The sequence below is a fragment of the Vigna umbellata genome, chromosome 1 (assembly GCF_029865625.1).
Source record: "Vigna umbellata cultivar VRB3 chromosome 1, Vumbellata_1.0, whole genome shotgun sequence".
In the NCBI taxonomy this organism is placed as follows: Eukaryota; Viridiplantae; Streptophyta; class Magnoliopsida; order Fabales; family Fabaceae; genus Vigna; species Vigna umbellata.
The window spans coordinates 107,089,553-107,360,674 of NC_142165.1; the positions used below are offsets into that span (position 1 = coordinate 107,089,553).

Below are 271,122 nucleotides of genomic sequence, written 5' to 3' on the forward strand. Positions count from 1 at the left end.
ATATAATTTTCCTTCTCAATAATCTTTGTTTTCCTTTTATTAACTGAATTTAAAAATGATTACTAAATAAATATTAATCTTAACACCATTAATTTAATTGACAATTAAGGTATTTTTTGGTGTATATAACATTTTTGTATCTGACACACATGTGTCAAACATGCTTATTTTTAGATGTCAAACATATTTTGTGTAACATCCCATTTTAGTAGCTTAAAAATAATAAAATAGGATACTTAAAAAAAAATAAACTATAATATAAAGGATATTAATATAGTCTTACAAAATATGGGACTATGAAAATATGACATTTATACAACTGTACTAAACCAACAAAGTTATGTACAAAGACTAACTACTACTAATGCTTCTAAAAACCTCTCATTACTCTAACTAATGGCTCCTCATTCTCTGTAGGTGCCTTTAAATATATATCTTCATTTGTTCACACTGATAAAGTGATCATCATAAAAAAAAATAGATAAATAAATATAAGAAACACAAAACACATAAAAAAGTAAGTGCAAACGAATTATCGTAAAACAATTAAATCATATCAAATATAAGCTAAGCATGAATTAAATATAATAAATCATATATATGCACAAAATTAATGGACACTAAACTTAATTACCCAAATACATAACATTAACATTGAAATTCAGTAGAGGTGTATACTTGTAGTGCTATTCATAAACGTGGACAAACTTAAAAAAAAAATTTTAGAGATAAAATATTTTTAAGTAACGGAACTCTTTTATGATTTTCAATTTATATAAAAACATTTTATCATTAAAATAAAATAGTCTCATTATTTTAAAACATTATCTCTTATAAAAATACACTTTTATAGATTCTCACATTTTTAATAAAATAATAATTAAAATAAACATTAACTAACTTAATATTGAAATATATGTATTTTTGTCAAAACAATTAAATAGATTGTAAACTATTGTTCCATTAATCTTAGATATTGTACTCCCGACCATAAATTTATATATAAAAGAGAGAGAGAAAGAGAAAACGTCCCAGTATTAAAAAGTATGTATGGAAAAGAAAAGAAATTGAGAACTTATAAGAATGAAATTGAATTAGAACAAAAATGAAAAAGAAAAAAAAGTTCATATAGGTGGTCCAAAAGAGGCTACAGGACCTAATAGAAACAAAAAAGGTATTGCCAGCATTTGCTTATTTACTCCCCAATTTGTCTGGTGTTGTTTTTTAAGAAAAAAAAAATCGTGATGGTTACTGCTGTGTTTGATTTTTAATCAAGTTTTATAGTATCATAGAAGTCAACCTCAGTACTAACGAAATAAAGTTAATGTTGTTCCACAAGAAACTTTACTTTTGTTCACTTCTTATGTACCAACTTTACTTTCTGCAATGTGCATCGCATAATGTCCTCACTATTTTATGTCATGTATTTCACTCTTTTCTCATCTTCTTTACACTACAGGCTTCACTCTTTCACAAAAAGACTAGAATATTAAGTTTATTTCTTTCACCATATGCATTTACTGTCTTGCTTATTTGAATGAGTGGGAAAATAGTTTCCACAAAAATATTTTTTAAAACTCTTCTCACTATTACCAATTACTCATTTCTAGTTTTTTAAGATCAAAAAATGTTTTATTCCACACCACAATGTTCCAAAGGTAAATAACCCTAATGTTTTATTTGAATTAAAGGAAGGCTAAAAGGAAAAGAGGATGAAAAAGTAAGATTGTTTACATTGATGAAAAGAATATAATAATTTTTGTTTAAATTAACATGTTAAACAAATTTCTAAAATTAATTTGATGCAAAAAAAATCTTTTTAAAATAAGAATTAGAATTAAAACGAAATTTAAACTAAAATATTTTTTTTAATTTTTAATAAATAAAAATTTATTATTTAAAATAATAACATATCAAACTAAATTATTCAATAAAACATGAATATTTAAATTAATTAATTTTATTGAATTTAATATCGATAATTTTATTCACTATTATTTTTATTTATTTATTATTATTGCAATATAAAACAAAAAAAAACAAAAAAAAAACGCCCACGATTATGAATTTATCCATAATCAATTATTAAGGATGTCTTTTATTTATATATATATATATATATATATATATATATATATATATATATATATATATATATATATATATATATATTCTTTCTTTCTCTTAATCTTAGAAGCCACATGACTTTCCACTTTTTCTAGTTTTAGTTTTGCATGGATTTTTCTATCTCCTCCTCTCCATATCTTTTGGAATTTGAAATCAGTTGAAATAAAACACTACCACTCACTCAGATACTTTTCTTTTTCCATCTTCGAAAATAGTAATATGACGTACTAAAATAATTATGTCATGTTTGTTTGTTTGTTTGGACATTGGAAGAGTGTAACCCAAGATAATGACTAGGTACTTAAATAGCCTGTATGTTATTCTAATTATCTATTTTTTTTATTTCCAACTTTATGCCAATAAACAAAAATAACATAAAAAGAAAAAGTGATCCATGAAACTCCAACACAGTAAAAAAGTGAATATTAACCAAGGTCATTAAAACCGAATAAACTTGTAAGTTTTATGTAATGTATTATTACATGTTTGACCATGTTTCAGTTACAATCGAAATAGTCAACAAGAACATAAGTTGTTTTGGGTTGAATCATGGGTATCAAGACAAGGGAAAAGATTCTTCCAGTAGTCTACCTAACTTTTTTAATTTTATTTGTGTGATTCTGTCACTGTAAATATTGGAATAAAATTCATTAAAACTAAAAAAGAAATTAAAAGCAGAGTAAGATGCAAATTTAAATGATTACTAAAGAACAAATAAATAAATATACGAAAACAGCACACTGAACACGTAAACAAGTTCTTAATCATGTCTCACCATTCATAATCTTGTTTGTCATTAAAGTGAACACCTTTATAAGTTAATCAAATGGAAATTTTAAAGAGACGGACATGTTTACCCTATGACTAGGCAATGAGATGTTATTTCCAGAAGAAATTACCTTGAAGAATTTATTGTTTTCATAAATACAAAGTATGAGAGAATCAACGCAAGACAAAAAACCTATATACATATATCCATGGTTTGATTTCAATATTAAGAAAGAAACAACTTTGAGTGAAGAAGCTCAAGAGTGGTCAAAAAACAATAGTGGTTTGGTTTTTTGAAATGTTGTTATGAATGTTGGTCGAACAGTTATTTTAGATGGATTGATCAGATTACTAACGAACATTGGGGTTTCGAATTCTACGAGTATTCTGGGAGTGTGAATTATTAATAATGTTTTAAGAATGGAAGAGAAGTGAAAGAGAAGAATTTGGCAGAATGATGATGATTAAGAAATAGGAATTAATGAAAGGTTAGAGGGAAAGGCATGGCGCGTTTTTGATGATTTTTGTGAGTTTTGGCGGGTGAAGAGAAAAGAAGAGGAGGGAAGGGGCATTCTGGACATTTTCTATGGGATCGGTTAGGGTTTTGGCATCCCATTTATAAAGCTCTGGTGTTTTAAGATTAGATCTGCTGCGGCTGGTGCGCGTGTGTCTGCGTTGCGAGCGTCGTCGTTTCGATTCGATTCCCTCTCTCCCTCTCTTTTTCCCTCTCTCTTTCTCTCTCTCTCTCTCCCTCACTCTCTCTCTCTCAGCACACTCACTCTCTCACACTCACTCTGCTTCCTCTGCTTCCTCTGCATGCTTCTTCCCTCGCTCTGATTCCGCCGAAACGAGTGGTGGTCTCGGAAATCAATCGAATCTCAGATCTCGGTGATCAGAATGGTGGATCCAGCTGGAAAAGTGAGTGTTAACTATTGTATAGTGGTTTCAGTGTTTCTGATTAGGGTTTGTTTGATTAATGGAGGTTGTTGTGCAGGGATCGGAGGGTGAGGACTCAAACCCTAACGCGCCTTCCTCGGGGAACAGTCCAAGCAGCAACAATGAGCAGAAGAAAACCTGCGCCGATTGCGGCACCACCAAGACTCCACTCTGGAGGGGAGGTCCGGCAGGGCCTAAGGTCAGTACTCTCTCCATTTCCCAGATCGCGCCACCTGGACTAACATCAACCCTTGATCTCACTCTCTTATCGTTTATTTTTTCAGTCTCTGTGCAACGCCTGCGGGATCAGAAGCAGGAAGAAGAAGAGAGCGATTCTGGGGATAAGCAAGGGGAACAACGAGGATGGGAGAAAGGGGAAGAAGAGTGGCGGCGCCGGGGCCGCCGCTATCGGTGGCGGCGCGTTGGGGAGGGAGGTATTGTTGCATCGATCACATTGGAAGAAGCTCGGGGAGGAAGAAAAAGCTGCGGTGCTTTTGATGTCGCTGTCTTATGGATCCGTTTATGCCTGAACCAAATTTAATCATTTTATTGATGTAGAAGATGCAGAAGAAGAATTATTAAGGAGAAATCTAGATTTTGTTTTAGGATGTCCCCTAACCTTTTCCGAATTGTATATGTTTTAGTTTTCTTCTCTATTGAGTGATTGAGTGTGTGGGTTGGTTGTCAACAGTTGTAAGAAATGAAATCATTCAAGTCCAATTTTGGTAATATAGTTAGTCCTCTATTTCTCAAACTTCTTCTGCTATGTTTCAACATTTGTTTTCTTTCACCTTACTATATACCATATATCAGAGAACTTGTCGGTGCCGACGAAGGAAAATTCGACCAACGATTTAACTCTCCGATTTACTAAATTCGAATGTTTTAAACAAACAATTGTCGATCAAATGCTGATGTTGTGATCTATGAATTGGTGAAGTGAAATTCTAGCGTTTACAGAGGCGCCCAAATTTGAAAGCGGGTCATTCAAATTGTAATTGAACGAATAATATTAGGTAAGTTGTTAAATTCGGTTTGTTGTTTATGGAAAAAAGTTGCAGGGGTTTCAATTTGGGGGAAAAAGGAAAGAATTTGAAAGAGGAGGGAAGGTGAAATTCATAGTTCCCGCTAGTTTGAGTATAGAAAAGAAGATAAGGATTTCAGACAGTAATGTAATATGATGTTACAGAGTTGAAGCGCCAAATAATATCTTTTTTGGACAGAGAAGTACCTTTTAATCAATTTACCAATTGTGTTTTATTATTATTATTATTATAAATCTGATAATTACCTCATTATAGTGTAACCGCCTTTCAATGAGTATTCTCAGTTATAAAACTCAATCCAAATTACTACATTTCTAAATAAAATTTGAATTTACAAAATTAAATTTGCATCCCTGTTCAATTTTTCTTATCAGCTGCATCCTCGTTTAAGTGAAGTTAACATTAATATCTATCTAGCTTCATCACATTTTTTGAGTACAAAAAGTTTTCTCTTTTTTTATTAATTGTACTCGGTATAAAAACATAAAGAGAACCTTTTTATTTTATTTTTTTTTTAAGTATATGATCACGTTTTAAGTTTTAGAATAAATTAATTACATCGGTGGATGCATGCATGTTATAAAAGAAAAAAAAAGGTAATACAATACTTTTTAAAAAATTGAAGTTTTAGTGTAATTAAAAAAAAAATTGACTGTGTCGGATTGACTATTTGTTATAATGTGAACTAAATGCGTCTTTTTCAATGTTGAATATAAGGAGACAGAAGTTAAATAAAGGTGGGAAAAGAACTTCAAATATTGAGTGAGGTTTCAGTTTCATTTATTAATATAAATGACAATGTATCTCAAATCTCAATCTTTGTTTGCTTTGCCATCAGTTTCTTTGACTTAATTTTGCGGCTCTTACATTTTATTTTTGGTCTTTTCTCTATGTTTGATTTTCCTTTTACTTTTTCACCTCCTAAAAACCATTGCCAAAATGATTTTCTCATTAATTACGTGTAAACCAAGATGGAGATAAATCACCCCGGAGCAATTAAGATAATCAATCTAAAAATAAAACTAATCAAGATATTAGAAAATCTTAACAATCAAATATTATTACCAATAAACTTGAAATCTCTTGATAAACATGACCACCAATGCATTATAAACTAAGTACTATTTTTTTTTATGTTGTTAGTATTGAAATTCAAGCATTTTTGCTAATTCAATTTGCTTTCCTACTTTTGACTACAATGGTGAGTTTTGAATGACAAAAAGTTGGACCATAGTTAATTGTATAGGCAATTGAAGTTAAATACGAAAAAATGGGTTTCATATGACAATTTATACTTAATTGGAGACAACCTAATTGACAATCAGAATACTGCTTAAAGTGTTGTCCTTTTATTAATTGGATGAAAAGGACAAAATATATAATATAACATTACTTTTCTAGGTGTGCTTTTGACAAAAAAATCATTGCCGTGTTTTGTAACATTATATTTGTTACCATGATTGAATCCAGATAAAATAGAACGAAAGTGATAATAATGTAAATAAATAAATATGTAAAAGAAATCAACAAATCTTCTCTATTACATTACTCATTTTATCACATAATTCGTTTTCTTCTCTTGGTATATCTTGCAGAGCTTATTGTATAAAACATAAGTACAAATACAGCTACTTGTGCAAGTTGCAGGTATTTGACCATTGCAAAGACATGAATGAGAAACATCGTACCTAATTAACGTGGTGCTGTCTTACCAGTCCATCATTGTTGGAAGTTTTCTGAATGTGAGTTCATGTATACGTAACATGGCATCTTCCTTTAATTCCAACATAATGATTTCATTGAATTGAACACAATAATTGTCAAGATGCAGCTAGTAATATGTCTTGGTTTCTGAAATATTCTGAATGATATTGGCAGTGGAGTATAGAAGTAGGTGATTGGAGGAAGATCCAACTTATACTCATTCTTGGAGTCAAACACAAAGTTTAATTGTATAATTAGATCAATTTGTTTAGCACAAAGTTATGTGCTACTGATTTTCCCTTATATCTACTTCAATGATGAATTCAAACACATTAATATAGAAATTGACAAACATCACCACCTTTACCAATTATTTGATCTTGGTGTTTCAACTTTACATTCAGTGAATTAGGTTATTAGTTGTTATTTTTAATTGCATGATTTTGGGTTAGAGTTAGTTGTATTGATTTGGTTGCTCCCTTGATTTTTATTAAATATTTAAATTTTAAGTATTTTATAAATTTTTGAATGTTTTCAATTCAGTCTTATTAAACTTTTTATCATATAAAATATTTGAATTTTTACGTTTTTCAATTTAGATTTTACAATATTTATTTTCGTCAATATAAAATGATGAGTGATTTTTATCAGTCTCAATAAACATGTTAGATAACAAAACTACTCTTTTATAACTTTTATGTCATTATCTACAATTTTTATATCATCATTTACAATAACTAAAAATTAGTCTGTCAACACAATTAATGTGATTTTTTATTATTTAACAAGTTTTCAATAAAAATAATAAATACCACTTGTCATTCTATATTAATAAATATTATTTTATATTAACTAATTATAATTTTATATTTTTTAGTAGATGATTCAAGTAAACAAAATAATAAAATAAAATATCATTCACATGAAAATGAGACAAATAAATCATGTGGATGATGCACCATGTTAATTAACCAAATCACTTAAAAGTTTAATAAAAAACTAATAAAAAAAAGTAAAATTATACAATAGCGGAAATAGAAGAATAGATTACTAGAAGAATAGATAAGTAAAATTATCACTAGAAGAATAGATTTTAAGACAAAAATATATTTTGCAAGCATATATTACTTATACGATCAAGATATATTTTCTGCTCTTCATTGATTTTATTTCATTTGAGGTGAAGTACTATAAATGGCTATTTACTTTATTTTGGGCTAACTTTCTATTATTTAACGAGTTTATTTTTAAATTTTGTAAATGTCCATATTACCCTTTATTAATATTTTTTTGTTTAATTATTTTATTTTTAAATTTTGTAAAAAAAAATAATTTATTTTTATAACTATTTTGTAACTGTTGTTTTAATATAGACAATTCTTTACCAAGTTTATCTTTTATTAATATATGTTATATTTTAAACTTTATAAATATTTTTAAAACTCAATTAATTACTTCTAATACGAAAATTATATCATAATTTTTTATATTTTTACAATGATAAAATAAGTAAATACACTTACGCAAACACATATGGTGCCGCTAATTATTATAAAATGATTTTCTATAATCCCTAATATTAAAGTATAAAACGTTTAGTCACCATCTTTTGTTAACAGTAAAGTAGCTCTCTCTTTTTCTTAAGGATAATGAAAAACTCCATTCAGTCACCATCATATGACACGTAAATGATGTTAAAATATTGTCAAAGTATCATTATCCTTTCCTTAATAATGAAAAACTCTATGTTATATGCCAAATCAAATGATAAATATTGATTAAAGAATCTAAATACATAATTACTTATAAATAAATACTTTTAATTTTATTATTCATAAATGTTATAGGCGTGTTTTAAACCCATATAATTTTTACATTGGAAATGGAAATATTAGAATGACAATAGAACAAAAGTAAAATGGTAATAGTATTTATTAGTGTTTTAAATTTAAATGGTGTTTATATTATATTTGACTATGGTTAAATAAAAAACATGAACTTAAGTCAACAATGTCATATATGCTTGTTGTATTTCAAAATATATTAATAGACATTATCATTATATAATGATAAAAATTGAAAGACATAAATGACATAATTAATTAACTAGAGTGAAAAAAAATTACAGTTATTTTAAATTCTGCTAATTTATTATATTTTAAAATGACAATTACATTTAAAATATAACATAATTAATTTGATATATTTTTCTCCTACTAATTTGTTTAAGATGAAAGCAGTATAAAGTGAGTAAAAAAAAACTTTCACTGACTTTTTAAGTTATTTTTTTCTCTTCATTTTGTAAAAAGATCTTTAAAAATTTTCAGAATTTGTTTTATAATTACTTCAGCTAGTGTAGCAAAAAATGTCTTGAATTATTTGCATTTTAACACTACATCCTATGTATTTCTTTATTCTCCGAGGAAAAACATGAAGAGTTAAAACTAATTACAATAAGTTAAAGTTATTAGGTCTGTTGAAAATTTTAGTTCTTAACCTTATAATTAATAATTTAATATTGGTTTAATAGGTTCGGAGGTCCCTATATTTGTGGGTTCGTTTCAATTGGGTCCTCCAATTTTAAAAGTGATCAATTTGGTCCCTAATTTAACAAAATTGAGTCAATAATACCCTTTCCGTTAAATGCAATGGACGACATTAACATTTTAAACATGTGGTATGTTGAAGCATCCTTCAAATAAAACTGTGCAACCTGCAAATAAAAGGATGCCTCAACATGCTACATGTTTAAAAAGTTAACGCCGTCCATTACATTTAACGGAAAGGGTATTATTGACTCAATTTTGTTAAATTAGGGACCAAATTGATCACTTTCAAAATTGGAGGACCCAATTGAAACGAACCCACAAATATAAGGACCTCCGAACCTATTAAACCTTTAATATTTATAAGTAACTTTTTTATCTAAGATTAATTTTATAAAATATTTGATAAGTATTATTTGTTTTAAACCTTTATTTTCCACTCTTAAAGGATGAGAATTAGACATATCATAACAGAAATTTCAATTAAATTGAAGTCTAAAAAAATGAAATTTTGTCTTTAAAATCATTTTTTTCATTTCAATTGATAGTCAAGAAAATAATATTAATATTTTAATCTCAAATTAATTAAAATAATATTACCAAAGTCAATAGATCTATACTTGAAGTTCTTCAATAAAATCACAATCAATTATTAGAATCACATATCCACTCATTCGGTAAAGTATGTTTTTTTTTTTTAAATTCCACTGTTTTCTATTAGGAACAATATTATTTTATAAATTAATATACATATAAGAAAATGTACATTTTAGGTGTTATGTTAATGGAAAGAGTTGCAATAATCATACTTTTTAGACGTTAATCGGAGGCTGACATTATCGTTATTAGACTGAAATATAGGTATACCTATTCAAAGAAATTATTTGTGTTACTTTTGAAATATAGGTACCAACAACGGTTGAAAATAATCATTTCTGTTACATTTGAAATATACCTATTCAAAGAAATTATTAAAAAAGGTATACGTACCTTTAATGGTGGGTGTAGTAGATCCGTATAAATACCAAAGTTATGTACACAACAAAGATTGTAGTAGCAGCAGAGGCAAAACATGATCGAGAAAGAAAAGGAAGAAATAAAAAAATAAAAAAATAAAAAGGCCGAGGGCCCATTCACACCACCATTGTGCCTTACAGCTAGTTCCTGCCAACACATTTTTGTCCTTAACTTTGTTTTTTTCATAAAACAAAATCAAAATATATCCTTACTATATTTTCTGATCATAACATTTTCCTAAAAATTAATACACAAAACATGCACCCTGTCTCTCTTCATCACACCCAAAGTGCACACTCCAATAATGTAAACAACAATCAAACTCAAAAACTCAACTAATCAGAAATTTCTTTTGGGGCGTTCATATTTTTTCTTTCTTTCTGCTGAAGATGACAGAAGAGTGTTTAATAAATTTATTAATTTTATTTAGTTTAAATCTGTTTTGTTTTTAATGAAAAAAAAACATTTTTTTTATGCACGGTGTGTCTCCGCGGCGAAGAACAGGGCGTTCACAACCTAAAGAATATTAAAGGCCGACCAAATTTTGGTCAAGGAATCCAAAAGCGTCAACTTGAAACGGTGACGTTGAAAAGAAAAATATTGTTTGATCATCAAAATTTTTTAAATTCATTTTACACCGTTTTTATTTATCTTTTATTGAATTTTTTCTTGAATAAATATAAAATTTTATATTTTTATGATTATTTTATCAATATTAAATGAATGTAAAAGTGTCTCATGTTAAAAAAAATAAAATGAAAGATAGTACGTGCATAAATATATGTAATTTGTTTAGGGATTATAATGGTATTTGTGCATTTGGTTTTCTAAATTGGCGAATTATTAGGTAGGAAGCATTTATTCAAACTTATGGAGTTTGAAAGCACGACAAGGTGAAGGACAGGTTTTGATGTTTTGTGAAGGAGAACGTTAAGCTAGGGTTTAATTTATGAGACATCATTAAGACGCTCCCGAATGTAGTTGGGTTGGAATGACGTTGGTGGCGACAAACAATTCAATCAACCCCATACTTTCAAATCATAAAAGTCTCTTCCACCTCCATCGCTGTCATCTTCATCACCTACACAACACACTTAACTCATGTCTATAAACTCATCAACAAATTTTAAACTAAAACTTTAATGTATCACAGTTCGATCCGTCTCATTTTCAGGCTGTCAATTACATAATTTATCAATTACCCGAAACAGTAACCATTAGCATCACTTGTAGAGAACGTGAATAAGTGTAATTTATTTCAATTTTATACTGACCAAAGAAGACTTTACTAGTAATAATACATAAAAGTTGCAGATAAATCTACATTGGTACTAGAAATCCAAAGAGAAAAAGCGTGTATTATATAATAAGAGGATGCGCGTGCGTGTTCACATGTGTGGGTTCTGTAGGTGTGTGCAGGGCAGAACGGGAAATTCACCAGCGCTTCCATCTCTCGCTCTCGTATCCCTCAGAATCTCTAGATCTGCAAATCTGCGCCGTTATTTTCCACTATATCCCTTCTTTTCTTGTTTCTTGCATTTACGATCAAAGCAAGAACATCGCAAAGGAGGAGAGAGTAAATGCACAGAGAAGAAAAGAGGCCCTCGATGGGGCAGGACCGCCGGAGCCCGCCGCCGGTGGGCTGTAGTAGTAGAACGGAAAATACGGCACAATCGGGTTCGGCGGCGGTGGTCTGGGGTAGTTTCCGTTGCTGGGAGGAGGGTAATAGTAGATTCCTCCGCCACTTCCACCTCCACCTCCACCTCCACCGCCGGTGGATGCTGGTGGAGGTGGTGAGGAGTAGATGTACTGAGAGGGTGGAGGTGGGGAGTAATAGTAGGAACCTCCGCCACCGCCTCCGGAGGAAGGAGGAGAGGGCGGTGGAGGGCAGTTTGTGGTGGAAGGAGGTGGCGGTGAGGGAGGCGGCGGCGGGGGAACTTGGCTGCAGGGGTTTTGACAAGACGAACACATGGTGCATTGGATCTGCGCATGTGAGGTGGCTTTAAGGGAGTGTTTATGATGGGCATGTTCTCCCATTGTCACACTAGCCAGAAGCAACAACGTTAAACACAACAACCTCATCCGGTACTACCTAGGAAAGGAAGATGAAGAATGGAGTGGAGAGTGGGAAGAGAAAGTTGGGTGAAGCAGTGGTAAAAGAGTGGTGTGTGGAGTAAAGACTAGGAAATAAGAACTCCTACTCTCTTACTCTCTTATCTTTTAAGCTACCATCCTACACTTTTTATTAACGCCACCAACTTTATACTATAATATGCATTTTTTCGTTGTGTGCGAATGAATGGTTGGTTTAACGGACACCAGATTAAAAATAAAAGTTTAATGAGTTATATTGTAAAAGATGAGGTCGACACGTTTTGGTTTCACACGTTGGGCAGACTTGTTTGAATTGAACACTATCACTGTTGGAACTGTGTTATGTTATTATGATTACCAAAATAGGTAATTAGGTTAGTTTCGTAACTTTGAAATAAAAATAACTAGTTTTAGGACACTGCAGAAGCTAAGAAGACAGCATATGTGTCTGTTTTATTTTGATAGTAAAAGGTAGAGTTTATTGAGAGAATTGGGTGATGATTCATTTTGTTTTGCAGTGGAAAGTGATGATCAGGCAACTCAAGAAGGAGACGCAACTTCCACGTGGGGCTGCTACCGTTAGGAACTCATCACACTATACTCTTTTTGTGTACTCTGTTTCCAAACCAAATTCATAAACATAAATAATTAGAAAATTTGTATATATAAATTTTCTTGATGAAAATAGAAGTATCAACAAATTTTAAATATTTTTAATAATTGTTTTATTGGTAATTTATACTATCTAGGTATAGTTACGTCACTAGTTAATGAATCAATTTTACAGTAAAAAATTGAGTGTTCTAAATAGGTCAAAGTGAAACAATAATTTTGTTTTGAAAAAAAAAATGATTAACTATTATATTTTCTTATAATTAATTTTGGTATCTATTTTTTTCCTTGGTGGAGAAACTGATGAGATGGCTAAATTTCTAACAGAACGGCATTAAATAATATATAGGAGCAAGTACTATAGCAGAAAAGCTATTCAACAAAGCAACTAACACCATTAATAACAAGCTTTCCCCCATTTCTCTTCTATCATATTCTCACTTTCTCTCTTTTTTGGGTAGATATTGACATCAGTTGTTGGTGACATGAAAGTCTTGTGGGAAACTAAAAACAGAAAAAATATTATGTTTTTGTGTTGTTTCTCAACCAATTATAATACAATGGTTAAGTTTGTACCAATAGCATTCAATATTTAAGAAAAGATTAATCAGGACGCAGCGAACTAATAAAAATAACACAAATAAGTGAATAAATATATATGATCGATAAGTTATACAAATATCACCAAAACTCACACTTAAAATTATTAAGTATATATCACATCAGAGTAAAATATTATCTTATTTACAAAACAATATTTTGATACACAAAATTTTTTTATATTATTTTTTTACTTTTTACTTTTTTTACTTTTTTACTTTTTACACAAAATATAGAAAATTTTACTTTTTTATAATTACTTTATTTTTATAATATATATATGTTTAATAATTGTAAATGTATGTCATCTTATCCATATTTTTACAAAATGGTATTTGTCCATTCTTCTTATTTCAAATGTTTGTGTTTGGATTTCATGATTATTTATTGAAAAGAAGAAAAAAACTCATAACTTTTATGATTCTTTCGAATAGCATTAAATGCAAAAGTTTTGTAGATGAATGAAGTATGTGTTTTTTTACTGGTAATAGCAAGAGATTTAATGTTTGAAATAGTTTTGAGTGTATATCTTCAAAACATTGTAGTTTCTGGAATATAGCGACATCATCGTTCAAATTCATCCACACATATGGTTCTTTAGACAATATATGTTCGTTTGTTTCTTTAAAAAGAGAAAAATAAAATACTATCCTCTCTCTTTTACAAAATTTGCATGTACTTTTTCTTTCTTTCTTTTACATTGTAAATGGAAGTTTTTCATTGTCATATCAGCAACATTGAATTAGGAAATAACTTATAAGCTCTATATAACAGCATGTGTTGTATATTATCATCAAGAAGGTCGGAAATACTATGAAATGTGGCATCAATGATTACTTCCTTTATTCATATTGTTCCTGCTTGTGTAACACTGTAATATAATTAAAAGAAATAGAATAATTAATGACACCTAGAAAAAATATAGATTTTATAATTAATATGACGTGATAGAAATAAAGAGTGAAAAATGATAAGTTTTTATTAGAAATTTAAAAATAATAAGTACCCATGTATAGGCGCTCGTAATAATTATTTTAAGCTAGATTTGATTGTTTGATAGAGTGAAAGCAAAGGAAAACCACTAAGACTGTCTTTTACAATGTTTAATGAAAATATTCTAAGAATTCTTTTATCTCTTTCAATTCATTATTTCCATTTTTACTTCCCAATTTGAATTTTAATATTTAAAAAAATATTAGTAATTAAAAATAACTTTTTCGGACAACAGAAATGATTTATCATAAATTTACATGTAATCTATACACTAGAGAATATTTATTTATTATAAATTGTAATTATAACATAATTTAGATGTTAAAAATTATTAATTATTATAATTTTTATCTAAAATGCAGGTTTTTTATACTAAACTGTTATTATTTGGTTGGCATGAATAAATTACCACATGTAATGTTTTTTGTAGCTGATAATGACAGTTGTGGATGTGGTTAATTCAAATTCTCGTTTGAAATTTATGTAAGGTTTTTCTGTTTTATATGAGCATAGATCTTAACATGCAAAGAAACTGTAATACAACACAGCACAATGGGTCAATGGCCCAGATTAGGGAGATCATGCTCCCGGACTCAACTCTTTATAACAAGATTTCTTTTTGCACCCTCGTATTCTCTTTACCCACATCATAAATATGAAAAATTCTTTCTTTTGACGTAAAAGTTGATTTCCAGAATTGTATGACATTTTTTAATTTTTGGATTGTGAAATTAAAATAAATTTTAATTTTTTTGATTGTGAAATTCATAAATAATTTTTTTATGAAAGACCGTTTTTGGTTGTACAATCTGTTTCATATAAAAAAATTCAGATTACACGATATGGATGTATTTTCGGTAAGAAACTTTCAGCACGCAACCTACAAACTTTTTAATTTTTAATTTTTTAAATTGTATAAGTTAAAAGTCATTGATTTTCAAATTGTGCAGTCTGGAGAAAGAAAAGGCCGTTCAAAATTTGGGCCAAAATTGGGCTCACCCAGGTCCCAGCAATAAAAATTATGGGCTTCCGAAGGTATCACTTCTCTTGGAGATTATTTTGAAGCAAAACTTGGCGTGTTAGTGTTACAGTAGTAAATTGACATTTAAAATGAAAAAACCGAATATTTTTATCAGAAATAAATAAATAAAAAGTGGTGATAGTAATATATATCATATAATCTTTATTTAAGCAATCCATTTAATTTGAAATAGTTATATTATCTTTGACTTCTATTAGAGCTTACAAATATGTATATTTTCACCCATAATTAATAGGAACATTAATTGGGAACTTTGTCCAATTTAAAACTTGTTTGAAGAGAAAAAAAAAGTAGTAGAGATATTTAAAATAGAGTTAATAATAGGAAAAAATAGAATGGTTGGGATGAGACAGTGAGAGAGACGTGAGCGCAAGTGAAGGCGTTTGGGCCAATGACGTTATAAAGTATATCCCAAAGACAACATAAATCCGCTGGAGTCAACACTTAAAAAACCTCTCTTTTCGTTGGGATCTACCAATTCAAATTAAAGCACGTAATAGAGCTGTTAAATGGAACGTTTGAGCCTCAACATTTTACAAATTTCTTTTTTTTTCTACTAAAGTGAAGCAGACACTTTTTCTTCTGTGTAAAAAAAAGAGAGAGAATCCGTTTGTATGATAAAACAATATGATTTAGGTTAAGATATTATTTTAGTATTTATTTTCATTTTATTTTGTGAATTCAGTTTTAATATTTTTTTAATAAGATTTTTAATTTTTATTAATTTTTTTAATTTAATTATTATTTTTAATATAGTTTAAATAATTGATGGTAAGGAAATAATGTGTTATATATCAATTAGTGATTTTATTAATTAAAAACTGCAACATCCCATATTATTTAGAAGCATATAACATAGTAAGTCCACATTTAAATAAAAGAGAACAATTAGAGTAGAATGTAAACAAAATAGTTAAGCTTACATTCATCCCAGAATAAGACATAATTTAAAACTTAAACACAAGTAGAGTATTTCAAAAGGATAGTAGTCAACGTGAAAATCCTTAACAGCTAAATAGTAATTCAAAATACAAGAAATACTAAAAGAGCCATAAGGAGACTAAGCCACAACATTGTCTTCCTCCATCTCTAGATCATTACAATATAAGGCCCAATTGCCATATATTTTTAGGCCCTTACAAAAACAATATTCATGGATAACATGTAAATGCTAGTGTCACTATCATATGTTGATATTATACATCAAATATTTAATTTGATTCTTAAATTTGTTATTTTTATTAGTCTTAATTTCTTTTAGAATAAAATAATTTTACCTATTTTTAAATTTAGACTAAATTTAATTTTTATATAAATGTTATTAAATATTTTTAATTTAGGGATAGAGTTGGTTTGAAATTAAAATAAAAATTTTAGAAATGGAAATAAATATCATTGGTTTAAAAAATAAAAAATATAAACTATTTAATATGATTGTTAAGTTAAACATCAATTAGTTTAAAATAAAATTCAATATAATATTTATATAAAAATTCAGTTTAATTTGAATGCTCTACTTTAATAAAAGTTTCTTTTTAATATAAGTATTTTCTTCGCAATTTTTAAACTCTGTAGCTATATTCGTAAAAAAATTATTCTGCATAAGCATTTTTTAAGTTTAATTTTTTTAAAATAAAAATAATATAAAAAAAATTACGAACTAAAATGTAACGTACATTATTAATTATAATATTAAGATTGAATTGACAAAATTGAATAAAAATAAAAACTAAATTAATATTTTAACAAATTTTAAAAGGCTATGAAAATGGAAAGACACGCAACGCAATCGATGCAAGTTTTCAAGCGGAACATGCTTTGTCCTTTGAATAAATTAACCAAACACGGCACAAACAAAGACATAGAAAACAAAATTAAAATCCAAACACGTTCAAATGCCATTCACTGATTACAGCTGCTTTAAGCGCGTTTCTTCCAGCAATCACTTTCTCTCTCTCAAAAAAGCTACTTAATGTCGATGCGTCGCGTTTCTCTCTCTTAGTTCAAATTTCGAATTCCAAAAACCACAATGCTCCTCCCAATCCACTGTTGCTACCTCAGCACCATCGTCGCGCTGACAATCTTCCTGTCCATCAGGTCGTTTTCCGACGCTCAATCCTGCAATGGCATCCTCGTTTCTTATGCCTATACCGGCGGCTCGCGGCTGCCGCCGAATGTCTCCAACGCGGCGGAGCAGCCCTACCGGTTCGAGTCGACGTTGACAGTACTCAACAACGGCCTCGATGAACTCAAGTCGTGGAAGGTCTTCGTGGGGTTTGACCATGACGAGTTGTTGGTCTCTGCGTCCAATGCGGTTCTCGCCGACGGCACAACCCTCCCGGCCGCCGTCGGAAACGGCACTGTTTTTGCTGGCTACCCCATGACCGATCTTAAGACCGCCGTCGCCACCGCCGGAGACTTGACCCAGATGCAGGTTCAGATCAACCTCGTCGGCACCGTGTTCGGGGTGGCGCCGCCCAGTGTTCCGATGCCGAAATCCATCAATCTCGCCAATGATGGATTCGTATGTCGTGCATCCACCACCCAAGGTAGCGTTATTCTCATTGATCTATGACTGTAGCTTAAGTGCTTGTGAAAATGTGGTTTAGAAAAAAGGTTGAATTTTTAATTGCGGTGAAGTTAGGTTTTTGGGTTAGTTTTGTTTGATCTGTGAAAGGATTGATCGGGTTTAGTGAAATGCTGTGATTAATGAATGGGATGGGGTTACTTTTTGGTTTTTCAGGGAAGAATGCTAGTAGTGTGTGCTGCACTAGAGATCCCAAGTTCAAAACTAACATCACCACGGATGAAGAGTTTCTGCCACGTCAGAATGGTGATCTTAGTATTATGTATGACGTGATAAGAACTTACGATTCTAATTACTGGGCTGAGGTTACTATTGCAAATCATAACCCACTTGGGAGGCTTGACAACTGGAGGTTGAGCTGGGACTGGATGAATGATGAGTTTATATATTCAATGAAAGGGGCTTATCCTTCTGTTGTTGATGCTTCTGAATGTTTGTTCGGTAAGCAAGGTACATTCTATAAGGATCTTGACTTTGCCACTGTTTTGAATTGTGAGAGAAGGCCAACCATAATTGATCTCCCCCCTACCAAGTTCAATGATTCTGACCTTGGGAAGATTCCCTTTTGCTGCCGGAATGGTACTATTTTGCCGCCCTCCATGGATCCTAGTATGTCAGCCTCAAGATTCCAAATGCAGGTTTTCAAGATGCCACCGGCGCTTAATCGATCACAACTTTCACCTCCGCAGAACTGGAGGATAAGCGGTACACTCAACCCTGACTATAAATGCGGCCCTCCTGTAAGAGTGAGTCCCACCGAAAACCCCGATCCTTCTGGCTTACCGTCGAACAAAACTGTGATGGCCAGTTGGCAGGTTGTGTGCAACATTACGACAGCCAAGGGAACATCAAGTAAATGCTGTGTTTCATTTTCGGCCTATTACAATGATTCAGTTATTCCATGCAAAACATGTGCTTGTGGATGTCCCCAGAATAGAGAGAGAACATGTAGTACTACTGCCTCAGCTATGTTGCTTCCACCAGAGGCACTTCTTGTTCCTTATGAAAACCGAACCGCCAAGGCAATTGCTTGGGCAAGCCTGAAACATTTTCCAGTGCCAAACCCGATGCCCTGTAGTGATAACTGTGGTGTGAGCATCAACTGGCATTTGCTCACGGACTACAATAAAGGATGGAGTGCAAGGGTGACACTTTTTAACTGGGGTGAGACCAATTTTGCAGACTGGTTTGCTGCAGTACAAATGGACAAAGCAGCTGCAGGTTTTGAGAAAATGTACTCTTTCAATGCAACCCTTGTAGATGGTGTAAACAACACAATTATTATGCAAGGTTTGCCAGGATTGAACTACCTTGTAGCAGAAGCTGACGGAGCTGACCCTCTGAGAGATCCTAGGGTGCCTGGTAAACAACAATCGGTGATCTCTTTCACAAAGAAACTTACTCCTGGAATCAATACGGTTCGTGGAGATGGTTTTCCCACTAAAGTTCTTTTCAATGGAGAGGAATGCTCTCTTCCTTCCGTGCTTCCAACTAGTGGTGGTTCTTGGGATGGTTTTTCATTGGGAACTTCAGTGCTACTGTCACTGTTGTCGTTCCTCTTGATGAGATGATAGTGGCTATGTTTGATTTAGACTTTGGCTTGCTCTGTCCCGAGACATGATTTGATTCATATATTGACCTTACCACAGAAACTCAGTGGACTTAGTCGTGCTATTGTAACATTCACGCGTGTCTGGTTTGGATGCTGTCACTCATTGTTCAATTCATATGTGATTCTTTCGAGCATGTTATAGTACAGAGGATTGTAGATTTGTGTTAGATGATAGAAATATATTCCTTTTTCTATTAAAAGTTTTTTTTCTCTCCTTTGATTGTTCCTTTTGTTTGCGTTCAATCTCAGTAATTTTTCCTCGTCGTGGTATGTTTTATTCTGATTTAAAAATCGACGCAGACCAACATAAGTAGTTAAAGTGTTTAAATTAATCTAAATTATAAGAGGCCGAAATAATTGATTCTGAGATTAAACCAAACATGCCTTAAATTGGAAGCAAATTTGAATGGTATATGACTTCAAAACTTAGAACTCATGCTAACTATCTAAACACTCACTATCATAACGAAACATAATCTTAAGATGAATTTATTAAGACGTAATTTTAATTTTCAAATTTTATGAGAGTAACTAGATTGCTTAAAAAGTAACAATTCCAACTTTTTTTAATTCTCAAATTTATGTTTATATTTTTATTTTTTAACCTTAGTTCAATTTCAAATCTGAGACTATTTTTTTTCTATTGGTGTCTATTAAGATTATTTTTACTAATATCGATTGAAGTTAGTTTTGTGTTAAAATTGTTAGGATTATTTTAGTGCTGTAAATATCTTGTTTCTCGTTTGATATTAATTAAAGTTTTCATATCAATATTGAGAACGCTATTATTGATAGATGTGAATTAGATTTTTCCATGGACCTCTATCTTGGTTATTACCTTTTATCAATGTGTCCAACATTTTTTTTTCTAATTTAGACTAAAACAAAAAATTCAAGCAACATTAATTAGATCTCTTGTTTTTTTAATCCAAGTTCTCATAACAAAGGTTAATATTGATGGATTTGTACTAGAGTTTTTCTATAGGCATCTATCGATATTATTATTTTTTGTCGATGTCTTTAATGGATTTTTATTATTGACACTAACATTATTCTGTCAATATTAGCCTTTTCTTTTTCTAATTTAGACCAGAAATACTTTCAACTGACATTAATTAGATTTTTTTATAATGTCAAATGAAAAGGTTTCTTAGTTGACATTTATTGAAAGATGGTACAAAAACAAACTAGGTAAAATTAACTTTGGTGGATGTCGACCTAAATATTTGAATGATATCAATCGAGAAAAAAACTGTCAATATCAGTTAAAAAAATATTGACAAATGTTGACTGAAAAGTAATTATCAACTAAAATCGGATAAAAAAAATATCATCAGTATTAATGTTTTTGATTTATTATTATGATTTTCTTTTCATTTGGTGATAATAAAATTCAATAAATTTAAATTATATTTTAATAAAATATTTGAAAATAAAAAAATTCAAAAAAATATTAATTCATATTTAATGAAATTGAATGTCTCGAAAAATAAAAATTGTAAACGTAACGTAGGACTCTTGCTAACTAATCCCTATCCCCTCACACAGATAAAAAGTAAAAACAAACAAAAAATGTGCAAAATAACATAAATAACTTTAATTTAAAATAGATGCGAAATAAATAAAGATATTTTGTATTAGCCTCTTAAGTCTACAAAAAATTGTAACTCTTATTTTCTTTCTAATTTGAAAAGAAACACAATTTTTTTGAAGTAGGACCGCATAAATGTTTCTTTCTTTCTTTATCACTTGGATATTTTCTTCTGAGAATTGTTCCAGAATTAATTTTAAATTATTTATTATTCAAAAATAACCCTTAATACTGTAAACTTAATTTAAATAATTGAAAATTATAATCTTGATCGATATGTTGTAATTATAGTTTAAAGTGGCTTAAGTGATAAGAAAGCCTAAGCAATAGAGACACAGCAGTTTAAAAGCTCTTTACAGAGTTCTTTGCAGCATCAGCGGCTCAAGCATGTGAAAGAAAAAATGGAAACCACAACTTGGTAGGAATAGATGAGAGAAAACCTAAGCAGTTTATCATGCTTTAGCTAAAACTCATCTACATTTGGTTTATTTGTTATGGATATGAATGTTTAATCGTCAAAAAAGGTTTTGCATTGGTGGTCTATTATTACTGCATAATTTTTTTATACCAAATTTGCATGCACAATTATAATAAAAAAACAATTACAGAAAATTAACTTTCCCTATCTATATATGAATTCTGATAATTAAATTGTTTTCGGGAAGCTGCAATGGCGTTGAGAGATTCTTTTATAAGCGTGAAATATGCTTAGCAATGCATATTGCATAGCTATAGACCAATAGCCATATAATATGAGAGAAGTACCTAACCAGGTTCATGTACAAAGAATGCATGACATAATGAACATTAAAAGCACAGAAGTATCGCAGTACAGAAGCAGCCAGAAAAGAATGGCCAGACCAAACGTCTAGAGCAGCCAAATGCAATATTTACATGCTTACGGAAGTCGTTACTTACTTTGAATGACATAAATTACAAAAGAAACAGAAGAAAAAAAAATTCATAATTTGTTATTTCAAGTTAGAAAAGATCCTACGACAACTTTGCAGATGTATCAAAACCTTGCTTCTGCAATTCTGTCCTACGCCAACATACCTTCAAGAACACCCTAAAATTAGAGAAGCTTGCTAGCAACTTTGCTATCAATAGCAGTCAAAATTGCACGTGCCTTGTGCATATATATATGCAGTTGACGTTTGTAGCCGATTCATCTTAACCATCCAGACTAAGGCATTACAATACACTACTACTCCCAGAAGTCTGAATATTTGACACCAACCAAATCCTGTTTGTCGAACAATTTAGACTCAGTTCGAAAATTACTAACTGCAAGATGATAACGTGCTTGTGTAACATAAACTATTTACACTGACAACTGCAATCAGAAAGAACTGGCCAGGGTTTATTCTAGACAGGGATGTTGTCCAGAGAATAAGCATCAAATTCAAACTCACTCTCAGCTGGTCCCATGCCTTCTTGCTGCCAACATTAGAAACACATGAGAAAACCGATTTGCTCATAACGGAAAGTTACATGCAAGTACGTGTAAATATTCCAGGTCCAAAGAAAGGGATGAAGGGCAAACCTGCTTTAGAAGCGCACTCATCAGATCCTCCTGCCCATAATGGTCAGGGAAGAGATTAGTCTGGGAACTTGCATCGGGAATTCTTTCAGACTTAACCCTTACTGAATTGTCAACAAGAAGCGGATGGAGGTGTTGAACAGCATTTTGGAGGTTATCTTGCTCCGAGCCTTGTCCCACGGAGAACATAGATTTTCCAATTAAAGTAGCATCTCTGCTCTGGCCGGTCTGCTGGGTAGAAGAAAACCCTTGATGCACTAAAACTGATGGGGATACATCAATGTTACCTTGTAAAGGATTTGCATGATGGGGGGCACTGTATGTCAGGCCTGGGTTTGTTATCTCCCAATCATGGGACTTGTGATGGTGCAGTTCATTAAAAATATCATAACTTGGGAATCCACCAGATGTTTTAATTCCAGATGTAACTTCCTCCTGAAATGAGCCTTTTGTTGTGATACTGGACATACCTGGAGTGCTTCCAAGAGGTAAACTATTGTTGACGGACATTTCAGAGCTTTGATTCATTGGAAAACTCAACAACGAAGAGTTTGGTGGAACAGGATTATACGCAGGTCCTCTGTTATTACCAGCAATGCCATTTCTTCCCAGAAAGCCATTAGAAATTCCATTTGATACATTAGGCTGCCCCAAAGATGATGGAAGCCTAGGAACACGAGGACCAGGATTTTCACTTAGCATCTGACCTCTAGGTTGGGATTGTGGCATCTGCATCAATAAGGGGTTGCCTTGTGGGGCAGATGCATTGACTCGCATATTCAAGCTGGCAATGGATTGGGTAGACTGGTGCAAATTGGCAAGCTGCTTAGGCTCCATGTTGGTAGGGATTCCAAGCAATAAGTTCATTGGTTTACTGCTGCTTAAATGTTGCTGTTGGCCTTCTCCAAATCTTACCCTTGGGTTTTCAAAACTAAAAAGGTTTCTTTGATCCATGATAGGCATTGGTACACCAGCTTTGGCAGTTGACCTACCAAGTCCTGCTGCTTGAAGAGTAGCCAGACTTTGAGCAGGAAGCTGGCCAGCAACTGCAAGAGTTTGAAGATCAATCCCGCTAATTGAAGAAATTGTTCCAAACGTTGCCTCTTGAGAGCCGAGAAAGGAGTTGTTCATATTATTCTGGTGTTGAGAAACTCCACTTAATCTTCGAAGATACAACCGGTATTTCTGCAACAAAAACAGGATGAAAAAAGGGATCTTCAATCAAGTAAGAATAAAATTTAACCCAAGTCCTTCCCAAAGTACAGACAGTATAACAGTATGATACCTGCAGGTGGCTGGCAACATTTTCTCTAGTGAGCCCAGGAACATTCATCAATTCCAGAATTTTTTTAGGAACAGCCTCTGAATACAAATATCAGATGAGTCATGCCAAATTAAATAACATCATAATTCTTACAAAAGGACGAGTGAACATACAATAAAAAGATAAGATGACCAAATTAACGCAGGATAAAGTAGGAGAGCAAAACTCGCCATAGATGGTTTCATGATATTAGCAAACTAATAGAGGCTCCAATAAGAAAAGTGGAAAATAGTCAAGTAAAACACGTAGAAGAGGAACTCCGAAAAATATAAGAAAGACTATTAAAAATGGTTTTAGAGAAATGATTTGATTATTTTTAGACCTCATTGGCTAGAAACCCAACCTGTGGGATAAGACTTGACTATAGATGCAATTATAAAGCCAAAATGGAGTCATAATGTATCTATTAATATTGCTGACCCGATAATTTGAAAAGCATGCAAAACCTACTTGCAATGATCCAGGAATTGGGAGTATCTAAAAACTGAAGACCAAAGTGGTAAAAGTGTTGTTTTGGACAATATAAAAACAAAAATCCTAACAACCATGCATCAAAAGTTCCGTTACATAGGTCTTCAGTGGAAATGCAACAAATATAGAAAACCAAAAACAACTTCGAAAACCCAGGCAAAAGATACATACTGTCAATTCCCAGCTGATCCACAGCAGCCACAAACTGTTGATGAAGCTCCACAGACCAAACAACTCGAGGTTTCTTTAACGTGGATGTGTCATCTCTATCCTCTGCCTCCTCCTCCTCGTCCCTTCTCTTTTTTGAGTTTCTCCAACTGCCTTCGTTAGCCGAGGAAGAGTAATCTGCTTCATCAGATGCCTTAGGTTGGCGATCTCCTTCTTCGGCACTGCCGGATTGCTCTGCGTCTTTCCACTCATTCTTCTTCTTCCGAACCACATGCTGCCATATGTTCTTCAAAGCCTCAATGCGAACAGGCTTAATCAGATAATCACAAGCACCGTGAGTCACACCCTTCATAACAACACTTTTACCATCATCCGCAGACATCACTGCAACCATCACAGAAAAGCAAGTAAATTTAAACACCAATGCACTCCACCAGAAACAGATCTAATCAGGTCAAACGAGACACTCACTGATAACAGGAAGGTCCATCTCCAACCCAATGTGCTCCAGAAGTTTAAATCCATCCATGTCAGGCATATGCACATCGCTTATAACAATGTCAAACCCATTTTTGTTCTCTCTAAGAAGTGAAAGCGCAGTCTCTGCTCGGTTGCATTTGGTAACTGAAACCACAACCAAAACAAAACTCCTAAAATTTCGCATACATATCAACAAAACAAAAATTCCACGACAGAAACAAAATTACAAATCTGACATCCAACGGTTAGCAAAAGTCTGATTCAAAGGAAGAATCAACAAATCAAGAAACAGAAGCTAATCACCAAGTAGTTAATTAAGTTGGGGTTTCAATTTTTGTTCTGTTTCTCTTTCGTTATTTTTTGAGGAGGTCAATTAATAACCGTTCGAATAGGAAATAGAGAAGAGAAACAGAAAACAGTAACAACCCGATGGAGTAGTAATAGAGTGGTAGTACCTTCGTAGAGGCACGTGCGAAGCATCTTCTCGAGAATCATGAGGCACGTGGGATCATCGTCGACCACCAGAACCCTGAGACCCGCCGGAAACTGGTCGGAGACAACGTCTCCGGATTTCATAACCCCTGTTGTAGTAACCGTTGACATGGATCCCTTTCCGTTGCCCAGATTCATGCTTCGGAGATCCAAACCGAACCTAACAGAACAGTAGCACCACCACAACAATAATAATAATAATAACAGCAACAACAACATACGAGAGACAACAGTGGCGTTCACATAGTTCGAATCGAGTTTGAGGCGAAAGTGAAGCGAAACTAATTGAGGAGCAGGTGCTGCTGAGTTCACAATTGGACCAAAACGCAGAGCAGGAATCGGAGTAGAAAGAAAGAGAAGACGAATTTTGGGTGAGAAATATATTTTTATTTCATAATAAATAAATAATAAAAAAAAACACAATAACTATCGTTCTGCGCCTCAAGCTTATGTCCTCCCCTTGTCACTGTTACACGCTGAATTTCTCGGGTATTTAATTATTCTTTAATTATTCTCGGGTATTGATGACATTTGTTATTTTTTTATTCAGTATTAAGCAAGACATCAATGTTATTTATTATGCCACTTAATAAATTTCCAGTAATAATGGTATGACGGTAATAGTTGTAGTTTTAATTTTGCTATTTCCAGAGAGATAATTTGTGATGTTACATATTTATAATAATTATAATTTTATAATTATAATATAGTGAAAGTTGGGTGTGAGTGGCTCCTGAAAGAGTGGATCCAGCTCATTCATGGTAGGAACTAACCCCTCCTCTTAAATCTACTCTTCCAAAACCTTTTTTTATTTTAACTGTGCCCGTGTTTACGACCATGCATGCTTATCTAATAATCATGCTCAATTATATTTTTATTTTCTTATTAATTTCTAAATTAATGCTCATTAGTGTTCAGTAAACTCGTTTATTATTATTATTTTTTTATTCATTAAAGTCATGAAAAACTAAATTAAGAATTACTTAATCAATTTAAATTTGGTTTAAAATATTTATAACCTCCCAACTATTTTTGTAATGTTTTTTTACTGAAATAGTACAGTACTGGTTTTTTTATTTTCCATTAAGGTCTTACCCACTTAATGAAAAAGTGTGAGCATTTTATCGTATTTAATGTTAAATGACCAAATTTAAGTATCGATTGTACAAAGCAAAAAATATTTATTCAAGTTGGTATAAAAATCCATAAGATGCCTGTAAAAAATGAAAAATATATATACAGTTTTTAAAATTATAACCTCGAATAATTATTATAGAAATCAATTAACGGTAATAAATAATTATACGTTAATTATTTATTTTTCTACTTACACCAATAGAAACTTTGATTATTTTTTTTGTTATATATATATAACAGTACAATAATTACGGCACACGGAAACCATTAACTAAAATGCTGTTAAAAATAATAATAATAGTATTTGGATAAAAAGCTTAACAATTTTTAAATGAACCTCGTTTTAAATTATTTTATTCTTCAAATAATACATGTTATTTTCTAATAATAAAAGTGTATAAGACAATAAAAGGAATTATGGTGTTTAAATTGACAATAAGAGAATTTTCAATGAGTAAGAATGATGAAATGTTTTTATGGACATTAGGATGGTATTCAATTAATGGTCATAAAGTATGTTAATTGTTGGAAATGAGTAAAAAATTTGATTTAAGGAAAGTATGTGCATTGTGATTGGGTGGGAATATGTAATATTAGAAAATGAGAATTAATTTTGTGATGGTATGAAATTGCGCATGAAGAGGGAATTAATATTTATAGCATTTAGTAAAGGAAGCATTATCCATGGAGATGGTGGGTCTGTTGTCATTTAAGCTTTATGCAAACAAATAAATAAAATAGTACAAAGTTTGATGTTGGTAGTTTGGGTCAATGTCCACATACATATAAACCAATGCCAAACTTATGCAAGCCAGTTCATTGATTTGACTCCAAACCATTTCTCAACTTTCCTTACTTCTAAACCCAAAATCACATTTCAAGTCTCTATATATAACAAGCGCTGCTTGTTTTGGTACACTTTGGTGGCCTTCAAATAAATTTTTAAAAAATAAATTTTAAATTTAATTCAATTTCACAAAACGAAGTAAGATGAAATTTACAGTTACTTATATATTATACATTAGTTTTATCTCTAGATAACGTAGACTTTCAATAATTTTTAATTTTTTTTGTTTTAATTAATTATTTTAAAGAAAGTAAAAATATATAACTAAGGATGACAAAAAAATCCACGGACACGAGTATCTACGGATAAAATCTGTGACAGATAATTATTATTTACGATTATTTACTATTCACGGATAACGGGTAACGGATATTTTAATACCTACTTCTAAACGGTTAATATACTACTTGACCCATGGATATTCGTTGCCCGCAAAAGATAATAAAAAAATTAATTTATATATTTTTTAATTAAAAATAAAATTATATTATCTTTTATTAGGTTAAATTTAATTAAAATTAAATTTTAATTTATATTATATTATATATTTTTTTTAATTTTATTTTAAAAATATATAAAATATATTTTTTCAATTTTTGTGAGTATCTGCAAAGTAGACGCAAATTTTAAAATATCTATAAGTATTTTTTAAACGATCGAGTAACAAATACAATTTTATGTGCCAGGTTACATGTAAACTCTATCCCTATCTACTCGTTGTCATTCCTGTGTAACGTAAGAAAGGGAGTGCAAAGTGGGTATTCCGTTGAAGAACTTTATGGTTTGGAAGCTCTACTTTTGAAGCCACTTGAACTCAATCCTTTCATTATTCATTCACTCAACAACTTCAATCTCTATCTCTTTTTCCTCTCTCTCTCTCTTTCTCTTTCGTTTGCGTTTTATCAGTGTGCACTCTGACTCACTCTTGCCCTTTTTTTATCCAAAGATAATATTATATTGTTATTCCTCCACCATTTCCCCCCTCTCGCCACGTGTTTCGCCAAGCCCCTTTCATCCTATAACCTCTTTCCTTTTCCATCTCTACCTACTACAAATTCATCTCCTCTACCACAATTTTCACAGGGAATGTTTCTAAAATAAATAAAAAAGACATTTTTTATTTTATTTTTATATTGCAAGAAAAGTAGTGCAAAAAGCAGCAGCATCTGAAAAACGTATATTCGGTTGGGGAACCTTTTCTTGCTTACGATGAATAAACAAGGCCGCAGAGAAGAAACGCTTTTCACTGTGAAAAAGTGGAATTATTTAGAATAATAGCAGTTTACAAAACAAAACTGTAGACCATAAGTTCGAACTGTGACATTGATTCCCCAGTTTAACTCTTCCCTTTCACTTTGTCTTCTCCCAACAGATTTAAATCTTTAAAGTTCATCATTCAATACTATTAATAATGCCTCTTTCCATCATTTTGCTTATTTTTTTATTTCTTGTTTCTTGCATTTAAGCTTTTTATGGGCTAGAGAATACCCAAAACAGCCGATATATGCTTTTAAGGAAAATCGAATATTTGTGTGCGTCACTCTTTCATGCGCGGAATTAAAATATTTATTATATATAATTCATAATATGTTGGTGTGGGTGTGGAGATGGTGAGTTAAGTTAAGCCACATGGCGATTCCTGGAAGTTGGAGAAAAGTGTGAGTAACTTTTCTCAACTTTTCCCTGTCTTTCTTCGCATACCATTCTAATAATTCTCTCTATCTCTCTCTCTGTTTTTTTGTTTTTGTTTTTGCTTCTCTTCTCTCTGCATTTCAATCATCACTCCCATTCTCATCCTATAATTTATTTATTTTTTCTTAAAATCTCCATTCTTTCAATGCCACCATCCATCATCTCTTCCTTTAATCATTCATATCTATTACAGCTTCTAATGCAATTTTCTTATCATTTATTATACTTTCTCAAAATAATTCAAATATGAAATAATCGATTCTTTTGATCATCGTAATCTTTGTTTTCGTGTATATATCTAATTATGGCCGTTGCAAGAGAATTATTATTTTTTATTTCGTTTAACTCATAATTACTGCAAATGGTATTCTTTTTAAATTACTTTTGTTGCTTGCAAAATCGATGTAAATTAGTCAAAGTCAAACAATATTGTGTTGCAATTGCAAACTATACCTAGTATGAAGAACATGGCATCGATTATTATCGTTACATAATCATCTGTTTAACTTAACCTTCTCATGTTATTTACTCATGTAAGAAGAATACTCAGTACACGTTTTAAATGTGGAAAATGTTCTTAAATAATGATCGAGCAAAACATTATGCAATTCCTTTAACACTCGTTTTCATTTTATCCTAATTTAAACAAAGTTAGCAGGGATGTGGTTAAAATTAGAAAAATAAACACGTGTAGGTTTTTAATTAGATCACATGATCGTTGATTAACCCTTTAATAAAATTATGAAATAAATTTATAATTCTCTGGTTCTAATATGGGGTCATGCATGGTGGTACTTATCATGTATGCATGACCCACAATTTGTCCGCCAGATGCCTAAATATTAAGGAAGCGTCAGTCAAAGTAAATTAATGGTACTTTTTAAATCACGGATAAAATAAAAACTCATTAACCTATGATAAATCATGAATTTTATTTAAATTTAACTTATAATAAATAAAAAAGCGTCGTACCTGCGGCTTTTTGTTCTTAAAAATTTGACTAACTTCCTGATTTTAGTTAATACTCTCATAAAATCCACCAAATCTGCACTACAAAAAGATAATCTTCTACGTAGGAAAGCTCGATTTTCCAATTATCAGTATTTGGTATCATAATACTAAATAAATAAACAAATTAAAAAAAAGTTGATAATAAATAAAATAAAACGACGGTGTAAAAAATCACGCTCGACGGGGCGCAAGAGCTGGTGATGTAAGAGTAAGAAGACAAAAGTCCATCGCACGAGAAGAAATCTGAACCTTCCATTTAAAATTGAATTGATCGAACGGTGCCAGAGAAAATCCCATGGTGGGAGACATGTACTACTCTACCACCCTAACCTCCATCAAGAAACAAATCATTAATGAAAGATAAAGTTTTGACTATAGAAGCATAGATACTATTTTTTTAATTGTGTAATTTAGTTATTAACTATTCAGATGCATTCTTAATGATATTTAACAAATAAAAGTTAGAATTATCTAAAAAAATAGTGACTTCTAAAAATAAGTGATGAATAATGTTGGTGTTTTTTTCTTCAACTCTCATAATAGTTTGCGGAGTGTCCTAAATTATTTTTTTCCAAGTCTCGTGACTGAAAAACATGCTTTAGAAAAATAGACAGTCACTCCTGCATTGTATTAAAATTTTAAAATATGTATAAGTAAATCAGGATTAATGATACGATGCGAGACTTTTTCAAATAAATTTAAGGATAATTATGAACTTATATTTTCAACTATCCTAACGTATTAAAGTTGATCAATTATCAATAATGATTATTGACCAATAATAATATTTGAAAAGTCAAATGATATACTAAAAACTCATATACTCAATTATTATTACTAATACAACACAAATAATATATAATTTAATATAATTATAAATATAAAAAAATTATATATATAAAGGATTATTCTTCATTTACTTCAAATTTTTCCTTTAAAAATAATATATTACACAAATAAATAAGAACAAAAATAATAAGTATGCCTTTTTTTTCAGATAAAAGAAATTGTGAGAGAATGAAAGATAAACACAAAAAATAACTTAAGAGGTAAGAAGAGAAAAGATACAAAAATATTTTAGTAATATTTTTATTCTTCGTCATATTTAACGTTATACTTTAATAAGTTATCACATGATTTTTTATTACAATAGAAAATGAAAGAAAATATGAAAACCAGATCAAATTTATAATAACAAATTACACTTCACAAAAATAAATAAATTATACTTATTATAATAAAATATATAAATAAATATATAAAAGTGAATGATTAAACTATTTATACTATATTTTATTAATAGAAGTCAAATTATGTAACTTATCTGAATAATTTCTTCCCTCACAGGATCCTAAACTTTTACATTTACATCATTTAATAACTTTAAATAAAAAAGAAAGTCAAACCCCACTAAAACACACTCAAAAACCCCAAGCAGTGGGATCCATATCTCGAGAAGTGAGTGAATGTCTCAGTTAGTGAAGAACAGGTGGCTGCAAGGGAGTGGCCGTTCGTTTTGGGCGACGACAGTATTTAAGGCAAAATTTCAAATATCGTGCTACTTCTCTGCATGTCTTTCTTTTTCTCCACCCTGCTGAAAACCATTTTCTTCTTCTTCTCTCTAAAATCTCCTCCTTCTCTCTAAGAAAACCTCATTATTTCTTATTTCGATCACCTCTCAGGCACCGTCTGAACACTCCCGACGTCGAGGGCGTTCGTTTGAACCGATCAGTTTAGGATTCTGGACTGGTAAGTTCATATCTCTCAGCCAAGTGGTTTTTCTGTACATGCAAACTCAATTTTCGGTTACCTGAGTTCCTTAACCCAATCCTGAACGCCTTCCTGGTCTTTCATTTGGTTAGTTTCATAAATCTTGATCGTAGTATTCTAAGAGATTGGTGGTGAGCTATTTTGTTCAAATTGTGAACGTTCGGTCACGTTTAGAGGTAAGGAAAACTTATATAATTTGATTTAAATTCTTGTTTGAACGTTGGCATGTTTGCATGATACGTTGTTTGATTATTTGATGAATATGAGATATGTGCGTACTGCTTGTTTGGACGTGTGGATGGATGAATGATGCATGTGGTGAATTGAGTTGAGATAGAGATTGATCGTCAACTGTAGTATTATGAGTAAAGATGGTAATTTGGTCGAGCGTCCGTCTATATTAGGTTCTCTTATACAAGAAATAATGGTAATAACGAGCGTGTTATAATATTAGAATGTAAATATGAGTGATCAGCCTAAGTGTAGTTCTCCTTTAGACTTCCTGAACAGTTTAGTTAACATGTCATATACTACTCAAGGTCGTAGACGTTATCGTTCTTTTCATTCAGAATAAGTGGTGGCTCAATTGTGTGTGTGTATATATATATATTCATTCGTTTTCTGTGAGTTTATTAGCGATCGGTCTTGGACCAATCTTTCAGTTTCAGTAGCGCTCGTTCCTGATAAGCACTTGGTCTTGGATCAGTGCTCGTCCAATAGTGTTTGGTTTCTACATGGCTTGGTCTTAAACCAAGTGTTGGGTCTTGTTTTCTGTAATATAGTATTATTGTGCTTAGAATCAGAGTCTTTATTCAAACTAGCTAGCGTTCGTTAATTCATAGTTTCTCATCAGTATTAGTATTTAGTGTAAATCAATGTTGGTCTTTAAAAGGTGTTCGGCCTAGAGTCTTAGTACTCGGCCTAGGCTTCGTGCCGTCCGGTTGAACTCTTAGGAGTCTATTTATTATAGTAGATGAGTAACGCTCAGTCTCGTTAATTTTTGAAGCGTCATTTCAGTCGTACTTGGGTTATGATAAGAGTGTATGGTCTTATTTCCTTTGAATGTATGGATGATTAAGTATGAGGAAAATTGAGATGTGATGTGTATGAAATAGTTGATTATGAACGAGTATTCCAGGGAGGAATATCTCAGAAAGTGGTTATTGAGTGGTAAAGTATGAATGTGAGCAAAGCTTAGCGGGCGTTCATCCTGATATTCCATGATTACTCGTTCTCATGTAGAGAGGAGTAAGTCACGTGTGGGAATGGCAGGAGGTCCTAGTCCATAAGGTTAACTTGGACGGAACGGATCAACCTCGGGTGGCAGCGGTTGAGGGTATCCCAGTTACTACATTATCCGGGTGCACGAACGTCGTAGCTACACAGGATTCATACAGTCCGGACAGTCAGAGTCATGTGGTCGTTATTTGCATGCATGAATGTACGAATTATGATTTGGTCGTTGTTGGTGCTGTTATGAATGTTGTATGTTGTGATTGAATAAATTAAATTACATAAGCTTACCCTGTTTATCATTTTTGTCTCTGTTGTGCGTCTGGTCATTGTCCTGTTGCAATGCTCATCCGTGTGGATGTGAGCAGAAGGAGAAGAGATGCTTGAAGAAGTATTGGAAGATGCAATGAGAGTGAAGGCTGAACCTTGAGAGCGTTCGGTGACCATTCGGTATAATTTTTTTTGTACATCGTTCGGTCTAGTAGTAGCTAGAGTAGTGGTTTTAAATTTCCTGTTATTGTGTAAGGCTGTTTGGCCATAATCGTATCTTGTTCAGCGTAGAACTGATTTGTAGTATTGTTAACATGTGACTATTCTCTATATGATTTTACACTGTATTTTTGAGATGTTACAGTAATGGAATTGCTTAATTGCTGGATATTACTTATGTATAGATATGTATAAAGAAAATTCATATAAGTTCAACATTTTTGTATTTACTTAATTTACTCGCGAATCTTTATTTTAATTTTAAACAACATAGTTGTAAAATGAAGTAAAAGAGTAAACTGTCAATTAGATTTTTAGTTAGATGATTTAGCAAGATGATAAAATTATGTTGAAATTACAAACTAATTTTATTGGTTGAATTAATAATTAGAAATATAAAATTCATATTCAATCAACTCTACATGTAAAATCTATTCAGTATCATGAATATCAACAGTGTCCATACAGTGAATTTAAAAAATCCTTAACACGACAAAAAGACATAAGTTATTAATGTATTTTTTTTTTCTGAAAAGCATTTGTACGTTATCAATTTTTGATTTGACACACTCCTAAAAATTTCTATTATTTAATTGTGTATTTATTGTTAACTTGTTTTCTTTATTTCTATTTATATTATAAATTATTTTTAATTCCATTTATGTAAATTTATAGTAGCTAAAATTGACTTCGTGACTCCACTTATATTAATAACTAAAATAAAATAGTGAGCAGTGGGTTCAATTAAACCAAAGAGCAAAATGAGTTTTAGATTTTTATTTTAGTTTACTTATAAAGAAATAATTATTTATATGTTTAAAATAATAATAATGAAGAAAATATTTATCCAGCAATTTAACTTAAATGAAAAAATAAAAAAATAGAGGATAAAGGGAGGTGGCGTGTTGGGAAGGTGTGGGGCCATGGAAAAGAGGGCAAGATGTTGCAGAGTGAGTGGACCAACGCGGAAGAGTGGGACCCACAGCAACTCATCTGTCATCATCGCTGAAAACAGAAAGCGGCCCCACTCCCATGTACGTGCGCGTCTCCTACACGTCCTTTTCATCATTTTTTACCTTCTTCTACCTTCTCTAATTAATGTTTCAGGACACATCATACACACCATATTTTTTAATTAAAAATACATTTTTGAAACAAATTTTTAAAAACACTACATTAATTTCTTTAGATACTATTTAGTTTTTTAATATATTAATTTAAAGTTCGACTGAATAAATTAATAAAATTATAAATTTCCTAATTTTAAAGTTTTTTAAAAATTCAAAAATATTGACATTTTATACTTAAAATGTTAATATTTTTCTCTATAAAATAACTGCTTCTTTATTTTTCTTAATAAAGTGTTATTTTTCCCCCATTAAATGGAAGCATGTGGAATAAGATATTTGAAGTTTCTTTTCTCATTTGAACAAAGGTTAAATACTTTTTTATTTTATCCCACTATGTTTAATAGTTTTAATTTTTTTAATGTTAGATGTAATTTTTATCACTCTATTTCCATTAGTTTAATAGAAGAAATGATATTGAATGTTTTAAGATAATATTATCTATTTCATACATTCTTTTATATTTGAGTGATTAATCGAAATAATAAATTATTTGCATCAAAATTTACATCGGTTATATTTCTATACATATATAATATAATTAAATAAATAAATTATTTAAAAATATTAAAATAGTTATCTAAAAACATATTTGTCCAAATTACTTTTTATTAACAATATTATTATATTATCAAATGCCTTTTAGTTGAAAGAATAGATAAAATTGCACAAGTTAATTTTGTTGGCTTTCTCCTAATTATCATTTTTTCATGTTCGTTTTGCTATCTTTATATTGAATTCTTGCAACTTTGATTATTTGCTAATTTTGACTTAATTTTTGAGATGTCATGAAATTTTGATTACTTCATTTTTATATTTTTAAGAGTTTAGCTGTAGTGGTACTAATTCACTTTAAAATATTCAAAATATATTTATGTAATTAAAATATTATTTTTAACATATTTTTATAATTTATGTTGAACGCATGTTATGACAAATCTTAATTAAAATTATATTTTAAGTAAAAGATCAATTAAAAATAAAGATTAGTTAGTTTTTAATATATATGTATATGTGACTATATGCAAACGAGAAATAATATGATTAATACAAAATTTTTGAAATTATTAAAATAGAATCAAATATCTATATTATGAGTTTGAGTCAGATAAATTATTACTAGTTTGAGCTAAAAAGTTGTTATTTGAATAAGATATTATTGGTAGACATTTTGTTTTGATATTTATGAATTAACAATTTTTAATAATAAATGAGTGTATGATGTTCATAAATTATTATTATTATTAATTATTATTAATATTATTATTTATCTTTCTTGATTTCAATAACAATGGTAATGTGAGAAAGGAACAAATAATGTTGACTGTATAGAATCGTTACCGTTAGTATCTTAATCAAAGCTAACATGTCTTGTTTATATGCTAATAACTACTTATATTAGTAATGAAATTGTTACACTATTGATTGTAAGATCCAAGCATGCAGACCGTATAAATAAAAGCTCAGTAATAATATAAAGTTTAAGACCTCAATGAGATTTTTCCAAGTTGTAAAAACTACTGTTATAAATATTATTATAATATATTGATTAACATAATTATCATGGGATTAGGATAAGACAGTCCACCTAATAAAGAAGATAATACACCACAAAACACATTATTAATAATTAGACTGACGAGATTAATTTTTAGTAAAATAATTTTTTCACAATCATATTTGAAAAAAGGAAGTGGCTAGTAACTTGTTAACAATAAAATGTGGTATTTAAAAAGGAGGTGACTTGATTTAATAAAAATGTTATAAATTTGAGTAAAAAGTTTATTGTTACAATAGATATAAAAATGTTGTTGTTCCTGCTAAATTGGGACTTTCTGATTTGAGGTTGAAGATAATAATGTGGTAGGATTTTATTGACTAAGTCATGTAATTGATTTTAACATGAATCAATTTAATGATAAAGGACACATTTAATTTTTCAAAATTAGATACATAATTAAAATAACAAAAAAATTAGAAGATCAATATGCGATCTCCAAAAAAGAACAAAAACTTGTAAAATGGTTAAACCTATTAAAACTATTTCAAAACACTTATTGTATGTATATTTCAGGTATCCTACGGTTGAAAATGAATACGCCGTAGAACGTAACTACGACAAAGCGCGGTGAGGTTGGTGACGTGTGTTACAGCTTACAAAAGAGGAAAACAGCATTTCATTGCGCATTCGTACGTTGCTACACAAAAATTGAGAGACTTTGATTTTATGAGTGTACAGTGTTATGCCAAAACGTTTACGTCTACGACAAGTTCCTTTCGTAACTTCACAACGTGCGGGTTGGCATCCAGATAGAGACTATAATATTACTTTTTTCTCTTTCTTTCAAACTCACTGTACTGTTCTTTCAACTAATTAATAATCACCTTTAAATACAATTCTAATTGTACTTATTAATAGTAAAATTTTAAGTTCTATTTTATTGGAAAAATAAATCATATAAAAAATAGTTTTAAAATTATAAATCAAATCACGTGGTACTCATATATAGTATTATCCCTCTCTCGAGAAAAAAAAACTAATTTTTAAAATATAACAAGAGAATATTACTCACTTTATTATTTATACATCAATTAAAGACGTGGCATATATGTAAGAGACATGAGATTTATTAACTTCTGTTTGTGGGTAAGGTTGTTTGGTGGAATATGACGAGGAATTTGACTCTTTACATTTTCGATTATAATATGACAATGAATTAAACAAAGTTAGTCATTAGTTTCCACGATTAATATGTCACATCGTCACAAACAGAGGGTTATCTGTTCACTACAACACCAATATCATTTGGTCTGTGTCTCGAATATGAGCTGCATTCAACTATAAGTCGCTGCTAAAGATAATAAACACATGGATTAATAATGATAACTATTCCGAAGGATAAAATATAAATTCAGGGGGTTGTTTTCTAATTTAATCAAATTAGTAAACTAAAAACACGTTGGATGTGATTTTTCAGAATTTTGAATCTTCTGTATATTATTTATTTAAATATGATAGAATTATTATCTGATTAGTTAAAATTATAAAGTAGTATATTGATATTAATATTAAGTTTTTATATCTTTTTATTTATAACAAGTATAAAAGTTAAGTGTAATAACATATGAAAAAAAATTTCTATACATGTTCTATTTATAATTAATATAGAAAAATAGTTTCTTGTTTTTTTAATTTATAAACATACAAATAGAGAGACTTTTTTAGGGTTTATTCTTCTCCATTCTTCACCCATGCGCGAGCCACCTGTGTATGTTACCGTGTTCATTTTTTCGAGACAAAAGGATGTTGCAGTTGTAGTACCATAACGGAAATTGCCGTTCATCGTCTCTCACGAACATAAACTAAAAAGACATTATGTAAAAAAATAATTTGAACGAAAAAAAATAGAAACAAATTATTTGTAATTAAAAGAAAATTATAAATAATTTAAGTTTCTTAAACCATTATATAATTATACTTTATGTCATAATCTTTGTCTCTTGAATTCCAATATTGATAAAGTATAATGAGTTTCGAGGAGATTGATTCTTCCAATTGTTTGTTTTTAAATTTATTTTTTCCTTTAGTAATAATATACATGTGTATTGTAATATATAGTATAGAAAAGTGTGATATACGAAATTGAAAACTCTAAAATAAAAACATAAAGAAAAGTATTGCAAAATATAAAAAAAGAAATATGATGAAAATAATAAGAATTGCGCATTGTAGGAGTGAGAAATGGTGATTAAAACTCTTATTTTAATGGCCGTGTTGATATAATAGAAGATCATACATTAAGTATGGGAATATATATATATATATATATATATATATATATATATATATATATATATATAAAAGAAAAAAAAAAAGAGAGAGAAAGAAAATGAGTATATAAGAGGTGGGGGAACAAAGGCTTTGGCATATATTCATATAGGTGATGAATTTAGAATTACAAGTAGAGCACATGTCTCTGATAATAATGCATGAGAGAGCATTATTCTTGAAGTTGTTTAGGTTCTTTTTCATGTGACATTATCTGCAAGTACATATATAATTAACTTCCTCTGCATGCATGTTTTTCCCACTTGTTGGAATGCATACTCAACAACCTACCTAGCCTATACTACTGCATTGCATTCAGGAAATGTTTCATTCACAAGACAATTTTTTCGTGATAGCCTCATCATTTCTGTGGTCTCAACACTTGTACAACTTTTACCTTCTTGTAGGCCACAAACACCTTATATCAATACATATTCCTTTCATATGAATTCCAGAACAAAAATATTCTTGCTGCATAAATCACACTCAAAGTTTCTTCTACTTAAAAAAAAAGCATGACTCTTTCAAGTCTGATCACTGGGTACCAAGTTGTTCTAACTCAGACGTCACCTTCAAGTTTCTTTCCAATATGCATTATTTGAATATAAGCTTTGTATTATTAACTCAGCTAAAATATGCATAGAATCCACCGACAAACATATATGTTGATGGAAAGACAGGGTGACTTTTGTAGGTTTGCCAGTAAACATCATCTTGAAGCTATATAAAGTAAATTCTTATTCATCATCAGCCATTGTTGGAACAAGTTGAACCAAAAATCAGAATGAGGGGTATATATGAAGCCATGAAGTGGAAAAGTTATCACTGTGTGCAACACCACAGAGCTGTGCAAGGTTGAGTCAGCGCAGCATCTTGGTTGCGCCTTTCTTTCAAACATGTTGAATGCACAAGCAAATCCACCCGACATATCATATATTGAAGTTGCATATATTCTACCCAATAAGCTTTAAATTTGAGGAACATATAAATATTGAATTTTTCATGTGCCCTTTTGAAAAAAAACAAGAAAAGAATGTTAAAAATGAAGAAAAGATAATGTTGGTAAAGAAAATAGAGAGAAAGTATGATAAGAGAGTGTATGGGAAGAGTCTTTTTCTCCATGTCATTCCAGTCGGAGCAATGATAGGTTTATTTGTGAGTGTTTGGTGATCATGTGATGGAACAATATGATTGCTAAAAGTCAAAAACCAAGTTACAATTAAAGCCAAAATAATTGGACGATGTGTGAAGGTTACGTACTATGATTACACATTTATTTTTGTTACATATGTACCAATGAATGAAGTACTCTTTTTTACTTCTTCATCATTCTTACCACAAAACTTTACACATTTTATCTCATTCACTTGGGTCCCTTAATAAAGACCATTCCATCTCCTTTTCTTTACCATCACTCTGCCCTTCATTACTCATATATTATACAGATAGTGACCCATCGCCAAAATTCAAATAAACATATCCAAAAAATAATACCATTTTTGGTAGTAGTTGTGTTCATTCAATAATCATACAAAACTATCCTTTTAATAGTAAATAAATTAAATTCAATTTCTATTAAGTAGAGTAGTTTGTACTTTTGTATTATTCGTATTATAATTAGTTTAATTTTAATTAAGAAAAGCAATTTATATACTAATTCATTTGAAAACTATTAAAATATATATTTTTAAAGTGACTAATATATACTTTATCTAAATAAATGCGTCATTTTATCCAGAAAAAAAAAAGAGCTTTAGAGTTCTTTTGGACAAGTTTTTTTTAACGACTTCAACACGAGAAACATAAAGTTTATTTTCTATACGTTAAAAAAATTAAAATTAGTATAGAACATTGATTTTAACTTATGGAAAATTAATTTTATTTTTATGTAAAAATCGTTAAAGAAAAAAATTTGTTCAAAATATCTAAATAAGATATTAGTCTTCTTACCCGTGGAAAAAAAATAAAGCAGGGGAAAATAGTAAAGTTGACCAAATTTTATTTGTTATATTGAGGATTTTACGTTGTTAAGTCATAAATAAATTATGTACAAATCTTACATCTTAAAACTATTTTAGTGGTAGCGTAATTGGGCCAAAGCCCAAAACACAAAAAAATATAATTAAAAGAAAAGTGTCCGAAAAATGGATAAAAGCAATATTTTAAAAATATTCAAAAGTAAATCATTGTATGCTCTCGTTGAGAGTCGAACTCAAGACCTCCCGCTTACTAAACGGGTGCTCTAACCAACTGAGCTACGAGAGCTTGCTAATAATTGATATGCATATAATTCTTTATAATAAATTTAACTCATTTCTAAAAGTGGTTTATGGGGTGATAATACTATATCGGAAAGTTAAATAAATTCCGTAAAATAAAAAAAGTACCATTGATTAATTAAAATCATTTAAGACAATTATTTTAAAAATCAATAAATATAACATTTATGATCATTTGTGATTGGATTACAAAAATCAATAAATCATAATTGTTCTCTTAGCTTCACTTTATGAACTATAAAAATTCCCCATAAGAGCCACAACAACAAAATATCTGAAGTAAATATATTCATAGATAACCCTTGAACTCTTCGAGCATAAAAATAGTTATTCTCGAACATATTCTATATAGATAATGTGCACAAGGATAGTGTTTTTTTTTTTAATATTTTCTGCTTTTCTTGTCATTTGCACAACTTAAGGGAAGATTATATGGACTGTATAAATCTTTCATTCTTCATTATATATCTTAAAATTTTGTGTTTGAACATACTTTAGTTCTATAATCTATAAAATCAATTTTTAATGTAATATTTTTCTTCTTTTTAGCTTGAATTTAGATATATTTCTATAGTCTCACATTTTGAGTTAGTAAAATGGGCAAGTCAATAACATGTTTTAAAGCGTAATGTAGAACAGAATTATACGCCAACAGTTTACCATAATAATGTACAAATTTATACTAATAATCTGGTTGGCATCTTTCATAAGATTCTTATGTTCACTATTGGTTCTTACAACTTTTTGAAACCTTGATGTTTGCAAAATACCCAACTCCTACTTATATACCTTTGAGGTCACTGCTGGATGGAGGAAGTTTCATTAATTCGCATATTAAAAGTTATTTGAATTTTCAAACTGTTATTCAAAATACATTTACTATAGTCTGCATAATAAATAGGAATATCATAACCTCTATTTGAGTCATGATAAGTTGGTGTAAAAAGGAAAAAAAAATTACGTGATAAACTATAATATATGAATAGGATATACAACGAATTGAAAACAAAAAAACAAGACAAGTTGTGTACGAAACTAACTAAAGAAAATGTGCATGCAAGACACATGAATTATAAAACTTTCTGCATTGAAGTTAAAGTTTAATCCAACTATTATAGAAAACAAAAAAAGAATTGAACGCCAAAATTTGGAGTTGTGAATGTCAAACTTGAGGTGAAGAAAAACCCTGAGATTATTACCAATGAATATCAAAACAAGAAAATCAACTGTGCTAGTTCAATAAGAAAAAATTTTAAATGATACATTTTCAATTATTCAAAAAAATGATTAGAATTTACACCTTAAATATTTTGAAAGATCTTCAATCTATGCTCCTTTTGAACTCAAGAATGTAACATAATTGCTTATGACTAAAAGGTAGTTTAGATAAATTTAGTCCCACTTTTACTTGCAAGTGACCCAGGATTTGGTCACAGTCATAACATACGAAATCATTAGCAAAGATCATCATGCATGTACATGCATGGAATATAAATAATGTTACCAATATTTTTTCCTGTCATGATTTTTACTTCAATGGCATGATTCGTCACAATCAAACTAGATTCCACACACCATAAAGAGGTTTATTATGGGACAAATATGTTGGCATCATTAATAATAGACATGTATCAGGTGGTATATTAATTGGATCTTTCAGCCATAATCAGGATAACAGACATAAAAAAAAAAGCTTAAATTTTGTTAATAGTGTTCTTTTTTGCATCCGTATGAAATCAGAAGCAGACCCTTCAATCTGAAAGGTGTATATAGTTTTCAATACCTATTCTCCCCTTACTGAAGCAGTGACCCTGGTGTTCTATTTAGGAAAACACAAGTGATTCAGGCGTTTGTGAGCATATGCAAAAATAACTGTTAATTTAATGGACAACACAAATATACTGGCAGGGATTACATAAACTGGTATTAGGAAGTTGGGCTGCTTCTGTTGAGAGAATCTCCGGTCATCTCAAATATGTATAATGAGTCATGAAGTAATTGTAATCAGGATGATTGACTCGCAATAGCCTAAGCCAGTTTTCAGCAGCCCGCGACAGAGAGTTCGCTTTCTGACATTCAGAAACTCCGTCAGGATCCCAGACAGAAATTTTAAACTTGTGTGAGGCAAGCCCGAAGATTGGTAATGATAGCTTCGATATGTCCCTACCTCTTGAATAATGATTATGTAGCCCATCAGTATTTGAACCTGATTCAGAGATTACACGTGTTATAGTTGATGCCTATTTACAAAAATTTAGCATACACAGAAACTATACAGACAACAAGACATACTTTGCAGAGCTGTTGACAGGGAATGGTATGTCAGGAAGCAAGCACTCAGGCTCTGTAATGTTGGACCAGTAGGTATTCTGTATATTGGGTACCTTTAAAAATACACAGCAACAAATAATTTTAAATTAGTAATTACAACAGGCACTGTCCAACCACAATAATTAGAAGACCAAGAGGATGAGAAAAACATACCACGCAAATGAAACCCAACTTGCAGGGGAAAGATCACAGCTCCAGTACGTTTTCAACTCTGGAAATTGTCGTTCAAGATCAGAAATCTGAGTCAAGCAATATGAATACTTGTTAGGATTAAAAAGAAAATATGATCTATTTGGTTAAATTTTTTTCCCATAAGCACTTACAGAAGAAAATAAGAAAAAAATGAAACAAAGTCATTCACAAGCTAAGTTAGCTCACGAAAAGTTAGTTTCATCTTTCCTTTTATTTTATTTAGATAAAAGTGCTACGGAAAAAATTATCCAAACAAACACACAATCTAATATGTAAGTCCAACAAATGATAACATCTTGCCTTGGTTGCTAATGGCTCACGATTATAAGGTGACTCATGCTCAAAGAATTCAAATATAAGCTGACCAGGAGGGTTGCAGCTCTCAGTCTCATCACTTGATGAACCCATGAAAGGTTTACCTTGTGAGACCCTTTCCAAAGCATGATTGCTTGCATCCAAAACATTAAGATGATTCCTACTGCTATGAACACTCTTAGCTCCTCTTTCATGACAATAGCCACTGCTGCTGTCACTACTTGTCTCTCTAGCTGATTCAGAGTCACTTTCTTGACTGGGTTTCCTGGAAAAAGATGAAAATTAGAATGACATTGTTACATATCATACTGTGTCATGTCTTTAAATTCAGCTAAAATGGTAAACTGGTCCTGGAAAGGGTAGATCATGACACGTGCAAAAAGGGAAATGATTTGGTTCCTTGATCTGAACTCCTAGCATTTAAATGATTGTGTTTATGAGCATAAAACTGTAAGATAAATTTGTATCATATTGAATATTGTCTACAACTTGCTAAATGTAATATATTAAAATAGGCAACTAGTAGTAGACACCCAGAAGGCTACTATGAGTAGCCGGACAAAATAGCATCAAAGTTATAACACGTAAAAATACTACTAACAGTACATTTTATAGAGCTGCAGAAGGTGATGAACAATACAGTAATATGCTCAATTCTTATGTCTCTTAGAGAGATAGATCACACATTCCTGATTGGAAAATATATTACCAGCTTACTCAACCATTATAAAATTGTAGACAAGTTGATGTATCCACCAGACATTGGCAACTTGGCCTAGACGATTCAATCATGCACTATACATGCATGGCATGTGAGTTCTTAAGCTACTTACTTAGCCTTTCCTCCCACCTCATGTTATCCTTCAACACCCAGTAATGGGAGAATATTCTCTCTACCTTGCCAAAGGCATCTCCATAGCACAATAATCAGAAGCCAAGCCAAAAGTATTGATATATACTTTTATATGCAAAGCCTAGATACTCCTAAACAATGGCAAAGCTTAGGTGTCTTACCCATATCATGTCCAATATGAATACACACACTCCTAGATATGAATCCAAGAAGTATCTTTTATTTTCAAGAAAGAAAAACTACCAATTAATATTCTTGAGATATGAATCCAATGCTTAGAATAGGACCAAACCTGACTTTATACAGTAAACAGTAGGTAAAATATGTTGCAAACTTCTTTTGAGTAGGACTAATGACTTTTGTTACATCCTAACTTGAGTTTGGGGAAAATAAGTAATCTTGTAACATGTACAATTGAAAGTTAGGCAACTGCGGCTTTGTAACTTTTTCCACTATCATAAGCATTATTTTCAGAATGCATGATCACCATCTTCCAATATAGTTATGTATTAATTGGAAATGCTCAAACTCTCTTCACATATATTTTGCATTTATGTGAAGTATTTTTTAGCTCAAGTTCATTTATCTAGGTTATATCTTTGAATTTTGAAGAATATCCTGCATTCTCATATCTGTTTGTATAATATACTTGTCACATATTTGTATAACATCCTTGTCATATAATGTATCCAGATTTCATATATTTTTATTCACTATAGCCACCCCACACAAGCAAATACAGCACTAAGATATTTAAGAACAAATCAAACACTAACATAAGAAAAATCAAGCAGGGCTAACATGGGCATTAATTTGTGAACTAATTGATCAATTTGTAGACAAAAGTGAAACTTTGCTTCAGTCTCATTAAATTCTGACTTAAGTTGTTAGAAACTTTAAAGAATATTTATCCATGCATCAAAGGACTCCAAGTGATAACGTCAAGGTCTTAGTGGATAATTGGAACTCCATTTACTCATCATGCATAATAGAAATGCATTACAAAATCTTCCTTGACATCTAAAATGAACAGTTTCAATTCACCAAGTCATACCAAAAGTAAATTGCACAAGACAACAACTAAAAAAAGTACTGATTAAGAACATTTAAAAGTTAAGAATAAAAGTTAATTGATCACCAATCATGGAAAGGTACATCTATAAACAAAAAGGAATCCAGTACAAAATTTAAGATCCAATTTAGAGCCAAAATGTTTACCACGGACATACCTCAGTCTAGTGGAGGGTTTTGAAGGATCGATATACAGCTGAATGGCAGATAAGGAGACATTATAATACTGTGTCACGGATTCACTCCCATTCAACACTATAGGAACACCAGCCCCATATGCACTCCATTCCTTAAAAGACTCCCACAAGTCTCCAAGCACAAAATATGGATGCAATTCAGCTTCCCTAGTTTTCCATTTCCTGGAGTTGGTCTGTTAATTCCCACACAAACAAAATCCACCCAAATAAGCAGTGCATCATTGAAAACAAACTAAACAACATTTCACACTGTACTAGTTTGTTTTGCAACAATCAATCTAGGGTCACATCAGCGCAAGCCATAAATTACAAAAACTAAACTACAAAACCACCATGGCATTCATGATATGTCTACATTGACTAACCAAACATCCTACCTATTCATTCATTCACTCACTAAATAAATAAATAAAAAGGTCAAATGTTGCTACTTAACTGCAAATTAAATAAATTTAACACCTCCACCTTCATAACGAGTAACTAGAAAGGAGAAATATACTCTGATTTTACCTTGGGAAAATATTGGGCGGGAACAAAGGGCGTGATATGCTCCAACAATCGATCCAAATTGGACATATCCGATGTGGCACGAGAAGAAATCGAACAATCGGAAGAGGAACCGGGCCTGTTCTCCGAGGAAGTTCTGGACAACGAAGACCTTTGCTGCTCCTGCTTCTCTCTGTGTTTTCGCAAGGGCGGCGGACTGTAGAAACGGTTCTCACCGAGATGGCGATTACGGTTTCGGTTTCCACCGGCGATGGCGGCGCCACCAGTGGCCGACATTGACGCAGTGGTAGGCGGAACGATGGTGATTGGGAGAAGAAACGACAAGTTTGGGTTTAGGTTAAGTTTGAAAGTGAGGAAGAGAAGAGAGTGCCAATGTGAACTGCAAACAAAGGGTTTTATTATTTAGTGTCTCCAAGTGATTGCGCACTTCACCCTCAGCCTTTCTAAGATCATTTAACTCTCAAGTCTTCCCAACAACAATCTTCTTTTTCACTATTATTTTCTTGTTTATTATTAATAAATTTACCAATTTTCATTTTGTTTTTTCTGTACCAACTAATGAACATGCATGTTTTTTTTTTCTGATCCCATGCGTACACTTTTTAATATAAAAAATAAAATTTTGAAAAATATATATAATTTATAAAAGCAAAAAAAATATATGATTATTTTTATGCTTAAGATTATACAATTATTTATAGTAAAATAAATTACACATTTATATATTTTATTAAATAATTAAATAATTAAATTATTTTTTGAATAAAAAATAAAATGTTCTGATTACAAATGACAATAAATAATTATGAAAACATTATCTTCTTTATATATTAAGAATAATCATAAGTATATGTATCACTAAAATATTTTTCTCAAAATAGTATCATTATGCCTATTAATGCTACATTTACCTTTAACTTTAACTAAATCATTAATTATTTTAATACAAAGAATCATATTAATTTCATGTAATATGAGATGGAAATAGTATTTATTTGTATTTTTCATCTATTTGGTAATATGGTGTGTCACATATTTGTTTTTTTTATGATAATTAAATATTAATATATTGAGTACTATCAAAATTGAATATTGAAAAGAAATACAATTAGAGAGTAATATACTCTGTAATTATTTTATTTTATTTTATTTTCAAAACTTAAAAAGAAAATTATATCAGTTTAAAATTTAAGATAATACTATTAGGTATTTTTCTAATTATTTATTTATTTTAATTAATTTGCACATTCATAAAAAAAATAACTAATTGATTTATAATATTTATAAAATGTATGATTTGGAAATTCTTCATGTATAAACTACAAATTATTTACACCTTTTTACTAACATGACATATGTAATCCTATTTTTATTAACATTTATTGCTCAATTGAAGGCATAGACATTTTGTTAAAAGGAAACTGAAAAAAGGTTATTAAATTATCTGAAATTTATAATTTGATAATTTATCGCTTGTGACTACTGTGTAAATTGATAGTTACCGGTTCCACACTTATCATAACGTGTGTAAGTGATAATATCTTTTGAAGGTAAGATGCTTTATTCCATCTGATATTCGAAGCCCTGATTCTTCTAGAAGAAAAAAAGAAAAAGTAATTATTCATATTTAATTTAATGAATTAGGACATAAAATACTTTGTATTCATAATTTTATTTAGATATTAAATTTGATATAATTGTTTTGGAAGTTTGTTTTTATTCATATTCGGAAAGATAAATTGGATGGGTTAGATATAGATACCGAATTCATTATTTCCAATCACTCCAGATTTTGTATCTATATGATTGCAAATTGATTGGTCACTTCGTTAGGTTTTGGCGTTTGGGATTGAGCATATCAGTCCTTTATTGGTTCAGAAAAAACAAAATTCATTAAAAAATTGTTTTAATGCAAATAAAGATTTTTAGGTCTTGCATGTAAAAATAAGGTTGCATTGAGAAATTAAAAAGTTACTTTTATTTAGATTAATTCAAATTAATAAACTACCCACGAGTATTAGAAAATGGAGTTTAAAGTGCATGGATTTTTATATTCTTTTAGAGTTCTTTAATGATTTTCTCTCTCTTTCCCAGCTACAAATTAAAAGATATTTTACCCAATTTAACATAACTTTAATGATAATAAATTTGTTAGAGAAAAAAAAAATTAATGGTAGATTTGTTTATTAAATATGACTCCATCCAAATCATTTATAACTTTTTTTAATTCTCTTAACTCAATATATTTTTAAAGAATAAACTTTTTGAAAGAAAAGTTATTAACTCAATTTTTAAAAAGAAACAAACTTTAAAAAAAAAATTAAAACATAAGAAAAATTAACAAATTACTAAGTTTGATAAATAATTACAACTATAATACACTTTTATTCAAATTGAATGTTAAGTAAACTTTTTTACAAACATAATATACGTTGATGTTATTTTTAACACAAAAGTTTTGTTTATTTATGTTTGACTCAAAATAAACATACAAAATATCGATGATATATTTATAATTAATTATTTAATATTTACTTTTACTTTCATAATAACATAAGCAAATAAACTTAAAATTTGATATTTATATATATTGCATAAGCAAATAAACTTAAAATTTGATACGAGTATAAATATTGAGTCTTTTAAAATCTTATAAAGAGTGCGTATGAGAGATTTTATTACAAAATTCATATTTAGTAGCGATAATAAAGATTTTTCTAGTTAATTACAACAGTAATGTAAATCACACGCGTTTCTACTTAACTGTAGTATTGAAGTGAAACAAATAGGTGTTTATTGATTTTGTTACAAAAGATCTGATTTTTGTATTTTTATTATACATTTTCTCTCACAAATTTTAGTTTATATTAGATGTTTTATGTTTATGTAATTTTAGGTTTATAGGATAAATAAAAAGAACGAGATGGTGAAGGAAAGGAAATTTTATACATATTTGAAAAAAATAAATTTACATCATATCAATGTTGTAATAGATGTAAATTTACATCTTTTTACAATTAAGTTTAACTTACAACAAATATGAAAAATTTAAAATAACATATGTTACAATGTTGTATAATTTTAACCAAGATATTAATTTTAACCAAGATATTAATGTTATATGAAGTTCTTATGGGTTAGGCTATCAAAAAGCAAATGCATTTTGGTGATATAAGTAGTCAAATAAATCGCTTTAAGCTATCCTTCAACTGTATAGTCTCATGCCTATACAGTCTCCAGATCCATTTCATTCCGGTGTATGTTCGATTCATCTATGTGTCCCTCCCACTAGAAGCCTGTCAGGAGCCGCACTTTGTTTATGTCCCTTGCACTTTGTGTCTCTTGTACCGGCGACCACTCCCCGCCCTTGTCAGTGCCCGGGTCTCACAGAAGTTGATAATTGAATTTATTATAGGTTATTTTATTATATTGAAGTCTAGTGTTCATAGTTTTCCAATTTTTGGAAAGTTAAATTGATTTATACTAAAATAGTTTTGATTTTGAATAAGAAATTATCAAGATATTTTTGAAATAGAGAAAGTTGAATTTTAATTTAAATTGGACATATGTGTTGTTAGTATATGCTTTTATTCTCCCATTGCGACCCCACATCCAAGTTGTCACACCACCATTACCTTCAAAAGCATATTTTTATCACACTACCTCTAAGTCGTTGCATCGCCTTCGCTTATTTACAAGGAATTATCGTCTCAATTGTTACCTCAGTTTGTTGCACTACTCTTTGCAAGAGGAAACTCTCGTGTCACCATTGCATAATTATAATACTTATGTTTTATTTATTTGTTTATTTATTTTATATTATATAAATTAGATAAATACCAAGTGTTATTTTAATTATAAATTTCATTTTTAGTAGTTATACTTATAAGTGTTAAAAGAATTTAACTAGTATATTAAAGACCATAGATTATTTTTTTATATTCAAATTAATATTAAATAAGGTTACAATCTGGCACTAAATGTTGGGAATACAAGTGTGAGTCTAAGTTTCACATTGGATAATATTATTAGTTAGCATTTTTTTATTATATCGTAGATGGGATAAAAAAATGTTTTAAGAGAGAAAAATATTATAGATTTATCTACTAAAGACTCTAATATTATAGACGGACAAGTGATACAAAAATTATCAATATTAAAAATTTATTTGTTCGCCTTTTGTGTTTATTTTTGGATTACGTTAGGATTATATGATACTTTTTTTAATTTTGAATTGTCTTTGAAGTTTAACATAATTTTAGAGCGAAATTTATTTAGATTTGAATTAAAAAAATTATATATTTTTTTATTTTAAAAAAACATATAGTTAAGCGAGCCAGTGAGCCGACCCATTCAACCCACCAACTCGTGGTGGGTCAAACCCGGTTTGAATTGCTCGCTAATAAGTGAATCAAGTTGGATTGACTCATTAAATAACTAACTCGTGGTGAGCCGGACCGAGTTGAGCCGAGACCTGTTTTGACAGCTCTATAATATTACATCGCTTTAGATTATAAGTAGCATAACATGTGATTGTTTTTAAATTTATTATTTTTATTGTGTTTTCTAATTTGTAATTGAAAATAGTTTGAACCAATCATATTATCTAAATTTTTTGTCACAAAAATAAATTTACAATAACTAATAATAAATAATAAACATCAAAATTGATCAATAATTTTATTTAAACACCAATATTTAAATGTAAATATCAATTTAAAACAAAATAAGTCATGTCTACTAATCAAAACTAAACTAATATACTAGTCATAACCAAAGGTTAAATATCACATATAATTATAAGACAAAGTCATAAGAAATACTAAGTTAAACTCATAAGGAATTCTTTAATTGTCTCTCGGCTTTCAATAATAATTTGTCATCAATAAATGATACACAATATATAATACGTAGTAAACAAATAAATGTTTATTTTTTTTATCAATATCCACACAAAAAAATCGTAAATATCAACTATCTTTTATCAATAGAAATAAATTTATTTGTCAATCAATTTAAAATTACCAACATTTTTTTATTGAAAAAATTTAGAATGTAAATTATAGATGGAAATTCATGTCAATAATAAATTGGTTAATAAAATTTGAGATTTAAATTCATTAATATATTACAATTTATATTATTAACAAATAATTTCATTAATAATATATTTCACAATTCATTCCGTCAAAAAATTATAACTTTAATTTTCCACGAAATTTTTCATTGATAAATTAAACGATTTAATGATAAAATTTATCAACAAAAATATTAATCGGTAATAAAAAATTTAAATTGTTAATTAATTTTATTGATCAATTTTTGTTGGTAAATAAAATTTTAAAATTTGTTAGTAAAAAAATTGTTTTTAAATTTTATTTTACTGAATTATTTTTTTCCTAAGTGGTGGGGGAGAAAAAGGAAGTACAGTTCCGTTTAGACGGATTCTGTTGTCTGATGTGAAACCTACTTTCAACTGTGTTGCTCATAGTTTAGTTGAAATTGTATTTCATTTACTAAGGAACCAAATGCATTGACCTATTAGATGGAGCACATTCCTTTAAATTCATGCTGACGTTATGCTTTAAATTGCATGCAAATTTGCTATGAGAGACAACAGAACAGAAACAAAATATCAGCAGATGCTTTCCTTTATTATAATTATGGATGAAATGAGATACAAAATATCAGTTCTGACAAGTCTGAGCCCAAAGGAAATAAGGAAACACTCTTACATTATAAGCCAAATTAACTTAAGCACACTCCATATAGGAAAACTCTCTGTATATAAATATAAGAAAGTCGTCTGAAACAATTTAGTTGAATTCAGGCATTGGCCAAAAGGTAAGCCTCAATGACCTTGAAAAGAGCATCACTTTTGGCTTTGCCAGCTTTGAGCTCATCTTCGTTGGGTGGTGCATCTCCTTTGCCGTGGTAAGATATGGTCAGCTTTATAAGTGATCCTCCGTTGGGACCGTCACTGATGTTAGTGTCGATTGTGATCTTCTCTGCAGTGTCTGGCAAAGCAGCACCTCCAACAATGCTGTAGCTGTATCCCAAGTTTGCCTCGTCTATTGTTTCTATTTTGTGCAACACAAATTTTGTCTCCCCATCTGTTCATGTGTGATGATAGTGTTACAATGCAGATAGAGAAAACATGCAGAAAAAAGTGAAGATGTATATCTTACCCTCAAGGAAAGAGATTTTCTTTATGGTTCCGGGGCCACCGTTGCCCTCAACGATTTCAACACTTTTGAAGGAATCAACTGCCTTTGGTACGATGTTGTCGGCGTCTTTCACAAGAGCTTGGTAAAGGGTAGCAGGAGCCACAGGAGAAGTGGTTTGTTCCTCGAAGGTGAAAACAGCCATTATTAATGGATGGTATAAAAGAGATTGAAGAATATGAGAATAGAAGGAGAAGAAGATGTTTGGTTTGTGGGTATTTGGCAGAGACTGGCCTCTATTTATAAGGATAAGCTTTGGTGTTACTGTGTTTGTTAATGTGAATGTAAAGCTGACACACTGAAACAGGGTAGTTGGAGCCTTCGTCTGTTTACCAAGAACATTAACATTCTTTTTATCTGAATAAACAATCTTTTTAAAACATGAGCATGCATCATTCTTTCTTATTTTTCCACTATCACTCTTTTTATTTGATGTTGAATACTATTATTTTATGTGTTTGTCAGGTATTGCTATCTTCCAGCTTTGGAATTCAAAGAATGTAAATTGCATAGACACCTCAATTTCAACAATGGCGATTGTTTGCTCTGTTTGCAGGAATGGATAATTTCATATTTTATATTTTACATTAAAGTAGTATATTTTTAAAACTGGCCGCCATGAAAAATTTAGACAATTCTTTATAGACGGCCTTCCAGAAAGTTCTTGAAGTAATTGGAGTTTGGGGTTTTCCTAACCAGTTCCAGAAAGTAATATTATTTATTTTCGTCAAAATTTTCACTTATAAATAAGATAATCTATTCATCTATGCTAACAATTTAAAATTTTTATAATCTTGTTTATTAAATAAAGTATTATTTTTTAACTATTAATATTAAAAAGTAAAAAATTCAAAAATTAATAAATTATTATATTGAAAATAAAAAAAAGTCTCAAATATAATAATTTAATATTAATTGTATTTTATATTAAACTATCATTAAATAGATATTATTTCGGTTATAAGGCGAAGGTTATAAATTTTTCAAATCTTATGCATTTAAGTAATTGTTCGTATTATCCTTTATCATTCACTTCGTTTGGTTGAATTAAGAAATTATGTTAGCAAAAATTCTATAAACTCAATTATAAATGCATAAAATTTTCATCATTTAATTTGTCATTTCAAACTTGTATTTATAAACTTTGAAGTAAACTTTGTAAAGGCTGTTTATGAATATTTTTCTTCAAAAAAGTAATGATTTAGCTGTAAATTTTATGTCATAAAAGCATGATACGATGATGCTTGTATTTGTTGTTGATGGTTCTCTCAATGAAAATGTAAATTATGGAACAATATATATAAGTTAATTTTAAACAACTTTGTACTGAAAAGTCGATGTTTTTACTAATTTTTCTAAATATAATTGATTATTTTAATTTTGTAATCAATTTATTATCTCAAATAATAATTGATTATCATAAAAGAAAAATATTTTTAAAAACTTTACAAAATAATTGATTGTTTTAAATAATAGTCAAATTTTAGCTAGTGTTAACCGTAACCCAACCTGTCCTAAATTAACTTTTAGTCTAACTAAATCTATCTCTACTTTTTGGACCAGATGTATTCGTTTTAACTTTCTATCCATATTCTTATGTGCTGCTGTATTTTTTATCAACGAAATAGTTTTAAGTTACTTTTTAAAGGTTCAGTTTTAAATAATTCTGTATTTTTAATATAATATAATATTTATTTAACATGTCAGTTAATTTTGTCCATCCTTATTTATGTATCTCTTCTTGGATGTATTGCCATGACATTGTCTCTGAGTAAAGCCCGTGCAAAGAAGGTTTTGGGCCATCGTTCGTTCTTTTTTACCAACATTATTCTTTTCTCTGTAATGTAAATATAGCAGATGGTTTCAAAAAAGTAATATGTTTTTTGAGTTTTCTATCATTATCTTTTTTTGTAGTCAAGTATTGCGTTGGGAAGCATTCTTATTCAAAGAATATAAATTGTACAAAGGTCAATTTCAACTATGGCGACTGTTTGCTGTATTGATCGGAATGAATAATTTTATATTAAATTATTAGTATTCAGTTCTTATTTTAGTATTATATATATATATATATATATATATATATATATATATATATATATATATATATATATATAGTTTTTCAGTTGATACATTTTAGCAATATGTATCGGGTTTTAGTAGACAAAAATATCCTTATATACCATGGATCCTAAGTTTTAAGATTAAAGGTATTTTAATAATTTTCATTCTCAAAACTAAAAAAAAAAAAGAAACCCCCCAAATCCCTTACTGACCTCTCTCATTCCTCGCAACCCTTTCTCTTTCATCTTTCTCGTTCCAATATTTTCTCTGTCATCCCTACTGTAACCCCAATTGAAAAAATCAGAAACACTTGCCTCCGTTAAACAATCTTACATAAAAATGATTTTATAATGAGTTTTCATCTTAAACAATTTCTTACAAAAAATGATTTTATAATGAGTTTTTATTTTATAATTTTTGTCTTATCTAATTTTATCTAATTTTCACAAGCATAATGACATCAAAGGAATTGGTAATTTGCATGGAAAAAAAATCAGAAACACTCGTTGTTAAACAATTTCTTACAAAAAAAATGACTTTATAATGAGTTTTCATTTTATAATTTTTGTCGAATATAATTTTATCTAATTTTCACAAGCATAATGACATCCGAAAGAATTGGTAATTGACCTGGAGGGTTTTTTTAGAGATGATGATTCAGCATATGCAAATGATGAAATTAGATATATTAATGAAAAACAGGCGTACGCGCGTTAGCAAACCCATATATATATATATATATATATATATATATATATATATATATAAAATAATAAGTTTAGGACATCAAAATCACCTTCCTTAGGGGTAATATAAATTATAAAAAGAATAAATTTTTGTATTTATAAAGAAAAGGAGAAATTGAAAGGTAAAATAGGAATGTAAATGCATGTAAAATTTATTGGGTATCATGGTCTTTATATGTGACAAGAATATTAAGAATGAATGTAAAATGTTAAGAATTTTTATATGTATAAAGGAAAAGAGAAATTGAAAGCTAAAGTAGTAAATGTAATAAAATGAAGTAAAAATTTATTGGGTATCAAAATATTATGATTCTTATACATGACAAATGTTTAAAATTGAATTTTAACTCTAATTCAATTTATAATTTTATAAGATTAATTTGTAAAATAAAATTTATATTTAATTATAAATTATAATATCATATTAAGAAATGAATTTTTAAGTATAACTTAATATTAAAAACCAGTTTCTAGAAAAATATTTACATATTATATTTTATAAATTAGTTTTATTTATAAGACTTAAAATACGTGCTTATGTCATTGTATATATTCTTGTTTATTTAGCACAAAAGAAAAGAATTCCACACATTTGTTTAGACCATACTCGCCATATTGAAACACAATATTTTCATACATATCTTGGTCGTTTTCGTATTTCAATCAAACTGCATCTATCTCTGCATAATATTCATTGTCTAACCGTCCAAAGAATTTTATGTTTTTACAGATGTTGTTGTTGTTGATTTATGAGCCCATGAGTTAGCTTTCCCCTTTAATGACTATAAGTATCATTGAATCAAAAGAGAAACGTCTTTAGTCAAGAAATGCAATTAATCAATTGTTGAGAAGTCGAGATGTCACTTTATTCTAACCCATAGAAAAAAAGGAAAAATCTACATCAAGAGAAGTATAGTCAAATAATTGAGGGTGGAAAGTTTACTAACCTAATTTAACTTGAATTTATTACATCTTTGACTTACAAGATTGACCCGAATTATTCTATGTTGTTTTTGTCTATATTTATATAAAGTTTAAAAAGATAAAAAGATTATATTTGTTAAAATTAAAGTTTGAAGATATAAGTTTGTTAAGATCGACAAGAATATGTCTTGTCAATAAACAATCTTCTTCTTACAAGATAGCATATGTATCATCCATTTTTGTTTTTCAACCATTAATTTCTTTTCATTTAATGTTAAATATTATTATTTGATGTGTATGTAGCTTTCAAATTCAAAGATAATATTGGTATGTACATGTCAATTTCAACGATCAACTGTGACGACTGTTTGCAGTATTTGGGGAGTGGATAATTTTATAGTTTATATTAAAGTAGTATGTATATAAAATTCCCAGTTGAAAAAATTAAAGAATTCTTTATAGACGCCCTTCCAGGTTTTGTTGAAGTAATTGGATTTTGGGTTCTCATAACCAGATTCCAGAAAGTGATATTATTTCTTTTAGTACAGATTTTGGTTAGCTTGAGCGTATTTTTATATTGTCTTGTCAAGGTTAAAATTCCTGCGTGGAGAATTTAAGGATGGATTAAGTTCGAAAAAAATGTTATTTTTTAATATGGGTTAATTTTAAATTTAATCCATTTAAAATTCGGTTTATTTAAGTTGAATATGTGATGAGTTAGGTTGATTTACTAATCTACTTAATTTAATTTAATTATTTATTAATTTATATTTTAATATTATTAGTTAACATTTTCTTTTATTGGATTTTAGATGAGATAAAGAAAAATATATTTTTAAAAAAAGAAAATATTATGGATTTATTCAATTCAAGACTCTAATATTATAAATAAATAAGTGACATTATTGTATTGTTGGGTTTAGTGCTTGTTCTTAGGTTACGTTTAGATTGTTTGATATTTTTTATTTTGAATTATGTTCGGAGTTTAACATCATTTTAAAAATTTATTTAGATTTGACTTGAAAAAATTAATTTTTTTATATTTGAAAAAAGCTGTAATTAAATAAACCAATAAGCCAACTCATTTAACTCACCAACTCGTGTTGGGCCGAGTTGAGTTTGAATATTTTTGGCTCACTAATAAATGAGTCGAGTTGAATTGATTCACTAAGTGACTAACCTGTGATGGGTCGGGTCAGATCAGACCGGATTACCCGTTTTGACAACACTAATTCTATGTAATTATTCTTAAGCTTGACCAAATTCTATTTATCTATGATATTTTTCTTAAATTAAATTAATCTATTTAAATTTTTGACCTATTTTCTAAGTTTTTTAACAGTGTATATTATATAAATATTTATGAAATCAAACAATAAATTTACCTGTGCTAACGAATTTAAAAAATTAATAATCTTCTTTATTAAATAAAACAACCATTTGATAATTCTTGTTTCAGTATAGATATCTCATTCTGATTTGATTCCAATGAGAGAAGGACATATTTTAGATATAGGATATCTCATCTGGGTTAAATATGATTTTAGTCCTTAATTTATCAAGTGAATTTGTTTTTAGTCCCTCTTTCAAAGTAAGGTACATTTTAGTCCTCCTCCTTTAGGAAACCATAATTTTTCGTCCTCCAAATCCAACAGCGTTAAAAAAAAGCTGAGCTGGCTAACGGTGTAATGCCACGTCATTTTTTTTTTGAGTCAATCTCCCTTCCTCACTGGTGTCGTCTCGACTCCGTCTCCAAGCAGTTCCTCCTCTCCAACCTGGCCCTCCACGGCAAGACCCGTCTGGACTCCTTCGCGGTCTCCACCGCCCCCTGCGGCCATTGTCGGCAGTTCTTCCACGAACTTCGCGACGCCTCCGATATCTAATTCATGATCACCTCCCACGCCAACCCTCACTTCACCTCTCTCTCCCTTCCTCTCCCACCACTTCGGCCCCCACGATCTTCTCTGCACTTCCTTCACCTTAGAGCGACCCTCAGATCGGCGCGTTCTCGTTTTCCTTGATGACTTCGCCGTTAAATCCTCACACTCTCTTCTTCAACTCCCTTAAATCTCGAGGCTTCGATCTCTATTTCCACCTTGCCGATGACCCCCAATTTCAGATTTTGTTGATTCGAGTCATGATTTTGTTGATCCAAAACGTAACTAAGAAGAAATTTTCTGAGTTTATGGGTTTGATTTGGGGTTTTTTGGGCTGCTGCGTTTTCTGGGTTTTGTCTTGCAGGTGAGGAGGAGCTTCGCCGTTTGGATGTTCGACGGTGTTGCTTGGGGCATAGGGAAAAGTCTCACGGTGTAGGTTTCCTAGAGGATTAGGGGTTTTGCGATTCTGATGGTTATGTTGTGGAGGCTCGTGACGACGGTGAATGGTTGCTCATGGTGGTGGTCCGATGCGAGCTTGCAGAGGATGACGAAGGGAGAGTGGTGGCAGAGAGATTGAACTCGTAATGGCACTGCTCGTATTGGGTGGTGGCGCGATGAGGTTGCTCGTGTCTGAGTGTTGATGGTGGAGGTGCGTGATGGAGGATGGCGTAGGGTTTCTGCAGCAGCAGTTTCACGGTGACATGATGGCTGGCCGGCGCGACGTTGTGTTGGCAGTGTGGCATTGACGGCGGGAAAGATTGACGTGGCAGAAAAGCTGGGAAGATTTGCTCAGGTCAAAACAGAAAAATGGCGTGACACTTCACCGTTAGCCAACTAAGCTTTTTTTTTAACGCCGTTAGATTTGAAGGACAAAAAATTATGGTTTCCTAAAGGAAGAGGACTAAAATGTACGTTACTTTAAAATAAGAACTAAAAACAAATTCGCTTGATAGATTAAGAACTAAAAACATATTTAACCCTTAGAAAATTCAATTATTTTAGTACTTCTATAATTTTATTTTTATAACTGATGAATTTAGTTAGTTTTTAAATACAATGGTTTAAACACTTTTACTCTCTACCAAATTTCCTAATATTGGATAAGAGTAAAAATTGGACTAAAGGTTTTGTTCATCTCCATTTTACGTTTACCTTTCTATAAAAAAAAATAATCAAACAAGAAATATCTAGATCTCATTTAAAATATTATATGTTAATATTATGAAACAATTATAACCATAAAGACAAACAGTATTGTCTATATTTTCTCTGTAGTGGGGATTCAAGAAAAGATTAGCTTGAAATTATATAGACTTGCATTTTTATACATCAGTGTCACTAAAGCTTATGTGTTTTTTTCAATTGGAAAAAAGAAGCTTATATATGATTTTAGTCTTTATTTTAAGTTATAAAATGGGATTTAAATACAAAAATAATGTATAAGAGGAATAAAAATCCTATAATTATGATACTATAATGAAGCAAGTTAATTGATAAATTATGCATTGACAAAACAAGTAACACAATCGCTGACCGGAGAATTTTAAGAATTGGGAGGCCGCCATTCTAGAATATGTTAGATAGGAAACTGGACTTTACGCTTTCGTATATTTATACTAAATATTTTATTTGAATAATTCGTTTATATTAACATGTTCAGTTTTTAATACAATAAAAATCATATTCGTAATAATTAGAACTTTAATTTTATAATTTTTATTAATAATGAATAAAAGTGAATTAAGTATATGTTAGATTTTTACTAGTTGTTATTTGTTAGAAATTAAAATTGATACATCATTAGTAATAAAAAACACTAAAAAAGAATTAAATATTATAATTTTTTTATTATATAAAAAATGAAATATAACAAACAGTCTTATTATTGTATTTTTTAAAAAAGAATGTAAGTAAAAGAAGAACAGAGGATGCCCCCAAAACCTTGCGTCAGCTTCACTCTTTGATATTCATAGAAAGAAACACATTGAGACCAAAGTTTGTGCTTATAAATAGACGTCAGTCTCTGCCAAATACCCACAAACCAAACATCTTCTTCTCCTTCTATTCTCGTATTCTTCGATCTCTTTTATACCATCCATTAATAATGGCTGTTTTCACATTCGATGACCAAACCACTTCACCTGTAGCTCCTGCTACCCTTTACCAAGCTCTTGTGAAAGACGCCGACAACATCGTACCAAAGGCGGTTGATTCCTTCAAGAGTGTTGAAATCGTTGAGGGCAACGGTGGCCCCGGAACCATCAAGAAAATCTCTTTCATTGAGGGTAAGATATACATCTTCACTTTTTTTCTGCATGTTTTCTCTATCTGCATTGTAACACTATCATCACACATGAACAGATGGGGAGACAAAGTTTGTGTTGCACAAAATAGAAACAATAGACGAGGCAAACTTGGGATACAGCTACAGCATTGTTGGAGGTGCTGCTTTGCCAGACACTGCAGAGAAGATCACAATCGACACTAAACTCAGTGATGGCCCCAACGAAGGCTCAGTGGTAAAGCTGAGTATAAAATATCACAGCAAAGGAGATGCACCACCTAATGAAAATGAGCTCAAAGCTGGCAAAGCCAAGAGTGATGCTCTTTTCAAGGTCATCGAGGCTTACCTTTTGGCCAATGCTTGATCGGAACTTGAGTCATTATCCACATCTTTCCTTATATTATATTATATGCAAGACTACCTTAAGTTCATTTTCAATGTAATGGTGTTTCCTTTCTTTTCGCCATTGATGGCAAAGTAACGTGAGGGGTTGATATCTTTGTAACTCACTTCATCAATAAACTATCATGAAATATTGCATCACCTCCGAGTTTCTTTTATTGTTTATGATATGAAGAATTTAATCCAGGTTTTTAACATTGGTCGCCCCGAATCAATGTTAGTAAATTGAATTTAACTTTTATATATATATATATATTCATCAATATTTCTATACACAAATCAATAAATATTAAAAATTAGAGGTTCACCAAACAATAACCATGTTACAAAAATGACATATTAAATCGGTTTAGAAATCGATATTGTCTAAATGTAATAAGTGGAACACATATAATATTGGTTGTCTAAGTTGAGGCTTCTTAACACTGAAGGATTGCCGAAAAACTAGAAGAAAGAGACGAAACCAATGATGTTTTTTCTAAACGACAGTAACAAAGCTTTTCAACGACAGCAAGGACTCCGTTATTCTTAAATGCAACTGTGGTGAGTGAGAGCTAGGGTGAGAACGGAGGATCAAAACACAAGATTTACTGAAAATTCATATAAAGAGAGGAAAATGGAACAGTGGAGATTCTGGAAAAGAAAATGAAAACAGAAAGGAGGGAGGTGCAAAAATGGAGAAGAGAAGACAACGACACTAGAGAAGATGAAAAGCTCTTAAATGAAAGGAAAAAAGAAGCAAATGCATTAAAAAGTATACAGTTCTATTAAATAATAACAATGTGAATCTTGTGCATTCATCCACGATATAAAGATGTTTCTAAATCACTGTTTCAAAATATCACAAACAAAAATATGTCTATGCTTCGTGAAAATTCTTTCGACCTATACAATGGAATATATCCTCTATTTAATCTTTCATATTAACTTCTATCTTCTTTCTCAATATCAAATATTGTTAGAATATGAACCAGTTCATCATATTGTCTATGTTGTGTAATCTTCAAGAATTCGTCATAAATAGGATATTCTTGTATGATGTGTAATGTTTGTAATCACTCATTCATACTTCATAAATTAATGCATGGGGTTAGTATAATGTTTCATTGCTCTGTCTATTAGATTGTTGCAACTTTAATCCATTTCTCAAATACTTTTGTAAGTAGCAAGTGATATGTCAAAACGGGTAATCCGGCTTGACCCGGCCCAAGTTGGTCACTTAGTGAGTCAATCCAACCCAGTTCACTTATTAGCAAGCTGAAAAAATTTGAGGCCGGCTCGACCCACTACGGGTTGATTCACTGACTCCTTTAATTATAAGTTTTTTTTAAAATAAAATAATTTTAATTTTTTTAATTCAAATCTAAATAAATTTAAGTCTAAAATGATGTTAAACTTCAAAGACAAATCAAAATAAAAAATATATATTATACAATCCAAGCTTAATCCAAAAACAAGCACACAAACAAATAATGTTTTTAATATTGACAATTTTTGTATCACTTGTCCATCTATAATATTAGATTCTTGAATAGATAAATATATAATATTTTTCTCTCTTTAAAACATTTTTTTTATCTTATCTACAATATAATAAAAAAAAATACTAACTAATAATATTGAAACACAAAATAATAAATAATTAAATTAAATTATGTGAGTGGGTGAGTCAACACAGATTCAACCCGGGTGAGACGGATTGAAAACTAACCCGCATAAAAAGATTACATTAAGTTGGTTCGCGAGTTACAATTCATTTTGACAACACTAATAAATGTACATCTCTTTTGTTTTGAAACCTTTTCCCATTGTAATAGACATCGTTTTGTATAAGTGAAAGGTATTAGATTAAATCCACCATAATCAAAAGTGTGCAAAAAAATCAAATAAATTTTGCATACACGGAAACTTCACCCAAAAAAAAAATGAATATGACTTGATCTACAATTATTAATAAAGTAAACAAGAATAATCTTTTCTCACTCTTTAACTAGACGATTCAACATTTAATAAAAGCAATTAATACTATATTAGTTATTTCATTGAATCACATTTATGAAATTATAGTTCACTCACATGAAATTATTATAAAGCAACAGCAATCTTAAATAAAGCATAATAAATAACTTATCGATAAATTAAATTCTATGAATTTTCGTGGTAGTCTCCTTTATTTTGTTTGTGAATGAAAACCAAATATAACAATAAAGTTAACATGTTAAATACATTGCACACTATAGTATGTCCAATTGAGTCTTATTATCAATATCAAATCTTAAATCCCAACAAACATGTTAAATCACAAGAAAATGAAGGATTTGCTGGACATATATACCTAATATATATATATATATATATATATATATATATATATATATATATATATATATATAGTATTGAATATATATATTTTATTACACTCTTACTAAAAAATGTACTCTTACAATTAAAACAAAAGATAAATAATTTTTTTGTTTTTAAATTTAAATGTGAAATTAGAATTTGTTTTTATTTTAGATTTTAATATGTTTTATTTTTAAACTTTAAAAATAAATAGATATTATATTTTTAATCTAATAGTATTAATTTTTTTTATATATTAAGTGAACACTTTAAGTTAATATTTAAGTTGTAACTTTTAAATCTAAATTATTCAAATGTCATCTTAAAATATTGTTCAATATATAAAAAAAATCAAATTTTATATCTAAGTGAAAGAATTAAAAATATATTTAATTCTAAAAAATTAAATTAAATTCTACATAAATTCATTACCGTAAAAAAAAGAGCCAATGTTTAAGTGATAACATATTTTATTTATAATTTATTGAAAAAGAAATCAACCCCTGACGTGACTTTGCCGTCGACGGCGAAAGAAAGGAAACACCATTACATTGAAAATGAACTTAAGGTAGTCTTGCATATAATATAATATAAGGAAAGATGTGGCTAATGACTCAAGTTCCGATCAAGCATTGGCCAAAAGGTAAGCCTCGATGACCTTGAAAAGAGCATCACTCTTGGCTTTGCCAGCCTTGAGCTCATCTTCATTGGGTGGTGCATCTCCTTTACCGTGGTAAGATATGGTCAGCTTTATAAGTGATCCTCCGTCGGGACCGTCGGTGATTTTAGTGTCGATTGTGATCTTCTCTGCAGTGTCTGGCAAAGCAACACCTCCAACAATGCTGTAGCTGTATCCCAAGTTTGCCTCGTCTATTGTTTCTATTTTGTGCAACACAAACTTTGTCTCTCCATCTGTTCATGTGTGAAGATAGTGTTACAATGCAGATAGAGAAAAGATGCAGAAAAAAAGTGAAGATGTATATCTTACCCTCAAGGAAAGAGATTTTCTTGATGGTTCCGGGGCCACCGTTGCCCTCAACGATTTCAACACTCTTGAAGGAATCAACCGCCTTTGGTACGATGTTGTCGGCGTCTTTTACAAGAGCTTGGTAAAGGGTAGCAGAAGCCACAGGAGAAGTGGTTTGTTCCTCGTAGGTGAAAACAGCCATTATTAATGGATGGTATAAAAGAGATTGAAGAATATGAGAATAGAAGGAGAAGAAGATGTTTGGTTTGTGAGTATTTGGCAGAGACTGGCCTCTATTTATAAGCACAGTCTTTGGTCTCAATGTGTTTCTTTCTATGAATATCAAAGTGTGAAGCTGACACAAGGCTTTGGGCATCCTCTGTTCTTCGTTTACCACTTACATTTTTTTTTTAACAATATAATTATAAGGCTGTTTGATATATTTCATTTTTATATAATAAAAAAATCATAATATTTAATTTTTAGTAATAAAAAATTATATTATTTTGTAATTTTAACTTATATTTATTACATAAAAAAATTAATATTCATATATAATTTTTTGAAAAAAATTACCTTCTAATTTGTATTTTAAATTTTAAATTTTAGTGTTTTTTATTACTAATTATGTATTAATTTTAATTACTAACAAACAACAATTCATAGAAATCTAACATATACTTAATTCAGTTATATTATTACAAAAAAATTAAATAAAATTTATAAAATTAAAGTTTTTATTATTACAAATATGATTTTTTGTTGTATTAAAAACTAAATATGTTAATATAAACCAATTATTCATATAAAATATTTAGTATAAAATATATGAAATCATAAAGTCCAATTTCCTATCTAACAACTTCTAGAATGGCGGCCTCCACATTCTTAAATTTCTCCGGGCTGCCATTGTGTTATTTGCTTTCTCAATGCATAGCTTCTCAATTAACTTCGTTCGTTATAGTATCATAATGATTTTTATTCTTTTTTTTGCATAATTTAAGTATTTAAATCTCATTTAATAAATTAAAATAAAGACTAAAATCACATAATCTTTTTTCCTGATTAAAATAAAAACATAAGCTTTAGTGACACTAATATATAAAAATGCAAGTCTATATAACATGCTAATCTTTTCTTAAATCCTGATCAATATCCCACTAAAAAGAAAATATAGACAAAAATGTTTGTCTTTATGGTTATAATTGTTTCATAATATTAAAATATAATATTTTAAATGAGATCTAGATATTTCTTGTTTGATTATTTTTCTATAGAAAGGTAAACGTAAAATGAAGATGAACAAAATCTTTAATCCAATTTCTACTCAGTATTAGGACATTTGGAAGAGAGTAAAGGTGTTTAAACCATTGTATTTAAAAACTAACTATATTTATCAATTATAAAATAAAATTATAAAAGTATGAAAATAACTGAATTTCTAAAATTTTTCCTCTTCTCCCATTGGAATAAAATCAGAAAAAAGATATCCTATACTAAAACTTTCAAAGAATTATCAAATGGTTGTTGTATATGGAAAAAGAATTTTCTAAAACATAATTTCTTTTATTATTTTGAATTTTCTAATTTCCTACTAACAAAATAAATCTTCCTTCCTCTCAACTAAATTCCTATATGTCCATTTCCTTCCTTTTTATTATATGTACATGCATAACAATATATATTATCAATGTATATGTTAAAAATATTTATTTATAATAAATCTTATTTTGTAGCATTCTATTTTTAACCATATTATCACTAATAAAATAAGACAATATAAAATTAATAAAATAAAATAGATTTATCTCAATTTATAGATATAATATTAATATAGTTGTCTAATAGAACTAATCATAATAATAAATATATTTAAAATAATTACTAGACAACTAGTGCTCTCTACTTTCTCATTTCTATACAATTGGGACTTACACTCACACTTGGTGACACCACTCTCTACTCAAAACCTTAAGACAATGAGTTAATGGGTCTTTCATCTTTATATAGTGCTCTACTTTCTCATTTATATCCAATGTGGAACTTAGACTCACACTTGGATTCTCACCACAACCTACTCCTCATCTGCTCACACATATAAGATGATCATTGTAAAAAAACAAACAAGAAATACAAAAAAATAACAACAAGGTAACCTAATGTGCAAAAGAGAAATCGTAAGACAATTAAATCATATCAAATATAAGCTAAACATGAATTAAATACAATAAATCATATAGATACATATAAACAATTGTTAATATAGTTAATTATCGGGATACATGCCTTTGATACTGGGTTTCATTGTAGGCGTGCACTTGTTTATGCTCTAAAGAGTCATAAACATAGGGACTATCACTCTACCACTCAGTAAAATTAGTCTCTTCACACCTAGAACCAAAACAATCTAGTGGTTAGAACCTCTTCTCATTCTCTCCCCGTACCATTCCTCTCTATATGAGTTTAATAATCGGTAAAATATTTGCTTACCTCTTTACTAATTCCACAATGTCAATATACGCTAAGATCATCACCACAAAAAATTTCTCCTTAAAATTCTATTAACACCATCGTTATATTTGTCCAACACCATAATCATCATAAATGATACTAAACAATACTATAAACATAGATACAAATAATTTTGGAAATAATTTTTGTTTGGTTAATTTTAAAAAAATGGTTAAAATTTTACAAAAACTAATTACACAAAAAAATGGTTAAATTTAAAAAACAAAAGGTAAAATTGGAAAAAAAATATAAACACCAAAAAGTTGAATTTGTTTATATAAAAGTATAGAAACAAAGTAAATAATAGTTATATGATAATTAAATATAAAAATATTTATCAACAACAAATACAAGCATCATCAATTCCCATCATATCATGCTTTTATGACATAAAATTTAGGGTTAAATTGTTATTTTTTTGAAGAAAAATATTCATATCTATTTGCTGGTCGTTTAATATAGAAATACAAGTAATATTAAATTATTATATTGAAATTTGACGAAAATAAATAATATTACTTTCTGGAACTGGTTAGGAAAACCCCAAACTCCAATTACTTCAAGAACGTCTGGAAGGCCGTCTATAAAGAATTGTCTAAATTTTTCATGGCGGCCAGTTTTAAAAATATACTACTTTAATATAAAATATAAAATATGAAATTATCCATTCCCGCAAACAGAGCAAACAATCGCCATTGTTGAAATTGAGGTGTCTATGCAATTTACATTCTTTGAATTCCAAAGCTGGAAGATAGCAATACCTGACAAACACATAAAATAATAGTATTCAACATCAAATAAAAAGAGTGATAGTGGAAAAATAAGAAAGAATGATGCATGCTCATGTTTTAAAAAGATTGTTTATTCAGATAAAAAGAATGTTAATGTTCTCGGTAAACAGATGAAGGCTCCAACTACCCTGTTTCAGTGTGTCAGCTTTATATTCGCATTAACAAACACAGTAACACCAAAGCTTATCCTTATAAATAGAGGCCACTCCTCTGCCAAATACCCACAAACCAAACATCTTCTTCTCCTTCTATTCTCATATTCTTCAATCTCTTTTATACCATTAATAATGGCTATTTTCACATTCGAGGACCAAACCACTTCTCCCGTAGCTCCTGCTACCCTTTACCAAGCTCTTGTGAAAGACGCCGACAACATCGTACCAAAGGCGGTTGATTCCTTCAAGAGTGTTGAAATCGTTGAGGGCAACGGTGGCCCCGGAACCATCAAGAAAATCTCTTTCCTTGAGGGTAAGATATACATCTTCACTTTTTTTCTGCATCTTTTCTCTATCTGCATTGTAACACTATCATCACACATGAACAGATGGGGAGACAAAGTTTGTGTTGCACAAAATAGAAACAATAGACGAGGCAAACTTGGGATACAGCTACAGCATTGTCGGAGGTGCTGCTTTGCCAGACACTGCAGAGAAGATCACAATCGACACTAACATCAGTGACGGTCCCAACGGAGGATCACTTATAAAGCTGACCATATCTTACCACGGCAAAGGAGATGCACCACCCAACGAAGATGAGCTCAAAGCTGGCAAGGCCAAGAGTGATGCTCTTTTCAAGGTCATCGAGGCTTATCTTTTGGCCAATGCTTGAATTATTACCAAAAGTCTTTGATTACACATGTACCCGAGTTTCCTTGTGTGTTTATCTTAGAACCTGGCTTCCAACGTCACCCAGTGTTTCCTTCCTTATTTTTATTTTGTCCCCAATATCTTTATATTTCAGTTCATCAATAAATTATAATAAATCAAAGAAAATTTTAAACCTTTTTTTTTTTACTGGGAGTTTAATATGATTATATTGTAGGTAAGATTTAAGTTTTTCTATGGCAACGAGAAGTTGACGATGGAGTTTTAAAAAACTTATAAACAACTCTATCCCATTTTTCATTTGGTTTGACTTTAATTTGACTTTTAAGTAAAATATTGTTTAAATAATCCTTAATGAGACATCTATTATAATTGGACTCTCAATAAGACTTAATTTTTGAGTTGTAAAATTTCTGCCTTACTATAAAATAAAATGAATAGAGTTGGGCTAACTCATTTTCAATCTACCGGTATGAACTGAATCAGCTAATTTTGACAATCCTGATTTGACAACTTATATATATTGCTTTATCTTTCTACATATTAGAGGAGTCAAATGATAATATTTCAACATAATGATTTAACCTTTTTTTTGTGTGGAGAACAAACATCACTGCTATCGATTTTCCTGTGTGGTAGAGAGAGGTTGTGTGTTGTTTTTACACCTGAAGGAGGTTGTTCTTGGTCTGTGTCCGTAGCATAACATCTAACCATGTTTTCTAATGTTGTTTTACCACTTACATTTTCCAAGTTTTTGGTGCTTTGTGATATCCATCTGCAAATCCATATATACATATTCGAAGCAAGGACAGAGCGCATCATCAAATTTTTTAAGTATGATATAGTTTAATGTACTCAAGAAGACAATCGAGGATATATATGATCACAAAAGATCACTGTCAAGATTACAGACAAAGCACAACATTTCAGGAATTTGGTCTTAGTACACAGCCGTTGAACAAATCATTGTCTCTGCTTAATAGAATCCAGAGAGCTTTAGTAATATGATTGCGTCCCGTTGAGCAAGTTCAGCTCTAAGGATAACTTACTTGGTGGAGAATGGAGACACCGAGCGAGATTAAATCTTTTAATGTGTGAAAACTTAAGTTAAAGTGATTTTTAATTTATATATATTTGAATAATTATTTGAGATTGGATGATGTATAAATTGGTTGGATGTTGATAGTGTAGTGATTCTCAGGAATTAAGTGTTATATTAAGTTGAGTTCATGATATATTAAAGAGTGATTTAATAAGATTATGTTAATTCTATTACTATCCTATTTATATAAAGAAATATATATAGTGATGAGAGATGAGAGATTCTATAATTTAGAGTTTCAATATGAAAAAAATATCGAATTTTATAGATATGAAGAATTTACTCTATCATACTGATAGATGATATACTATATAAATAGTAAAATCTAACTAGAATCACTTCATCAGATAACATATATATGGATAATAGTAAAATTTACGATTCGACACATTTTGGATAGTTACACCATCAATAATTTAATTTCAAAACAAACTTTTAAATATATTTTTAGTTGTTTAAGTTTCAGTAAAAACTAAAATTAGTTCATTTTCGAAATTTAGGTCAAATTTCATCTTTCAGTTTTAAAAATGTAAAGATTTAATTTTTTTAATCAAAATTTGTTAATTTTATTTTAAGTTTTTTCATGATAATAGTTGAATTGTTTACCTCGTTTGATACGTTTTTATTTTAATATTAATTAAAAAAATATTTGAAACGTTAAATAAATTTAACAAAATTTGATTAAAATAATTAAATTTACGTAATTTTAAAATTGAGATTGAATTGGAGTAAAGTTTTGAATGAAACTAATTTCAATTTTTATTGAAAATTAAATAACAAAAAATATATTTAATCCTAAATTTAATTTTCTTAAAAATAACAAAATATCATAATCAGCCTATTTATAGATTTAAGTTAACTTTTCTGTTGAAAATGTCTTAAAATTTTATAAGTTTAATATTTATACATAAATATAAAAACTCTATACTTTCAAATAAATAAAAAATATTAAAAAAAAATCATACAATCACACGACTTCGTTATAATTTAATGGTATAGTTAGAGAAAATAAGAGATCAATAAATAATTAAGAATTCAAATATAATTATAAGTCTCATCAATTATAAATAATAAAATTCAATAACATATAAAAAAGAAGATTCATAATTTTTTTTTTCAAATTTTATGTTAGAGGTACTTCAATCTCCTTTTTAAGTTTGGCCCTAGTATTATTTTTTAGTGAATGTCCTCCGTAATTCCTTTGGAAAAACCCATATTCGTATTTGTATTCTCACTCAAATATTTATTAGATACTTTTTATAAAAAAATAAAATCAAAATAAATAAAACAATATGTTGCCTACTATTAAATTTGAAAAGCACACACAATTTACTTTCTTCTATGCTAAATAAAACAGAAAAAAATTTAATTACATAAATTTTAAAATAAAGTATCACATAAACTAAAGATCTTTTAGTTATTTACGGTCTGCTATTCCATACTTGATTTAAGAAATTATGTATTATAAAAAAACTTAAAATTTAAATATTTTAATTACTTTATTTAAATGAAATATTTATAAATAAATAAAAATTATATGTATTTCAATTTTTTAAAATTGTTAAAATACTTGTTAAAATTAACATTTTCGCGCGTTACTGTGAATTTCTTCTGCCACAGTTCATTATTAAAAAAAAGTTAACCGGTCTTTAATAAAATCTTTTAATCAATTTTTTTTTATAAATTATAAATTATTTTTTAAATAATCTCATCTTAAAAATTGTTAATAATTTAAAAAATAGTATGAAAAAAAAATGAACTTAAAAAAATAATAAATTTGGTTACTCGTAAATGTATAAAAAACACCATTTATTCTATGTTTTCAAGAAGTCAAAAGTTCAAGCCTCAGACAGTGGCGCTCTACTACTCAGTATTTCACATGACGTATTACTTGGGTGTTGTGAGAGGATATTCCGTCTAGAAAATAATTCTTCGAGATTACATATACATTGAATAAGAGTAAAACGATTAATAAGTAGACAAAATTAATATGGTGATGTTTGGTGATTTAAATATTAATAATACATTAATTGTAACTTATCTATTTTTACCTTAACTATATATTTATTAATTACAATTGAATTGTGAACAATTATATTTTATTTTAAAATTTGTCAATATTAAAATTAATTATTTTACTGATTAATCACTTTTGTTCGGTCTTGAGGATGATTGGCACGAATTCAATATTAACTTTAATTTTAAATTGGTTTTGATATTTAAATTAAGTAATCACATTTACTTTTAAATTGATCTTGAAAGTCATATGTTTTAATTATATTTTTGTGTATATTAATTTTTTTATATAGATTAGAGTAACTTAATTATTTTTTAATATATTTTATATTGTTGATAAAAAGAATTATATTTTTAAGTTTTATTATGAAATTACTCAGTCGTTGGATTTTATGAATTTTTGTATGTTAGATATTGTTTTATGATTAAAATATAATATTTACATACTCAATATTACATATTTTTCAAATATCAATTAGCATCTCACGTACTTACTTAAGGACCTAATTAGTTATTTATTCTATTATTGTTCGTAAATTTAATCTATATGTATAGTTTAGAGATATTGTTTCAAGGTTCAAACCCACTTGTATATCAGCTAATAACTTGTTTATTTTTAAAATAATTAAATATAAAAACCAACAAATAAAAAAAATTCTAAAGATTCCTTCGTATATAAGTAACAATTCATCCCTGCAAATACAGAAAATAGTTGCCATTGTTGAACGTGACGTGTTTAGCGTTATCTTCTTTGAATTTTTGTTTCTTTAAGGAAGCTTCTTTGAATTTGAATGCTTCAAAATCGCAATATTTGACAGACATATAAAATTAATATTTAACATTAAAGAGCAAAACGATTGAAATGTTATTGTATAAAATACTCAAGTGAAAAAAAAAACTTCAAAAATTAAAATTAATGAAATAGATGAAAATTGAATATAGACTTACACACATGGGTTAAAACAAACATCACACGTAAATTGCTTCAAAAATTATGTCTGGTTATTATCTCTTCAAAATAGAGACAGGGAAGTTGTGTGTGATTGAAACACTGAAATGAAAAGAAAATTTGCACAGAAAATAAATAAAAAAAAACTGGAAATAAAAACAGAAAAGTAGTCAAAGAAGAATTGAATATCTCTTAAAAAAGATTGTTTATTTTATTTACAGAGGGTAGTGTAAGAGTGAGTCAGCAACTTCATTCACACTATGGTATGGCAAATACATTCATACCACACCTTTGATTCCTTATAAATACATGACACTCCTCCTCTGCTAAACACCCACACACAACACAAAAACATCTTCTCTTTCGATTCTCAAACACCTTTAAGCTTCCATCATGGCTGTTTTCACATTCGACGACCAAGCCACTTCTCCCGTGGCTCCTGCCACCCTCTACAACGCTCTTGCTAAAGACGCCGACACCATCATCCCAAAGGCTGTTGGTTCCTTCCAGAGTGTTGAAATTGTCGAGGGCAACGGTGGTCCCGGAACCATCAAGAAGATCTCTTTCGTTGAAGGTACCATTTTCTTTATATTTTCTGTATATGCATAGCTGTGAAATGTGAACTGTGAATGAATTAATGAATGAATTAATGAATGAATGAACAGATGGAGAGACAAAGTTTGTGTTGCACAAAATAGAAACAATAGACGAGGCAAACTTGGGATACAGCTACAGCATAGTTGGAGGTGTTGCTTTGCCAGACACCGCAGAGAAGATCACAATCGACACTAAAATCAGCGACGGCCCCAACGGAGGATCACTTATAAAGCTGACCATATCTTACCACGGCAAAGGAGATGCACCACCCAACGAAGATGAGCTCAAAGCTGGCAAAGCCAAGAGTGATGCTCTTTTCAAGGCCGTTGAGGCTTACCTTTTGGCCAATCCCTGATTTACAAACTCATCCAATATCAATATCAGTCATAAGAAGCTTGCTTATATGATCATATCGAGAGTTTTCTTGGCTTGCATAAAGTTTCAGAGTGTTCTTAAGTTAAGTTGGCTTCCATTTTAAGGAGTGTTTTCTTTCTTGCTTCCCTTTGCTGCATAATTGTGAGAGCTCGTGGCTATCTTTGTATCTTTCTTCGTCAATAAATGATAATAAAGGAAATCATTACTTTAACTTCTGTCGGTGCTGTGTTTACTGTAAGAGTTTATATAGAATTTAACCCAAGTGCTTTCTTTTGGGTAGACAAAAACAACTGCATTATTGCTACCTTGGGAATAAACCTTGTTTTTTATGAATGATTTGGATGGTGTTCCATCAGCGTAATGAGAGAAGTCAAATGATGAACAGCATCAAGACGTTTCATTTCCTAGTTAATAATAAGGAAGCTAGTTTAACTCAACTATCTGCACCATTTTGGATGTAGACAGCAATCACTATGTTTAATTTTTTTTTTTAAGAAATTAAAGGTATATTTAAATAAAATAATCAATTATTAACTATTTTACATATTCAGATTATTATTATATTTAGTATTTTACTTATAATTTATGTGAATGTATTATTATTTGTAATTAATGAAAAAGGTAAATTTAAGTATCTACTGCTAGATGGATATTTTATAATTGATATTTTTAGCCGAATTGTCTTAAAAATTATTTAAATAAAATTAACTTATTATTTTTTTATAAATGTATTCAAGATACTGACAAATATTAAAGTTGTAATAAAAAATAGTGATAGAATTTTAGATACCTAACACGCATTATGACTTGTATATATTGAACTGTCAACTTGAATACGACCCATATTATCATATACACGTCATCTTGTGAAGAGTTTTACAATGACACCCAACTATTAAAATAAGTCTAACTAGTTTGATTTTATCAAACTTTTTCATACAAACTTTCCAATGAGAAAAAAAAAACACTTTTTCACAAATTAAAATTGGCCATGTACAAATCAAAATAATTTTAAAAAATATATACATAAAATTAATTTTAAAAATTAATTTTATTTTTATAGACAAATTCATTTCAATATTTTTTTCTCTAAAAACGTTCATGAAAAACCTGGTCCAGATTTATATTTATATATACTATTCTATTATTTAATAAAATAGTAAATAAAAAAAGTTATGAATATTAGATAGATGGTAATTTTTAAAGGGAGTTTAATTATTTTTTAAAGAAACAAATAAGAGAATCGTTAATGGAATTGTAAGGCAAATTTATTTAAGTAGTGAGAGATATTTATCTATTTAATAAAAGCATATTTATTTAAGATAGATTTTCTCGTTCAAACGTAAATATTTGATTGTAATTACATATCTAATCTGTAGAGCGCTTTATAAAGTTTATATTTATATATAGTATTATAAAAAAAAAATTGACGTACTGACTTTTTCATAGGCTAGAATATTAGATGAGGACAAAAAGAAAATTATTGGAAAGAGCCATTATAAAATTAAAAAAAAAAAAAAACACTATGACAAGAGACCGACTTTATGTTACTAATCATGATAGAGAAGTGAAATAATGAAAATTAATATGATATTCTATTTAAAAAAGAAGATAATTAAAGTAAATTGGACTTAAAAATAATTTGTAATTTAAAATGAATTAATTATCGTTAAAACATAGTTATTGAAACATAGAGAGAGTGCAATGCAATTGATGCGCCTTAAAATATTGAAGACGGTCTCCCAACAACGACCTTCACCAACACTTGCATCTTAACTATTCTGCGCTTAATTTCTTAACTTATCTCTTCGTTGAAAAATCTGTCACTGGAACCTCTTTTTCAAATCTTTTATTCAATTTCGCCGGCGGCTTTTGAACATCTAGGTTTTTTGCTTTAAAACTTTAATTATTGTACCATATTACACTGATACATCTCTAACTATTTCAAAACATTACTAATGTATCATTAGGAAGATGATTATACTACGATATCACAAAACTAACCTCTAATTAGTGTGATTATATGTACCCACATTAAAAAAATAAAAAAATAAAAAAATAAACATGCGTCTTGAAAATATTCATCTTTTGAATACACTCTTCTTCTTTTTTATTTACCATAAGTCATTAGTCAAAAAGTGTGAACTATTAATACAACTTATTTTCCATAGTTAAGTGTGACTAATAGTCTCAACTCACGAGATTTGACGGTGCATATAGACACCATCTACCATTCTCTATTTATATTTATGAGTCAAATCATAACTAAATAAAATATAGTTTAAATTTCTAATGAACAGTTTAAACTTTTTATTAACAATTATAAATACATTAAATGAAAACGATATAGTTGTCCTAGCCCATAATAATATGGATAAAAAAAATATAATAATATAATCCTTCCCTTATATGATATAAAAATGTTTTAGTCATAATGAGATATCAACTTCACCCAAAACTAAACTTTAATTACAATTCACATAGCACATCTAAAAGTGAAGTCCCATACCTGTATTATTTTCTCATCCGTCCTTATAAATTATATTCCTAATCATCCTAAATAATAACAAATTTTCAACAAATATTTTAAGGGTGTAAAATTTTTATATAAATACATAAAAAAGATGTAAAGATATCAAATATATAAAATATATTAAAATTTAAAAAAGAATTAAAATTATATATTAATTTATATAAATATAAGAAAGAAAAAAAAAAGGAGCCAATCCCTATATCAGTATTAAGAACCGCCTCTGATTCTAAACTCTGACATTTATTTATGCCTCCAAATAATAACAAAAGTATACTTAACGTAGGTATAACAAAACAGGGGTGATACTTTTTTAATTACTTGTGATTGAAAATATCAAATTTTAATTCTAAATAATGATCAAATATAGTAGAAAGATAGTACAGAGAGAGAAAATACTTTTGATGCATGTGTTTATTACAGTGCTGTTAAAATATGTGGTAATTATCGAGTCAATCCGGTCCGAGTTTGAGTCGAGTTTTGAAAAAATATAATTTTTATGTGGATTAGTTTTCAATTTGGTTCACTTAGAAACTGACTCAGGTTAAACTCGTGGTGAGCTGGGTTGGTTCCCCAACCAATTTAATTTAATTTAATTATTTATTATTTTGTGTTTCAATATTATTAGTTAACATTTTTGTATTATATTATAGATGAGGATAAAAAACAAATTTTATAGATTTATCTATTCAAGACTCTGATATTATAAATGAACAAGTGATACAAAAATTATCAATAGTACGCTTGTATGATATTTTTTTTATTTTGAATTGTCTTGTCTTTGGAGTTTAACATCATTTTAAATTTAAATTTATTTAGATTTGAATTAAAAAATTTATAAATTTTTTATTTAAAAAAAACTTATAATTAAGTGAGCTAGTGAGCCAACCTGTTTAACCGATCAACCTGTTTAACCGATCAACCTGTGGTAGGTCGAGCCAAATTCGAATTTTTTCAGCTCGCTAATAAGTGAGCCGAGTTGGGTTAGCTCATTAAGGCCTTGTTCATTTGAAGGAATTTGGAGGAGAGTAATTGAAGGAATTTGAGAGGATTTGAAGATAAATTTTTTTGTTGTTTATTTGAGTGAATTTGGAGGTAAATTAGAGTGTATTTGGAAGTAAATTTTTTTAATCTCTCACGTCAATAAAATCCTACATTAAATCTCACAAATTTTACCTCCAAATACACTCTAATTTACCTCCAAATTCACTCAAAGAAACAACAAAAAAATTTATCTTCAAATCCTCTCAAATCCCTTCAATTACTCTCTCCCAAATCCCTTCAAGTGAACAAGGCCTAAGTGATCATCGAGTCGAGTCGGACTGAATTACCCGTTTTGACAGCTCTAGTTTATTTTATATATATATATATATATATATATATATATATATATATATATATATATATATATATATATATATATATATATATATATATATATCCTTACATGTGTATTATCATAAAATGAATTTCTATATTGACAAAATACCAAAGTATTTTGTAAAAGAAATAAAATTGTAACGGTTGTGAAATTCTCTTTGAGTTTTCATATGTGAAATAAGTTAATTAGTTTGATTTTTGGATATAGAGATTTCACACCAATTAACTATTAATCTTTCTAATTTATTAATATTATGAACATGATAAATTTATTTGGGTAAAATAGTAAATGTTTTCTTGAACCCTTTTTCTTAAATATATAAAAAAAAGTTTTAAAAATGTACTTTTGCATTGGCCAACCCATAAAATTTTTGTGAGCATTTCCATATATATTTTTTCTGTAACTCATGTGAGTTATAGCCAAATTCTATGGATTGGATTAATCAAAGTCAAACTCTGTGAGTTGGACTAAACTGAGATACACATGAATCTTTACGCTACAAAAAATATATTTTTTATTAAAAGTTTATTTTTCATAAGACATACTAATTAGACTTTAAGATTTTCATGAAAATTAATATTTTAACATTGCAATCACAAGCGTTTGATCAATTAACCTACATACAAAAAAAATAAATTAGAGCGATATAAAAATTACAAAAATAACGAATTTAACTCAAAGTCCGACTAAACTGTATTTACATAAAATTTGTCAAACCAATTCAATTGAGTTTGATACCTAGTATATACTCAAAGTTTGTATTCCATTCAAAAATCAATTATCAAATCGAAATAAATAATTATTTTATTGTGTTTAAATATAACATTATATGTGTTGAGTTAATTGACTAATATAAATAAATATATAGGTTTTTTATATTTTATTGAATTTTATTTAATAATATATTTATATTAACTAAAGCATGATGGTAACATTGTATTTTAATATTAATTGTTAGATTGTGTAATATATTTACAAATATGACATAAAATAAAACTACAGATGATAACAAATATAAAAGATATACAATATGTTCTTTTCGTGGACAATTTCTTATTATAAAATATTTAGTATTTTATTATAAAATATTTAATATTTTTTATAAAAAAATATTTTTCATGATTTTACAGTAATAAAAATTAAAAAATTCTGTTCAAGCCAAATTATAAAACAGTTGTACAGTTTTAAGCTGTAAAAGTGTGGAGAGCATGCGCATACCATAAAAAAAAAATAAAAAATAACCAAAATAAATAAATTCAGTGTACTGGTTTTAGTTAGACCAATTAGGCCCGTGAATGGAAAAGTTAGTATATGTATTGACTATGAGAAACACAACTACAACAAATAACTAATTAACTGAAAACATAAATTTTGAAAACTTAATGTAAGTCCTAAGTTTTTAAGTACGAGGTGGAGTAGCGTCAATCTGTAATTGATTATATTAAACTTTTAACCCAAAAAAAATAAAATTCTTCCATTAAATTCGTAATTAATATTTAACTAAAGGAAAAAATTACTCGATTATATTTAATTAAAGGAAAAAACTACTCGATGATATTTAATTAAAAAAAAACTACTTGAGTCATGTCAGTTTGGACAAGCTTAGTATAATTGAGTTGGTTAGAATCAATGTTCAGTTAAGTTGATCAAGATCTAAATCGAGTCGAGTTAATTAAAATTCAAGTCAAGCCGAGTTGGATTAACTTCATGTCAAGTAAAGTCCAATTAAGTGGAGTTGGACCTAGGTGAGACCATAACGAATAAGGTAAAATTTGATTAAATCATGATTGGTCCATATTAGATAGAGACATTTGATAAGAGGATCATGTCAAACTAAGTTAGATCAATTTCACGTGAAGTCCAATAAAGTTTATCCATACCAAGTTGACCTAAACTACAAAGACAAAAATATGATTTTTATAAAAAAGTAATTAAATTCTTAAATTTTAGATGATGAAATTTTAATTTTAAATTTTAAGTAATCCAAATACTTTAATAAAAATCTGAAATTTTAATTTCTTTCGACATTACTTATCTAAACAACATACTTTATCGTAAACATTTCAAAGTTCTTTTACAGATATTTAAGGCATTTCAAAATCTCTAAAATGTCTTGTCCATTAAAATAGATTAAGACTCACACTAATTAACATAAATAATTTGTCTGTCAAAAGCTATAACGATGCAAGGTAGAAATGAATATTATCATATCGGTATGAAGTTCTAAAGGTAAGATGGGGAAGGAGAAGAGGACACTATCAAAATGTCTAAAGTTTATTTGATTTTTGTGAGTATCAAAGTTAAAACAACATATCACAATCCTGAGCTGTGTTTAGAATAAAGGAAATTTTCTTTGGAAATATTATAAGGATTGTGGGGTGGTTAAGAAAGCATGAAAATTTAATATCCTTGTATATATCGATGTAAATTTGTATAATATTTTTACATAGAGTAGTCAAAATGGGTCACAACCCGCAGACTAACCTGATCTATCACAGGTTCGAACCGGATTGAGTTTGAAAATATTGTATTTTTTTTATATGAGTCAAATTTAAACCCGGCTCATTTAAACCCAGCTCATGCGGATTGAATTCGTGGTGGGTTGAGTTGGCCCACCAACCTACCTACCTAATTTTATTTTATTAAAATTTAATTTTAATTTTATAAAAAAATATTTATTATTTTTTTTTTGCTTGAAAAAATTATTTAAATTCCTTATTTTCAAAATTAATTAAACACCCATGTTGGCAGTGAAATTTGGGAGTAAAATTTGTTTAAATTTGAATTATAGAAAGTTTGAAAATTTTTTTATTTAAAAAGAATTTGTAATTAAGTGGACGAATGAGCCAACCTATCTACCCACCGACTTGTGGTGGGTCAAGTCGGGTTTGAATTTTTCTGACTCGCTAATAAATGAGTCAAATTTTTTCACTAATTGACTAACTTGTGGTGGGCCGGATTGGATCGAGTGACCTGTTTTGACTACTTTATTATAAAAAAAAGTTTTGTATACCTATTATTATATACTATATTTCAAATATGCTAACAAAAGAATATTAAATTTGTCATGTGGAAGATTTACTCCTTCCAATTTGTAATAATGATCCGTGTTAGTGTGTGACCCGATGAATTCTTGTCTCCTAGATTTGACTTTTGGATTTAACTTTTTATAAATATTTTAATAAATTCTATATAAATAAAATATTTTGTAAATTCAATTTAATTCATACATAAATTAAAATCGTTTGAAAAAAAAATCTCTAAATTAACTTATCCATAAAATAATTATATTTATAAAAAAAAATATTTGAAGTATTCTAGAAACTCTCAGTTGACAAAACTGTTGTGGGAGGAAGTTGACAGTAACCCGAAGCGCCTATAAATTAAGGCCATACCATAATCCATAAACTCACACACACACACACACTCAGTTGATCTATCTCATCGTTTCTTTCTACTTTGATCAGAAAATTATGGGTGTTTTCACTTCCGAAAGCGAACTCGTTTCTCCAGTCTCCGCTGCAAAATTGTTCAAAGCCATTGTCATAGATGCCGCCAACGTCTTCCCAAAAGCATTACCAAACTTCATTAAGAGCGCAGAAACCATAGAAGGAGATGGAGGACCAGGAACCATTAAGAAGCTCACTCTTGCTGAAGGTAAACATCAATTACTTATATGTAATATAATATAATTCATTTCATGTTTATGTATGTGAAATGTGGAGACAGGTTTAGGGTTTGTGAAGCAGCAGGTAGATGCAATAGACACAGAAAACTATGTGTACAACTACAGTGTGATCGAAGGAAGTGCATTGTCAGATACATTGGAGAAGATATCTTATGAGTACAAATTAGTGGGAACCGATGATGGAGGATCGATTGTGAAGTGCATGAGCAAATACTATACGAAAGGTGATGAGAAACTCGCTGAAGAATTTGTCAAGGCTGGTAAGGAGAGATCTGCTGCATTCACTAAGGCTATTCAGGATTTCATTCTGGCTAATCCTCATTACAATTAATTAACCCATCTCCGTGTTATCGATATGATACAATTCTCTCTCTGTTTCTTCATCCTGTTGTGTTGCTTTAAGTTTCAATAATTAACGTTTGATCTTGCTTTGAGATTGTTCCCAAAGTGGTCATGATCATTATATCGGTACTATTTGTTTTACCCTTTTGTTAGGAGCGTCTCTGGCTTCAACTATAATATGAATGCATTATTATTACTTTATGGCTTACTTGAAATGGAATCAGAGGTTGAATCTACCATAACAGAAATGTTTATGTTTAATGTTCAATAGTTATTCAAACGTAAGAACATATATGTGGAGAAAATATATATATATATATATAACTTACGACAAAATAGCAAGAGTTGAAGCCTGAAATCACGAGATGCAAACCCTACGAGGATTTTTATATTGTGATCTGATAATTATTTTTTAAGATTTTTTAATTTAATTTATTTGCCAAGTTATTAAATATTTAGGCTAATATCTTTTAAACCATACACTCATAAGCACTGTTTAATCAGACATCAGTTTGGACAATTTAAGAAATTGATGGACCAATCCTAGAATACTTTTAGAAAAATAATATATTTATGAGAAAAAAATACAAATATACGCAGCTTATCGATTTATCAATGTTGTTCAAAATAAATTTATTATTTTTCACTTGTAATTTAACAGTAAGGAACGAGGATGGTTGAGTATTTTCTTTTATATTGATAATCACGTTCTCTCTTTCTTATTCGTTAGAAGAAGAAAAATATTCTTGGTAAACCATTAAGAGTTGACACCATCAATAGTGGATACTCAATTACAAGAGTCCAAAATTTGATTAAAAGGACAATTGTGTACACGAAAATATATCAACTTTGATTATCCAATTATAAAACAACGGAACAAATAAAAATCTTAATTCAACTAGAATTGAATCACTAAATAGTAAACTAGTATTTTTTTATGGGTTTAAAAAATTAATTTTGAATACTATACCTTAGTGTGATCTACTTTTAGAAAGAAAAAAAAAACATTTAAGCTTAAAATTATGTACCAACAATTGTTTGTACAATAGGTAGATTTTTTCAAATAAAAATAGTAAAATTTATTCATAAAGTTATAACATTACATCAATAATTTTATCCGATTACTAGAAAGACAATTAAGTTTTCAATTCAATGGCTTGCAATTTTAACATATATCGTTCACAAAAATACCATAATACGGTTGTAATAATTATGAATTAAAAAATATTTCAAAACATATAGACTTGACGGCGTCAACTCTTTAATGGCGGACCAAGAAAAAAAAATTCACTAGGAAAATAAGATTATTACGACTTAGGAGAATTAATAGTCATGCTCGTTTCAACTGTTAAAAATAGATTTGTATTGACGGATTGCAAAAAATCTTCTATGTCTACATCATTACTAATGTATATTCACTTAATTGTATTTCTTGTATATATACGTATAAGATCCAATTATGTATAATTACTTAAATGTCTAACTATATAGTTTATTAAAAAATGTTTTGAATTCAAACTAAATTCATTATTAATATAGTCAAATACTGAGTTAATATGTTAATGGTTGATATTGCGTGTTTGTTATATATTTTAATGATATATATTTATATAAATTCAATTTGTTAACATATTTAATTTATATTTGTAAATTGATAATATATTTTTTAATTTTTTTAAGACGTATCCATAAATATATAAATATTAATTATTTTTATATTCAATATAATTTAGAAAGAGTAAAGTTTTTTTTTCAACACGACGGGTAAATGTTTCCATTCTCTTATTATGCTTTAACATATATACAATCACAAATTTTATTGAGAGTCAATATCTTTAAATTTAATTTTAAAATAAATAAAGTTAATGCATAATTGTTTGCTATTATAATTTTTTTTATTACGTTAATATATAATATTAAATCATTCAATTTTTATATTTCTATTTTAATTTTCATAATTTTTTGTTTAGGTTTTTACCCGTGTGTTATTTTTAGATAAAATAAGACAATAATATATGAATACGTTAGTTTGTTAAAAAATAAATAAAGAAAGCAACTATATATTTTAGAACAAAAGAAGTATGATTATCAATTTTTTCTAAAATTAAAAAAAAACAATTACTCCTAACACATAGGTTACTATTTTCACTCTAACTCTGCATTGTTATACATATCAATTTGTATAAGATAAAATCATTGTATTTTTAGTCACCGTAATTTACATTTCTCTTTTCAGTTTTTTCTTTTTCCTTTCATGGTGGCAATCTCTAATCATCTTATTTCTTTTGAAATTTATCTTTTCTTTTTATAGCTTTAATTTCTAAGTATTTTATTTTACCCAGTATTTTCAATTTTGGTTATTACTTACTCTCTCTTTGCAATTAATTTTTTATATACTTTTCATTTAATTTTATTTTTTTCTGCTAAAATTCATCATCAATTTCTTATTGTAAATTTCTTATTTTTTGTTTATGATTTTCAATTCATGTTAATTTTGTTTCAATTTTTGTTCTCGGTACTATATATATTTAAGATCTCAATATGTAGAATTGTCAATTTGACCCATGACCTATAAGTTAGTCATAATTCATTATGAAAAAAACCCCTCGTTAGAAAACCCTTAAGTGGGGGTCAAAAAAACTCCAACTCCCAAAGTCTCTTTTCAAGTGGGTTAGAGTCACGGTTAAGGTGGGTTTAGTCCCACCACAAAATTTTAATTAACTTTTATAAACAATATCATTCATATATATATACATATAAAATTATATATTTTATTAGATTGTTTAATATATTGTAATTTTATTATATTTAAATCAATATTTTATATCTATTTATTATTATGTTATTAAATAAAATATATAATAACACCTTATACTTTTTGAGTTTTCATATATTAAATAAAATATATATTTTTATATCATACTTTATATATATATATATATATATATATATATATATATATATATATATATATATATAAATTTTCATGTATGAAATAATACTTCATATATATTTCTCATATATCACCATACGATCAGTTAAATATTTAATGATTTTATTAATTGTTATTTTTTGTAAAAAAAAAACTGAGTTATCACTTCTAATATATTCTTTAATCAAACGTAGTCTTTGTAAAAAAATTGTTCATGTTAAATAAATAAAATGACTTTTCCTTGCTTTAATTAAGTTTTAACTTCTTTAAAATCAAACAAACATTTTAAAAATATAAATGACTTGCTTAATTATTAAGTAATGAATTTCTTTTATATTGTGATAAATAATTAATTTTTTATATTTTATGTATTTTTTTTATAACATTTTAATAGTTTTTTAATTTCTTTTAATTCTAAAAGAATACAATCAACATGATTAGAATTTTAAGCCTGAGGATAGAAGTTTCGTGTTAAAACATAATATAAAAACATCAATAAAATTATATTTTAAAATTTTCAGTTATAGATAATATTTTATATTATTTTTTATTCACTTTTTTTTCTTCTATATATGATGATAAAACATATATTTTGAAAGTGAACCAATCAACATAAAAAATAATTGAAATATATATATATATATATATATATATATATATATATATATATATGATTAAAAAAATTAAAAGAGTAGAAAAGTGATAAACTAATAAACTACATGTGAACACTTGAATTAATAACAACTAGAAATAAATTAGTGAATGTTAAGAAATGATACATCACAAACCACTTAATATTATAAATAATTTATTATTAATTTTGATAAAAATTCATTAGAAAGTAAGAAATTACTTACTCAAATATGTTTATACGAGAAATATTATATATATATATATGAAAAATATACATGAAGTTTTTTGTACAACAAAATTAAACAACTGTCTTATATACTTAAAAAATATATTTAGTCAAAAAAGAAAATTAAATATGTTTAGTTAGTCGAGGATTTCAACGTCCTATATTCTTGTGTAATTTTCTTATATAAGCAAGGAATTAAGTTTATGGAAATTTCGTATAAAGTTTATTTAGTCTAATTAAAATATTTGTATATATTTATTTAACAAATTAAATGCATTTAGATTTGCAATAAATTAAGAGTTAATTACATTTTTTTCTTCTATTCAAAATGAACATTTTTTTCTAGAAAAAAGACCCATGGATTGACCCTGACCTATAGGACTTTTGTAGATATTTTGGTTCTGTGAGCTTTTTCTATGAGAAGTTTTTTTTTTGGTTCTGTGAGTTTTTCTTACCCCAACCTATGTGAGTCATGATCAAATTGTAAAGGACTCAAAATTGATGGGTCTATTAATATGTATACTTAAGAACATCTTTCTCATTCTATGTCATATATTGATGTCATCTCAGATAACACCACATTATGTCAACAAGAACATTTCAACTAAAACTAAAGAGGATTAGTCATAATTAGCATAATTAAGACATGACATTGGTATAAAATTAAACAAACTAAGAAAGATAATTATCTATGTAGTCTAGTCCAACCAAATAAAACACCATATATATATATATATATATATATATATGTTTCGGTAGGGATTTTGTGAGACCCAAACACTAACCTTTGACTTGTGTACTCCGCTTGTACCTGTAAAAGACACTCCGATGCTCAAGTTAGGAGCGATTTTTGAACTGTTTGTTACAGTTAAATATTTAAGTCTTGATTAGACATAAATAGGACGTACTGGAGTGTGAGTTGAATGTGTGTTTACCTCAAACCTAAACCTATTTATACAGTTTAGAAAAATCTGACCAATTAATTTATTTTTTAATGGTCATTAATGCAAACCTTAACTGTCTAATGGTAGCCGTTACCACATTTATTTGTGTAAGCTTTTTGGGACTCAGCATTTTTTATCATTTGACAAGTACATTGTCTTTTACAAACACACATCATTTGACCAACCTTAAGACCGACATATATCTCACATTAGAGGCTGAATAGTGAATAAAAATAATTTTTTGTGAAGTAAACCTGATTTGGATAATGTAAGAACACAATCATATATCTAAGCATACGAATATTAAACAAATTTCATCTAAGATAATAAAAGTCTTAAATAATAATAAAAGTATCAATAAATTTTATATTTTTCTAGTTATAAAAAATTAATATGTTGTATTAACCCAAATTTAAAAATTGAGTATTTTGATATAATGTAGTTGATGGATGTAATTTTAATTAATATATAGAACGTTTTCTGTTTCAATAAAAAAATTGTTAGTTTAAATAAAAAATAATTTATGACATTTATTTATTCATAAACTTTGGATTGGTAACAATAAGAAAAAATCAACCCATTATCATATAAAAAACTGTCTTTGAATGTCACCAGTTTTTTTAGAATGATAAATACTTGTTGTTCTCTGCAGATAAGGCAAATAATGGCAGTGTATTCTGACTTTTCCGAGTCTTTTGTACGAATCCAATTTGTTCAAGTCTATAATGTTGGCAAATGACCTGATATATGTGTGTGTACTTGCATGGAAGTTCTTATGAAAGCCTTTAAATAAGAAAATTATCATTCAACTTTTAGAAACCCATCCATCAACTTTTTTATTGAATAAGATCCATTGACCAATGTTAAATACCAAATGCATGTTAAGGTTTAAATTACATTTTTAGTTAAATTCATTATTTAAATTTATTATCTTAATATGATTAAGATTTTATTTAATTATTGAAATAACGACTATAGTGTTAATATGTGTTATGAAAGTATGGAAGTAAAATCCAAAGTGATGAATATGTATAGGACTCTCCTTTCAATAATTAAAGAAATCTTTAATCTAAACTTGGTCAAAGTAAAATAATTTTTTTTTAAAAATAGGTCAAATTCAAACAACAAGCACTCATGCTTTCAGTCTTAATTGTTATGCTTTAAAATGGTCCATAACTGTTTTGAATGCTGCTTCAATTGTCATATTAACCGTCCTTCAAACAACCATACTCACACCCATTTAAATATTATTTAAATCAACTTTATATTCCCTTTATATAAGTTAAAGATTTTTTTTAACAAAATACTTTTACATGTAATTAAAATTAAATTATAATTTAAGATAGGCTTTATTTTATATGACATGCTTAATTAAATTTTTTTAATTATTTTATATTACATGCTTATTTAACTTTTTTTAACTAAAGTTTAAAATAAAAAAGAACATAATATTTAAAACTCTCACTAATGTAAACAATAAATCACAAAGTATATATATCCAAAAGAAAATAATGCTACGTCAACAAAATAAGTGAAAAATGGTATAATACTTTACATTGGTAAACTTAATTATAGTTATAGTTTGGGTTAAAAGACATTTGAACATCTACAGTTCTCAGCATACTCGGATAGGTAAGAAACCAACATCATCGACATTCATATGAACGCAATATGTTGGCAAATGGCCTGATCCTTCGACTAGCCACCGATGTGGGACCATAAGTTTGAATATTATATGATACAGAAAAAAAAACATGCGGCAGCCACTATCATTTTAAGTCATCAAATAAGAAAATTCTCATTCTTAACTACCAATGTAATATCCATTTTATTATTTTTAAGTCTAAGTTCCAAACATATCCAATTCAATCAAAGGCCTCGTTTCCACGAAACTCATTTCATATAGGTGTTGTTGGACCTATAAAATACAAGTCCTTCTCTCTGGATCTAACATCTACCATCTATCATTCAGAAATTTGATTCCCTGAGATTTCTGCAATCTACAAAATTCAACATGGGAATCACAACCTACACACAGGAATATTCCTCCACTGTTGCCCCATCACGCATGTTCAAGGCCTTGATCGTAGACTCCAAGAATTTGCTTCCAAAGCTCTTACCTCAGTTTGTAAAAGATGTGAATGTAATCCAAGGTGATGGAGAAGCTGGAAGCATTGAACAAGTAAACTTCAATGAAGGTTGGCAACCAAATTAACATAGACACTCTAAACTGAAAGAGGACTACTTCTCTATGTTTTTTAATTAACCTTTTATGCATTTGTTTTATGCAGCTAGCCCCTTCAAATATCTGAAACACAGGATTGATGTGCTTGATAAGGAAAACTTGGTTTGCAAATACACTATGATTGAAGGGGATCCTTTAGGTGACAGACTTGAGTCTATAGGTTATGAGGTAAAGTTTGAGGCCACTAGTGATGGAGGTTGCCTCTGCAAAATGACTAGCAATTACAATACCATTGGGGAGTTTGATGTTAAAGAGGAAGAACTAAAGGAAGGAAGGGAGAGCACCATTGCAATTTACAAAGTTGTGGAGTCATACCTGCTGGAGAATCCACAAGTATATGCATAATTATTTATTTGTTAGTTTATTTATTGTTTCATGTTTCATAAGATATACAAATTTATTCATATTTTTAGTAACAGTGTGCAACTATATAGGGATGTTTAGAATGGTTGCAAAGACTTGAATTCCTTAATAAGCTCCTGCTGTATTAATAGCCAAAAGGGGCAGTGGATTGGCAAAAATACTTGTACTTTGGTAGTAACAGAGGTGAAGAGCGTTTTGTTTTTCACCTTTACATGAATTCCGATGTACTTAATACTTAAACAAATAAGAAATAATTCATTTCTGTTGAGAAAACATATGTTTGGATGGTTGTAAACGGGAATCCAAATACTCACGAAGAGTGTGAATCAAAATCATATGATGCTGTAATGGTATTAACATCAAGAATTTCGATTTATATATGATAAGTTCGCACTGACCACGTAAGTCACCTTTTTGGCATTCACGTAATCAAACAAAAATATGACTATTCAAGGCATGCTGGTTAAGGTTTGAGACCGTGTTGGTATTCAGATATGTCCCAAAACTCACACATCTATCTTCCGCGTCACGCAATTAAAGATAACAGTGAGATTGGGCATCACAGTTTACAAATGTCCACTGAAGAACCTCTGAATTCTTTCCCGAATCATCACCCCTCTTCCGTGGATCAATCAAACAAAATGATTCCTTGCATTTCCCGCTTCCCTTGCCTTTAGCATATTCCTTGCCCGTGCAAGGCATGTATAAACAGATTCCATGCACAGGTTCTCCATCCGTTATCCACTTCCTTAAATCATAAACGCATCCCATTCTTTCTCTAATTTTACAGCTCCATGGCTCGGGAGGAGTCACAGGTAATACCCAAGAATGTAATATTTGGTTTTATATTTTTTTCATTTTCGGTAAATTTAAACAAATGGCAAGTACTATCTCCAAGAGTGGCTAATCCGTCAAATGCAGGCACCTCGCGTCACACAGATACAGGTCAGGGTGGACTGCAAGGGTTGCGTGCAGAAGATCAAGAAGGCACTAAATGGCATTCATGGTAGGTATTTATATATTTGTACGCGATTTCCCTTTCATATGACGCACTTACACCATCAATTTATTTGGTGATCTTCTCCCTTTGCAGGTATACGTGATCTTCATGTTGACTTAAATCGACAAAAGCTCACAATTGTTGGGTGGGCAGATCCAGAACAAGTTGTGAAAGCAATTAAGAAGGCAAAGAAGAATGCCACAATTTGCTCTAGTTTTGAACTAACACCTTCGTCTAAACCAACAGAACCAAAACCAAAAGGAAATGCACCAGCCCCTAATGCAGCGCAACCACTGCCACAAGCTCCACCACCTCAAGCAAGCCACCCATCAGAATTACCACCACAAGCTCCACCACCTCAAGCAAGCCACCCATTAGAATTACCACCACCTGAAGCAACACCATCATCATCCATACCTACACCAACACAGCACAACGCAGCCTGGAAGTGGCAGAATAACACAAGAACAGATCTAGAACAGGTTCATGTGACACACCATCATTCGTCTAACTACGCAAACAGATTCAGTTCTGGCCACAACCATACCGAGCACCGGCACCGATACGATAATGGCCCTGTATTTCTGCAAGAGCCATCTCCGTCAATGTATGTGACACATAGCTATAATACACACATGCCTTCGTCATACGTCACGGAATACGAATACGTTAGATCACCATCAATGCACACACATTACAATTGCATAGAACACTACAGTGGAGATTACCAAAACGGCAATGTAAACATCGCTTCAATGTTCAGCGATGATAATCCGAATGCCTGTTGCATTGTGTAGTTATAAATTAGAATGTTAAGAGATGATTACGAAAACTAAAGAGAGTCTCTTGTGCTTTCATATGTCTTGATAAGTGTGTTGTGGAAGAGAATTCACAAAATATAATATGAAGACAGAAAAACAAGAATACTTAGTTTGGACGTGATCCGAGAATGGAGAATATTCCTAACTTCTGGGTGCTAGAAAATTGTATTCTGGATTCGTTTCGTGAGAGCAAAAGATATATGTTCAGGTAGATAACTGTATATTCAAAGATGTTCTAGATTCGGTTTATACAAACTCCTAATCATTACAAGCTGAGTATGTCTTCAAACATGTAAATATGTGCCCGAGCTATGTTCGTGTACTTTTACTTATCGGTGAAAAAACTGAAATTACATAAATTAGGGGCAGCGTCATTTTCACTAATTCTGTGGGTAACACCAAAATTTCTTTCTGAGGAGTTATCTATCTATATATAGCAACAAAATTGTGAAGAGGCTGGATGAAATACAGTTTCCATTCCTCTATATCTCTGTCGGCCGCAATTCCTCTATCTTTGTTAGCCGCAGAAGGGACAACCTGTTAAAAAGTTAATAGTAAAACTCCAATTACTAGTTTTCCAAAAAAAAAAAGTCCAATTAATATGCAGATATGGACTTATGATAGCTACAACTATAAATATCACGAGACAATATCATAATTTCTAAGATAAAAACAAAAAATAAGATAAAGACGCGACATACAAATATTTTGACAGTTTGACATTCAATACAGGGATTGGTTCTCCAACGTTCAAAAAAACAACTTTAGACAGTGGCCACCTATAGCAAAATAGTCATTTTTATGAAGCTAAGAAGCAAAGTATAATTTAAGATATAATGGCGTGGAAAAGGTTAATTGGCAAACAAGTGGCAAAAGAAAATCATGCATCATTGTCAACCATAATTTAAAGGAATCTTGAATTATGATCCCAAGATCCCAAGCATATACATAAGAATGGATGTCTCAGGATCTCCAGACTCAAGTTAAAAACTTTAAATGTTTATTCAACCACAATTTATGTTTGGTTTGGCTTCACTTTTGCCAAAAATTATTCAGATTTTCTACATTAAAGACAAAGCAACACGGTTGCTTCCAGTTTTTCGTGATGCCTCCAAGATTTAGGGTTCCTCACTTCCAATCCAAACAAACTGTTTATCAATTTTGGTATTACCAAAATGCATAAGTTATAAAAGCTTTTTATGTAATTAATTACCTCTCAAAAAAATGAAAAATCAGACTAGCTTTCATCATCAGTACTTATTTCAGAAGTATCATCTCCCTCGTGATAATATTCATCCTTAGTTTCATCTTCATCTTCATCTTCACTTTCTTCTGTTTGGAGTTCATGCACCGAATGGCTTATCGTCTGGGAGGCTTTGTCAATCTGAAAGCAAATTTTATTAAGGACCCTGAAAACCAATAACATTCAACAGACGAGCAAACTAATTTTAGAAAGTGGGACTATACCTGTGATGTCACCAGTTGGAGACGACCTGATAATTGTAACAAAGGCTGAAGAGCTGCCCCTCTAAAATTGCTAATCTGAAAAGAGGCAGAAAACAATTCAAATTCTCCAACATTTATCAAAGTAAAGCCATGTGCCTTGTCGCTCAAACAGAATCAGAAATCCCCAGAAAATCAGAACGACCAGAAGAAACAAAGTAGAGTAGCCTTAGTTTTATTAAGAAAATATTTTTACGTGTAGTAAATGTAAGTTTAACCAAGCCAAGTTAAATTAACTTATCCTTTGCCCATTCAATTATCTTTCAAGTCTTTCTACTGTAAAATAACATCAACTAAGACAAACATATGACTAAGTCAACATAGGTAGAACACATCATACTTCTTAATGAAGCATTTGTCATACAAGAAGGAATAACAGAAGAAGCTACAGGGCTAACTTTGAAGAAGCATATTTGAATTTTATATAGAAAATAGAGCATGATGAACTTAAAGTTCAGATTGCTGATAATAAGCAAATAAATGAGAAATTTCAATCTATCATACCTTGTCTAAGGTATCAAGCGTACGTGTATCAGATTCCTCAGCAATGACATTTTGAGCATGATTCACTAATATGCTGTATATCCATGGAAGAATGTACTTTCCACTAGATGACCTGTTGAATAAAGTTTATCAATGTCGAGAGAATTGAGTGTATATGCTTTGCCATTTAGGGTAAATAAAATACATTGCGAAATAGTGAAAGATCACAATTGCTATTTTCCACTGTCTGTACAAATACTTCGAAACAGGAAAAAAATGTGAAAACAAACAGTATTTTTGTACTTAGTAACAAAACAATATGATTTCTGAAACCAAACAGCAATTAGCTAACTGGCATCTTCCTTAACACAACTACAAGCTAACATAAATATATAATCCATAGAATTATGTTTCCTACAACTATCAATCATGCTTTTGTGAATGCTACCCCTTAGAACATCACATGAACCAAAGAAGGATTTCAGGAAAGAGGCATTCAGTCTTGTATCATTAGAGAATTGAGCTTTTGCTCCTTGTAAAAGAAAAAATCCACTGTGGGGGAAATCCTCTGAAGAGAGATATCTCCTATTTTCCATACTTTCCCATTCCTATTCTATCTTCACAAAACAATTGCTTTCCATTTCTATGTGGGGGAAGAAAGTAGACATCCAATGCTACCATAACTTAACACCACTCCAGGAATAACATTCATTCTTTTAATATAGTGATAAAACAATGAACAAACAAGAGAAAATTGAGAGCATTCCAGTGTAGGCAAGAAATATTTCAGATGAAAGCCCAAGAATAGAAACCAAACCTTGATTCCCATGCAGCCAGTAACGCTTCCAGTAGCATGAATGCTTTGCTTGGCTCCATAGACAAAACAGTTGCTCTTATCTAATGAATGGATCTTAAAAGTTTAGGCACATAAACAATTACGCACAACCTTTAAAAAATATGGACAATTAATATAACACAATGTCAATTAATATAAACCAAAAGCAATTCTAAATGATAGTCACATTGACTCAAACTAACCTTTTTCACTGGAACAGTAGCATCGACATCAATACCCTTCAACAACTTAGAGCAAAGTTCAATGTTTGATGCATATTCACTTTCACCGGAAAGCATCCCTAGTGATTTTAGCAGGTCCTCCATGCAAAGTTCATCAGCCTCACTATGGGCCATATCATCTGCATAGATTGGTAAAATAACAGATTAAGCAAAGCAGAAAAGAAGTGTCAGTGCATCCTCTATTCTAGATCATACTTAGTGGCAGCAATGAACATAAGACAGGCAAATTATATTAAAAGTGCCTATAAACCAATGCTATTTACAATGGAAGAATGCTCTACCATATTGATTGGAAGTTGAAAGATGTTACAACTCATAAGCAATCATAATCCTCAATACTCTTATTGAAGGTTCGAAACTGTGTTTGAACTATCGTTCAACATAAGGAGTTTTATGCAGACAAGTTAGCCTTTCATGGTTTTACTATAACAGGACTTTTTGGTGGGATTTAATTCCCAGTTTCAACAGTGAGGACTTTAACCAGAACAGGGTTGATCTTCCGAACTATAAATTTACTTGATCTTTGTTTTCATGGGCTTGGTTTATGCCACTCCCCCAAATTTTTCTTGTTCTCTTTCTTTCATCATTTATTTAGTAAATTTTTCCAGATAATTGTTAGTGGCAGACACGACCTAATTGGGATGTCTCTCTATTGTGATTTTGTGAGCCATTTTTGTTTTAAAAAATAAACAATATTGCCCACATAAGGAGATATGTACAGTTTTCACACCAAATGACTGACAAGGTTGAAGATGAGGTATTTACAAAATTAGATAGCTCTTACGCATGCAATAGCATTGCATTGCATTCATTAGACTGTTCGTTACAAAAGGTCTCTTAAAATTATGAACGAATAAAAATAAATGAAACCACTGTTTTGTAACAAACAATAATGAATGTCACTCAGATATGTAAACACAAACAAATACCTAGAAATTAATCAACCACGTGAGAAACTTTCCATTACTTCAACCTATGACTTTCATACCTCTGTGTAGAGTCCATGCAGGGTGGACTTGTTATTAGGCAAATGAAATTTCCAGTTTGGTACCAATTTGTCAACATACATATTAAGCTACAAATTCCATCTTGAGGAAAATAGTGAAAGTGTTTAATTTATTGCACACAGCAAGATAGTATGGTGATAAACCGAAAGAGATAAGTCCAGCCTCAGCTACAATTGAAGCATTAATCAATCATGCATTTGTTCAAGAAAAGATTATATCAGTACCTTCCATTTCAACAGACTCATCATTTCTCCACAAATCATCAATTATATCCTTGTCCAAAGGTTTTTGAAATGCTTTCTCTTTCTCGTTCTCTTGGGAATTAAAAATCTTAGGAATTGGAAGCAAGGCATCCTCAGCATTAGCTCGGTCTAGTGCAGTAACTGTCAATATAGGAGCAGCAGTTAGTAACCTACAATAGGATCGGGAATAGAGCTAACAAGAGAAAAGATCAGCTTATTTTGGGAGAAAAGTTCAAAATTAGATATAGGATCAGATAGAAAAATCGTGTACATCAAAGAAACACTGAAAAAGATTGCAATATACACAAGTTTTAGGTTTGCCCCCCTAACACCGCAAACTTTCAAATAGTTTTGTATGGATAAAAATAGTCAAAATAAGAGAATGCTCGTCAGAAAGAGTTAATTAAACACACAATGTCCTACCTGTTTGTGCATTTGTTCCCTTCTTAGATTTGACGAGAGCTTGACTTGTTGGTAGAAGAACACCATCGCGAGAGACATTCAACTTTACGTCTGTACCAGAATGCACAAGAACTTTTCTGAATGATGGCTTTACAAGCAACCCATAAACAAGAAAAACTTGCCCAGAGGCTGGCTTCTGGATGCCTTGTAATTTTGCCGCATATATTGCTGGCAGAGTTCCTCTGTAATTTCTGGAGGGCATGTCTTCTAAAGATAATGATATTTTTGTGGCTTTTGCATTACGCAGTTCTTCAATACTATTACCAAACCATAAATAACAAATGCCAACTTCTGAAATGGCCAAAACACATATGCCAGGCATGTCATCCCCCACAATATCAATGCACCTGCTATCAAGAAAGACAGCCGGATGCTCCATCGCAAGAACACAACTAGCTGACTGCTTTTTAGGACCATCTATCCTCCAAACAGCAACATATCTTTCACCAACTGCGGACGAGAGGATATACTTGCCATCTTCAGTGAAAACCATGCATCGAACAGAACCCTGTTAACAAACAATAAAATAATAACACATACAACTTTAAAAGACGGGCTTGCTTATTCTTAGGGCATATTACTAGAGCGTTGATAGAGTATATGCATGTATATAGGGAAATACATATGAGACTCACAGGATGACCAGAGAACTTTTGAATCTTTTTGTGATTAGAGCAGTTAAAAATCTTCAATTGTGCAGCTGCAGTAGCTAATGTCTTCCCATCTGATTTAAGTAAAGAAGCAATTACCAAAATCAGTAATAAAAATAGTAGTATCAATACCCCTACAGATTGAATATCCATCAAAACCATGATTAACTGAAGTCCTTCTGGCTCACTCAAGCTCATGAATTATTGATAATGATATAGCTCATGCTAATTTTAAAAGTAATTAAACAGTAGATGGTCAACCTAACTAAATTTGGATCATCGACCTTACAATTATATTTGAGCTTTCTATTAGCAACTTTATGGTCAAATAAAACGCACTGGACTGTAGAAGTTTAAAGAATCCCACGGAAAACTCAATTAAATTATACCACTCACCACGTACAGTGTCTAATTCTGATTAACTCAGCTAGACAGCAAAAAATTAGCTTCAGTTGGTCCTACCAAAAAAACCAAGATTTCTACAAAAAGCGATGAAGAATAAATACCTGGAGAAACACACATGCAGGACACCGCCTTGGTAGAAGCCTTAAATTTCTCCAACAGGTTTCCTGTCATAAAATCTATCGCACATACCATCCCATCTGCACCAGCTGTATAAATGCTTGACACGTTTGCTGAAGATGCAATGGCTCTCACACCTCTGCAGTTGAGTTGAACAAAATAAGAAAGAGAAATTAGGAACTAAAACCCATAAAATCCTGGAATTCACATTTCTGGGAGACATCATTTCCAACTATCACGGAGTTACAAATTTTAAAATATAAAGAGCATTAGGTCAACCCATCCATTCAAATACGGTAATAATTATAAATTGAACATAACATAGATGCAGCTCTTTCTGGTGTCGTTCTCCAGTCAAAAATTAGAATGCTACCTTCATAATTTGCTCGGTTAATGTCAATCTTAAAAGTCAATTTCCAAGGAGTAACTTCAATTTGAATCGGATATTTAAAACAACTAAGCTATGATATCTAAATTCATTAAAGCTGAGAAAAAAAATGTTATAACTTACCCGGGATGACAGTCAGTAATTCTCCAACTTAAATGACCAGCATCAACATCAAGTGCTAGAACATCACCACTACCAGTTCCAAGTACTAACAACGAGGATGCATGCTTCCGTTTCCTCTGCAATAATTAAAATGTGGGGTATGCATACATACATATCATTATAAAATAAATATTACATATATAAAATTATAAAAGAAATTATACATACATGCATGCTTTCATACACATACATACACAAATATATACATACACGCACGTATAATTGCAAAAAGAAAGTAAGGAACCTTTCTTTCGAAGGAGAACCACTTGATGCAGGTATAATCTAGTGCAAGATGGCCGTTAATGGATTTGTTCTGTGGCGTAGTTGTTGAATGAGTTGATGCAATATCTGCGAACTCGGTCTGGACCTGGCCACTCAGCGTGTCCCATATCTATGCATAGAAATTGTTGAGATGTGTGAACAAGTTAACTAACAGTTGAAGAAGTAAAAGGATTAGAAGAAAGACAGAGAGAGAAAACCTTGACGCGACCGTCTCCGGCAGTTATAGCGAAGAAGTCCAGAGAAGGATTGAAAGCTGTCAAAATTCCTCTGACGTCCGTTGAAGCCATTACCCAAACAGTCGAAGCTCGCAAGTCTCAAGGAGAACGAAAGAGGGTTCCCGTTCGCAGTAAGAGAGAGAGGGAAACAAAAGAAGCTAGCTGTGGGTCGGGTCGGTTCTATTTTAAACTGTTTTTCATCTACATTTTTTAACAAAAAAAAGGGTCCATCAACACTGGGCTCAATTTTATACCGTTCATTCAATATGGACTTTATAAAGTTCAATCCAACTCAAATTAGGGAATTTCTTCCCATGCACCCCTACACTTTTTAAATTCCAATTATACCTCTATTGAAATTTTAGTTCCTATTTCAAATTACATAATTCTGAATTCAAAAATATTAGTTTTACATATTTTGAATTGTAAAATCTCTTATACAATTTACTTTCCAAATTATACAATCTGTAATACAAATTTTATAAAGGTAATTTGTAAATCAAATTTTATTCCAAATATATATAATCCTTATTTTAAATTTACATTCTGATATACCATCTAATGTAAATTTAGAAGACAATCTTCTGATATATATAATTCAACTAATTAACTTTAATATATTAAAAAATATAATAAAATTGAATTCCAATCAGAATTTGAGTTATGCATTTGTTATGATGATGATATTTAATAAAATTATTGTGTGGATCATTGAAATAAAATTCTAATACGATTGGATAACAATACAATCATTAGATATACAAATATATATTATATATAAATTTTGTGTATAACGAAAACTGAATAAGAAAAATATGGTGTTTTACTTAGGCTAAAGGATATCAAAGTAATAGTTTTTTCTTGCAAATATCTTAATTTTTGTTTTAATTCATGTAACTTATTTTTGTTTCTAATCTTGGTAAATATGTTATTCTTATTTCTAGTTTCTGATTCCATCATGACGAATAACATCTCTTTTAACAAAGATTACCATAAACTATTTTTTTTTTCCATTATAAATACAAAACCTGCTACATAAACCAAAAAATGAAAAAAATAAACATAATAGGAGGAAAAACGAAAACCATATTCAACCTTTTTCTTCAATCGATAATAATAAGTGACCTGAAATTTATTATTGCTAAAATTATTATTAATTACCTTATTTTCCGATAATCATATACTGTACTAATAAAATTTACATGGATAAATAATATAGTTTTAGGTAAGTTAAAATAGTCGAATGATTTTCATATTTTAGAAAATCCTAGATTTCTATATTTTAATTGGTTTCAATTCTATTTTTGAAAATATATTTTTAAAACTATGATATAATTTGGTTATTTCTATTAATATTATATTATATTAATTAAGGTGTCAAGTGTGTGCCTTTTCTTAATTATTTTTTAAATTAAAATGTTTAATAAAGTGTCACGTGGAAAAGAAAATGTGATGCAAAAGATTTTAATTTAATCTATATATTTCTTATTTTGATTCAATTTAATTATATTTTTTTAAAATGAAGTATTTATCAAGATATGAAATTTAAGTTTTATATAAATGTTATAATGATATTTTATTAAATTTAATTTAATATTTTTATTAAGCATTTTTTTAAAAATAATTTATTTAAATTTTATTTCATATTGAAATTTATTTGAATTTTGTTTTTAAATTTTAAATATATTTGTGTTGATACAATATTGCACCATCTATTTTTAATTTGAATTAATATAAATATAAACAAACTTAAAATAAAGAATATAAATGTTCTTTTATTATCTGTCATGTAAATGAATTTTGAAATTGTATAAGTTTATAAAATTTATATTTCAAATGTCTGTATAGATTTATAAATTTAAATACAATTATTTGAAATATAAATTAAAAGAAATATTAAAGTATGATATAATAAAAATATCAATATAAATACATTTAAAGTTTTTAAACAAAAATTAAATAAAGTTTAAGATAAAATATAAATTTAAATTAATCTAATTTTGTTAAATATATATATATATATATATATATATATATATATATATAACCTAAATTTTAATTGAGTACATTTATATAAAAATTAAATTTGATTTAGAAAACTTAATCCATTAAAGAAAATTAAGATTAATGTAATCAAAACAATAAATACAAAGATTAAATTTAAATTTTTCACTTAACGTTAACACATCATACTTCTTTTGTCACTCACGTGAAATGACACTGTTTGATAAATAAAAATTTTAAAAAATAAAAAATTTAATAAAAAAAACAAACACAATCTGACACATCACATGTTAATATTAATTAACGTGTAGGTACCGTATTAATAGAAAATATCAAATTATATCATATTTTCAAAAAATTAACCCAATGGAGACTTTTAACTACAAACTCAGAATGGGAACTACTTAAAATTTTAAAAAAATGAGGGTCAACAAAATATTTTAATAGTTTAGATACAAATATTTTGAATTACTTAAAAAAAATTATACGTCCATAGAAATTTCCTTATTTGAGACTGACGGAAATCCATCAGATGTTCTAGAGTGAAACCACATTATCTCAGAGGACATGCACCAGTAAAGATATCATCAAATTGAGTCCTCTTGTGGGTACTACCAAAATTTCATTACACATGAATGAAGAAATGAAGCTGTACAATAAATATTGTGCTGCTTGCAGCATGGAAGAATGGAAATCTTAGGATGGAAAAATGAATGATCCCAATATCTGTCTTATTTGAAAGAATGTGGCTTTCTCTGACATATCAATGGCTAATCACTTTTTCAAGGCCTTCAGGCAGGGAATGGAAGAATATGAAACTTTTTGTCGACAGAGGATTATTGTCACATCACATGTCCGAAATTTTTCCCTTGACACTCAAAAGGGAGAGACAATCCGAAAGGGTCTCGAGATCAGGACAGGGTTTGGGAAGAACAGAATCTGAAAATCCAAAGATATTTGAACATTCCCAAGGAATGGAAGAAACAGCATTTATAGACAAATTTATGTTGGAAAGGCATATGTTTGTGAAGGGAGATTCTTGTAGACCGGCAAAGCTTCCAGCAACAGTGATGTTTGTGCCAATCATATCTTGGAAAATAATGTGGTCCAAAAGTGGAAGAGCATCTGGATCAAATTTGTCATCAGGATGAGATCCACAATAACCTGTGGCGGCCATTGCAGTGTATATATTCTCCATTTCTACCTCTGATATGACTATTTCCTTGATATAACCACCTCTACCCCTCATAGTTCTGAATTCAATGCCACTCCTTGAATTGTAAAGATAAACATTCTCCACAAGAATATTTGAAATGCCACCAGACATGTCACTGCCAAATGCAATAGTAGAGCCAGAAGAAGCTTGCAAATGCACCCTTCTGATGTGTACATTCTCAGTTGGCCTGCCATAGGCAATGCCATATTCGTCCCACCCACTTTTCAGGGCAATTGCATCATAGCCCGTTTCAATGACACAATCCTCTATACAAACATGATCAGAAGAATCTGAAAACATGAAAGTGCATGAGAATTAGTTAAGTGACTATCGGTAACGTTTATAATAAGATATTGAAATTTGAGAGACAATAAGAAAGTTGACTAAATGTAAAATCCATAACATGTGACACACCTGGTACTATGCCAATGGTGTAAGGGGATTCTGGAGGAGCAGAAATTGAAACATTGTAAATATGTACATTGCTGTTGGCAATACAAGACCAAATCAATATCAGTTGTGCTTTGAAAATAGGTATTACTTACAGTGATGTTTAGAAGAAGCATATAACATACCTGCAATAAACTGGGTGGATGCTATATGCAGGGGCATTCAAGAATGTAAGATTTGAAACTACCACATGATCAGATGCCACTAATTCAATAATATGGGGACGGCTGTAGTTCAGGGAATGAGAGCTAAACAATTCCCACCATGCCAAACCCATGCCATCAATTATTCCACTATTACCTAGTAAAACCCACAAAGATATAATTTAGGGAAAAGATGGAAAATTTAAGAAAACATGTTGCTAAGAGGAAAAAGAAAAGATGTTGGGAGTGGAAAAACCTGTTATCACCACATCATCTAACATGTATCCATTTATTAAACTCTGATATCTTCCCCCGGGAACTTCAACTCCTCGACCGTAAGAAGGTAATGGATCAACAACTTCCCAGTGAAATGGATCCTGCCAAATCATCAATAGCATTGGAAAAGAAAAACAAAAATAAGGAAAACCACTTATCACAAAGAGGAAACCCAGACAGAAATATGTCACATGTGCTATCCTCAGTAAAAAGGACAATGATCAAAAGTCGGTAAAAGAAAAAGAAAAAGGTGAAATACCTGAGATCCAAGAATGACAGCACCTTTTTCCAAGAACAGTGTCAGATGACTCGTAAGATTGAAACTTTTAGTCAACCATGTTCCTGGTGGCACATATAACTGAGCACCACCCTTGTCAGCAAATGACTTGAGATAGAAGATGGCATTCTGGAATGCAATAGTGTTCAACGTTTTACCATCCCCAACCGCTCCAAACTCCAGGATGGACACAGTGTGCGGTCTTGGCTTTGGTGCTGGATTATGCTCACACAGCCCATTGACTCTGACTTCATTGCTCAGCGACAGCAGCAAGAGTAATGCTACCTGAACAAGGAATTGGGGAAGGAAGATTAAAACATCAATTCTCAAGATGTCCGACAAATACGATAATAATTCACAGATTCTTAGGATTATGTCCGAGATTGATTCAAGACAAATACAGATACAGAATCTACTTATATGAATAAATAATTCACTTCCCTTTACCATTAAGCATTTCCTATAGGAATGCGCAACTACCTTAGTTAAAAGAAAGTCTGAAAATGGAGAAATTGATAGCAAAGAGAATAATCAAAGAAAAAGACTGTTCTCCTCAGTCAAAATGAATGTAAAGGTACGCCTGAATGAATTGAAAACAATTGAGAGAGACTTAGAACAGAACAATAAGTGTTTTAAATTGCATTATTTGAGGGTTGAAATATAAAATGCTCAAGTTTTACAGATCATATAGATAATGATTGAAGTCTGGCATCCACTGCAACTACCATTTCCTCTGAAAGGAGCAAGACCAAACCCAAATGAAATCAAACACGTCGCCCAATGGGGTAGACATATACACTCACTGATTCAAGCATCTAATACGCAGAAAGGTTAAAAATTGAAAAGAGATTTGCTGCACAATTATAAACCCAAGAGCAATATAAGACAACAGAACAAAATCAAGCAGAGAAACATACGTACTAGCATGTTCTTGGGTCAAAACTTGTGACAGAGGCACAAGGGACACAATCACCAAGAAAGAACCAAATAAAAAAGAATTGCAGGGGCAGAGAAAGAATATTGAAGGAGAGGAGCAAGAAGCAAGGAGAAGAGGAGGACAGAGACAGCTTTATGCAAGATACTGAATATTATAAGCATTAATCATGTACATGACAGGAAAGGAGAGAGTTAATGGTCTTTTCTTACATGACATGTATGCACACTTTTATATATATGTTTTTCATATAAACTTAGATCATATCATCCTACATTGGTAATTCATATTAAAATTAATTAATATTTATTTAGTGTAGATATTAAGAGAAATCAGAAGGGAAAAGAGACAAGTAATTGATATAAATAATGATGAAATGTTAAAAGGTAAAAAAATATACTAATGGAGTGTTTTTACTTATTAAATGCTCAAAATTATGACTCTAATAATTATGAAACTACATAAAAGGTATTTTTTTATTTATATAGAATTATTATTTATTTTGTACCATAAATAAAATATATATTATTAAAGGTAACTTTATTGGAAATATAATAAAATGCTAAATCTGAAAATATTTTACTAAAAATTCAAATCTCGATTCATTGTTTTACAATGGCTGAATTGCTTATTTGAAAAATATTCAAAATAAACTTCTTTATTAAAAATATTTTATATAATATTTTATATATATATATATATATATATATATATATATATATATATATTTGATATACACACACTTGTGTGTAATATTAGATTTTTCAATTAATTTTATCTTAATTTAAAGTTTATCAATAAATTATTTTTTAATCGTAAATTGTCATTTATAGTAAAATAAATAATTTTATATCATTTCCTTAAAGAAATCATATAATTTTTAAATGGTTGAAAAAGAATGTATAAATTTGTTTTAAAAAGTTTATGAATAATAAAATTTAATTTGATTTATATTTAAAAAAAAAGATTACTATGAAATATTTTTATATTAAAATATAAATAAAATCAAATGTTATTTTGTTTTAAAAATAGATATTTATATACAATAAATTTAATACGAGGCTTAGATTCTTTCAATATAGAAAAATGAAATTAAAAAGAAACTTCTATTAAAACGACGAACAAAGTTTACCGGAAGATTAGTCAATAATCAACATTCCGCACCAATAATGTTATTAAAAAAATCATTAACTCAATTTATTAAAAATATTATAAAGTTATTTTAATTTTATGACTAAATAGTTTATGCAAAATATATTTGCATTTATAAATTCAGAATTATAGGTGTAGTAAAAATAAAAGGTTTAAATTAAATATACTAATAACATGTATAGTTAATTATGTTTGATAAATTAGTTCACTATGCAATAACTATTTTGAAATTTATGTAGCTTTGAATAAGCAAGTATAATTTCAGCATGTTTATTTTAAAATCGAAAATATATGTGTGTGAAAATTAAGGAGTATTGTTTACGTGGCTCATTTAATGTAAATTAGTCTTCGACCAACTATGCTCTTAGGTTTCTTAGGCTGTGGGAGATGGCACACGTGGCAGAAAGTGTACAGTGCAGAGATAGAACACGTAAGAAGTAGTAGGAGGGAGTTTGTGAAACGGTGGGTGAGGGAACAAGGAATGGAATAATAATGAGGAAATGCATGTGGAATTGACAGAACACAAAGGAGACTGGACCCCACTCCAATCATCAATCATGCTCAACATGCTAGCCTGGCGTGCCGTCAATTTATATATCACTCTTCTTATCATATAATAACTTTCTTTTTATACATACCTATTCATTTTTTCTCATTAATTCAAACTTTGCAACTCTTATACATTCAAATTAAATTCATACGTAGATATAATTTTTCATTTAATATATTTAAAATAAAAAATTCTTACTAACTTTTAACTATAAAAGTCATTTTTCTCCTCTAATACCCATTTTTCCTAACCAAAAATTGAAATAATTTATACTTGTTAATCTCATTTACTAAATTTCCAAAAAGAAAATAATTGTATATCTTTTTACACTAATCATAATCCGTGTTTCTCCTATATCTATATCTTAGTTTATCAAGCAATTTTGTTTTAATCAGATAAATAATTTATTTATTAATTAATGTTTAATAATGTAACAGTATGTCATCCGTGTAATCACGCAATTTTTACATTAAATATTAAATTAACAGATAAACTAATATTACACAATTAAAACAGTGGAAGGATCAAAATTTTTCAAAAATTAGATGGTGTAAATTCATAAAATTGATATATATATATATACATATATATATATATATATATATATATATATATATATATATATAACTAAAGTTTTACTTTATTTTTTTTAATATTTCATTTAGATGTAATAAAGCATCAAAGGAAATTTTATAATAACAATCTGTTTATGTGCAAAAGAATATCATAACCATATATTATGTTTGTTTTTTTTACTCGTACAGATGTGAAAGAATTCAGAACAAATACGCTACCTTTTATTTAAGTAAAAGAATATAAATAAAACATATTTGTATCCCAAGACTTTTATTTTTTAGTAAAATATATCCTTACTACTTACTATTTATACTGACATGACAACGTATTACATTTAATTAAATATTTATATTGTTTCCCAGTTAATATTTTATTATGATTTTATTTTAAAAATAATACTTATTACCCATCACTATATTTAAAATATTATTTGTTTTAAAGCTTAAAATTATATCACGATTTTATTGTTAAAAAATATTTTGTAGAACTAAAAAAGAAAAAAAAATATTATATATAAATTATTTTTAATCTCAAATTTTAAGTAATATATCGTGTTATTCTTACAACTATTTTAAAAATTTCAATATATTACTGTACTTATACTTATATTCATTTTTAACCAATATTAAAATTTCTTTTCATCCATACATTCCTAAAAAGAATGAATTTAATTATCACCCTATTAAATATTGAAGCGACTTATCAGATGTATATTGTCAAATATCTCTTAAATCAGATCATAATATAGTTCTCTTTATAGAATAAGTGGCATTGAGAGCCCCCACCCCAATAATAACATATGACAAGTGTAAATTAAAAATATCATTAAAAGTTAGCATTTTCAACAAGCGTTAATTTGTTTATTATTCATAATTTAATTGTTTTTTATTTCAGATATTTTACAAATTGTTTATTATATGTTTTTACTTCTGTATATTTAACCGCCTAGAAGTTTTCAAAAATCATTACAGTGAAAAAATAAACCCACTTCTGTTATTCAAAACTGACAAGCAAATGCAAGACACGTTGCTTTTAAGGTTTAATAAGTAATTTTATTTTTATATTTAAAATTTTGAATTTTGAATTTTATTTTTATTTTATATTTAATTTTTATTTAATTGAATTTTTGTAAAAAAATTAATATAATTTATTTTTTATGTTAAATTGATTTTAATATGTTTAAAATTATCAGTGTAAAAATTTATATTTATTACATGTTAAAATTTAAATTATTTTATATTTAAAACTGTGCTTATTTTAAAATATGACATTAAATATAAGTGATTCAAAATTTTCGACATAATATACTGAGATTTTAACATGAACACTTTCCACATAATTAATATAAATTTAACACAATAAACCATATTAATTTTTTTTACAAATATCAAAACTATATTTATCTTTTAAATGAAAACTCAATTACTTTAATATATATATAAAGACCAAATCAATTCAAAATCTAAATATAAAAAATAAATTATTTTTAATTATATTTTGCAAATAAACGTGTACATATACATATATTACATTAGTACAAATTTTCATATGTTATGGTTAGAAATTACGAAAACTTGAACAAGTGAAAAGATTGTTTAGTTTCAAAACAATTTATTTCATAAAATAAAATAAAAAAGGCAACCAAGGTTAAATTTAGAAAATCAAAATCTATAACTTCAAATAAAGAAATAATAAATTTTTGTTATCGCTGGGATCTCAAATTTTCATGAATAGGGTTGATATAAAAAACATGATTGAAAATCCCTTATAAATGTCCTTGAAATTTTATTTTCTTTGATATTTTCCTACAAATAAGTTACTTGGAATGTCATTATACATCAGTATTTTCATATAAATTTACTTAAATCTTAGTTTTATATTTTTTTTAAGTGACGCGATTTTTGATAAAAAAAAATACATATACCTATATCTATATTTTTATATAATGAGAATTTTTCTTTTTAGTGTTCATATTTATTTTTTAAATGATTTTTTTAAATTAACATAATTATTTCATGAATTTCATTTTTAAGTGATTTTTTTTAATTTAACGGTTTTTCCAATTTGATTATTTTTTAAATTTAACTATTTTTTAATTATAAAACTACCTGTAAAAAGCTAAAAACTGTTTACAACAAAATTATAAAAATTATTTTAATTTTATAATTACAATAATAACAACAACAATAATTATTATCTATTATTTTTTATTATTATAAAAAATACCAACCCATATTGATAATGTGTTTTCACTAGTCTTCTATATTCATATATAAAAAAGTTATTCTTTTTTCCCTTCACATTTATTTTTAATTTTACCTTTTAAATATTTCTTTTAGTTAAGATAGTTATTTTAATTATATATATACATACATATATATATATATATATATATATATATATATATATATATTAAAGTAATTTTTTGTGTGTTTACATTTGTTTTTTAATTTTACCCTTTAAATATTTTTAAATCAAGATAATTATTTTATCAATATTACCTTTTATTAAATGACTGGTAATTTAAATTCAAGAGTTTTTTTTTTATTTGATAGTTTTTTTTATACTTCACAATTTTTTTAATTGAAAAATTACCTACAAAATAAATAAAAATTACCCACAACAAAATTATAAGAATTATTTATACTTAAATTTATAATTATAATAACAATAGTAATAATTTTATTATTGTTTATCATATCTATACTTATATATATATAACTATATATATATATATATATATGTGTGTATATATATATATATATATATATATATATATTTATATATATAAAGAACATTTATCTTTTTGTTGTCCACATCTAATTTATAATTATTAATTAAGAATAGAAGAATTTAGTTGGATCACTGAAAAGGCACTATCTGCAAGGCACAGTTCTAGAAAATGCATCACCTGCAAATGAAGAGAAACCAAAATAGATGAAAGATACAAAAGTAAAATAATAAATAATACTTTCAAATCTCAAGTCAAAAGTCAAATGAATGGATTCTGCTAATCCATTTTGCAAATTTGCTATTCAATAGCAGTGAACATAACAAATCTAAAGTATCCACTTGTTTATACATGGTCTCTTTTGTGAGAGGGAAAAAGATTTTAATAGAATGTTGATGCCTTAAATCCTTTAGAAGGAGCATCACAAAAAGGTAAGAATTAGTATATCGAAAATGCAAGTTGTCAATGATTGTTCATGTGGGTTAGTGGCTTACCTAGCTTAAGAGACTATCTAACCCACACCTCCAATTTTCTAATTATTACCAACCCCCCAAATTCAAATCTTCTTTAAATCATGTTTCCTCTTTGTTAAATTGTAACTCCACCCCCAAAAAATACATAATAGAAAATGAGAGTGAGGATAAAAATATATATATTTTTTATTTTTAACAATAAATAAATAACAGAGTAAAAAAGTTAACATCAGTACATTTTAATATTATAGCAGTTTTTATGTGTTATATAAGTTTGAATATAAATATTAACTGCCAACAAAAATAGTTCTGTGTTCATCTAGGCACAAGATACATTAGTTTTTCTTGGTCTCTGGTAATTATACCGTTATAAGTTTACTATATTTTATTAAGATATTACATTTCTGAAGTTAAATGGCATACTGTTAATTATTTTTTATTAATATCTTATAAATAATGTTTTTAAAACAATATCCATTCTTGCAAACAATATTAGATTAGAAAAACAGGACATTATATTTAATTAGAATGTTTGTAACAACTTCAATAATATAGTTTTTCTTAAAAATACAAGTCTGATTTATATTATAAAATTTATATGTATAGCCATGTCTTACATCTATTATCTCATTTTGCAGTTAGATTATCAAATACCAAATACTAATAATTCAATAACTAGATTGTTAGTTGTTAGAAAGTAACTCATCAAATCAACTAGTTTAACGTATAAACTGTGGTATCGTAAAACATAAGTATAATATAATCTCATACATGAGTTTTTTTTTTAATCGCAAAGGTGAAAACCGATATCAAATGTCGTGTCTATTGCTATCAGTAATGATAAACTGAAAAAGAATTTACATGGTTTGAAGGACAAATAACATTAGAATTTGGCAAACATTTATATCTCAGCTATTAGCTAAAAACGGCACCTTCCATTCCGAGCATTGTTTTGCAATCGAATGCTTTTTCCCGGTTTAGACAGTTGCTGTGTGTCCACTGTTCAACTAGCTGGCTGAGTTTTTGAAATTGGAAATCTTTGGGAGCTAGCTGTTTTATATTGATTTTCCTTTGGGGAGAAGAGAAGAAACTAGAATAAAGCTACAAAAGTCAAAAATGCATACCTATATGACAGAGATATTGCACAACTTTTTCTTTTCTAAATTATTTGGATCATACAGGGAGATATATATATACACACCTACTTTTAAGTATATATATTATTGAAGGAGGAGCATTATTTGATTACCGTGACTGGAAATGAATCTAATCTACCTGGTTGCACTAGTGCAGAAACGGCTTTTCACGTCACCCAATAGACGTCCGTCCCACGAATCCCCAACGTATATATGTGACCGGTGGCATAATAGTAAATAAGTGGACCTCTAGACGTCCGTCCGTGGTCGAGACGGACGTTTTAAACATTATAGACGTCCGTCACACGCGGACGGACGTTTTAAAGGCTGCCGTTGTCAATCCTTGAACGTCCGTCCTGGGTCGAGCTGGACGTTTATAGTATTATAGACGTCCGTCACATTCGGACGGACGTTTTATAGGCGTACGTTTTCAATCTCTGAACGTCCGTCCTGAGGTGAGCGGACGTCCGTGCGCGTGGCGAGCATGTTCATTAACAAAGAACGTCCGTCCAGTGAGTGCGCGAACGTCCGTCCTCAGAACGGACGTTCAGACGACTGACAGAGTCAATCTCTGAACGTCCGTCCTGGGTGAGCGGACGTCCGTGCGCTTGGCGAGTATGTTCATTAACAAAGAACGTCCGTCCTGTGAGTGCGCGAACGTCCGTCCTCAGAACGGACGTTCAGAGGACTGACAGACATGCTTTTTGAACGTCCGTCCCTGGCCGAGACGGACGTTTATAGTGTTATGAACGTCCGTCCTAGGTGACGGACGTTTAAAAGCTCAACAGTGAAAATCATGTGCACTTGTGAACGTCCGTTCCTGGCCGAGACGGACGTTCATAAGGTTAATAGGCTGTTCTGTGTGTAGCTTTTTGAACGTCCGTCCCAGGTTGAGACGGACGTTTATAATGATATGAATTTAATATGCTGACAACTGAACGTTTATAAGCTGAACGTTTCAAATACCATGGCAGCCATTATAGACGTCCGTCCCCGCATCACGGACGTTTAAAGTACTGACAGGTTGTTGGGTATTTAATTGTCTTCAGTCCTTACACGTCCAGTCTGGAGGGCACGGACGTCTATAATATTATAGACGTCCGTGCCCTCCCAGGACGGACGTTTATGTACTGACAGGGGTGGTTGGGTATTTAATTCTCTGCAGGTTTAGGTTTAGGGTTTACACGTCCAGTCTGGGGGCACGGACGTCTATAATATTATAGACGTCCGTGCCCTCGTAGGACGGACGTTTATGGGCTGCCATTGGGAGTTGAAACGTTCAGTTGTTCAGTACAATAGACGTCCGTGACCCAGGACAGACGTTTAAAGCACCCGCGAATATGATTTTTAAATCGTCAAAGACGTCATATTAGTGACGAAACGGACGTCTATACTATTATAAACGTCCGTCCCCCAGAGTGTCGGACGTCTAAGATTATAAAACCTTTGCTCCCGCGAAACGTGACCAGTTACCTTGCTCCGCAAACGCGCAACCACTGTTCATCGTCTTCCTCCGCAGAACGCTGCTGCGCCATTGATTTGCAGGTGCGTTTTCTCACTTTTGGACCGTTTAAAATTACATTTAATCGGATTACATTGCTATGTGATGAAATGTCTTTGATTTGAACCGATTAAAAATTGTTTTGGGTCCGTTTTTTTGCAGACTCTTGCGTGTTCTTGGACGACTTCCTTGACCTCTTTTTGGACTGCGAGTTAGGCCGTTTAGTCCTCCACTTCCCTCCTTCTCATTTGGAATCAACTTTTCAGGTTAGCTTGTTGGTTGAAAATTTTGTGTATGCATGTATGTGGATTTTGTGTATGGACGTTTTTGACTTATGTTATTGTGTTAAACGATTAATGCGAAATGTGTATTAGTGTATAGACGTTTTTGACTGTTAAATTTTGTGTATGCATGTATGTGTTATTGTGTAAAATGTGTATTAGTTATTGCCATACATTGAGTGACACTTAGTTCCCGTTTGAAATTTAAGACAAACGATTAATCTTTTAATCGTTTGTGTTAAATTTTGAATTGTCCGATTGGACAGTTTGAAAAAATTAATTTTCATAATTTGCAATACCATGTCAATTGGAGTTTAAGGATAAGATTGATGAAATTTCGGTTCAGTACTTGTGTTGTTCTCCGGATGCATATTTGATTGTGGTCATCGTTGACTACTCTCATTTCGTGTATTTTGGAGACCAATGCGAAATGCTGCCGAAATTGTATCAATTTTATGACGTACACTTCAATGCATGTGGCTGAGCAAATTATGAAAATTAATTTTTTTGAATGGGTAGGGCCTAACCTTGTGAGAGTTAAAACACTTGAACTAATGATTTTACGAACATAGTATGGATCGAAGATGGATGAACGAACGTCGCATGAGTGAAGAATATGACAAGGGTGTTTCGCAGTTCTTGCAATACGTTCAACAAAATGCTAAGTCTGTCAACGGGACATATTTTTGTCCTTGTGTGCGTTGTCTTAATCAAATACGCCAAGACTTAGGCAATGTGCGTGACCATCTATTCATGTACGGCATAATGAGGACTTATACCGTTTGGACTTGGCATGGAGAAGTACTTGAGCAGCCTACCACGTCACGAGGAACAAATTATGTGGAAGAATGGATGAGTGACCATTTAGAGGACATGATACGTGATGTCGGTGAAGATAATTTTGGAAGGGCTAATTTGTATGATACTCTTATTAATGATTCAGAGCAACCGTTGTTCCCAGGATGCTCAAACTTTACACGCTTGTCTTCAACTTTAAAGTTGTTTAGTTTAAAAGCAAGGAATGGATGGACCGATAAAAGTTTCACCGAGTTGTTGGAGTTGTTGAAGGAGATGCTTCCAGAAAATAATACTCTACCTATTCGTAATTACGAGGCCAAAAAATTTTTATGTCCAATGGGTCTTGAATATCAAAAGATACATGCTTGTCCTAATGATTGTGTTTTGTACACAAAGGAGTTTGCTTCGTTAAACTATTGTCCAACATGTGGTTTATCCCGTTTTAAAAAGAAATCTGACAGAGTCACTGGTAATGAAGGTAATGATGGTGCACCTGCTAAGGTGATGTGGTATTTGCCTATAATACCTAGGTTCAAACGTATGTTCTCTGTTAAAGAAGATGCAAAGAACCTTAAATGGCACTCTGACGAAAGAAAGTGCGATAATCTTCTTCGACACCCTGCTGATTCTCCACAATGGAAAAATATTGATGACAAATTCCCTGAATTTGGTGCAGATCCAAGAAACTTAAGGCTTGCACTTGCAACTGATGGTATGAATCCTTATGGAAACTTAAGTAGCAAACACAGTTCGTGGCCAGTTATGTTGATGATTTACAATCTTTCTCCTTCGTTGTACATGAAGAGAAAATATGTGATGTTGACCATGATGATATCGGGTCCTAGACAACCTGGAAATGACATTGATGTTTACTTAGCACCTTTAATTGATGATTTGAAACTGTTGTGGGAAGAAGGCATCGACGTGTTTGATTCACATGTTCAGGAACATTTCCGTTTGCGTGCAATGTTGTTTTGCACTATAAATGATTTCCCAGCATATGGAAACTTGAGCGGTTATAGTGTTAAAGGTCATTTTGCATGTCCCATATGTGAAGAAAACACTAGTTACCTTCAGTTGAAGCATGGTCAGAAGACAGTATATACAAGACATCGAAAATTTCTTCCTCGTAATCATCCTTATCGTAGATTGAAAAAAGCATTTAATGGAAGTGCTGAGGATGAGGTTGTGTGCAGACCCCGGAATGGTCAAGAGGTGTACAACGAAGTCAAAAACATTGACATTGTATTTGGAAAACATCATAAAAGTACCTCTGCAAAGAACATTTGGAAGAAACGATCGATATTTTTTAAGCTTCCATATTGGTGTGAACTTGATGTTAGACATTGTATTGATGTGATGCACGTTGAAAAAAATGTTTGTGACAGTGTCATCGGAACTTTATTAAACGTCAAAGGGAAGAGCAAAGACGGAATAAAGGCAAGACAAGATTTGGCTGACATGGGAATCCGATCTGAGTTACATCCACAGATAATAGGAAGACGCACCTATCTGCCCCCAGCCTGTCACACACTTTCCAAAAAAGAAAAACAAAGTTTTTGTAACTGTTTAAGAAGTGTGAAGGTTCCGCAAGGTTATTCTTCAAATATTAGTAACCTTGTGTCTATGCAAGACTTAAAGCTAGTTGGTTTAAAGTCTCACGATTGTCATGTATTGATGCAACAATTGTTACCGGTTCTTATTCGAGGCATATTACCTCCTTCTGTTAGGGGTATTCTGACACGTCTGAGTTTTTTCTTTAATGCCATTTGCAAGAAAGTTGTTGACCCTCGAGGTTTAGATGAATTGGAAAATGAGGGAATAAGACTACTATGTCAATTGGAGATGTATTTTCCACCTTCCTTTTTTGACATCATGGTACATTTGATTGTTCATCTAGTCAGAGAAATTCGAATATGTGGGCCGGTCTTCTTAAGGTGGATGTACCCAGTTGAAAGATACATGAAGATCTTAAAGGGATATGTCAAGAATCAGTATAGACCAGAAGCTTCAATCATAGAGCGATACGTTGCAGAAGAAGCCATTGAATTTTGTTCAAGTTATATGCCATCTTGTGAACCCGTCGGTCTTCCCAAGAGCAAAAACGAAGGAAAATGTGAAGGTAAGGGTGTTCGAGGTGTGACAATTCAAAGTGTTAGCAGAAAAGAAATTGACCAAGCTCATTTGTACGTCTTAAACAACACTGTTGATGTGATTCCTTACATTTCTGACCACGTTAATGAAATAAAGGCAGCAAACCCAAAAATGAGTGAAAAATGGCATCTTAATGAACATGTGAAAACCTTCTTGGGATGGTTTAAGAAAAAGGTGTATGCGACTCCACATGTTTCTGAAACTTTATTGAGGTTATCTCGTGGACCGAACACAGAGGTCATTACATATGGTGGGTACTATATAAACAATATTTCTTTTCAGACAAAGGTAGAAGATGACAAAAGCAGAGTTCAAAATAGTGGCGTCACACTACAAGCTGAGTCTGTGCACTTTGCTAGTTCTAAAGACAAAAATCCAATCACAGCTTCCATCAGTTATTTTGGAATAATACAAGAAATATGGGAAGTTGATTACGTTACTTTTAGAGTACCAGTTTTCAAGTGTAAATGGGTTGATATAAATTCTGGTGTCGTGATGGATGACCTTGGTTTCACATTGGTAGACTTGAACAAGATGAATTACACTGATGAACCATTTATCATGGCTAGTCAAGCAAGACAAATATTCTACGTAAGTGATCCATCGAATAACAAATGGTCAGTGGTTTTAGAAGGTAGAAACATGCATGGACATGATGATGACGATTCTCTTGATATACTTGAGACAACATCTGTTGCATGTAGACCCACTGAAGACCCAGTTGATGACGTTGCCGATGTAATGCAAGCAATTCGTAGTGATCACAACGAAGGCATTTGGGAAAAAACAATTAATTAATAGGTTAATATTTTCACTTTTATTGACTTTATATGTATGTTCATCATAATTGAATTATTACTAACGTTGTCTAATTTTTCAGGTATGTCGGCCTCAGACTCAGGATCGGGAAAGAGCAGACGTGGACGAGGCGTCACCCGAGTGGCAGATGTGACATCCGGACGCGTGGATGGTCAGAGGAGGCATGTTGACATTGACCCCAGATCAGGTCATCCATCAGGGCCAAATGCTGATAGGTTTAGGAGTTATCTGGGCAAGTTAGCAAAAAGTCATGTCTCTATCCTTCATGCATGTTGGGATGACGTCCCAGAGGTCGACAAGAACCTCTTATGGCAAGATGTTCAGGTATGTTTAGACTTCATGCAATTTGTGATATACTTATCTGTTAACTTTTCTCTTGGTAACAAGTTTTTTGTTTTAAACAGCAACATTTTGATATTCCAAACACATTGCAAATCAGAAGGAAAGTGTTATCGCATATAGCGATAAGATTTAGGGATTTCAAGACAAGGCTGACACGACTATATGTCTTTGGAGATAGACAACATGAAAATCCATCTCAGCATTATACCTTCACAGAGGAGGATTGGATGCAGTTTCGTGCATCTAGAGAGTCTGAAGAATGGAAGGTATGTTTCTTAAGATCATCTTTCATTGAGTTTTTATGATTTTAGACTTACTTATATACATGGTTTCACAGGATAAAAGGTTAGCCGCCCAAGAAAGACAAAGGCTAAACGACACACCCCACTTGTTATCACGAGGTGGATATGCAAAACTGGAGAAGAAACTGAGAAAGTCTAGAGCCGATGCCTTGGGACTTGAGTCGCCTGACCTAGCACCTGCACCTGCTAGGTACGAGCTGTGGAAGGCTGCTAGGACTAAATCTGATGGGAACATGACATCTTCCTCAGCTGCCTTGATCTCACAGAGAATTGTAAGTTCAAATTATAAGCAGTTATTTGATTGTGTATCTATCACAGCATGTCTTCTAAGTAACTTGGTTTTTTTATGTGCAGGATGAGTTGGTTGAGCAGCAGACTCAGGGCACATTTGCTGGCCAAGGTAGGGACGACATTCTGACAACGGCCATAGGAAGGCCCGAGCACCCAGGACGTGTACGTGGAGTTCCAGGGGCGATTGGTCTTCGTGACTATTTTGGCCCTACACAAAAAACCCCCCAATCAATGAGTCAGGAGACACTGAGGCAGATGGATCTTCAATGGGAGGAAAGACTCAACCAAAGCATGAGATCAATGGAGCAACGATTCATGGAGCAGCTACAAGAACAAAAAGAAATACAAAGAGCGCTTGAAGAAAAGCTGCATTCCATGACGGAAGGCCACATGGGGGCCGATGAAACTCCCACAGCACCTCGTGTCAGCACTAGAGGATCATGCTCTGCTGTAGAACCCAATGAGTATAACGGTCAATATGACCTGTTGGTTGATGGGGATCCCCCACGCATTGTGGCTGTCGGACGAGTGCTTGAGGGAGGGGAGACCATTCATGGTGTTGCCATATTACCCGAGCACGTGCGTGTGACCATTGACGAGGTTCGGGATCCCCAGGCTCAGGTGCCTGTACCCACTCCAGAAATTAACTTTGTGGGGGAGGCCATAGGAACATTTATTGCCTGGCCTAGAGCATTGATCATGTCCCACATCGCGACTCCACAGGTATAATGTCTTTTTCCTTAGTATTTCTATGTTAATTATCTTCATATTATAAAGCTTTGTCGTAAATTCTTATCTTCAGTTCACACGTGCTCAGAAGCAGCCAATTCATGATACAGTCATACATGAAGATGATGACATGGCTGAAGCAGAGGATGATCCTATATCAAAGTTAGTGACAAAATTACCCAGATTGAAGAAAGCATCATTAGAACTATACTGGGATTTGAGGGTATTTGGTCTTCCCCCACAGGTGCCAGTTTATATCACATTTTCTGATGCATTGGAGGTGATTGAGGGAGACAGGATGTTGAATATTTCCATCATTCAGCTGTGGTGCATGTAAGTTAGTCAATTTGGTCTTTGATATTACTTTTATTTACATTCTTATATAGTTTCTAACGACTTAACTTTGTTGTTTTAGGTACATGGACACAATCGTTGTAGACCAAGGTCGGTCTTCCATGTACGGATTTGTTGAACCTCAGACCATTCAACCGTCTGGTAACACACTTCAAAACAGACAACATTATTTGCAAACATGGATGGATGAGTCCAAAAGAGACGTATACCTTGTGCCATACATTGACGGGTACGTGTTTTTATATGTGGTCAGTTTATTATTATAGTTTCCTTAATTAGTTGAATAACTATTTGTCCTTCGTGATAGGTCTCACTGGCAGCTGATGGTCATCATTCCCAAAACCTGTAAAATTATATGGTTTTGTTCGTTGCACAGGAGGATGAAAACTGAGTTGAGAACCATGCTTCAAGGGTAAGTGTTTCTCCAAAAAATGACTTCAATTTGATGTTAACCTTCAACTTTTATGATAAAATAGTCATATTAATTATACTTTGTGTTTTCAATCTGTACAGAGTTATTGGTAAATCTCGTGGTCAATTGGTTCAAATTTTGTATCCAAAGGTTGTAAGTCATTTATAGTTTCTAATTCATTTATGTTATTGAATGATCTAAATTTTTAACTATTTAGTTTGTTATTTTAGTGTAACCAGCAAGTAGATTCATGGGAATGTGGCTTCTATGTGATGTGTTGGATTAAGACCATCATTCGAGCTGTCATTACAGATGACTGGAATGAGGTAATGATGTATACCTTCAATACATTACAAATCAAAATCATCTTCAACTATATATGAAACAATAATGAATCTTTCTTGAATTTTGCAGCACTTCAAGACTACATCGCCTATTACAGAGGACACAATTAACCAGATAAGGCAGGAGTGGACCGCTTATCTTCTACAAAGATGGAGTTAGGAATAGTTATATTTCTTCTTGATTGAACATTGTTTGGTTTTAGTTTTATTTTTATGTTAATAGTTTGGTAGTGGATTGAACATTAAGTAGAAATTTGTTTATATAAAACGCATATTTATGTTATTGGAGAATTGTTCTGGGACATTTTTCTGTTTTTCAGGTGTGGTTCTATTGAAAAAACAAACAAATTTTTAAAAAAAAAACGCCCACTAGACGTCCGTTAGTGTACAGTCGGACGTCTATAGACGTCCGTCTGTGCACATACGGACGTCCCACCCCAGCCCTACACCAAAAGAACTCAGCAAGGTAGACGTCCGTCCTCAGACAGCAGCGGACGTTTATATGGACGTCCGTCCTCAGACAGCGGACGTTTATTATAAACGTCCGTGGTTAGGCAGCGGACGTTTATTATAAATGTCCGTCCTGAGGCAGCGGACGTTTATAATAAACGTCCGTCCTCAGGAACGGACGTTCATATAAACGTCCGTCCTGATGCAGCAGACGTTTATATAAACGTCCGTCCTCAGGCAGAGCGGACGTTCATATAGACGTCCGTCCTCAGGCAGCGGACGTTCATATAGACGTCCGTCCTGGCACGACGGACGTCTGAGGGACGTCTACCGCATAGACGTCCGGCGTACGCCGGACGTCAAAAGGCCAAAATATCGGACGTAAAAAGCCGTTTCTGCACTAGTGTTGAAAGGGCAAAGAATCTGAACCACAATTTGGTGTGAAAAAGGAAGATTTTAATTATGATATATATGTAGATGCGTGCGTAGAAGAGTTAGATGTTGTTGAAAAGAGGAGGTGATTTTTGAAGAAGTGTGAAGACAAGGTGGGGAATAGAAAAAGCTGAAGGTGAGAAGGTCTCATCATGGATTATGGGGCCAATGCAAGAAGTGTATCCGAATCCTGTAGATGGAAGCACCAAGGTCCCTCCCATCAAGTCATTTTCTGCCACTGTTACCTGCATGTGCCCAACCAAAAGACAAACAGAACACACCCAATTATTTCTCCCTAAACAATTCACTCTTTCCTAAGAGTTAAACCTTATTCACCCAAACTCAAACAACCCAACAACGCTCCATCATATATATATATATATATATATAGTACGTACTCGTATATATGTTTTTCGGTATCTTTGCTGTTCATCACCAAATAATTATGGAATCCAAGAGCCGTAGGTAGTTTCAGACGAAAACCAAGACTGATGTAAAAAGGACAGAATATTGAAGTTATTCACGTCAAAGTTCAAGATTTTCTTAAAAAAAGTATTCGATTTGTCATCTTATTCTACCGGAACCAAACTCATCTTAAGAAAAATCATTGAAGCCATATACAAAAAGATTTATTTTGGAGAAAAATAATTTCGCTAAAAACAAACACTTTGTCTGCATATATGGAATACTTTTACAAATTATATATACTCACAGCACTCGAAATAACACACGCAGAGACGCACAAAATCTTCCCATCTTATGCATGTTCAACGATTTGACTTAAACTGTTGATGAATGCACAGTGATTACATATTTCACCAAATAAAAGAAAAAAAAAGGGTTAGGTCATGTGAGGAATTCCTTTGTAGTAGTCAATGTATTTACGTGTATCAAACTCGGCTTTACAACGTGCAGTGGGGGACAGAAATTTATCTTCAGGTACCTCACCAGTAACTTCATTATCATTATTCTCATTAAGGCTTATTTTGGCCTCCTTATGATAAAAACAAAGCATTGTTATCAATTTAAAGAATAGTGTTATAACTTGGTGATAATAGGACCACATAGAAAAGAAAGAAACGAAAAATTCACGAAATTCAACCTATGACAAAGTTAATGCCAGTCCAAAGTTTATTAAGAGGCAAATATTCTGCCTCGGATCTCGCCAAAATCTACCATTAGTAGACTTTGAGAGACCAACAAAAATGTTCTGCTTCTCACTACCATGAACTTGTAGCGGCGCAGATGCATGCACCGAGTGATATTATTAGTTGGATTGTATTTAATAACGATTATAAAAGTGCGCACACAATATACCTACACTGCATTGCATCCTTATCAGATACCACGGCGTGACAACTGACAAGCATTTCCAAATCATTCACTGAGCAAATATAACCAAAAATCATAGTAGCAAAGCATGCATGCTTAATTATAATTAAAAGAAGGATTAAAAAACATTTATTGTTTTGAAGTATGGCAGTACTTCAAAATAATATATCTAATAAATAATAAATATAATAATATAGTACACGAAACCAACAATAATACTTGATGAAATAGATTCTGATTCATAATTTTGATGTCGTATTAAAAAATACAGTTTAAGCTTAATTCAATTTTTGAGAACCAGTATATAAAGAATAATTCCACCTAGTTATATATTTTAAACTTTTCTTACCACTCGTGGAAACTGTTCTTACCACTAATAGATGTGTGACTTTCATCAAACATTTTTTTCAAACCTCGAAACCTTGTATACATATGTGGTAATATTTGAGAAATGATTGCTCATCAATTATTGACAGGTAACTTTGCTGATCTAATGATCCAGTTGTCTGATTTTTTTTTTCAAAGTACTCGATTACTTTACGTGAATAACAGAGTACTCTGAATTCAAGGCAGAAAGTTGTGTCTCCCATTTTGCTGTAATTTTTATTTTTGTAGGCTGGAAAAATGTGACAAATCCTTCGAAGGGGTAAGGGACCTCGAAGTTTATCAAAGAGATATATATTTGTTTTAATGTTTGTAGCAGAAAAAATAATCTGTGACCAGAGATTGAATATATTGGGCTAATATTGTATCATGATCATTGACAATTTTTATTAAGTTCATTCTCTTTATTGAGTAGTGTAATAATGCTGTTTTTCATTATAGAAATAGATTATGTGATTTGAATATATTTAAAATAAAAGTTTCTAAAAATTTGTGTAGATGGGTACGATACTTTTTTTTAATAAATAAAATTAAATAATTATATTTTATCTTTGAAAATAAATGTAATATAATTTTTAAATTTTAACTATAAATAATGGAAATGATATTAAAATTAACTTAAAATTGGTATTTATAATCAAAAAAAGTTAATTGGGAAGATAAAATTAAAATTAAAAGGAAATTGTGGAAGAAAATTTAATTACATTTTTTTAAATACCATGGTGGTGTTATGTTTCACATCCATCGAACAAAATATACCCATTTGACAACTTATAGTTGACAACTTAAATTATCTACAAAACTAAAATTCATTTAATAACTTAAATAATAATATTTTAATTATATTATTTTATTTTACTTTATTTTAAATTAGGTAGTAAAATGACTGTAATTTTTGTAAGGCTGTGAAAGTATCTATAATGCATTCATTCCCTGTCTTTCACCCATGATTCTTACTTAAATCATCGCCTGTAAGTAAATGAATTCACAACCACCAAAACAAATAGCTCACGCAATCACAAATTGATCGTTAACACATAAAAGTGCGACACCCTGAAAGCTAAATGAAATATGCCAAAGTTTCATGGTGTATTATTAGCTGGTGGGTCAATCTATCCTAATCATTTTTTGCAAGTTGCGGACAAGACATATTAAAATTTTGTCACCTCTAACAACATTGGATGCAACAAAGTTTTCCTCCAAATAAATTAATGTAATTAAATTCTTCAAACTATAAGTTAGAAACGATAACGACTATAGAAAATAACCTATTAGTTAATTTGTTTGTTTATGTGAATTATGTTTAAACTTTTCCAAAAAAATAGTAATGTTGATCTCAGATTATAAATTTAGTTTAAAATCAGTTTAATTTAAAATCACGAATAGCAAGAAAAAACATCAATAATATAATATAATGTACATCTAACCGTAACTTTTTTTTTCAAACATGGATTTTTATTATAATTTGTCAAGCATAATGAAAATTAAATAAGATGTCCAAAAAAATTGAAAATAAGACTTTAAGTTAATTTTGAGTCTAGGTTTTACTTTAGGAATGTTATGCAATGATATTTCATTTTATTGAAGCTATCATGTTTAACTTTTTTTTTTATACTTAGATCATTTATATGAGATTTGTTAATAACCCATATGCAAATAGCTTGTTGATAGAGTATTGAAATCGAGCTAGCTCTGGCCAAGTTAAAGAGAAATTTATCAAGTCCGAACTAGCCGTTGGTCGACCTCTATTTCAATTTGAGTTGGTAGAGCTATATTTTAGTTTGGCATGTTTTCTTGTTTTTTTTTTTGTTCGAAACCTGTGTATTGGTTCATTTATTCTTTATAAACACACAAAAACATATACCTGTTGGGCTTCTGCCGTCGCACTCTGATCCTTTTTGAAGATTTTATTGGTTTCTTACCTTGAAGAAATGAATATAAAAAATAAGACAAATTCTGGAAACAACCATCAAATGATATACAACGCTGATCTTGATCAACCTCTCATACCCACCGATCCTATCTATTGCCTGGAAAAGATGTAATCTCATGACTCTTAAGATTCTTATGTAATAAAAGCTTATATACTCACGTGATGTAAGGGGATAAACATACCCTCTTACGTTTTCTTTTTCTTTTTACTATTTATTACTATTTTATTATATTATTACCACTTTACCACTTATATATGCATTTCAATCTTGTTTGCATCTATTTAACTGAATTTACGTGACAAATATTTAAATTGCATATTGTTAGAACTATGTTTCATATATTCTTTACAAGTGCAACATTTCTCTTTAGAAATCTAAAGTTTGTCCATGAAGATGTATAAGTATTTTAGATTGAGTTGTGTTGAATGGGAAATGGCTGTATATTTTATCTTTCGTGAGTTGATCTTGTATTAATCAGAAATGTTTTACAAATATATTACGGTCAATTTACAAATCATAAATTTGTTCTGTAATTTTGCTAATTTTTTATAACTATTATTTTTTTTAATCAATTAATGTATTATATAACTTGTTGAATCGTGATTATTATTAGTTAAATCTACATAGCAGTCTTAGACAGTACATATTACGATAAAAGTTTGGTTATTGTATTTTTTTATTAGATTATAAATGAAACTTTATGCTTTTGAAACAAATATTATTTAAATTTTTAAGAATTATTATTGATTCTTATTTCTATTTTTTTTGTTTAATTAAAATATATAATTTTTCTTAATTTTACATATCTCAATAATGGCCGAACCTTCTTCGTTTATAAATTCAATCCTATTTTTAATTTGTCCTCTAAATTGTCTTAAATTCTCATGCATATATAAAAATATTAATACAAGATACTGAATTTTAATCCATAAAGAGGTATTTCACAATATGCACACCATGCTATGCCTAGTAGAAAACAATCAGAGATTTTTAGAGTCAAATAATACAAATATTTAGCATAATTTATTTTAAATACAGAGATTGATGTGTAATTTTGCAAAATAAACTACAACAGTTATAAAGGATAAAAAGGACATTTCACAATAACGCTATTGAAAACATATATTTAGATATCTGAAAAATTTGTATAAACCCTAGTAATCGTAAACCCGCGGGTTCCCTCCGAGCGATAGGTGCTACTAACTCAACGCGGTAAGCGTAACCTTGGAGCTTGAGCAATGGCGGCGAAGAAGCAGGACGACGGGAACACGAAAAAGAGAAAGCGACTCGACACCAAAACTCGGGAATCTCCATCTAATTCCAAGACTTCCAATCTCACTGCCTCAAAGAAGCACAAGCCACACTCTATTGCCAAAGACACGAAGCAGCAGAAGCCTATTCTTACTGGCCGAGAACGTCGTCTTCAGGCCAAGGTTTTTCTTCTTTATTATAATCATTTGAAATAGCGTGTTGCACATTTATGATTTCGATCTGTGTCTGTAATGAGGTTAATTATACCGATACTGTTTGATTTTTTTTTTCAATTTTTGGATTGTTCTATTCTAGTTGATCAGCGAAAAATTTGTAGATTACTTGTTTTGATTGATTAGCTGAGGCTGTGATTGTTTCATCTCAGGAACTTGCGGATGCCAGAAAAAAGAAGAGAAAGCGACATTATACTCTTGAGCAAGTGAGAGCATTCCTATTCCTATTTGTAAATATTATTTGTCTCTTGAACTGAGTGCTGTAACTATATTTCTAAATTTCGGTTGCTCATTGCGTGATATTATTGTATGATTCTTATTAATGGAAAGAAGCATTATACACTTATTATAATTTTTTGGTATATGTTTTATTCATTAGGTTGTATAAATTTTTTATTTTATTTTAAGAGTTTGTGTAGTTGACCAAATTGTCACCGCCAAACGCCTCTCGTATTCGCCTACTATCCTATACCATCACACTTCAATTAGAATATAAGATTAAATTTACGTGATTAAAATTTATACCGCAATTGCGGACTGTTGTAGCACATTGACAACATTGCGATGCAACAGTTGTTATTGTCCGCAATTTAGAACCCTGGTTATTTGATTTTGGTTAATTCTATACAGGAGCTTGCACGTCTATGGGAGAAAATGAGACGTCATGAAATTGCTAAAGAGGACAGAGCTAAGTATGTTTCTTTAAGAAAAAAATTTAGGGACTGATATTTCTTTGTCAATGGCATGCTGAAAATTTTTGTTGTCCCTATTATGTCTTACTTTAGACTTTTATATGATTGAAGGCTAGTGACAGAAGCTGTGCAAAAGATGAAGGGGAAGATTCCAGAGATTGCTGGCTCTCACATTTCATCTCGTGTTCTTCAAGTATATTAGTTTTTTTTTTTCATTGTTCAGTTTCACATAATTCTAGAAGATCTTGCAGTTTACGTGTTTTTCTTGTTTTTTGGCTTTAATCAATCAGACTTGTGTCAAACATTGTTCACAATCTGAAAGGGATGCAGTATTTGAAGAGCTTTCTCCACATTTTCTAAATCTAGCATACAATGCCTATGCTGTTCACTTGGTGAAGAAGATGCTTGACAACGGTATGTTATATGTGAAATATACGTGGTTATTTGTCAGTGTCATTTTTTCTTCTAATTAGCTCTCCTTTTTCAGCCTCCAAGAAACAACTAGCAGGCTTTATCTCAACACTCCATGGTCATGTTGCTCCTCTTCTTCGTCATATGGTTGGGTCAGTTGGTATGTGACTTTGGTTTGTGTAGTATTTTTCTTGTGGGTGTTCATGGTTTGGATCTGAATTGTTTAGGATAACAGATTTACTAACCATGGTTTTAAATAGCAGTGTGGAGTGGCCATTGCCTGTTACAGGGGTTGCTACTGGAGTAGTTTAGTTCAGCAGCTGTAGTGGGCCGAATCAACCATAATGGGCACTAGAATGGTGCCATGCCTTGATTCCAAAAAATACCTTAGTAATGAGATATTAGGATTTTTTGGAGGGTTATTTTGGGATTTTAGTTTGCAAAATTGAAATATATAGACGTAATGCAATGATAGTGAAGATGGTAAAGAAGACTTGGATTTAGAAGATGACGACTGATAATTGCAATCCATGAAACTTTTATTTGACTTTTGTTGGTGTTTACTTGTATGCTTTGTTAAAACAACTTTGAATTTTTATAGTTAATTATAAATGTTACTGATTTTGAATATTTTTTCATCACTTTGATAGTTTCTTTGTATATGGTATATATTATATAAACTGTATATATATTTTTTTGAATAGCAGCAGTTCTCCCATGTGTTATCTCGGGATGGTGTTTTTTAAGCCAACTATTATGTGCAGCCATCCTAGCTTTAAAACATTGTGACTAACAAGGAACTTGGGAGGAAATTCCAATAATAGTTTCTCCTCACTAATTTTCTGCTGATTTTTCATGACCCGATATGAAATAATTTTTATCCAAAGTCAACTTTCCTGCAATAAGTTGTGTATATACATGTGATGCAGTTGTTGAGCATGCTTATGAGTTAGCAAATGCTGCACAGAAGCAAGAACTGCTTTTGGAATTATACTCCACAGAACTTCAGTTGTTTAAGGATCTAGTGTCACTGAAAGAGAGCAGGTAATGACTCGGCTATTGGTAGTCTACAATTCAACATCAATGTAAGTTAATTTAAAAAATAATAACTGGAATCTAAAATATGTAACTGTTATCAATTCTCATGGAAGGAGGGAAAATGCAGGACATATCCAACCTTTGCAAAAGTTACATTGAAAAGATAGATGAACCTTCTGTTTCAACTTTTATTTATTTCTTTGAGACCTGCTTATATTTGAATGCCTTTTGGGTTTCTTTTGAAGGATCATGGTTATAGAAGCCAGGAAGTAAAATTTATTCAATTTATAATTAATTAATTTCTGACGATTTGCTGGATATCCCACTGCTTTATGTGAGTACACTAAATGATTTGAAACAAGTTTAATTTTAAATTCATTACTTGGGAAATAGAGTACATTTTCTTGGATCTCAACTTTCATTTAGATACTTGTAGATGAGTAAATTCCCATGAAATTTGTATTGACAGTTTTATTCAATGAAGCTGTATAAAGCAGTGTTAAGGACAATTTTTCCTTGCAATGATTGGTTCTTTTCCTGACAGAATTGATGTTGATTTCTTAATTTTAGCAACTTTAATGGGATGTGTAAGAATTCAATATGGTAATTTATTTATTTTTCTCTTGCTGGGGTTTTTAAATAGTTTTTATTGTATGTCAGATTATTAGATGTGATGTCCAAGTTGAAACTACAGAAAGGTTCAGTTTTGCGACATATGACGTCAGTGATTCAGCCAATTTTAGAAAAAGGGATAGTTGACCATTCTATCTTACACAGAGTCTTGCTGGAATACTTTAGCATTGCTGACAAGGTGCTTCTCTCCCATTTCACCTATATTTCTTCACGCCTTTTGTTTCTGCAACAAATTTCACCTTGGGCAATAACATCTAAATCAACTTTTTTAAAAGTCTTCTGTCACAGATATAATCCAACAGTTATCAAGTCCACTCATTGTTAGAATGATTGGCACGAGGGATGGAGCCAAAATTGGAACTCTGTGTGTAAAATATGGAAATGCTAAGGTGTGCCCAGCAACTTCTTTCTTATCAATATAAATGTTTAGAGTATTTTTTATGATGAATGCAGCATATGATTGCTCTTTACACTCTATTCATAGGAAAGAAAGAAGATTATCAAAGGATTGAAAGGGCACGTGGACAAAACAGCTTATCATCAATATGGGTGCATGGTGAGTAATTTGACTGAGGTTGTCTTTTGTTGGCCCAGCCTATTCATGGTTTAGTTGTGCCTTTATCTAAGTTCAAATTATTAATGTTGGCGTCTATCCCTGGGCACAGATTAAAAGGGAAAAAAAATATTTGACCTGGTGACACAGTTCACACTTTAGTAATTAAATTTTTTTGAAATAGCTGTGAACCATATATGGACATAAATCGTTTGATAGGGATTTGTTTTTTCAAAATATCTAGGGTTCAGAAAGACATGCACTTTTCCGTGCTTATTTAACACATTTTTTGGGTTCTGAAATTTAAAACTGGAATTCTCTCAAACAATGGAGGCTATTTAAAAGAGAGCACCAACACCAGCCAATACTAAAACCACAAATTCTGAATAATTGCATACCTTTCCTCTTTCCCCTTGTTTAGAAATATTCGATAACTGCCTCTCTTATTCTTCTTCTGCCAAACATCTACTACTAACATCTGTACAACTGATTTCTTATATGTTGTATCTTGTTTGTTGGAAATGAATTTTCTCGAGTGGAAAAAAGCATGAGATGGTCATGTTAAGATCCACTCTTTAATTTGTACAATCTCACTTTTATTATAGAAATATATTATTATTGAAGAGCTCACATAGACTAAAACTAAAGTCAAATTATAACATATAAGTGGTATCAGAGGCATCTGAAATTTATCCTACTCAAGTTAGTCAGACCTTGTGTCACTCGAGTTTCTCCCAAGTCTCCCTTTTGAGATGTCCCGTCTTCAAGATAAGAGGATGTGTTGAAGAGTCTATATTGAATAGAGATAAGGTTTATGTGTTGAAGAGTCTATATTGAATAGATATAAGGTTTATGTGTTGAAGAGTCTATATCGAGTAGAGATAAGGTCAAATTATAGTATATTAATAGATGCAATCTTCATCTTGCAAACCAATTTTGTAAGATTGAGTTGGACTTAAATTTTATTTTCTTAAGAATTAATATTAGTAAAATTTATTGAAGGAGTAGGATCTCATGCAGTGGTAATGGCAATGCAGAGAATCCATTCTCTTCTTTGTTATATCAATCCCACTTTGCTTGTGTAAATTCGTTCTTTTGATTCTTGGTTTTCTAAAGTATGGTAATGACATGGGCCTATCACTTATTTATATGCCTCTCATGTACTTCAATAGTTGGGAAGTTTATAGACTCAATAGTTGCTTCTCATATGTGGTTGTTATCTTTGACTCTTACTTTAGAACTTGTTTTTGAATGACATATTTCCAACTTTAATGATAAAAATCAATGAGTTGCTCTCAGCTGATGTGTTATAGAGGATTACATTACAAGGGAACGGTATGCCCTATAACACTCAACCCCTTATGCTAAGTAAATATACCTAGAAAACAGTTTTATTTAAGCTGTATAGTATAGTAACAATCATAATTTTAATACCAACTTAAATTAGTGAAAAATGTTTGTGCACCTAACTTTTCACTAATTTTTCACTATAAGTTACCTGTTTACATTCCATTCAGATTTTTCTTATGAATAAATTTGTATAATCAATTTTTCAGGTGCTGGTTTGCATCTTCTCAGTTGTTGATGACACAAAACTGATAACAAAGGTTTGTTTGGTTTTGTTATGTTTCTGTTTTTCTCATTAATAGTCAATATCTGTAAGCAGTATATCTATCATTCATGCTGCAGGTTATCATTCGTGAGCTTCAGTCAGTACTAAAGGAGCTTGTTCTGGATAAGGTTTGTCCTACTGTACTTTACCTTTGATATTTACAAGCATTATGAAGGAGAAGTGAATATAATTTTCATCAATTAATAGAACACTTTTTAGAGATCCTTCTCATGATATCTATATGTTTATTGTGTTTTCTGGTTGTAATTCTCTAAGTTCTGTTGTTTACTTTTGAATTTTACAGAATGGAAGGCGACCCTTACTCCAATTATTACGTCCTAATAGTTCACGCTATTTCAGTCCTGATGATCTTGCTACTCTAAGTTTATCTATACCTTCTCTATCTCTGAAGGTTATTTCTTAAATCTATCTTTTCTGGTTTTTTATTACTAAGAAACCACTATATTAGTCACATTCTTCATTCTGTATGCTATCAGGATCAGTCAGAAGCTGGATCTCTTACTGAAACTACGAAGGTTTCACTTGGTGAGAATGAATCCGAGGAAGACATGGCAGTGGATGAAGTTAATAAAGATAAGATTTCTGTGGATGATTCTGACCTAGCTGAGAGTGGGAAAAAAGACCCACTTGTTAGAAGGCAGGAGCTATTGATCAAGAGTGGACTTGCAGATGTAGGTTGATTTGGCTTTTATTCCAGTTTGATTTTTTACATGTTTCACCTGTGTTTTCTACTGTTGTTTGTCTCTCCTTAATTTTTGTTCCTGATTTATTTCGGATAAAATAAAGTTTTTGTACATATTTCTGTTTTATATGGAGCACGGGATTTAGAGAATGAAAAGGTCTTTTATTCAAGAGAAGGTACATGGGTTCTGCATATCTTCCATGCAATAAACTCTAGATAGATTTAATGCAGAGAGGACAATTAGGTCTTTCACTCAAGAAAATGAATACAAAGGTTCTGCATGTAATGTACAATGTCCTCTTGATTTAGTGCAGAGTGCACAATTGCTTGGTTAATATTGAGTGGAACTCTCTACACATTTTATAATGTCATACGTGAATATATTACTTCTTAAGCTCGTTATGATTTGTTTCGAACAATTTCTTTTTGTATTGTGTTTGCATAAATCATTTTGCCTCTGATCCTTATGTTTCAATGTTATAAATGTATGCCATTTTAAAAGGTGAAGACTATTATTAGTCAATCATACCCGTCACCTAATTTAGTTATTATTATACATTTATGATGAAATTAAAAATTGGGATAATTGAAGAATAATACAAATAAATCAATGAGTTAGATAAGGGTCGTTGCACAACTAATCTTAAAAAAAACTTTAGAAGGAACTTAGTACTGATTTTACTATATGTGAATTTGAACTCGTGAATTATGAAGTTGTGCCTAAAATGTTGTTCTCTTGTTACTTGCTTTGCAGAGTCTTCTTGATGTATGTATTGAGAGCGTGGGAGAACTGCTACGGTCAAATTTTGGCAAGGAGATTTTGTATGAGGTAATAAAGAGGATGTTGATATTATAATCTCATCAGTTCTGTAAGTTTATTACCAAGTATTGCTTTCTTATTTAAATTCAATTGCACATGCAGGTTGCAACAGGGGGTTCTGATGGCATAATGCGCCCAACTTTGGATGATAAGATAAATTCTCTCCACAACGCAGTAGCTTCTCTTGCAGCAATGCCTAAACCAGCAGATTCACAAGAGGAGCATGTCCTTGAAAATTTCCATTCTAGTCGGACCATTAGAAAACTGATTTTGGATTGCCCCAACTTTGCTTCCACCTTATGGGAAAAGGCTTTTAAAGGGAAAAGTGAGTTATGGGCGCATGGCCATAGGTAATTTTCATTTACTTTAGTTCAGATTATTCACCAATGAAGTTTGGGTGCAAAGGATTGGTTTCTTACGGCTTTTTGTCATGTCAATATGATTGCAGCTGCAAGATTGTTTCAGCATTTTTAGAATCCCCAGATACGAAAGTGCAAAAACTTGTTGGAAAAGAGCTCCAGCCTCTAATTGACCGCGGAATTCTCAAGAACCCGAAGCTTAAAGAACAAGCAAACCAATGATTGTCTTGTATGGAGAAGGGGGGACTATATCTCAAGGGGACAGGTGTGGTACAAGATATCAGTAGCCAAGTTATGATGTGGAGGCAGTAACGATCTACTTTTTTATGAATTTGTAGAAAACGAGTTAAAAGGCAAAAACTAAAATTTTGGCCGAGAAAGCTGTTGCCGTTATTTTGACAACCAGAATTACTAGATGTATAATGATCTACTTTTGCATATTTAATGCAGCAATTTTGCAACCCCAGGCAATTTTATTGGACGGTGTGTATTGTAGTACATGTATTACTGTTCAATTTCATTTTTCAAGCTGTTATCTAACTTTTATTTAATCAATGCATATTTTACGCTTGGGAGGTTCATAATAAGACGGATATATATCAGGCCAATTTCAAACGAAATGCAATTAATCCTTGGAAGAAGACGGAGTCTGACAATCACATTACGTTAAAAAAAAATCTTTCTAACTAGCATTTTGATGGGACAAAAGCGAATTTGCTTGCAAACAAACTCCTAGATTGGACCTCAAAAACAGGGGAGGCATGCAGCGCTCCTCCCTTTTCACTGTGAAGCATACTATTTCTCTGCAAGTACCAAAAAGTTGAAGAATTCTTGTAAATATTGCTCCTCAGGTGAGGGTAGCCTTGGTACAAATAATCCGACGGATTGAAAACAGGGGTTTCTTTCTCAAATCTATGAAGCGACTTGCTTCTATGTAGAAAGCCAACCGGATTCTGGCCTGGAGATTCTTTCCTTGACATTGAATTTGTTCGCAAACAGTTCTCTATCACATTAGCCTCGTCCATGAATCTTTCTCTCATTTCCCTAATATTTCTCCAAAGTTTAAAAGATCTTGATCTTGTGATGATATTCCATGCCCTAAAACCTCGTCCCCCTGAATTGACAGGGACATTACTGGATGTATACGGAATTCTTTTGCACTCGATGCAGAAATGCTTATATCTCTCCAAGTCAAAGGCTTTTCTCTTTGCTGCATTAGATAAACATGCATACGCCTACAAGAAAAAGGATGGCAGGGGGTTGAGATTGTATATACTCAGACTTGTGAAGGAATTTATGGTATATGTCTACGTGGGGTGTTGATAACACCTTCAAAGTTTAGAATCAACAGAAGATAAATGTTCATTGTTTCTGTTATGTTACCTGAAGGCTTAGTACCTAACCAATTAAAAGAAAACTAAACATCACAGAAATACCTCAGAAACGAGCTTGAAAGCAATTTCAGCCTTGGGGTGCTTATTCTTATCCGGGTGAACGTGTAAGGCTGCAGAAGGGAAAAAAAAAAGAAGCTTCTCATTATTCAGAAAATAGAGAGAATGCCAGATTTCACGTAGCCATAGAACCAGTTAAACCTACCCAGTTTATGGTACCTCTTACGGATGGCACTCACCCCTGCATTTTCTTCCACCTATGAGAACCCAATATGGAGAAACTTTACATCATAAAAGAGAACCTATATACGGTTTGTTTGAACAAGAAAGGTAAAGAACTTACTCCAAGAATGCAATACCAGTCAACGAAAGTTGTGTTGGCTGATTCTGAGAGAAGTTTATGATGAACACATACAACAGAACGCGTGGAAATGGAGCAAATCTCTAATACCAACTTGGACTTGGGGTCTGAGTCTTGTCCCATTCTCCCCATTTTGAGAGTGATATGATAGCGCGAATATTGGAAGTGGAGGACAAAACGCGAATAGGGGTTATTAGAAATAGTGAAGGTGGTTTCCTTTTGTTGGTTTTGGGAGGGCGGTAATAATAAACAGAGATGCAGAGGTTAAGGAAAAATAGCAACCTTTGCGGAGGAGATATTTGACATTGGATCAGTTGGTGGGAACAGACAGGCTTAGAGATATGGAGAGGTTAACGTTATTCTCTCCAAATGGCACTGATCGAGAAGTATTAGGGAAGGACATTTGGCCCTTACTTTTTTTTTTTTTCTCGTTCAAATTTAAATCCAAATCCAACTAAAAGCCTTATATTTATATGATGATATATTATGTTTCCTTTGATGTTAGTTAGAATAACCAAGTTGCTGTTGCCATTCTCCACCGCCTCCTACCATTTGTTGCAACATTCAACAACTAGTAAGTAGTAACATGTTAGGCTGAAAATAGAACTTCACACCACTGTGACAATTGCAGAAGTTCAGAGGTTGTTTTCCAAAGATTGTTTTGTAAAAAATATTAAATATGAGATGTTGAATCAATTGTGTAATTTGATTAAGCCATCTACCACTTCAAGCATTGTTTTATTTGTTGAGGTTTGTGTCACAAAACGTTCATGAAAAGCAAGCTAGCATCCTTGGTACATGAAACCCGTTATACACTTACTGGTAGAAAATACGTGAAGGGTTCGTAGAGGTTTGAAGGTTATGGTGTGGTGGTAGGTAGATTGCAATATTATTTTGGTACAGTGTCTTTAAATTGAAGGAGAAATTACCCGTGAAGATGAGATGGGAGCGTTCAAGTAGGGGTGACCCACTCATATAATGCCCGGTTGAAGCTAGGAATCAAAAGGTGTTCTGAGTAGGTTAAAAAAAACAATGAAATCATACTACTGGTCCCTACCTCTGTCCTTTTGTTCAAAACAACGTATCATATCATCTTTTCATCTTCTCCTCACAATTCATTATGGGTGCCGTTTACCATACATTCCTACCCTTTTCTCCTCGGAAATTAACTGCTAAAGTTGCTTCTTCACCACTACTACCAGTGCTTCGGTTGAACCTATTTATAAATTGCAACATTTCAAAATTAGTTTTAGGTGAAAAATGTAACAACCTGCAGTAGCTTTAGGGGGAAAGTTAGTTTTTTCTGCTCAAGTTGTTTTAGCACTCAATCCTTTAATAACCTCATGCCTTCTCCAAACATCCATGTTTTCCTAGGAGTGTTTTTTTTTATTCAAGAAATCTTTGATTTGTACAGATAAATATGTTTTAGTTCGTAAGATAAAATTGAAATTTAAAAAAAATAATATATATTTTTATAATTCAATCACATTAGTTTGTTTAGATTTTTGTTAAAGTGTATTTTTTAATTGATATTGAAATGACAATATATCAAATAATGGAAACAATTTATATTAACGTGTTTAATGTTGGACTGCTAAAAAAAATTAATGTAATTAAATTAAAAGATTTATATTTATTTATTTTTAAGATTTAGAAATAAAAATATATCAAAATTTAAAGATGACTTTTAATTTATAGGTTTAGAAATTAAAAATATATTTGAGGCTTTTTTTAGATTTGAAGTAGTATATTAAATATTAGGAGTGTAAAGTTGGAATCGAATAATTCATGGTACTATTGCTTTAAACATTGGTAACCGAACCCTTGTTTTGAGTTTAACAACTGCAACTTCCAAGATAGGCTTTGTTTTGCATAGGACAAATTGGAGCAGGGTAAAGTGGTACAATTTTTATTGGATAGAATTAATTAATTAATTTGTAGCTCTCATGGCCCAATATACAGGTCAACAATGTACTGGAAATTCAAAATCCAACACAAGAAAATTGAGGAATTGTGGGCCAGGCTGGAGATTGAAGTCTATGCAACTCTATTTAGTTATTTGCTTAATTATTATTTATAGGACATTGATCATGAGGAGCCCTACCAAATTTTCTACTGGCCCACTTTGCGAGGTCATTCAAAAACTGATCAAGAGAAAATAATAGAATACTAGGAAGTGAGAAAAAAGGAAAGTGAAAAAAAAAGTAAAAATTGTAGTTAAAGAAAAATAATAGAATTTTATTTTATCTGTGATTTGTCTGAAAGCAAAGAAAAAAGACAGAAGTGACACTGTTACAGCATGAGCAATTGGTAATTCCCCAATTAATGGAATGACAAGAATAGCATATTGCTTTGAAGAGCTTTGGAAAAGAGAAAAGGGTAAGTAAAATAAAATAATAGAGAAAGAAAAAGTTTATTTTTGCATCAACATGACTCGTACAAGATCTGAATTCAAAATGATGCTGCTATGCTATTCCTAGCATAAATTTTCTTTTAGACAATATATTTGTACAACATTTTCTTAATAATATTTTAATATTATTTATATGTAATACGATTAATTTAAAATTATTTTACAATCAATAATAATAATTATAAATATTAACATTAATCAATTACATAATAACACATAAATAATATTAAAATATTATAAAAAAAATATTGTAAAAGTATTATTATCTTTTTTTTTTTTTATATATCACTTTTAAGATTTTCGTTTGTTTTTTTTGGGTCACAGTTTCAAAAATACCAACGCCAGTCACCCTGCTCATATATTAATACTTACATTATCCGAAAGGATAAATAAAAAATAGTAAATTTGCAATGACTACAAAAATATTATAGTAACTTTAAGGACATACAACAACAAATGTTTAAATATTTATATATTTGAATCTCCACCTCTAAATGTACCTTTCTTTTATTGACATGTTGCTATACAAGGAAGGCAAATCAAACAGAAGATACAAAATTTGATAGTCAGAATGTTAATCGAAAGATTACGATGGCATGATCATAATTACCTTCGGTTCCATTTGCTGTTTAAAAACCATATCTCAAGTTATTTTAATCAATAACCCCCGCTTTAACAAATTATTATTATTATAAATTAATTTAGACATATGTTTTAGTTGAGTTTAAAAATATTCAAATTACGTGTATTAAAATAATGTAATTAATTTTGAAATAAAATAAAGTTTATCATCTGCCCATCCAAACATAGTCAATGCATTGAAGAAGGAAGTGATTGGACCTAGACGTGAGCTCAGTGTCCACTGGGTCGTTTCTTTCTGAATTCCATAATTTCTGTATTCTCATATATTTTTAGTTTAAATTATATAATTTAAAATGTAAATTTTGTATTTCAAAATTTATTTTAATTTAATATATATAATTTGAAATATAAATTATATTTCAAATTATATATTTTAAAATAAAGAAAATATATTTTAATCATATATTTTAAAATATATATTGATTTTATATTTTAGAATGTATATCCAAATATGAAAAATTATATTTTAAATTTTACATTTTAAAATATAATTTTTTTTTGAGAATATATTGAAATTATAAAAGTAAAGGAGAAAATTATCTGTACGCTGACGTATACAAGGCCCAACAAACTATTGATTTTTAGTACTTTCGGCCTACACTAATCTAAGTCTCAAGTTTTTATCAAAGTTTAATTTTTATGAATATAAATATTAAATATTGATATAGAATAATTTTCTTGTTAGCTAAATATCTACATGCTACTGTATAGAAATATAAAATGGTAAATATAAATATCTTATTTTAAAATTATAATTTTTTTACCAGTTTTAATTTTATTGAATGTAATTTTGTTTTTACAATGTTAACTTAGATATAATATATCGGGTTTTGAATAATTTAATTATATTTTATATTAAAAGTTATTATATTCTTGTTCTTTAATAATTTATAGAATTGGATTTCCAGAACAAATAAAATTCTCATCATAATGAATTTAAGCATGAATGGTTAAGTTTGATATTTTGTCAAAATAGTTTTTAACTACATTTTATTCATGTCTTATACTTAGAGCTGTCAAATGAGCCCCTTTAATAAGATTTGGCCCTAGCCCATGTGGGTTGGGGCCAAAAAAGCCCACAGGGCCAAAAAAATTCTTTATTAAAAAAGCCCACAGGGCTAAAAACCCCTAAAGCCCTATAGGCCAGGGCCAGCCCATGGGCTTTCCTTTTTACAAAATTTAACGTCTAGAAACATAATATCATCATACAAGTAATCACAAATCATATGTATTTTTTATCCAGCTCTCATTTTATCTTTGTTAGTAATAACTTATAACCATAATTGATTCATGTATAATTATATTTTTTTACCAATAAAATTAATTTTCTACTTCATAACTGTTTCTATATTAATTAGTTTAATAATAATGCTTTTATACAATTATTTCTTAATTTTCAAATTTTGTTTTGATAATTTTTCATCTTAATTTTGGTTTGTAAATTTGACGGTTCAGAGATATCCACATAAAATAGGTTTAAAAGTTAAAAAATTTAATTTAATATGTAAAATTTTGATGGACTAACGAATTTATTTATAGATGGTAATCTATTTTGTCACTAGTTTAAATCAATATCATTCGACTAAGATTTGTGATCAAAATTACATTATTTTTAATTGGTGTGAACATGTTAAAATTTTGACTTAATAACTTTTTAACTTTTTTAATTTTCCAAATTTAATAAAATTAATATTTATTATTTACAAAGTTATATAATTCTTTTAAAAAAAAATTATGAAACGTATTATTTAGTCATTTACATCAATTTATATATTTTTATGTCTTTTTCATATATTTTATATTATATTCATTTGTCTTTTTTATTAGTTTCTTATTAAGAGACATTGATGTAATTTATTTATTATTATAATTTTTATTTATTTTATATGTTAATAATTAAATACAATAATAATTTTAATTTTAGTATTATAAATTATAACATTATATTTATTTAAAAATATTGTATCTATTATTTAATTATTTTTTATTACAATCGGCTCAATTATGATAAATAATTCAATAAAAACGATCTTTGTTGGATAAAGATAAGTATGATTTTAAAATATTAATTTAATCTAAAAGGTTAGAAAAAAAAAATATGATTTTATAACCACTAGGATTACATCTAGATCTTGTATACTAACATATATGATATTTATAAGAATTTTGCCTAACAAGGATTTTCACTAAAAAGTTAGTTTTTTTATTACGTGAAATTAATTTTAAACTTTACAAAGTTTGTGGTTTAATTTTTTAATGTATATATATCTATACAAAACATTCAACAAAAGAATTTTATATGACAAACTATAAAAAATAAAAATTTTACACCGATATTAAAAATTTATCCAATCAGTAGATTTGAATTTAAAATCTATCCATAATTAATATTTCAAATATTTATATAGATATTAGAATTCGATTATTGAAAAATCGAATTTTCAACTGTGTTACTTTTATAATTTATTTTTTGAATTTTTTTTCATTTTCTTTTAAATAAAAATAATAATAAAAATTTTCTTTTTTAACTTTCCAAAATAATAAAATTATATATTTAAAATATACTTATAATTAAAAAATTATTTTAAATAAGTTTTTATAAAATCAATATTTATACATTTATATTTAATTAAAAAGATATTAAATATCATGTAAATTTTGAAAATTATTGAACTTGTAAAGTAAATAAAAGAAATAACTAAAAAAACATTAAAAGTGAATTAATTTAGTTTGGGGGCTAGCCCCATCCTAACCCTACCCCAGCCCACTTTATGTGGGGCTTTAGGGGTTGGGGCTTTTAAAAAGCCCCCTATTAAGGGGGCTAGAAAATTGGGGCTTGATTTTAGAAGGGGTTAGGGTCAACCCATGGGCCAGGGGCTCAAATGACACCTCTACTTATACTGACCTAGCCTTAAGAACACTGTAAAATTATATTTATAGACAAAAACATAAAGAATGTAATTAACCTTAATTAAGGACAGGTGTTGTTTTAGAAGATCTTGTGCAATTTGAACTGGTTATGTTTTATTTAGTTGATATTATTTATTTAATTAATATTATTAGAAAGAAAAAACAAAATGAATCCTTCGTGTGGTAGAGTTATTTTGAAACTGCAGAAGATGACCAATGCTCTTGTATGTTATCTTTGCATCAAAGAAAGAGATAATGCAACTGAGTTTCTTGTTTCCAGAAAAGAACATTCTCAGTTCCTCTCACACGTTTCTGTTTCACACACTCAAATCATATTCCAAACTCCAATTTATGTCTCAATTTTCCTTTTGTTTTCCCAAACCTCTCTATGCACATTCTTCTTCTCTGTCCATTCCATGACCGCCGGTGCAATGGCGACGGCCGCCGGAGCGGCAGTGACGTTGTACCTCTTGTTGAGGAGGAGGAAGAAAGCCGAAGAGGAGTGGTCGAGAGCGCGGACCCTGAGGGTGAGGCCAGCTCAGGCGCCGGCGAATCTGTTCGAATCGATCGTGACGTTGTCGGAGACGCTGAGGTTCACTTACTCCGAGACTATTGGGAAATGGCCAATAGCAGATTTGGCCTTCGGCATCAATTCCTTCATGCGCAAAAAGGTCGACTCAATGTCCCTATTTTCTTGTCTTCGATTTGAATTTTTAGGTTTGAAATTGGACACGAAAGTTGCAGGGTGATTTGGCAGTTGCGGATGTGTATGGTGGAAGTGGTTGTGTGGAGTTGAAAGGCCCTGATGTTGTAGCCGACTTAGAGGAACTATTGAGGCTGTTGACTCTCTGCATGCTTTTCTCCAAAAAACCGTTTCCCGAATTTTTAGATTCTGCTGGATTTTCACAGGACCATGTCCTTCTCCACAGCCCCAAAGCTGAGGTAGGCACCCTCTTTTGTAATTTTCTCTATTTTTTTCCCCTTTGTATGTTCATTTTTGGTGGGGTTAACTTGGAAAATTCCACGGGAGTAAAGAGGGTATGTGATTGATTTTATAGTTGGGTCTAATTTTATAAGGGTTGTTAGTGGCAATTACTAGACCCACTCCCCATGCATGGTTTTTATTTTTATTTCCCAGAAATACCCTTTTTGGAATTTGTTTTCCGGGATTTATTTTGATCAGCTGGGAAATGTCTTAGAAATTAGTGTTCGGAATGTACCCAACAGAGCCCATGCTTAAAACATCCTCATGCACTTCCAAGGAAATGGTCTACATGAGTTAGCACTAATCTATGCCCCCATTTCCGCCGTGTTCTTACAAGGACCAAGTGATTTTCTTACAAGATCAAGTAGTTCCTTCTTTTGGGCTGAGTTATAGTCTTCTTTTAGTTGTAAAGTTCCACGTTAAAGAGTTCTAGACAGGTGATGTTGTTACCTGTAAAAGACATTTCAAACTCAAGTTAGATTAGGCAATAAATGCATAACCGAGTAATAAATGTGTAATCAATACCCATGTATACCTTGAAATTTTCGTTTATAGATATACTGGTGGCCCTATATGATCTTAATCTCGAGTTAAGACTTTCATAATACTGTTACCTCTTAATATGATTAATTTAGCTTGATATTTGGATGTACTCGGCTTGTGGAAAAGAGATGTCACCTATTGGTCTAGGTCATGGTTGTGTATTGTAGACTGATCTCCCAGGTTCAAGGGGTTTTAGAACAACACAAGAGTCTTTGAGAAAAAAGTTTTCATTCTTTGGCTGAGACCACTCGATTTGTGCTATGCAAGAGGCAATGTTCATCAAGAATCTGTAGTAAGGGAAAAAAAAATCATTTCTTTAATTGAGATTCACTCCACGCGAACCATTTCTTTAAGCTCAAAGGGACCATGTCGATCCATGTTGATAGAGAGTCTCTAGTATGGAACGAAAAATTTAATTTCTTTAGTCGAGATTCATTGGACCTGTGTCATACACCTTGTGTCTTGATTAGATTAAAATGAATAATCAGGTGCGTTTGCTATTCATTGCTACTTTTTCATTTCTGTTTCATTTTATTATCTTTAAGTGACAGGCACAAATAAATGTTTTTTAGTGGTTAATTTGGCCTCAGGACTAAGTAAGCAAGTTGTTTTTGTGGAAGTAAAATTAGAATCCAAATCATGTGAAATTGCTTTGCCCAGTTCTGAATAAGGGTGGTGAGGTGACTACGAAATTTCTCAATTCATAAAACTCTAAGCCATAAAATATGAAATATGCCCTTGAAAACCAGTTAGGTCAATGGATTTTTTATTCACATCTCTTACAAATCTTTTATTTGAACAGTAAAAGTTAGGCAACATACAGAACACACTACATGCTCGAGAAGCAAAGAGAGGCACAGATATACATATGATTCTGCTCAAAATTTCAACTTCTTTGTAAGAAAGTTACGAAGCAGCGGATGACTGCATTCATTTCCCACTTTACCACAACCTCACCTAGGAGTGTTAAGAAAAAGTGGAAAACTTGAATCAAACTTGACTTTTGAACTTTTATATGTGTAGTGTTGCACCGCGGTATAGTTTGAACTTAACTGTTGAACTTTTAGAGTGGAACCAATCCATATCGCCCTTTGAATGCTCCTTACATTTATCACAGAAGGAACTCTTCTTTCCTAATGAAAAAACACATTTAACATACCACTATTACATTCCCCACCCACAATTCAATTCAAGTGTGCAAGCTAGTACTTGTCTCACTTTTTGGTCACTCTGTCCAATCATTATGGGGACAGATGAACCAATAAACCAGGATCCATGTTTTCTTTGAAAATATTTAAGCCTTTTTGTTGAATTTAGTTTTCTCTTGCTATTTTGTTTTAACACTCATGCAAATGAGAGATCATTTTACCATACAATTTTTGAAAAACAAAATCCAGATAAGAAGATGAAACATATTTCTTAAAACAAGAAGTTAAGCCCTGTAATAGTGAGCCCAAAAGAAATGCTTAAGAGATCAAACAATTTTGTAGTATAATATAATATATTTTGACTTCTTTAAAATTAATTTTAAGTAGGAGTATAGAAGGTAGCCAAGGGTGAGATTTCCATGCCTTGGTTTGTGTCCCGTCTAGCCCGTGTTGGAAATGTGTCACAGATATGTCAGTGCAAGTGTCATACATGCACATGTTGTGGATTTGTGTTGGTGCTTCCTAGAAAAGCCTCAAAATACATGTCTGGCCCTTCGTTCACAATTCTTCATTACCCTAGATCATCTTTAAAGAACATCCTAGCTCAATGGAAGTAACAATCCCAAATTGATGTTAATGGTTGGTCATGTCCATTCTGAAATGACAAATCCTGTAAATCTTACATAGTTATGGTTGACAAATCCATTCTGAGGTGCTGACACATGTAATTGATTGTTGATATTTTTTGAGGTGGAGGCTGTATTAGCTGTTGAGTTTATTGCACAGGTTAATTTATGCTCCTTAAACATGTCAGTTGTTTTTTGTGTGTATTTTACTTCTGAAATTGATAATGTATTTTCTTAGTTTCTTTCTTTCTATGTTACAAAACATGTTCTACTCTTCACGCTAAATGTGCATTGCACATTTCTTCTTTTCTTTCTTCAGATTTATCTTAATTTTGTGTTTCAATTGCTGAGGTGTTATGCACAGTATCATCATTCAATTTATTGCTCAACTGTAACTGAAAACTGATTTAATATCATGAAACCTGCAGCTTCTGAAGCCCGCATTTACTATTATACATGATATGCAGTCAAGATGTTTTCTTCTGTTGATCCGGGGAACTCATAGCATAAAAGACACACTCACAGCTGCAACTGGGGCTATGGTTCCTTTTCACCATTCCATTGTAAGTGATGGACAATTTAGCAACTTGGTTTTAGGACATGCACACTGTGGTATGGTTGCTGCTGCTCGTTGGATTGCAAAACTCTGCACTCCTGCATTACTTAAGGCACTTAATGACTGTCCAGACTCAAAAGTCAAGGTACTGTTATATATTATTTTTTGAAATGCTACAGCCCTGAATTGTGATTGTCCAGTTCTTTCTTTCATTTGTTTGTGCCTTGTCTTTTTCATCCTTTCACTAGAATGTCATTCCTTTTTAATGTTTTCTTTTAAATAAAAATAATGTATTTTCTTATGAAGTGTCTTTTTTTTAATGTTTTCATTCAAGTCAATGTTATATGTATTTTTTTTTAATCACGTTACTCTTAGCATATTCTTGCCTTTTCGGAAAACCACAGGTTATTGGACACTCACTTGGTGGTGGTACTGCATCACTGTTGACATATATTCTTAGAGAACAAAACGAGTTATCTTCAAGCACCTGTGTCACATTTGCTCCAGGCATGTGATCATACTAATTTTACCTATGAAGTTATTGAATTGACAAGTAATACTAGTTGTCTCTAGGTTATGATGAATTATCCTTTTATTTCATAATAGTGAAAAATGTCAGTGTTGGAAAGAAGCTGGAACTGTTGTATAATCAGTTTGGGGCTATGATATGTGATTTTAAATCCATATGCCCAGCATATTATTTTGATGAATGAGAATGAGATTAACATAGCTATTTAGTGTGGCATGAAATTATATTAATGGCATGTAATTATATTATGATTTAAGTTAGAATGCTTACTTTTGTTACGTGACCTATCATTATTGTCCTTTTCAGCCGCCTGTATGACATGGGAGTTAGCTGAATCAGGGAAGCACTTCATCACTACCATTATAAATAATTCCGACATGGTGCCCACATTATCATCTTTCTCTGTTGATGACCTTCGTTCTGAGGTGCATTTGCTGGTTTTCCCAACCTCTCCAATCTGAGTAAATATTAATTTTAATGAGTATGTTAATCTTATCTTTTAGATAATGATTTGTTATTTACTCGAGTCAGTTTGGTTAGGTTGCTGCATCATCTTGGTTGAATGATTTATGGAATCAGGTTGAGCATACGAAGGTTCTGAATGTCATCTATCGCTCTGCAAGTACCCTTGGATCTCATTTACAATCTATATCCAGTGCAAAAGACAAGGTAACTGGTGTAGGTGCTATTCTACTGCCAGTAGCCAGTAGTACCCAGGTAACTTCAAGTTTCCTTGTCTCTATTTGACATTCTTGTGATCAGTTATCCAACCATACATTATCAAGAACAGTCAACCGATCAGTTGCACTTGCAGTGATCCTAATACTCAAACTGTTGCTATTACTGTATGAGACTTTTTCCATATGCATGTTGTATCTTACAGAAAGATCCTGATGTTGCTGTTACCTGCAGGTTGTGATAAAGCATGCACAAAGTGTTGCAAAATCTGTTGTCAAAATTATGATTGCTGCACACGGTCCGAATATTGGTCCCCTGTCGAAATCTAAATTAAATAACTTGGTCAAAATTTCTCTCGAACCAGAAAATATAAGTAAATCTCTTTTGACCAAAAGTGTGTCTGTACTTAATAAAGACGAACCAAACTCCTCTAGTGGAAAATCTGAACTTGATGTGGCAGTAGAAGAGGAACTAGTCATTGATACCAATGAACACATTACAGAAGGTGAATTGTGGCATGAACTGGAGAAGGAACTTGAAAAACAGAATATATTGAACATCCTGACTCAGGTAGAAGAAGCAGATACAGAAAATGAGATAATTGAGGAAGATCAGCTTGTTAATGCTAACAATTCAATCTCAACATCTGGCCTTGTAGATAGTTGTTGTTTTTATCCCCCAGGTAAAATTATGCATATTGTCTCTGCACCTTCTGATGAATCTAGTTCAAACTCCAAAGAGGAACATATCAAATTATATGAAACACCAAGACAGCTATATAGCAAGTTCAGACTTTCAAAAAAAATGATAAATGATCATTACATGCCAACATACAGAACAATGATCCAACTATTAATCCAGCAATTAAAGAAAGATGGTGTCAAATAGTACCACATGGAAAAACTACTAGGGAGAAGTGAATAAAATCCCTTTCATGGATGAAAGTTTACTGTGTATAAAAAACTCCTAACATTCAAGAATAATTAAATCATTCATTTACTTAGAGCATATCAGAGAGGCTAATTTTAAATGATTTAAAGCTTCCAAAAATGAACTAAATTTAGATGATTTAGAGCTCCCCTCACAAGGGAAGCTTCCAAAAATTGACGGGCAATTCCCAACCAAAGTAGGGCAGGACTCACCCGCCGTATAGTCGGTGTTCGAAATTTAGGTGTTGGCACGACCAGTCGTCTCTATACGATCATTGACCAGTCGCCTTTCACCCCCTGACAGGACAGGTTAAGTTTCAAAGGTTTTCTTCCACCAGTTTATAGGCCGTCCCACTCTCAATTTTATAAAATCTCCGATATGGGACTTGCAAGTCATCAAGTAATATTCCCCGGGACTATTTAATTTAATGCAATTGTAATTATTTTATTTAATCTTTAATTAGGTGGTCCTATTTGGTTTATTACGTCTACGCTGTGTGGTAAAACTCCAGACAATTCTTTTACCAGACGCTCAGTTTAAATAAGTAATTTCTTTTTTAGTGTTAATGTTTCAATTTTTCTTTATCACGTGAATTCTCATTATAAAATAAATACATCATTTGGTAAATCTGAAAAAGAATTATAAAGAAAATATTCAAAAATAAAATAGATGAAATCCGGAAAAAAAGAGGCTATCCCTGTTTTTTATATAATAAGTATAATAATTTTTACAAAGAATAATTTTGAAAAAAATTGTTTTTTATTTCTTTTTAATTAAACTACCTTTATTTTCTTATTAATTTTCTACTTATTTATTTTCTCTTCATCTCTATCAAACAATCCTTAAATATACTTTTTCTCCTCCTTCATCTTTATATATTTTTTATCATAACCTGTTTTAGAAGTAAAGTCTACTGTTTATTATATACAAAGTTTGGTATTACAAGAGATATAACAGGAGGTATTGTAAAACTAATGCAGTGAAACAGTAGCTTAAATTCACAGTAGACAAATATTATTCTAATAAACATCTGCTCCCATATGAATTTATTAATATATCTTCATCCTAGATTTTGGAACAGCAGTGAAATTGGTTTGATCTAAAAAAACATCAACCACCATAACGGGTTTTCAAAGACTCAGGTGGCTCTTCTTCCATTATTTTTGAACCCGCCTTTTCAAAGTACTGACGTATGGTTGTTTTACGATCACCAAGGAAGGTATGATCCAGAAAGTTATTGTACACTTCTTCACCAAGGCTTTTCGCACCAAGGGCACTGCAACAATTCATTACCACGCCTTCATTTTATCAACAAATAACATCAAATAATCACATACATACATGAATCAAATATATCCAAGCATCCATGAATCAATCTATCCTGACCATAGGGAGTAGAACCATGATTAAGAAGAGAAAAGAGCCATTATGGCGGAGAAATTTTCATTAAAAGAAAGAAATAAAAAATGTACGAGATAAAAAAACACAGAATTAAGTGGTACGAATTGAAATATATAGCCCAGAAAAAAAAAATGGACGTAAAAGATAAGAAATGGATTGCATTTCTTCACTCATAGTTCAAACACAATTGCAAATCTCTAAATTATCTGAAGTGATAATTTGTAATTCTTGATTGATAGTTAAACACAATTGTAGAGAACATTTTAAATTAATGTTATAATGGAATAAATATTTGAAATATTTTACAATAAAATATGAGTACGAAATTTTAATGGAAATGCTTTCATGAGTTTAAAAATTACATAATTTCACATTTCAGAATAATTATTAAAAAAAATCTATTAACATTGACTTAATTTTTGTATCAATGACGCAATAGAAGAAAAAAATTAACGTATGATTTTCGATTAAAAATTAACATTAACTAACTTCAACAACAACAAAATTGTCAATACTAATTTTAAATAATTAAATAAGTATTTTATGTATAATCATAATTAAAATATTTTATCTCGAGCAAAAGTTAAAATTTAATAAATTTAAAATACATTAGTAAAACAAAACATTCCAAACCAAATGAACTTAAATGAATTAAAAATTTCATTGTTTGAATGAATGAACGTTACCAGTGACGAAGATAAACACGGCATGGCAAAACATCATCCCGCCAGATCTTATGGATCTTATACTTTCCATACCGTTCAAAATATTTTTCCCTGCCCTCTGTTACAAAAAATGTCACAAACATATAACTCACTTCATGAAATCATCTATTTTTAATCTATTAAATATATCATATCACTTTCTTTATAAGCTTTCATTTTAATTATCTTAATTTCTTATCATCTATTTCTTAATCCAAATAATTACATATTCGTAATTTTTTTTCTTTAAATTTACTCTTACAAATCCATCTTTAAAAACAAAGAGACCCTTAATCTACTTTCATATCATGCTAACTCAATGCAATGTTGCCTTTTGATTCCTCCAACTAACGTTAAAACCTTAACCCCCACTCTTCCATAATTCCAAATTTCCACTCTTACGTAAACATATACACAATTTACATACCCCTATAATTTTCTTCATCGTTCAGTTTTAAATTGATAAATATGAATATCTAATTTTCTTTTTCGTTCAACTTTAACAAGAACAAAAATTATTTTTTAACTTTGAAGTAATTAAAAAAGATTAAATAATTTGTGTTCCTTAAGTTTTGAAAAATCAAATAAATTTAATAAAATTTAATTAAACTAACTAAATCTATGTATTTATAAAATTAAATAACTAAATTGAATCAAAATTCTAGAAAAGAACTAATTACAATTGTCATGAAAAAGTTAAAGGAGGATAGTCATATTTAACTCTAAAAAAATACCTCAACAAAAGTAATTTTAAAGAAAATTTAGTAAATGATTATGAACGTGTTATTTTTTAAATAATCAAGCATGTAAGAAAATTGAATTTAGTCTTCAAACTATATTTTTAGATTCATGAGAAATGTTACAAAAGTTTAAAATGACAGAAAATAGTAGAAAAGAAGTATATATGTTGCACAAATTACCAGGTAAAACTTAAAAAAAAATGAATTTTGTAATCAAATACTTCTGACTGAGTATAAACTTGGATTTTGTAACATTACCAGTGCATTTAAATTTAAAGAACTCCTCATCACTGTAAGAAGCACAGAGAACCTGCGTTGATGACACACAAAACGACCAACAGAGTTAAACACTATATACGCGTTACAAATAAACCTATGAAAAAAAGTTAGTAAAATTAAAATTAAGATAATTGCTAAAATGTAACGTCTGAATAACAACATACAGCAGGATTGGTAAAGGGCTTTCCATCCAGTGATTCAGGAACAACCTGTAGGAAACAAAATAAATTAAAAATTATATTTGGAACTCTTGAAGCAGGTATTGAATATTCCATTATCACCGGAACAAAGCAATGAACAATTACTCACAGCTAAAAACCGATATGCGCGTTCCCTTTCGATGAATGCTGGAATCTAAATCCGTTACAAGAAAATAAAGAACAATTGTTCAGATATAATTGCCTTTTCCTTTTGTCTTAGCATGCTAAATCTTCCTCAAATAATTGAAAGTTTTGCAAAGATAGTACCTCTGTTTTCTTTATCTCAAAAACAACTAAAATAATGGTTTCACCTTCACATGGCTCAACAGATAGCCCGGCAATTTCCTGCATGCAACGCAACCAAACAAACGCACATCCAACAACCAATTACTGCCAACTATCACGTACCTCTGTTTTGCAAAGACAGTACCTCTGTTTTCTATGTTTTTTCCTTTCAAATTTCTATTTCTGATTAGTCAAATTAAATAACTAAAAAAAGCACATGTTTCTTTAACTTTAATCCATCTAGTTTTAAAATAGTCATCTACTTTCATTACATTTTCAATAAAATAATGTTCAAATTTTTTCTTTAATTTCATTTTTTATTATTTTTAATAAATAACATACGTTCTTTCTCATTTACAAGCTTTTCTTATATTTCTAATAAATAGTCTTCTACAATGATAATTTATGAAATTTTAATTTTCGTAATTTGCAATAGTGTTATTAATGGAATTAATGTTCATTTAAAAGTTAAAAGACATGTGAACGTTATTTTTATGAATAATATTAAAAAAATGTGTATGTTTATTTTAAAATTAGAGGTTAGTATAGGTGTCGTTTAACTTTATATTAAGGGAGATAGTGTATTTTCTTTTCTAGAAATAATTTATGAGATAATTATTATTATAAAAATCAATACATATATTACATATTATAATACGTTACTAGATTAAACATAAACATATTTATAATTTCTGAATGTGAGAATTAAAATTTGTCATGAAACTTGAGAATATAATATAATTTGCAAGATAAACAAAAAAAAGCATGGAGTAAGTAACCGATTTTAGTTATTGGCGATGAAAAGGACAAAAAAATTAAGAAAATGGGGGAAAAAAAGAAAAGGACCTCAGTTTTGATATTGGCAACACCATGAGTGAAAAAGATGGCTCCAACGGAATTAAAGAGACGGCGGAATCCGGTTAAGCGGGCGATTCGGAAGTTAACGAGGTTGGGAAAAGTGCTTCTGGCACTTCTCTCTGCGTCAATATGAGAGAGTAAATTAATAAAGAAGATTTTATTGGAGAAATAAATATTATACATGAAAGAATGCATGTGTTAATTACCGGAGAGAAGGGAACCATAACCGCAAATGGAGATGTAATCGTCTGCGGAGAGTAAGGCATCGAAATCGGAGAGGTGAGTGAGATCATGACAGGGCAAGGTTTTAGCCATGGCCATCGGAACGGAAGAGGGAGAATTGAAGAATGGAAGAAGTTTATATTGCAGTAACACTGGTTGGGTTGGGGTTTGGGGGAAATAAATAAGAGATCTGGCAAAGCCCTTATATTCCACACAAGTGTGTCCATTTCCTTGCTGCACCCATACCTCTTTCACTGTGTGTTTGTACCCTACACTTTATCATTTTTTATTATTCTTTCCTAAATTATTTATTTATAAAAAATAAACAAATTTTAATTGTCAACTTTTATTATTATGCAATTAACATAATATAATTAACTCAAAAGATAATTTACAATTTGAAGTTTTCTTTTAGAAAACATTCTTCATTTTTTTATATAATTAAACATAAACTTTTAGTTGATAGAATTGTTAATGTATGTTTTTATTTATATAACATAACTAATGTAATTAATATATGTAAATGATACCTAGGATAACCAATAAGACATATGAATAATATTTTCACTATTAAACTTGAAATATCTCAAAGGTGTGGACTCTTCGTATAATACAAATCTAAAAGAAAGTTAAAATGTGTTATAAATAGAGATAGTATGGTATCATTAAATGCTCTTATAAAATCACAAATACATAAATGAAACAAATATATTAATCAAGACAAATGCACTTGAACTATTAGGCTTTCTTAAACCACCAAACTATTTGGAACAATCAAGCAACAAAATTAGCAAGGTTGATTGAGTCCATTTTCACAAATCTCCACCTTGATTCAACACACATCTCTTGAGTAATAATCATTATTTGTCACTAAGTTCATTGGAAGCTCAATCATCAATAAGTTTGGTCAAAATCCAAACAAAAGGAAAAATGAAATCACTTTTATGATATTACTAGTATTAAGTTTTTTTTTTCAATATCCATTTTATGTTATATTTCATTAATTATTTAAGAGAATTTTGGTTAAATTTCATTTCAAAATAAATTAGGTGAAGTTGCCTAATAGTTTATAATATTCCCTGCATAAGCCTAGCTGACAAACATATGCCTAGGTGACAAGGTGATTTAACGCAACTAATATGAGTTAAAAGGATGGAATATTATCACACCCTAAAAAATATATAATCAAGATGGTGGATGTCTTTTTTCACCTTTTTAAAATTCCAATTTTCATTTGTCTATTTTGAAGTGGAAACAACAGTGTTATGGGACTCTGACATTGGTTCCGCGTTCCACTTAAAACCATCGATGTGGGACTTTGTCAAACTTTGTTGTAAGTATAACTTTAGCTCTATATATTACATATATGCATGTAGTAGTATCTTACAAAGCCTCCAAGTGTGTGACTTGAAATTGAAATGGTAAGATTCTGGGACACAGCCTGTTCTTGAAGAAGTTCCTCCCTGCTTATGTTTTTCGGCATTATCACGGAGTATGATGATGGATATAGATAAATTATTATTATTACGATTACCTCTGTCGTAAGACAACCGCGAATGTCATTATAGTTGACAAGTTTATATACAAGTTTACATGGATTTCTGTGTTATAAACTGCAATGAACTGTCTAAGCATTCTTCTTAATCAACAGTTTTAATGGCTGGGAGTTTTTGAGAAGGGAAGGAGTGAAAGAAGAGGCAAATAGCTGACATGTCATCCATAGCAATGCCACTTCTCTTCCGCTTCCATTCACGTATGGCGCATTTAACAAGCTTTTGAGCTGCTTTTTCTTTATGTGGTGATGCAGAAACAATCTCCACTGCTTCCTGATTGGATATAACATCCCATACCTGAGAGGCAACAAAAAGAAGTCATCAATTTCTAAAAACTTAAAAAATGATACTGATACCTTACGGAACCAAATATGCTCATTTACTCAATGTTTTTCTCTGAAAGCAATGATTGCATCAAACACACACACAAAAAGACGAATACCCCATCTGTTGCCAATATGACAAATTGATCCCTGGTTGTAATTTTTGTTTGTGTGACATCAGGCACAGAGATTAGTCCAAAGTCCTTCATGCAGTGATCTCCTAAAGCTCTTGATATTGCTAGTCCTGGAGGTTTACCATTTGGCATCCACACCCTGTACACTCCTGGTTCATCTTCCAAACTAAATACCTGCCCTCTGCATTGTGTTATGCGTTCAGCTTCCTCTGAATTCAACAAATACCACACTCAGTGTTTGATCCATGTTAGATGAATTAAAATACTAACTAGTCTGATTTTGATAAATGTTCATATGTTTAATTCCGGACCTAAATAAAAAATTATATTGAATTTTAATATGAATAATCAAAATGGATTTTACAAACAATAAATTGTAGTGAGTGGGTAAGAGAGATGAATCAGACGTGGTAAATTTGGCTTGAAGTCAGTGGTAAGCTGATGTGGAGTTAATGTGCCATCCTCTGAAGTGGTTGCCAAGACAGCCCTAGAATCACCTATGTTTGCTGTAATAAGATATTCACCCTGAAACATCACTGACAAACATTTTCAGCACGCTTCTGATTATTACACAGGTGCCAAACCTAGCCACTAAAAGCAATTATTTCCATCAACCCGACATGGTATGTCTTAATTATTAATTAAAGACTAGGATGGAAAACCAAGAGATTTCAGACAAGTAAATAAAATATATAAAAACTTGAAAATAGAGAATACATATAACCTGTTTGATAATTGTCAATGCTGTTGTGCCACTAAGAAATGAATCGAACCCGGTTTGCTGCTTCAGATCCTGATCAACCGCAGCATAAGTCTTGATGTAGGACTGCTTCCACACGTTCAATCCATGGATATGTCTGTCTGCTTCCATCTTAAAATCCAGGTCAAGTGATGTTGCAGCCAGATTTTCTTGCCAATTGCACAGCAAAATTGTTGGCACTAGTTTCTTGACGCTTTTTGCTACAAAGTGTCCCCAAGGGCCATGCCCATCAAAAACTCCACAGAACATAATGTCTTGTTGGCATCCAAATTCCTAGCATCATCAACAGCCAACAAAGTACAACATTTGATAATTTGTACAATAAGCTAACTTGTAATGGCTTGAAAAAAGTGGTTGCCTTACCTCCCAAACAAGAAGACGATCCTGATTCACTCCTTTCCGTCCCCTATTAGTGAACACAGAAGCAAAATTGTTGGCCTTTGTCGACCTAACAACTCCAGATGAACTCAGTAACAGTTCACTTTTCCTCGCTTCCTTTGCCAATTCTTCTGCAGCTGTCCTTCCATCTTCCCTTTTACAATTCTTCTCCTTCTTGATTGACACGGTTCTTGCCAATCCATTCACAAAAGATGGAAAAAGAACCATGATAACTGCATTCCAATCATTGTTGCAGGTTATACACACTCACAGTTCCTCACAACTAACAAAAGACGTGTACGTGCACTGATATACCAGTTCTAGTTCTTTCATGATAACACATGAAATAGAAAAGGAAGAAAAAAACAAGTTATGAACATACCTGTGATTTGTAATCACCACCAGAAAATCCTAAAGCCTGTTAGAGCCTGAGGAACTGAGAGACGATTCCTTCCAAGCAATGCTTCCATACCATGATAGCAAGTTACAAAGTTACAACCGCAATCTCTGTATTTGGATCCACGTGACATATTTGTAATGTGTGGTGGCTTTACCTTTCGTACCCTTTATTTGGCCACCATAAGATACTGAGCAAGGGGTATTTTGGACAGTGAAAGGTGATTAAAACATATTGTACCAATTAGATTAATAATTTGAAGACATTATAAACAATAAATGACAAAAGAATTGACCGAAAAAAGAACAATAAAAGAGCAATTATTGTCATACGAGGTCGGTGTTTAAAAACTATGTAATAGCAAATTGACATTAAATAACTTAATTCTGTGGTTGCAATTCGTCTATAGCTAGTGGTTGGCTTTGAACAAATCGATCTTCAACTTTTCTTTGTGCTCTATTAGGTAAATATCTTCAATCTTTGATTAAACAAAAAATTCAAACAGGTTGAACACTTTAAAATATAGAATTTAGAGATATTTTAATAAGCACATTCCACTGAGTGTACCAAACACAAGGCTATGGCTTGCCCAGTTGTCTTTGGAGGGCTCCACAATGCTAAGGTCAATAATGTAAACGTGTCTTTCTACAAAGTGGTTGTAATCATACTCAAATTTGTTATATTTTTACTATTCATTTTTTTCTTCTACTTTCGATCACATTTATCTATATTACCTATTTTTTGTTCTTTTTTGTGAATTGTGTTGTAGGCTTTTTGAGCACGACTCCACGAGGATCTAGAATAGAAAAAGTTGAGATTTGTGACATTATAGGATGTTATGGTGAGGGCCTACCAAGGATTTAGTAAGCTACGAAGCAAGCATTGATGACCAAGGTTGGTTTGATTGGAGGACTCATGCACTATCTTAAACCACGTATGACAATTTAGACAATAATATGCCGCCCACCATAGTGGGAGGAGTAGATACTGGATTGGTGGGGTTGGAATAGAATAAAGCATGATATAATTGAATTTTAATTTTCATTTATGATAAATAGGAAATTTATACAACCATTCACATATGCACAAACACGCTTTATAAGACTATGTTGACTAGATCCTCTCTTGCCACTCAGCTGCATAATGGAACTATGCAAGTAATAATAAAATTGTGCTGTTCTCTAATTTAATTTTTTTTATGTTTCTATGCTCTTATTTTCAGGTGATTCCGGAAGGACATGGTCAAAGACACAATGGTCTCTGATTAAGCAGCATATATCCCGAGACCTTTTACAACTCCATTGTGAAAAAATATATTAATATATTTTGTCAGGTTAACCTCAAACTGTCTAATCGATTATATTTGATCGTCTACTTTAATGTCTACTTTAATATCGATCACATTTAGTCTATTATTATTGGTCGATTACATTTGATCGATTGTTTTTTGATAAGGTAAAATGGTCAAATTAATGTAATGGTAATCATCAATTAATTTATTAACGTTGATTAAGGTAAGATTGGATTGTATCTAGATTGACAAAAAGATAAAATTAACAACTACTATAAATAAATCTATAGGATATAACTTTCAAACACATGCATTACTACATTAATACTATATTGATCGGTCATTTACTGATTTTAGTATTAGAGTACCTTCTACAGATATCATCTGTGTAGTTTGAACATACAATAAACTCTCACAAAACAAAACTTAGACTTTGGACAACATGTCGAAAACCGAACAACTGACCTTGACTTCATACCCGAAACATTTTTGCGTCCATCGTGTAGTCAAGCAAGCATCTTTGTTACTTCCACTGTAACCACAAGAAACCAAATGAGTAGTATGGTGGAAAAGACCAACCACACATTCATTTAGCTCCAATGGGTCTTGGCCTCTTTTAGCATCAACCTATTGACTTTTTAGTCTTGACAGCTTGGTCGTTTTGTCCTCAACATAACCTCATTCAGCTTCAATGTTTTATCCTTTTTTAGCTTTAATGTATTGATTCTTTGGTGATCGTTTAGTCTCAATCACCTGCTTGTTCGACCTTAGCATATCTCATTCAAATTTATTATCTCAGTGTCTTTTTGCTTCAACAGTTTGGTCGTTTGGTCTTATTTGCATCTTGGCCTTTTTTTTATCTCAAATTATCAACTTTTTAGTCTTGACAGCTCGATCATTCAGTTTCAAGAGCTTCTTTACCAGAAAAGTTGAAAATTGTAATAGTTGAAATTAATGATGAGTATAAAATTATAAAATAACATATGACAAATAAATATAATATAATGACAATGCAAAATAATAATCATGATAGTTAGTTAATGAAAATTTTAGAAAGTCAATTAAAAAATATAATAATTTTTAATAATCAATATATTATAAAAATTTATTATAAACTCAGTTAAGCATACTTAAATTTATGATGAAATTAAAATTTAATTAAGAAAAAAAATTGAAATAGTAGAATTCGTCATTTTTGTAATAACTCACACACCCTCTTTCTTAGCATGGGCCAAGTTCACTCACACACATTGGCCCAAGATTGCGGATCACAGAAAATAACCCAAAAGCCCAACCTCAACACTGGAAATGGCCACACCACCACGCATGTGTTCCCGAGGAAGGACACGTGGCAAATATGAATCTAGTGGTCAAATCAAACTGACACGCTAACTTTTCGTGCAGCCTTCATAATATCCAATGCACGACACAAGAAAACCGTTTCGATTTCTATTAGGTTTCTTCCAATCTCAAGGAAAGGAGCAAAATTTATTCTCAGATCCGTGTTCTTCTCCTCATACCCACTCGTTTCAATTCACCATGATTAATATCATGATGGTCGCCGATTCCGTAGTCGTAACCGCAGCCAAAGGACTTGGTGTCCTCCGCGCCTGTCAATCCACCTGTAACCTTCCCCTCACCGATTCGGCTGCCGATCAGATCTCTGCCATGATCCAGCCTTACGACGCCGTCGCACCGCCGCCCGTAAAGCCCGCTGCTTACAAGCTACGACGCCGAACACTTCTCCGGAGAAAACAACGAACCAAACGGATATCACCCGATGGCCTCTCCGGGGACGCCGGGAACGACGGGTTCCTCTTCGGTGACAGTGGAGACGGTTATTTTGGTGGCGGTGGCGGCGGATTCGGTGGTGGCGGCGGCGGCAGTGGTCGGAATTTCAATAGATTTGGGGGTGGTCACAATTGGGATGAACCCTCATCTGATCCTGCTTTTGATTTTGTGTATCAGGTGCTGTCGTGGATTATGCTTTCGAAATGTTTGCATTTCGCGGTTAAGAAGATCATTCGAATTGTTGCGGCGGGATCGATTGTGGATTCCGGTAGGGAAAAGGTTCCCGCCAGATTGGTGCCAATTTGCTGATTTGGTATCTTCAGACGAACCCTGTAGATATCGTAGAACAAATCGTCATTGGTGATTACGCATTGCATATATGTTTAATTGTGCATTTGCTGTAAATACATTGTATATAATAATTTGTCATTTAATATTTAATTGACTAATTTCAAAGTAATTATTTTTCTGTATTTACATTTAATCGTGTAATGTTTAGTTGAAGTAATAAGTTTCCAGGTTGCGTTATCATCATTTTGGGTAGAACTGCATCCAAGGAATGCATTGTCCCTGTTTCATGTTTTGGATATTAGTCATGTAGAGAGACAAACATTTTCGGGTGCCCTTGCTCATAGTTATAACCTCAATGGTCTAAATCGAGACCTAAATCCAGGTCACATTAGTCTATTTATAATGTGTCTATTCGGGTTGGTGCCAACAATTTACCATTTAGTGCTATTGGTTTTGATTGTATTTTATGGTTGTTCTGTTTTGTTAATGATTCGTAGTGAATGGAATATGGTACTTTTATGTGATTGGCGGTGGTTCTTGTTTGGTTCAGTGTTTACCCATAATTTCGAATTCATGTTTTATAATGTGGCTTGTGTAATAGTAAGAGGTGTAACTAGATTCTCTTGCCTCAATTTTTACCCAGAATTTTGAATTCATGTTTTATGATGTGACTTGTGTATTAGAAAGAGGTGTAATTAGATTCTTTATAATCCCGTTGCATTCGAAAATGGTGAAGTTGGGTTGAAGAAGCTGTGGAAATTAAATGCAGGACTATTTTGGATCACTTCCGTAAGTACTCTATTTATAGAAGAAAATGAAAAGTTTACTTACATAATTTGAAAAATTAATTTGTACATCAAATCTTCTATTTTATATCAACAAATATAAGTTGAGAAGTTTGTTTATTGAAATTGACCATGTATTATTGGACACAAAGTTGTGATTAGTAGGAGTCATGATTATATCAAGAGTTAAATATGTTTTTAGTCCCTAAACTATTGATCGTATTTTGTTTTCGTCCTTCTTTCAAAATAAGGTATAATTTGATCTTCATTCTTTTCAAAATTTTGGTTTTAGTCCTCGAAAACTAACACCGTTAAAAATGTGATAGTTTTCGAGGTTAGTTTTCGAAAACTAAAACCAAAGTTTTGAGGACTAAAACTAGAATTTCGAAAAGAATGAGGATCAAATTGTACCTTATTTTGAAAAAGGGACGAAAATTAGAAACGGCCAATAGTTTAGGGACTAAAAATATATTTAACCCTTATATCAATTGTAAAAAAAAAAATCTGAAGTCAAAATCAAGAATTAGAATTTACTAGTAATGAAATATTTTTATGTCAAAAAGCTATTTATGTTAAAATAAATTAAAAAATAATTTAGTTAAGTGTGAATTATCATGTATTATAATATTAGAAGTACTTTCTTGAATAGAATGATAAGAAACAAAACAATAACATCCTGAACAAAATTAAGGATGTTAACCTATTGTTTGTATTTACCTAATTCATGAATTCGTGGTGTTGAGATGAGATCCTGAACAAAATTGAGTTTAATTTAATGTATCCAGTAGAAAGTTAATTTGGCAGGAGTTTAATTACATAATAATCCATATGTATTACAAATATTGTCCATCTAATAATTTTCTTAGGAAGAATATTTTTACAATTAATTATATAAATATTATTCTACGAATATAATAAATAAATGTGTCACACAGACATCCCTTAGAATAAAAAAATGTTGGAGAGAGTCTTGGTTGTCAATAAAGTGGTGAATGAGGCTAAAAAGTTGAGTGTGAAAAAGTCTATAATTGGGTAAGATGAGATTGTTCGTATTACATGGCAAAGATGCTTTTTTGAAGGGGTTTCAAATTGGCTTTGGGACTCAAGGTCAATATTTTCAAAACTAGGATAGAAGAGAGTAAATTTATAATGGAAGAGGTATTAAAATGTAATAAAGTGAAGATAGCTTTTACGTATACAAAGATAAGTAAAGAAATGGTTAGATGGAAGGGGAAATATCTATCTTTCACTGGAACAAAAATTGTTAAGGTGCTGGGGAAAATTTAATAAGATTTCTACGTCAAGGACAAGAGATACATTAGGTTACTTTGACAACATGTTTCAATAAAATTACAATTCTTACTGTTCGCTGTTGGATCTAGTCGAAATTTTTTTCTCACACTTAAATTAGGTTGAAATTATAATTACAAATCCACAACATAGTATTTTTTATATTTGAAAGTATTATTGATTGGTTGTAGATATTTGTTTGTGTTTTGACTCTTATATCCATATTTGATATTAGTAGAATTTGTTTGTAACCGTTAGTTTCCATATTGAGAGAGCTTTACATTAAAAATATTAGTGTTTTTTTGTGTGATTATTATTGTTATTTTTTTTGTTGCTGTTCTTACTCTTTATATATTCAAGTTTGAAGAAATTGTTTTTAATACATATTTTGGTGTTTTTTCGAATATTGTTTTGTTGTTTTTCCATCAAATATGTTTTTTTGTTAACTTTAGATATTAAGATGACAAATGATATGAATAAGGGTCCACATAATAGTTTTTAATTTAACCTAATAAAATATAAATTAATTTTAATTCTAATTAAATTTAATTTAACAAAATATAAATTAAATTTTAGTTTTTATTTTTTACAAATAATATAATATCTTTGGATATAAATAATATAATATTCATATTTAACCAATTTATAAATAAGTATTAAAATACTTACTAACACATTGTTAATAAATATTTACATATATTAATGATCTGTTATAGATTTTATTCGTTAGTTTTATCTATTTGTAATGTTTTAAAATGTTTTTCGGGTGTGAATGGTTCTGTTGCAATCATTATGAGATTGTTTGATGATAGAGCACAACATCCATGGGAGTCCTAAGGAGTATTTTAGTTAGTGTACAGTAAACATCTTAACTTTTGATATAAATATGTGTGTGCTTAAGTCTAGAATCAATGTAGTGTATTTGGTTAAATTAATAATAACGATATTACAATAATAATACAAACAGAGAATGGTTCATTATCATTTGAGGTTGACTTTCTAGACAAAATGAAATATAACACAACAACTGTCACGTGATATTATAATAACATCTCACTATGAATTTGATAGAAGAAATTATGTTGGCACATCTATAAAAAAAAAGTGAAATCAATAGAACTTTCAAAATAATAAAACAAAATCACTTAAACAACGAGAATCATCGTTCAAATCAAGTATTGAGATTGCAATGCAAAGGAAGAAAAATAGAGAAACAAAAATAGTTTGTGTATTATCCCAAATATGCATAATGCAGATACAAATATTTATACATTAAGATTATAACAAAGTTAGTTATAATTCTATCTAATCTATCAAATATATCAACAGAATAATAACAAACAAGATATTAAATCATAACAAATATTAAATCCTAACAAAATCAATATTTTTTAATCAAAGTATCTATTATAATCTAAAATTAAAATAATAAGTCTCTTTCATCTGTATTTTAAAAGTAAAGTTATAACCATTAAAATAAGACATTAATCTGTCAATTAAATTTAAAATTGATATGATATATAGTTATATTTATTTTATCTTTTTTTTAATTTTTATCAAATGAAAAATTTTAGAGGTGTTAAAACAGATAACCTGACTCGGTCTAAATGATTATGGATTGGTCACTTAGTGAGTGAATCAAATCCGACTCACTTATTAGCGAACTGAAAAAATTCGAACCTGACCCCGACCCACCATGGATTGGTGAGTTAAATGAGTTGGCTCACTAGCTCATTTAATTATAATTTCTTTTTAAATAAAAAAATATAATATTTTTAATCTCTAAAGACAATTTAAAATAAAAATATATATCATACAATTCAAGCGTGATCCAAAAAAAACATGTGAACAAATAAGTTTTTTATAGTGATAATTTTTGTGTCACTTATCTGTTTTTAATATTAGAATGATAAATTTATAATATTTTTTTCTCTTAAAACATACACAAATAAAATGAAAATAAAAGTTTATATATATATATATATATATATATATATATTATTTATTGAATAACACGGTTAATAAAATGAAATGGAAAAACAGAAAACGTGGAGGAAGAAAACTGTAATATCATAATACCATTTAGAGTTAATTTTTTTTTTAATTTCATATCTCAGTTAATCTGATATACGACAAAAATATCACAGTAAATTATGTTTTACATTTTTGGAGTTGGTAATTGAATACGACAAATTGAAGAGTACATTCTGCAAGTGGATTCTTTATTCTTGATTTAATATGTACAGATAGATAAAATATAAAATATATTATATTCCCAGTTGGCATTATTATGTCCACTAAAAGGACCCACAATTTAACTGAATATGACTAGGTTAACTGCTAAATGCCAAACATTTGTCGTTTTCTAAAAAAATATAGTCGTCGCCTAAATTAACCCAAGTTAAATGAACCTGGAAATAAATGATCCTAACTATTAAATTAATATATTATACCTTCTATAGACATTTTATTTTTCTTGATTATACTCTCATAATTAAAGAATAATTCTTTCCATTTGGTTGTAGCGTGTGAACAGCATCAATGCACATCATACATTATACATCTACACTAACACTATTAAATAAATTGTTTCTATAATGTGAAAAAGAAATCTAAATATTAAATTGGAAGTTTTTATTAAATATATTAAATTTATAAATTTGTGTAAGTAAAATATCAATTCACATTTTGTCGCTTACATTATTTTAATAAATAATATATTCTTTTAAATATACATATATATTCATTGCTATAAGTTACTCAAGTTCAAAGCTATTTCCTTTTTAAAAAATAAATAAATAATTTTGTCTCAAAATATATAGAATATAAATTTTCCACTCATATTTGAAATATCTTCTATTAATAATTATTTAATATTTAACTATTATACATCAAAGTATAATATATATTTTTAAAATACATAATTTAATTTTTTTAATTGTATATTTATAAGCTACATGAATTGTTAATCATATGATATTAGAGTAATTTTTTATATTTGATATTTTTACAAGGGTTAAATATGTTTTTTGTCCCTCAAATATTACGCGTTTTTGGATTTCGTCCATTTTTCAAAATTTGTTTCACTTTCATCATCTTTCTTATGAAACTATAACTTAATCACGTTAAATTTTTTTTGAGTTAACTAACAGTGTATAATGCCAACTTTCATGGTAATTGTGTACTACGTTTGATACCAGCTCTGTTCTCAAATCCTCAAGTATCACATAACATATTTTCATTTTATTTAACTATTACTTATATACATACACATTTCACAATAAATATATATATATATATATATATATATATATATATATATATATATATAATCATATGTATAATCATATGTATATTGTCACTTGAGTGACTGTGTGCTTGAGTAACAATACTTGTTTTAAAGAACAATATAAGTATTATTTTAATAATAATATGAAACTAGCAAGATGAGTAAAAAAAAGTAACAAATCAATAATTTATTTAGAAACACAAAAAATTATCCTATATCAAACATATCCTTTTTTTCAACATGTCTTGGCCATCTTAATAGACATAATTCATATTCAAACTTTCCAATAGGTTTATTTTATTTAAACCATAACTTTAAATGATTTAAAAACTAACCTTTAATCCACATCATTAATTTTGTTTCAACGTATTTAAATCAAATTAAATGAGTAGATGTAAGTTATTAGCTCCCTTACATAAAGATAGCATGTCATGCAAGAAAATAAAGTTGTAGAGTACAAAACCTTCCAAATAAACTAATAGAACTTCTAACACTTCAATCTATACACTTAGCACCTTTTCTTACTTAGGCTAGCAGTGCATTCCTTTTTCTTGGTTGATTACGACAATTAAAATATACAACTCACCGTCTCAAAGAAAATAAACAAAACTAATTATAGAGAAAAAAAACATTTTAACAAAAATTCTTATCAATTAATCTCAGTCTATTGAATGTTGCCTTTATAGTAGCGTAATATATTGGTGGAATATGTAACTGAAAAATAGAGAATATTATAAAGAAAGTTTACAACCCGTTAATATTTGCTATTTAACCACATAAATGATAAAATTAGAGTGAATATCACATAACAGGTACAAGAAACTTTATGTTGAATTCTTTTAAAGGAAATACTTAACATTGATCCTTTATCATTTTACGTGTAATTCATTTAGCATTAATCAATTATCATACTAACTATTTTTGTTTTATACTAAAATGAGAATGTTCACTTTGTTTGAATTTGATCGAATAATAGGAAATAAAATAATATAAACATGGTGTGGTGTCACTTTAATTAAGATAACGTACTAGATATTTGGGTCCCACTTTAGCAAAGTGAGGGTTGGTTCATGCACCTTCTAATATACCTTTCTTTGTTCGAATTTAATAATTCATTTGTACGAGTTAGGGTGTCACCATAAAAGCAAGTTGAATGTATAGGATGAGACTAATAATAAATTAAGATTTAAATTTCGAAAATTATTTATGTATAAAAATATAGTTAGCATGTCAAGAATTTAAAAATAAAGTATTATGAATTGAATTACAAAAATTTAACATATTTTTTAAAAATAAAAAATTTTAAAATTACAATTTTTTTTTATTTCAAGTTCGTCAAGTGACATTGTCAAAATTAATTATTTATCATTAGATGTATTGTCTGTTTTGGAGATGAGAATTCTATCACGACTTTATCCTTAAAGGGAACATCGAAGAAGAAAGGAGGATAAAGTGTTTAACCTGTTATAAACATTGATTTTTAACTAAACAATGTTAAACTATTAGACTTTAGGAGGTTATTTTCTATTCTCTTTATCAAACAATATGTTTAGCCTATAATTTGTTTAAAAATTTGTAAAGAGTTATTTAATGATATTCTTCACAGGTGTAAAAGAGTTCTAGAATGTCCATGTTATCTTTTAATTTGTTTAAAAAATTCAATTGTTATTTTTTTCATGCATTTTTACTATTTTGTATTAACATTTTAGATCTCATTCTAGTTTTTTTTTTTTGCATAATTAATGTTATGCGTATATTCGAGACATCTTTGTGGTAAAAATAGAAAAAATATTTCAGTGATAAAAGTTTGAAGGATTATTTATTAAAATGGTTAAATGAGAATATTTCTTTCATATGCAATAAGTTTGTTTATAACAACATATGAAAACAAATACTAATATGAAACATTAGTGCAGGAAAAGCTTTTTCTACCGATTAAGAAAGATTTTTTATGACAACACAATAGAAACAAATATTAATATGGAGAAATTTTTGTGTGACAACATAATAGAAACAAATGTTAATATGAGTCCAATAATTTCAAAACTAACTATATTTTCAATTCGGTAAACAAATAAATAAATAATATATATATATATATATATATATATATATATATATATATATATATATATATATATATATATATATATATCATTTGGAGATATAGTGAAAGAAAAATGTTTTATTTATTTAGACGGTTAATGGAAATAAATATTAACAAATATACTGATTGGAAATTTTTAATTTAACAAATATTTTTTAATGCACCATTTTATTTTAATTTAAACAAACCCAATGAATAATGGATTTCTTTTTTGCATAAATAAGGGGATAATAACATTTAAATTTTTTAATCTTATTTGAACTCCATGAATTTAAAGTATAAAGAGAAATTGAATAGCAAATTAATTAAATTGAAGATAAATGTGAATATAATTATTAAGAAGAGCCTTGCATAAATAAAATTAGCAGAAGCGGAGTACATTGTAAAGTAATAACATAATATGAAGTTTTTATAAATTTTACTGTGCTACAATATTATTTTGAAAAGCTTGTTGTAATTGTTGCTTTAATATAATATTATAAAACATATACTTTTAAAATGATAAAAACAATCATCTTTTAAAAACATTAAAATATAAAATTTTAAATTTCATTTTTTGATGTATCAGCAGTATTTGAGTGAGAAACTTTTATAAAATTGACGTCTTAAATTTTTTTTAACCTACCTATCATTTTTCTATTGAAAATGTCATGTTTCCATGGATGCTGCTGTTGTTTGGAAGTTAAGAGCTATTAGCTGCTCCTCAAAGCTGAATTACTCTTTCATTTATATATACATTAGAGTTGTTAATGAATTATTTGTAAACTTTTAAGTTAAAAAGATAGATTTAGATAAAATTTTCATAAATAGTTTTAGGAAAAAAACTTATATCTTATAACATTTTTTTGTACATAAGTTAATTTTAGTTTATAAAAAAATAAGGTTACATATATAATTGGACAAACTTTTCTATACAAAATTTGAAAGTAAAAAATATATAAAGTTTTTTATAAGATAAATACTCTGGTGCAAAAGTTGTCATCTTTTTCCATTTTCTTTTCCAATATGAAGTACATATAGACTCTAATGATAGCTAATAAGAATGTTTGATTAGTTGAGAAAGTTAAAAATATAAACGCAAACAAGTGGGTGGTTGTTTATATATCCTAGTATTAAGCTTTCCTAAACTGAAGAATAATAGGGTTAATGAAGTGTTTCTATTCTTCCAATTCTTCCCAATCAAGTCCATATTAAAATATTAGGATATACTTATTTTATAAATATTTTATTTAGTTAAAATAATTATTTTATAGGATCGAGCTCAATAGTAAACTTTTCATTTAGTAACAATCTAATTACGGTTTAATAATTAATAATCAAACTTTATTATTAAGTTATCTAACATTAAAATTAATCGTCTTGATGATAAGTGTGAAAAAGAGTTGTTTTTATACTTATAAATGAACTCAATCTTGTAATTATTCATGTTGTTCCTCATTGAAAAGTTGTAATAGGTAGTAGATTGTTATGTAAAATATTGTACAGGGAATGGTGTATTATTTAGATTCTGTCAGCCAATTTTCGCAAAGCGAAAGCCCAAATTCGCACTGCCAGGAAATGGAAATTCGCATAGCGCACCATTACTTGTGCGCTGTGCGAATAACATCAGTTGAGAGGCAGCGGTTACACAAAATTCGCATAGCGCACCAATACATGTGCGCTAAGCGAATTAATGAATTTAAGTGGCTTTAAAAGACGTGACAGAGCGACAGAAACATTCTCTTCGAACAGAAGTTCCAGACAAAAGAAAGAAATGAAAACATCTTAAGGAACTTCCAGAGACTGCTCCAAGGCATCAAGACACCATTGTTGCAAGGGATTGCTTCAAATGTGTACGTTTTAGATGATTAGGAGTAGTTAAATTTCTCTTTCGTTGGGATTTGATGTAATGAACTCACTGTAATTTTCCTGTTCAATATATCGTTGTTCGTTCATATGCTCTTTCTTGAATTTATTATCATTGTATGAAAATATAATGTTATTTGAATGTCTTTGATTACTGGAAAGTAACTTTGAACATGAACGTAGATAGAGCAATTAAGTGATTGGGATCTAGGGATAGACTCAATAACTTGATCATTCTTAACATCGGACTTAATGCAAATTGTATGTTAAATTGACTAAGGGATTAGCATTTTAATATATTAATTTAGAACTAGTTACTAAGGGATTAGGACTAGTATGCCTTGATGTGAATGTTTGAATGAAGTAATGATATATTGAACAGAGTTTTATCTTCATATGATTCATGAAACCCAATTCCAACGAAGTTTCATTTAAATATAAATTTCTTGCACACCAACTGTTTGATAAAAATACCAAAAAGATTTTCTTGTGTTGTTTTGTACACTTTGATGTCTAATTGAGTTATAAAAGGAAGAATTGTCCTGTGTTGCACAAGTCCCTTGGGAGACGATACTTTGAACTTACTCTATATTACTTGGAACGATTTGGTATACTTGCCAAAAAGTTATCAAGTTTTTGGCGCCGCTGCCGGGGAATTTGATTGTTTTGTTATTTCAATTAGTTGTTTATCAATTTCAATTTTGTTCCTATCTCTGTAAATTCATTGTTTTAGTTTTCTGTGTATCTGTATATATTGTGTTTTGTTCCTGTTGTTATTTCTTGGGTTTGTCATTGGAGATTTTTGTTCTGCATGCCACGCAGAACAAAATCTGAGGATTTATTGTTTGATTCTGAGATTGAAAGGACATCCCGTAGAAATAATAGTAGGCGTAGAAAAGAAAATAAAAAAAAAGAAGCTAGAGAATCCAGCTTGTCTTCAAACGCTTATTCTTCATCTGACAAAGAGGGTAAAAAGATGGAGGAAAACGAGGATAATGAACAAAGAAGGCGTACGTTGGAAGATTATGCTTCAGTGACTGTACCTACATCTTTCAACAGTATAGCCAAACCTGTGATAATTGCGGCTAACATGGAAATGAAGCCAGCACTGATACATCTTGTTCAAAGTAATCAGTTTTCAGGATTGTCACACGAAAATCCTTATGATCATCTGGCAACTTTTAATGAATATTGCAACACTGTGAAAATGTTGAATGTGTCAGAGGATGCAATCAGACTTAATCTTTTTCCATTTTCCTTGGCAGGCAATGCCAAGAAATGGTTAAATTCTTTTCCTGAGAGAAGTCTGACAGGTTGGGATGATGTTGTGTCAAAGTTTTTGCATAAGTATTTCCCTCAATCAAAAATAAACAAAGGCAAGCAAGAGATATCCTCGTTTCAACAGGAACCTGAAGAGACTTTGAGTCAGACATGGGATAGGTTTAAGGGATTGTTAAGAAAGACTCCCATACATGGATTTGATGTCCCCACTCAATTAAACCTTTTCTTAGGAGGTTTAAAATCTCACACAAAATTGATGCTAGATGCCTCAGCAGGAGGTAACATTAGGTGGAAGACACCTGATGAAGCTCATGAAATTATTGAAAATATGGCATCAAGTGACAATGATGTTCAGAGTGAGAGAGGACAAAATCAAAAGAAGGGAATGTTTGAGTTGCAATCCCAAGATGCCTTATTAGCCCAAAATAAAATTATGACTCAACAGCTTGAGTCTCTGATGAAAAAGGTATCACAATTACAAATTCAAAATGTATCACAGGCACAACATACTGTGCAAGGATGTGAACTGTGTGGTGGAGAGCACCAAAATGGACAGTGTGTTATTCAGTCTAATGCAAAGGAAGAGGTCAATTACATGGGAAATCAAGGCCGTTCAGGAAATTATGGAAATTATAATCAAGGCTGGAAACCTCATCCTAGCATGGGTCAGGCTAGTTCTAGTAGACCACCACAACAACAGTTTCAACAACAACCTACTCTTTCTGATAGAACATCCAAGCTTGAAGAAACTTTACAACAATTTATGCAAGTATCCATCTCCAACCATAAAAGCACTGAAGCTTCTATTAGAAACTTGGAGACACAAGTGAGTCAACTTGCAAAGAAGCTGGATGAGACATCTGAAAAGAAATTTGTGGCTAAGAATGAAGTTCACTCCAGGGAGGAATGTAATGTCATAATAACCAGAAGTGGAAAAGAAGTGGGGTTGGATTCTAAGGAGAAGCCGACAAATAAAGAGGGTGAAGCACACATAGAGGATGATCAAAAGGAAGTGATTGAAGAAGAAGAATGTAGAAACAGGAATGAAGATGGAAGACAAAAAGAGCAAGTGTTGGTGGAGCAACTTCCTTATCCTAAAAATACTTCACAGAAGGATAAGGAAAGACAAATGGATCGGTTCAAGAAGATATTTAATCAACTTGAGATTACTTTGCCCCTGACTGAAGCACTGCAACAAATTCCTGCTTATGCAAAATATGTGAAGCAATTCCTCAGTAAAAAGAAGAAGTATTTAGATGAGGAAACAATTGAAGTGCAGGGAAATTGCAGTGCAATTATGCAGAAATCTCTACCTCCAAAAGTCAAAGATCCATGGAGTTTCACTATCCCGTGCACCATTGGAAATCATGATATAGGGAAGGCTCTTGTTGACTTAGGGGCTAGCATTAATTTGATGCCCCTATCTATGCTCAAAAAGATTGGTGGCCTTGAAGTTAAGTCAACAAGAATGATCTTGCAAATGGCAGATAGGTCCATTAAGCATCCTTACGGTGTAGTGGAAGATGTGGTGATTAAAGTAGATAAACTAAAATTCCCTGTTGATTTTGTAGTCATGGAAATGGAGGAAGGTGTAGATATGCCTCTCATTCTTGGTAGACCTTTCATGAAGACAGCTAAGGTTGTCATTCATGTTGATGATGGAACTGTAAAATTAAAAGACCAAGATGAAGAGGTGATATTTAATGTCTTTGAAGAGGTGGAGAAAAATCAAGAGGAAAAGACTAGTTCCAAAGTAAAAGATGAAGTTTTAGCAATTACTAGTCTTCCAAGGCAAGTTGCCAAGTTGGCCAAGAATAATCTTAATTGTTTCAATCCAAAAGTGAAGGAAAGAGATAAAGATAAGGAGAAGCAAAGAGTTCACCAACAAATTGAAGTGAAAAGTGATGAACTCAAACCTGGAAAACCTGTGAATCTGAAGAACAGGTTATGGGTCATCAAGGACATAAAGGCAAATGGAGTACTCGAAATTGAGGCTCCATATTCAAGAAGAATTAAGTTGGTGACAAGAAAGTTACTCAGAAAATGTTGGTGTCATGAGAGGAAGAAGCACACCAACATCAACAATCCAACTTAACCATGAGATTCTGGGTCAAGCTAGTGACGTTAAAGAAGCGCTTGCTAGGAGGCACCCTAGCACATGTTTGTATATATTTGTGTCTGTTAATTGTGTTTCTATAATTGTTAAGTTTGAGAGTGGAGAGGAAGTGCTAAGATGCTTGGGAATGAGTTCTGACGCTCTATTCGCACAGTGCACAGCTGAGGTGCGCTATGCGACTAGATGATTTTATAACGCAGTGATTTATTCGCACAGCGAATTTCATGCGCTGTGCGAGAGAGAAAAAGAAATTGTTTTGAGATTGAAGTTCGCATAGCGATTACATTCGCTTTGCGATTTAAAAGTTTAATTTTTCTCTTTGCGGAAGTATTCGCATAGCGCCTTTGATAAGCAAGGCGAATAAAATCACCAGAGCAACTTGAGCATTTAATTCGCATAGCGCACACTTTGCGCTATGCTACCCAAAGTTGGGGGTGAGCTCTGTCAAAATTCGCACAGCGAAATGGTGCGCAGAGCGAATTAAAAGAGAGTGGTTTGAGTTACGTTTTAATTCGCATAGCGCATAGCTGAAGTGCGCTCTGCGAATGTGTTCAAAAAAAAAAAAAAAAAAAAATTAAAATTTAGTCGCACAGCGCACAGCTGAGGTGCGCTATGCGACTTAACAATAAAATTCAAAAAAATAATAAAATATTCAAGGTGCAGAAAACGAGAGAAATTCGCACAGCGCACAGCTGTGGTGCGCTATGCGAATTGACTCGTTCAGTTATTTTTTTTTAAAAAAAAACTTACTTCTTCCCCAATTCATTTTACCACTCTTCATTTTACCCTAGCCACCATTCTTTTCCTCTCCGCACAGCGAACGCACTTGTGCCCATATCTCCACTGCCACCATTTTCCATTCTTGGCTGTGTTTTGCTTCTTCAAGTATCTCTTCATTCTCGGATATTGGTTCCTTTCCACAGGTTTCACTCCTACTCCATGTGCTTCTTTGATTCTTAGTTTTCATGGAACAATAATAGGGTTTCTTGTATATCTGTTTGACCCGAACCATGCTTATCAGTTTTCAAGCCAAATCTGTTTGTGTTTAAACATGAATTTGCACTGTCTTTGATTTCTGGTGGATGTCCTCTGCAATATCTCTCGCTAGGCGACACACTCGCATAGCGAACTATAGGTCTGCTTTCTGGTATGAAATTCGCTTGGCGAGACATTCGCAAAGCGAATTACATGTTTAATTTCTGATAAGAAATTCGCACAGCGACTCTTGTCGCATAGCGAGTATCATAAGCGAAGACCCTATTTCTCATTTTCGCACAGCGATCAGTGTCGCATAGCGAATTGATCTTGACAGTAGGCACTGAAAATGCAAATTCGCATAGCGCACACTGGCGCATAGCGAATTCCATCTGGCAGCATCTGTGTTTTGCTTAATTCACTTGCTCTGACCCATTTTCCACAATTGTTTGCACTGTCCATTAATTCTTGCAGATGGCACCTCCCAAGACCACACAAGAAAAGAAGAGGAAGACCACCCGAGGGTCTTCTTCTAGATCCCAACCTTCAGAAGCCCAAGAGGAGCACCTTGTCCTGAAATATGATCAGGACCGTTTTATATCAGAGGCACATTCTGATAGGTTTCATCAGGTTATCATGGGCAGGGCATTATTACCTGAGAGGAGAGTTGAATTGAAACCTGGAGAGTATGACCATATCCAGGAAGAACTGGAGAAGAGAAGATGGAACTTTGTTTTAGCCAGCCTTCCAGATGAGATTGATGAAGTCTTGGTTAAAGAATTTTATGCAAATGCTTGGGAACCTGACCACTCTCAGCCTCACTCTAGAGTTTCAAAAGTGAGAGGCAAGCTAATACGCTATGATCGCAGATCACTGAACAGGATTCTGAATACACTGATGTTTCAGCCGTGCCCTCTAGGTGCTTTTATGTCTGCCTATCCTGATCATGACCTTATTGCCTCCACTTTATGCCTTCCCGGATATGGCTATCAGCTTGGCACTAGTGGGACACCAGTGAGAATATTAAGGAAACATTTGAATTCACTGGCCACTATCTGGAGTCTCTTCACATTCACCAACATCTGTCCCAATTCTCATACTTCCGACATCAATCTGGAAAGATCTTATATGGTATATGGAATTATGACAGGGATTGACATGGATGTGGGAGCTTATATCTCTCAAGAAATGGCACTGATTGCTGATAATGATACATGTAAGCTTGGATTTCCTGCCCTGGTGACAGCATTGTGCAAGGCCAGTGGAGTACCTGGAGTATCTGATATCACTTTGAAACTTCAACCCCCTCTCAACAAGAAATTCTTTGATAGAAATTGCAGCAGCAGGGACGACTTCTCTGCTATGAATGCCCCTCCTCCAGTTCCTCCGCCACGCAGGAATGTTAGAGCGGCCAGACCACCTGTAGCGCCGTCTGTTCCTTCACCTGATCTTTTCACTCGCTACATGCAGCAGAGTCTGGCTCGTCAGGACGATATCCGCGACTGGTGCACTAGTATGAGGCAGGGTCAGGTGTCTTTACAGGATAGCATGTATCACTTGTCCCTGGGAATCCCTGATTTTCCTCCCGACTCACTGATGAGTGGGACCCAGTTTGCAGAGCATATTCCATGGCCTGAGGGCAGGCCAGAGTCTAGGTGGGGGAGTGCCTTTCCAGGAGCACCAGAGCCAGAGTTAGAGGAGCAGGAGGACATGATGGCAGGTGATGGTGATGAGGAGGCAGAGGAGCCAGATTCCAGATGGGTACAGCAGAGTTATCATTCGCAGGAGAGCCAGTGGAGATCCAGGCCAGATGCGTCCTGGTAGAGTGCTGATGGACAGATGTTATTGATGTGTTATTTATGTTTTTGTTATGTTGTTTTTAGATGTTTCAGTTTAGATGCTATTGTGGAACTCAGTTTATTTGTGATGTTGGTTGTGGTTGTAAAGACTTTGAGGTTTTGATTTAATGACTATGCATTGTCTGATTAAGTTATGTGATTCCTGATGATGATGACATGTATGTTTGTGGTTACTGTGCTTCAAAATTTTTATCTGTGTGTATGAATATGACCAGATTTGTGAGTGTTGAGCACATATACTGATTGAGAGATATTGAATTGTCTGGATATGGACTTGGATTTTGCATGATTTTGATTCTATGTACACACTCTTTTTGGTTAAGGATGAAAAAGGCCCTGTTTGTATTGATCATATAGCTACTTGGCCAGATAGCCAACCTTGAGACACTGTGATACATTTGTGAACCTTTTGAGCCTTCAAAATTTTTTTTTCTTTTCCCTTCCACCTTGAGCCTATTAGATGATATCCTACCTTACACCTTAGAAGAGAACATGTATTATGTTTTAAAGGAGGTTAAGGTTGAATTCAAGTTTGGGGGAAAGAAAAAAATATGAAAAAAAAAAAAGAAGCTCAAAATGAAAGAAAAGGTTGAGCTGTGAAAGAAAATGGTATGTGATGAATGATATATTTTGGGATTTGAGTACTGTATTGGGAATTGAAGTTGTTCTCTTCTTAATAGGTGTCTTTGAATCCAAGAAAAACCATGATTCTTTTTCTAGCCAAGCCAAGCCTTAACCTGAAAAGACCTTTTGACTTAACCAATAGTGTGTGAAGTGTGTGAATCAAATGAAATGCAAAAGCTGATGAAGTTCTATGACAATTCTGCTGTGAGGACAAACACTGTGAGTGGTGAGAATGATAAATGTTGATCTGGTTTTACATATTCTATACACAGGTGAATTTTTGAGTATTGTACTGTGTCATACCTGTTTAAATCTTTAGGAATGCATGTGATTTGTCTGATGTGTAAAGTCATTCTATCAAAACGTCAAAGGTGTGTTATGTGTTGTTCATATGTTTCTGTTATTTCCTGAGGGCATGAAATAGTTCAAGTTTGGGGGAGTTTGATAAGTGTGAAAAACAGATGTTTTGACACTTATAAAGGATCTCAATTTTGTAATTATTCATGTTATTACTCAGTGAAAAGTCGTAATAGGAAGTAGATTGTGTTGTAAATTATTGTTCAGGAAAAGTTGTACAAAAGTGAAATTGTCAGCCAATTCTCGCATAGCATAAGCAAAATTCGCAGAGCCAGGAGAATACATTCGCACAGCGCACCACCATTGGTTCGCTGAGCGAATCATGCCAGTTTGGAGATTTCAAGTCTTGAATTCGCACAGCGCATCAGAGGCTGTGCGCTTAGCGAGTTGGTGCAGTTGAGTGCTGAATTAATTTTAATTCGCACAGCGAATCTGCTTCTGTGCGCTGAGCGAATGGAGCAGTTTTATGAGAAATAAACCGTCTTTTAAAAGACGTGCTTTGAAGGAGAACAGGGGAAAAAAAATAGAATTGGTGGAGAAGAACTGCTCTGGAGATCATCAGGAGACCTCTCTGAAGACATCAAGACTGCACATCATGCAAGGAATTGCAGAAATGAGTATGTTTGTGATGTCTAGGATAGGCTAAACTTTTATTCGTTGGAATTGACTGTAATGGCTGACATTTGATGTAATCTTTCCTGTTCAATATAAATTGTGTTCGTATGCTTTTCTTGTTTACTTTTTATTTTATTTTACGGAAGTAAAATAAACTTGTTTTTATATTTAAATTGTACTGGGAAGTAAATTTGAGTATTAAAGCAAGAAAAGCAACCAGAAGGAAAGATGCTAGGAATAGTTTCAATTCTCCTGGTCATCAATAACATCGTTCTTAATGCAAAGTTTATGTTTACTTACTTAAGGAATTAAGAATTGAACATAATTCTTTAGAACTTGTTTTAAGGAATTAAACCAAGATACTGTGATGTTGATGTGTGAACGCAAGTTATATTGCTCAGATTAGTCACTGTAATGTGGTCATGAAGTCAATTCCAATGAAGCTTTCTTTAAATTTTAATTTCAATTTTAAATTGTCATCTAGCTTGAAACTGTTAATTCACCTATATTTTGTTGTTCAATTGATTTTGATAAATAAATTTTAATTGAATAACGTAACACAAATTCCCTGAGGAGAACGATACTTTATTTATCACTGTATTACTTGTAACGATTTGGTATACTTGCCAAAAAGTTATCAAGTTTTTAACCAATAGTTATCAAATGTGTACGTTTTAGATGATTAGGAGTAGTTAAATTTCTCTTTCGTTGGGATTGGATGTAATGAACTCACTGTAATTTTCCTGTTCAATATATCGTTGTTCGTTCATATGCTCTTTCTTGAATTTATTATCATTGTATGAAAATATAATGTTATTTGAATGTCTTTGATTACTGGAAAGTAACTTTGAACATGAACGTAGATAGAGCAATTAAGTGATTGGGATCTAGGGATAGACTCAATAACTTGATCATTCTTAACATCGGACTTAATGCAAATTGTATGTTAAATTGACTAAGGGATTAGCATTTTAATATATTAATTTAGAACTAGTTACTAAGGGATTAGGACTAGTATGCCTTGATGTGAATGTTTGAATGAAGTAATGATATATTGAACAGAGTTTTATCTTCATATGATTCATGAAACCCAATTCCAACGAAGTTTCATTTAAATATAAATTTCTTGCACACCAACTGTTTGATAAAAATACCAAAAAGATTTTCTTGTGTTGTTTTGTACACTTTGATGTCTAATTGAGTTATAAAAGGAAGAATTGTCCTGTGTTGCACAAGTCCCTTGGGAGACGATACTTTGAACTTACTCTATATTACTTGGAACGATTTGGTATACTTGCCAAAAAGTTATCACTTGACCATGTCAAATTCTAATTTCTTAATTGTTTGTGTCTCAATAATAACTAACCATTCAATCTATGATGGTCCAAATGATTATGCAGTACATTGAAAGATAAATTAAGGTAAAAAAACTATCAAAGATTTTTTTAAATAACTGAATAAAAGAAATAAAGGCACAAAATAAAAATATAACATATTAGAGACCATAAAATTGAGTTAAACACTTAAATCAAATATAGTATTAAAAAAAATAAAGGTTCTTAAATTATGTCACCCGTCCAAAAACAATTATTTTAAAAGTTCAAAATAAATTTTACCCAAAAAGTTTATTTTTTTAATGAAATTTTATTTTATTTTAAGTTGAACTCACAGTGTTATATCATTTTTAAATAATTCTTACAAGTTTGGTTTCAATGGTGATATCTTGTCTACACTCAAAAAGTAATTTCGTTATTATAATATTTTATAATTTAATATTAACATTTTGAAGACAATTGTTGATATTTAAAAATTATAATTTTTTAAAATCGAGGGACTTATAAAATATTAAAAGCATGATTTTTAGATTTTTATTATACTAGGTGAGGATATATAGAGAGAGTTTCTTAAACACCTTAATCTTAATTTTACGCTGCTGTATATGTTACTAATATATAGTATTTTTCATGTGTTAAAAATTGATTTAGTTAAAAATATAACACACACACAATAAATAAATAAATATATATATTAATATTTATCTATTTAATCATATCGTATATAAATGTATTATTTAAACGATTGACACAAAATATATCAATTCAAATTAACATGACCAGTAAATATAAAAGAATGAAGTCAATTGTGCAGTACATAAAATTTTATAGAAATTATTGTATTTTGAAAAAATAATGTAGTAGAGTTGTCTAAAATAACAAAACAATGTCATTATAAGTCATAAAGAATGTATACACCACAATAAAAAAATTCTAATTATAACAACTAGTTTTAGAAATAAAAAGTAATTAATGATTATAGTAACTAATTTAAATACTAGAAAATTTAGTGTCTAAATTATTGATAACTAATTTTAGAGACTACTTTAGTAATCAACTCACAACCTACATATATTTTTTTATAATATAAATTATTTTAGATATCAATAATTTTTAGTTTATAGATTGATAATTGACTAATTATTTTTTGTTTCAAAAATTAATAATTATTTAGATTTGTTTTGTAATGATATAACATTATATATATATATATATATATATATATATATATATATATATATATATATATATATATATATATAGGGTAATCTCTTATCAAATTTTAGTTGCCAAAATTTGATATTTTTTATTTTTTTTGTAATGTTATAACATTATATACAAAAATAATCTAAATAATTAGTAATTATTAATTTTTGAATAATTTTGTAATGTTATTTGAATAGTTTCTGATTTTTTTATTTTAAATTAAAAATAAAAATTATTAAAATATTTCTATGTTTAAAGTATGTATTTTTTTTTATCAATAGAGATATTTTTATCAATTAAAATTTAATACACTTGGTTATATAAGTTAACAAATCTTTATATATATATATATATATATATATATATATATATATATATATATATATATATATATATATATATTTATTTAAAATCTTGCATGATATGAATGTAGAAGCAACTCCGACTTAGGTTTCAACATGAAAAGGTCAACCTAACAATGTTGACGACTTAATTTAAAACTTGAGTAAAAAAAATATTTTAATCTCTTTTATTTAAGGGTAACATAGTGGTTGACTAGCCTTGTACATTCTTTTCCTAATTAACTTTCATATTTTGCTTTTAATTCTTAGTATTTTTTCATTTTTCTTTCCATAAAACTTTTATTTCTGTTTTAGTCTCGCTCTTTTTTTATTTATCAATATCATTTAATTAATAAGTTATCTATTAAGTAACATATTCACGAATGAGTAAAAGATACATATTTTTTCAAATTTATTTTATTTGAAAAAGAAAATTAAGAAAATCTGATACCAACAATATTATTTCCTTTTCTATTAAAGTATATTTGTCATTCTTCATTCTTCCGGCTATATATATATATATATATATATATATATATATATATATATATATATATATATATATATATATATATATATAAAGGTGAAATACAAAGAAGATTAATAATCTGGAAAAAAAAACTCTTCCATGTGCCAAATATAATTTCTTTGTATTTTATCCATTAATATGAAATATTACAAAAGATAGGTAACGTAAACACTAACCTAATAGAAATAACACTTTTACATAATATTTGATTAATTCTTTTAAAACAAAAATATTTTAAATAGATACATGTGTCGTTGTATTCAATTATTGATACGATAACTTAGTAAACAGTTTATTATTTTAAATCCATAAACGACACAAAGAGGAAATAAAAGATGAAATATTTAAAGAAGACGAAAATAAAAGGAATATATTAAAAGCTAAAAGCAAACTTTCAAAATTCATTGAAAAAAACTGTCCTTGTGAATCTTTCTGTAAAACTTTTATCGAGAATAAAAAATAAATAAAAATATTGAATTTGCAAATTTATGAGGATTGAAAAAATTATTTAAATTTCTTTTATTACGAACATTGTTAGTTAAAAAAAAGTTATTTTTATCTAACTTTTTAATATAATTATTATAAAATTGAATAAGTTAATTATTTATTCATTTTCTATCACAACCAATTATTACAGAAGAGCTTTTATTCCGCCTTATGTGCATGGAATGATCTGATATTTTACAAAATAAAAAATTGTATGGATCGGTTAAAGAAAATATTTTTCAAGCAGAGAAAGTAATAGATTTAAAATCTTGAAATAAAAAACTTGAGACTCACTTTGTAAATTTCTGTTTTTTATCTCTACTAATTCTTTTTCTTCTTATTTCTCTATTTCATTTTTATATTAAAAAATATTATTAAAAAGACATGCATATATATGGTTTACTAACTTTTATTTGAGAAATTTCTTTTATATTTTTGTTTCTATGAGATGTAGAAAATATAGTTGTCAGTCTATCAAGCATTATTCTTCTATGAAATTTGTTTTGGAAGGGAAGAAAATAAAATACTTATACGATGATACGAAAAGTTTTATACATAAAAGTAAAACAGAAGCAGGAATTCAGGAACACAAAGAAAAGCATGTAAGATTAAATTTTACAGAGGCTAATTTGAAACACGGCAGCAGCAACAAGGTTTCAGAAGAGGTGGTGGTTGGACAAAACGACGTCGTGGAGCGGGTCCCACTCAGGAAGTGGCAGCGGCTGCATCGGAAGCTGTTCGTGCTCCAAACCAAGAAACGATTCCAGGTTGGAAATCTGTTGCGCGAGTTGAGGGTCGTGGTCGAGGTTATTAAGACTAGGTTGATAACACGACTGAGTCAACTCGGGGCTGAGGCATGGGTTGTTGTTGATGTTGGATGGGTGGCGGTGATGGTCGGGGAAGTTGAGCTTGGCCTTGTCTCCGCGGATGCGTACGGCGGCGGCGTCGTAGGCGCGTGCGGCTTCTTCCGCGGTGGCGAAGGTGCCGAGCCACACGCGAACGCCCTTGCGTGGGTCCCTTATTTCGGCAGCCCACTTGCCCCACGGCCTTCGCCTGATTCCTCTGTAGGCATTCTTCCGTACTCGCGCACCAGCCTTCTCAGCAACTACTCTGCTGTTCTTGAGCTTCTGACATGGCTCCTCCACTGCATAAAAGTCAACAAAAATCATGATAATGCCAAAAAATATAATTAGTGAGAAGAAGAAGGTGTTACCTTTGTTGAGTGTGGAAGAAGAGGTGGCGTTGAAAGTGTGGAGCTGAGAGAAGAGGCGACGGGTGGTGGATTCTGGAACATTCTTGATATCGACTTCTATGAAATCAGAGATGATAGAACCACCGCACATTTTGATCTGAGAGAAATGAATAGAATGAGAGGAGAAGGAACATGAATTTATAGAAGTGGGATAAAGAAGAAAACAGTAACATTACAGGCAAGTGGACATAAAAGTTTAAATCGGGTTTTTCTTCCACTTACGCTACCCAGAGACTCTTTTAAAACACTTCTTTTTCAAAATTAGATATTCTTTTGATTTTGTAATTTTTACGTACCAAACTTAACTTCGGAAAAAGTTTCACAACAAATTGCACTCCATTCTAATTTCACCTTATTCTTAAGGTGACTCAGATCTCCAATATTATTCAAACATTGCTATATGTAAACCTCCATGATCGATTTCCTATTTTAGATAATAATCCTCTAGTTGTTTTTTATATGTATCATGATTTTTCCTTTCACATCAAAAAAATAACTTAAATACAAAATTCACACTATTTTTAACTTTAAACCTTAAAATAATAAGTTTCACACATAAAAACATTTTTCGATGAAGTGACGGGATGTATATAGTATTTTTATTTTTTTGTTTTAAAATTTTAAAATGTAAATATTATATGTAAAATAGAACAGCTTTATGCAAAGAAAAAAAATATAGTTAAAATAAACACTCATATCGTGAATTAGGTATAAGTTAGTAAGTCTTTTACAATTAATTTATTTATTTACTTGCCTTTTTTTAACTAATTTAAATAAGTGAAGTGAACTTCGTTTGCTCGTTTTTTTCTGTCTGGCTAGCCAAACAATACATTCTCTATTTTATTTCTTATCCACTTTCATCTTTTCTATATTTTTTGTCATTATTTCATATGTAAATAGGCCGTATATTTCATTTAAATATAATCCACTCCATGGAATTTAACTCATATGAAGATCCATTTCACTCAATAAATTTCAAAATGATAATTATTAATTATAGATAACGAGTAAATTTTTGTAATTTTTAGTGATCTAACTATTTTTATTCCCTAAAATACAGTAGATGAATCTAGTTATGGTCTTTCTCAAATTTAATAAAAAATTAATCATTTAAAGTTGAAAAAAGAGTAACTTTTAGTTCTTAAATACTAAAAGTAGAGAAATTAAAATATTTTTTAAAAACTATTTTTAGAGGTTAAGTAATAAATAAACTTATATTTTTAAATTTTTAAAAACCAAAACTATATATTTTATAAGTTTTAAAATCAAAGTCTTATTTACTCCAAATTTCAATCTCCTAAAAAGTTTTTATAATTAGACACACTTAATGTAATTACTACAATACATTATCTTTTCAACGCACCATTTAGAGTCTGCCTATTTTGACTTCCGTAGATATGCATTTGAGTTACGACCATATCTGTGGGATGCAATTTCCTTATGAGAGATGAAAATGTGTGGGGGCAATAATTGTGAGATTAAGACATCAATCGAAATAATAGTTACTTAGAAAAATTAGACACTTTTTTATTGTAATTTAGACATGTCACGTTTAATAAAAATAATATTTTGACAGCAAATTTTTTTCATTCATTTAATATTATTTTTCTTTACTTTTTACTCTTATTTTTTTGTTAAAAATACATTTTTTTATTTATTTTTATGTCAAATGAATATAAATATACCACCTCACCATTATTCTACGTTTAAACCCTTGTTAAACTTTTTAACAAAAGCTTAAAGAGAAAAAACATATTCTCTATAAATTAAAATTAATTACTTCTAAATTAAAATATAAGAAATTTGAAAGACTGTATATAGGAGAAATTATATAACTTTTTTTTTCTAGATAAACTAAGGTTTAATGTCTCAATTGGTCTCTATTTTCGTTCAGAATCTCAAATAGGACCCTTTCTTTTTGACGTCTTAATTGAGTCCTTATTTTTGTAAAATTGAATTAAATAGGGTCTTTCCATCATTGATTAGAAGGCGTTAAGTATTGTGTCACCTGGCATGCTGACAGTGTGTGTCATTAAAAACGTGGTTGAATTCTATTATTTTAAATTTTGAATTAAAAAATCAAGTTAAAAGAGTGGAAATTCAATTACAGAAAGAGCAAAATTGGCAAAGTTGGAAATTCAATTACAGAAAGCCCCATCCTCTTTACAATTGCGATATGAAAATGAAATTGGAGAAATTGAGTTTTAGGGCTCGTCACTCATCCACAAAGTTGTTCGAGTAGAAGACGACGAAGACGATGGAGAGCACCGCCACCTCCACCTGCACCTCCGCCACCTTCTTCAACGAGATTTATGCAATGAATCACATACATCAATGAACTAGCGGATTATGAAGCTCAATTAATCAACTCTATAATATGCAGGGAAACAAAGATGTCAACAATATTTCGAAACAAAATTTTAACCATTTTCAAAGTAATAAACAAGGTCTGCAAATCACATTCTAAAGCTCCACTGTTGTCACCTATTGACATTCCTCGTCTACTGCTTCCTTCCACAATGTCACATTGTTGTTCCCATCAGCCACAACCAGCTGTTGCCATTCCCCGTCTACTGCTTCCTTCCACAATGTCACATTGTTGTTCCCATCAACCACAACCAATATGTTTCGTGTTAGTGACCATGAGACCCTCCAAATAGGTGTCTTGAAATCTTTCAAAACCTTGCCTTCCCACTGATCACTCTCTTTTGCCACGGTCCATATAACCACTTTACCATCCTGCGATGCACTACCAATAGTATATTTAGGTAACCCTAAATTGGGTGCCCAAGCAACATCTCGAACCCAATCTGTGTGCATATAAAGAGCAGGGAAGCTTCTTAAAGGAAGAAAAAAGGGATTTATAATCCCTTTATTATAAATCTCGTTGAAGAAGGTGGCGGAGGTGCAGGTGGAGGTGGCGGTGCTCTCCATCGTCTTCGTCGTCTTCTACTCAAACACACTTTGTGGATGAGTGACGAACCCTAAAACTCAAAATTTTCCCAATTTCATTTTCATATCGCAATTGCAAAGAAAATAGGGTTTTCTGTAATTGAATTTTCAACTTTGCCAACTTTGTCTTTTCTGTAATTGAATTCCCACTCTTTTAACTTAATTTTTTAATTCAAAATTTAAAATAATAGAATTCACCCACGTTTTTAATGACACACTGTCAACATGCCAGGTGACACAATACTTAACGTCGTCTGGTCAATTTGACGAAAAGACCCTATTTGATTCAATTTTACAAAAATAAGGATCCAATTAAGACGTCAAAAAAGAAAAAGGTCTTATTTGAGATTATGGACGAAAATAGAGACCTATTGAGACATTAAACCATAAACTAATTTTATTTTAAAAAAAATAATTCTTATTTGTCTCTGAAAATTTTCGTGGAAAATTTTTCCAAACAAACCCTGACTGAATCTACGAATTTTCTAATAATTAATCTGTCACGTCTGGACAGTCGGCACCCTGGGAAACGACTAGCATAAAATACTAACGAGTGCCGAACATATATCCAGAAACAAACAAAATCATGAAGCGAAACTGGGAACAAAATTCTGTAAATCAGCTGCTTTGCAGATCTCTCTTCATAATTTTAAAAAATAACAAATGTCTTTCTTTATATGCAAACAATCCAAACACTTAAGAACATAAACAGAAAAAGAATATGGAAATTCTATTAAGTTCAAATCTGGTGAAGGCAGAGAAAATATTAATTTCAAGACATCACATTTCATATTTAGGGTGACAGCAATCCATACGTATTACCCCCTAACTATCATGGCAAAGGAAATGGGGGTTGTGGATGATGAAAAAACCTATAGGGCATAATAATTAAAGGAAAAGAAAATAGGACCAATGAATTCCTAACCAGCCATCTGAGCCAACCGGTGAACGGTGCTTCTAGCAATCCTATTACTAGGATCAATCTTCAGCACAGTCCTAAGGTCTTCAGCTCCAAGTTTGTACTTTTCCATACTCTCGTACAAGAGAGCACGCTGTACCAGGATAGCTACGTTGCTTTCATCATTTTGAAGAATCTGCACAACAAATGCTGATCAGAACACTCTTCTCCCTCGGTGATCAAGAAAATGACATGGTTCAGACCATTAGATATGCAGTGGAACTCATGAACAGGCCAAGCCATAATCCTAACCTTTTTAAACTTCAATTACTGAATTAGTATGCATATGCTACTTGGGTCTTTACCAAGATATTAATGGGACCCGGCAATTATTGATAAACCAGCTTATGATGATAATTACTACGAATTTGTGCTTGAAAATAATGACGTTTACATGCATTACCTTCACAAATCTCACTTTTCAGATCAAATTATGATAAAAACAAATCAAAGGGTCGATGGGAAAAAAAGACAAAAGGAAGCAAGGAAGACCATAAAATAAACACAATCATACTACACTCAGCCTGTGCCATTTTAACAGAATTGTGCTAAGTCCCCCGACAGTCACTCGCTTTTTTGTTATAAAAGGAAGGGAGAGTTTATTGTCGAAGGCAACCTTTGCTAAGATAGAAAATTAGAGACAACACTCTAAGAGTGTTATGGGCAGAAAGGTGCTTGAAGATTATCACGGGATTCTTAATTGTAATATTTCCTCTTCTTTTATGCTTTTAGGTAATTGTAATATTTCCTCTTCTTTTATGCTTTTAGGTAACTTTATCGATCTGACCGGATGTGTCTCTGGCTGGCTAAACCTCCATTTTAGGGCTATGATGCAATCTGCTTGTAAGACATATCAAACCGTTTTTTTGCTTCCAATTTATATTAGAATTGATAAAATGTATTTATTAATCTTTTTTTTGTTCATGACCCACTATGTATTAGTTTGCTTCATTGCTTTTAATTTCCATTAGAATTGGTGAAATCTATTTATTAGTCTTTTGTGTTCGTGGGCCTCTGTAGAACAGATTAACCTTCTAAAACTGCGAATGACCAACCTTATTTAAGGGGTTTCTGGCCAAATAAATCCTTTTCTCTGGTTTATACTTTCCCAAATTTGATTCGTGACTAACCAAATGGGAATTGAATCGGGGGAAAGATGGTTGATGGCGTTTGATGAAGACCTGTTAACTAATTTAAGAGAAGTCACTAATGAAAGAGTATTAGGAATTCAATTATAATAGAAATTGGGGAATTCTATTGCATGATTAGAAAATAAAAACTAGGCTCTCTTATCTGCTAAATCCTCACTCTGTTGTTATCTGCTTTTTGAACACTGTTTTCTTGTTGACAATTGGTCAAACCTTTTATAAAATAGTTTTTTACTTTATTTCACAGATAAATCAATTACTATCATTAGTCCTTTGGGTATGATATCCGGACTTAGGTCCACTGTAAATATTGCATACGGTATGTTCGCCCTTAGTAAACACAGTTGCACACATCAATTATCTATTGGAGGAATTAAAAGCCAAAAAGATTTCTAAAACATGGAGATTTGTGAAAAAGGTCATAAGAAATTAATTCTGAAATAATATCCTCAATTTCATCAAATTAACACACTTTATCATTTTTATTTTTTCCTATAATTATTTGACCTTTATCTAATTGTTATTTGACACTTTGATTTGATATTTATGCAATTACAATTTCCTTTTTTTATAATTCCTATGAGAATAAGAATCGGACAAAAATTTCACATCCATTAAGTATGAGCATGGGATGAAATTTTACTTCATAGATGGGGATCAGATAATTAAAGTTGCAACCAACCCCGTCCCATTGTCATCTCTAAGGTCAAGGAACAATGACAGGCCAATTGCTCAGTGCTTTATTTGCAAGAAAAAATATTATGATTGCAATTTGCACCCAGGGCCAATCTTAACAGAGTACCAAATGAAGAAAACTAAGATCACAAGGTGAAACTATCCAATAAAGGAGAAGAATGAAGCTTGTGTTTAGAAAACATGGAAGGTGAATTGTAGCATATTTTCTTTGTATCCAACAGATTGACTGTGGTTGCACTTGCATAAGTGAAATTCAACGAATCTAATCAGACAGAAATCAATTCAAAGATTTCTAAAGCCAGAATGCATGTTTCCATTCCATAAATCCAAGCCCCTAGTAGTTTGCCTAAAAGAAAGCCATTATTCAAACGAGGAATTATTTCTCAAAATAAGGCACTATGTATTTATGGTTCATGTTAACCCTTAAACTTTTCTTAATGTATGGGTTGAAAGTCAAGACCCAAAAAGATAATAAGAACTTTCTTTTTATCCCCATGCTCCTAATACGTCCTATCATTCATTCACACCTTACATTTCCTGCAGAATCTAATACTTCCTCGCAATAATAACCTTGTTTTCTTTGCATTTTGTCTCCAACTTTTTCCAATTAATTCACCAATAGTATAACAAGTTGCGGCTAACTTCTTTTGTCTATTCCTCTATTTTCCAGGCATAAACAGGTCTTTTAAATTATCCAACAATTCAATATTAAAAACATGGCATTTAGTGATGTAACAACAACTGAAAAATTCATGTGATACCTTGGTACAATCTGCCACTGCCTTTTTATACTCCCCGACTTCTTTGTAACATGAAGACCTGCATGACAAAACCTCAGCTGTGGCGGTAGCATCCCCAGCTTTCTCTAGAAGAACAATGGCCCACGAAAACCACTTAATAGCATCAGCAAATTGTCCCTGCTTGTAGTTGTCCATCCCCTTGCCTTTTGCAGTGGAACCAGAGACCCCAGCAGGAGGAGGAGGCAGCCCCTCAAGCTCAGTAGTGGTGCCACCCACATCATGGCCTCCCCCACCAAACTCCGAATCCAAACCCCAATCGTCCTGTCCACCAAATCCATCAGAGGCCGAAGCAGCACCTCCAACCGCGGGCGAGGAAGCCGCCGTGAAAAACATGTCCATTGCACTACCACCTGATCCCTGAACAGGACTCTGAGTGGAAGCGGCAGATCCAGCAAAATTGAAATCAATCCCAGGAGAAGCAGCAGATGGAAACGCGGGTGAGCTTGGTTTTGAAGCATTTTGAAAGTCTCCAAAACCATCCGAACTAGATTTGGAAGCATTTTGGAAATCTCCAAAACCATCATCCCCGGATGCAACCTTCGGCCCTTTGGCAGCTGAATTCAGAGTAGCAGACTGCTTGGATCCAAAACCAGACAAAGAACTAAAAGGATCCTTGTTATTAGAACTGGTTCCAATTCCACTACTCATGTTTCGCATTGAAGCACCCCCAAGATTGGGGGTTTTGTTGGCATTCACGCTAAACCCCCCAGAAGACGATGCCCAACTAGCACTGTTCTGTGGCGTGGTACCAGTTTTGGGCAAAGAATTGGCCATGTTTCCCATGGAAAAGGAGGTTTTATTGGGGGTTGGGGCAGCGTTTTTGAGAGGAACATTGGTAGCAGTAGACTTGGAACCCAAAGCAGAACTAACCAAATCTCCGAAGAGATTAGGGTTCTTATCAACGACCCCAATGTTTTTGGAAGCGGCAGAAGGTTGAGTGGTGCCCCAGCTTTTACCGAAGATGTCTCCGACCATGGAGGGGGGGCCACCGGGCAGGGCGGTGGTCTGAGTGGGAGCGGGTTGGTGTGTCCATGAGGGTTGCTTGTTGGGTTGGGTGGAGGAATATGGATAGGAATAGGAAGAGGTGGTGGTACTGGTGGTGGAATAGGAAGCTTTGGGGTTTTTCTGGTCGTTGAGGGACCTGGGACGGTTGGATCCGATGCCAAGATCGAAATCGAAATTGAAATTGTTGAGGGAAACGGAAGGCGATTTGTTCGTGTTGGATTGGCCGTAGTTGGAATTCATTTCTGAAATGCACGGAGGGAGAATCGCAGGGAATTGATGGAAAGAAGACAATCAGATGTTGGAATCGAGAGAAAGGGAAGGTGTTGTGTGTTCTGGATTAATGGTTGGTTAGGTGTGGAGCTTGGATCGCTAATTTCGCTAATAAAAGACACGCATCTATGCCTTTTTTTAAATTCATCTTTCATGATAAATTAACAGGTGTTCTATACAAAAAATACTACCTATATCCATAATAATAATAATAATAAGACTACCAAACTTTTTCTTTAACACCTTCTTTTACTTATTTCTCCCCTTTTATCCACTCTGCACCTTTTATTCACTCCTCAACATGCTGCAGCATCATCTCTTTAAATAATCATTGATTTTTTGGGGTAATAAGATAAACATCAAATAACAGTATTAACGAATAAATTATGCATTTCTGCCAGTGAAACATAAATTAAGAAAGTTTATGAAAGATAAAAACAACAGATATTAGGAATAATTTTAATTAAGGAGTATTAGTATAACTTATTCTTCCCCTGCACAATGTCATTGACGATATATTGTTTTCTTTAAAATATTGTTGCAGAAGAAGTAATACAAAAAACTATTTATTCATTAAAAAAACATGCTACAAAGTTTTAAGTTTCAATTGTACGAGGCATCCGGAAGGTATTTCGAGGATATTCACTGCTCAAGTTAGGAAATGTGCGTAGCGAGCTATTTCAGAGTGTAATTCTGGAATTGACTTATTAGCACCACGTTATTACTTCTGGTTCTGGACACCCGCTGCATATGCCCAACTTTGCTAATTATGCTACGGAAATTCAAATATTAAAGAACAGAGCTACAACTCACTATTAGCTCGTCCTCGTAAGCACACTAAAATAAATATACTTTAATATATATCCCAACCTAAACAGAAATAAAGCAAAAGGCTCCATAAACAAAATACCAAAAACCAAATACCAGTACTGCACTAGGTAGACTTTCCTGATCCAAGTAGATGCAGATTGTGTGTACCAGAGCCAGGCAGTGAATTTGACCAAAACTGTTTTTGAAATCATTATCCAAACTAGCAATGAAGCTATAGCAATACTTTAAATGGATACAGCCTATATATAATTAGACAAGGAGATAAACATGGCAACAATCTGCTGATGAGCCGTAGGATGAATGAAGCAATAAAATCAGCAAACAAATGCAATCAAGAGACCATTGGAGGTTTTATGATACACATCAGACATATTCAATCAAACATCACAGGAGAACTGGTTCCTATGTAAAAGCAAAATTTGTTTCAAGTCTATCAATATTAACAGTCAGTGATCCAAATTGCATGTTAAATTATACAGAGAAAGGATTAAAATGAAACTCGTTCTGGTCCACAACTTCATAATGAAGGTGTAAAATACTATTATCAAAAATCATTCAAGGCAGGCACAGCCATTTTCCACACAAGTAAAATATGATCTCAGAAACTTAGATCCAAACTCTCAAAAAGAAAAATAACTTAGTTCAGTTTCCGTATGTGGTAATTCCTAAAGCAGAGTTCGTAGACCATTTATTAGTTTTCTCTATCAGAAGCTAAGTTATGACTATTCATCGGAGTTGATGGCTGCAAAGGTCCCCCATGACCTTGGCTCCAGTTCTGTTGGTCTCTCCTTTCAACATGCATTGTTTCTCGTCGTCTGTCATGCCGCGGCCGAGTTCTACTCCTACTTGGTTGCCTCTCCGAATATCTATACTGTGGCCTAGGAATCACCTTCCCATCAACAAATAAATCACCTGAAATACCCCAAAAGCGATCAGCACAACCAAAAAAAATTAACTAAGCTCTTCGTAAATTCAAACCCTCCACTGACCTCCATAATCCTTGTTGGGGACATCAAGATATGAATCTGGAAGAACCCAAAGAACTCCAGGTAACTCTGTTTACGCACCGGGAATAATTCCCAAAAGTCAAAAAGACGAACAAATTTAAAAATTACAGTTAAAAAAGAAAATCCTTAAAATCAACCTCCATACAAGATTAAATATCCAAGCAATTTGATGATAGCACAACATCATTGACAGGAAAACCTAACAACTCAAGCAACTACAAAATTTCAACGAAAATGAAGATTGAAAGATAGAAAAGTAACGAATATATCGCACCTTTGACTTTATAAGAAAGTTCTTCGGAAATGAGGGCGCCAAAGCCTGTGTATGTAGAAGTGGAAACAGAGTATATCTTCTTTTTGGCCTCTTCCTCGCTGCAAACAACATTCACAGAAGTGAAATTAGGAAAACAGAATGAAGCAATCGATAATAATTAAAGGAGAGGAAAAGGGGACCTTCCAAGGACATGGGCTAGGGTTTTGACATAGGTGCTGACCATATGCTCTTCGGAGGGTTTAGGGTTATCGGGAAACTCCATAACGATGAGCCAGTGCTCGTAGTCGCAGCCATCCAGAAGAATGGTCTCCTTCGGGGGACGGTTGCTCCAGTTCGGGGACGGGTCGTTCAGGGGCGAGTAACCTGAACCCGACGATTTGCTCCGAACCGGGAAATTCGCCCATTGCGCAACGGGTACGGTTTGTTTGGTGGGGAGCAACGCGAATGCGAAACGACAGCCAGAGGGAGAATCTCTTGCGGGTGACGAAGAAAGTGCTCGTGCCACGGAAGATGCTAAGGAGCGCCGGGCGTTCACGTACGCCATTTCCCTCCCACCTCTCACCGCTTCTCTGTTTATCCAGGGTTTAACTCTTGAAGAAAAGCTGACATAGATTCTTACATTATAAATTTTCACTTTAGTAGCCAATTAATCCGAAAAGTTACCATCAATGCAAAATTAGTGTTTAAATAAAACCATCTTACAAGATTTAACGAGAAAAAAGTATTTTATTCTTATTTATGTGGATGTATTTAACTTGAATATACTTTTATTTCTTAAATAAATACGTGATTTAGTTTTATCTTTGTTTATTTTTCTTTACTTTGAATTTTTGTAATGTATTATTTGTATTTTATCTCTATGATACTTTATTTATTTTAAATTGTTGTTTAAAAAAATGTGATAAATAGAGAACAAATACTTCTGGTTTCAAAGAATGAACACAAGCAAACTCGTGATACTGTTACGTTAGTTTTCATCTTCATCATCATCTTCTACTCATCTTCCTTTTCTTCTTACATCTATCTCTCTTCTTTTGTTCTACATTCCTTGTTCTCATCATCATTATGGGGATACAATCCATCACTCCAAATATCCAATATATGCACTTTATTCTATCTTGGTATAGAATTTGATGCCATATACCATCAAATAACTGCTTTCCATTTTTTCTATAAAATAACCTTATTCTTCTATCACATGAGATTGAAAGGAATAATTTTATTGTTAACATCAAATCACCAAGATGCTTATTTGACATGCATAGAATAACACCATTAACCAGGTAATTATTGCTACAAATCGATTCAATGTTATGTATTACATATATTTTAAAGTATATATATAATTTTAAAATAATTATACATCAATAACATTACATTTTTATTTAATAAGTAAATATAGCGTGATATTATATTTATATTGATATAATTGTGTTAAAAAATATAGTGTACAAAAAAAAATAATTTGATAAAAGTGTATTTCTAATTTGATAATTGTACTATTAGTCACACTTCGAATCGTCAATTATAGTTTGGATGGTCAACAATAAGTTTGGTTAGCAACCAGACAGACCGACAGATCATTCACCAGTTTATAACACAGACCGGTAAGCATGGCCGAACATCAAATAGGTTGGTTGATCATACACCAACTTGGAGTTCACATCCCGCAATTCAAAACCAAGACTGACCAATCACCAAACAAGCCGCCCAACCATGTATGAGGCTAGTGAACAGGACAACAAATCTGAACGGTGACCAAATAGATCGATCAATCATGAATTGAACTAATCGGGATGAATAATAAAATATAATTACTCACAATTTGATCTCAATTAGGTCAATATTAATCAAAAACCCAACCATAAAACTTATAAATAAAAATTTGAGATAAGGAGGTATGTTATGTGCATTTACTATTATATTAATTGCTATATGTCAAAAGTTGAGCTAATTTTAACATCTAAATACATTCTTCAAATATCCTCCAACCAATTTAAAGGAATAGAAACTTGCTTTTTGAATAGTATTTGAACTTCGAAAGACACAACACATCCGGATCTTGATTCCATACCCAAAACAATTACTTTACTAAATATAATATTTAAACTAATATATCTTATGAGTAATTAAGTTGAATTAACCTTGTCTTTGTACATTGATATTATTTATTTGGTTCTAATCAAATTGGAGTTGTATTAAGAAAAAGAATATCCGATCAAGAAATGAGAGCGAAGAAGAACATTATTAAAGCAATTTAAATTCTTGGACGACCATTGGATCATATGTGATTCTTCTACTTGTAATCGAATAAAAGGAACAAAAGTGGTTCCATGTCACCAAAACAGTCAAAGTTTCAAAATATCATTCTTTATCAATTGGATACGAGACAAATAGACACATCATACATCTTAGCTTGGTTAACCATGGGGTGATGCCAATATCCATGATAATTATACCAGAGGAATTGATTCCTCAATCAAAAAAGTAAATATCGATAATTTGATCCTATTAAGAATTTAAACCTTAATTTAGCATACAAGATAAAGTATCTATATTACTTAGGATAACGACTTCAACGATCAGAGATGTTTTGCTAATTCGATTAATTAAGTTTGGTCCCACAAGGTGGGGAGATACAGTGACTTACCCTGACATATATATATAATGTATGGATTTGGCCTAAGACTTGTGCTCAGAAAATTGCAGAAAGCAGAAACATAGACATAGTTATCACTTTTCTTGATTCTTTTTTCATTGAGCAAGAAATGAAAACTCAGGCAGACCTTGGTAGCTTTGGCCAGCAGAAGAGTTTATGGAACCTTTCATCAGAGCCTCAACAACTGTGTCAGTACAAATTTTATCCAACCTATTTGACTGCCAAGGCCATCCAGATGAAAGTAGAGGACATCAAATGCAATGAAGCTGCTTCAAGATTCACGGTTGAAAACAGAACAGAGTTTCAACAAAGAGGCTTGGTTGGGTGATATGATTATGCTTTGTGACAGAGGGTAATCTTCACAGTAGGGAGTAATGGGTAGTATTTTCCTTTTTCTTCTTATTGTAATTTTACACTTCATCTCTGTTCTTCTTGCAAACTGTTAGTACTTCTCTCCTACCATATCACTACGTATGAATCAGCTGGAAGATCCATACCATTGTCTTCAGTGTTATGCAGGAAAAAGTATTATTGAACTCCCTAGGCTTATGCTTTTCCTGTCAGCTATGTACAAATCAAAGCTAATGTACTTATGCAAACTCTGATATGCAAGCTTGAGGATCTTTTCAATTTCTAAAGTTCAATTCCAAACCTTAGATCAGTTTTTCTAACAGGATCGAATTCAATATACCTTGATATTCATATGATATATGATATAGCGAATTTCCCTCAATACCTTTCTTTTCATTCCTTCAACTGCTTCCTTTGAAATCTTTTCCACTTTGAATTTTCTGAGACAAAAAGAAGTTAAGAAAATGAATTGGAGTGAAAATATTTGATGATATACAGTTGAATGATTAACCAGAACACGTTGTTACTTTCTTATTAGCATCACCTAATGTTAAATTTCATGCTATTGGTAAGTAATTAATATTCTTCGAAAATAAAGTCTTACTGTCTTGTATATATAATTTTCAGGCAAATTCTCTATAATATAGGATCAAGTACTTTCATGCGACTTGTAATTTAAAAAATATATATATACATATTATCAACATGTATGTTAATAAATATTCGGTTAATTTTTCCATTTGTGGGAAAATTTATTTCCTATTTTATAACAAGACATCCGTTTGTAGGCATATTAACAATAGAAAATTATTGTATAAGATACATGATTGACTATAGGTTTGAAAATATTGATAGATAAAAATAATGGTAGTATAATAATATATCCAAATATGCGCTGCGAGATGAATTGGGTGGTGAAGGCATATATTTGTGGTGTTGTGGAGACAGCATATAATTTTGAACCAATTAATGAAGGGAGGAATTAAGTAGTAATCTGTTTTTCCTTTTTGTTTTGTCGGTAGTTGCTGTGAGGATGTGGCAGCTCCTGAATGGTCCACACAGAAAGATGACTAAATTTAGCTAAACTAAATAAGCCAGAAATTAAAAGGCGAATTTTTCCTCCGTTGATTTAGATCGACCGTTTATTCTGCCAAGAAATATGTTGTAAAACAGTGGCAGAGAAAGAAGGATTATTTCCCCTTTCATTTCCTAGCCTCCCCAAGGAGGCCTATATGTTCAAACTTTGAAGGCTAAAAAACAATAAAAACAAGAAATAAATAAAGTAAAAGTGTAAGGCATTGGGGGTGCAATGGCCATTGCAAAGAGCGCTGTTCTTATCTTGCTCTTTGCATTGGTCTGCAACGCGAACGGAGCACCAAAACTACCACGTATTGCTGGTCCCGACATGTTCAAGAATAAAAATGTGGCTAAGGATGTTCTACTTCCTGGCGAGCAAATAATTAACGTCATGGATTTTGGAGCCAAACCTGATGGCAGGTTCGATTGCACCCAGGTAAATAATTCTTGAAAAAACAAACTTCTTACGTCGATCATCATTGAAATTATAACTCATATATTGATTGTGGATGAGTTTGATTCACAGTCATTTCTTTGTCTACACCTTATAATGTGGTCTTCGTTTCAATCCATTATACGTATTCTTATAGATAGATCGGAAATAGGGCTTATACATTGGGTGTATATAAATGCAGGCGTTCATGGATGCATGGCAAAAGTTGTGCCATCAAACGACGGGGCCAGCGAGGCTTTTGATTCCTGAAGGCAGATTCTTGGTTTCGTCTATGTATTTCAGTGGACCATGCACTTGTCAAACTCCAGTAACAATTCAAGTTAAAGGGTATGTGATGGCTACCACGGATATTTCGGAGTATGAAAACGGCGACTGGCTCATATTCGAGAAGCACAATGGCTTGAAAATTATTGGCGGGGGCACTTTCGATGGACAGGGAAAGAAGTCGTGGGAGTACTCCGAGAATTGCGAATCTGGTGCAGACAATGTTTGCGCCAGGAATCCAAGCGTAAGCAATAACACATTTCATCGACATATCTTGATGGTATAAGGATGTATTTTTTACTAATTAAGCTCGTATGTCTGTGTATGGGAGAATGCAGAGCCTTTTCTTCAGCGATAGCAGCAACGTGGTTGTACAGGGCATCAGGACTGCTAATCCCAAAGGCTTTCACATATTCGTTACCAAATGTACAAACGTAAGATTGAGAAAACTGAAGCTGGTTGCCCCGGAAACCAGCCCCAACACTGATGGCATCCATGTCAGCCACTCTGACACCGTGATTATGTCCAGAAACACCATTGCAACTGGGGATGATTGCATCTCTATGATACAAGGAGTGAAAAATGTTTTCATCAACAGACTCAAGTGTGGCCCTGGCCACGGTATAAGGTAATACCAGATGCACACACACACACACACACACAAGTTCTTACTCAAACGTTTCCTTCTCATCCTAATTAATTTTGTCAATATATAAATATGATGCAGTATCGGTAGCCTTGGGAAATATCAGAATGAGGAAGAGGTGAGAGGCATTCGCATCCAGAATTGCTCATTGATCAACACAACCAATGGCCTCAGAGTGAAAGCATGGCCAGATAGATTTGCAGGTGCAGCCTCAGACATAAGCTTCAGTAACATTGTCATGCAAAATGTCAGGAACCCTATCATCATTGACCAAGAGTATGAATGTTATCCAGACTGCAAAAAGAAGGTAATCAATTGGTTTGTTTTTCTTTTTGCTTTCTCTCCTTTCTTTGAGATAAACGTTATGCATATGCTAATTGTTGCATTGGCTTATTTTGCATACACACAGCCGTCACTCGTAAGGATCCAAAATGTTCATTTCCAAAATGTGAAAGGAACAACAACTTCACCACTTGCAGTGGACTTAAGGTGCAGCAAGCTGTTTGGATGCCAAGGTGTTACAGTTAGAGACATTGACCTGAAGTTTGGAGACGCCCCAACCACCTCAAGATGTGTCAATACTCAACCTCTCTTTTCTGGTTTGCTAATGCCCCCAGCTTGCGCATAGGTGTCATGCCTTATTGTGATTTTTAGATCGAGCTATAACGGGAGTTTACATATGCTAGGACATGTTTGTATGGGGGAAAATGTTCTTGTTTTTTTGAGGAATGGTTTTCGTTCACGTTTGATTGATTAACTAAATAAAGTTAAAACGCCTTCAATGCCTACTATGTCTACTATGCTTTCATGGGTTGCCACACTCTGAATTTATGATGGAGTTTCTTATATGCATCTTTCCTAGTTAGTCGTTACTAACTCCAATTGCTTTCATACTCGGATGAACTCTTCAATGCTTACTTTTTTTACTATATTCAAAGTTTCAAACCGATTTCGTACTGAGTCGTGACTGGCATACTTGAATATGCTTTATACAACAGAAAAGTTAGAAAAGGAAAGGTCACATTTTCCCTCTAATAAGGCAAATCAACTTTGCTGCCAACGTTTTGATTTTGAGAATATCTATCCATTATCTGCTTTCTAATAGTTGCAGTTCCCTGATCTTAGTTAACTGCTAGAAAATGCTCACTTTGTGCTTCTATATATTTCTTTTACATATTATAGTTTTTTTTTCATTGCTTGCTGTCGAACAGTGGAAACTAACTTCTATCAAAGAGTTTGATTCAACAAAAAAATAGGTCAAACACAGGAACTGATCTCCTTCGTAAATTTGACTGACATCGAAAATGTGATATTAACTTTACCTATTCGCGTTTCTAAAAATCAAGAATAGCATCACTAGTATTTCTTAGAAAACTGGCTAAGGGGGAAGTTTTATATCAGAAACAGACTAATATCTATAAAGAAAAAGAGTATTCATTCTTTTATCTTAACGTTTTATACTAGAGATAATGTTTTAATCCCTTGTACAAGTGATTGATTGATATTAAATATTTCTGATGTCTCTTCTTAAAGAATTCAAACTCTACCAACATGATGTGAAAAAGTTATCTTTGCATATTAAAAAGAACACTTGTTGAATGCGGTGTAAAGAAATCAAACAGCAACAAAGTAAACAAAAAAGTCTGTTCTGGATGAAAATGAAAACATCGTATTTTATATCATTGATTGCATCAACAATTCACCACCCCTTTCGGCTAATTTTCTCCTCAACTCATAAACAGAGACCATAAACTGTTCCAACTCACTTTGACTCATCTGATCAATAGGGTCCTCCCACCACCTTCTGTTACACCCCTTATTAGCCAGAGTTTCAGTTTCTCTGAGATTCTTCTTTTCCAACTCCAACTTCTTCATTGCCTCCTCGTATTGCTTGTTGCACTCTTCATACGACACTGATCTCTCCCTTGATTCCGGTGGATCAAACACTTTGGAACCTTTAAGGTAGCTTTCGACAATGCCCTCGAAGTCTGGATGACCGAAGCAGAACAATTTTTCAGCAGGAGAAAACACAATAATGGCTATATTGACATTGCACAAAATGCAGAGTTCACTCGCTTTTTTGAATAGCCCTGTTCTTCTTTTTGAGAATGTCACTTGCTTGTTGCTAGACTTCTCGATCTTCTTTATCTCGATCTTCTTCCGCCCTGCCTTTTTCTTCTGCTGCTTAAACGCATCAATGTCTGAAGAAAAATTCTGGTTGTTCATGCCTAAAGGAAAAGAAGGGTTTTCCATGCCTAAAGATTACCTTGCTTCAGACGATTCATGCATAATATTTATAATGGAAGATGCATGCTTGATTTATCCTTTCTTGCAATAAAATCTTATTATCACTACCTCGTCTTAGATTATATTATATATGTTTATAATTTATAATTTATAATAAATTGATTATTATAACCTACTGCTGATTTATCCTCATAACAGAATCCTGCAATCATGCTGTTTCTTGAATTATAAATCAATCAAGATATAATTAGATTTTCTTGTAAAAAAGTAGGTATATATTTATATTTAGATTCTTGGTTCCAATTACCATGATGGTATCTTGTTTTGGAAAAAGAAAATATTTGTGTTTATGGGAAACAAGTTCTCGTTTCGGAAGTTTTTTCCTTTCTTTACGGCACGTGCGTGTATAGTTCTTTAGTCAACAAGATTATATTTGAATAATTTACAATAATTCTTGTACTTAATAGCATCTTGAGAATACACAATCTTGTTGATAAAAATAGTAATTTTTTATAATCGTATTTTAATATAGACTATATTTACCATTTTTATTGATGGTTAATATAGGTTAGACTGATTAACTTTCTTTAATGGAAACAGAATATGTGGTATACATATAATTCAAATCAATAATAAATACTTTTTGAAATAACAAATATATTTAAGGTATATCTTCCGTGAGCATAAGAAAATGTCATATGCTCTTATCTGAATTTAATTCCAGTTTATACGTGTTATATATTTCTACAAAACTCGAATATATGTTAGTAAAAATATTATTTCCATCACCAGTAGGCCTATGGAAAAAATATTTTTTTAAATCGTCTATAAGCTAAATAGTCTTACTTTTCAAGTATGGTAATATCCATCAATTGTTTTAAATTAATTTATTATGTAATTATTCTCATTTTAAGATATTTTGGAATCTTGCATAAAATAGTCAATTCTTCCTAAATCAATTTATCTTATTTTATTTTATTGACATTGTTGTTATTTGACTTATTTGATTGATTCTAATTATGTTAGGTAGTGAGATAATTGATAGACTACAATTGTATATGATTGATATATCAATTAATGTGTGGTTATGTAAATTGATTATTTTATGTGCGTACAAATATGTTTATAAAGATGTGGGAGATATGCTAATTATAAATAGGTTGTATAAGTAGTTTGCCTGTGGTTACAAACAACCAACCGGATATTCAGGTAATCTGTTTATATCTTATTCTGTTTATATTTTATTGGGCTTATATCAGCTCAGGATCCATGAGATAAATTATAAATACAAAGCCAGGGCCAAAAGCCAGGTACGTTCCACTTAAACGTTCCACTTACTCTACATGACTCTCAAATACTCAATAGTGATAACCATTCACTAAATATTCAACCAAGAGCCGAGGCTCTTCAAATCACACGCCTAACTTGGGCGTCGGAGTACCTTTTGCAGGTACATCCCCCTCGTCAAGAAGGAGACCGATCGGTTTGCGCCAACACCGATCGGCCAACAGGAGGAGTTTGGAAGCGAGCGAGCGGCCCAGACGCGTCAGCAGGTTAGTCTCTCGGTCCCTAAAAGTATCTACCGAAACATTTTGGCGCCCACCGTGGGGCCGAGCGTCAAACCCAATGATGACCACGAGGAGCATGGAGGAACAACAAAGCACCAGAAAGATTATTAGAAACCACAAGAAACCAAGACGAGCGTTCGGTCTCGACATCACTATTTCGGATCAACACGAGAAACTTTCGACAAAGTAAAAACTACACGTGAGACGTCGTCAACAAGATAAGTATTTTTTGAAATATGAATATTTCATAAAATATCTAATTGATAATAGATATTATAACAACTATTTTTATGTTAAATATATAGTATAATCCAGAATATATTATATGATATATGATATATAATATAGTACATAACTATAAATATAGTTATCTAATTATTATAACCGAAACATTTTCTGGCATGATTCAAATAGTCAAATAAATTATTGTGTTAGAGATAACTATCAACAACAATATTATAAAATCTCGAAACGGTTTTGATACCTTGTTTATTATCTATGTTATTTATTCGGTGCAATTCATAATATCTGGTAACCGAATCATTTATTATACGGTTATATACCATAATATATATCATCATGAGAATTTCAGCAATGAACATCTTGAACAAATATATATCGAAATCCACGCCATCATCAACTATGCAAGTGCAGACTAAGATCTAGTCATAAACAAACTTCATGCTTAAAGTATCATGGAATTCAATTAACGAAGGGGAAGTCTCCTATTGCAAACACTGATTGCCAATTTTGTCAGCAAAGTTCATAATTAACGATCAAGTCCAAGACCGAGCGGTAAATCCCTCTCGGGAGAGAGGTAAAGCCCTCTCAAAGCCGAACGGTAAAGCCCGTTCCCTAGAAAGCACTCCTAGGTCGAAGACCGAGCGGTAAATCCCCCTCGGGAGAGAGGTAAAGTCCTCTCAAAGACGAACGGTAAATCCCGTTCACTAGGAAACAATCCTAGCTCAAAACAGAGGTAAAACCCTCTCAAAGCCGAACGGTAAAGCCCGTTCCCTAGGAAGCACTCCTAGGTCGAAGACCGAGCGGTAAATCCCCCTCGGAAGAGAGGTAAAGTCCTCTCAAAGACGAACGGTAAATCCCGTTCACTAGGAAACAATCCTAACTCAAAACAGAGGTAAAACCCTCTCAAAGCCGAACGGTAAAGCCCGTTCCCTAGGAAGCACTCCTAGGTCGAAGACCGAGCGGTAAATCCCTCTCGGGAGAGAGGTAAAGCCCTCTCAAAGACGAACGGTAAGTCCTAGGTTAAAGTTGAAGACCGAGAGATAAATTCCTTTCGGTTCCTGTTGAAGGACGAGCGGTAAATTCCGCTCGGTTAATGTCGAAGGCCGAGAGGTAAATCCCTCTCGGTTCATGTTGAAGGACGAGCGGTAAATTCCGCTCGGTTAATGTCAAAAGCCGAGAGGTAAATCCCTCTCGGTTCATGTTGAAGGTCGAGAGGTAAACCCCTCTCGGTTAAAGTCGAAGGTCGAGAGGTAAATCCCTCTCGGTTAATGTTGAAGGTCGAGAGGTAAACCCCTCTCGGTTAAAGTCGAAGGTCGAGAGGTAAACCCCTCTCGGTTAAAGTCGAAGGTCGAGAGGTAAATCCCTCTCGGTTAAAGTCGAAGGTCGAGAGGTAAATCCCTCTCGGTTAATGTTGAAGGTCGAGAGGTAAATCCCTCTCGGTTAATGTGGAAGGTCGAGAGGTAAACCCCTCTCGGTTAATGTCGAAGGTCGAGAGGTAAACCCCTCTCGGTAAATGTGGAAGGTCGAGAGGTAAATCCCTCTCGGTTAATGTTGAAGGTCGAGAGGTAAATCCCTCTCGGTTAATGTGGAAGGTCGAGAGGTAAATCCCTCTCGGTTAATGTCGAAGGTCGAGAGGTAAACCCCTCTCGGTTAATGTGGAAGGTCGAGAGGTAAATCCCTCTCGGTTAATGTCGAAGGTCGAGAGGTAAACCCCTCTCGGTAAATGTGGAAGGTCGAGAGGTAAATCCCTCTCGGTTAATGTCGAAGGTCGAGAGGTAAACCCCTCTCGGTTAAAGTCGAAGGTCGAGAGGTAAACCCCTCTCGGTTAAAGTGGAAGGTCGAGAGGTAAATCCCTCTCGGTTAATGTCGAAGGTCGAGAGGTAAACCCCTCTCGGTAAATGTGGAAGGTCGAGAGGTAAATCCCTCTCGGTTAATGTTGAAGGTCGAGAGGTAAATCCCTTTCGGTTAATGTGGAAGGTCGAGAGGTAAATCCCTCTCGGTTAATGTCGAAGGTCGAGAGGTAAACCCCTCTCGGTTAAAGTCGAAGGTCGAGAGGTAAAACCCTCTCGATTAAAGTCGAAGGTCGAGAGGTAAATCCCTCTCGGTTAAAGTAGAAGGTCGAGAGGTAAAGCCCTCTCGGTTAATGTCGAAGACCGAGAGGTAAACTCCTCTCGGTTCCTGTTGAAAGACGAGCTGTAAATCCAGCTCGGTTAGTGTCGATCGTCGAGCGTCGATCGTCGAGCGTCGATCGACGAGCTGTAAATCCCGCTCGGTTAATGTTGAAAGACGAGCGGTCAATCCCTCTCGGATAATGTTGAAGACCGAGAGGTAAATTCCTCTCGGTTCATGTTGAAGGACGAGCGGTAAATCCCGCTCGGTTAATGTGGAAGGTCGAGAGGTAAATCCCTCTCGGTTAATGTCGAAGGTCGAGAGGTAAACCCCTCTCGGTTAAAGTCGAAGGTCGAGAGGTAAAACCCTCTCGATTAAAGTCGAAGGTCGAGAGGTAAATCCCTCTCGGTTAAAGTAGAAGGTCGAGAGGTAAAGCCCTCTCGGTTAATGTCGAAGACCGAGAGGTAAACTCCTCTCGGTTCCTGTTGAAAGACGAGCTGTAAATCCAGCTCGGTTAGTGTCGATCGTCGAGCGTCGATCGTCGAGCGTCGATCGACGAGCTGTAAATCCCGCTCGGTTAATGTTGAAAGACGAGCGGTCAATCCCTCTCGGATAATGTTGAAGACCGAGAGGTAAATTCCTCTCGGTTCATGTTGAAGGACGAGCGGTAAATCCCGCTCGGTTAAAGTCGAAGGCCGAGAGGTAAATTCCTCTCGGTTCATGTTGAAGGACGAGCGGTAAATCCCGCTCGGTTAAAGTCGAAGGCCGAGAGGTAAATCCCTCTCGGTTCATGTTGAAGGACGAGCGGTACATCCCGCTCGGTTAATGTCGAGGGTCGAGAGGTAAAGCCCTCTCGGTTAACGTAGAAGACCGAGAGGTAAATTCCTCTCGGTTCCTATTGAAGGACGAGCGGTAAATTCCGCTCGGTTAATGTTGAAAGTCGAGCGGTAAAACGCTTTCAATTCCGCCAACACAGCCTCCCTCAAACTCATCAGTCCTATAGTTAACCACGGCTAAAGCCAACCGCTTAACTCGGACTTGGGGGGCATAATGTATAGTATAAAATATTAACCGAGTGGTTACAAACAACCAACCGGATATTCAGGTAATCTGTTTATATCTTATTCTGTTTATATTTTATTGGGCTTATATCAGCTCAGGATCCATGAGATAAATTATAAATACAAAGCCAGGGCCAAAAGCCAGGTACGTTCCACTTAAACGTTCCACTTACTCTACATGACTCTCAAATACTCAATAGTGATAACCATTCACTAAATATTCAACCAAGAGCCGAGGCTCTTCAAATCACACGCCTAACTTGGGCGTCGGAGTACCTTTTGCAGGTACATCCCCCTCGTCAAGAAGGAGACCGATCGGTTTGCGCCAACACCGATCGGCCAACAGGAGGAGTTTGGAAGCGAGCGAGCGGCCCAGACACGTCAGCATGTTAGTCTCTCGGTCCCTAAAAGTATCTACCGAAACAGACTACAATTGTATATGATTGATATATCAATTAATGTGTGGTTATGTAAATTGATTATTTTATGTGCGTACAAATATGTTTATAAAGATGTGGGAGATATGCTAATTATAAATAGGTTGTATAAGTAGTTTGCCTGCTAAGATGTGGTGTCACCCACGAGGGCGTGAGAAGTAAGTCGGCTGTGGCTTGGATTCTCGAAGACGTACTCAAAAATACATTTTATTGCACTAAATTAAGTACAAATGTTATTTGCATAAAAAATGCCAATTGATGGCATTAGTTATATTAAATGTTTCGTGAAGTTAAGGTTTGTTTAGAATTTTTCCGTTTTATCCAAGAAAAATAAATGAAGGGAGAAGATTAACGAAATTAACAAATCAAATAAGTTAATATATAAGACAAAGAAATAGATAACAAAATAAATTGAGAAAAAATTTTGACGAAGAAAATAAAGAAAGAAATAAAATTACAGTTAGTTTGGTGGGTTGCAGTTAGTTTAATGATTGAGTATCCGAATTATAGCCAAATAATATTATTACATATTTCGATTGAAATATTAGTAAATTCAAATGAAAAGGTATGAAGTTAAATTAAAAACAATTTTCTTTATATCTTCCGATAACCGGTGAAATATCAATTACTCGTCCATTGACTTACTTTGAAAACGACCAACAATTTAGTTTATCGAACATTATATATATATATATACACACTTAAATTATGTAATAATAGAAACAGTAATATAATATTCATATTTGATCGATAATATATTTCTTTTGATATATGTATAAATATTTTTGTAATAATTTTTAATTTTTTTAGACATTTTTTTATTAGACAAATAATGACTAAAAATATATTTTAAAATATTTTATATTATTAATATATATTATAAATAATATTATGTATATATATATATATATATATATATATATATATATATTTGTATGTGAGTTATTATTGAAATATAAAATATATAATTTAAATATATAAATATCCATAAATTTTTATCTCTATACAAATACATCTATTAACATAAATTTGTGAAATTAAAATACAGCGGTTAGATATATTAAAAATGATATTAATATAAAAATATCTATAAACTCAATAATTGGTTTACAAAACCACATATATAACTCATCTTATTATTTATAAAAAGACACTTGATTATTAATAACAATATATTTTTTTGTAATTGAACTTTTATAATATGTTACGTGGCTTATGTTTCTTTATATCGATTTCATTTTGTTTTACAGTAAATTTTAAAAATATTTTTATTTTAGTAATTATTGTCATATATTTTGAAATATCTTTATATTTTTAGGTAATATTTTATATTATAACTTATTATTAAATTGTGTTATATTTTGGAGATATTCATAATAATTGATTACATAATATATGCAAAATATTATGATGCATAGTACTTAATTATCTTTAAGTATTTGAATCAGTTTACTTGTGACATACGAAACTTATAAACACACTAAAAATTAAATTAGGATAATGATATTTTGACAACAACATTCTTTTTACAATATTTTAACACCATTTACGTGTAATTATATGATTGGTCTATGTTAGTGTTTATGACTATTATTATTGACAAAATGACATCTAAATGATGTTAAAATGTTGTAAAAAAAATGTTGTTAAAGTATCATTATCTAGAAAATATCAGAAAATAAAAGTAGTACTTTTTTCTTATTTATTTTGCTTCTTTTTTTAATTATTTTAATTTATATATTATTTTACACCTCATATGAACTAAAATCTATATAAATTACTTTTATAATATATAAACTTATGATTTAATTTATGGATTGTGATTGAAATCATTATATTAAAAATAACATTTTAATATATTTTTACAATATAATGCATAAATATAAACACTCTCTCACATTTTATACATTTCGAAAAATACATCTAATTAAATATATAAATATGATTTTTTATTACAACTTATTATATGTAAAAGAAATTGTTTAATTATTGTTATAATTTTATTTGAGTGCAATATTACTATTAAATGCGTTTATTTTTAAATTAAACATCATCATAAAATTATATACATATATTTTAGTTACTAAATTTGACGCGATAGTGATTTTTTTTATAACATTTTTCATATTATATTATATTATTTTAATGTTTATTAGATTCTCTTTGGTTTTTTAAGAGTTAAATATTATAAAAACAATACTAAATATTAAAGGTTCAGCATAAATTAATGTTAAAGTTATAGTCCGTGTAAGATACATAAATTTACTTTTAATATATTGTATAAAAGTTACAAATAGTTTATGTGAATATACATTATTGACAGGTATATATCTCCAATCTTGAATCTTCCTTTCAGAGTCCATCATTCAAGGAAGTGCCCTAAATGGTATGCTATTTATCGTGTTTTGCCAAACAATTGAACTGATCAAAATTACTGAACGACCACATTTCCATAAACGTAGTCGCATGCATGCCAAGTTTAACAAATTAGGAGCAATTCACGGTCTATTACACAAAAATGGATTCATTCTGGACCTTTGGTTTCATTAACACTACCTATATAAATACGCCTCTCGCCTTCAAACCACCAAGCAGCAATCAGCACCGCCCAAGGGCTTTGACAAAACCACTGTTCCGAGTGGTTCACAACCCAGCAGGGAAAAAAAAAAAAAAAAAACCGAAAAGAGTTCCTACAATATTCTTAAGCTGCTAGGGATGGCGACTGGATTCGACAGTGCTCATGAGAGGAAGAAGAAGCTCGCAGTTTTGAGCGTCTCTTCTGTCCTCCTGATCGCGATGGTTGCCGCGGTGGCCGTTGGCATAAATGACGACGTCCATGGCGACCACACGGAAGAAGGCGACGGCAGCATCGCGAAATCTCAGAGGAGCGCCAACATGATATGTCAGTCGGCCGAATACAAAGAAACCTGCCAGAAGAGTCTCGCCAATGCTTCCCACGATAACACCGACCTGAAGCAACTTATCATCACCGCCTTCAACGCCACCTCTCGGGAGATTCACAGCAAAATTGAAAACTCAACGCTGTACCACGAGTTGGCCACCGACAACATGACCAAACAGGCCATGGAAATTTGCAAGGAAGTACTAGGTTACGCTGTGGATGATATAAACGAATCCGCTGCGACTTTGGAAAAGTTTGAGCTGAGCAAGATGAACGATTACGCCTATGACCTCAAGGTTTGGATCTCGGGTACCCTTGCCCACCAGCAAACATGCCTGGACGGGTTCGAGAACACGACCACCGAAGCTGGGAAGACAATGGCTAAGGTTCTGAACACGTCGTTGGAAATGAGCAGAAACGCGTTGGACATAGTGAACGGTGTGTCGTCTCTCTTCAAGGGTCTCAACTTGACCTCCTTCGGCTCCAGCAGCCACAGGAAGCTTCTCGCGGAAGAGACTTTGGTTGATGGGTTCCCATCGTGGGTGAGTGAAGGGCAGAGAAAAATTCTGGAATCTACTGATATCACCCCAAATGTAGTGGTGGCTCAGGATGGGAGTGGACAGGTGACCACAATCCACGAGGCTCTCAAACTGGTGCCTAAGAAGAACAAGACGCCTTTTGTGATTTACGTCAAGGCCGGTGTCTACAAGGAGTACGTTAACTTGAACAAGCACATGTCCTTTGTCACCATGATCGGCGATGGCCCCACCCTCACCAGAATCACCGGCGATAAAAACTACGTCGATGGCTTCCAAACCTACAACACCGCAACCGTCGGTAAGTACCCGCCAAATCAACTAATTAAATTTTTCCATTTTTTGAGGGTCAAACATCTGTGATGCATATGCACGCATGGGGTTCAAACGAATGAATGAACTAACAATGGTGAGTTGGCAGGTGTGAACGCTGCAAACTTCATGGCGAAGAACATTGGGTTCGAGAACACGGCAGGAGCGGAGAAGCACCAAGCTGTGGCTCTGAGGGTAACAGCTGACAAGGCAGTGTTCTACAACTGTCACATGGACGGCTACCAAGACACCCTCTACACCCAGTCCCAGCGCCAGTTTTACCGCGACTGCATTGTCACCGGCACCATCGACTTTGTCTTCGGGGACGCCGTCGCCGTTTTCCAGAACTGCAAGTTCATCGCGAGGAAGCCAATGGAGAACCAGCAGTGCATGGTGACCGCCGGCGGAAGGACCAAGATCGACAGCCCCAGCGCCCTGGTGTTCCAGAGCTGCATCTTCACCGGCGAGCCAGACCTGAAGGCCGTGACCCCGAAGATCGCGTACCTCGGGAGGCCCTGGAGGCTTTTCTCGAAGGTGGTGATAATGGACTCCGAAATCGACGACATATTCGCTCCCGAAGGGTACATGCCCTGGATGGGAAGCGCCTTCAAAGATACCTGCACCTACTACGAGTTCAACAACAGGGGTCCCGGTGCGGACACAACCGGAAGAATCACCTGGCCAGGGTTTAAGGTGATTACCCCTGTTGAGGCTGCCGATTACTACCCCGGGAAGTTCTTTGAGCTGGCTAACTCCACTGACCGTGACGCTTGGATCCTTGACTCTGGGGTACCCTATGCCCTTGGCCCTCTTCCAGCATCCACCGCCCAGCCCGCAGTTTAATTGATTTTTCACATTTTTTTAATCTATTCTACTCTCCCTGCATGCGTGCATGCTCGCTTCATCATGTTTTGTCTCCAACGCAGTCTTTAAGGAATCCTACTGCTCATTCACTGATTCCCACCTTCTCCTTTCTTACTACCACTCCCTCTTCTTCCTTCTTCACGCGATATTAATTTAATTAAATTAATCAACACTAGATAAAATTTATTAATCATTGTATACTAAGGTACCTAAGCCGGCCGAGCAGTTACCATGTGAATCATTGGATTGCTCTATTCACTAAGTTAGAAGCGCTAGCATATGCATCCAATAACGATCGATCTATCTTGGGCCAATTGGTCCAATATTTAACTAATTGGACCAATAGTCTAGCAGTAGAAGAAATAGTAAAAAATATTTGATTAAAGAGATTAACACTGAATTCGGGCACTGATTGGATTTTAAGGTAAATCTATTTTGTATTTTATTAAGGTTGAATATAAGAAAGAGGAGGAGGGTAAGGTACGTTCTATTGGATACTGGAAAATACCTTACTGTTATAATAAAATCATTTTCTTGAGAGCTGAGACTCACTTAAGCGTCGGAGTATTTTCGTAGCTACTCCTCTCTTGAAGTAGGCGTGTTGTACAAGCTCAAAGAGCGACCTCCAAAAAAGTGAGCAGGTGACATCAATTAAGGAGAAGCGACCATCCCAATCATTTAGAAGAAGCAAAGACACACCAGCAATGTCCAAATCTCGATTCCGAATATCTATACTGAAACAATTACTATTATATAAATTTTAAAATAATACTATCTCTGTATAAAAAAAGCAGGCCCAACTTCAAAAACCAATTCTACCCCATTATGGGTCTGGCCCAACAATGACTTCTTTTAACTTATCATGGACCACTTAGCAATAAATTAACCTAGCTGGTAGATTGATAACATCACCTGTTGGTATCCATTGCACTGGATTTCTAAGTTAAGGAAAAGGTTTTGGTTAGAAAATAAATATGTTTTACAGCAGAAAACGAAAATTACTTGTTGAAAAAAACGTTGACTCATTAATGTGGTTTTTGTACGGTTGAAAGAATATGCATGGCAATTGTTGGGTGAAGGTTTGGAAAGACTGTAGCTTTCTTAGGTCTTTTAGGTTGAAAAGACTATGCATGATGCCACAAAGTTGGACTTTATATTCGTACTTCACTGAAATTGTAATAAAAAAAAGTAAAATATGTAATTATTTTTCAAATGTGTTCTTCAAAATGTTTTTTCTTTCTTAAAATTTCCAGGAAATGTGCATTTTCCTATTTTTGTTTCTCGACTATTCGAATAATAATCTATTTCATCGTACAAGTACAACTTTGATGGGAATTAACTGTTACGTGATTAAAATAAACGTTAATTACATCCAAAGTGTAAAAATAAACTGCCAAATTTATAACGGTTTCATTACTATTTTAATAAAACAAGCATTTAAATAAAGAAACTGATACATTAATACAATTTTTCATAACTATTTTTTTTATTGAGTTTGAAATGATGAGAAAATGAAATGTATACTGTATTAAAATATTGACAAAAAATCTATATTAAAATATATGTTTCTTTAAATAAAATAACATTTAATTGTCATATTTTTTTTAAAACAAATTTAACATCTTCTTTTTTAATACTATAATATTATATTTAAGCAAACAATATAAATAAAATTTTGAAATAAAATAATAGTATACATAATATATATGATTATTAGATGGTTGTATGAAATATACAAGTTTTCAACATATCATAATCGATGTCACGTAACATTTAATAGCTTTTTACCTAAAAAAATCCTTTAAATAGGATTGAATTTTTGTTTACTCTATTCAAATATTGAGTACAAATAAGTTGAGTAATTTTATATTAGTGGATGGAAACAATTTGAGAGTTAACAATTTCTAAAGTCACATAATTAGAATTTAATTTTAATAGCAAACCATTTAGTTAAGAAATACAAGTTAATATGCCAATGTATTTTTTTTTTAATGTTAAATAAGTTTTTCTGGAAGTATTTTATAACGAGGAAACAAAGGAAAGACAAAAATCGTAAACATATGGAAAAACAAGACTGACAAAGGGTTCAGTGTGAAAACAGTTTGTTAGGTATCCTTATTGTAATGGGAAATCATAAACTTTTTTCCAAGTTAGTTTAAGATGTTCTTTTTTGTTTTCAGTTTCTATCAGTATCTTAAATTTAAAATCGTAAGATCTTTATCTTATAATCCTGGAAAAAAAAATCTTAAATTTAAAACTGTGTAAATCTTATAAAAGAATTATTAAGAGAAAACCTGATATGATATGACAGAATTCATTTAGAATAAAATAAAACTTCAATCAGTAAGATATTTATATTGAAATGTTATTATATAGTTAAGAATGTGGGGAGAGCTTCAAACTTGTCAAAAATTACTTTCAAGATTACGTGTTGGTCTTTTATATTTAATCGAAAACTTAGGTTTCGTGTAATAGTAAATTAAATTACATGTGAACAAGTTTAACGTGTGTCGTATAATTTCAATAGAGATATTTTGGTGATAGTTATCTCATTGGAACCTCGAACCACGAAGGTTGGTGGCGAATTTATTGGATAATTGCAAAAGCATGGTAATACTAAAGTCTGAAAAAAAAGGTAATATGAAGATAATTATCAGAAAAATGTTTTCATTTTTTACAGGAAAATACCTATAGGTTTTTAAACCAGGTAATACGTCAAGTTACACCTTCAAAAAGTCAAGTCAAGGCTAACTATTAAGTCTACAAAAAATAACAATATATTGAGATTTTAATTTGAGACAGGTTCAGTCTATTTAAGCAAAAATCTGTCAATGTAGTTGTCAATATAAACATTGATAATGTGTTGAATGAATTGAGTAATTTTTATATTCATTTAATACGGACTATAAGGATAAAATAGTTAAAAGATATAAACTTTTATATTATTTTAAGAAAGAAGAAAATAAAAAATAAGGAAGGACACTATTAAATGAATATATTTGAGTTAGATTCCGTGAGGTTCCAAGTTTCTTTTGCACAGTATTTTCCGGATTTATTTTGTGAGAATGAAATAGTCATTCAAAGTTAAAAACCAGAAAAAAAAATCATCCTTCATAGTTCTGAAAAGAGAAGAAAACCAGTAAAATTTTCACCTTTATTTGACTGGTGTGTATATAAGAAATAAAGTAAGTAAAAAGAAAAACTATTGTTTGCGTGATTGTACGAATAACTTTAAAACTTTTGAATTTGACTGATTCTTCGATTCACTTTACAGAATCTAAAAACTGTATCAAGACTTTAATTCTGTACCACATCACATGATATAGGCCCCATCAAACAACACTCAACTTTTTTAATTAGGGATAATGCTTTCACACTCACTTGTTAGTGCGAATTAATAAGAAAAAAAAATGAGCTGTAGAAATATAAATAATATATTAACAGTAATAATATATGAGTATGGTTATAAGATAAGTCTTACTACATCTCAAATGATGAAAAAATATTTAAATTATCTGAAATTTCGACTCCTAAACCACATAAAATTATTAAATGTGGTAAAAATATAATTTTTCAGTCGAAATTTAAAAAATTAATTGATTATCCTTAATGAAAAATTTAAAAAATTTGATAGTCTATTGTGGGTGCAATATTTAAATTATAAATTTATTGAGGGATATCCATACCGTATGACCTTACTGTATAGACTAATATTTCGAATTTAAATCTGTTTAATAATATCATTACGACCAATCATCTCTCACAGAATATTTTATTAATTTTAAAATTTGTATTCCTATGTCTCAAAAAGTAAAAGAAAAAAATACTAAATTGTCATATTAACTCTTAAGTGATGTAAAATTATTGATTGTGATAAAAATAAATATGAAAAAAAAATCTTTATTATTAAATTTTGTTTATATATATCTCAAGGTTAAGTAACAAATCTATTGTCTTTAAAATAGGTCTGTTTTTATATTATGCTAAATCATCAAAACTTTTTATATATGAAAAAAACATATTTTGCCATTAAGAAGAAAATAAAGAAAAGAAAAGGTTGATTGGATATAAAAAGGTAACAACTTATGATTAGCTGGTGATTTGAACGTGTGAAAGATGACGAACTGATCCGACTGTGATGTGTGGCACCAAGTTGTAGCTGTAAAGAGATACATTTTAGGGTTTGATTCGGTTGTTCTATTTTTGTACACGCTTTGTACTGTTGTAACTTTACACCTAGCCGACATACAAGTCTGAAATTCTGTGACCAATGTAGTTTTGCCATTAGTGAAGTTTTTCAAGTTTCGAAAATGAGGGCCAATCACTCACTCGTCATACTGAACCCAATCTCACGCAATGCTCTTCCCACACGCTTTACCTTCTATTATCGCCGTCGTGTTCTTCGGTGTCTTCAGGTTCACCTCATCATTCTTACATTCAAATTCTAGCTACAATAAGTGAAACATAGTTCACATATTTCATTTTTAAATATCTTCATTTTCTCCCTTTATTCCTTAAAATAAACTATACCACAATTTTCTGTTTATTTTGTAAATTCATTTACTCGTTCTCTTTCAAAATTCATCCTCAAAATCACATACAATCTAATAAAAACTTTAGGTGAGATTAATTGAAATAATAGCATTGTATTAATCTGAAAACTTTCTTTTTCAAATTTTAAAAGTTTTGAGAAGAATTTTACAAACTGAGAAATTAAAATTGATATTGTGTGAGATTATAGATTGAATCAATTTACTGTCTATAAAATGAGACGATAGGATTAGTTAATTATAAAATGTTAACAGTATAGATTGAATAAATTTTCTCTCTATAAAATGAGATGATAGGATTAGTTAATTGTAAAATGTTATCAGGTGGTTAAAATTTAAAATTTAAACAAAACATTAATATAAATATGATTATTAATATTATAATTAAGTCTATTTCGTCACAAGTTAATAAATAGAGTCTGCTAAAGTATAAAAAAAATACACAAATAAAAATTATCATTTAATTTATCAAAGCTTAAATATAATTTTGGTTTCTACTTTCATTTATTTTATTCAATTTGTCCTCTTTCCTTTATTTTTTTTTAATAAAATATAGTTTTTGTAAATTTGGTTATACTAACGATGTTGAAATTGTTTAAAAAAATGAATCGTGCATGACATATATTAGTTTATAGTTTTTATTTTTATTTTTATTTTTTAAACTTATTTTTAATTTAAAAAATATATATCACTTGTCAAGTTATCATTATTTGTTTTATATATTAATATCGCCTATTTATTATATTTTTGATAATTTTATTCAATTTAATTTTAATTTAATTTAGTTTTAATTTTTATTACTTTTAAATTAACTTTAGCTTTATAACAACAATTAAACATGAATTTAATAATTATTTTTCAATAATATAATTAGAATTGGTTTAAAAATTATAAAAAAAACATTTAATAAAAATATAATTTTAATAAAAATTCAATATAACATTGACATCAAATTAAATTAAGTCTCAATTTAGAAATTTACAAAATTAAGATTGAATTGAATAAAATTAATGAAAAATTAGACTAAATTGAATAAAATTAATAAAAATTGGAACTCCATATAATTTAAGACATTGATAAATGTATTAATATTGACTTGCACACTCACGTTAAATTAATACATGATATTAACACTATTACGTGACACAAAATAATTTTTATAAATGAAAAAAAATACAAACTAACGCATACAATTCACTTCAAATTGAAAAAAAAAGAAGAAAAAATTAAAGATCAAAATTATATTCAAGTCGTTAATGTAGAATAATAGTAGACACTTTGTATTTTCATTATACGAATATTGGAATTTAGTCAAATTTATTTTTTCACGATTATAGATTGTATTTAGATGAAAAAAGTAAATGATTTTCCTTTATTTGAATTAAAAGAAAATGAAAAGGGCTCAGAAAGAAAAAAAAAATCTTTTTTTAACTATAGTATGTTTAGTTTGTACATGGTAAAAATTATGACACGACACGTCACCTCCGATTTATCTTCATGAACAACTCGTCAAGTCACACTCTTAGCGTTCTGCATCTAACTCGGTGGTTGTGGAGCTGCAACCTCCCACCACATACCCCGAGATGCTTCCCTTTTTCTCTCTACTGAGAATTCTCTTCAACGACACTATCCGACTAACCGGAGAAATAATTGAAGATTCCGTCTCACGCCCCAAGCTCTCGTTACGCAATGCAGAAGAAGAAGAACCAACCGGTATAGACCGGTCCACCTCTTCCCCAACCGTTTCAGGTTCACACACAACAACAGCCACCTCAGATTGAGTTTCTTGCTCCGAAATGGCCTCGACAGGCGCCCTGCAAAGCGGACAAGTGGAGTGGGACTGGAACCACATGTCGATGCACTCAGTATGGAAACTATGGTTGCATTTGGGTAAGACCCGACCCGTTTCTCCGTTCTCAAACTCCGACAAGCACACCGCGCATTCCGATTTTTGGGTGGAATCGGAGAAGGTGAAGACCGGGAGCGTGGAGATGACGGAGGGGTGGAGGCCGCGCGAGGTGAGGGCAATGCGGGCGGCGGGGTCGATGTAGAATACGAACTGCGGGCGGTTGCTTCTTCGGGGAAGTTGTTGCCGGCGGCGAGCTCGAAGGAGGGTGCAGCGGACGTAGACGTGGAGGCAGAGCATTATGATGATGATGACGAAGAGAACGACGATGGCGAATAGCATTATCTTGCCGCTAAGCGCGAAATCATTCGCTTCGATTTCCTTAGCTTCATCGTTTTCCATGTTGTCGTTCATGGCTGTCGGAGCAAAAGGTTTGTTTTATCGATGCAGTGTGGTGGTTGGTTGTACTGGCAACGTTTATTTATCTTGAATTTTTGGTGTTACTTGTGATTACTACTGCTAGGTGCGGTTGACGCGGTTTTTGGGAAATGACGGTTGTGCCCTTTGGTGTGGTTAAGTAGAGTGAAGAAGTTGTGTTTGTTTGATGTAATTTTGGTGTGGTAGTGTCGTAGAAATTGTGTTGACGTTTTGATTGATGCAGTGTTATTAAAACTGCAGTTATATACAGCTAGCAGAAATTTCGTTCTACCACCATAGAACATCGTGACTCATCAACTGGTCAATGTTTAGTTGATTACCACAAAATGTTATGCCCCAATTCATACGAACTGACCAACTTGTTCCACTCTTCTTTGAGGATTCTCATATTTCAACTATTTTTTGGATTTTTCCATAATATTTTTTTCATTGAATACCAAAACATTAATAATGCATTGCTTGTCTACAAGTTGACTAGTTTCCAGAGTTTTTTTTCCTGAGATCGTATGAGAATAAGGCATTCAGAGATTTCATACTTAATTTTTTATTTTTGCAAATAATTGTTATGATGATTGAATATGAGTTGTTTAATCCATCTTATCTCATGATAAGTTCATCTTCCCCCCCAAAATATTTTTTTTTACAAAATTAACCTTATTATTTCTAAAATTTCCACAAAATCAGTTCTCCTTATATATGTACGGAACTGTATAACAAAATTATACCCAAAATCGTAATTCTTAAGAGTGGTCATTGAGAAATAATAATATTTTTTAAAACATTTAAGTATGCATTTTTAGGACTTAAATATTTCGTGCTTGGTTTGAAGATAGATGTAGCTAGAATTTTAAGGTGTTCAAAGAATTGATATATATATATATATATATATATATATATATATATATATATATATATATATATATATATATATATATATATATATATATAAACGAGAGAAAAAATGAATAATATTTTTTAATAATAAATTTTTTTGTATTATTTTAATGTAATATTAATTGTTTATTATTATTGTGGTATCCAAATATATAATAACCACAATCATATAACTTAGACGTCCACATTTCAATAAAGAGAACCGTCCGAGTAGAATAGTATTTCACTAGCTGATATTATAGTCATCCACAAAATGACATAACTTAAAACTTAAACAGTTTACACTACTTCAAAATAACACCAACTTAAATTTAGAAATCCTAAACATACTATAGTGCATCATCGGCATCCTCCAACTCTTGGTACAAGAGAACCTCCTCAATCATCGCAAAGAAAAACATACACAAGCAGTAATCATATAGTTCAATCAATAAATATCATCGTGCTTAACTACATATAAAGAACAATCAAGGCATACCACTTTAAACCATGACTCAACCACTCACACGACTCATCCGAATTGGTATAACTGTCAAACTATTGGTCGTCTTTGCACTTGCGTAGTTCAGCTAACACTCTCAAACACTATGCAAGGTAAATCTCTCATCTGTATATGTCTAAACTCTAAGACTATAAACGAGAACCTTCCTCTACTCTCACCACTTACACTGCTCTCCTCTATTTGAGGATGAACAGTGCTTCGAGTGTAGGGATAGACATATCAGTTCAAAGTTTCATACAGTTATACAGAACAACCACAACACTTTCAATCATCTCACCCTGAGATGTCCACTTCATACTCAATTACATCATTGTAGTTCATATTCATATGCTTTACAACCACTCAACAACACCATACATACATCCTAACAGTCAAACAACATCAATAAATCCAAACAGAAGAAGAAAAATGAGTGAGATCCTCTCTACCAGTTTACGTTTATATATATATATATATATATATATATATATATATATATATATATATATATATATATATCATCGTTCTTATTTGGTAAACTACTTGTCTAATTTTCATCATAGTAGATTTCCCCCAACTGGTCAGATCAGACATCACCTTTGGCGCTAGCACACGTGACTAATCACAACCTACTGGACTAGGCCAGGGATGATCTATGATCAGGGATGTGCCAACTCAGGTTTTTAAGTCCCCTCTATCCTACCAACAAAGAAAGACTTTTAACAAGTTATGATTTAATTATCTAAGTTATTAAAACTGTCTTACAATGTTCTAGACATCAAATACCCAATTATATATATCACCCTTCCCCTCACAGTAACTTTAAATAGTACCTGCCCATATACATGCTATCACAAAGCCCTTACTCCCAAACCTTCAAACCAGAAAAATTTCAACCAAAACAGATTAATTTCAGGATAGACACTTACAAACATAATTGCCACATGTACCAGTTCAACACCAAAGCATAAATTATCTAAGCACAATTTCATAGTCTCAGTTATAATTATCCAATAAAAATTAACATTGTAGAACAACTTCACAAGAACACACCAGTTCAACATTCAACCTGCATATATTTGTATAAAATAAATTCATACAAAAATAATTAGCTCCTTGGAAAACTTCATAGTTTACTTATCTAAATAGTGCTTCTCACAACAAAATTCAAAGACACCTTATAAATAACCAATGGTGATAGAATTAGCTTTTTAGGCTAGAAATTACCACAAATTTGAAGTAAAACACTTCTAGTAACATGCATTCAGTAAAATAACAATGCCTTAGGTGCTAGAAACAGTGGAGAAAAGGAGAAAGTGACTTACCGGTTGGAACAAAAATTGTCCATTACGGAGCCCTTGACGCGGTGAACGTTTGAGCACCACCTCTTCAAAAATTGAATGGTTCAATAGGGTATTTTAGAGAGAAGGCAGAACAATATGTAGAAGATGAGTTTTTAGAGAGAAAAAGAAAAAGTTGACAGAGTGGAAAACTGACTTAGGAGAAAGACTCTTGCTAAAATCATGTGTCTTTGATCTGATGAGTCTGGCTGCCCCACATAAAGCCCAAAGGCCCTTTACATACCCTTACAATTATTCTTATTATTCTAATTAATTAAACTAGTGGATTTATACGTATTAAAAGGATTCCTCTTTTGTCCATATTTGTTTTACAATTTGATCTTTTGGTAAAAGTTTTTTCAGTTAAAATAACTGTTTTGCCAATTTTGGTTGTTTATTTGAATTTTAACTATTTTTTTTCAAAATTTAACTGTTTCTTTTTAACTTAATATTTTTTTAATCAAACAATTATCTACAAAACAAGTAAAACTTATTTACAGTAAAATAATAAAAATTATTCATATTTAATTTTATATTTATAATAGTAACAATAAAAAATATTATTATTTTTATTATTTTTTATTATCATAAAAAAAATAACGCATATGCTTTCACGTATTAATAAAAAATGTATAATATAATTATGTATTAACTTATTTAATTATTTTTCTTATTTTTTAATTTTTTATTATTAAGAGACCTATGATGAGTTAAAACAATAAGATGATTTTTAAGCATTATTTTCGATTTTTTTCAAAAGTATCTTGTATTTGATTTCACTATTTTTTTTATGTTGAAATGTATACCAATCTAACAACACAAAGCAGAAGAAATTTTAAACTCGACTTTGGAAATAAAAATATTCGTTTAAAGTAACTAATTTAGCATGATTGGAGACTAACTTAAAAAATTAATTTAAACCAAGCTTAACACAAATAATAACTATTATTTGTCAACTAAAACAAAACTAATAAGTTATGTATCGTTCTAGTTGTTTGAGACCTAACTCCATAAAAAAAATAAATGAATATTAAACGTCCAAAAAGATATCTAAAGTTATTAACTCAAATTGGATCTAGATTCGACTTCTTTTCGGTTTAAATTTTATTGATAAATACTATTGTATAAAAAAATTGAAAAATAATTATTATTTTTGTAATCTTTATATTGGTTTTTATTTTAAAAAGTTATTATCTTTTTGTTTTGGTTATTCTTTTATTTTTGAAGAATAAAAACAATTTGTATTTCTTTTAATTATAAACAAAACATCAATATGATAATGGAACAAATTATTTTTCCTTAAAAATAATCATAAAATTTTTAATCAAAAGAGGTTTTGATAATTTGTTTTTCTCTTGGATAAAATAAAATATACTAATTTTATTTTTCGGAACAAAAACATAAGATATAAACATTTCTTATAATTTTGATTTTATATGATTGGAAAATAAATTGGATAATTACATAGTTAAAGCTATAAATAAATTCATTATTTTCTTACAACGGGTGTGAATAATATATACTGTTTGAGTAACATCAAACTATAAAATAATTTAAAAAAACACATTACGTGTTAATTGTTACTCAACATTAAACATTACATTTAAATGTAATAAATAGTTTAATTCAGTTTTTTAGTTTTGTACGAAAGCACTACTTGGTGGCACAGAGTGGTGAGAATGGAAACTTTGGAATGAAACCCATTTGAACCTTAAACTGCCATCTTTGTTTACACCAACTCTACGTATCTAAATAGAATAAGATTATTTCACACCATTTCACAATCATTTAATATTCATGTTAAAGTAAAATACTCATAAAAATTAAATTTTATATTTATAAACAGAAAAAAGTACAATATAATAAAAGTTAATTCCAAAATAGTGTAAAAAAATTAAAAGTATAACAAAATATAATAAGTATGAGGTGATACTTGACCTGACCACACCCAAGAAAGTTACCTTTCGGCCATGGAAAATCTCATGCCGCCAATCACAAGGACGTTTGACTCCTTCTTCCTTTACATCTTTTTCTTAGAAATTGTTCACTAAACCCTTTTTGTTTTCCATCATAATTATGCATAAATTATTATTAAATAAATTTTAGTTTTAATGACATCTGATGCATATTTGTATGTTAAAAATATTTGTGACTATTTATTGTGAATCATTTGCTATTTGTTTAAGAACCAAACCAAAAATATGTTGTTTTATTGTTTTTAACGCATTATCCTTTTGAAATTAATCATACTATTTTATTGTAAACATTTTTTTTAAATGTTATCTACCTTTTTGAGATTTTTTTCCCGAAAATTCATACGATGATGTTCCTAAACTAACTAATAATAACTAAATGTAGAATAACATACTTATATAATTACATAAATGTTATTGTATAAATAAAATTTATATTTTAAAGAAATATATATTATTACGTATTTTATTTAAAAACGTATTGGTATTTTTATTTCATTTTTCTAAGTTATATTTTTCAATTAGAATAAGTCACTTTATTTTAAATAAGTTGATAAATGAGTATTAATCAAATTTAGTATTGATTTATTTAAAAAATATTTATCGATTTGAATTATTAAATCTTAAACTATAAAACCATCAAAATGAAACATTAATTACTTTAATTTGAATGTTATTTTTTAAATTTAAATATAAAAAACAATGAAATAACCTTCAGAATACTAAAAATAGTTAAATAATTAATTATCACTGTCAAATCGAATCAAATAATAATATTTATTTATTTTTAAAAAAAATACCAACTAAATAAATTATAAGTTGAAAATGTATAAGAAACCTATAAAATAAATTGCTTTAAAGCATTCACCAAACATTTCTATATTTAATTTATAAACTAGTCAGATAAATTACTGGCCAAATTATTGTCTTTAAAATAGTCTAATAACTATTTTATTCATCTTAATGAATATATTTATGGTTTAAACAAGTCTATAGTTTTTATCTGGATTGTCATTTATATATTGTTATATTTACATGATTTGTAATCTTAATTTTGAATTAAAATTAAATGCGAGTCCGTTGTTAAGTGAACCATGTAAAATTACAATACAACTCAAGCTACACTAGGTTGGTTGAGTTTGATATTTTTCTTAGTTAATAATAAAACTAAGAACTTTTCACATGGATAATATGATCACGCTAGTTATGTTTTTTTTTTTTATAAATTTTGTAATAAATAACATAATTATCTTATTTTATTGATTTCACTAAAATAAGCATGACAGCTTAAATAATTTATAAATTTTTTAGTAGGAATTTTGATTAGATTAAGGTTATGCAATTGTCATATTACTCAAACACCCTTTAAGAGTTAAAATCAATGTAAAAAAAAGAGTCAATGTCTAAATCAATAAAGAGGTTAGGTTACTGGTCTCGCTCGATAGGAAATGTCGTGTATTTTAAATTATCAAATCATAACAATAGACGAGGAGATAATTACAATGAAATTTGTAAACTTTTGACTTATAATTAATTAACAAATTATTTGTTAAAATGTTTTACTCTGAGAACAGCTTGTATGGTAAAATAACAATATAAATTATATAAAACATAATTAATTAACAAATATTTAAAAAAATATAATTTGTGTATAATTTAACTTACTATAGGACGATATGTCCTTATTTAGTATACCATATACTATAGTTACATATTAATTGTTTTTAAATATTCAATACACCTCCTTAAAATATTTAACAGGATTTGGTCAGTGAAGAGTTACCCATACTAATATTAAATGTATAAAATATTACATTGTGGTAAAAAATTGTTATATGAGATTCATAGTAAAAATATCAAATAACCAAATTAACAATATATTATATATTAATGTCTAATCAACTTAATATTAATTTTATAAAAAGTTTATTGTATATATGTTTTTAGATAAATTAGCCCAGTTAGACACATAAAAAAAAAGTAATATACATACTAATAAATAATAGACGGCACCAGTTCAAGTAATAAACACAACTGTTGGTGGAAGTGAAGTTAGAGCCAAAACGTCGTCGCAGGTTTACAACGCAGATAAACACAGTTTCTCAAAAACCCTAGTTCTTCTCACACTCTCATCCAAACCCTCTCTTTCACTCTCTCTCCACCAATGGAAACCCCTTCCGAGGCACCATCCGCCGGCACCGGCGAAACCATAAGCAAGAAGTCAGTGCGCCAATCCCTTTTTTCTTAATGCCAAATTCAATTCATAATACCGTGCCTCAATTGAAAGGGTTTTTTGTTTGTGCAGTGCGCTGAAGCGGGAACTGAAGAACAAACAGAGAGAAGAAGAAAGGAAGCGCAAGGAAGAAGAGAAGGCCAAAAAGGTACATCTCATTTGCATTTTCCCCACTGTCATGATAAGTGAGAACTTCTTTTATAAGAAATTTATTTTTTGTATGTTTCAGTAAGATTTTGTGGTATTCCACATTTTTTTTTATTTTGGAATAATGCGTTGGATTTCTTGTCAAAAAGTAAGTTTTATTTAGGATATGATTAATTCATATGATTTTCTGTAGGCAGCTGAAATGCAGAAGGCAAAGGATAACAAATCTGCACCAGCTGATGACGAGGATATGGACCCAACAGTATAACTTCAATTTTGCCATTGCAGTGGAATATTTAATGGGTTACATTTTATATTTATTCATTTTGTAATTTTGTGGTGATTTCGTTGCAGCAATATCTTGAAAATAGGTTAAAGTATCTTTCAGCTCAAAAGACAGATGGGAAGAACCCGTATCCTCACAAGTTCTTTGTCACTATGGCTATTGGGGAGTACGTTAAGGAATATGGAGGTTTAAGCGATGGGCAGCATGCCGAGGATGTCTCTGTTTCTTTGGCTGGTACTCAGCAATTTCTGTGTTGATAGTTTGGGGTTTCTGGTTGTTGCTTCTGTTTGTGTACGATGATTCTAATTGTGTTTCTGAACCTCAGGCCGCATCATGCACAAGCGCACTTCTGGTTCTAAGCTTGTCTTTTATGACCTGCATGGTGGTGGCTTCAAGGTCCAGGTTATGGCTGATGCGAGGTACCGAAAATTTGTTGTACTCTACTGTGTGCTTGTAGGAATTATGGTTGTGCAATACGATATATCAAATTAGTGCAGATCAACTATTAAGACCTAAACATTTAGTGATGTTGTTGAACCAGATTTATAGCAAGGGTGACCATTTTTTATAATAATTAAGTTGGAGGAATAATCTAAAATAAAATGCGTGGCATATAATATAATCCAAAATAATAATCAACAGTAATACAATCACTTCACATTATTTAGTTTAATTTGCTTTCTGTTTAGATCTTCTATTATAATTTATTACACAAATACTGTTGATTTTGCATAATGTTATTTATACCATTGTTAAGTGGAGCGATGCAGTATTTTTAAAGGATTAACATTTAGTGGTAATAATTCAAATATCGAAAATGTAAGAGATTACCTCACAATGTGGCATTTTCTGTGGTACTCCTTGTTATTTTGGTGTAATTATTTGTATTTTCAACATATGAAAATAGCCTTCAGTATATATTTTTTTTTCACAATGATGCCTTTTTCTCATTGTTGAATCTACATATTCTTTTCTTTTATCCATTTTAATTTCAGTAGGACGAATGCAATAACTGATATCTCTTCAATGCAGTAAATCAAACTTGGATGAGGCTGAATTTTCTAAATTCCACTCTAATGTGAAGCGTGGTGACATAGTTGGTGTCACGGGTTTTCCAGGTTTGTGATGCCATGAAGTTTCATATCATCTTTTTTACTCTGTATTTCATTCATTTGAGGTTTATCTCCAATTCTGTAACCTTGACAACACATACATCCAATTACGAATTTTTGAAAATAAAGGTTTTCTTGAAATGAATAAAGTCTATATAAATAGGAAAAAAACTATAGTTATAAATTTTTTGATTATTTCAATATTATTACTGATTTTTTCCTCAAGACTAGGGAACTTGTGTCACATTTTGAGTAACTGGGAAGCATTTTAAGACCAGCAGTTAGTCTTTAAAATGCAGATGTTTTTTAGTTGCATAGATTCATATTTGTTATACTTCTGTGCTTTTAATTTGTTGCAGAGGGCTAAATCCTGCTAATCAGACATACATTTTTCCATTCCGATTTTCTAGTGTTAGAATGCGTTCTACTGTTTTCCTGTGTTTAATTATCCAGGAAAAAGTAAGAAGGGTGAACTTAGTATTTTCCCCAAGAATTTTGTGGTGCTGTCTCATTGTTTGCATATGATGCCAAGGCAAAAGTCTGCTGCTGCTGCTGTTGATAATGCAAATTTGAAGGTCAGCATGCTTATTTATATATATATATATATATATGACTTTTTATGATGTTTGATGATCTTATGCAATGATGCTGTTACTTTAATAATTTGCAGAAAAGTCCATGGGTTCCAGGAAATGCTAGGAATCCTGAAACTTATATTTTGAAGGATCAGGTATAATTGGCATGAAATGTACATTTATATATGCTACCAATGTTTTTAGTCTTTTAAATTGATTTGTATGTGCTCTCATGTTGGAACCGACATTGGAGCAGTGGTAACAGTGTGGATGCGCTTTTTGTTTTTGAGAAAATACTGAAATGCCATAGATGGATGTTTGTTATTATTATTCTTGCTTTTCATTTGTCTTATTTTTTGAATATATTGTTAGGGTTGTTAGGCATTATGTTGTGTTTCTTTGATTCTTTTTGATAAACGAGCTATTCAATTTTTTGTTCCATTTCTCCCTTTTGTGATTCTCTTCATGAATTAACTTGATTGCAACTTGCAATGATATGTGGCATGAAATTGATTGGTTTTCTCGATATATATGGTAACTTTTTCTTTTTCATTTCTTGTTGAATTAAGGGTGAGTTTTGATGTTATCTAAATCTTTTATTTTTTCATATGGTTTGAATTAATTTCAAATTGGAATCAAACCAATATTCCCAAGTTTTTTCATTAATGAGGGTACATCAAATCATATATTTGATTGAATCACTAATCAATTGCAAAGGTCTATATGATTGAGGATCCAGCTCCTATACAGCAAGGACTCTCACTTTACAATGTAAATTGAGGCAAACTTAGCCACTAAAATATATCAATGGTTCAAATTCTTACACATTATTATATTTTTTTATTAGAAATTATTTAATGATCTTATGTCCCTAGTCCCATTGAATTGGTGACTGGATCTTTATAGGAGATTCATCTCTTATGATTTAAATAACCTAATGAATGTGGCTGAGGTTGATGTAGCTCTGCCAAGAACAGGCAAAAGAAAAGGGATTTTATTTCTGAACATCGTAGCATCCCACATTGCATCAAAGACAATTTTTAGAAGGGATACTAAGATTATTAATAAAATTTAATAATGTGTAATGATCTTAACCATTCTCATCTTTCAATGATTATGACTGCCTGAATATTGCATTATTTTGTTTCAAAGTTTGATAAAAAATATTTTCTGCTTCACGTGATAAAAATGTGTTTATTACTTTTGTTTGCGAAAGCTGAACTGAAGAGAAAAATTTCTTTTGAACTATCTCCTTTTTTCCTCATCTTTCTCTCAATATCCATGTATGGGGTATAATATGTTTTATTGAATGAATTGTTATTTTCTAGGAAACTAGATATCGACTTCGCCATTTGGATTTGATGCTTAATCCAGAGGTTCGAGATATATTTAAGACCAGATCTAAAGTCATTTCTTACATTAGGAGGTTCCTTGATGACCTTGATTTCTTGGAGGTTAGTTCCATGTCTGCGTATTCTGATTCTGGACCCTGAGTTTCTTTACCTCCATATCCATTCACCTATTTTGAATCACTTGCAGGTTGAAACCCCTATGATGAACATGATTGCTGGTGGAGCTGCTGCGCGTCCATTTGTAACACATCACAATGACCTTAACATGAGGTTATTCATGAGGATTGCCCCTGAACTGTATCTTAAGGAGTTGGTTGTTGGTGGACTGGATCGTGTTTATGAAATTGGTAAACAATTTAGGAATGAGGGCATTGATTTGACTCATAATCCTGAGTTTACTACTTGTGAATTCTATATGGCTTACAAGGACTACAATGACTTAATGGATATAACAGAGCAAATGTTAAGTGGTAAGATTTAAATTGTGTTTTGTCAGGCATTTTTTTTCCTCATTAATATTTCTTATGATGTGAAAACATTTAATCAGGTATGGTTAAGGAACTTACCAAAGGCAGCTATAAAATCAAGTATCATGCAAATGGTGTTGACAAGGACCCTATTGAAATTGACTTTACTCCACCTTTTAGGTGTGCAGTCTACATTAGTTGGTCATTTTTTTTTAATATTGATATTTTAAAATTATTGATTTGCATTTTTAATTGTTACAGAAGGATTGATATGATTGAAGGATTAGAGCAGATAGCCGGACTAAGTATTCCTAAGGATTTGTCGAGTGAGGAAGCTAATCAGTATTTAAAGGATGCATGCTTGAAGTTTGAGATTAAATGTCCCCCTCCAGAGACAACAGCTCGTTTGTTGGATAAAGTAATCCTCTTTCTTGTTTTCCCTTTTTGAATTTTTCTTTTATGTAAAAGATGGTTTACTTTCCTTTTTTTTTCTCTGAATTGTCCTGCTTTTCAATGTTACTTTCTGACACTGCTGTTGGTCTGATAAGAAGAGTACAATCGTTCTAATGTTGGATGTACAAACATTAATTTTGAGTGTTGTGGTTCTGAAAATGAAGTATGTATGAATGCTAGGATAGGGGGTAGAGCTAGTCTATAGGCATTCCGGTCTTTGTAAGACACCGGCTAGCCACCCGTAATATAACTGTCATCTCCTGTTAGAGCTCTAACATTTCTATTCAGTGAATTGTTACATAAATTTGTATAATGTGCAGGTTTAGTGAAGCTTGGGTACAAATATTTTTTCAGTTTTATATTGTGTACCTTGTTAAGTAATTATAAACATGGTTTCAGTTTTATATTTACACAATTCTTGTTATTGCACTTTATTCATGAATTTTTATTTCTTATTTTTAGCTTCTTATGAATTATCTGCTGGAAATCTAATTATATTATTTTCATATTGCAGCTTGTGGGTCACTTTTTGGAAGAAACTTGTGTAAATCCTACATTCATCATAAACCATCCCGAGATAATGAGTCCTTTGGCGAAGTGGCACAGATCAAAACCAGGCCTGACCGAACGATTTGAATTGTTTGTTAATAAACATGAAGTAGGATCATAAGATTGAGTTGTCTATTATTTATTTAAAATAATTTGGAATAATGCTTCTGACCACTGTTACTATTCAGCTTTGCAATGCGTATACCGAATTGAATGACCCTGCCGTACAACGACAAAGATTTGCTGAACAACTCAAGGTAATGAAATGTATTACAACGTTAATAAGTTTGGGCTTTTTTTAATAAAAGTATTGTTAATAACTGTTGTCTGTTTTACTTGTCAGGATCGGCAATCTGGTGATGATGAAGCAATGGCCTTGGATGAAACATTTTGTACGGCTCTGGAATATGGTTTACCACCTACTGGTGGTTGGGGCTTGGGCATTGATCGGTTGACCATGTTACTGACAGATTCACAGAATATTAAGGTTTCTACTCTTTCTCTATCTGCATGTTATTTTGTTTCAGAATTTCTCACCATGTTCTGTCTTCTTGGTGACAGGAGGTTCTTCTCTTCCCTGCGATGAAACCTCAAGATTGAATCTTCTACCAAATGTGTGTTTAAATTAGTGAAATCATCATACACAGGTATGTTCTGCGTTAACGTGACTGATAATTTGCGTGTGACTTTTGGCCGCCTTTTAAATGCCAAGTATTTCCAGGAAAAGTTCGAGTTTGGTACACTGCATAATTTGTAGCCACTACTGATATTGTTAATCTCTGTTATTGATTTTGAGTATACAACCCCAGTAATAATAGCAGTTTAGTCGACCGTGGAACAGCTGCTACATAATGATGGCAGAAATAAAGCATATCAATTCCCAATACAAGCATAATAAAAATGCTCAAAAAGCTTCAACTATTCATCCTCACAACCCAGAAGTCATATCTTGTTGACTCAATGATCATTAATACGAGGTTTAATTAAACAATTAGAAAAAATAACGCGGGCTGGGTCTCGGCTGGGGAGGACTATGAAACAGATATTTAACAGATGATGTCCTTCCTCTTATGCGCCAAATTAAGCAACAAAAAGGGGTGGGCAAGAGAGTAGGCCGGCTGTACCATGAACTTAAGAAATCAAGTCAGTTTTTGTTCTTTTTTTTTTTCTTTTATATTCCTGAAACATGCAATTAGGCGGCTGTTGTCTGTAATTTTGAAAAAAAATGTTTCTAATTGTATGCGAAGGGTGGGATTAAGGGACACGGGCGGTCTGGCACGAAGTTGGGCTACTAAATCTGAAAATTAGTTTCCTTGTAGCATGCGCATCAGGTCATAAGAACATATAATTCGAACCATGGAACCAGATATGTGTTTTTGGTGTGGGCAGAGTGAATTTTGTGCGTTCGAGTGAGCATGGAACCTAACTCTAATTCAAAAAGAAAGTTTAAACAGATTGCAATCTTTAGAAATGCACTCCCTATTGATCATAGTATATGGCTACGGTAATCATAGCACTATTGGTATTGGCAGCAGTCTATGCGCTGCCCAATCACAGTGTACAACTATCAGCCGCAATTGATAAGTGTGATAATTCAGTTCAGTACATTTTTTAATGAAAAGGACACTAGAGACAATTTATATTTTTTATTCAAATATCCACGAAGAATTTCCGGTAGTTAATTCCTATATAGTATAAACGGTAATGTTTCCTCTGCCGGTATTGATTAGCGTTGATGTATGAATTTTCAGTTATGCTACTGTTATTGGATATAATTATAATAACCTTTTTTTGGTGTTTAAGTATTTCCTTTTTTTCTCTATCTGTTTCAGGAACATTAAAAAGCAAGATGATTAATTTGGTATCTCAGTTTTGATTTATGCATTTGATTAGTGGACTTATGACGAACTGGTCATGCATCGTTTCTCAGTTGATCTATCCTGTAAGGGCGGTTGGGGAGGGGGCATTGATATATTTTATCTTTTGGTGGTTGGATTAAATGTGATGTCATATACTAGCTTATTTATTACACATTTAAGATTCGAAACAATTTTTTAGTACATTTCTCATTTAGCCAATATTACTTCTGCTCAATGTAGTGGTGGCTGTTTGGGTTAAAAGTTAAAGATAAATGAGTTAACTCATGCCCACATTCTTGGGGATCGAATATTTTAATTTTCTGCATAAACCTGCGGGGTTGGTAAAATGCTCCTTTTATTTGAAATTTAGGGTTTTTAATAAAGATGAAAACAATAAATTATACCAATCTAAAATGGATTTTTTTAAATAACGTGCGTGTGTAGAGCTAATCACTAAATTTTCGAGGCCTATTGTTTACTGAATGAATTTTTCTCTTTGGTTAAGATGGGTCATTCGTTTGTGTTAAGCTTGTTTAGCTTTGTTTAGCAGAAATTTAAACCAGACACGTTTGGTACAATTTGTTAAATCCTATTGTCATATTAATCAATTTGTTTAAATTATATTTTATATAAAATATTTTGTTGTAACTTTTTCACTTGTTACTTTCTCTTTCGTTTTTTTTTCTAAGCAATCACTTCACTTTACAGATAACCTCGTTTCTTTTCCCTCCTCTTCATCTCAAATATATTTTTCTATTTTTTTTTACCTCAAAGCTTGCACAATGTGTAAGCAAATGAGATCAATCGCTGAATTGACATAAGAAATAAAGGTGAAGCCAAAATAATTAATTTCAAATAACAAAATCATTCAAGAAAAGCAATTTATTAAATGACTTGTAGTGATTTTGAAAACGAGTTTTTGTTTTCTTCCTTATAAATGTTTTCTTCAATTTTTGTAAGTATTTTAGTTGGTCATTTCATAATGCATGCATTTGGGCAAGTGATGATTATTAACATTGTATATAAACTTAAATGAACTATGAAAAGTATGAGAAATTGTTGATAAGATATCTCAAATTGTTTTCTCTGGCTTGATTTATCATTGAATAAAATGCCGTATTGTACATACTTTATTTCTTATGTCAGAATTAGATTATGCGCATATATTCTATTTCTCATGTACCAATTTGGATTATGGTAGTTAACTTTCTTGATTTTTTTTTTTATCTTGTGTTTCCTTGCTCTGTTGACGTCATATTCTTGGTTTTGTTTTATTTTATTGATGAAAGACACTGAAGTTAGATATAATAATATTTGTACGTTAATGTTATTTGTTTAGAATGTTTTGGACCGACTTCAAGCATGTTCCATTCTTAACATATTTTTAAATGTTAGAACTGTTTATCGTTCTGAATATGTTTGAGACAGTAAACTTTGACCGATACTATATGTGATAGTTGGAATATTTATTTGTTATGATTACTGTGTGAACTGGTTGAATTTGAAGGTGTTCAATCCTTAATAAACACAGATTTTAGTGATGTAGAGTTTTAAATTTGGTTAGTACCATAGTTTAAGAAATAGAATGCTATGAAATTTTGGGAGAAAAATTAAACTATTATTTGCCAGTTTTCTTAGATTATGATATTCGTAAAATGTGTGATATATATCTATTATGATTATTGGGTGAAGTAACAAAGTCCAGGGATAGTTAACTCAGCAAAACATCATGCATTGCATTTACAATGGTTGTGTCGCCAAAATTTGGGCACCATGCTCTCACAAATAACATACTATTTTAATTCCAAACCAAACTGAATCAATCAAATTTTTATTTAACTTTAAAATACTTTTCTTAATATAATGCGATTTTTTTATTCATTAAATTAAAATTTCTTAATATTCAGTGATCTATCTCATTTTAAGAATAAACTTATAAAAAGACATCACAGTCAATGAATGAGTTTTATAATTTTTAGAATTAAATATGTTTTTGTCTCTTAATTTTTTAATAAAATTTATAATTAATTTATTTTTACATTTGTGTTTTTTTAACTAAATCTTATTAATTTTATTTATTATCAAGCGTTTGAAAACTTAAATAAATTTAATAAAATTTAGTTAAAAAAACTAAATTTTTGTAATTACAAATATGATGAATTAAATTAGTTCAAAGTTTAAGAGAAACTAATTTTAATTTTTACTAAAAGTAAAAAAACATATTTAATCTTTGTATATAATAACTTATAAAGTAGCACGGTGTTAATATTTTAGTAATTTAAGCATTTTTGTATTGTTAATGTACTTTACTATTCTATTGATTTTAGTTAAGTTAAGCTATATGAATAATATTTGCGGACATTAGCAAAATTTTGTCTTGAATTGGATTGGTTATCATTTGAGAGTCCAGTAAAAGAATATTTAAAAACAAACTAAAATTTTATGTCAATGATAGTCTTATATAACATAAAAGCAAACGAATATTATATAATGGAATAGCATTTCTACTCTTATTTTTATAAGATTATTGTTTAAAGTGAACCTAAAATTTGTCATTTATTTAACAAATATAAGAAGTTTAATTTTATTTTGTATAGTTTGAATTTACATCAAATTTATCGTCTCAATAAATGTGATGCACAATAATAATAATAATAATAATAATAATAACATTATTTGGGAAGAGTGCCTATACTTTACTTCTTTATAAAAAATTATAATTATTTATCATTTTTTATACTTTATCTGATTGGTTCTAAATTATATAATTACAAAATAATATTTTTTTACGGAATACTAAAAAATAACAGAAAATTTTCAATTATTTTATTTAAATTCGTTGATGAGGTAATTAAAAATTTCTTGTTCTTCGGCTATATGTATATATTAAAAGAAAAATAGATAACTTTCTCTTTTATAAACTCAAGTTGCAATTCGTAAAAGGTAAAAACACCTAGTCAGTTCTATCAACCAGTTCAAAAACTAAAATTTATATTTATATTATTATTGTTCTTTTATCATACTAATATAAAAATAAAATTTCAATACTTACTGATATTATTTATCTTTTTATTATTATCCACTATATAATATAGTAAAACACAAAAAGATGGGTTGTGGTTATGATTGTTAAATAACTTTTTCAATTATGATATAGATATATTTTATCTGTCTTCATCTATGAATAATTTTTGTATACTCTATCATCTATAAATCTATAATTTTTGTTCTCTTCTAAGTATATATTAGGTATTGATATATCTGTTTGGTATCTATGGATACTTTTCTTTTCTTGGAAAAAGACAAACAGTGAAATAAATAATTGGAGAAGTTTTGTTGCTTTATTCGTGGCTTCCTTCCATCAATCTCCGACAAAGATGTCTGCTTGATTATTAAAATCAAAATCATCATATTAAGATTTTTATTTAAAAGTGGTATTAATTTACTGTGTATTGAGTTTTGAGTTGAATATGTATTATTATGTATGGTGTGTAACCTCTCTCGAAGACCCATCAAGCTTTATCTATTTTTCTGCATAATTACAAAGATTTGAGTTTCTAAAAAGCAGATTGCGGAAGTGATTATTTATGACTTTCGAAAGGAGAAATGATGTTTTGATTTGATAAGCATTTAAGAAGCTATCTTGGTTAATGGGTACACAGGTACAGAGTCCATTGATTACTGCATAGAGAGATAAAAATGGAGGGTGTGGAGCATCGAACGGTGAATGTGAATGGCATAAACATGCACGTTGCCGAGATGGGTGAAGGCCCATTGATCCTCTTCATGCACGGATTCCCTGATCTATGGTTCTCATGGCGCCACCAGATGAAAGCTCTTGCTTCCCTCGGTTACCGCTGCGTGGCGCCGGACCTCCGAGGGTACGGAGACACGGATGTGCCGGCCTCTCCCACCGCCTACACGAGTCTCCACGTGGTGGGCGATCTGGTTGGTCTTCTGGATGAGGTAGCCGGCGACAATGAGAAAGTGTTTGTGATAGGTCATGACTGGGGTGCCATGATTGCTTGGTATCTTTCTCTCTTTCGCCCTGAACGAATCAGGGCTCTTGTGAACATGAGCGTCGCTTTCACTCCCCGAAACCCCAAGAGAAAGCCCCTTGACACCTTAAGAGCAGTGTATGGAAATGACTACTATATTTGCAGGTTTCAGGTTTGTTTTCTCCTATGTTTTTCTTACGTGATTCGGTTTGCTTCTAACGAGTTTCAGTTATATATACCTGTTGATGTGCAAGGGCAGCACTAGTTATATATATATATATAATGTGTTATGTTTGGATATAACTTTTAGGTCTCAAAACATGGTTTAAGTAGAAGTGAAAAAAAGATGATTTTTTGTTGGGGCAAACCATGGTTTGCAAAGTGGTTTTGTTGCTCAAGTGGATTATTGCAGGAGACTGGGAATATAGAAGCTGAGTTTGAGAAGATTGGCACTGAAAGAGTGCTGAAGGAGTTTCTGACATACCGCAACCCTGGTCCACTTTATCTACCTGAGGGTAAAGCCTTTGATCGTCCAATTGATTCTCCCTTGAAGTTGCCCTCATGGCTATCTCAAGAAGAATGTGATTACTATGTTACTAAATATGAAAAGACTGGTTTCACAGGGGGGTTTAACTACTACAGAAATTTGGATCTGTATGTCTTTCTTCACCATCAACTGCTACATTCTTTTTTTTTTTTTCAGACCTTGCCTGTTGAATGTTCGTATTTCCTCCCTTAAGATGTAACTATACAAATAGGAATTAAATCTAGATCCCTATATTTTGGATTAAATTTACAATACACCTCACGTATAAAATTAAATTAAATATATTACCTCCGCTGCACTGGATTAAAGAAAACCGTGATAGAACAAAATGCATTATATATATATATATATATATATATATATATTCTTCTTTTATCGATTCGCATATTTCAACTCGTAAATTTCGGTAGATCTGTAAAGCTACTGAAACATTTATTTAGTTTTGGATATGACCATGTGATTCATCTTATTTATGATATGATATGTGTAGATGGATGTGTTTTGAAAAAAAAAAAACATGGCAATATTAGTATTATGGAATTCAAAAGAAAGAAATTCATCACACATTATTCCGAATGTTCATGTATATGTTTCTATAATGTTAGTGATGGAAGTCTAATTGCAAGCAACAATTTTATAGTTTATGTTTTACCTTTTCCTTTCATAATAAAAATTAATATACTTTTATGTTGTAGAAATTGGGAGCTCACAGCACCGTGGACTGGTGCTAAAGTCAAAGTTCCTGTTAAGTTTATTGTGGGTGATCTCGACCTGACCTACAATTCACCTGGAGCCAAGGATTACATTCACAAAGGTGGATTGAAGAGAGATGTGCCCCTTCTGGAGGATGTAGTTGTAATTCAAGGGGCGGGTCACTTCGTTCATCAAGAAAGGCCTGATGAGATCACCAAACATATCTACGATTTCGTTAAGAAATTCTAATTTGATGTTGTCATGTTAGACATGTATTCCTTTGTTCTTGCTTTGATTGCATCTTTTTCCTTCACTGCGTGCTTGATCTGTATTCGCAAAGATAACTCTTGCTGGATGTATTCTCATGTATGCTTGTGTTTAAAGAGATAAAAAAAAAGTTAAAAATAGCAGACTCAAGAACAATGTTTAGCAGAATTCACCAAAATCCTTTCTACTCGTGACAATTGAAGACCATTTTTTTTTAATTCATGGGCTAAGTCACCATTATCCACGGTATAAAACAGCACACCCAACTTATTGAAGCACCGATTCGAAGACCATAAATAAATTGAAAAAAAAATACTAGGCCCAGTGTCTGTAGACTCTGAACTCCGAAGCCCATATATCTTTTATTGAGCCCATAAATAAAACAGCACACCCAACTTTTATTGAGTCCCCCTGTTTCTCTTCTGCAAGAATCCTGCTGTAGAACTGAAGTGGCATCGAAGGTTTATGAAGAATGTATGGGCCTTGCTCTTTTCTCAACATTGAACTGTGCGTCCACAAGGCCTGTAATACCGGCAGTAATTATTTGACCCTCTTTCACTGGTCCAACACCCGGTGGAGTGCCTGCACATAATCAAAATGTCTGTTAACTGAGCAAGGGTCTCAGATTTCCCTATTTAATTCATCTATCCTTGCAAAATTATTGTATTTGATCAGTTAGGGAACGGGAGAAAGAAAGGGGCTGTAAGGGAGTCGAACCCTAAGCCTAACTCTAAGTTTGGCTCTAATACCAATTTTCTCAGCTCAAGTTTAACTTACCTCGAGCTCTCAAGTTACTCAATAATTAAATATTTCAGTTTTAATAGGCTCAATTTGAACTTCAAAAAGTCTATATTTGCAATACCATATATGTATATGTGTGTGTAGGATGAAATGTCAATAATTTTAAATAATAGTTGAATAATTAAATGTTAGTAAATACATATTATTAAATTCAGATATTATTATTTATTATTATTTTAAAAATGTGTACTCGTGCAAACATCAAGCCAACTCAAGAACAATGATCGAATATGTAAAGATCGAAGTTCAAATCCTTCTATAAACAAGCCAACATTTTCAACTAGTTAAACTGAACTGCCAGGTCGTAATAACAAAGTTTCCCATCACCACTGTGGCGATTCATTTTTATTTTCTTAAGAGTGCACAAACAAGCATGACCATAAGACAAATGAAGCAATCCAAACTTACTACAAACAGAAATGGCACCCTTTTCATTGTCATTGATTTTCATTCTAAACAAATACTTTTGCAGAACGGAGACTGCCCCGTTTCAAGAATAAGACATGCCATAAGTTTCCAGGAAGGCTTATAGACGAACTAAAGGCCCTTGAGTCAAGAATGCTCGATTCTATCAGTTGGATCAATTCTCATTGGTCCGAATGATAGGTTAAATGACACACAGTGTGCTAATATTACTATTGACCTTTTTTCATCAATTAAACTAACACATAAGTATAAATATGCAGATAGAGAATTAATGAAACATACCAGTTAGTATAACATCTCCTTCAAACAATGTCATTACAGAGCTTATATAGCTAATTAGAAAAGGGATCTTAAAGATCATGTCCTTGGTTGAGCCCTTTTGCCGAATTTCCTCGTCTACCTATATCAAAGCAAGTCCATTTCTCTTCAATTAGTTTGGGTTTCTAATGCATCATTGAAGTAATACAAAATCAATTATATTAGAACCAACCAAATGATAATGAGAGAAGTATAGAATATCTCAAACCTTTAACCATAATTCTATATCGTCAGGGTTTGGCACTGCAGTCTTTGGCAACTGCATAAAGAAAATACAGTTGAATAATATGGCTCGTTATCTAAGTAGATGAGTAAAATAATATTCACAGGTGCACAGGTCTCATCCATTAGTTGTAGAATTTTAAATTTCACCTTCTTAGAATAAAGGGTATAACTGAATTACATATCTATTGACTACAGTACTACTTATGCAAAAAAGAAGCTGGTAAAAGTTCTTGTTTTATTGCAAAAGCGCCGCTTCACCAATTTACCAGCAATACATTTCTACTCCCAGATCTGCTCCAGGGTAATACTGGTGAATGTAGATTAAATCTTCTCGAAAAAGTCACGAACGGCTGAAATTTGTATTATCTTTCTCAGTAGTTCTTGACTCCTTAAAACTATTGAGGACCACGTGAACTCATTTCTCTAACAGAATTATATAATAGTTTCAGCATAAATAACATTGTAGCATGCAATTTCTTACAATTGAACTAATTGGGGTGAAAGTGTCCTGGCCTTTTGCCAAACTCCATGGAAGACCTGCAGACTAAGAACGAACGAAGAAATGAAAACATTGCTCATCAGGTTACGAAAATACAATGTCTAAATCATATGTGCAAAATTATTTCAGAAGAAAAATATGACCTGTGCCAAAAACAACAGGGAATTCCCACACAAATCATTTCACATTTGCTAACATCCCGTCATTTTAACTCCAATTGGTTTACATGGTTTTTCTTTATTTTCTGGTACATAGAAAAAATAATTTTCAAAAAGCTTGATTGCAGTTAACTTCCAAAATACCTTTGCAGCAGTTTGAAGGTCCCTAGCAGTCATATCCAGAGCCAGTGCATAACCTGATACACCAAAATGTACCCATCTTTATTTATCCATTGTGATAGTAGCTTTTTTACTTGATGAAAGTTTAGGTGAGTTGCACTCTGTGGACTACCCAAACCAGGGCATGCCACGTGATTCATGAGTGCTTATAAAACCACTAACAGATTACTCACTAAAAATGTCATCAGTAATGGGGGATGTTTTTTCAAAGGAGTTCAAATCCTTACCAACTGTACCAACTTTCTTTGGTATTATAACAAGAGTTGATTTCTAAGTACCATTTTTACATTATCAGCCAAGCAAAGAAAGTGACTTCTAAAGCAATATTAGTAAAAGGCCATAAACTTCCTATTCATAGCAGTTGGACGAGAGTCAAACTTTCATAGTTTTGAATAAACTTTAAAGTATTTCTTAACAGAAAAATACAAAAAGAAAAACTAGAATAAAATATTATAAGCTCAAACTAGCATAAGCTTAAGCTAAAAATCATCTACAAAAGCCGAAATGAGAAAATGTCTAGAAATTAACTCATACTTAAACTAATTTTAGCTTATGAGAAAACAAATATAATTTTTGTCCTTAAAAAAGGTTCAAAGAAAAGTTTATGAAAACACCCTTTGATATGCAGAGTATATTATTTACCATAATTTTCTTAGAAGCAAAAGAAACAGGACTAGGATATTGAGAGAGATCTAAAGTAAAATAACAATAAGGCACACAAGTAAGGGTTAAGTTAAGATGAGTAAATACCAGCGACGTAATCCATGGCAGAGGATTCTGACACATCACGCGCTTTCTTGGCGATGACTACAGCAAGTTCAACCTCATGGTGCAGAGAGCCTTCGTTGTGTGGAATTTGGATGGTTCCGCCGTTTTTCAAGTAAGACGACGTCGGTTTGATAAACAAGACGGGTTCCTGAGAATCGAAAAAAACACTTGCAATCCGTAATTAGATGATTATGAAAGATAGAAAAGGGAATTTGTGTATGAGACAGAGAAGGTACCTTGGGAACAGCGTTGCCAAGCTCTTTGGCGTGGGCAGCGTAGTTTCTGCCGACAGCGACGATCTTGGTGCTCAATTCCAGAAGCTTCTGACTAGCTACCGCTGCCATTTCTCTCCCTTCTCGCTCTATCCAAACTCCTCTTCTTCCCCTTTTAGCTTCTCTGCTTTCTCTTCTTTGAAGATCTCAATTTCGACTCATTTCAAACCCAACTAATTTAAGGACCTACTTATTTATTTATTTATTTATTTTTGTTTTAGAAAATGTTTTTAATAGCTGTATTTAAGTTCATCGTATTATTTTACATTTATGAACCTATTTTTTTAACTTTAGAAAATACTACAAGATTTTAGAGAGGATAAACTGTACTCGTCATATTTCAAGTTTAAATATTAAATTAATAAATATACAAATATACTTACTAGAAACAGGGTTAATCTTAAAAAAAGCACGTGAAATTGGTTTAATTTATAAGGTAAAAATCAAATTAAATCATTTAAAAGAATGAATAGATAAAGTATCGAAAAGAAAGTCCTTTTGGGAGTAGGGATGATAATGTAGGAGTTGTATTTATTCAGTACATGTAAAATTAATGACATTAATGTCGTGTCCTTCCATGTTGCATCTGAGTTCCTTATTTTTTAATTTTTTTTATTTTTTTTATTATTTTCACTATATTTTTAAACGTTTTGGTCACGTGTAGGTTACATGTTACGTAATTATAATGCCATCGTGACAACATGTCACTGTGATCTTTGTGATCTTTTTATTTATTTAATTCAGTTTTATATTTGAAGTTTTCATTCTCTTTTATCTTTATATTTAAAATTTTAACTTAATTTGATTTTATTATTTTAATAAAATATATTCTTTTTCTTAAAAAGTTAAAAGTTAATTATAACTTATATATTAAAATAAATTTTTAAATTTATATATTAAATTATTCAACCTAAATATTAAAATAATATTATTCTATATATTTTTAATTTTTAAAAATCCTTACTTTAAATTTATTATATTAAATTAAAACATGTAAATATATTTGTTATATTAAATTTATAAATTTACAAATAAACTAACCAAGGAAAATATATATTTTTTAATTATTTCAAATATAAAAATTTAATAATTATTAAGTGTAATTTTATATTTACACTTTTAATATTTTTAAAATTTTATAAATTCAAAATAATGATTTTTTCTTAAAATTAAAACAGTATAAAATAAAATTAATTTTAACATTGATTTGATGTATAAATTAAAAAAATAACATGTATTATAAATTATAATTAAACTCAATTATTAATATGAAAAAGGATATTGTTTCAGTAATACTTGCTAAAGTTATTTAGACATTTAAGTTAGGGTTGGTTATTACAACTAAGTATTAAATGTCCAATAAATGCATTTATCTATCTCTTTACTTTACTTCTGTATTTATAGGTTTCGAAATGAACTTTTGATTACAACCGACTCAATTGTGACTAAATATAATTTAAGTATGTTTTTACCTTATTAATCAAAAGGTGAAATATTTGAACTGAACTATCTAATCATTATAGTTAACATTTTGGTTGACCCAGTTGTGATTTTTCCTAAAGTTAATTTAATATAGGATCGATAACCGATAGATGTAGACCGATCAATCAATACAAAACACATAACATTAATTTATTTTAAAAAATAATATTAAATTGAGTCAAATTTAAAATATAGAAAATAATTTTATTACATGACACATATCCATGAACTAACATAACACTACTAATGATAAGTGACAATGTTTTTAAAAAACAGTGAAAAAAATTGAAAATACTATTTAATATATATAAATACAGCATTAAAAAAAATCTAACAGTGATTATTTTTAGAAAAAATAAATGGACTTGTCTGCACCAAATAATAATTACATGTCTATTTAAATTATTTAAACAAAGTAGAAAGCAAAAAAAAATAATTAAACCTTATACTTTCTTATTCTCTTTCCAAATTAGAAAGGACTAAAAAATCATACCACTTTTCTCATTATTTTTATTATAACAAGAAAAGTAAACGTTTATTTTATATTTTCTATCGCTCCTTCTTTTTCCCTTCTTTCACACATATTTCAAACAGATATCATTATTACTACAAGTATATTAACCTAGACTTGAAACTAAAGTTTAGTAATACTCCATCTAATATTGAATATAAACTAGTTAAACTAATAAATCCATTTAATTTTATCACTATTTTTAAATTTTTAAATATTACTAATGTAACAAATTTACTATTTTAACTATTTCCAAAATAATTCCTATCAGTATTCATTAATAAAAACGCACATAGTCATAATATTTAATAAAAAAATATTATGTAGAAAGTATAAAATATCTTATCATCTATCTTTTGCAAAATATGTCGACGTACAAAGAAGAGAGAAATAAACAATAATTCATTTCTTGAGTTGTGAGAAGTGAAAATACATATAAAGTTTAAACTGCACGACAAAAGCAGTTTATTAACATATTGTTCATTACGTAGCGTCTTTTACGATTCGCAGGTGTATTATTTGCAGTTGAGATACGCAAAAAACATTATTCTCCAAACAGTTTGTTTTTTTTTTTTCAAAGAAGCAATGGCTACAATTGTCCCTCTGCTACCTCTCAAACCAAACTTGGATATGCACATCACTAAATTATTAATACCTTCATTTTGTCGTATTTTAAATGCTCTCTCTGGTTATACTTCTCATTGTAAACAATACAGCGATCAACCATGTAAGTAACAATTTCAGTAACTGTTCATTCATATGATGAAATTTTATCTCAAATACAGAGTGAGGAGCTCGGGATTTTCAATTAGTTGCTTCCACTCGTTGCAAAATCTTGCAACGGTTGCTCCGTCCAAGACTCTGTGATCTGCACCAATATTAACCTGCAAGCAGAAAAACAAATAAGGAATTGCTGTTCCTTTCATCTTCTAACCCGTGCAAAAATCATTATAAATAATAGCATTTAGTTGGAAAAAAAAAAGAATTCAAAGTTCAAATCTGTGTTTACTTTGTCAAGCAAACAATGAACTACTCTGTTCAATGCAAATTCAACCTATATACGACTAAGTGTGGCGATGAATACAATAGAACTACAAACGCTGAATTTGCGGTAAAAGTAAACATAAACTAACTAGCTATGAAGCCCTTTTTAACAGCTAAATTAGGGTATTCTCTATAATCTCATTTTTTTATTTCTCTTCAGCGAAATGACAAACTAAACAGTCGTATATAAAGTGGAACGCTACAAACAAAAAAATCGTCGGAGATTATCGTAGTTCTCTCTATAATGCAAAATGCAAGACTTACAGTCACGAGTGATGCAGGATACACATTTCCATTATCGGCGAACCGTGGAACTTTCTGAATTTTACCAATGGCAATAATGGAGACTTCAGGCAGATTGACAAGTGGGGAACCAAACTTTCCACCAATTGCTCCAATGTTGCTTAAAGTAATAGTACCACCACATATATCCTCAGAAGTTAACTTGTTATTTGAAGCCAATTGTTGTAACCTTGCCAGCTCTTTGGTTATCTACATAAAAATCATGTACATGGAAAAATAGATTAATAAGAACACGCACAATAATGTCTTACTAGATGTGAGACATATGATTATAATTATCACATGCACTAAACATCATATACACATGCTCTGGGACGCTATGCAAACAGATGTGCATCAAAGGAAACAACAACGACCTGGCTTTATCACCAAATCTGAAATTATTTATTAAAAAACTAAAGGAATCTTAAAAAATAGTCTCTTCGTTTCTTATAAGAAGAAGCAGCTTTCAGAAAACCAACAATTAAGCTCAAGCCAGAAACTTAGGTCAAGATGAATAAAATTATATTTCTTTCAAGCAATTCAAATCATGAACATTTTTTATCGTGGCCTGTAACTAAACAGCAAGCATGGACATGCACTTCAACCAAAACAAGAATGGCTGAATAAAGAAAAAATAGATAAAACCATAGCCAAGCCTTTGGAAACTAACCTCGAGTATGGAAAGAGACTGGACATTTTTTATGTTTGGCACAACTAGACCATGTTGTGTCGCCATGGCAATTCCAACATTGTGTGAACCTGTTGATTAATGACTATTGGAAATTAAAAAAATTAAAATTATATGTTATGCTATTTTTTAGGAAAATAAAAGTCATGTTGACTAGTAGAATTTATTTGCTATTTTCTAGGCACTAAGAGCACTAGTTTGTTAGTGGTTATAGAGGCCAACATTTTCGTACATTTACGTTCACTTATTTGCTTTATAAAAGCAATTGCACTCCAAAAATTAATATTAAGCAGTTTTATATTCCTCGTTCCACTCTCTCATTTTTCTCTGTTCCACTTTCTCAACCTTCCCTTCAATAAAATAACCAACAAATTGGTATCAGAGCTACGTCTTACGGGACCTATGGATGCTGAAACAAGTTTCTCTCAAGTTGCTCCTCCTATCTTTGATGGAGATAACTATGATCTCTGGGCCATAAAAATGCAGAACTTCCTGGAGGCTTTGGATCTTTGGGAAGCAGTGGAGGAGGATTACGAAATTGCTCCGCTGCCCGACAACCCCACTATAGCCCAGATGAAAACCTACAAGGAGAAAAAAACCAGAAAAGCAAAGGCAAAGGCATGTTTATTTTCTGGTGTTTCAAAAATAATTTTCACCAGGATCATGTCTCACAACACAGCAAAAGCAATTTGGGATTACTTGAAGGAAGAATATGCAGGAGATGAGAGGATTAGAAGCATGCAAGTATTGAATTTAATGAGAGAATTTGAGCTGCAGCGAATGAAAGAATCAGACACCATAAAAGAGTACTCAAATACGTTGCTTGGCATTGCCAACAAAGTACGATTGCTGGGCACCGTTTTTTCTGATTCAAGAATTGTTGAAAAAATTCTTGTATCAGTACCAGAGAGATATGAAGCTTCTATAGCTACCTTGGAGAACACAAAGGATCTATCTAAAATCACTTTGGCAGAGGTGATGCATGCCTTACAGGCCCAAGAGCAAAGAAGACTTATGAGGCAAGAAGGATCTGTGGAGGGTGCTTTTCAAGTCCAATTCCAGAGCAATGGCAATAAACAGAAAAAGAAGCAGAACAATTACACCAAACCTGGAAGATTAAACAAGATCAACAAGAGTAATGATAATCAGGTTTTTCCACCTTGTCCTCATTGTAAAAAAACCAATCATCCACAAAAAAGGTGCTGGTGGAGACCTGATGTAAAGTGTCATAAGTGTGGGCAGCTAGGGCACATGGAAAAGATTTGCAAATCTCATCAACAACAAGGAGAAGTTAAGGTTGCTGAGGATCAACCACAAGAGGAACAATTGTTTGCTGTTACATGCTTTGCTGCCAATAGCTCCACAGAAAGTTGGCTCATAGACAGTGGTTGCACAAATCATATGAGTTATGATCGAGAGCTCTTTAAAGAACTTGACAAAACTGCACTTTCTAAAGTCAGAGTAGGTAATGGAGCATATATTGCAGTAAAAGGCAAAGGAACAGTGGCAATTGAAGGTCAAACAGGTTTGAAACTAATTTCAGATGTTTTATATGTTCCAAAAATTAACCAAAACCTGTTGAGTGTTCCTCAATTGCTTGAAAAAGGTTATAAGGTGTTGTTTGAAGATAAAAACTGCATAATCAAAGATTCAGCAGGCAAGGAAGTATTTAAAGTTAGAATGAAAAGAAAAGGCTTTGCTTTGGACTTCATGAGTGAAGAACATGCTGCAGTGCACAAAGAGGTCAGCAATACAATACTTTGGCATAAAAGATTGGGCCATTTTCACCACAGTGCTCTAATATTCTTGAAGAAGAATAACATGGTCAGAGGCTTACCTGATATAGAAGAAGAATCTCCTACATGCATTGCTTGTCAGTATGGAAAGCAAACAAGACTCCCATTTCCACAAAACAAGACTTGGAGGGCTATACAAAATCTACAATTGATACATACAGATGTTGGAGGACCTATGAGCACACCATCATTGAATGGCAGTAGGTATTATATTATTTTCATTGATGACATGACAAGAATGTGTTGGATATATTTTATGAAGTTTAAATATGAAGTTGCTGACATTTTTTGGAAGTTTAAAACTTTGGTGGAAAATCAAAGCAAGTGCAAAATGCAGATGATCAGATCCGACAATGGAACTGAATATACTTCAAAAAAGTTTAACAAGTTTTGTGAAGATACAGGTATAGAACACCAGCTTACAGCCCCTTATTCACCTCAGCAAAATGGCACCGCAGAAAGGAAAAATCGGACAATTATGGAGATGGCTAGGTGCTTACTTCATGACAAAGATTTGCCTAAAAAATTCTGGGCAGAGGCTGTAAATACTGCAGTGTTTTTACTCAATAGATTGCCAACAAAAGCTTTACAACAGAGAACGCCTTTTGAAGCATGGTACGGTTACAAACCTGAGCTGTTTAATTTAAAGATATTTGGTTGCTTGTGTTTCTCTTATATTCCTCATATTAAGAGAGACAAATTGGACAAGAAAGCAGAACCTGGAATTTTTGTAGGCTATAGCTTGATTTCAAAGGCCTACAGGATCTATCTTCCACACAAAAACAAAGTCAGTGTTAGCAGGGATGTGAAATTCTTGGAGTTTGACTGTTGGAGCTGGAAAGACAACAAATTCCTTGAACAATTTGATTGTTTGAACTGGAAAGGCAACAATGACCTTGGATTGCAGGAGGAGAATGAAGATGTGGATGATGAACCTGTCAGAGGAACAAGATTGCTTTCTGACATCTATCAAAGGTGTAATGTTGCTGTCATGGAACCTGGTGGATATGAAGAGGCTGCAACTGACAAAAAATGGATAAATGCTATGGAAGAGGAGCTCAAAATGATTGAAAAAAATCAGACGTGGGAGTTGGTGGATAGACCTAGTCATAAGAAGGCCATTGGAGTAAAGTGGGTTTATAGAACCAAGTTCAATCCCGATGGTTCTGTGAACAAGTACAAGGCAAGACTTGTTGTCAAGGGATATGCTCAGATGTTTGGGGTGGATTTCTCTGAAACATTTGCCCCAGTTGCCAGGTTAGACACAATAAGATTGCTGCTAGCACTAGTTGCACAAAAGGGCTGGCTTATACATCAATTGGATGTAAAATCAGCATTTTTGAATGGATATTTGGAGGAAGAAATTTTTGTGGAACAGCCAGAAGGTTTTGCTCTTCAAGGACAAGAAGACAAGGTTTATCTACTGAAAAAGGCATTATATGGTTTGAAACAAGCACCAAGGTCTTGGTATAGCAGAATTGATGCACATTTAATGAGCTTAGGCTTTGTGAAAAGTCTGAGTGAGTACACCTTATATATTAAAAAGGTGAATGAAGATATACTTATGATATCTCTGTATGTTGATGACTTATTTGTTACAGGAAATTGTAAGGAGATGATTGACAAGTTTAAAGAAGAAATGGAAAATGTTTTTGAAATGACAGACCTTGGAAAGATGACATTTTTTCTTGGTATGCAAGTGCAACAAAAGAAGAATGAAATATTTGTGTGCCAAGAAAAGTATGCAAAGGAAGTGCTTATGAAGTTCAACATGGGAGAGTGTAAGTCAGCTGCAACTCCAATGAACCAAAAAGAAAAGTTCTGCAGAGAAGATGGTGCTGAAAAGGTTGATGAAAAGCTGTTTAGATCCTTAATTGGATGCTTAATGTATTTAACTGCCACCAGACCAGACATCATGCATTCAGTGAGTTTGTTATCAAGGTACATGCATTGTGCTAGTGAAATTCATTTTCAAGCAGCAAAAAGAATTCTTAGATATGTTAAAGGCACAATTGATTATGGTATACGGTTCAAGAAAGTTGAAAGCTTAAGTTTTCATGGTTATTCAGATAGTGATTGGGCAGGATGTGTTGATGATATGAGAAGCACTTCTGGTTATTGTTTCTCACTTGGTTCTGGAGTTTTTTCATGGTGTTCCAAAAAACAAGAAATTATAGCTCAATCAACAGCAGAAGCAGAGTATGTTGCTGCTGCAGCTGCTGTAAATCAAACTGTCTGGATAAGGAAGATCATGGCTGATTTACACATAGAACAAGAAGACAGCACAAAGATTTTTGTTGATAATCAAGCTGCAATTTCAATTGCCAATAATCCTGTTTTTCATGGCAAAACAAAGCATTTTAAGATAAAACTTTTCCTTTTAAGAGAAGTTCAAAGAGAAGGACAAGTGAAACTAGTCTACTGCAAATCAGAAGATCAAGTTGCTGATATCCTAACCAAGGCACTTCCAAAATCTAGATTTGAGTTCTTGAGACAAAAGCTTGGAGTTTGCAGTTCCAAAGTCAAGGAGGAGTGTTGATTAATGACTATTGGAAATTAAAAAAATTAAAATTATATGTTATGCTATTTTTTAGGAAAATAAAAGTCATGTTGACTAGTAGAATTTATTTGCTATTTTCTAGGCACTAAGAGCACTAGTTTGTTAGTGGTTATAGAGGCCAACATTTTCGTACATTTACGTTCACTTATTTGCTTTATAAAAGCAATTGCACTCCAAAAATTAATATTAAGCAGTTTTATATTCCTCGTTCCACTCTCTCATTTTTCTCTGTTCCACTTTCTCAACCTTCCCTTCAATAAAATAACCAACAGAACCTACAGTAAATAAACCTCTGTGTAAACTTTAGCACGGAAGCTACTGCCTCAAATAAATCATTAAATTGACAGCCACCAGATATCAGTCAACACAAACTGGAAAAAGGTTTAATACCATGTACTTACAGGTGTTACGAAACAATATTTAAAAATATTATCAAGATGATCATTGTTTTAAACTCTTAGATACAGTATACAAGGTAAAACTTCTCAATCACTAACACCATGCGCCAGAAACCAATATGCATAAAAACTTGGTAGGTCATTTGAAGATTATTTTGAACATGTAGAAGCAGGTGCCATAAAACAAAAGCGACAGTTGGCTAATGAAGGGAAAATATTTGACGTGACCATATTTTCAATTTCTAAATAATTGTAGCTTGCTCCTTGAATTTGTACTTTTTAACTAAAGAAAAAGACATTATGTTCACTACAAAAAACCTAAACATAAAGAAGCTAAAAAGGAAGCAAAAATATATGAATTATTCGTCAGATTATGTCTGAGAAACAAACCTTTGAGAACGACCTCCAGTGCGTCCTCTTTGAAGCAACTGTTCATAAAGGGGTACTTACTAAGGGCCATCGATAGTGATTTGATTAATATTGGAAGGAAAGTGTACTTAATGTCTGGATAAGGATTATTTTTCTGAAAAGATGTTTTAAGCTCCACTAGAGCATCACAATTTATCTCATCCACATAATGAAAATGTGGGACTTTAGCAGCCAGAGACATTGACTTTACCATTGCTCTTTGGAATCCTCTACAAAAAGAAAAGAAAAGGTCATTGTTAACTTATTCTATGGATATCTTAGTTTTAATTGAGTTATAGAACTGAGTAAAGGAAAATAATTTCATGCTAATGCAATACTGAGGTCCACAGATACACAACTTTCCACAAATTGACATAAATTGTTTGTGCAAAAAAACTGACAGATTGACATCAATCACCATCTCAAAAGAGAAGAAAAAAAAGGGAAAGGATTCAAATTATGCTTGCAACCAGCCTTACCTAAACGGGACTGTCCTGTCCTCAGATGGACTACAAGATTTAGTTGTCATATTGTAGTTGTATCCTTCAGCTCCTCGTAGCTGTTCTACAGAATTGCTATGCAAGAGCGTAGATGGATCTTTAATGATTCCTTTGCTGACAGCAAAATTTAGCACATCTTCTTTTAAAACCCTTCCATCTTTCCCAGTTCCACAAACTTCAGTTATATCTATACCATGTTGCTTAGCCAGACTTCTTACAGCAGGTGTTGATAGAATTCCAGTTTGTCTTCCTTTTCCAGGATCAGAATCTATCAATTTGGAATTGTCTGAATCGTCAACTACTGTAGTAAACACTGGCACATTAACTGATGTCTTATCAGAATCAGGTGACTTTGTATTTACTGAATCACCAAGAGAGACAGACGGAGATGCTGAGTCATCAACTAATATCTTTAATAGAGTTTCTCCAACCTGAAATTTTATCCAACAGAATTCAAATGCTCAAATATATTTGTTGCCCCATGTAGAACTAAATGCAAAATTTAGATCATCAATACACTGCTATCTTTCTCAGTTATGCTTCTTCGAAGAACCACCCGATTAAAAAAAATAGGCAGGTCCCTTTTGTATTTGCAACATAAATTGCAACACCAAGCCATCTCCATGTTATAACCACAAAGAGGCAGCATGGGAAATTAAACAGTCAATGGATGGTTGAACCCTGGAGTCAGCTGCCAAGGGTATTTTTCTCATCTAGTATCCTACGGAATCTTAAGAGAATGTACACCAGAGACACATTTCCAAAACATTGCATATCAAATAATTTCGCTTTGAACAATATTTTGAAAAGGCATGTCAGTATCTCTGGATGTGTTATTGCATGAATCTAGAAGATCCATCCACAAGTGCCTCCTACATTGTAAAAAACAACGCTTCTATTTCTTCCATGCACGCCTTCTGTTAATCTCTCTATCTAGATTCTCTTTCTCTCACCGACAATCTCACTCCAAACTCTCCAGGAAAAAAATATAGGGCACTGTTCTTTTTTTCCTTTCCACCCAGTTCATGGGCTCACTTCCTTCCAATTCTCTCACACCTTGTTTGCTTCTAGGCGGCGTGGAAATCTTGAGGGAGAGGAAATAGAAAGAAAACACAAAAAAAGGTAAGCACATTAAATTTTCAATCCAAAAGTGAAGAGATTTACATAGAAAGCTACACCGTGGATTATGTCTCAATTATGTCAGAATTATTTTACTAATATTCACGAGTTGACTATATTATTAATATTTTATCAATATTTACGTTTTTGTTTAATATTTCATTTAACACTCAACCTTTTTTTTTCACTTTCTTTTTCCACTTTTCTCATTTTGCATCATCTAATCAAAACAAAAAACAAACATGTCTAAATTTAAAAAAAAAAAATCTACTCACAACAAATAGAGCATATTCTATTTAACTTTTCCTGGTCAGGTCCCTGAATTCCTTAATAATAATATTATATAATAATAATAATAAATTTCATGGCTTAATAATTACAAATATACAGGGAAACTTATCCTACATTTTGGGGGGCATGGACAACTATCCGAAATTCCAAACCACCAACGTAGCACTACCTCTTCTTTCACCAATTTACTCTAACAAACAAATTATAAATCCACAAACATAATCTAGGTTCAACTACATCCAACAGAATGAGATTTAATAACTCACCTTCACGATATCACCAGGACCGCAGAGAATATTGGAAACTTTTCCTTTGTAGCGACTCGTAATTTCAATAGTAGCTTTATCACTTTGAACTTCGCAGAGCGGTTGAAAGTCTTCAACATAATCCCCCTACCAATACGAACCAACAGATAATTCAGAAAAGTCAATTCAGGGCATACTCTTTTTTTTTCCTTATTGACACGAATCTCAGTGAAGGTACGAAACAAGTAATGGTGAATTGACTGACCTCCTGGACATACCATTTGAGAAGCTCACATTCTGCAATACCTTCGCCGGTTTGCGCCAACGGCACGTCCACTAGATTGCTGGCGGGAAGGTCTAGGGCGGGTTGAGTGCAGAACAAACACCTGTTCACACGTGGAAAATTGAACTACAAGTGCGAAATTAAAAGCAATGAATCAGTAATTTGTTAGTAAGAAGAGATGAATCGAAATGGAAAGGGAATAGAACTAACAGATATATGTGAAGAAGGAGCATTAGGTTTGACGAAGCGAGAAGGGAGCGTAGGGGAAGAAGATGATGAACAATGAGAAGAAGCGGAGCCTGAAAAGAAGGTTCTGGAAGAGATCAAAGCCCTCTTCTGCCATAGCCGGCTTCTGAGCATGTTGCGTGATTGTGATGAAGAGAAACGAAGAAGAGAAACGAAACGTTTGGAATTGAAAGTGGCAATGGGACAGAGATGGGAAGGGGATTAAAGATTTGTTTGCATTGCATGCTGACAAGTTTCCGATGGCAAAGAATGGGATCGATGATGTGGATGGATAAGGACAAATTAAAATATTAAGATATTGTTTCATATATAGAGCTATCTAACACTAATAAAAAAATAAATAAATTAAGATAAATTAAGCAAAAATATTTAAATGTTAGTTTTAATAAGGATAATTAAAGACATCTTTTGAAATATTTATATTAAATATGTCTCATTAGATATTAAAATATAACTCATTTAATAAGTTATGATAAGTTCGGTACATTTAATATTTGTAATTTTTCTTAACTTTTCTCCATCTAAAGTTTTGAAAAGCTTTATGACCTTTAATGAATTCATATAATTTTATGTCATATTTTTAACTATTTTCAATCAACACGTGGTTTTTCTAAATTATTTCTCGGTATCATTAAGTTAAGTAAACATTGAATTAAAATTTTAAGATGTTGTTTGAGAGATTTATTTAAAAGAAAAAAATGTTTTTTTATCTTATTCTCACTTGAGTTAAAACACATCATCTAGTGAAAACAACTCAATTAAACAATAATTTGTTATTTAAAGAATAAAATAATGGAAACAATAACAAACATCAAATTCTTTATCATGTTTTTCTTAGACCATAAGAAAAAATAAATTAGAAAGTTGTATACCGCAACTCATTTTCAAAACTCACAACAATTCTATTATATATTCTTAATAAGTTCAAAACTCAATTACAACATCAAATGCAGCTCATGTTCAAAAATTTTAAATTGAAAATATATTTCAATTATAAATATTCTACCAAGTTTCAAAAGATAACAACTTGGCAAAAAATTTCGCGCCCGCGAATATTCGAGGATAAAATTCGTGATGGATAATTACTATCTGCGGATATTTATTATCCGTGGATAACAGATAACGGGTATTTTAGTACCCGATTCTAAACAGGTCGGATGTGCGGATTATACTGTCCAACCCGTGGATAACCGTTATCCGAAAAAAATAATAATAAAAATTTAATTAATATTTTTTAAAATTAAATTTTTTCATTACTCTTAAAAAAGGTAAATTTTAATAACAATGACTTAGGATTCCTTTCAATTACCTTTTTTTTAAAAGAAAAAAAGAAAAAAAGGGGTTACATTACTTTTGACCTAACCCTAATAGAGATATCAGACATATGCATAAAATCACATTAGAAAATTCTCTCTTAAGGGAGGACTTTTTTTTCTTCCTTCTGGTTCAGTTTGCGGAGGGAGTAGACTCCATTCTCTCTTCCTCTCTCTCTTGGTTCTGATTGGGGTTTTGTTCCGATTTGGGATTTAAAATTAGGGTTTTATTTGTTTTCTGATGTTGGGGGTTTCTTTTGTACGTTTTGATTCGCATTTTGGGAGTTTGTTTCTTGACTTCTTCCCGGTTTATTGGTGACGCGATTTTGGGGTTATGATTCGAATGAGTGTTTTGAGTTTTTTTAGATTTTAATTCATTGATGCAGATTGGATTTTTGAAAAGCTTAGTGGTTATCATGGTTTGGAGAAATCTGTGATTGCATTCGTTTTTGGAATTTGGGTTTAGGGTTTCGGTTTGTGTTCTCTTGAAAATTCTTTATCTCCATTTCATATATTAATATGTATTTGTGGGTTAATTTTGTGACTAAATCGAGAGTTCCTGGGTGTTTCTTCCTCGTATTTTTTTTTTCTCAAAAGTTATTCAGTATTTGTTTTCCTTAACTTGTTTAAAAATTACATTATGTTTTTTTAATATGTAGCAAATATATTAAATTGTTCTCTTTAACTTGTAATTTAATTTAAACCTTATTTAAAAATTCACAAAATATATTTTTTAAATATTTGTGGGTTGAAAACGGGTATCCGTGGGTTGAAAAAAATCTGTGAATTTTTTTATGTGGATATCCAGCGAGTAGCGAATGAGGTTGCGAGTACAATTTTTTGCATGCGGAACAGGTTGCGAATAAACACTATTCATACCCGACTCGACCCGTTGTCATCCCTAATAAGAATCCTCCAAAGTAATTTACAGAATTGTTATCAAAGTCTTTACTTCACATATCTTTGAATTTAATCATCTTATTTTAAATTTAACTCAACTATAAACAAATTCTTATTTCCATTTTCCTTTCATTTCTTTAACATTGATTAGAAAGCTTGTTTTAGTAAGTTTAGTAGTTCCATATTTGCTAAATTTGCCAAAGGTCGAGACTAAAACAATTTAATCATACTTGAGATTAAAACAAATATTATATTATTTTAAACATTTGACAAAATCTATAATTGTACACTTCAAATATAAAAAAAAACTTCGAAAACTGATCAGAAATTGTAATTGTACACGTCAAATGTAAACAAAAAATCAATAAATAAATAAAACCTATAATGGTTTGAGTTATAAGTTAGCATAATATTTAAAAATTATATATGAAAAATCATGCGTTAATAACAATAGTTATAATATAACTAAAATAATTTATATAAATTCTGATAATAACATTACCAATGTTAGTTTCACTAAATTTAACAGACAAATATTTTAATTATAAATCTAAGCGCATAAAATTGTATAAAAACTATACATAGTAGGTTTATATGGTTAGGGTTTATAAGCTTTGACTCCATTTATTTCTATTAAAAAGGTTTTTTATACCATCCGTTGATAACTCTTTTTTAAATATATTTTAGTCATTAAAAAAGTAAATTTTATAGTTTATATTTATAAAGAAAGTGAGAAAATGACAAATTAGAATAATTGATGTAAATCGTATGTAAAATTTATTGAGTATTAAAAATAATAGTATCATTTCTATTATATCAACCATGCAGTCTTAAACTATGCAGAATACATGTATATTTGTTGTATTACTTTTTCACCAAAACTTAATGTAATTAGAGATTTGAAAATTAACGGTGGAGAAACAGTTTTATATTTAAATCAAACGATGAAATAAAATAGATTATATTGACTATAATAAAATAAATTTATAATATATAAATAAGTATAAATTTTATTTTATAAACCTGTCATATAGAATTAATAAAATTAACATAGTATAAGAATCAGGTTTAATTATATTTTAACAGATTGGTGTAATATATTATTAAAAATAAGTTGTATCTTTTGATTAGAAATGAACTCAAAAAAATTTCAATAACAACAAAATGTGAAAGTTAAATAAAAGTAAAATAAATATAAAAAAAAATCTTACATTTTTTATTGAACATTTCACTGAGGGAACATGAAGCTGACGACATAATAAATTACCAACACTTGTTTAGTATGCAAATAATACATATTAAATTTAAAAAACTCACGTATTATTTTTAACTTCAGAATACTATATGCGAGTTAGAAGTTATACAAATAGTGCATAACTTTTTTTGGTAAACATCTAATTCTAATTAAAAATAATATTATTTTTATTTAGTGGACTACGCATATTATCTGACTCAATGAAACCAAATACCGAAGACTGAAAATTCTGAGTATGGTACAGTTAACTCGTATGAATTAATTATATGTAAGACAATTAAACTTAGAAAAAAGATGGGTGGTTGTATAAAAGAAGAGCATAGGATTTTACTCTTTACACCATTGTAATACTTCTTTTAGCTGCCCATATTATCTTGGAATTACTAAAGCGACTTTTTCAAAGTACTTGTATTTTTTTTACTTGTCTGGAATGTATCAGAAACTTTTTGAATTATAAATCTTGAAAACATTAAAAAAATACCGATTCTGAAATAAGTAATTTGAAATGCTGAATCTGTAATTAATTTTGAACTATTTCAAATTCACCATTTTGCAAAATCGCTTAATAAAATTCATCAATACAAAAATAAATTGTAGAAATAGTTGAAATTTCATTCTGAAATATTTTTTCCAATAAACTTCAATTTTACTTTTTTTATAAATATTTCTGGATTATATATATATATATATATATATATATATATATATATATATATATATAATGAAACTGTAAAATGGGTAGGTAGGTAGGTAGATAGATGTGTGCATGTTTTCTTTCATTATGATTTGGTACAAATATGTGACGTGGTGTTAGGTATAAGCAAATAAAAGCCCGCTGACCCTACTAGGAGAAACTAAAAGCAAATCCGGATGTAAGCTAATTATATAATATTAGAATAATAAATTGATAATAATAATAATAATAATAATAATAATAATAATAATAATAATAATAATAATAATAATAATAATAATAATAATAATAATAATAATAATGGAATTCAGTATATAATTTTGCTGATTTAAAACTGAAGCTTTATTATTTATAATCACATATATATTTTAAATTTTATTTTTAGTACTATAATTTTTATTAAAATTTAATAACATATTATATAAAACTATAATTCTTATAAAAACAATTATTAAAATCAGTTATTTAATTTTGTTTTTATAAATTTAGTATATTTATTTTAAACTAATATAAAAGTTTCTTAAAAAAATTAATTGACTATGAACTCGCAAACTGAATAAATTTTCTAAATTAATTCACAATAAAAAATAACTTGTATTTGACTAAATCGATAAATTAAATATAAATATTAAAATATTAAATTCAAGTTATATTTTGATTGGTTATAAAAACAATTATTAAAATCAATTATTTAATTTTTTTTTTATAAATTTAGCGTATTTATTTAAAACTAATATAAAAGTTTCCTCAAAAAATTAATTGAGTATGAACTCGCAAAGTGAATTATTTGTCTAAATTATTTCACAGTCAAAATAACTTGTATTTGACTAAATCGATAAATTGAATATAAAGATTAAAATATTAGGTTATATTTTGATTGGTTAGATTGAATCTAAATACTATTCAGGTAAGTAAATTTGGACCAATGTATTGTTACCTCATTATAAACAAGAAAAAAGTGAGAAAAAAAAATTAAAGCTTTTTGAAAAGTGTATTCTGGATAAAAAAATTGAATTTATTTTAAAAATTATTTAATACTGATAAATCTTATTTATGCATATTTTCAGAATTGACAATTTAAACTCAATTTCGATTATGCATTCCAGGCTTTTTATGCGCGAATCAATCAATCTTGTATTACGAAAACCTTGTATTATAATCTGAACAACACATTCTAGAAATTGTAAAAATTTAAAAAGTGATTTTTCTCAATTCACTATAATATAAAGGTTCATAAAGAACTTATGTAGGTGCAAAGAGCCTAAAATATTGATCTGGGCTTTGGGCCCACTATGGTTACCCAAACTCCACCCAACAATGCTTAGGATGGTTCATATTACAAAAGAATATAAACTCCCTTGCTTCACATTTTGAAGAATAATACGATCTCACACACACCATGCCTCTTCTTGTAATTTCACTATATCGCTTTTCTTTTTCTTTTATTATCAACACACTAAATCTTATAAGTATGGAAATTTGAACTATTAGAATTTTATTTTTAAATATTTATTTAAATAATTTCATTTTTTTAATCTCAAATTCTTAATTTGATTAATGGAACCTAGTTTTTACAGTATTAAAAAAATAATTTATTCTCGATTTAATTTAAAATATATTTTACATTTAACTTATTGTAATAGTAAAAATTGTTACACTCTTCCTTTTTTTTTTCTTATTTCATATTACATACTCAGTACTTTTTAGAAAAAAAAAACCCTACACATAAATAGCACTTAAAAAATTTAGTCAATAATTGTTTTATTAGAAACTTGATTCATTTTTATTAAAAAAATATTTGTAATTGAGTTATTTTATATATGAATGCATACGTAAACTCAAAGTTAGGATGACTGATGAATTTGTGTGTATGGTCTAAATATGTTACAAGGTTGGCCATAAATAATTGAACTAACCAAGTATGGATAATATTTTACTTGTAAAATCAAATACTCAATTATCTCTATCTTCATTTTTTTTTTGAATTATTAAAATATTTCTGATCTAATATTTATTTTAAAATGTATGTAATTATAATTTTTCATTATTATTTTAATATTGAACTTCTTATCATATTGTCAGGTTTCGTTTGCTTTAAATTTTATATTAAGTAAAAGATTAAAGCTGATGTTTCAATATCTGGATCAAATTCAGGCCGCTTTCCATCTACTTCAAAGACTTTGGTTTCGTACTTTTTTATCGTAACAAACTAAAAAATTAAGGAGTTCCATATGTAATTTGAAATAGAGAGTAAAAGAGGCTGTGATGTAACTCTTTTCATTAATAAATACCTATAATTATCATGGTTAATAAAAAAAAATAATTTAAATTGATTTTGTAAAATTGAATCAGATTAAAATTCACTTTTTAATATTAAAAAATATTAAAATTATAAGTTACAATCTCTACTAACAAAATTTATTATTTATTGAATCACTTTTATATATATTAATTTTAAAAATGTCAAGGAAAAATGTTAGAGATGAATTTTGTAATATTCCATTTTAATAACTAAAAGATGGAACATTTTATTATAAATATTCAAAAGAGTGATAATCCAATGTATATAATATATTATTAGACTCTATCTACTGTAATAATATCACTTATATACATTCTTAAATTATAATACTATGATTATATTATAATATTACATATAACATAATCGTATTATTCAAACGTCAAAACAATTTATTTCTCAATCATAAAAGGTATTTTTACACCTGATTTTTCATTTACTCACACTAATCAAATAATCATATTGCAAAAAGAATAATACATACAAACAATAAACAAAAGATGATAAAAACTAATATAAAAAAAGAACATCATATATTGCTAAAATGTGTATCACAAAAAAATATACTCCAACTTATCATACAAATATAAACCATAAGAGATTCACCTCATATTCAACCAAAAACCAAAAATTGTATAGTTTCACTTTCTCATTTATATTAATATGAGACTTAATTATATATTCAACATGTACAACTAATTAAATCATTTACCTAGTTACTTTTGTTTTCGTTGTCGACAAAAGTAGGTACTAACATGTTGTGATCACTTGTATTGCTGGAAACTAAATTTGTCGCTAAAGTGAAAGTTTTCGTAATACAGGTGGTCGATTTGTCAGACACTATTTCATTTGATGAATGATACAATTTTGAATAACTGGTTTATCAAAACATGAATCAGGAAACAAGATTTCGAAATTTTGGTCTCACAGTAAAAATTAACAACTAAACAACACACCAAATCTGATCCCGATTGAAGTATCGTTTTTCGAATTGCTAACTAACGGTGAAACAGTAAGCACTCATCATTTTAGCAAGGTGCTATATATATTTGTTGATTAGCTCAGTATCACCACTGATATTGTTTTTCCACAAACTTCCAACATCTGTATGTTAACCACTGTTCTCTTGCATGCCACATATATGTAAATCAATTACAGTAACCAAATTTATTCTTCAATCTAAAATTTATAAGTTGAATCGCACTCACTGTTTAATAAGTTTTAAGAGTAAAAGTGAAAAAGTTAAACACAAAAGACACTGTCAATCTCTTAGGTATTAAACTTAGATTTTATTGGCGTTTTTGACTCTTCGGTCCTTCTTCGATAAATCTAAAGAGTCGAATGTTTGTCTTGATAATCGGTTAGACCAATGAACTCCTCTCTCTAAACACTCATCAACTTGGCAATCAAAGAAAAACATTATGTGTTTGGATAATGATTTTAGGAGAAAAAGATGATAAAAAAAAAACAAGGAGATAGAGAGGTTGGGTGTGGGATGATGGCAAGGGTTGGCCCCCATTGATCTATAATGTAATTGATTATATGTTAGACAGATATGTGAAATGATGAAAGAAACCTATGGGACCAAGGCTATCAGATTCAGTGAACTATATGAATATACTCAAAAGCCATGGCCATATATGGCATTCTGCTGCCTTTTGTCACTCCATCCGTACTACCACTCACTGCACCATAAATAACATAATATGTGTACATCATATTGACTTAGGTATAAAATCCCATCTTAATTTCATGATATTGCAGATAAAATGTTGACAGATGAGCAAATTATCGACAAGATTAAGTGTGGGGGATCGTAGTTGTTGATGAGGATTTCCTTGACATTTGGTGCAACCAGATTGCACATGCACGGTTCCGTTTAAGTGCGACATCAACTTGTAACAGTTAACCTCTGATATTAGTATGTCATCCATGTTGGGTTTTTCCGTTTTTCAAGTCTCAAGTTGCACATCATTGGACTTGGAAAAGCTTCACCTTCGGATTAATATTTTCCAATATAAATAACCCTTTCTTGCATTACAAGTTTCTGCAGGGGAATTTGCGTTGCTGATTTATTTACCTCTATTTTTTATGATTTTAATTCTTCGACCTTATCGATTAATATCTTTATTACATTTTATTAAAGCTTTTTGGTCTAAAAAGTACAAACTAGGGACGTAGAAAATGGTTAGGTTTATGGCTTTGTCCCAAAAAGCCGAAAACAAAGGTAGGGGGCACATATGACATTGGAATTTGAAGTTAGGTGTAGAAAACTTTTTCCTCTTGTGTGCAAATTAGAAAACTTGGTTTTGTGAGATTGGAATGGTTCAGCGATTTTGGATCTGTGAAATAAAAATAAATTAGCGCAAAACACGTGGTTTAAAGCAATTTTTTGCTTACAATACAATCTAATTTTCGACTCTGTTTTCGGATTAGGACCGAAGGCTCCACATTCCAAATTGCTGTTAGTAGCCACTCATGGTTTTCTGAAGTGACGTCATACTAACAAATCATCACAAGTGATTAATGAAAAAAAAAATATACATATATAATTATATACTTATAAAAATATATATAATGTGATTACACAAATTATTATAAAAGAAAAATATTTTTTTAATAATTTTTTTTATAACTTTTTTTACAACAATATATGTGATAATAGTGACATATAATTATTAGGTTTAATACGTATTTTGGTCCCTCTTTTCGTAGGGTCTGTTCAAATTGGTCCTACTTTTTTTCAAAAGTTCACTAAGATCCCACTTTTCGCAAAAACGATGCACGTTAGTCCTTTTTTAGGTTTAATACGTATTTTGGTCCCTCTTTTCGTAAGGTCTGTTCAAATTGGTCCTACTTTTTTTCAAAAGTTCCCTATTTTGATCCCTATTTTGATCCCTCTTAGTGAACTTTTCGTATTTTGGTGAGCTGTACATTTTGATCCCTCAAAAGTTCACCTCAACGAAAAATGTACAGCTCACCAAAATACGAAAAGTTCACTAAGAGGGATCAAAATAGGGATCAAAATAGGGAACTTTTGAAAAAAAGTAGGACCAATTTGAACAGACCCTACGAAAAGAGGGACCAAAATACGTATTAAACCTAAAAAAGGACTAACGTGCATCGTTTTTGCGAAAAGTGGGATCTTAGTGAACTTTTGAAAAAAAGTAGGACCAATTTGAACAGACCCTACGAAAAGAGGGACCAAAATACGTATTAAACCTAATTATTATATGTTGTTAAAAAGTTGTTAAAATATTATTATCTATTTCTCCCGTTTTACCTCAACAATGAATTAAATTGAATATTCATAGGTAATTTAATTTTTTAGTTTTTATCTGCACATGTAAAAGAGAGAATAGGTTCTCTTATATATTTCCTGTTTATCTACCAAAATACTATTATATATGTTTTTCTCTTATCTAATTCATTTTCTTTGCAGTGTCTTTGTCTCATCACTTAACCTATCATGTATATCACTTTTTGTAGCTTTTCTTCCACCCAATCCAAGGAGGAGGAGCTGGTATTGAAAAGTAGTGTTAGTTAGTTATCTGTATGGGTTATGAGATAGTTATTTTGATTAAGAAAATAATGGCAATTATGATATTATACAGTGGCTTTTGAGCTTGTCAATCAATGCTAAGAAAGGAACACACGTAACCGACCACCTTTGAACCTTATAAAAGAGTGTCTGTGCTTAATCCCTGAACACACACACATACACTTACTTTCTTCCTCTCCTCTCTAACTCATTCCTGGTCCCGCTCACTTTTGTTTTTTGAAGGAGTGTTTTTGTGAGGAGAGGAATAAAACATCCCCACCACCATCCCCTTCTGTTCCTCATAATTAACATTTTCTCAAAACACACTCAGAAACAAGAAAATAACCAAAACCTTTGAGATGCATGCACAACACAAATCCCCAAAGACATACCCGACACTTGCCCAGGTAAGATATCCCTTTTTCTATGATTTTTCACACCCACATACTCTAAATAATGTGTACTCTTTTATTTACAAAAATATCTATCATCCACTCCTCTCTTTGTGTTATTGAAAAATACTTATACCCAATATGGATCACTCATTCATGTGTTTTATCAATCATGCAGGTATTAGAAGAAGTAAAGAGAATGACAGACATAGGGTTCCCGATATCAGCCATGAGCCTTGTGGGGTACCTTAAAAACTTGACCTTAGTTGTGTGCATGGGAAGGTTGGGAAGTCTGGAGTTAGCTGGAGGCTCTTTGGCCATAGGTTTCACCAACATAACTGGTTACTCTGTCCTCTCAGGTCTAGCCATGGGCATGGAACCCCTCTGCACCCAAGCCTTCGGTTCTAGAAACTTCTCCTTACTCTCTCTAACTCTGCACAGAACAATTCTCATGTTACTTCTATTTTCCCTTCCCATTTCTCTTCTGTGGCTCAACCTCCAACCTCTCATGCTTTTCCTTCGTCAGAATCCAGACATAACCCGTGTAGCAACCCTCTATTGCCGCTTCGCTATCCCAGACCTCATAGCCAATAGCTTCCTCCACCCTCTTCGCATCTATCTACGCAGCAAAGGAACAACTTGGCCACTGCTGTGGTGCACTTTACTTTCCATTCTTCTACACCTTCCCACCATCACCTTTCTAACCTTCAAACTCCACCTTGGCGTGCCGGGAATCGCTGTTTCATCCTTCGTTGCCAATTTCAACAACCTTTTCTTCCTTCTTCTGTACATGTTCTATACACGCGTTCCTGAGGAGTCCTTACACGTGCCGTTACTACTGTCTCGTACCATGTCACATAATAATGTGATAACATGTGGTAGCAGTGGTAGTACTCTTGCCATGGAATGGGGTGTGCTAATGAAATTTTCAATACAAAGTTGTCTGGCTGTTTGCTTGGAATGGTGGTGGTACGAATTGATGACAATTTCCGCAGGCTACCTCAACAACCCTCGCGTTGCTCTAGCCACGGCTGGCATAGTGATACAAACCACATCTCTTTTGTACACTTTGCCAACAGCACTGAGTGCATCGGTGTCAACGAGAGTAGGGAACGAGCTTGGGGCGGGGCAAGCTGAAAGAGCGAGTTTGGCAACGGTGGTAGCGATTGGATTGGCACTAGCAAGCTCAATTTTTGGTTTATTGTGGACCACTATGGGAAGAGAAAAGTGGGGGAGAATGTTCACCAGTGATGGTGAGGTGCTGCAACTGAGTATGGCAGTGTTACCTATAATTGGAGTTTGTGAGTTAGCGAATTGTCCACAAACCACAAGCTGTGGAATCCTGAGAGGAAGTGCTAGGCCTGGTGTTGGGGCAGTGATAAACTTTTGCTCCTTTTATTTGGTGGGAGCACCGGTAGCCATTGTTTTGGCCTTCGTTTGGAAACTTGGGATGGTGGGGCTGTGTTATGGGTTGCTGGCAGCACAGATCGCATGTGTGGTGTCAATTTTCGTTGTGGTGTACAAAACTGACTGGGAAATGGAGTCATTGAAAGCCAGAAGCTTGGTGGGAAAGGGTGTGTGTGGCACTTTCGCATTTCATCAGGACCAGATTACGGTCAAATGTGAGGAACCTGTTGTCTTTCTCAAAGACAACAACTCAGAAAAGTGAACAAGTTACGCCCCTGATATACACCAGAAACAAAGCGTTTCTGGAACCAAACTTCAACCCAAAATTATGATTCTTTTAGTATTGGAAAACAGATTGTTTTCACACCCCAAATCTTGCATCCTTCCCCATGAATAAGGAAGGCGGAGGATCCAAGATTTTAGAGCGTGAATTTTTATTTTTTTTACTGTGATTATACGTATGCATTTGCATAACCAATGTTGATATTGTATTATTATCTTTTTTTTTCCTTGCTGCAACCTCAGAGCAAGGTCTAGGTAGATGGTACCATGAAACATGGTTAATGTAATTGTAATGGTAAGGTGCATCTAATTTGTACTTTATTATTATAACAGATCGGTTTCAGCCGCATGATTCAAATAGTTGATAGTTTATGCGTCAGATTATAAATTTTGATGCGCTAAGGGCAAAAGAGAAAAAAAGGAAAAGTTGTTAACGTAATGTAATTAATGCATATAAATCTAAGCACTTGTTTTTTTTTTTTTAAGAAATAGAGATATTTCAATAGTTGATTCTATTTCAACTTTTTTTATTCATTTCTGTATGACGTGAAAACAATTGAGTAAGACATATATAAGACTCGGGTTTAATTATCTTGACCTAACTAAGCATGTGCTTGCATGTGTTTCTCAGCATGCATGTGGGGGGACACAGAGTGAGAGGATTATAACATTCTAGTGTTGGAATCATTCATAAAACTTTAAAGATTAATGATTGCGAGTCTTTTTTTTTTTTCTTTTATATCTAACTCAACTTTTTTTTAATGTGTGATTTTCAATTTATACTCTTAAATTCTTTTCACGTATTAGTAAGTAACCAGGTACGAGAAACTTGGAAACCAAGAGTAGAAACTTGGAAATCCAAAAAATTCAATTGATGTTATTGTTATGCCCATCTATTTTACGTAGTTTATGTCATATACAATGAGTTTGAATTTGATCTATTACTAGTGTAAAACATTTTGTTTGTAAATACATTAATATGTTCCACTATGGTATTGTTTTGTATGCCCAAAGGTTAAACTATGATGCATGTAATGTCTTATTTTACTGATAAACTTTATTCATTTAATCATGGGCAGTCTTAACAGATAAGTGAATATCCATTAATCATGAGATGGAACATTTAGTTGTCAGCAACAGCTTTTGATGTGAATTGCTTTATATGTGCAGTTGGAGATTAGGCTGCACTTCCTTTATCCTCCATAGCATGTAAGGGAGACTTTTTTATTCTTCAATGTTATTTTCTGTTGGACTGGTTCTCTTATCAAACATTGATTTTGTGGACATTAAATTTTGGCAGAGAAGGTTCTATAGTTTTGAGTTTGAGATTAGGTTTGAATGATATGTTTATTGTGAGCTTTCACCTATAACGATGGAAGTTCATTGTGAGCTTTCATCCCTGTAGAGAACAACCTTTCTTTTTGCATCTCACCCAAAGTAAATCATATTTTGCTCATGACATATTTACCATGTTTGTGTTTTCAATAGATAAATAATACTAAAATAAATTTATTAACCGGGTCAGATATTGTTTATTTATTATTTGCCACAAAATATGTATTTAAAAAATATTCCTAGATAATACATTTTATAAAATTTAATTAAAATTATAAAAATATACAATATATAATATAAATTAAAATAAAATTTTATCTAATAAAATATATATTAATTTTAATTAATTTTAATTTAATAAAATATAAATTAAATTTTTTAATTTTAATTTTTTTAATATTTCAATAATATAATATTTATACATCGTCTAAACGATATTAAAATATTTGTTAACCGCGTTAATAAATATTCACGAATATTAATTATGTATGGCGAATTGAATATTTTTGTTATCATGTTATCTTTTCTTTTATAAAAGTATAAAAATTTAATTTTTATTATACGTGTCAAATTTATTATGTGTCTAAATATAAATATATGTCAATCCACCGTTACTTTTTTAATATGGTTTGTTTTGATGGTTCCTTTCATATTGAAAGTATTTTATTTTATTTGTCCTTTTTTAAAACTGTCAATTTTCGGCTTCTTTGTGGGTCGTTAGTTTTAGGTGTGCTTTTGTTTCTGATTTGGGTGTTGCTCCTTCACCACCACATCTTTCTTTCTCCACTTCTTATTTATTATTTTGTTTTTAAGTAAAATTTTATTTTTAGGATTATTTTTTAATTTTACCCATTCACAACCTATTTCACTATGAGTAAAATGTTTTTCTTTTATTTTAACATTATATTTCTTTCTCTCTTTCTTTTACAAGTTGCAAAGGTGGGTGGTGGTGAAAAGAATTATCAAGCAGTTTCCCTCTCGTAATGCAGTGTGTGGAGTGGTGCAGTGTGTTGCTTCCTCAAGGTGCGTATTCAAATAAACCTTCAAATAAAACCCTAAAATAAAAAACATAACCTTTAAGACATCCTTCAACAGATGTCAAAATGCTTCAACGGATAATGAAGAAGAAAGAAACGGAGGAGGAGAAGTGAAACGAAGAAGACAAATTGGATTGCAGAGTAAAATGAAAGACAAATTATTAAACGAAAATGAGAGATGGAAAAATTAGGTGCAGGAATAAAGTAGGAGAACTAGATTTGAAATAAATTAAAATAGTAAAAGTAAAAAATTTTAATCTAAGAATATAATTGGAATTAAAATAAATTGAGGAGGTGGAGGGAGAAAGGTGTGGTGGTGGAGGGAGCAACACGCTTCTGGTTTCCTTGACAAAAGAGAAGGGTTTCCAAGGCCCAAATTGCGCCATGTGCTCCCAAGTGTGCCATTTTCTTTCTACACAGTAGGAATATCTCACTTCACTCCCAAAAATACAAAACGATCAAACAAAATTTTGAACTTGTTTGTACCACAAAATTATATCTCCTGAAATATTTTACCTCGCCGGAGTCGTCAACCTTATAGAACTGCAAAATCGCGAGCTTCACCTTCTTGTACTTGTGCTTGATCTTTTTAGGCGTGGTATATGTCTTCTTCTTGCGCTTCTTGGCACCACCGCGGAGACGGAGGACGAGGTGGAGAGTGCTGAAATCCCAAAACCCAAGCCAGTCAATGTTACAACACGCTATGACCTTACTAAAACTCCGTCAGAGTTCCTTCCTTTCTCCGTTCTTCCTCCGCCGCTTCTGTTCCGTTCCACCGCCACCAAATGAATCCAACGACGCCGAATTGGTGTCGAATCTCCTGCTGCAGCACCACAACCCCTTCCACGCCACCGAATCGAGCCTCCAGCTCCACGGCGTCACCCTCACCCCCGACCTCCTCTTCCAAACCCTCCTCCGCCTCAAGAACCACTCCAAGATAGCCCTCTCCCTCTTCAACTACGCCAAAACCCTCCCCAACCCCCCTCTCACCTACGACTCCTACACGCTCCTCATCGATTCTGTCGCCAAGGTTCGCCAATTCGACGTTGCATGGCAACTCATCGTCGAAATGGCCCAGCGCAACCTCCATCCAAACCCCGCCACCTTCCTAACCCTAATTCGCCGCCTCATAGCGGCCGGCCTCACTCGCCAGGCGGTACGCGCCTTCCACGACATCGACGCCTTTGCCAAAACGACTCCCGATGACTTCTGCTTCCTGCTCGACACGCTCTGCAAGTACGGCTACGTCAGACTCGCCGTCGAGGTTTTCAACAGAAACCGAACCACTTTCCCTCCGACCGTGAAAATGTACACGGTTTTGATCTACGGGTGGTGCAAACTGGGGAAGGTTAAAATCGCGCAAACGTTTCTGAACGAAATGATTGAGCTAGGGATTGAGCCTAATGTTGTTACTTATAACGTTTTGTTGAATGGGGTTTGTAGGAAGGTGAGTTTGCACCCTGAGGAGAGGTTTGAGAGGACTATAAGGAACTCAGAGGAGGTGTTTGATCAAATGCGCAAGAGTAGGATTGAGCCGGATGTGACTAGCTTTTCGATTTTGCTTCATGTTTATAGCCGCGCGCATAAGCCGGAGTTGGTGCTTGATAAGCTGAGGTTGATGAAGGAGAAAGGGATTTTTCCCAATGTGGTGATGTATACCTCGGTTATCAAGTGTCTTGCTTCGTGTGGGAGGCTTGAGGATGCAGAGAGGTTGCTTGAGGAGATGGTGAAGGATGGAGTGAGTCCATGTGCCGCAACGTACAATTGCTTCTTCAAGGAGTACAGAGGAAGGAAGGATGCTGAGAGTGCGTTGAGGATGCTCAAGAGGATGAAGGAGGATGGGTTCTGTGCGCCGAGCTCGCACACCTATGTGATTTTGATTAGGATGTTTTTGAGGTTGGGCAAGATCAGAGTTGTGAAGGAAATATGGGATGATATGAAGGTCACTGGGGCGGGGCCGGATTTAGATTTGTACACGTCTTTGATACATGGGCTGTGTGAGAGGCAGAACTGGAGGGAGGCTTGCCATTATTTTGTTGAGATGATAGAGAATGGGTTTCTTCCTCTGAAAGGTACCTTTGAGACCCTTTACAGGGGGCTAATTCAGGCTGATATGTTGAGGACTTGGAGGAGATTGAAGAAGAAGCTTGATGAAGAATCGATAGCTTTTGGTTCAGAGTTTCAGAGTTACCACTTGAAACCTTATAGGAGATAAGTTATTACATGCACAGTACTCTTGAGACTTTTATAGGTTCTTTGGCCCAATTTATCTTTATGCATCTACAAGATTTCAACAAGACTTTGATGACTTGAGATATGAGTGAGACTATCATTTTATCTCCAATATTTTTGTTAGGTGTGTGTGATATCATGTTCTATCATTTAGTTAACTGGTGACTCATTGTCATTATTTCTTTAATTAATTGTCAAGCAGTGTTTTTGTAAGGTGATTTACTTTTCTAGTTTTTATCTGCACATGTAAAAGAGAGAAAATAGATTCTCACCAAAATACTATTATATACGTTTTTCTCTTATCTAATTCATTTTCTTTGCATTGTCTTTGCCTCATTACTTAACCTATTATGCATATAATTTTTTGGAGCTTTTCTTCCACCCAATCCAAGGAGGAAGAGCTGGTATTGAAAAGTACTGTTAGTTAGTTATCTGTATGGGTTATGAGATAGTTATTTTGATTAAGAAAATAATGGCAATTATGATATTATACGGTGGCTTTTGAGCTTGTCAATCAATGCTAAGAAAGGAACACACGTAACCGACCACCTTGGAACCTTATAAAAGAGTGTATGTATGTGTTTAATCCCTGAACACACACACACACACACTTACTTTGCTTTCTTCCTCTCCTCTCTAACTCATTCCTGGTCCCGCTCACTTTTGTTTTTTGAAGGAGTGTTTTTGTGAGGAGAGGAATAAAACATTCCCACCACCATCCCCTTCTGTTCCTCATAATTAGCACTTTCTCAAAACACACTCAAAAACAAGAAAATAACCAAAACTAACCAAAACCTTTGAGATGCATGCACAGCACAAATCCCCAAAGACATACCCGACACTTGCCCAGCTAAGATATTCTTTTTCTATGATTTTTCACACCCACATGCTCTAAATAATGTGTACACTTTTATTTACAAAAATATCTATCACCCACTCCTCCCTTTGTGTTATTGAAAAATACTTATACCCAATATGGATCACTCATTCATGTGTTTTATCAATCATGCAGGTATTAGAAGAAGTAAAGAGAATGACAGACATAGGGTTCCCAATATCAGCCATGAGCCTTGTGGGGCACCTTTAAAACTTGACCTTAGTTGTGTGCATGGGAAGGTTGGGAAGCCTGGAGTTAGCTGGAGGCTCTTTGGCCATAGGTTTCACCAACATAACTGGTTACTCTGTCCTCTCAGGTCTAGCCATGGGCATGGAACCCCTCTGCACCCAAGCCTTCGGTTCTAGAAACTTCTCCTTACTCTCTCTAACTCTGCACAGAACAATTCATATGTTACTTCTATTTTCTCTTCCCATTTCTCTTCTGTGGCTCAACCTCCAACCTCTCATGCTTTTCCTTCGTCAGAATCCAGACATAACACACGTAGCAACCCTCTATTGCCGCTTCGCCATCCCAGACCTCATAGCGAATAGCCTCCTCCACCCTCTTCGCATCTATCTACGCAGCAAAGGAACAACTTGGCCACTGCTGTGGTGCACTTTACTTTCCATTTTTCTACACCTCTCCACCATCACCTTTCTAACCATCAAACTCCACCTTGGCTTGCTGGGAATCGCTGTTTCATCCTTTGTTGCCAATTTCAGAAACCTTTTCTTCCTTCTTCTGTACATGTTCTATATACGCTTTCCCGAGGAATCCTTACAGTGGGCCAGCTGGATTGACTCCTCTTCATGTTGCAGCAACTATGAGTGGCTCAGAGAATGTGTTGGATGCATTAACTGATGATCCAGGAATGGTAAGTCCTTTATTGTCTCTATTCTGTAACTTCATGTTTTCTCATGCTTTTTGCATTGTACTACTTCAAACTACGGGGGCAAAGGGGAAATGACTACAAGGAAAAACTAGTGTTTCTCCTCCTTTTCACCTGACTTTTGGTCCAGTGAATGAATGTGTGGATATAGAATGGGAAGAGAAATGAGGTGACCCTTGAGTTCAATATAATGGTTTCTAGTAGGTGCACTCGTTGAATAGGCGTGAGAACTTATAATTCCCTGCTGTTGCTGTAGTGTCATAAAAGTATAAATCTAAGGCTTGATTTTTCCCTATGAAACATATCAATAATTTATACTGTAGTTAAAAACTTAAACCTTAGGAGTTAAATTAGTGCAATTAGCTGTAGTTCAATGCAATTCAGTATAGTATAGTTTAATAAAATAAATATAGTTCAGTTCTGAACTGTTTTTTAATTCAATTTAGTACATTTTTTAACAGTATAGCTTATTTTGTTCATCTCTACAAACAACAATTTCAGCTAAAATAAGATTTAATCTACCATATTAAAAAAAGTGAATTTTAAATTTAATTCAATTTTATAAGGTAATTTTATAAGGGTAAATTATGTTTCAAGTTTATCTTTTAGCAATAAAACATAATTTTTTAAAATAGTTTGAGAATAAAAAATATTAAATTTAATATTTTTTAAATAGAGATTTATTTTTAAAAAATCAAATTTATGTATCAAATGAAGAGGTGATGGTGATCCAATTTCTTGTTCCCATCTATGTTTCACCATGCACCTTGAAGCTTTTCACCATGCACCTTCTATCTCCAATCTTCCAAAATACCTATAATTAATAAGGTGGTTATCCGCTAACTTTATGTTTTGTTCAGAAATTCTATCCTAAACATTGACTACACCCCTATTTCTCATTTATTATGAAATCCTACACCCCATTTCCCCTATCAGCAAACATACACTCATTTTCCATCTATTAAAAAACTATATTAGTTATTTAATTATTTTATTTGTTTATAATTATTTTTAAATTTATGTATCAATTCGTATGAAATTATAATTTAATTAGAATATTTTTTAATGTTAAAAAATTATTTTTATGAATTTATTAGATTTAATAAAAATACTTTAGAAAAAATAAAATTTTGAAGATGTGTATCGATATGAAAATCGAGTGAGAGGTTATATGAAAATTCGAGTGAGAGGTTATTGGATGTTGATATCTGATTTATCAGTCGTATATACAGATTTTATTTTATAAAAGTTTAATTATATTATTTATTTAATTATTTTATTAGTTTATAATTATATTTAAATTTATATATTATTTTTTATGAATTTATAATTAATTTTTAATTGTTAAAAAATAATTTTTATAATATTTTTAGATTTAATATAAATATTTTTAAAAAAAAGTAAAAGATATATATAGGATATGAAAATCCAAAAATGGTGTAATTGGATGTCATAGTTGAATATCCGATGTTTAAGTACATGCATTGCTTTTTTTAAGTTGCTTGTGTTTGGACTTTTTTACATGTTGCTTTATTAATGTGTTGCATGCTTTTTTTATTTGGGCGTTGCTCCCTCCACCCCCACGTGCTTCTCCCTCCACCTCCCCAATTTTATATAATTCCAATTATGTCCTAACTCAATTTTATATAATTCCAATTATGTCCTAAAGTTAAATTTTTTTACTTTTTTTATTTTAATATTTTAATTAATTTAAATTTACTTTTTCCTAAACCTACCAACCTTTCATTTTCATCTCTCACTTCTCACTTTCCACTTCCGTAACTCTCCCTCACTTCCGTAAGCTCTCTCTGACTTCTCACTTCCGTCTCCAACTTCTCCATTTCTTTCTCCATTTGTTTCTCCATTTCTTCTTTGTTTTTCGTTTTTGTAGAAGATCGTTTGGTGTGGAGCAACACTGGTGCGGAGGAAACGAGCAGATCTGCGTCCCAGGTTGGTCTTTCACCCCGTGCTTTGTCGACGATGTTACTGTGCAGGAAAGGCTGAAACGGATGTGGGACATCCGTTTGCCTTCGACGGATGTCCGACTTCCGTTGACGGATGTGGGATATCCGTTGAAGGCCAATCGGATACCCCACATCCGTTTCGGCTCTGCTGAATTTTTTTTACTTTTTTAATTGTTTTTAAATTATTATAACTGAAATATATATTTATATATTTGATATATTTATTGTTAAATGTTTTTAAATTTTCTTTTGACTTAGATTATTATTTGAATATTTTATAAATTTTTTTATTTGTAGTTTGTAAATAAATTGATTAAGAATTAGATACGAAAATTTTTATATATTTAAATTATTTTTATTTCTTAAAATAAATATTATCAATTTAATTTATTTAATATTAGTAAATTTGTATTTGTATTTATTTTATTTATAGTAAATTTGTATTTGTAATAATAATTAATTTAATAATAATTAAATGGAAATGTATTTAAATATATTATTTTAATTAATTAGCTAATTGTTTCTTTTATTTAATTTTTGTTGTAAGTTAATAAATTAATTATTATTAGTTTAATTTATTTTGAATTGCATTTTTTATAGTTTATTAATGATATTTGAAACAATAATTTATTTTAATTTTTTAAATTAAATAAACAAATTATTGTTAGAAATGGCAAGAACACGTGGTGCATCTTTTAATTCTCGAGGTGAGAGTTCTCGAGGAGAGAGTTCGTCGCAGGGCGAAGCTCGGAGAAGACCTACCGTTTCTGCTCGTAGAAGTCGGGCAGCTCCTATCCAGCATGACCCCATAGCTGAGGAGCGAGCCGTTGAGGAACAAACATATGAGGCGTATGAGACTCATGGATAGGAGCATGCAGATGTTCATGACATACAAGAGGATGTCGCTGGATTTCCTGGAGGTCCACACGATCATTCATTGCTGACGCACTATGTCCAGGAAATCCAGCGACATCCTCTTGTATGTCATGAACATCTGCATGCTCCTCTCCATGAGTCTCATACGCCTCATATGTTTGTTCCTCAACGGCTCGCTCCTCAGCTATGGGGTCATGCTGGATAGGAGCTGCCCGACTTCTACGAGCAGAAACGGTAGGTCTTCTCCGAGCTTCGCCCTGCGACGAACTCTCTCCTCGAGAACTCTCACCTCGAGAATTAATAGATGCACCACGTGTTCTTGCCATTTCTAACAATAATTTGTTTATTTAATTTCAAAAATTAAAATAAATTATTGTTTCAAATATCTTTAATAAACTATAAAAAATGCAATTCAAAATAAATTAAACTAATAATAATTAATTTATTAACTTACAACAAAAATTAAATAAAAGAAACAATTAGCTAATTAATTAAAATAATATATTTAAATACATTTCCATTTAATTATTATTAAATTAATTATTATTACAAATACAAATTTACTATAAATAAAATAAATACAAATACAAATTTACTAATATTAAATAAATTAAATTGATAATATTTATTTTAAGAAATAAAAATAATTTAAATATATAAAAATTTTCGTATCTAATTCTTAATCAATTTATTTACAAACTACAAATAAAAAAATTTATAAAATATTCAAATAATAATCTAAGTCAAAAGAAAATTTAAAAACATTTAACAATAAATATATCAAATATATAAATATATATTTCAGTTATAATAATTTAAAAACAATTAAAAAAGTAAAAAAAATTCAGCAGAGCCGAAACGGATGTGGGGTATCCGATTGGCCTTCAACGGATATCCCACATCCGTCAACGGAAGTCGGACATCCGTCGAAGGCAAACGGATGTCCCACATCCGTTTCAGCCTTTCCTGCACAGTAACATCGTCGACAAAGCACGGGGTGAAAGACCAACCTGGGACGCAGATCTGCTCGTTTCCTCCGCACCAGTGTTGCTCCACACCAAACGATCTTCTACAAAAACGAAAAACAAAGAAGAAATGGAGAAAGAAATGGAAAGAAATGGAGAAGTTGGAGACGGAAGTGAGAAGTCAGAGAGAGCTTACGGAAGTGAGGGAGAGTTACGGAAGTGAGAAGTGAGAGATGAAAATGAAAGGTTGGTAGGTTTAGGAAAAAGTAAATTTAAATTAATTAAAATAAAAAAAGTAAAAAAATTTAACTTTAGGACATAATTGGAATTATATAAAATTGAGTTAGGACATAATTGGAATTATATAAAATTGGGGAGGTGGAGGGAGAAGCATGTGGGGGTGGAGGGAGCAACGCCGTCCTTTCTTCACTGAACTAACAATTGGGTCACTGAAAAAACATTACAAAAAACAATACTTCCGTCTCAATCCCTTTTAATTTATTTTCCTATTACCACAGATAAACATACTGCATTGAATTACGCAAAGTCATTTTAATTATATAATTATTTAGATATCATATTTTCGATACATTTCTTTTAAAGTTTATTGTAACAGGATTATAAAATCTGAGTAAGTTATTTTTTAGACCATTGAGTATTTTTCAGTTCAGAAAATTATTTTAGAATTCAATAAAAGTTATTAATATTGTTATCGACAAAAGAAAAACACTTTATTTGAACATTTATTTTAAGATGTAAAATTCTTCCGCGAGTATTAAAAATATGAAATCTAGATATAGAAATTGTGAATTTTCTTAGAATGCTCTAACTTTTGTTGTGACTAATTAGTATAAGCCGTTTACCACTAGAATATATGAATTAAATCTATAACTACTTTTCAAAATTTATAAGGAAGAGTGGTAGTTTATCTTAATCGAATTAATATATATTTTATTATGTAGTTTGGCTAAGGTGTAACTTATAATTTTCAACTAAATTTACGTAGAATACATTATAATTGCAAACACAAATTAACTAATTAATCATTTCAATTATCGCGTTTAATATTATATATAGAGGTTTGCTCACGTAACCTTTTAATGTACACAAATTTTAATTAACAAAAATATCTTTAATCATAAAAGAGACATATTTTAAACACATGGATATCTCAATAATTTTTATTTTTATTTTATAATAAAAATAAA

The 271,122-nt window shown here is 31.3% G+C and overlaps 34 protein-coding genes, 1 non-coding gene and 2 pseudogenes across 45 annotated transcripts; 19 read left to right on the plus strand and 18 right to left on the minus strand.

Moving 5' to 3' along the window:
- The first annotated feature begins 3,530 nt into the window (after positions 1-3,530).
- On the plus strand, positions 3,531-4,585 carry LOC124842314 (GATA transcription factor 15-like). Its single transcript, XM_047318772.2, has 3 exons — positions 3,531-3,813; positions 3,890-4,030; positions 4,116-4,585. The coding sequence occupies exons 1-3, from the start codon at positions 3,793-3,795 to the stop codon at positions 4,359-4,361; spliced, it is 408 nt and encodes a 135-aa protein (XP_047174728.1). The 5' UTR covers positions 3,531-3,792; the 3' UTR covers positions 4,362-4,585.
- Positions 4,586-11,378: 6,793 nt separating this feature from the next.
- LOC124842313 (uncharacterized) lies at positions 11,379-12,400 on the minus strand. Its single transcript, XM_047318771.2, has one exon. The coding sequence runs from the start codon at positions 12,224-12,226 to the stop codon at positions 11,690-11,692; it is 537 nt and encodes a 178-aa protein (XP_047174727.1). The 5' UTR covers positions 12,227-12,400; the 3' UTR covers positions 11,379-11,689.
- A 4,949-nt stretch (positions 12,401-17,349) lies between these two features.
- Positions 17,350-19,899, plus strand: LOC124842300 (COBRA-like protein 7). Its single transcript, XM_047318760.2, has 2 exons — positions 17,350-18,034; positions 18,229-19,899. The coding sequence occupies exons 1-2, from the start codon at positions 17,515-17,517 to the stop codon at positions 19,641-19,643; spliced, it is 1,935 nt and encodes a 644-aa protein (XP_047174716.1). The 5' UTR covers positions 17,350-17,514; the 3' UTR covers positions 19,644-19,899.
- A 2,156-nt stretch (positions 19,900-22,055) lies between these two features.
- Positions 22,056-26,164, minus strand: LOC124842294 (two-component response regulator ARR2-like). Of its 3 annotated transcripts, none has more exons than XM_047318755.2 (7): positions 25,717-26,164; positions 25,253-25,405; positions 24,785-25,165; positions 24,104-24,180; positions 22,822-24,003; positions 22,610-22,715; positions 22,056-22,521 (listed from the first exon to the last, which is right to left on the minus strand). In XM_047318755.2, the coding sequence occupies exons 1-6, from the start codon at positions 25,970-25,972 to the stop codon at positions 22,644-22,646; spliced, it is 2,121 nt and encodes a 706-aa protein (XP_047174711.2). In that variant the 5' UTR covers positions 25,973-26,164; the 3' UTR covers positions 22,056-22,521; positions 22,610-22,643. The 3 variants fall into 3 exon arrangements, with proteins under 3 accessions (XP_047174711.2, XP_047174710.2, XP_047174709.2); XM_047318754.2 differs by having other exon boundaries at positions 22,604-22,715; XM_047318753.2 differs by having other exon boundaries at positions 22,056-22,715; positions 25,717-26,147.
- A 14,915-nt stretch (positions 26,165-41,079) lies between these two features.
- Positions 41,080-41,153, minus strand: TRNAT-AGU (transfer RNA threonine (anticodon AGU)). The gene has a single exon. It is a non-coding gene; the product is annotated as a tRNA-Thr (tRNA).
- Positions 41,154-42,848: 1,695 nt separating this feature from the next.
- Positions 42,849-47,060, minus strand: LOC124842302 (uncharacterized). Its single transcript, XM_047318761.2, has 6 exons — positions 46,637-47,060; positions 46,088-46,299; positions 43,991-44,270; positions 43,652-43,737; positions 43,460-43,551; positions 42,849-43,373 (listed from the first exon to the last, which is right to left on the minus strand). The coding sequence occupies exons 1-6, from the start codon at positions 46,907-46,909 to the stop codon at positions 43,132-43,134; spliced, it is 1,185 nt and encodes a 394-aa protein (XP_047174717.1). The 5' UTR covers positions 46,910-47,060; the 3' UTR covers positions 42,849-43,131.
- A 5,197-nt stretch (positions 47,061-52,257) lies between these two features.
- LOC124842303 (pathogenesis-related protein 2-like) lies at positions 52,258-53,081 on the minus strand. Its single transcript, XM_047318762.2, has 2 exons — positions 52,822-53,081; positions 52,258-52,746 (listed from the first exon to the last, which is right to left on the minus strand). Exons 1-2 carry the CDS (start codon positions 53,000-53,002, stop codon positions 52,460-52,462), a joined length of 468 nt encoding a protein of 155 aa, XP_047174718.1. The 5' UTR covers positions 53,003-53,081; the 3' UTR covers positions 52,258-52,459.
- A 7,420-nt stretch (positions 53,082-60,501) lies between these two features.
- Positions 60,502-61,295, plus strand: LOC124842312 (pathogenesis-related protein 2-like). Its single transcript, XM_047318770.2, has 2 exons — positions 60,502-60,753; positions 60,830-61,295. Exons 1-2 carry the CDS (start codon positions 60,573-60,575, stop codon positions 61,114-61,116), a joined length of 468 nt encoding a protein of 155 aa, XP_047174726.2. The 5' UTR covers positions 60,502-60,572; the 3' UTR covers positions 61,117-61,295.
- A 2,654-nt stretch (positions 61,296-63,949) lies between these two features.
- Positions 63,950-64,745, minus strand: LOC124842306 (pathogenesis-related protein 2-like). The gene is made up of 2 exons (XM_047318765.2): positions 64,486-64,745; positions 63,950-64,409 (listed from the first exon to the last, which is right to left on the minus strand). The coding sequence occupies exons 1-2, from the start codon at positions 64,664-64,666 to the stop codon at positions 64,123-64,125; spliced, it is 468 nt and encodes a 155-aa protein (XP_047174721.1). The 5' UTR covers positions 64,667-64,745; the 3' UTR covers positions 63,950-64,122.
- A 3,131-nt stretch (positions 64,746-67,876) lies between these two features.
- On the plus strand, positions 67,877-68,782 carry LOC124842295 (pathogenesis-related protein 2-like). The gene is made up of 2 exons (XM_047318756.2): positions 67,877-68,234; positions 68,311-68,782. Exons 1-2 carry the CDS (start codon positions 67,877-67,879, stop codon positions 68,595-68,597), a joined length of 645 nt encoding a protein of 214 aa, XP_047174712.2. The 3' UTR covers positions 68,598-68,782.
- A 4,197-nt stretch (positions 68,783-72,979) lies between these two features.
- LOC124842296 (pathogenesis-related protein 2-like) lies at positions 72,980-73,843 on the plus strand. The gene is made up of 2 exons (XM_047318757.2): positions 72,980-73,234; positions 73,326-73,843. The coding sequence occupies exons 1-2, from the start codon at positions 73,054-73,056 to the stop codon at positions 73,610-73,612; spliced, it is 468 nt and encodes a 155-aa protein (XP_047174713.1). The 5' UTR covers positions 72,980-73,053; the 3' UTR covers positions 73,613-73,843.
- Positions 73,844-80,969: 7,126 nt separating this feature from the next.
- On the plus strand, positions 80,970-81,769 carry LOC124842315 (nodulin-13-like). The gene is made up of 2 exons (XM_047318774.2): positions 80,970-81,200; positions 81,273-81,769. Exons 1-2 carry the CDS (start codon positions 81,017-81,019, stop codon positions 81,560-81,562), a joined length of 474 nt encoding a protein of 157 aa, XP_047174730.1. The 5' UTR covers positions 80,970-81,016; the 3' UTR covers positions 81,563-81,769.
- A 6,399-nt stretch (positions 81,770-88,168) lies between these two features.
- Positions 88,169-89,189, plus strand: LOC124842293 (pathogenesis-related protein STH-2-like). The gene is made up of 2 exons (XM_047318752.2): positions 88,169-88,506; positions 88,600-89,189. Exons 1-2 carry the CDS (start codon positions 88,323-88,325, stop codon positions 88,896-88,898), a joined length of 483 nt encoding a protein of 160 aa, XP_047174708.1. The 5' UTR covers positions 88,169-88,322; the 3' UTR covers positions 88,899-89,189.
- Positions 89,190-89,336: 147 nt separating this feature from the next.
- On the plus strand, positions 89,337-90,788 carry LOC124842291 (uncharacterized). Its single transcript, XM_088105448.1, has 2 exons — positions 89,337-89,922; positions 90,010-90,788. Exons 1-2 carry the CDS (start codon positions 89,832-89,834, stop codon positions 90,711-90,713), a joined length of 795 nt encoding a protein of 264 aa, XP_087961574.1. The 5' UTR covers positions 89,337-89,831; the 3' UTR covers positions 90,714-90,788.
- Positions 90,789-90,938: 150 nt separating this feature from the next.
- Positions 90,939-97,874, minus strand: LOC124842290 (transducin family protein / WD-40 repeat family protein). The gene is made up of 13 exons (XM_047318750.2): positions 97,713-97,874; positions 97,478-97,624; positions 97,195-97,310; positions 96,668-96,822; positions 96,147-96,235; positions 95,473-96,019; positions 95,032-95,190; positions 93,762-93,919; positions 93,541-93,620; positions 92,745-92,856; positions 92,205-92,279; positions 91,951-92,121; positions 90,939-91,274 (listed from the first exon to the last, which is right to left on the minus strand). Exons 1-12 carry the CDS (start codon positions 97,800-97,802, stop codon positions 91,975-91,977), a joined length of 1,875 nt encoding a protein of 624 aa, XP_047174706.1. The 5' UTR covers positions 97,803-97,874; the 3' UTR covers positions 90,939-91,274; positions 91,951-91,974.
- A 2,442-nt stretch (positions 97,875-100,316) lies between these two features.
- On the minus strand, positions 100,317-103,228 carry LOC124842307 (putative polygalacturonase). The gene is made up of 6 exons (XM_047318766.2): positions 103,018-103,228; positions 102,079-102,381; positions 101,800-101,920; positions 101,526-101,700; positions 101,365-101,435; positions 100,317-101,240 (listed from the first exon to the last, which is right to left on the minus strand). Exons 1-6 carry the CDS (start codon positions 103,021-103,023, stop codon positions 100,582-100,584), a joined length of 1,335 nt encoding a protein of 444 aa, XP_047174722.1. The 5' UTR covers positions 103,024-103,228; the 3' UTR covers positions 100,317-100,581.
- An 8,775-nt stretch (positions 103,229-112,003) lies between these two features.
- On the plus strand, positions 112,004-117,831 carry LOC148207067 (uncharacterized). 3 transcript variants are annotated; one of them, XM_088115974.1, is made up of 2 exons: positions 112,004-113,584; positions 117,473-117,831. In XM_088115974.1, the coding sequence occupies exons 1-2, from the start codon at positions 112,004-112,006 to the stop codon at positions 117,500-117,502; spliced, it is 1,611 nt and encodes a 536-aa protein (XP_087972100.1). In that variant the 3' UTR covers positions 117,503-117,831. The 3 variants fall into 3 exon arrangements, with proteins under 3 accessions (XP_087972100.1, XP_087972101.1, XP_087972096.1); XM_088115975.1 differs by having other exon boundaries at positions 112,004-113,576; XM_088115970.1 differs by lacking the exon at positions 117,473-117,831 and having other exon boundaries at positions 112,004-115,847.
- A 5,827-nt stretch (positions 117,832-123,658) lies between these two features.
- Positions 123,659-131,290, plus strand: PUM24 (pumilio 24). Its single transcript, XM_047293705.2, has 17 exons — positions 123,659-123,940; positions 124,144-124,197; positions 124,622-124,683; positions 124,795-124,876; positions 124,974-125,097; positions 125,171-125,254; positions 126,024-126,138; positions 126,793-126,943; positions 127,041-127,154; positions 127,250-127,321; positions 128,875-128,925; positions 129,008-129,058; positions 129,235-129,342; positions 129,428-129,622; positions 130,388-130,462; positions 130,556-130,803; positions 130,902-131,290. Exons 1-17 carry the CDS (start codon positions 123,746-123,748, stop codon positions 131,032-131,034), a joined length of 1,914 nt encoding a protein of 637 aa, XP_047149661.1. The 5' UTR covers positions 123,659-123,745; the 3' UTR covers positions 131,035-131,290.
- Positions 131,291-131,409: 119 nt separating this feature from the next.
- Positions 131,410-133,046, minus strand: LOC124821775 (uncharacterized). The gene is made up of 4 exons (XM_047293706.2): positions 132,547-133,046; positions 132,409-132,460; positions 132,249-132,316; positions 131,410-132,047 (listed from the first exon to the last, which is right to left on the minus strand). The coding sequence occupies exons 1-4, from the start codon at positions 132,694-132,696 to the stop codon at positions 131,499-131,501; spliced, it is 819 nt and encodes a 272-aa protein (XP_047149662.1). The 5' UTR covers positions 132,697-133,046; the 3' UTR covers positions 131,410-131,498.
- A 5,660-nt stretch (positions 133,047-138,706) lies between these two features.
- Positions 138,707-145,055, plus strand: LOC124821777 (uncharacterized). Of its 3 annotated transcripts, none has more exons than XM_088105449.1 (7): positions 138,707-139,200; positions 139,274-139,471; positions 142,299-142,532; positions 142,792-142,894; positions 143,223-143,341; positions 143,457-143,633; positions 143,829-145,055. In XM_088105449.1, exons 1-7 carry the CDS (start codon positions 138,739-138,741, stop codon positions 144,480-144,482), a joined length of 1,947 nt encoding a protein of 648 aa, XP_087961575.1. In that variant the 5' UTR covers positions 138,707-138,738; the 3' UTR covers positions 144,483-145,055. The 3 variants fall into 3 exon arrangements, with proteins under 3 accessions (XP_087961575.1, XP_047149665.1, XP_047149666.2); XM_047293709.2 differs by having other exon boundaries at positions 139,287-139,471; positions 142,260-142,532; positions 143,829-145,054; XM_047293710.2 differs by having other exon boundaries at positions 138,708-139,200; positions 142,260-142,532; positions 143,829-145,053.
- Positions 145,056-145,499: 444 nt separating this feature from the next.
- LOC124821776 (uncharacterized) lies at positions 145,500-149,445 on the minus strand. The gene is made up of 8 exons (XM_047293707.2): positions 149,198-149,445; positions 148,980-149,110; positions 148,116-148,193; positions 147,958-148,002; positions 147,813-147,857; positions 147,628-147,679; positions 146,612-146,708; positions 145,500-145,800 (listed from the first exon to the last, which is right to left on the minus strand). The coding sequence occupies exons 1-8, from the start codon at positions 149,310-149,312 to the stop codon at positions 145,635-145,637; spliced, it is 729 nt and encodes a 242-aa protein (XP_047149663.1). The 5' UTR covers positions 149,313-149,445; the 3' UTR covers positions 145,500-145,634.
- A 1,269-nt stretch (positions 149,446-150,714) lies between these two features.
- On the minus strand, positions 150,715-152,904 carry LOC124821780 (Protein phosphatase 2C family protein). Its single transcript, XM_047293713.2, has 6 exons — positions 152,744-152,904; positions 152,347-152,594; positions 151,948-152,256; positions 151,631-151,748; positions 151,209-151,432; positions 150,715-151,063 (listed from the first exon to the last, which is right to left on the minus strand). The coding sequence occupies exons 2-6, from the start codon at positions 152,587-152,589 to the stop codon at positions 150,854-150,856; spliced, it is 1,104 nt and encodes a 367-aa protein (XP_047149669.1). The 5' UTR covers positions 152,590-152,594; positions 152,744-152,904; the 3' UTR covers positions 150,715-150,853.
- Positions 152,905-155,449: 2,545 nt separating this feature from the next.
- Positions 155,450-156,371, plus strand: LOC124821778 (glycine-rich protein). The gene has a single exon (XM_047293712.2). The coding sequence runs from the start codon at positions 155,469-155,471 to the stop codon at positions 156,147-156,149; it is 681 nt and encodes a 226-aa protein (XP_047149668.1). The 5' UTR covers positions 155,450-155,468; the 3' UTR covers positions 156,150-156,371.
- A 9,887-nt stretch (positions 156,372-166,258) lies between these two features.
- LOC148207068 (uncharacterized) lies at positions 166,259-168,823 on the plus strand. The gene has a single exon (XM_088109451.1). The coding sequence runs from the start codon at positions 166,259-166,261 to the stop codon at positions 168,821-168,823; it is 2,565 nt and encodes an 854-aa protein (XP_087965577.1).
- An 8,882-nt stretch (positions 168,824-177,705) lies between these two features.
- Positions 177,706-178,594, minus strand: LOC124826995 (ethylene-responsive transcription factor ERF071-like). Its single transcript, XM_047299971.2, has 2 exons — positions 178,384-178,594; positions 177,706-178,314 (listed from the first exon to the last, which is right to left on the minus strand). Exons 1-2 carry the CDS (start codon positions 178,511-178,513, stop codon positions 177,827-177,829), a joined length of 618 nt encoding a protein of 205 aa, XP_047155927.1. The 5' UTR covers positions 178,514-178,594; the 3' UTR covers positions 177,706-177,826.
- A 3,485-nt stretch (positions 178,595-182,079) lies between these two features.
- On the minus strand, positions 182,080-186,408 carry LOC124826998 (Tetratricopeptide repeat (TPR)-like superfamily protein). Its single transcript, XM_047299974.2, has 2 exons — positions 184,938-186,408; positions 182,080-182,468 (listed from the first exon to the last, which is right to left on the minus strand). Exons 1-2 carry the CDS (start codon positions 186,219-186,221, stop codon positions 182,295-182,297), a joined length of 1,458 nt encoding a protein of 485 aa, XP_047155930.1. The 5' UTR covers positions 186,222-186,408; the 3' UTR covers positions 182,080-182,294.
- Positions 186,409-187,489: 1,081 nt separating this feature from the next.
- MORF3 (plastid developmental protein DAG) lies at positions 187,490-188,987 on the minus strand. Its single transcript, XM_047299975.2, has 4 exons — positions 188,543-188,987; positions 188,364-188,461; positions 188,072-188,137; positions 187,490-187,994 (listed from the first exon to the last, which is right to left on the minus strand). Exons 1-4 carry the CDS (start codon positions 188,905-188,907, stop codon positions 187,774-187,776), a joined length of 750 nt encoding a protein of 249 aa, XP_047155931.1. The 5' UTR covers positions 188,908-188,987; the 3' UTR covers positions 187,490-187,773.
- Positions 188,988-192,624: 3,637 nt separating this feature from the next.
- Positions 192,625-194,600, plus strand: LOC124826993 (polygalacturonase-like). The gene is made up of 5 exons (XM_047299969.2): positions 192,625-192,886; positions 193,086-193,412; positions 193,507-193,796; positions 193,896-194,121; positions 194,224-194,600. Exons 1-5 carry the CDS (start codon positions 192,683-192,685, stop codon positions 194,440-194,442), a joined length of 1,266 nt encoding a protein of 421 aa, XP_047155925.1. The 5' UTR covers positions 192,625-192,682; the 3' UTR covers positions 194,443-194,600.
- An 888-nt stretch (positions 194,601-195,488) lies between these two features.
- On the minus strand, positions 195,489-196,040 carry LOC124826997 (agamous-like MADS-box protein AGL62 pseudogene; annotated as a pseudogene).
- An 8,015-nt stretch (positions 196,041-204,055) lies between these two features.
- LOC124842701 (pectinesterase/pectinesterase inhibitor-like) lies at positions 204,056-206,186 on the plus strand. Its single transcript, XM_047319247.2, has 2 exons — positions 204,056-205,218; positions 205,339-206,186. Exons 1-2 carry the CDS (start codon positions 204,195-204,197, stop codon positions 206,070-206,072), a joined length of 1,758 nt encoding a protein of 585 aa, XP_047175203.1. The 5' UTR covers positions 204,056-204,194; the 3' UTR covers positions 206,073-206,186.
- Positions 206,187-212,053: 5,867 nt separating this feature from the next.
- LOC148207069 (RING-H2 finger protein ATL2 pseudogene) lies at positions 212,054-213,258 on the minus strand (annotated as a pseudogene).
- A 6,387-nt stretch (positions 213,259-219,645) lies between these two features.
- On the plus strand, positions 219,646-226,939 carry LOC124823217 (lysine--tRNA ligase, cytoplasmic-like). 2 transcript variants are annotated; one of them, XM_047295388.2, is made up of 17 exons: positions 219,647-219,835; positions 219,921-219,996; positions 220,189-220,257; positions 220,350-220,515; positions 220,607-220,700; positions 221,314-221,399; positions 221,847-221,968; positions 222,064-222,123; positions 223,297-223,422; positions 223,508-223,790; positions 223,868-223,967; positions 224,049-224,205; positions 224,755-224,898; positions 224,978-225,046; positions 225,133-225,276; positions 225,351-225,436; positions 226,622-226,939. In XM_047295388.2, exons 1-16 carry the CDS (start codon positions 219,780-219,782, stop codon positions 225,387-225,389), a joined length of 1,791 nt encoding a protein of 596 aa, XP_047151344.1. In that variant the 5' UTR covers positions 219,647-219,779; the 3' UTR covers positions 225,390-225,436; positions 226,622-226,939. The 2 variants fall into 2 exon arrangements, 1 of the variants encoding a protein (XP_047151344.1); XR_015783927.1 differs by having other exon boundaries at positions 219,646-219,835; positions 225,133-225,436.
- A 3,178-nt stretch (positions 226,940-230,117) lies between these two features.
- Positions 230,118-232,199, plus strand: LOC124823219 (epoxide hydrolase 1-like). Of its 2 annotated transcripts, none has more exons than XM_047295391.2 (3): positions 230,118-230,818; positions 230,957-231,300; positions 231,889-232,199. In XM_047295391.2, exons 1-3 carry the CDS (start codon positions 230,348-230,350, stop codon positions 232,133-232,135), a joined length of 1,062 nt encoding a protein of 353 aa, XP_047151347.1. In that variant the 5' UTR covers positions 230,118-230,347; the 3' UTR covers positions 232,136-232,199. The 2 variants fall into 2 exon arrangements, with proteins under 2 accessions (XP_047151347.1, XP_047151348.1); XM_047295392.2 differs by having other exon boundaries at positions 230,122-230,818; positions 231,059-231,300.
- A 112-nt stretch (positions 232,200-232,311) lies between these two features.
- LOC124823221 (oxaloacetate tautomerase FAHD1, mitochondrial) lies at positions 232,312-235,964 on the minus strand. Its single transcript, XM_088105450.1, has 7 exons — positions 235,765-235,964; positions 235,511-235,676; positions 234,725-234,777; positions 234,405-234,467; positions 233,907-233,957; positions 233,663-233,780; positions 232,312-232,735 (listed from the first exon to the last, which is right to left on the minus strand). Exons 1-7 carry the CDS (start codon positions 235,870-235,872, stop codon positions 232,617-232,619), a joined length of 678 nt encoding a protein of 225 aa, XP_087961576.1. The 5' UTR covers positions 235,873-235,964; the 3' UTR covers positions 232,312-232,616.
- Positions 235,965-238,424: 2,460 nt separating this feature from the next.
- BCE2 (2-oxoacid dehydrogenases acyltransferase family protein) lies at positions 238,425-247,887 on the minus strand. The gene is made up of 8 exons (XM_088105451.1): positions 247,621-247,887; positions 247,393-247,536; positions 247,149-247,274; positions 245,452-245,903; positions 244,955-245,202; positions 239,793-239,881; positions 239,102-239,329; positions 238,425-238,677 (listed from the first exon to the last, which is right to left on the minus strand). The coding sequence occupies exons 1-8, from the start codon at positions 247,768-247,770 to the stop codon at positions 238,564-238,566; spliced, it is 1,551 nt and encodes a 516-aa protein (XP_087961577.1). The 5' UTR covers positions 247,771-247,887; the 3' UTR covers positions 238,425-238,563.
- Positions 247,888-257,847: 9,960 nt separating this feature from the next.
- LOC124823215 (protein DETOXIFICATION 55-like) lies at positions 257,848-260,108 on the plus strand. Its single transcript, XM_047295386.2, has 2 exons — positions 257,848-258,065; positions 258,229-260,108. The coding sequence occupies exons 1-2, from the start codon at positions 258,018-258,020 to the stop codon at positions 259,717-259,719; spliced, it is 1,539 nt and encodes a 512-aa protein (XP_047151342.2). The 5' UTR covers positions 257,848-258,017; the 3' UTR covers positions 259,720-260,108.
- Positions 260,109-262,433: 2,325 nt separating this feature from the next.
- LOC124823216 (pentatricopeptide repeat-containing protein At2g13420, mitochondrial-like) lies at positions 262,434-266,411 on the plus strand. 3 transcript variants are annotated; one of them, XM_088105452.1, is made up of 2 exons: positions 262,434-264,326; positions 265,356-266,411. In XM_088105452.1, exon 1 carries the CDS (start codon positions 262,800-262,802, stop codon positions 264,324-264,326), a length of 1,527 nt encoding a protein of 508 aa, XP_087961578.1. In that variant the 5' UTR covers positions 262,434-262,799; the 3' UTR covers positions 265,356-266,411. The 3 variants fall into 3 exon arrangements, 1 of the variants encoding a protein (XP_087961578.1); XR_015783929.1 differs by having other exon boundaries at positions 262,447-264,431; XR_015783928.1 differs by having other exon boundaries at positions 262,449-264,467.
- The last annotated feature ends 4,711 nt before the right edge of the window (positions 266,412-271,122 follow it).

Bases quoted from the DNA above. Each gene is read 5' to 3' on its own strand.
- LOC124842300 (XM_047318760.2), top strand. From the start codon at position 17,515: ATGCTCCTCCCAATCCACTGTTGCTACCTCAGCACCATCGTCGCGCTG. The intron at 18,035-18,228 runs GTAGCGTTATTC...TTGGTTTTTCAG, and splicing joins TCGTGCATCCACCACCCAAG to GGAAGAATGCTAGTAGTGTG.
- PUM24 (XM_047293705.2), top strand. From the start codon at position 123,746: ATGGCGGCGAAGAAGCAGGACGACGGGAACACGAAAAAGAGAAAGCGA. The intron at 125,255-126,023 runs GTATGTGACTTT...CATGTGATGCAG, and splicing joins TCATATGGTTGGGTCAGTTG to TTGTTGAGCATGCTTATGAG. The intron at 129,623-130,387 runs GTAGGTTGATTT...CTTGCTTTGCAG, and splicing joins TCAAGAGTGGACTTGCAGAT to AGTCTTCTTGATGTATGTAT.
- LOC124821778 (XM_047293712.2), top strand. From the start codon at position 155,469: ATGCACGACACAAGAAAACCGTTTCGATTTCTATTAGGTTTCTTCCAA.
- LOC124842701 (XM_047319247.2), top strand. From the start codon at position 204,195: ATGGCGACTGGATTCGACAGTGCTCATGAGAGGAAGAAGAAGCTCGCA. The intron at 205,219-205,338 runs GTAAGTACCCGC...GTGAGTTGGCAG, and splicing joins CTACAACACCGCAACCGTCG to GTGTGAACGCTGCAAACTTC.
- LOC124842294 (XM_047318755.2), bottom strand. From the start codon at position 25,972: ATGTTGTTGTTGCTGTTATTATTATTATTATTGTTGTGGTGGTGCTAC. The intron at 24,181-24,784 runs GTATGTATCTTT...ATTTGTATTCAG, and splicing joins GGATCAGCTGGGAATTGACA to AGGCTGTTCCTAAAAAAATT. The intron at 22,716-22,821 runs GTTTGCCCTTCA...TAATGTTGGCAG, and splicing joins TGAGTGCGCTTCTAAAGCAG to CAAGAAGGCATGGGACCAGC.
- LOC148207068 (XM_088109451.1), top strand. From the start codon at position 166,259: ATGCCACGCAGAACAAAATCTGAGGATTTATTGTTTGATTCTGAGATT.
- LOC124821777 (XM_047293710.2), top strand. From the start codon at position 138,739: ATGACCAATGCTCTTGTATGTTATCTTTGCATCAAAGAAAGAGATAAT. The intron at 139,472-142,259 runs GTAGGCACCCTC...TGAAACCTGCAG, and splicing joins TCCACAGCCCCAAAGCTGAG to CTTCTGAAGCCCGCATTTAC. The intron at 142,895-143,222 runs GCATGTGATCAT...TGTCCTTTTCAG, and splicing joins CTGTGTCACATTTGCTCCAG to CCGCCTGTATGACATGGGAG.
- LOC124842302 (XM_047318761.2), bottom strand. From the start codon at position 46,909: ATGTCGGCCACTGGTGGCGCCGCCATCGCCGGTGGAAACCGAAACCGT. The intron at 44,271-46,087 runs GTATGTCCGTGG...ATCTTTTTCCAG, and splicing joins AAACCCTCCACTAGACTGAG to GAAACCCAGTCAAGAAAGTG. The intron at 43,374-43,459 runs GTATGTCTTGTT...TCTCTGAATCAG, and splicing joins CCTGTCAACAGCTCTGCAAA to GTTCAAATACTGATGGGCTA.
- LOC124842312 (XM_047318770.2), top strand. From the start codon at position 60,573: ATGGCTGTTTTCACATTCGATGACCAAACCACTTCACCTGTAGCTCCT. The intron at 60,754-60,829 runs GTAAGATATACA...ACACATGAACAG, and splicing joins GAAAATCTCTTTCATTGAGG to ATGGGGAGACAAAGTTTGTG.
- LOC124842313 (XM_047318771.2), bottom strand. From the start codon at position 12,226: ATGAGGTTGTTGTGTTTAACGTTGTTGCTTCTGGCTAGTGTGACAATG.
- LOC124823215 (XM_047295386.2), top strand. From the start codon at position 258,018: ATGCATGCACAACACAAATCCCCAAAGACATACCCGACACTTGCCCAG. The intron at 258,066-258,228 runs GTAAGATATCCC...TCAATCATGCAG, and splicing joins CATACCCGACACTTGCCCAG to GTATTAGAAGAAGTAAAGAG.
- LOC124842303 (XM_047318762.2), bottom strand. From the start codon at position 53,002: ATGGCTGTTTTCACCTTCGAGGAACAAACCACTTCTCCTGTGGCTCCT. The intron at 52,747-52,821 runs GTAAGATATACA...ACACATGAACAG, and splicing joins GAAAATCTCTTTCCTTGAGG to ATGGGGAGACAAAATTTGTG.
- LOC124842295 (XM_047318756.2), top strand. From the start codon at position 67,877: ATGAAGGCTCCAACTACCCTGTTTCAGTGTGTCAGCTTTATATTCGCA. The intron at 68,235-68,310 runs GTAAGATATACA...ACACATGAACAG, and splicing joins GAAAATCTCTTTCCTTGAGG to ATGGGGAGACAAAGTTTGTG.
- LOC124821776 (XM_047293707.2), bottom strand. From the start codon at position 149,312: ATGGCCATGGCTAAAACCTTGCCCTGTCATGATCTCACTCACCTCTCC. The intron at 148,003-148,115 runs GTACTATCTTTG...TAACGGATTTAG, and splicing joins TTGAGATAAAGAAAACAGAG to ATTCCAGCATTCATCGAAAG. The intron at 146,709-147,627 runs GTAATGTTACAA...TTTTTGTAACAG, and splicing joins CTTTAAATTTAAATGCACTG to AGGGCAGGGAAAAATATTTT.
- LOC124823217 (XM_047295388.2), top strand. From the start codon at position 219,780: ATGGAAACCCCTTCCGAGGCACCATCCGCCGGCACCGGCGAAACCATA. The intron at 220,516-220,606 runs GTACTCAGCAAT...TCTGAACCTCAG, and splicing joins TGTCTCTGTTTCTTTGGCTG to GCCGCATCATGCACAAGCGC. The intron at 225,047-225,132 runs GTAATGAAATGT...TTTACTTGTCAG, and splicing joins GATTTGCTGAACAACTCAAG to GATCGGCAATCTGGTGATGA.
- LOC124842296 (XM_047318757.2), top strand. From the start codon at position 73,054: ATGGCTGTTTTCACATTCGACGACCAAGCCACTTCTCCCGTGGCTCCT. The intron at 73,235-73,325 runs GTACCATTTTCT...ATGAATGAACAG, and splicing joins GAAGATCTCTTTCGTTGAAG to ATGGAGAGACAAAGTTTGTG.
- LOC124826993 (XM_047299969.2), top strand. From the start codon at position 192,683: ATGGCCATTGCAAAGAGCGCTGTTCTTATCTTGCTCTTTGCATTGGTC. The intron at 193,413-193,506 runs GTAAGCAATAAC...GGGAGAATGCAG, and splicing joins TTTGCGCCAGGAATCCAAGC to AGCCTTTTCTTCAGCGATAG. The intron at 193,797-193,895 runs GTAATACCAGAT...AATATGATGCAG, and splicing joins GGCCCTGGCCACGGTATAAG to TATCGGTAGCCTTGGGAAAT.
- MORF3 (XM_047299975.2), bottom strand. From the start codon at position 188,907: ATGGCGTACGTGAACGCCCGGCGCTCCTTAGCATCTTCCGTGGCACGA. The intron at 188,138-188,363 runs GTGCGATATATT...GTGCGTAAACAG, and splicing joins ACTTTCTTATAAAGTCAAAG to AGTTACCTGGAGTTCTTTGG. The intron at 187,995-188,071 runs GTCAGTGGAGGG...GGGGTATTTCAG, and splicing joins CCCCAACAAGGATTATGGAG to GTGATTTATTTGTTGATGGG.
- LOC124842307 (XM_047318766.2), bottom strand. The intron at 101,701-101,799 runs GTTTTTCCACTC...GGGTTTTACTAG, and splicing joins AGATGATGTGGTGATAACAG to GTAATAGTGGAATAATTGAT. The intron at 101,436-101,525 runs GTATGTTATATG...TATTGCCAACAG, and splicing joins ATCCACCCAGTTTATTGCAG to CAATGTACATATTTACAATG.
- LOC124826998 (XM_047299974.2), bottom strand. From the start codon at position 186,221: ATGAATTCCAACTACGGCCAATCCAACACGAACAAATCGCCTTCCGTT. The intron at 182,469-184,937 runs GTATCACATGAA...TTTGTTGTGCAG, and splicing joins CAGTGGCAGATTGTACCAAG to ATTCTTCAAAATGATGAAAG.
- LOC124842290 (XM_047318750.2), bottom strand. From the start codon at position 97,802: ATGGCTTCAACGGACGTCAGAGGAATTTTGACAGCTTTCAATCCTTCT. The intron at 96,823-97,194 runs GTAAGTTATAAC...ACTCAACTGCAG, and splicing joins ATTACTGACTGTCATCCCGG to AGGTGTGAGAGCCATTGCAT. The intron at 92,857-93,540 runs GTTTGGTTTCTA...TTTATTCAACAG, and splicing joins CTGGCTGCATGGGAATCAAG to GTCATCTAGTGGAAAGTACA.
- LOC124823216 (XM_088105452.1), top strand. From the start codon at position 262,800: ATGTTACAACACGCTATGACCTTACTAAAACTCCGTCAGAGTTCCTTC.
- LOC124842291 (XM_088105448.1), top strand. From the start codon at position 89,832: ATGCAGGCACCTCGCGTCACACAGATACAGGTCAGGGTGGACTGCAAG. The intron at 89,923-90,009 runs GTAGGTATTTAT...CTCCCTTTGCAG, and splicing joins GGCACTAAATGGCATTCATG to GTATACGTGATCTTCATGTT.
- LOC124823221 (XM_088105450.1), bottom strand. From the start codon at position 235,872: ATGGCAGCGGTAGCTAGTCAGAAGCTTCTGGAATTGAGCACCAAGATC. The intron at 233,958-234,404 runs GTAAGAAATTGC...TTCTTTATGCAG, and splicing joins TCACCCCAATTAGTTCAATT to TTGCCAAAGACTGCAGTGCC. The intron at 233,781-233,906 runs GTTTGAGATATT...GCTTTGATATAG, and splicing joins ATATAGAATTATGGTTAAAG to GTAGACGAGGAAATTCGGCA.
- LOC124826995 (XM_047299971.2), bottom strand. From the start codon at position 178,513: ATGTGCGGTGGTTCTATCATCTCTGATTTCATAGAAGTCGATATCAAG. The intron at 178,315-178,383 runs GTAACACCTTCT...ACTTTTATGCAG, and splicing joins TTCTTCCACACTCAACAAAG to TGGAGGAGCCATGTCAGAAG.
- LOC124842314 (XM_047318772.2), top strand. From the start codon at position 3,793: ATGGTGGATCCAGCTGGAAAA. The intron at 3,814-3,889 runs GTGAGTGTTAAC...GTTGTTGTGCAG, and splicing joins TGGTGGATCCAGCTGGAAAA to GGATCGGAGGGTGAGGACTC. The intron at 4,031-4,115 runs GTCAGTACTCTC...TTATTTTTTCAG, and splicing joins GAGGTCCGGCAGGGCCTAAG to TCTCTGTGCAACGCCTGCGG.
- LOC124821775 (XM_047293706.2), bottom strand. From the start codon at position 132,696: ATGGGGAGAATGGGACAAGACTCAGACCCCAAGTCCAAGTTGGTATTA. The intron at 132,461-132,546 runs GTAAGTTCTTTA...GGGTTCTCATAG, and splicing joins ACTGGTATTGCATTCTTGGA to GTGGAAGAAAATGCAGGGGT. The intron at 132,048-132,248 runs GTATTTCTGTGA...TTTTTCTTGTAG, and splicing joins CTTTCAAGCTCGTTTCTGAG to GCGTATGCATGTTTATCTAA.
- LOC148207067 (XM_088115970.1), top strand. From the start codon at position 112,004: ATGGATCGAAGATGGATGAACGAACGTCGCATGAGTGAAGAATATGAC.
- LOC124842306 (XM_047318765.2), bottom strand. From the start codon at position 64,666: ATGGCTGTTTTCACCTACGAGGAACAAACCACTTCTCCTGTGGCTTCT. The intron at 64,410-64,485 runs GTAAGATATACA...ACACATGAACAG, and splicing joins GAAAATCTCTTTCCTTGAGG to ATGGAGAGACAAAGTTTGTG.
- LOC124842315 (XM_047318774.2), top strand. From the start codon at position 81,017: ATGGGTGTTTTCACTTCCGAAAGCGAACTCGTTTCTCCAGTCTCCGCT. The intron at 81,201-81,272 runs GTAAACATCAAT...ATGTGGAGACAG, and splicing joins GAAGCTCACTCTTGCTGAAG to GTTTAGGGTTTGTGAAGCAG.
- LOC124823219 (XM_047295391.2), top strand. From the start codon at position 230,348: ATGGAGGGTGTGGAGCATCGAACGGTGAATGTGAATGGCATAAACATG. The intron at 230,819-230,956 runs GTTTGTTTTCTC...TATAACTTTTAG, and splicing joins ACTATATTTGCAGGTTTCAG to GTCTCAAAACATGGTTTAAG. The intron at 231,301-231,888 runs GTATGTCTTTCT...TTTATGTTGTAG, and splicing joins TACTACAGAAATTTGGATCT to AAATTGGGAGCTCACAGCAC.
- LOC124821780 (XM_047293713.2), bottom strand. From the start codon at position 152,589: ATGGTTCTTTTTCCATCTTTTGTGAATGGATTGGCAAGAACCGTGTCA. The intron at 152,257-152,346 runs GTAAGGCAACCA...TGATGATGCTAG, and splicing joins ATCGTCTTCTTGTTTGGGAG to GAATTTGGATGCCAACAAGA. The intron at 151,064-151,208 runs GTATTCGTCTTT...GTTGCCTCTCAG, and splicing joins TCATATTGGCAACAGATGGG to GTATGGGATGTTATATCCAA.
- LOC124842293 (XM_047318752.2), top strand. From the start codon at position 88,323: ATGGGAATCACAACCTACACACAGGAATATTCCTCCACTGTTGCCCCA. The intron at 88,507-88,599 runs GTTGGCAACCAA...TGTTTTATGCAG, and splicing joins ACAAGTAAACTTCAATGAAG to CTAGCCCCTTCAAATATCTG.
- BCE2 (XM_088105451.1), bottom strand. From the start codon at position 247,770: ATGCTCAGAAGCCGGCTATGGCAGAAGAGGGCTTTGATCTCTTCCAGA. The intron at 247,275-247,392 runs GTCAGTCAATTC...TCGTATTGGTAG, and splicing joins TCAAATGGTATGTCCAGGAG to GGGGATTATGTTGAAGACTT. The intron at 245,904-247,148 runs GTGAGTTATTAA...ATAAAATTTCAG, and splicing joins GTCCTGGTGATATCGTGAAG to GTTGGAGAAACTCTATTAAA.